Source organism: Homarus americanus, unplaced genomic scaffold (assembly GCF_018991925.1).
Source record: "Homarus americanus isolate GMGI-L3 unplaced genomic scaffold, GMGI_Hamer_2.0 scaffold57980, whole genome shotgun sequence".
In the NCBI taxonomy this organism is placed as follows: domain Eukaryota; kingdom Metazoa; phylum Arthropoda; class Malacostraca; order Decapoda; family Nephropidae; genus Homarus; species Homarus americanus.
In genome coordinates, this window is record NW_024716703.1 from 197,231 (window position 1) to 485,588 (window position 288,358).

General features: G+C 45.1%; 5 protein-coding genes across 22 annotated transcripts in view; 3 read left to right on the forward strand and 2 right to left on the reverse strand.

The window, feature by feature from the left end:
* Nucleotides 1-8,956: 8,956 nt before the first annotated feature.
* LOC121858207 (UDP-glycosyltransferase UGT5-like) lies at nt 8,957-19,630 on the reverse strand. Its single transcript, XM_042354425.1, has 8 exons — nt 19,521-19,630; nt 18,062-18,242; nt 16,603-16,851; nt 15,925-16,155; nt 12,412-12,576; nt 12,066-12,288; nt 11,705-11,924; nt 8,957-10,911 (listed from the first exon to the last, which is right to left on the reverse strand). The coding sequence occupies exons 2-8, from the start codon at nt 18,239-18,241 to the stop codon at nt 10,635-10,637; spliced, it is 1,545 nt and encodes a 514-aa protein (XP_042210359.1). The 5' UTR covers nt 18,242; nt 19,521-19,630; the 3' UTR covers nt 8,957-10,634.
* Nucleotides 19,631-31,873: 12,243 nt separating this feature from the next.
* LOC121858208 (prostaglandin D2 receptor-like) lies at nt 31,874-166,138 on the forward strand. Of its 8 annotated transcripts, none has more exons than XM_042354430.1 (12): nt 31,874-31,969; nt 44,734-45,597; nt 145,126-145,265; nt 148,354-148,517; nt 148,619-148,837; nt 150,100-150,286; nt 152,718-152,947; nt 153,297-153,388; nt 155,036-155,196; nt 156,652-156,717; nt 157,527-157,579; nt 160,766-166,138. In XM_042354430.1, the coding sequence occupies exons 3-12, from the start codon at nt 145,127-145,129 to the stop codon at nt 161,354-161,356; spliced, it is 1,902 nt and encodes a 633-aa protein (XP_042210364.1). In that variant the 5' UTR covers nt 31,874-31,969; nt 44,734-45,597; nt 145,126; the 3' UTR covers nt 161,357-166,138. The 8 variants fall into 8 exon arrangements, with proteins under 8 accessions (XP_042210364.1, XP_042210362.1, XP_042210361.1 ...); XM_042354428.1 differs by having other exon boundaries at nt 31,909-32,207; XM_042354427.1 differs by having other exon boundaries at nt 31,909-32,191.
* On the reverse strand, nt 108,321-117,705 carry LOC121858458 (C-type mannose receptor 2-like). Its single transcript, XM_042354904.1, has 9 exons — nt 117,542-117,705; nt 117,025-117,051; nt 114,780-114,980; nt 113,970-114,024; nt 113,463-113,638; nt 111,247-111,273; nt 110,325-110,519; nt 109,908-109,962; nt 108,321-108,562 (listed from the first exon to the last, which is right to left on the reverse strand). Exons 1-9 carry the CDS (start codon nt 117,573-117,575, stop codon nt 108,385-108,387), a joined length of 948 nt encoding a protein of 315 aa, XP_042210838.1. The 5' UTR covers nt 117,576-117,705; the 3' UTR covers nt 108,321-108,384.
* Nucleotides 166,139-170,823: 4,685 nt separating the features above from the next.
* Nucleotides 170,824-188,979, forward strand: LOC121858209 (death domain-associated protein 6-like). 4 transcript variants are annotated; one of them, XM_042354435.1, is made up of 13 exons: nt 170,824-170,909; nt 174,762-174,821; nt 175,711-176,118; nt 177,028-177,134; nt 178,954-179,074; nt 180,120-180,137; nt 181,599-181,718; nt 182,282-182,367; nt 182,707-182,807; nt 184,143-184,292; nt 184,445-184,620; nt 184,954-185,395; nt 187,069-188,979. In XM_042354435.1, exons 1-13 carry the CDS (start codon nt 170,853-170,855, stop codon nt 187,332-187,334), a joined length of 2,112 nt encoding a protein of 703 aa, XP_042210369.1. In that variant the 5' UTR covers nt 170,824-170,852; the 3' UTR covers nt 187,335-188,979. The 4 variants fall into 4 exon arrangements, with proteins under 4 accessions (XP_042210369.1, XP_042210373.1, XP_042210371.1 ...); XM_042354439.1 differs by having other exon boundaries at nt 184,954-185,400; nt 187,069-187,220; XM_042354437.1 differs by lacking the exon at nt 180,120-180,137.
* Nucleotides 188,980-190,169: 1,190 nt separating this feature from the next.
* The window catches only part of LOC121858212 (formin-binding protein 1-like), a 155,620-nt gene continuing 57,431 nt past the window's right edge, over nt 190,170-288,358 (forward strand). For 5 of the 8 annotated variants that reach the window (XM_042354440.1, XM_042354444.1, XM_042354447.1 and 2 more), the window contains exon 1: nt 190,170-190,311. The gene's annotated coding sequence lies outside the window, so the exon portion shown is untranslated. Of the gene's footprint in view, nt 190,312-247,579; nt 247,619-259,136; nt 259,154-265,102; nt 265,159-269,161; nt 269,528-288,358 lie in introns of those variants that run through there. The other 3 variants (XM_042354443.1, XM_042354442.1, XM_042354441.1) reach the window with 3 other exon arrangements.

Genomic DNA, 288,358 nt, shown 5'->3' on the forward strand with positions numbered 1-288,358 from the left:
TACTCATTGATCACAAAACTTTACTCGACTAAAGGCGAAGATTCATGTAACTTTGTAATTCGTTAGGGGATTTTTTTTTCTAGAATGATTAATGATTAGGGAGTCACCTGAAGATTAGTCACCTATCAGGGGGAGGAGGGGTTAGGTTAGGTTAATTTAGTCTGGATTAGGATAGTTCAGGGTCACATATCTCTCACCAACACACTCCCTCCTCTCACCAACACACTCCCTCCTCTCACCAACACACTCACACCTCACCAACACACTCTCTCCTCTCACCAACACACTCCCTCCTCTCACCAACACACTCACACCTCACCAACACACTCCCTCCTCTTACCAACACACTCACACCTCACCAACACACTCACACCTCACCAACACACTCCCTCCTCTTACCAACACACTCACACCTCACCAACACACTCACACCTCACCAACACACTTCCTCTCTCAAATCTTTACTATACGTTCCTGTTATCATCGTGAACGTGTTGTGTAGTACAGGTAATCATCAACTTCGTCAGGTGATCAGTACACCTCACGTTCATTTACCTGTCTACCTGTAGTTCCTTGGTCCGGGTCCCATTCTCGTTACCTTTCCTCAAATCACTTCCCCAGGGCCTGTGGTCCTTCCGCCACTCACAACACTTTCCCTCTAGACACACACCTGTCATTAGTCTATTACCTGATAAACATTACTGACTTTCCCACCTGTTAACCTCAACCACCTGAAGTTTATTCACCCTAACGCTAACCTAACCTAACCTAACCTAACCTAACCTAACACAGAAATAGATAAAATTCCTGAAATTGTTCTATACACACACACACACACACACACACACACACACACACACACATCCTTGACCACCGAAGGGTCAAGACGTACCTGGCGCTCCTCTCCGAGCAGCCGGGTCAACTGTTAAGTTGGCCCATACCAACCCCCTCCCCTGAACCCTCCTCCCCACCGGAATATCAACAAGTTCACGCCAGAAGTTACAATTTCATTTAGGAAAGGAATGGAACCAGTGTTGAGCGGAGGTGAACAGTGGTGAACAGTGCTTGAGTCAGTGGGAACAGCTCAACAGTGACAGTGGTACCCAGGTTGACCTTCACACAGTGAGGTCCCAGGTACCCAGTGATAACGGCCCGACCCAACCACCAGCGATGTGTTAATCAGTCTACGATAGGAAGGCCTGGGACCACACCTCACTCATAGAACACCGTCTGTGAGGGAACTACTACACCACGTGAGGTCCCTCATAACACCATCTGTGAGGGAATTACTGCACCACGTGAGGCCCCTCATAACACCATCTGTGAGGGTATTACTACACCACGTGAGGCCCCTCATAACACCATCTGTGAGGGAATTACTACACCACGTGGGGCCCCTCTTAACACCATCTGTGAGGGAATTACTACACCACGTGAGGCCCCTCATAACACCATCTGTGAGGGAATTACTGCACCACGTGAGGCCCCGCATAACACCATCTGTGAGGGAATTGCTACACCACGTGGGGCCCCTCATAACACCATCTGTGAGGGAATTGCTACACCACGTGGGGCCCCTCATAACACCATCTGTGAGGGAGCTGCTACACCACGTGGGGTCCCTCCTAACACCATCTGGGAGGGAGTTACTGCACTGCGTGTTTGCTGTTCAACACCTACATTAATCTGTATGTTCACTGTATGTTCCTTTACCTTTCTCTAATGAAGGCTTTTGTTAAACCACCAATGTATGTAATAAGTCATTTATGCCCAATGTATATTTTCAGCCTTCGGGCTGCAGAACTTTTTCAATAAACCGTTAATTATTATTATTATTATTATTACACACACACACACGAGTTTATGTTTGGCGGACTTATTCTCGTTTCGCTTCCAATTTCCGATTGTTTTTTTCTCTTAAATTATTGAAAGATATGACTACTACATGGTGTTGGGTGGGTGGTTCTGAGAGAGAGAGAGAGAGAGATCGTCGGAAACAAAAGAGTGAGAGACAAATAGAAAGACAAAAACATAGCAAGAGACAAAGACGAACATAGAAAGTTATGTTCTGAGTTTCGCCACAGCATTAATTTAAACTCCACCTTCCTCCTCTTATCATCGCCTGCTCCTTACCCATGCGTCTCTATAAATCATTAACAGTGGACGAGGAAATATAAGAGACATTTCCTCATATTTTCACCTTTGTAGTCGACACCTGTGACCCATGAATTGACGCAATTGGAGAAATCTTTTCAGAGTAGCTCAAACAACGACAACTCATATCACGTCAGTTCTGAGTCCCCAAGGTGTAAAAAAGTAAAAAAAAAATGCTCATCCACGAATATTGCTACTCTCTCTCTCTCTCTCAGCATATAATAGAGATAGAGAGAGATAGTACGTGACTTTATAACTCTCCTCATTCCGTTATTCTCAGTCATATCATCGCAATACTGTATACATAAGTCTACCCTTCACGTTATCTTTCTACCTCTACCGTTTTCTTTGACAACTATTCTGTTCGTGGTAATGGCGGGATGATATACCAGCTAGTTACGTTGAAAACAGACGCTATTTTGTTATTGAAGTTGAGAAAGAGAAACAGGAAGATAAGAGAGAGTAAAATATAGACTGACAACCAGTTAGACAGATGGACAGATGAGAAACTACATTAATTAGATATGAAAAACGGGGAGACGAGGAACGAGAGATAAATAAGAATGGAGAGTAAGATAGAGACAGACAGACTTAAACGGAAGGAAACAGTAAAATCAAACACATTTTACTGGCAAATATGTTAAGGTGCCTCGACAGGAGCTCGTGTGACCCAGATCTACTGACGGCGGGTGTTGTGCCTCACCTCACACCTGTCTGCACCTTCAAGTGGCCCACCCCCCCCCCCAGGCCTCACTCTTCCCGACACGTATTGTATTGAGCTGGATGTGTGTGTGTGTGTGTGTGTGTGTCATGGCGATGTTTACTTTTCATTCCTTTTCGATGAAGAATTTCTTATTGGATGTCATATTCAGAAAGTGTCGTGGTACCTAAAATCCACCTACTGGATTTGCGTACAATGAAACCTCAATATAACGGATTTCTCTCTCCATATAATCCTTTAGACGGACCCTCGATATAAAGGACTTTCATATATCTACAGTTCATTAGATGGAGGTTTCACATCTAACTACCCTCGATATAACGGACATTCCTCTCCATATAGGCCGTTAAATAGAGGTTTCACTGTGTGTAGATGTCGTCGGTAACTTTTTATGTTGTTGTAATGAAGAGTTATGAGGTTGTTATCTTGTTTAAGTCAAGAGATGAGAATGTCAAGGTGACTTAGATTCTTAAGTCGAGAATTTTATACCTTATGTACGGGGTCCCCTTCTAAGCTGAATAAAATCATCTTACATTAGCTAAATAAACGTTAAAAATGGCCTCCCTGTAGTGAAGAGGTTAAGAGGCCTCCCTGTAGTGAAGAGGTTAAGAGGCCTCCCTATAGTGAAGATACTAAGAGGCCTCCCTGTAGTGAAGAGGTTAAGAGGCCTCCCTGTAGTGAAGAGGTTAAGAGGCCTCCCTATAGTGAAGAGACTAAGTGGCCTCCCTGTAGTGAAGAGGTTAAGAGGCCTCCCTGTAGTGAAGAGGTTAAGAGGCCTCCCTATAGTGAAGAGGTTGAGAGGCCTCGCTGTAGTGAAGAGGTTACGAGGAAATACTTCTATTTTCTCACATTTTATAATCAAACGTAAGCCATTGATAACAGACGTGCGATAAGCTTTTATTATTAATTTACCTTCTCAGTCAGTCAGGCCAGTTTCCCTCCACCAGCCGCTACCAACACCCATGTACACACCCACCACTCCTTACTCTACCTCGCCTGTACAACAACCAACCATCCCAAATTAAAACAAATAATAACTTTATATCTCCACTTTGGCGATCGTCATATTATTTCTTAGAGTTAGAAATAATTATCTTTTAGCCAACACCTGTGTGATGTGTGACTAAAATTGGGACACGAGAACTGTCCTGTCATAATAGGCCTCAGTCTAACCTAACCTAACCATAAGGAATGAATCTATTAGTACGTTGATACATTAAAGGAACTGAGACTCTTTAACATTAATAAGTAAAGACTTAATAAGACCCAATAAAACCCATTAAAAAGACTCTGCCTCATTATAGTGCTAAAGTTAACTTTCTTTATCAATTAAGACAACCAAACATCAATATTATTAATCTAAAACACTCACGACGGCCTTACGATCAACGAAACAAACACGAATAATTTATCATTCAGTTTTCGCTACTTCTTTCCTGTCGCTCTCTCTCTCTCCCCACACACACAGTGACTCCGCTGGAATGATGAGCTTTTGAACAGTACAACATAAATCGGGTTGTTGTTGTGTTCCCCAGAACGATTCCTGGGTCCTGGCAGTCCCAGCGAGGGTCACTATGAGGTAGCAGGAGGTGGGTGTGGCTAAGCTGTTTAATATAACTCCGCCCCCTCCATGACGTCATCCCCCAAGGTTAGCTCAACAGCCTGGTTTATGATTCACTCTTTCTAGAGCCATCATTCTTCCGACTTAATTTGGCAGCGCCGTAGTGTGTCTGTGCCTCATCATCATCATGTCTCGAAGCGATGATGAGAGACATAAACAGGTAGATGGGAAGACTAAAAATATTACCAAAATTAGAACAATAGGGCTATGCATTGTCTGCTTGTTGTCACATTGTTATTGGTTTTTGATGATTTGTTACAATACGGTCACGATCTTCGGTCTTTTTCTCAATAATTCGACTGCCCTGAGCTTACATTAGTCAGATAGGTGCCATCCTTCCGTATATAGCGACAAGCAAGGTGCGGTACAGTCAGGAGAGAGTTTTCAAAGGCATCGTAAAGTCATTTCTGGTACAGCTGAGGCGAGAGTTACTAAACCGGTTTAATCCTTCTCGCTTGACGAAAATTCCCCGTTACTATTGCCTCGAGCTCAAGGATTGTTCCTTCCTCTATGCTATTTATTATTTTAAATAACAATAGTAATTATACAAGTCGTATATCATGAGATGAGACACGCATATTGCCTATTAACGACGAGTAAATTTTAAATATGTTATCCCTAAAAATTTTCTTTGAGTAACTTATAGAAGAATATGTAAATAATAAAGGAATAACTATTTTATATATCATTTACCTTATCAAAGCTTTTTTTTTACACTACAAAGAGTACAGGGGTGAAAACAGGTTTTTAAAATGTTTGTGGAGTATTCTCAGATAGTGAAGGTAACAATTATGATAAGTACGGTGAGGTTTAATGCCAAAGAGCTCGAGATGATCTTTTTTTTATTGTTATGAAAATCTTTGAAATAATATTTGTCAATCGTCACTATTACATTATCAATAAAAAATCCCATTAAGTTTGTGAGAAAACGGTTTATCTCCTACAATAGTAATTGTAGCATATTTCAAACCTTTTATTTATAATTTTACAATCAAAGTTAACTACACTTCGTCTCTGAAAGTACTTGAAGCAATAATAATAACAAAGAAATACTAATAAACCTTACTGACCTGGTGAGCATGCGTCTTGTATGCTTCTGACTAGAGCTATCTTCAACCACATCTGTGTCCTGTAGTTGATATTCTTCATTAAACACAGTCAGGGCTGCTAACCGTTCCTCCTCTACTGTCACCAGACGTTGGTTTTAACTCTCCATAGTGGTGACACACTGCCTCCCATCAGTAAAAGTTATTGATGTTTGGAATAAAATCCTCGTATGAATAAGGTGGTGCTTCTATTAGTCTGGCTGGATGGATGGATGGATGGATGGATGGATGGATGGATGGATGGATGGCTGGCTGGCTGGATGGATGGATGAATGGCTGGAGGGAGGGATGAATGGATGAATGGATGGCTGGCTGGATAGATGGATGGATGAATGGATGGCTGGCTGGATAGATGGATGGATGAATGGCTGGTTGGCTGGATGGATGGATGGATGGATGGATGGATGGATGGATGGCTGGCTGGATGGATGAATGGCTGGAGGGAGGGATGGATGGATGAATGGATGGCTGGCTGGATAGATGGATGGATGAATGGATGGCTGGCTGGAGGGAGGGATGGATGGATGGATGGATGGCTGGCTGGAGATGGATGAATGGATGGCTGGTTGGCTGGATGGATGGATGGATGAATGGCTGGCTGGCTGGCTGGATGGATGGATGAATGGCTGGCTGGCTGGAGGGAGGGATGGATGAATGGATGGATGGCTGGATGGATGGATGGATGGATGAATGGATGGCTGGCTGGAGGGAGGGATGGATGGATGGATGGATGGCTGGATGGATGGATGGATGGATGAATGGATGGCTGGCTGGAGGGATGGATGGATGAATGGCTGGCTGGCTGGCTGGATGAATGGCTGGCTGGCTGGATGGATTCTCCTCGCTATATTAGCTTCTTAGCCAACATTAAAGTTCTTTCTGAAAAACACATACGATTATTTTTACGATAATGACCAGCTCATCGTGACTAATGTGCTAATTGTCCTTATATCTCACCTGACATCTCGTCCCCTAAGTGAGTGTGTCTGTGTGAGTGTGTCTGTGTGAGTGTGTCTGTGTGAGTGTGCCTGTGTGAGTGTGTCTGTGTGTCTACTCCGTGTACCTCCGCCGGACCACAGTCTCCTGCCACCGCCCAGATAACCAGCGACGCACAACACAAACATCTTTTTATAACCGTTCCAGCTGTATGAATAAGGTAGATTTCTGCCCAAGATCTTATTGTTTTTTATCTTGAGTAATTTTTTGGGGTGAAGTGCAGCAAGAACTCTCTCAGCTGTTCTTGTGCTGTACGCTGTTCCAATTGTTCACTAGTCGTTTTTAACTGCTGGAAAGTTCGTTGTTGTGCTTAAAAAAAATCTACTTTATAAAATAAACTATACAAGAGTGTTTATATTATTTAACAAGGAGCAGGCAGCGTTCTCTTTCTCTCATCTCAATGTGCTGGTCAACGAGAGCCGACTGGACAAGCATTGGAGAGACAAACGCCCGCAGTTCTAAACACCTTCTGCCGTTGAAGAGGGTCGTCGTGTTTCAACCAGAGTTAAAAAAATTAGTCCCGAAGGACACTGCAGTACAGTTCTTGACGGGGTGGTGTGGCGGTAAAATTAACTAATTCAAATAATATAAATTCATTTTAATGGAATTGGCCGTCACCAGCACCAGCAGCAGCAGCAGCGCCTCATGGGGGAGGAGACGTGTGTCGGGGAGTGGCCCTGGATGATACGTTACCATACCAACTTTTCTGATTTCCCTCCGACTCAGATAGATCAAGAGGCAGACAACTGTAGGCGTCTATAATATAAGACATCACATTAAACACAATTATCAAGGTAGCGTCAGTTACCTTCACTCAGGTCAAGTTATAAGGAGATGACAGAAGTTAATCACACTACGAAGAGGTGAGAGACATCCTGTAGTAATCTTTTACAACTTGTCAAAACACACTCACAGACACACACACACACACACACACACAAAAAGCAATTACAATCAATCTGTCACCACCAGTCAAGGTAATTAAGAAACTCTATATAACAGGTGTTGATCGAGAGACAGGTGGACTCCTCGCAGCTGGAGGTAGTGGATGGAGGGTCGTCTGCCCAGCTCATCCCCTGTAGTGGCGTCCTGCTCGACCACACCCACGTTTTCACATCAGCCTCTTGCTTCCTGCCATATGCAGCGTGAGTGTGTGAACCTTCTCCTCAATGATATTAATAACACCTTGACCAACGTAATCAACGAACACGATACAGTATAGAAAATGTGACTTTACCAATCTGAGCCTTGTTTTTCCTTTCTTGCTCTTGGTATAGGGATAATTTCAACCATGTTAACTATAAAGAAATCGAAAGACACTGTTCAGAAGCTCATCACTTTACTTCGCACTATGATGTGTGGAGTCAGGGGCGTCACGTGAAGAATGATAAGTCTGTAACTGTACCAGGACCCAGGTATCTTGAGGGTGGTGCTGTCGTTAATTCCATTCTGTGTCAACGGAGGTGGGTGAGGTGAGGGCCGTGATGGGTGACCGCGACTACAGCAAAACGGATGAGACGCTCCACTTCACCAGCAGCGTCTCTAAAGTCATCTTCCCTCTGACCTTCGACGAGTACTACAGCAGACACAACCTCGCTGTCCTCACGTGAACCACACCTGTACACTTCGTCCCCACCATCAGGCCTGTTTGTCTACCTGTCAACTGTGAGTATGGTGGTGCAGGAGGAAGGGGTCGTGTTATAAGCTTTTTCATTATCAGCACACACACACACACACACACACACACAACCAGTCAGGCTACAGATATCATCATCCACGCTATATACATTACTCAAATATTGCAGTTATATTATTTCAGGTGAACAAGAACGTTTGTCTGGTTAAAAAACTTTCTTCACACTCTGGATATTTTGTCTCCCTCGCGCAGATAACGTCTTCCCAAAGGACACAGGTTTAGTGACGGGTTGGGGCGTCGACCAAGACAATACGCCAACATCAACCCTACAGGGCGCTCTGGTCGACGTCGAGGAGGAGAGATACTGCACCGAGACCCTCTCCTCCCTCTTGGCCAATTACTACGACAGAAGAAATAAACAAGATTAATCTGACCGACTACCTCTGTGCTCTCAGTCCCGACGGATCATCTGTTGTGTGTGGTGTAAGAGACTCTGCCACGTGGTGCTTAGCAGTGGTCCTAGCAGTTGGCCTCCCTCTCTAGGGGGAGAGGGAGATAGGGGAGGAAGAGGGAGAGAGAGAATAAGGATAATAAATAGAATAATATGAATAATATGGAATACTTGGCTTACTACTCATTCCATCCCATAAATACATTCAAAGTTCTATTTTTTCCATCAAACTTTCGACTCCATATAAACGAGGAAGACTGAAACACACTTAATCGTTTTAACATTTATTTAAACGTTTTGTTAAAATTGACAAAAATTAATCAAAGGACCAGGGCCTCTCAGCATAATATCTAACAAGAAATTTTACCCCCGATACATTTACTACTTCCTGCACAGACAGCACACGTCTCTCCTCTTCCACTTTACAAACCAGATCGCTTTAAAAAAGGGGCACAGGCTCAGCCAATCAGCTCAGCTATGCCCATGACGTCATTCACCTAGGCTCTTGCCATAGGCTATTGTTATTATTATTTATTATTATTATTATAACTATTATTATTATTATCTTCATCATCTCGTGTTCCAGGACGACACAGGGGCGCCTCTGATCAGGAGGGTTCAGACTGGTGCCCACTATGTTGTGGGAGTCAGCATCGCCAACATGTGTGGGATACCCTTGCCGGACATCTTTATTCGAGTCGACAGTGTACGTAAAGCAGTTTATGAATCTCGCTCTTATGTGAAATTGTTATTGTAATGTTAAATAGTGTAGTTATATTTCTGTTATGTAATATACTGTGTTTTTTATTTACTAAAAGTTTATGAATGTTACGGTCTTGTGATTTTTTTTTATTATTAGAATGTTTATCAGTTTATAAGAGATCAGTTGAGTACTGTAGTCGCCTGAGAAGAGTTGGTCAAGGACTTGCTCATGAGAGACTTATTTTACCGAGAGAAAAATTTACAGAAAGTTACAGAAAATATGTTACAAGTCACACGGTCATTATGAGGAGCAGTTCCCAGGATGCCGTTAGTCTTCACTCTTAGGTCTCTCACAGTTTCCAGGACGTTGATGCAAGTAATTATACAAGTGAGTGTCTTGAGCAGAGTACACAAGATGACAGTGTAACTTTTCCCGTTCCTGACTGTTGAGTTAAGTATCTATTCAACTTGGAGTGTCCCACTCAGCGACAGGCCGCAGGGCGCCCCACTTAGTGACAGGCCGTAGGGCGCCCCACTCAGTGACAGGCCGTGGGGCGCCCCACTCAGTGACAGGCCGTGGGGCGCCCCACTCAGTGACAGGCCGTGGGGCGCCCCACTCAGTGACAGGCCGTGGGGCGCCCCACTCAGTGACAGGCCGTGGGGCGCCCCACTCAGTGACAGGCCGTGGGGCGCCCCACTCAGTGATAGGCTGCGAAGCGCCCCACTCTGACAGGCTGTGGAGCGCCCCACCCTGACAGGCTGTGGAGCGCCCCACCCTGACAGACTGTGCAGCGCGCAACCCAGATAGGCTGTGGAGCGCCCCACTCCGAGAGACTATGGAGCGACCCCTCTCCGACAGGTTTCCGAGCTCCCCACTCTGGCAAGAGACGGAGAGCCCCACCCAGATAGGATGTGGAGCGCTCCACTCTGACAAGCTGCGGAGAGCACCGCCTGACAGGCTACGGAGTGCCCCGCTTTGACAGGCTGCGGGAAGTACCATTCTATGACAGATCGCGGGGCGCTCCATTCAGTGACTGGCCGTGGGGCGCCCCACCCTGACAGGCTGCGGGGAGTACCACTCAGTGACAGTCCGTGGGGTGCCCCATTCAGTGACAGGCCGTGAGGCACCCTACTCAGTGACAGGCCGTGGGGGTGCCCCACTCAATGACAGGCTGCTGGAATCGAACCGGGAACAGTTTAGTCAGTCATTTCCACTCACCACCTCGTCTCAGAGAAGCTACACCATGTTACTCCTCCTTTTCTTTCCCGCCGCCAAAGAGTCTACGCCAGACCTTCTTCAGCAGACACCATATTGAGACGATGATGATGAAAACAGTGACGAGTATCACTACCAGAACATCCAGCATAAGGAACTCCACCCAGGAGAGATGAATAGCGGGGGACCTGAGCTGTGGGGCCCCTTGGTGACGGATGACGTACTCGCTCCAGAACACAGCTTTGTCTAGGGGTGTCAGTGGTCGGTCACGGAAGGAAAATGAGGCTTCCTTCATCCTCTCTGTGTACCTGTGAGGAGGTGCTCACTGTTAGGAGTGGTAGGGACAGTGTGTGTCTAAAGGTACCAATGATTCTATGTATTTTTGTGATTATTGGAGGAAACGATACTTCTTAATGTTATTGTAATGACAAGAGATGACCAACAGATTTACCTCAGTTTATAATACAAGAAGATGTATTTTCCTTGATATTTATTCCTACCTGAGGAAGGGATGAGACATGGGAGTCATAAGGTGAAGTAAGAAGGACAAAACCTTCTACACCAAAACAATGTTTTTATCATAAGAAACCCACTGAAATTTGTTATCCAGTTTAAAGATGTCTTTTAGATAGAATTTTACTTCTGTAACTAAAATGAAAACAAAGGATTAGGTCCCAATAATAAGTAAATTAAGTTGGAATTTGTTAGGACAGCTGCCACAATAAAGAGACTAAAGACGGCGGCAGACTAGGAACTTTCCTCCCAATATGTTGCCCATTTTGATGACCGCTGGCCTGACGGCCCAGCAAGCAGCAGGATTTCGGCTGTTGCGAGAAATGGACAACGGTTTGGCGGGAAGACTTGCTGGCCGGGTCAGTGCTCAAATGAGCTTCATAATAGGTGATGAATATCCAAGGAAAATATTTAAATATAATACATAAAACGGTAACAACAACTCATCCCATTGTGACGCAATCGTCTCATTGTTTTGCTGGCCGGATCGTGTTTGCCAAACATGTTGGAAGGAAAAGTGCCCAGTGTGCCGCCACCTTTAGACAGATAAAATACAACATCTTGTCACCAATCATAATAAAATCTTACTTGGGGTTATTGATAACTTCTCTGACGGTGTCCACGATGAGCTGTGGAGATAGTTCCTTCCAGTACAGCACGATGGCGAGACCAGCGTCAGTAAGCCTGGCAACGTTGTTGAACTGATCAAACACGATGGGAAGAGCTACCATGGGCGTGGAGTGGTAGACAGCCTCCAGTGTGCTTAAGCGACCTCCTTGGGTGATGAAAACTTTGACTCTGGGATCACCTACATGAAGGTAGGATAGAGAGACGGGAGGGTTAGGTTAGGTTATTATAAAGGTGTTTAATCATCCAACACTTGACACATACTATATATGGTGATATTACAAGAGTATTAAAACACAGACACACACACACACACACACACCGAGGACATCCTGCTGTGGTATCCACGTGTCGAAGAGGACATTGTCAGGTATCCCCTGTAGTTCCTCCTCAAACTTCCAGATGACGCGTTGCTTCAGCTGCCCGAAGGCGGCGAGGAACATGTCTCGGTAGTGGACGGGCATGAACACTCCCTTGGTAAATGACCCCAAGCTGAAGTACACCACACCCGCCTCGCCCGCCCCCTCCACCCACGCCTCCAGCTTCTGTGGAGGTTTACAATCAAGTGGATCATATTGCCTCACAGAATCTGTTTTGACAATAGTGACTCAGAACAAGAGACAGATAGGCAACAATGTTTTAGAATCAAGAATGATGAGTGACGTCACCTGAGACAGAGGCTCAGCTGGGTGACAGTGCAGACCCGCGACGTCCAACTGGGATGGCAGGAGGGGCACTACTTCGTTTTGGCTGAAGTGATAATTTATGAGAGACAAACTCTGGTTACGTTCTATCTCCTCCAGCGGCGGCAGGTGAGGAAATCTGGCCGTAATCTGGACAAAGTTAAAACAAGCATCACTGGGAGACATTGTGAATACAGGCTGTTTAGAGACGTAACTTGAGGTCACTTAGGGTTAAGGAAGGTGACCCAAACTCTGGCGTTGGCTGGAGGAAGTAATCAGGGACGTCACTACAGGTAAGTTATCAGAGACAACACTACAGGTAAGTTATCAATCATCACTACAGGTAAATTATCAATCTTCACTACAGGTAAATTATCAATCTTCACTACAGGGAAGTTATCAGTCGTCACTACAGGTAACTTATCAGAGTCATCACTACAGATAAGTTATCAGACATCTCTACATGTGGGTCAGGTTGAGGGAACTTTACCTACAGTTGACAGTGTAGCATCTTCAGAATAACTTGTGGTATAATGTGCCCACCAGGGCACAGGTCAATGACCCACATCAGGGCCCGGGGGCGAAATAATAATAATAATAATAATAATAATAATAATAATAATAATAATAATAATAATAATAATAATAATAATAATAATAATAATAATAATAATAATAATAAAGGACCATAAATAAATACCCCCAAAAAAGATTAATAGTGAGAAACAATATATGTTTGTTGTGTTGTCAAAGGAAGAGAAACAATTGAGACCCTGCAATCATGTGTAAATGAGGCAGAAAGTCAGACCAGCATCCTGGGACTTGGTCACAATTTTCTCTCCTACAGTCAACAGGAAGTAGAGGAAAGTTGACTGTTATCATGTTGGAGAGGTGACTGTCAGAGTGAAGGAGAGATGTCACACCCTCAACTCATACCACCCACACACACACGCACACACACGCAGGCCCAGACACACACACAGGCTACAGGCATGGACTACGGAGAACAAGGTCACCATCAACCACACCAAAACCGTAGTCATGCACATCAATACCGCCACCACTCCAGTGCAAGCCCCAGCAGTCACAGTGGGTGCCCATCCTCTCCAGCTGGTGCAGTCTGCCAAACTCCTGGGTGTAACTATAGACAACAAACTTGACTGGAAGGCCCATGTAAATAACACAGTCAAGGCAGCCTCGTACCGTCTCTACATGCTACGAAGACTTAGATCACTTGGGACACCCACGCCAGAGCTGAGGACCATCTACAAAGCCTTTATTCTCCCCAAACTAACGTATGCGTCACCAGCCTGGTCGTCTTCTCTCAACTCCACCCAACAACGTCAGCTAGAGAAGGTACAGAAAAGGGCCTGCAGAATCATGCTCGGGGCAGAATACTCCGGCTACACCAACGCTCTCTCCACCCTGGAAATGCCATCCCTCAGTGACCTCCACCACCAAGCACTGGAAAGGTTTGGCCGTGGACTACTGCACCACCCTCGCCATCGCCACCTGCAGCCCCCACCCAACTCGCGCAGTCCGCCACTACAACAAAATTCGGCTCATAAGAGCCCGCACCGATAGATACAAGAACAGCACCATCCCATCTATTGTTAAAATAATAAACAACTCCTGATTTATGTACTGTACAGCCCTGTAAATGTATTCAATACATATTATATCATTATATCTAAATCAAATGTAAGTCTGTATATTTTCAGCCACCGGCTGCAACTCTATTAATAAACCGTTTATTATTATTATTATTATTATTATTATTACACACACGCGCCCACACACGCACGCACCCACACAGACAATCACACACGTGCGCCCACACACACACACACACACACACACACACGCACACACACACGCGCACACGCGTCCACCCACACACACACCCACACACACACACCGCGCCCACGCACACACACACACACACACACACACACACGCACGCGCCCACACAGACACACACACACACACACACATAAAATCCTTGACCACCGAAGGGTCAAGACATACCTGGCGCTCCTCTCTGAGCAGCCAGGTCAACTGTTAAGTTGGCCCATACCAACCCCCTCCCCTGAACCCTCCTCCCCACCGGAATATCAACAAGTTCTCGCCAGAAGTTACAATTTCATTTAGGAAAGGAACGGAACCAGTGTTAAACAGAGGTGAACAGTGCTTAGGTCAGTGAGAACAACTCAACAGTAACAGTCGTACCCAAGTTAACCTTCACACAGCGAGGTCCCAGGTACCCAGTGATAACGGCCCGTGAGACCCAACAACAACCAGCGATGTGTTAATCCGTCTACGATAGGAAGGCCTGGGACCACACCTCACTCATATAACACAATCTGTGAGGTAATTACTACACCACATGTCCCTCATAACACCATATGTGAGGGTATTACTACACCACATCAAGTCCCTCATAACACCATCTGTGAGGGAATTACTACACCACGTGAGGTCCCTCATAACACCATCTGTGAGGGAATTACTACACCACGTCAGGCCCCTCATAACACCATCTGTGAGGGAATTACTACACCACGTGATGCCCCTCATAACACCATCTGTGAGGGAATTTCTACACCACGTCGGGCTCCTCATAACACCATCTGTGAGGGAATTACTACACCACGTGAGGCCCTCATAACACCATCTGCGAGGGAATTACTACACCACGCCAGGTCCCTCATAACACCATCTGAGGGAACTACTACACCACGTGAGTTCCTCCTAACACCATCTGGGAGGGAGTTACTACACTACGTGTTTGCTTTGCTGTTCAACACCTACATTAATCTGTATGTTCACTGTATGTTCCTTCACCTTTCTCTAATGAAGGCTTTTGTTAAACCACCAATGTATGTAATAAGTCATTTATGTCCGTTGTATATTTTCAGCCTTCGGGCTGCAGAACTTTTTCAATAAACCGTTAATTATTATTATTGTACACGCCCACGCACACACACACACACGCCCCACACGCCCCCACACGCCCATACACACACACGCACACACATGCGTCCCACACACGCGCCTACACACACACACACGCGCCCCCACACACACACACACGCCCATACACACACACACACACACACACATGCGCCCACACACACACACACACACAGACGCCTACACACACACAAACACACACACACACACACAGACATACACCTCCACGCCCCCACACATACACACACACACACACACACACACACACACGCCTCCAAACACACACACACACACGCCACGCGCCCCACACACACACATACACACACGCCCACACACACACACACACACACACCACACGCCCACACACGCGCACACACACACACACATACACACACACACACACACACACACACGCGCCCACAAGCACACACACACACAAGCACACACACACACGCCCACACACACACACACACACACACACACACACACACACACACACCATTTCAGTAGCTGTGTACACTCTACCTCCTCCTGTACAGCGGCAAATAAATTCAACCTCATCCCGCTGTAGAACGTTGCCTGTGAGAGTAAGTTGTCCACCCTGTCTCTGAGGCTCATGGGTCGTGGGTAGTTGTCATTGAAGTTAGTGTAGAGGGCCGGGTTGAGAGGGTTACCCAGGACGGCGCTCTGTATGACGTGGAGAGTGGTGGGGCAGAAGGTGATGAAGGGGACCTCGTGTACGAAAGGGTACATCATCTGTAGGAGAGGGGACAGTTATGTGGGGAGTCCTGACACACACACACACACACACACACAGTAAAAGATAAACTCATAACGTTCACCCAGACAACGACATCCAAGACAAAAAAAAAAAAAAATTGGGGGCTGAATAGAGAAAACCTTTATTCTTTTAAGTCCTCTGGTTAACATTAACATTTTATAACAATTATAACTTGATAACCATCCAAATAGTAGAATTTTCAAGAGGTTCTGAAACTACATTATTAAAATACCTTATGATTAACAGAACAGGGGATGTGAAGTACCTTATGAACACGTGATAAAGACAACAATCACATCATACTCTGTAAATGATTGAAAATATAGTAATTAATAACTACAGCTACTGGCGCGACCACCATGCTTCTCATATCCTCAAAACTAATCAATTCGTGTAAAAAGAAGTGACCCTCGTCTTGTTACCTCGTTATAAAAAACGTCGACAACCATGAGATCAAAGTCCTTCCTCCTGCGGTAGAGTTCCATCACTTCAGGAACGTTGTAGATGTTACGAGTCATAAACACAGCCATGTCCACTATTAACTTTAGGGGGAATTTCTTGCTTAAGCTGAATGGATCGGTGTTGTTCTGGAACATGTTGGTCAGCCCGTGGAACACTTCCCGGATATTTTGGTGTTTGAGGGAGGGCGCCATGTTAGTCAGCATCACCACCTGGGAAATATGAGCTCAATGAGACATTATAAAATTGTTTATAAACCAGGCAGAAGCAGAGGACGAGCCGCCATTTACTGCAGCACTAGACCCAAGTACTGGAAGACCATACAGCTGGAAGACCATACAGCTGGAAGACCGTACAGCTGGAAGACCATACAGCTGGAAGACCATACAGTTGGAAGACCATACAGCTGGAAGACCATACAGCTGGAAGACCATACAGCTGGAAGACCATACAGCTGGAAGACCATACAGCTGGAAGACCATACAGTTGGAAGATCATACAGCTGGAAGACCATACAGCTGGAAGACCATACAGCTGGAAGACCATACAGCTGGAAGACCATACAGTTGGAAGACCATACAGCTGGAACACCATACAGTTGGAAGACCATACAGCTGGAAGACCATACAGCTGGAAGACCATACAGTTGGAAGACCATACAGCTGGAAGACCGTACAGCTGGAAGACCATACAGCTGGAAGACCATACAGTTGGAAGACCGTACAGCTGGAAGACCATACAGTTGGAAGACCGTACAGCTGGAAGACCATACAGCTGGAAGACCATACAGTTGGAAGACCGTACAGCTGGAAGACCATACAGCTGGAAGACCATACAGCTGGAAGACCATACAGCTGGAAGACCATACAGTTGGAAGACCGTACAGCTGGAAGACCATACAGCTGGAAGACCATACACTGGAAGACCATACAGCTGGAAGACCATACAGCTGGAAGACCCATACAGCTGGAAGACCATACAGTTGGAAGACCATACAGCTGGAAGACCATACAGCTGGAAGACCATACAGCTGGAAGACCATACAGCTGGAAGACCATACAGCTGGAAGACCATACAGCTGGAAGACCATACAGTTGGAAGACCATACAGTTGGAAGACCATACAGCTGGAACACCATACAGTTGGAAGACCATACAGCTGGAAGACCCAACACCAACATGATGTGGGTCTCAAATAGTACACATAACAACTGCCTTACAACACGATGTGGGTCTCGGACAGTACACAGGACACCACATAGCAACTGCCCTACAACATGATGTGGGTCTCGGAGAGTACACAGGACACCACATAACTGCCCTACAACATGATGTGGGTCTCGGACAGTACACAGGACACCACATAACTACTTCTAACACTTACGGATTAATCTCCTGTCGATTTGATTATGTTCCTACTTACCTCGTGACCTCTGTCAGCCAGAGCTTTGGCGAAGGGCTTTAACATGCTCATGTGGCTGTAGGCGGAAAAGGGCAGCACCATGAGGATCTTGTAAGGCTTGGGAGGGGGCGGCAACGACCCCGTCCCCCAGCCAATACCGCCCAACACCACCACCACCACCATCAGCCACACTACCTTCATCCTGAAAGAAATTATCAATTTATAATTTTTGATCCATGATGCAACTACGAGGAAAATGGAAGTAAGAAGATCATCTGGTATTAAAAGTTTCTTTCCATATTATACTTTTTTTCTAAATGCAGTACTGCATTAGGAACTAAACCCAGGGTTACATTAATATATCACTCGAGGCAACTGATCACCGCACTCAAAGAATTAAGGCATCGTCCTAACTTGTTGTATAGACTTAAATAATGATAACATTGTACTCAAGGCCCTAGAGTACAATGTACGATATCCGTATTACCTAGAGTCTAGGGAATACGGATATAGTGGCAGAGGGGATACATCACTCGCCTCCTGTCCTAATAGTCTCTAGTTCGTCCCCCGGTTCACCTAGTTTTAAGTAGACTCCTAACTTTACAGATGGGGAAAAAAGACGGTCAGGTTCAGTACCACAAATGTTTCCCTCTCGTATATTTAAGGCTTTATATACAATAGGTTTCGTCCACACTGTCTATGAGGCCCAGTTTAACTTCTGGCAGTCACTCTACTCAAAGAACAAGAGGCCATTTGACAAGTGACTTGCATCTTAATTCTCACGCCACCACAACACAAGACATAAGAACATAAGAAAGAACATAAGAAAATAAGTAGTCTGCAATAGGCCGGTTGGGCTGTGCATGGCAGCTCCTGTCGAGAGTTACTACCACTCTCTATCATCCATGAATCTAGCAAGCTCCTTTTTAAAACTTACCAGCGTTCCAGCACTTACTACAAAGTTGCTAAGCTTGTTTCACCCGTCCACCACCCTATTTGTGAACCAGTTCCTTCCTATCTCCCTCCTAAACCTAAACTTATCCAACTTAAATCCGTTGCACCGAGTCCTATCCTGCTCGGATATTATAAGAACTTTATCTATATCCCCTTTATTGATCCCTTTCACCCACTTAAATACTTCTATCATATCTCCCCGCACTCTTCGTCTTTCTAGGGAATGCAAGTTTAGTTTCTTTAACCTATCTTGATAGGTAAGGTTTCTAAGTTCCGGAATCATTTTCGTCATTCTTCGCTGCACCGACTCCAGTGAATTGATATCCATTCTATTATAAGGGCATCGGAACTGAACCGCATAATCGAGGTGTGGCCTGACCAGCGCAAGATATAGTTGCAATAAGACCTCTGCACTCTTATTACTTACACTTCTAGATATTAAAGCTAATACAACCAAGAACCAGGTAATGAAGGAGAGACAGATACTTGGACAGTGTCACAGTGTCTCCCTTCCATCTCCACTTACCTCAACAGCAGCAGCAACGACTCGATCTTACGCAGGATACGAAGGTAGTGTGGCCAGACCTCACTGGGGAGGCGGAGGCCAGAGCACGAAGCGGAGGAATGGGGGGGGGAGGAGGGAGGGGGAGGGGAAGGAGCAGGAACGTAAATGTGTGGTTAAAGAAATGATGGTGAAGTAGTGGGTTCAAAGGAGGATGGTGGAGAAGAGGACAGATGCATAAACACTGCTGCTGGGAGCTTTACAGGGCAACTAACAGACTGGGGAAAGTGGCGTGTCAGGAGGTATGAAGCAGTGAACTTGTTTGTGGAGGTGTTGCGTCGTTATGAGAGATGAAATCTCACCTGACCACCAGCACGAGGATATGTGTTGAGCAGTCACCCACGTCATCCTGATTCACACGTTTATAAACTACAGTCACTAGGCCATCTATCTGCCCATGTTTGCTGACTCACACGGCCACCCTACACATAAGAACAAAAGAACAAAAGAATGGAAGAAACTGCTGCGGGCCTATTGGCCCATACTGGGCAGTCCCATTTACACCCAACCCCTGTTGCTCATATAAGCATCCAACCTATGTTTGAAGCTATCCAGCGTATTCGAGTTAATGATATGAAGCAGAGGAGGTCTTAAGTCGTTATTAGTGATGAAATCTCACCTGATCACCCCCCCCCCTCCAGACCATTGTTCTCTGTCCTCACCCAGCCACCAGCACGAGGATATGTGTTGAGCAATCAGCCACGTCATCCTGATACACACGTTTATAAACTAGAGTCACTAGACCATCTATCTGCCCCTGTTAGCTGACTCACACGGCCACCTTACACATAAGAACATAAGAATGGAGGAAACTGCTGCGGGCCTATTGGCCCATACTGGGCAGTCCCATTTACACCCAAGAAGACCCAACCCCTATTGCTCATATAAGCATCCAACCTATGTTTGAAGCTATCCAGCGTATTCGAGTTAATGATGATATTTGGTAACTTGTTCCATTCATCCACTACTCTGTTTTCAAACCAGTGTTTACCTATTTCGCGCCTAAATCTAAACTTGTCTAATTTAAAACCATTGTTACGAGTTCGCTCCAGGTTGGATAGTTTGAGTACCTTTGTAATGTCCCCTTTGTTTAGCCCTGACTTCCATTTATACACCTCTATCATGTCGCCCCTCGCTCTATGTCTCTCGAGGGAGTGCAAATTAAGATGCTTTAACCTGTCTCTGCACTCAAGTTTCCTAATGCCCGGGATTAGAATTGTCATTCTCCTCTGGATTCTTTCCAAGGATTCTATATCCATTCTGTAATACGGTGACCAGAACAGAACTGCGTAATCCAGGTGAGGTCTCACAAGCGCAAAATATAATCTTAAGATGACCTCGCTAGTCTAGTAACTAACACTCCTTTGTATGAACCCAAGTACTTTATTAGCCTTGTTACGAGCAAAAACACATTGTATACCTGGCTTAAGATTCTTGCTTATCATTACTCCTAAATCTCTCTCGCAGTTGGATTTCTCAATGGCATCATTGTTCATCTGGTAACTGGTTTCAATGTTTACATCGCCTATACTGAGTACTTTACATTTGTCCACATTGAATTTCATCTGCCATTTTTCAGACCATTCGAAAAATATGTTTAGAGCTTCCTGTAGTTTTGCGGAGTCCTCGTCAGATTTAATTACACGTCCTAATTTAGTGTCATCAGCAAATTTACTTATGTTGCTGTCTATGCAGATATCTATGGCGTTTATGTATATAATAAATAAAAATGGTCCAAGTACTGAGCCTTGGGGAACTCCACTTGTGACGTTGCTCCAATGGGATTTAGTGTCGTTAATACTCATTCCCTGCTTCCTGTCCTGTAACCACGCCTTAATCCATTTTAGAATATTACTTTTAATGCCATGTGCTTCTACCTTTCTTATTAGTCTTTCGTGGGGGACTCTGTCGAAGGCTTTGCTAAAGTCAAGATATAAGACATCATAATTGTGTCCATCATCCACCGATTCGAAAACTGATGAAAAGAATGTTAATAGATTAGTTAGACATGAACGCCTGCTTGTGAAGCCATGCTGGGAATCATTGATCAATTTGTGCTTCTCCAGGTGGTTTCGAATAGAGTTTGAAATGATTGCTTCCAGTAATTTGCCTACAATTGATTAGACTGATTGGACTGTAGTTAGAGGATAGTGATCTATCTCCCTTCTTGAAAATCGGTATTACATTCGCTATTCTCCAGGATTCTGGTACTACACCTGTTTTTAAGGACATGTTAAACAACTTTGCTAAGGGCATGCTAAGCTCTTCCTTACATTCCTTTAATACTCTGTCAAATATCTCATTGGGACCAGGTGACTTAGTAGGCTTTAGTTTGTCTATTTGCTTACTAACATCGTTACTAGTCACTAATATATCGCTTAAATTGTTTTCTTCACTATCTCCGAATAGAGTCGGTGCCTCGGGTATCATGAGTAAATTTTCGGTGGTGAAAACTGTTGAAAAATATTTATTCAGATTATTGCTCATTTCTCCACCGTTACCAGTTAGCTCGCCGGTATCTGACTGTATTGGTCCAATCTTTTCTCGTGTTTTAGTTTGATACATTTGATACAATCCCTTGGGGTTTGTCTTCGCCTTCCTTGCTATCCTCAGCTCATTATTCCCCTTTGCTTTCCTTATCTCGGTCTTAACCCTACCGGCCAATACCTTATAATAATCCCGGAGGTAAATTTCGCCATGCTTTATCCTTCTACCTATAGCCTTCCTTTGGCCAATGATGTTCTTTAAATAATTATTTATCCATTTAGGGTCATTGTTGTATGATCTGAGTTTTTTGTATGGTATGTTCTGCCTTTGTGCATTAAGTAACTCATTATATAAATTGTCCTGGAACCCGGCAACCTCAAATCTCGTTATCAGGTCGGTTTCAACAGTCACGTCCAAGTAGTTCACCCCCAAGAGTGATACCCCTTCTCTCAACTGCCTCTTCAAACTATCAAAGTTTGCCCTTCTGAAATCTGGGACTTGTGTGGAATTTTCCTTACGGCTGCCCTGAAAATCGAACTGGAATCAAATTTCTTTGTGATCGCTGTTTGCAAGTTCGTTCCCTACCTCGACATTACTAATGAGGTTTTCTCGGTTCGACAGAACTAAATCGCGCATATTATTACCCCGGGTGGGTTCAATTATATGTTGACTTAGGAAACAGTCCTGGGTCGTTTCAAGAAAATCCTCCGATTCTGAGTTACCCGTAAGGTCAATCCAATCTATTTGGCCATGGTTAAAATCGCCTACTGTACAGACTTTGTTGTGTATGGAAGCCCTGCTCATTTCATCCCAAATATGTCGTCACTCATTAACTCTATCAAGATTGGGGGGTCTATATATTAATCCTGTGATTAATTTTTCCCGACCGCCGATTAATTCTATCCAAATTGTTTCTGTATTCCGCTCAGATTTTATTTCCATATTTATTTCACACTTCAGATTATCCCTGACATAGATTGCTACTCCGCCTCCTTTCCTAATCTGCCTATCGGTATGGAATAATTTGTAACCTGCAATTTGGTATTCCACAGGTAACTCACGTGAGTCTAGGTTGATCCATGTTTCAGTGAATGCTATTATATCTGGGCGACCTTAATATATTCCAAAAAACAACTTGAAGGTTTGTGTTTTTCTCTCGACTGTACTGTGCGTGATTCTATTAAATTCTGGTGCCTCACAGAACGTGACTCCTGACGTAAACATCAGGATTTTTAACTGAGCTTAAGCTTGTTTGCTTCATCCCCTGAACCGCCTTGACAAACTGTTCTATGATACACCCATCACAATACAGATAACGTCTTCCCAAAGGACACAGGTTTAGTGACGGGTTGGGGCGTCGACCAAGACAATACGCCAACATCAATCCTACAGGGCGCTCTGGTCGACGTCGAGGAGGAGAGATACTGCACCGAGACCCTCTCCTCCCTCTTGGCCAATTACTACGACAGAAGAAATAAACAAGACTTGGGAGGGGGCGGCAACGACCCCGTCCCCCAGTCAATACCGCCCAACACCACCACCACCACCATCAGCCACTCTTCCTTCATCCTGAAAGAAATTATCAATTTATAATTTTTGATCCATGATGCAACTACGAGGAAAATGGAAGTAAGAAGATCATCTGGTATTAAAAGTTTCTTTCCATATTATACTTTTTTCTAAATGCAGTACTGCATTAGGAACTAAACCCAGGGTTACATTAATATATCACTCGAGGCAACTGATCACCGCACTCAAAGGATTAAGGCATCGTCCTGACTTGTTGCATAGACTTAAATAATTATAACATTGTACTCTAGGCCCTAGAGTACAATGTACGATATCCGTATTACCTAGAGTCTAGGGAATGCGGATACAGTGGCAGAGGGGCTACATCACTCGCCTCCTGTCCTAATAGTCTCTAGTTCGTCCCCCGTTTCACCTAGTTTTAAGTATACTCCTAACTTTACAAATGGGGAAATAAAGACGGTCAGGTTCAGTACCACCGATGTTTCCCTCTCGTATATTTAAGGCTTTATATACAATAGGTTTCGTCCACACTGTCTATGAGGCCCAGTTTCACTTCTGGCAGTCACTCTACTCAAAGAACAAGAGGCCATTTGACAAGTGACTTTCATCATAATTCTCACGCCACCACAACACAAGACATAAGAACATAAGAAAGAACATAAGAAAATAAGGAGTCTGCAATAGGCCGGTTGACCTGTGCATGGCAGCTCCTGTCGAGAGTTACTACCACTCTCTATCATCCATGAATCTATCTAGCCTCCTTTTGAAACTTTCCAGAGTTCCCGCACTTACTACAAAGTTGCAAAGCTTGTTCCACTCGTTCACCACCCTATTTGTGAACCAGTTTCTTCCTATCTCCCTCCTAAACCTAAACTTATCCAACTTAAATCCGTTGCTCCGAGTCCTATCCTGCTCGGATATTATAAGAACTTTATCTATATCCCCTTTATTGATTCCTTTCACCCACTTAAATACTTCTATCATATCTCCCCGCATTCTTCGTCTTTCTAGGGAATGCAAGTTAAGTTTCTTTAACCTATCCTGATATGGAAGGTTTCTAAGTCCCGGAATCATTTTTGTCATTCTTCGCTGCACCGACTCTAGTGAATTTATATCCATTCTATAATAGGGGCACCAGAACTGAACCGCATAATCGAGGTGTGGCCTGACTAGCGCAAGATATAGTTGCAATAAGACCTCTGCACTCTTGTTACTTACACTTCTAGATATAAAACCCAATACTCTGTTTGCCTTATTTCGAACATTAACGCACTGTTTTCTAGGCCGTAGGTCCGGGCTTACAAGTACCCCTAGGTCTCTTTCACAAGTCGACTTCTCTAGGTTGATGTTGTTAAGGCTGTATACATTATAAGTATTTGTTCTTCCAATATTAAGTACGCTGCACTTGCTGGTGTTGAATTTCATTTGCCATTTTTCTGACCACCCCTGCAGTTTATTCAAATCCTCCTGTAGTGCATTTGCATCCTGCCCTGAATTAATCTGCCGCCCTATTTTGGTGTCAACTGCAAACTTGCTTATGTCACTGCTGTTCCCAGTATCTAGATCGTTTATGTAGATTATGAACAAGAGTGGACCTAGTACTGACCCCTGGGGAACCCCTCTGGTTACACAGCCCCACTCAGATTTAACACCATCTACGCTGACCCTCTGCGTTCTTTCTGTGAGCCATGATTTTATCCAATTTAAAACTTTCCCCTCGATGCCATGAGCCTTAACTTTTCTCAGAAACCTCTGATGCGGTACTCTGTCAAATGCTTTGTTAACGTCTAAGTAAATAACATCGTAATTTTCGTCATTATCTACTACCTCGAAGACTTTCCTAAAAAACGTCAGCAGATTTGTTAGACAAGATTTTCCTTTGTAAACCCATGTTGAGAGTCGTAGATTAATTTGCTTTTCTCTAAATGCGATCGCATGCGATTTGCTATAATTGATTCAAGAAATTTCCCCACTATGTTTGAAACTATCCAACGTATTCGAGTTAATGATGATATTTGGATGATATAATGATGATATAATGTCACCTTTGTTTAGCTCTGACTTCCATTTATACACCGCGATCATATCGCCCCTCACTCTACGTCTCTCGGGGGAGTGAAAATTAAGATGCACTGTACTCAAGGTTCCTAATGCCCAGGATTAGTCTTGTTATTCTCCCCTGAATTCTTTGAATGGATTCTATATTAATTTTGTAACACGGTAACCAAAATTGAACTGCGTAATCCAAGTGAGGTCTCACAAGCGCAAGATATAGTTTTAGGATGACCTCGCTAGTCTTGTAACTAACACTCCTTTGTATGAACCCCTGGACTGTCTTGAGAAACTGTTCTATAATACACTCATCACGATGCAGAGATGTACAGACCAATCTTCTTTCTCGACATACCTGCCAAAGTTCTACAAAACTCATAAAAAACCATTTGATGATTTACCTCTAACAAATCAACAGCCTTAACTACAGCAATAGCCGTCGGGTATGAAGACATAACGAGAGCCGCAGTAATTAGCTGTACAGGTGGTTTACTCCACGTGACGTCACAAGGGTATTTATTCCTAAGGTTTTGACGGACTTGTAAATAATTCGTTTATTACAAGATGAATTAAAGTCTTTATAAAATGGTGACGAGTGCATTACTCAACATAAATATTAAGGATGGTGAGATGCAGAGCACGTGCCAGCCTTGGTGGTGGACTCAAGCAATATGTCACCGTCTCAACACCAGCCTCATTTTATGCCAAAATATTTACCGTTTTATTTTAGTTACTACAACAAAATGATAATTAATTCATATATTACATCAAAATTTTCTCTGATTAATTTAAGATGTTGTTTACCATCATATTATAGACAAATTATGAAGAGACTTAACCTACCCCAGCCCCCTCTCCCTCCACGATGGGACAAACGAAAGGAAGTATCAGGAAAAAAAAACAGAATTAACAAATGAAATATAAAAAAGTATAACTAAAGAAATTTATACAAAAATCCCCAAAAAGTAATGGAGATAAGATGATGACCGTCTCCTTAACTATTACCTTTATTTACTTTATACGTTCAGTTTGTTACAGTTTAATCACCCAATACTAACTGAGAAGTGTCAGGCGAGAAGGTTAGGTTATGCTTAGGTTAAGTTTAGGTTAGGTTGATTCATATTCCTCCGGCTTATTCACCTTCCTTCTTCTCGTACCTCCTCCCCTTCCCTCCCACTTTTTCATTGCTCCATCTTACAATCTTTCTAAGTAAGCAACATTGATCAAGTCTCGGTGTACCGGGCCGAGTTTTCTCTTTTTGATAATTTACCATCCAGATATTCTTTTCTGTTAGTATTCTATTTATTCATATACTTATATGTTCTTTGTAGCATTCTTTCCAATGAGTATCCTGTTTTATATAGGTATCCTTCTTCATTCTTTACATATACACTTATTCTTATATATTCTTGTTTATATTCTTATATGTTCTTTATCTCTGCTTATATTTTCCAAGTCAATGTTCTTTCTTTTCCTTTCCTTTCATATATTATAATCTCTTCCATATATTTTGTTCTAGTTATATTCTAAACCGTGGATTAACCTGGGAACCATGTCTTTCTTATTGCCACACTTATTAGACTAACAACGGTAGCCTGCCACCACCCAGACTTTTATTAAAATATAACATATCTTAGTTAACTGTTAGGTAGCGAGCTTCTAGGCACGTGAGTTAGTTATTTTCTGAGAACCAATGTGGGAAAGGATAGAGTGGTGATACTCGTAGACGTAAATTACTAATTCAATATTTATTAACACAGTGATTGGATAAGATGCATCTTAGATTCACTCAGACAAACAGAACTGCAATTTATTTATTAAGTCATCAAACACTTCAAGAACTTATTACCTCATTAAATACCTCCAAATACTTATTACTTCAATCGACAATTGTGGTATTGTCACTCTGCCAAATGATATTCAGTACTGGGTATACACCAGATATCACTGGACCCCCAGGTCTTACCTTACCAAGTAGCAAATTAACTCTTCACTTCTTGGTTATATCATTATACTCTCAGATTATCATTTCATGGCCACTACCAATGAATACATAGCACACTGGACAACTCCACAATTATCTCAGCATACAATACCTCCTGTTAATTCACAAGGAACGACATGGCACTTTTAACTCTCATTCAGTGGTTCAATACTTAACCTGGGATACTATATTTCTGCTAGTTATCCCCCAAACAAGATACAATAATACTTAGGCCCATGTAACTGTGAAGAGTGCCCCAGGGTAATGCTGGTCTCCCTACAACAATTAAAGAGCGCTGTTAGGGGTCGGTTGTAGACCAACACGCCAAGGGAGTTGGCGCCTGATTTGCAAGAAACGGACTTCCCAGTTTAATCCTGTCGAATTAACGGCATCGTCCAACCCGGTTACCAACCCAAGGTAGCCGATGAGTATTCAGCTCAACACACTGGAGAGAAGTTGAGGAAGTCACGAATGCGTAAATGTCTAACTTCAACTATACAAAACATACGTCTGGCTACGGTTCAGACGATATCTAAATCTCTACGTTACTCGACTTAATTGGCACAGAATTCACTGTTAACACATGAACACTGGGCAGTGCTTGTCAAAGGAGGCGTGTTCTTGCTTACAGGAAGTACACTTCAGCTTGCGAGCTTGAGTGTGAATGTTTACCTTTGTGCATGTTTGTGTATGACTGTATGTGTGCTTTATGTGTGAGTGCATGGGCGTGTTATGTATGTGAATGTGTGTGTGTGTGTGTGTGTGTGTGTGTGTGTGTGTGTGTGTGTGTGTGTGTGTGTGTGTGTGTTTGCCATTCTAACTCTTGTGCTATTTATCTGTCCTTCTTTATCATTCTTTAGTCTTTATCACTTGTCTGTTTGTCTGTTATAGGAGAAAAATGAAGGAGGCCACGAGGATGTTGAAAATTCCTCAAGGGGGAATGGAGTGAAAAAGGTTGAGAACCACTGGTCTAAACACTGGTCCGCAATATACAAAGTAGATCGTAAACTGTGTAGCAATTCTCTGGTTGGAATAGGGTACGAGTGGTGTTAAAAGTTTAAGTTACTCCTAAAATACAACCATTTTTTTTAAACTTAAATTATAACACTAAAGAAAATGTTAACGGGTAAACCAAACTAGTATTTTGAGCCCTTATAAACTCGGTTCCCCAGAGTTGCAAAAACAAAATAAGTATTTTGATAAGTGGTAAAACAGTGACGTTGTAATGGCGCGAATTCCTTTACTTCTTATTATTTCAGACGTAGCCCTTTTATTCTTCAATACTTGATATATATACTTATGTGGTATGAGGAATTCCAGAGACAACTATTTTGTGATTTAGGATATTATTGATATGGATATGTATTTTTCTAAGCCCCGAGGAGGAAAACATAAATATAGTTTGTGGGTTTGAAATGGAATTCGCGCCGGAGTGAAGCAGCCCAGCCCGGGGGGGAGAGACGCCATGGCGTTGTTTACATCCCGGGGCCCAGTAGCAGGTATGTCCCACGTATTTCTTTGCTCTGTTAGGGTGTGTTTGATAGATTGAGCATAATAAATGTTATATGAAGAATGTGATGATCTCGTGGAGGTAGTTTGTAAGCCAGAATAAGGCTAATTCTAGCGTTGCTCTCCAGACATTCACCCTGGAGTGAGTCTACACCACGGGTTTATTATGTATTGTTTAATTCCTACTACTGTGTGGTACCCATATGACAACAGTTGATGCTTGTTTTGTATGTATAATAACTAGTTATGTCTGATCTAGGTCCCAGCCTCTTCCTTCTCGGGTGATTTCTAGAGTAAATAATTGAGAGAAGACTACAAGTGTGTCCCATCCCTGAATTGGGAGTTCCCTGCTTTGTGCTTTGCTACACTTATTCGTATATATTCTTCCTTATAGTCTTATATAAGTAACTCGTATATTTCTCTGCTTATATTTTCCAAGTCAATGTTCTTCCTTTTCATTTTCTTTCATATATATTATATTCTCTTCCATATATTTTGTTCTAGTTATATTCTAAACCATGGATTAACTTGGGAACCATGTCTTTCTTATTGCCACACTTATTAGACTAACAACGGTAGCCTGCCACCACCCAGACTTTTATTAAAATATAACATATCTTAGTTAACTGTTAGGTAGCGAGCTTCTAGGCACGTGAGTTAGTTATTTTCTGAGAACCAATGTGTGAAAGGATAGAGTGGTGGTACTAGTAGATTACTAATTCAACATTTATTAACACAAGGAATGAACACTATGTTAATCAAGTACACTCACCCCTGACTGGACCACTCAAGTCCCACTTTATCATTCATAAACTAGGGCTTCAGTTACTTATTATATCATTAAACAACTTCAATTACTTATTATATCATTAAACAACTTCAATTACTTATTATATCATTAAACAACTTCAATTACTTATTACATCATTAAACAACTTCAATTACTTATTACATCATTAAACAACTTCAATTACTTATTACATCATTAAACAACTTCAATTACTTATTACATCATTAAACAATCATTATATTATGTCATTGTCACTACAGATGGCTGTATGACACACTTGACAATATCCCGAATTAAAATATTATTTATAACAACACGCTATTTCGAGATGCATAACATGGTATTTTTCCCTCCATTGATGTACTCGACTCACACCACATATGTACTGATACCATCAATAGTTATTGGATCACTACTCAACCTGTTATTTATCACCAATCACATACAACAACAATAATACTTAGACCCATATAACTGTAAGGAGTGCCCCAGGGTGTCGCTGGTTTCACCACAACAAATGAAAAACGCTGTTAAGGTCGGTTGGAGTCCAATACCACGCAAGGGAGTTCGGAGTGAATTCCTAAGATGCAACTCGCACAGTTTAATCCTACCAAATTAACGCCATCTTCCAATGCAGCCAGTTGGTATGCAGTTATCGGTCCCCGGTAGTTAGGATAGCTACTTATGTATTAGGATATTTAATATTAAGGTAATAAAATGGCGGAGAAGGTGTGGCTATTGGGAGAAGCTGGAGGTCACTTAAATAAAAAAAAAATAGTTAACGTATCATTAATTTGTTCAGTGACATTATTGCAGCTGTACCTTCAGATAGTGTCACCCTGTTTACCATACGTAGGGCCGTTCCGAGAAGCGCCCCCCCCCCCTCCAACCTCGACACTGGCTGAAGGTGAACCCGCCCATACCACACCTAGCTAACCACACCATACCTTGCTAACCACACCACACCTAGCTAGTCACACCACACCTGTAGCCAGTCACACCACATCTAACTAGCCACCCAACACCTAGTTAAACAGTCACACCATACCTAGCAAGCCACACCACACCTTACCTAGCCACACCACACCTTACCGAACCACACCACACCTAGCCACATCACATCAAGCCACGACCCTCTTACTGATATTTAAAATAACCGTCGACTTCCACATAGGTTAGATTAGGTTAGGTTAGGTTAGGTTAGGTTAGGTTAGGTTAGGTTAGGTTAGGTTAGGTTAGGTTAGGTTAGGTTTTCATTCATAGCTGGGAGGAGTCGGCGCAAAACAGGAACCCTTAGTTCAGGAAGCAAACACTAGTAACCACTCCCCCACGCCACCCTCACATTAGAACGTAATTTCATTTATTACACCAAGATGCCCATAATATGACGCAGGCGTTTAAACTTAAAATATATTAAATAAGTAACAATTGTAACTTTTATGTCTGTAACGGATTAATGAACACGAGGTGACTATGTGGTAGAGTTAACGATGGTGGTGAGGTTATTGTAAGCGATTGTAGGGTGTTTGGGCCAGGGTAGTTAGGACCTTATTTAACCTAACCTAACCTTCATTACACACACACACTCACTGACCTTCATTACTCACAGGGAGGTCGGAGCTAATATGGACGAATCGTGTTACTATGATTGACCACTAACATTACGCACATAAACACACACACACACACACACACACACACACACTTACGATTAACGTTAACTAGTGTCAATTACGGTGACATGATTTGTGGCATTAACTCTCAACGCCACTACTACCCTCACCATCACCACCCTCACCACCACCACCCTATCCCAGTACCCACGTTCACAGCCTTCTATCTCGCCGTTCCATTGTCCTTTCCATTCACCATTCCATCGACCCTCCCGACCCCCTCTAATCTCCCTCCACCCCTCTCTCTGTGGAGGCCATGGCAGGTCCCCCTGGCCCCAGTAGTAGACCCAGTCAGTCAGGCAGGCAGGCAGGCAGCGGGCCAGGCCAACAGTTCAGACTCAGTGTCTCCCCCCTCTGTGGACGTGTCGGGTGGTAGTAGTGGCTGCCTGTGAGTGACTGGTTGGTGTGACCTGCTTCTCTCTCTCTCACTCACCCAACCTGTTGAGCTTAGTCGTGGCTGAACCCCAGTGGTGTCTGTTAGCCTCGTTGATGCTGTGGCCAGGCTGGCGCTGTGGCCTCGCTGATGCTGTGGCCAGGCGGGTGCTGTGGCGTTGCCGGGATTCTGTGGCCATGCCGATTCTTAGGGCCATAGTGAAGTTGCAGTGAACATGTAAGGCCCAGCAGAAGTACGTGTGTTTGTCATGGTGTGCATGAGTACAGGGTCGTGTATGTCATGAAAGAACAGTCATTTACACCTTCACTCGTCCAGGCTGGTGCGCAATGTTTCGGAACCGATACAAAAAGTTGAATGTGAAACAATTACATTCCTTTAAATTTTAGATACAACTTAATATCGACAGTATCTAATTTATCGCCAACCAGATTGATGTCACCGTGTGTATGTGTGTGTTTGGGCAATGAGGTGTAGTTATGAGAGCAGGGGTTATATTGAAGGAGAAAGTGGGTAACTCTAGTTGTGTTGTAGTGCTGACGAGTCAAGCCAAGCAAGCAGCTGCGGCGTTGACAAGATACATTAAAACTACGAATGGCAGGATTTCATTGCTACTGGTTTTCTCTCTCCCTTCTTCATCGCCTCTGCTCGTCCGTAAGACGTAAATATCCGGTATAGTATTGAATGTCTGATATAATTATTCCATAGAGTGTGACACAAACTAACTCTACTAAGTGTTAAGGGGCGGAGCTGAGGTACACGTGTTGAGGGAGGAGGAGGGGCGTCGGGAAGCTGCCGCCTACAACAGATACACTTTAGCGACAACTGCACCGGCGGGATACACACTTGATCACATCTACTGGCCGAATAGAGAACTGTACGTAAAATAAAGTATAGTATAGGGTAACGGCTTGTAGTCAGCATTAAGTAATATATACACCTAGACAGAGACGCTGAGGAATGTAGCACTCTCTCGGCTTGTAACACATTAACTAAATATCTCCACACCACATCTCTCGTCCCTCCCGGAGCATACAAGTACCTGCCGACCAGGACCTGGGTGTGAGGGCAGGCAGGCCATCAAACCCCTCACCAGCTGCTGACACACCCATAAAGTGGTCCAGTGGAGGGAAGGGAACCATGGAACGTTGGGGAACGGGAAGAGGTGGTGGGGCGGAGGGGTTTTATGAATCGCCTCCCTTCCTCTACGCAACACACACACCCGTCGACCTTCCAGCGACCAGTATGACTAGAGGCGTACTAAAGCAGTTGTGGCAGGCGAGGAACCACCGTGTACCTGGAACTTACTAAGGGAGAAAGAGGGTTACGTGTTTTTAGAGGAGTAAGGAAGCTCTTAAGAGAAGGGGCGTTGGCAGGAAGACTTTAGTTGTCCCGTTTACCTGGAACAAGGAGGTGTGTAAAGATCATTCGTGTGCTGGTGAAAAAAAAAATCTTATCATTTCGCTTTGCTGGCTGTGGGTGTTCGGCCTGCGGTGGGGTAGATGTTCGCTGGGTTGGAAGGAAAGTTCTCCGCTTGGGGTAAGGGAGAGTGTGGTATTTTGCGATGCTTACCTCGTCGACGGTAGACTATTGTAGAGTGACAATGTGGTCGTCTGCAGGAAGGAGGAGGAGGGGGTAGTGGGGAGACAGTAAATAGATTCTCATCAATTTATACTGTACAGCATTCACACCATCAGTCCTCTTCATGACCATCACCCCACTTCCCTACCACCCCACTTCCCCATCACCCCACTTCCCTACCACCCCACTTCCCTACCACCCCACTTCACCACCACCACCACCACCACCACCCCATTTCACTACATTAATCTAAAACTTCTTCAGCTCTTTAGGGAAGGTGTACGTACAGTACATAGGGATTCCATACACTTCACTCACCCCCCACCATCTCCCCTCCCCTCCACCCCCTTCTTCCCCACAGCCCGTTAAACATAATATCCCAAGAAATACTATTAAACCCAGGAATTCAATTTGTTCAGTCAAGCAGCTTATTATACCCAGTGACTTTGCCGCTCAGACACTCAACATGTAACACACACCATCAGAGATGATGCAATGTTTACAACCTACCACAGTCTACCTGCAGGTGATGGCGGGTTGTGACTCCTGGAGGACACAGCTTCAGATGTTTCTCAAGAAGTATAGTATAAAATAATGGTTTAAAATACTTCCCTACGTTATCAGTTACCAAACAGGGAGGTACTACCGCCTGGGATGATATTGGAAGCATAATGTGTTGTCTAATGGTAGACCCTGCTGCTATATGGCATCACAAAAGTTGTGACCAAGTCTGCCTCATTTACACACAATTGCAGGGTCTCAATTGTTTCTCTTAACATTGACAACACAACATACACACAGTATATTGTTTCTCACTCGTGATATTTTATTTTATTTATGGCTCATTATTATTATTATTATTATTATTATTATTATTATTATTATTATTATTATTATTATTATTATTATTATTATTATTATTATTATTACTTTTATTATCATCATCATCATTATTATTATTATTATTATTATTATTATTATTATTATTATTATTATTATTATATTTTTTCGCCCCCCAAGCCTTGATGTGAGTAATAAAAAATGACCTGTTCATAAGTAAACTGCATATTAATCCAGACTGTTGTGTTATGACAAGATCGTTCCCGGATGAAAAAATTATCTTAAGATGATCACTCTTGGCTGGTAGTAATATTGTGTAGCTTGAGTATATGTAGTGTAGCCATATGTGTAGCTTGAGTACGTGTAGTGATATGTATAGTGATGTTGTGTAGCCAGGTAATGAGGGTTAATTACCTTGCTACCTGTCGCGTTAATATACTGAACACCTTGGCTATACCTTACCTTCGGGATGACATCTCTGTTTAGCGCGCTCTTGGGGGGGTCGATTTAAAGTGTTAGTGTGGCTTTGGCCTTTGATGTATTAGGTTACATTATGTTTTGTTGTATATCAAGGCGTCTCCACACACACACACCAGCAGGTCACCACGCCACTCAATTCACTATAAATATGTCAGGGAGCCTCAAAGCACTTCTCTCGCCCCTCACCTCTCCCTCCCTCACCCCTCCCTCCCTCACCCCTCCCTCACCCTCCCTCTCCCTCCCTCACCCCTCCCTCCCCCTCATCTCTCCCCCACCCCTCACCCTCATCTCACCTCCCTCACCCCTCCCTCACCCTCCCTCACCCCTCCCTCACCCCTCATCTCTCCCTTTCTAATGTCTCATATTTTTGTCCCATATATGAGTTATAAATCACCATAGACCAACGTGTTTTGATGAATCTTCAATCTGGGTCACTAGAAGTCTGTGGTGTTGACAATGTATGCATGTATGTATGTATGTATGCATGTATGTGTGTGCGTGTGTGTCTGTGTGTGTGTGTGTATTAATTATATTCTCTCTCTCTCTCTCTCTCTCTCTCTCTCTCTCTCTCTCTCTCTCTCTCTCTGGTGATGAATGAGTGTCTGTGGGCAATTGTTTTATCGTCAAGGATTTTAAGATGAAGTTATCAGGAAGTTTATTCATTCTTTTTCACCAAATCTCCCGTCTATAAATTCAAGGTCGACTCTCAATCATCTAGTGAGGTCGACTACTTCCTCAAGGGTGATTGTGTCGAAATGATCGAGTTTGTGAATGAGGTCGATTACTGGGTTAAATTCTCCACCAGGTGTTAAATTGATTGATTATACCTGAGGGAAATGTTTTATTGTATGTGTGTGTGTGTGTGTGTGTGTGGGTTATTTGTTGTGTACATACATACATACATGTTATTGGGAAAACTTTGATGTCTCCATGTTATACAAGATTAACCTGATAGAGATCTGTGGTGGTTGTGGTAATTAAACCAACTTGGCTTCTGCCATCTTCCCTGTGCTCTTACCTGTAGACTTACCTGTGGTCTTACCTGTGGTCTTACCTGTGCTCTTACCTGTGGTCTTACCTGTGGTCTTACCTGTAGACTCACCTGTGCTCTTACCTGTGCTCTTATCTGTGCTCTTACCTGTAGACTCACCTGTAGACTTACCTGTGGTCTTATCTGTGCTCTTACCTGTAGACTCACCTGTAGACTTAGCTGTGGTCTTACCTGTGCTCTTACCTGTGGTCTTACCTGTGCTCTTACCTGTAGACTCACCTGTAGACTTACCTGTGGAAGATAATGACCTCAGTTTGTTGTACCGTATCAGTGAAGGATCTCAGGTGATAACGATATACAGGTGTGGAGAGAGAGAGAGAGAGAGAGAGAGAGAGAGAGAGAGAGAGAGAGAACGTTCCCGGTAGGACCTAAGTGTGTGTGCATTGCTCTCATACTCCTCTTACTCTAGTGTGTGTGTGTGTGTGTGTGTGTGTGTGTGTGTGTGTGTGTGTGTTAGCGTTATACGGACACAGGTGGTAACGAAGTACTTGTTAACGAAGACTTAATGAGCGAAAATGCAGCTTGACCTTATCACACCTGTACCGCCTTACCTCCGGTCACTGTTAATGAGGACACGATACCCTCATCTCACCTGTGTACTCCATTTAACGGACTGTATGCAGAGGAAAGTCCGTTATATCGAGTTCGTTTGATGTGAAACCTCCATTTAGCGAACTATAAAAGTCCGTTAGGTTAGGTTAGGTTAGGTTAGGTTAGGTTAGGTTAGGTTAGGTTAGGTTAGGTTAGTCTTACTGTGTAGCCAAGATAAAGGGAGAGACAGGGACTAATAGTCTTAGGGAGACGTATCAGTAGGTTTAAAAGTTGGCACCATACTATTTTTAGGTGTGTGTGTGTGCGCGTGTGTGTTGTAATGGGGAGGCTCAAATAGCATTAGTTAAGAGGAATGTTTCTTTATATATACCCAGGAAATCTGTTGGTATTCTAGTGAAGGGGAAGGTTAGGGGTGACAGTGTAAAGGAGATTGTTCAGTACAAGGCAGAGTTCTATCTTTATTGCTTAACTCATCTACTTAATAAATAATCCACGTTGTAGATCACGTACATATGAACCTCTTGTACGTACAGGTAGAGTCTCCTTGAGTGTACGCCAAGACCTTGAGTGTACAAGAAGCTCTCAACACAGGTCCTACCGCTGGGGGAACTGATAAGATCTCTCAGCTTGGCAGTCATCATCTCATCCTCGTGCTGGAATATAAGATGTTTATATACCACCACCCTAGCTCTGGGGGGGTGGGGGTAGGGGTCAGGTCGGGGAGGGTGGGGGTCAGGTTAGTGGGGAAGCAGTTCAAGCAGGGAAGGGTGGGGGTCATTTGGATGGGGAAGGCAGGGGAGAGTAGAGGTCAGGTGGGTGGGGTCAAGTGGGTAGGAGGGGGGTAGACGATATACTATGTACACTCCAGATTACTTTTTAGTGACTTTTAATATTATGACTGTAGTAAAGACGTCTTATCACACTTACAAGGCTCGACCATAAAGACAATATTATACTTGTGAGAATAAATTTGACTTAAGAAATTCAATTAGTTGGCTGGAAAATACGGCTCAGATTTACCATAAGAAATAAACAAGAAATAAATTGTAAACACTGAAGAAATAGACCCATCGTCACCCAAGACTTACCTTAGAGGTCGTCCAGAAGTGAATATGTTATCGTAAGAATCATTTCCAGGTCGTGTTTCATCTTCCGATATTTTCAATGCATCCAAAACAGACGTCACTTGAGTTTCCAGGCTTGGTTTGGGCTCGTCTGTGGTGACTCGAGTTTCCCCCAAGTGACTGATGGCTGAGTAAACAAGGCACTGTGACCTAAACATATTGGAAATAATTCTGTGTCAATATTATGGTTTTATTTAAGGAAGGAGATGATTTTGTTAACAAGTTAAGAGAGGGAGAGTGAGGAGTGTGTGTGTGTGTGTGTGTGTGTGTGTGTGTGTGTGAAGGTCGATCGTGTCTATTAGAGTTGTGTGAAGGTCGAGTGGGTCTCTCTCTCTCCTGCTCCATCCTTTCCTAATCTCTCTCCTCCTCCTTCTTCTCTCTCACTTTCTGTAGATCTTAATGGAGATGTCTGGTGGTGATACCACTACCTTCTACCATCCCTCCACCATTACTACACCCCTTCCCTAGCCACTACCACCACTACCACTACCACCACTACCATCTACCTCTCACCATTACTACACTACACAACACTACCACCACAACTACCATCCTGCATTACTACCACCACCCTGCCCCTACCACCTACCACCACTGCCACTACCACAACTACCATCACCTCCTACATTACTCACACCACAACACTACCACTACTACAACTACCACCATCTACCTCCTACCATTACTACCCACCACACAACACTACCACTTCTACAACTACCATCTCCTGCATTACTACCACCCACAACACTACCATCTACCACTACCACCACTACCACTACCACAACTACCACCATCTACCTCCACCATTACTACCACCACCCACAACACTACCATCTACCACCACCCACAACACTACCACTACCACAACTACCACCATCTACCTCCACCATTACTACCACCACCCACAACACTACCATCTACCACCACCCACAACACTACCACTACCACCACTACCACCATCTACCTCCACCATTACTACCACCACCCACAACACTACCATCTACCACCACTACCACCGTCTACTACCACCACTACCACCGTCTACTACCACCACCTCACCTCTCTCATAAAATATACAACCTAAATATATTTCAATGTTTATCTTGACAGTTGTTACATACTTAATGTTATGGGCAGCTATAGTGAGGGTGAGGGTATTAATAGTTAATACTGAGAACTTGTTTATCCGTGTGTAGTGTAGTGTAGTGTAGTGTAGTGTAGTGTAGTGTAGTGCTGTGTAGTGTAGTGTAGTCAGAGTGTAATTAATAATTATGTAGTGTAGTGTGTCCGGGAAGGTAATATTCAAAACAATAGATTCACCTCGGCAGTAGAGTAGCTGTTTATTTGCCTATACTACACCTGGGCGCCTCAGATAACAACAAAGTATCTGCTCGCTGTTTATGTTTGGTAACCAACCCCTCCCCCCCCCAACCTCTCCCTCTCCCTCTCAGCGCTTCCCAGGAACACTTGGACTTGGTGGTGCCTTGTATCAGGGAACAGGGAACACTTACTTATAGAAGGCAAGGGGGTGTGGTGGCTCGCTCTGATTATTGTGCTTGATGAATCTCTCTCTCTCTCTCTCTCTCTCTCTCTCTCTCTCTCTCTCTCTCTCTCTCTCTCTCTCTCTCTCTCTCTCTCTCTCTCAAAGAGGACAGTCAAATCACTTGAAGAATAATACTTACCAGCTTATTTCACCTAAAGTTTAACCACCCTGAGGGTCACCTAACATACGGTAACACTAACCTAACCTAACCTAACCTACTGAAATTATCATTCGAATCTCAGTACGAAATTGAATCTTTTTTTGGCCTTCATATTAATAAATATTTTAAATGGACGTCAAATATTTATACATTATTTACCTGAGGATAAAACAAATTGCTTTACTAGACTTTTATAAGAATCTGGGCCCTGAAGCTGGCCAATGGTCTCTCTCTGGGATGAACTTTAAGACAGTCAAATGCTGTAATATACTGGACTCTCTCTGTATACCGGTGTGAGTTATTGATGCCCAGAGCTGTTAATGTACTCTCTCTCTCTCTCTCTCTCTCTCTCTCTCTCTCTCTCTCTCTCTCTCTCTCTTGTGAGAAAGATGGTGTAAGCTATAAGGTTGGTACAGGTGATACAAAACAGGTGTTAATGGCCATACAGGTGGATCGACAGGTGTACGTACTCAATAGCGTCCATCTTTATATATCTTGCCTACAGATCTTGTACAGTAAGGTCTGGCGGTCATGTGTGTGTGTGTGTGTGTGTGTGTGTGTGTGTGTGTGTGTGTGTGTGTGTGTGTGTAAAATCCACATCAAAGGCATTTACATCAGTGTTGCCAACGTCACCTTCTCCTCTAGCCTGACACTGGACACGCCTGGTCCATTTAAGTAGTGTCGCTTCTCGCAGTCGCCACATTAATATTAGACCTTGATAACACTGCCCCCTGCGGTCATCGTTCTTGCATTAATTATTCACAGTTGTTGTGGTGGTAATAGTTGTGAATTATTCTATCCACACCCTACATCCATCTATCCACTCCTCTCTTCCATCAACCACAACCACCCACCCCTCCTTCTCCACCTCCCTCCCACACACACACACACAAGATAATGCCGCTTCTACCAATTTAGTAATCAAGATACTGAGGCCTTCACCCCTTCGCTTGCCCAGTGGGTCAGCCCTGGTATCTTGAAGGTGACGAAAGGGGAGGGAGGGAAGGTGAGGAAGAGAGGTAGAGGGAAGGGAGAAAGTAGTTGAGAGAGAAGGGGAGGGGAGAAGAAGATGGGGACAAGGAGAAAGGCGAAGAGGAAAAACGATGTGAAGAAAGAGAGTAGAGAAGCATGAAAGGGAAAAGGAGAAAGACGGAAAAGGGAAGGATATGAGAGGAAATAGAAGAATAAAGAGGATTGAGACAAGATTCTGAAGGAAGGAAAGGAGAATGAGAGGGAAGAGAAGGAGAAACAGGAAGAAAAGGAGGAGCAGGAAGATATAATTCGGGGCCAGGTAGTCCAGCCATTGTCCCTACAGTTGTATAAGGTAACGTGATTGAACGCCACCAACTGAGCCAGACAAGTCAACGTAGAAATTGGACGAATCAGGAGTAACTTATACCCCCAACCCCGCCCACCCCACCCCCACCTTCCCCCCTCCCCTTGGCGTAAACCCCCTTCCCCTCCTGGTGCCCCCCACACACACACACACAATACCTGTTTCCTCCCGTTTTATTTATCGTTTTTTAACAGTACAGGTTTTTAGAACAAGTGGTGGCGAGGTGGAAAGAAGGGGTAGCGTTTGGGGGTGTTGGTGAAGACTTATAACCCACCCTAAAGACCCACCTGAACCCACACCCTGAACCCACCCTTAACCCACCTAGACCCACCCTAGACCCACCCTTAACCCACCTTAACCCCTAGCCAGACCCCACCTGAACCCACCCATTAACCCACCCTTAACCCACAATGAACCCACCCTGAACCCACACCCAGGGGCGATAGGATACTTCATTTCTATTGCGGTATTTCAAGCACGTCGTTTATCACCTCCACCAGAATGACCTTCAATTCTGAGAGTCCAAGAGAGGAAGAAGGAGCCATCCCAACCATCCAACCATCCAACTACCCAACCACCCAACCACCCAACCACCCAACCATCCAACCACTCAACCATCCAACTACCCAACCATCCAACCATCCAACTACCCAACCACCCAACCACCCAACCATCCCCCAATCCATCCAAGTACCTCTGGACCACAGTTGCTGTCTATGGATTTAGACGAGAGATAAAATAAACTTAGTGTTGGGTTGAAGTGATGGTGGTTAAGATGTCTTGAATAGGGAGACGGGTCAGGGAAGGGGAGACTGTTTGGATTCTTTTCTTTCGTAACTTGGAAACGATGAAGAACTCGTGTATTGAGTAAATAGGTGATGTTATCCTTGTATTCATCAAAGTGTCGTAGGTTTATCCCCCGTGAGTCAAATTCCAATAGATTAGTTTACCTACTAGGGCATTATGTAGCTCTGTTATATAATTCCATTCACTAAAAAGCACACGTACAGTAATGGTCCGGTGTCGTAATTCTTTGAGTGGTCGAGGTTTATTCCCACCTGAATAAAATCGTCTGTCTTTAACCAGAATAAAATCCTTAAGTGCATTACCGTCCTCGTCTACAGTAGAGTTTGAAGAGAAAATCGATTGTATTATTGTTTGAGACACACAAACAAGCGGTAAGGTGTGTGTGTGTGTGTGTGTGTGTGTGTGTGTGTGAGTCAGGGCTGGGTAAACTTAGGTCAAGGTCAGGGGGTGTGTGTGTGTGTCAGGGCTGGGTCACTTAGGATAGGTTAGGTTAAGTTAGGTGAATTATTGTCTCATCTGAAGGGTTTAAACTGTACCACTGTGGGGCCTCTTGAGACTTTGTGTACCATTTGTGGAAGCGAAACTGTATCCGTGTGTTAGAGTGTAGACTTATGAGAGCTGCTGGTGGCCACAAGACACAAGTGAGTTGTTCGGTTTATAAACATCGGATGAGTGTGATGAGTGCGTCTGGAAGGTCGTGTGTGTGTGTGTGTTCTGGACATATGAGGCGTCCGGGGCCAGAAGGGTGAACCGACCATTTCATAGAAAATGTGATTTTTCCAGACTCCACCAGAGTACAGCCGTCCAGACCCTCGTGGTGTAAAACTTTTTAACATACTTGAGTTAAGATATTTTTTCTTTAATTTGCCAAAAATCAGAAATATGATTTAAAACCATGATTCAGGTATTAATATGTTCATTATTTCTTGAAGTTTCATTTTGTATATTAAAAGTAAAAAAAAAAATTGGGTGCTGTATGACAATTTTTTGTTCGATTTTTGGTTTTTCCAAAATTTTAAAATGTTCCCAAAAATCATGAAATTGATTAATGACCAGGTTTTTTGCAACAGTGTGTTCATAACATTTGCTATTTTCATTTGCATGCAATAACATAGCAATATTCATATATTTTTTGCATTTTAAAATTTTGGGGTTTTTCCAACAAATTTGGAAAAAAATTGGGGGATCATACCATTAATTTATTTCAGAAACCTATTCTCCTTCATCATACAAATCTAATGATACCCAATATGCACAAATTTTCGTACACACAGAGGGTGGTATAGATCGATCAACTTTAAAGTCAATTATCTCAAAAGTAACATTTGGTCCGGTCGCCCTTCTGGCCCCGGACGCCTCATATACAGAACACACATGTTCCTCCCCAAATACCGAAATATTTCTACACCTGAAAGTTGAAAGACTTATCATTAGCGTGACAAGATTTCATTAACATCCCGCTCCTTAGTCACACACACGGGATCACATCAAGTAACAAGTAGATAAAGAACAGTAACAACAACAATAATAATAATAATAATAATAATAATAATAAATTTTTTTAATTGCCACAAATTTCTATCATAACTCGAATCTTATTTCTATCAATATTTTTTCATGAATAAATAAATAAAAAACCGTATGATTTCACCTGCTTAAACTACTAGTGAAACCTTTAAGCTGTAGCGTAACGTGAACACAGGTGACGTCCCAGCGTAACGTGAACACAGGTGACGTCCCCTCATTAACACACCTCCCAGGTATCTCTATTTACCGGAATATTTTAACTTACCTGTGAACACCTGTACTAGATAATACTGAGAGAGTTGTGATGACATTAGTATTTTTTAACAAGAATTAAGTTAGAGTGTTATGAAAATTAGGTCGCAGAATTACGATATGTATGCAGATTATACCAAAAGAGTTCCAATTTTACTCAAACGTTCCGGTTATAATAAAAACGTTCTGGTTATACCTTAAAGCGCTTCAATTATAATAAAATCGTTCCGATTATAGTAAAATAACACTACGATTATACCAAAAACGTTCCCATAATAACAAAAAATTCTCCGATAATATCAAAAACGCTCTGTATTAGTCCCTGTCTTATAGGCCCACGTATTTATATAAATGGGTTAATTACATTAGACTTATATACTCTATCACCCTCTGTAACTTTCCACTAGCTATGAGGTAGCATGTTCAGAGCACGTGATAAGGTGTGCCCACGGGAAGTCGCGTCGCTTAGTGCTGAGTTAAGCATTAAGTAGCCGGCTCTCTGGCCACCTATTGCCGTCAAGAGTTTGATATCGGTCACTAAAGGAAGACGTTATTGAGAGCCATCGTGGATGGTTCGGTTTTCCCTCGAGGGAGGACGTCGGATATATTTCCGTTCTCCCTCGATGGGTTCCTAGGCACCCTCACTCAACCTTTCACCCCAGCAGGACGTATTTATCACAGCCTCCATCCTCATTTAACACTCATAGCTACAGTGAATAAGTTACGGTGATATACACTTGGAACTTATTTTCTTAATAATTGAAGAAAAGACAGTTGGGTTTTCGCTACTAAACACTCTATATACTTTTACATGTCCCAGCCCATTAACCCCTCAAGAATCAACGGTTAAAGGGCCAGTTCAGCTCCGATTATACTAAAAACGCTCCGATTATAGTAAAAACGTTCTGATTATACCCAAAACACTCCCAATATATTAAAAAACGTTCCTATTATAAAGCTCTCGTTATAGGGACAGAGTATAAACGATTGTTCCTTATTGATACCATAACTCATCTAATACTACATTGTTCCTTACATGGGTAACTGATGGTACCATTGTTACTTGACAGCGTGGTAATGGGAGGGAGTTGCCCTATGGGGAACTAGTGAGGTAATAGGGGGGGGGGGGGCGCACCGCCTGATGGGGAACTAATTATACGGTGCGTTCCGTCCCTTGAGAGGCTGTGTTTACTATTAACAGAGATGTCAATTAACTTCTTGTGTACGGGGCCTTGTTTACGGATCCCTCTGCTAACTCCTTGTGTACGGGGCCCTCCTACTGACCCCTTGTGTACGGGGCCCCCACTAACCCCTTGTGTACGGGGCCCTCCTACTGACCCCTTGTGTACGGGGCCCCCACTAACCCCTTGTGTACGGGGCCTCCTCTGAGCTGAATAAAATCGTCTGCTGTTTGACATGTTTCGCCTCGTTGGTTAAGCTGTTATATGTATCACTACTTAATGTTATTGACTCTGAACTAACACCTTGTCTCGTCGCATCCACAGAGGACCTGGTGTGTGTGTGTCCTCCTGGAGACCTCTTGTTCTCCTGACGTGACAGAGGCGTTCAAGCTAGCAGGAAGGAGGATGAAGGGAGATGTCGTTCTCGTCTCCAGGAGTAAGGTGCTGTCTCCTGTACACCTGTTGAGGGCTAGATCCTCCTAAGACAAAAAAAAAGGAAGTTTTTCTCACTAATGTGATACAAAGTGATAAACTATATCCAAACATCCAGAAAAAAACATGATTTAATTATCTGAACGAACATTAAATATTTACATCTGAAATAAACACTAGATGCGGTGTTTTCTCTCTCTTGGAAAACATCAAAACAGTGAAAAGTTATTAAATAATATATATCCCATAAAATCACGGAAATAATACACTATGCGGGACCAGATGACTAAGGTACGTGTTGTGTTATGGTGTGGTAGTGTCTCTCGTATGTTACTGACGTAGCTTGTGGACGAAAACTTCACACCTGTGAGCTAAAATATTCATGGGTCTTATATAACTCTACTCGGTACCTGTATTAAAATTGGCTGGATCGTACGTGAGAGCAGAGTTACCGTATCTAGACACTTTGACCTACCCAGTGCTGATACTATCGTCTAGAGCAGTGTTATCGTACTTGACCTATTGTTATCGTACCTTGACCTACCCAGTGTTTGTGCTATCGTCGCACAAAGCAGTATTATCTTACCTAGACATGACATATTAACGTAACCAATGCTTGTCCTACCTAAGATCGTGCCATACGCTTCAGTTGACGTATATAAACGGTGTCTTGTGGCAGCCTCGCGGACACTGCCATGTAAATAGAGGAATATTCAACAACACAACGCCCAGCTGTCGTGGTCTTCTGCTCAAAAGGTAAGACAATCTTTTTTTTTTAGATGTTTTTTCCAAGTGTTAATAGTTTGTTGTCATGATCAAAATGTTTTATTATTTTTCGTGTTTTTCCAAGTGTTTGTTGATGGGATTAGTAGAGGTATAATTTGTTGAGCAAATTTTAAATATTAATGATGGTTGTACAGTTGTGGACAAAATACCTTGGACACTTGGTAGTATATGAGGCATTTAAGTAGTTGACTACCATTAGCTGAAGGGAGGAAGGGTTTTTTTTTTATATTAAGTAATGTTTGGGATTGTTTCCTTGTTGTGATACTGATATGTGATGAAAGGCAGCATTATAAACCATATATATGACCCACCAATAGATGCCTGATATTACCAAGTGTTCAGGGAATTATGAATGAAATTGTACAGTGTCTATTCCTCGTTGTTCAAGGAATGAATCACTAAATTAAAAAAAGAGACTAAACGCAACGTAATTTGATTCTCGTTTCGTTTATGATATGCCAGCAATTACTTCTCAAAGGCAGGTAGTGAAGTAATCAACATGTGTGTGTCATTCATTGCACCTTTTTATATGTTTAATTAAATGTGTTTTTTTTTAATCGGTCTTTCGACTTTCACGTAACTTCATCAAAATACAAGGGTTTTTTTTTGTCGGGGTTAGGTTAGGTTAAAATGACTAATCCTCTAACTTGTGTGACAGGTGATGAGTGTGTTGGATATTATACCCTGCATTGTCCACCAGGTGCTTGGGAGTTAATGAGAATACCTGAGCTACGGGCCACAGGTGTTGACACGAGGGTAAATGTTTTTTGATGTTTACATTAAGGGACTGTGGTAATGCAAGATACACACTACACTTATATTAGTACCTGCAGTCACGTCCTTCTACCTCTCACGCACACACACATACACACACGTACACACATACACACACGTACACACATACACACACGTACACACATACACACACGTACACACATACACACACGTACACACATATACACACGTACACACATACACACACGTACACACACATACACACACGTACACACATACACACACGTACACACATACATACACACACACACACACATACACACACACACACATACAACCCTCCGAACATTATCTAACTACTGTCTGTCTACCCGTCCAATAGTCGTGACCAAGGGAAGTGTTTCCTCTTGACACATGTTTAGTTCTCACAGACTATGAGAGAGAGAGAGAGAGAGAGAGAGAGAGAGATGTTCAGCTGTCACTACACACAGACAACCTCGTCACCGCAACAGGTAGAGTTTTATTAATAGTTTGGTCAAGGTTGAAACACATGTCATCGATTCTGCCTTTTGTGTGTGTATGTATGTGGGTGTTTGTGTGTGTATGTATGTGGGTGTTTGTGTGTGTATGTATGTGGGTGTTTGTGGGTGTATATATATATATATGTGTGTGTGTGTGTGTGTGTGTGTATGTAGGTGTTTGTGTGTGTATGTATGTATGGTATGTATACCAGCTAAGTATACATGCCAAGTACGTATACATACCAGCCAGGTGAGACATATTCAGCAACAACTCGTCCTCTTAATGCTTTTTAACTTACCTGGACAGTCAGGTTAATGATATTTTGGTGATGAAGACAGGTGATTGGCTGATGGGCTCCAGCCACTCACAAGACGAGATCAGGTTGGTGGCTGCGTTCACCTGAGTGCCCGAGTTGTGTTGATGAAGTAGGACAGGTGTATTGATGAGGCTGTTGCCCAGGTATGTTGCAGGTGAGGGATGGTATGGAGGTAGAGGGGGGGAGGGAGGGGGAGGAGGGGGGAGGTAGGGAGGGACCGGTCTTGGACAGGGAGGGATGGGAGGAGTTGTGGGATTAAAGTTGGTGGGAGGAGATGGAGGAGGAAGGACAGGGAGAGAGGAGGAAGATAGAATGTTGGAAGTGAGGAACGAGGAAGAGAGGAGGAGGAAAAAATGTAGATAGGGAGGAGAGAGGAGAGAGGGACAAGAAGGGAGGAGAGAACTAGGAAGGGAGAAGAACGAGGGAGGGAGGGAGGATTACACACTTACCCCAGCGCAACATAGTGATCTATTATATCTCCTGACAGGTAATATACATCATATAATGCACTGGCCCCCCCCTCACCCCTCCTGTCCGTCTGTATGATAGAGAACCCTCACGTCTTCCTGGGTCAGTCTTCCTATGGTCAGTCTTCCTAGTGGTCCAGTCTTCCTATGGCCAGTCTTCCTTCCCTCAGTCTTCCTGGTGGCAGCCTTCCTGTGGCCAGTCTTCTAGTGGTCAGTCTTCCAGTCTTCCTGGTCAGTCTTCCTGGTTGGCCAGCCTTCCTAGTGGCCAGTCTTCCTGGTGGTCAGTCTTCCCAGTGGTCCTCTTCCTAGTGGTCAGTCTTCCTAGTGGTCAGTCTTCCTAGTGGCCAGTCTTCCTGGTGGTCCAGTCTTCCTATGGTCAGTCCTCCTAGTGGTCCAGTCTTCCTAGTGGTCAGTCTTCCTGGTGGTCAGTCCTCCTAGTGGTCAGTCTTCTTAGTGGTCCAGTCTTCCTAGTGGTCAGTCTTCCTGGTGGTCAGTCCTCCTAGTGGTCAGTCTTCCTGTGGTCAGTCTTCTTAGTGGTCGTCTTCCTGGTGGTCCTCCTAGTGGTCAGTCTTCTAGTGGTCCAGTCTTCCTAGTGGTCAGTCTTCCTAGTGGTCAGTCTAGTCAGTCTTCCTGGTGGTCAGTCTTCCTAGTGGTCAGTCCTCCTAGTGGTCAGTCTTCCTAGTGGTCAGTCTTCTTAGTAGGTCCTTTAGTAGTCAGTCTTCCTAGTGGTCAGTCTTCCTGGTCAGTCTTCCTAGTGGTCAGTCTTCCTAGTGGCCAGTCTTCCTAGTGGTCTCCTATGGTCAGTCCTCCTAGTAGTCCAGTCTTCCTATGGTCAGTCTTCCTAGTGGCCAGGTCAGTCTTCCTAGTGGTCAGTCTTCCTAGTGGTCAGTCTTCCTGGTGGTCAGTCCTCTAGTGGTCAGTCCTCCCTAGTGGTCCAGTCCTCCTAGTGGTCAGTCCTCCTAGTACTGTATTCATCACCTCTTTACTCTTACGACCATTATCAACACTACCACCACTACCACCACACGCTTACAACCACCGCTACCACCACCACCACAATCATTCATTAGTAAATAAATCCTACCTGTATTAATCCTCACTAATCCTTGCAAATGGATTTTTATTATATCGCGTCATTTAAGGATAAAAGGACGAGGAGGAGGGGAGGGGGACGGGGAGGGGAGGAGGAGGATAGGGGTAGGGGACGAGGAGGGGAGGGGGACGAAGATTAAGAGAGAGGAAGGGGATGAGGAGAGAATGGGGAGGACATACCCGATAGTTACACATGTTATTTCATTTATTCTCCTTGCCTTAGTTATATAATCAATGCAGTATTTTCAGAGATATTGTATTGAACTGTTGTATATTTTGTATTCTCTGTATGTATAGATTTGTATGCCTTAGAAATACTGTAATGTTAATTCTGTTTTATGTATTGGTGATCTGACTTGATGTAACGAGGTTGTTAATTCAAAAACTCTTCACTGTTGCTACCACTTGCATCTGTCACTGTGATAAATGAGGTACAGGAGACATCATCAACTTGCAATGGTGAGCGGACGTTTGTGTTTTGGTTAGATTAAGTTTGGTTTGGTTAGGTTAGGTTAGGTTAGGTTACGTTTGGTTACGTTACGTTGCCCAACCAAACGTCTCGTGGTCCAAACATCCTACATTCCCTTGCAACACAGACAAGAGGCAGGAATAGGAGGCACAACTTGCTGATATGAATGAGTGATGGTGAGGTCAACAGTGTGATGGTTGTAGGCGGCTGCTGGGTGCACCATCACTGATCAGGCCAAGTGATAGCTGAGGGAGGGAGGGAGTCAAGGAGGAGCTTAGAGGGAGGAGTAGTCAGGCCACATTCTAGGAGTAAAGATATTTGAATTTGAAAAAGGATGGACGTTGCTGAGGTGATGGAGAGAGAGGGAAGCAGAGGAGGTAATAGCTGGAGGCAACAGAAGAGAATTCTAATTTGGGACTAAAGGAGAGTTGGTGGGTGTTGGAGGAGGAGGAGGGTCTTGGAGGAGTAGGGTCTTGGAGAAGGAGGATGGTGTTGGAGGAAGCAAGAATGTTAGGAGAGCCCCACAATACGTCACAGGGGTCGACTATGTCTGCTAAACACAAGGCATTGAAGACATACAGTGAGATACTGTACTGAGGATAATAAGGGTCATGGGGTATATAGAGAGGCTCACTGGCTACCTCACCTCACATGCATAATAAAGACTCGTTCCTCGACAGCACCACCACTCAGAATGGCCACCACCTTCGCATCTCGCCTTTCTTTTGTTATATTATTCATTGTATGGCCCATTGGATCCTGGATGACCACCAATACATTATTATTAAAAGTTATTCAGTCTTCATCTTAGTCAGGAGAGAGAGAGAGAGAGAGAGAGAGAGAGAGAGAGAGAGAGAGAAAGAGCAGCGAATACCATCTTACAAAATCCCTGACACCACCACCACTTGACAACAACAGAGCCTTTAGTATATACTGTATTTCCCTCATCCATTAATCCCTTCCCATTACTGTTTTTCATCTACACACTAAGTGATTATTTTACTCAATCTTATCTTAATCGTGGCAGCTAAAACATCACATCCTGAATCTGTAGAAGGGAGAAGATGTACCCGGGGACGTGTGTCAGGGGATTATCGTCAATTGTTATAGATGAGGTTTGTTTATCAGCTGTCAGTGACATAGAGGTGGGTGGGTGTTCTCCCGCCACCTCTTATGTTCAGAGTGAGGTAGACAATGGGACTGTTCTAATGCCCTTGGCTGAGGAACTGGATTGTAAATAGAAACAGTTTATTGACTCCGGATCTATAGAATTGTTTTGCTTGTATATACAGGCTACAGTAACACTACATAACTCTTCCTCGTTGATACAGGCTACAGTAACACCACATAACTCTTCCTCGTTGATACAGGCTACAGTAACACTACATAACTGTTCCTCGTTGATACAGGCTACAGTAACACTACATAAATGTTCTTCCCGGATACAGACTACAGTAACAGTAGTCCGGTAGGCTTCACATTAGGGGTCAATGTGGCTGAAGACTCCAAATATGTCTTATTACAGTGGCAGGTCACATCACCAGCCTCTGTTGACGAGCCTCTGTTGACCCCTTATGGAGACGCACACAGTTGTAGCGTCACCTTATATAAAAACACCTACAACTCATTAAGAACATCCAGGTGAGACGAGTGACCTTAGGTTAGGTAAGGTTAGATTACGTTACGTTAGCGTTGGGTTACGTTAGGTTAGGTTAGGGCAAGTTAGGTTAGGTTAAGTTAGATTAGGTAAGTTACATTTGCGTTAAGTTAGGTTAGGTTAAGTTAGATTAGGTAAGTTACATTTGCGTTAAGTTAGGTTTGGTTAGCGTTAGGTTAGGTTTGGTTTGCGTTAGGTTAGGTTAGGTTTGGTTTGCGTTAGGTTAGGTTTGGTTTGCGTTAGGTTAGGTTTGGTTTGCGTTAGGTTAGGTTTGGTTTGCGTTAGGTTAGGTTAGGTTTGGTTTGCGTTAGGTTAGGTTTGCGTTAGGTTAGGGGTTTGGTTTGCGTTAGGTTAGGTTTGGTTTGCGTTAGGTTAGGTTTGGTTTGCGTTAGGTTAGGTTTGGTTTGCGTTAGGTTAGGTTTGGTTTGCGTTAGGTTAGGTTAGGTTTGGTTTGCGTTAGGTTAGGTTAGGTTTGGTTTGCGTTAGGTTAGGTTTGGTTTGCGTTAGGTTAGGTTTGGTTTGCGTTAGGTTAGCTTATCAATCTTCTGTCTATCTCCTGTCTATCTACTCTCTAATCCTGTCACATGCCGTTTGTCAGCTGTCGATCTATTAGCAGTGTTGCGTTTGTTAGTCCCGTGTACTTTGTCAGCCGTTCGTCAGCCCCTGTCGGCCATTCAGCAGTCCTATAATGTCCCGTATCAGTCGAATAATGTTTGTTAATCATCTGTCGAGTTTCCCTTGTCTGGCCATTTGGTCTCGTTAGTCGTTTATTTTGTTCTTGTTAATCGTTTCTTCACTTCACTTCACCTGCAGTCGTCTACAATGATCTAAAGTGACCTACAGTGGCATACAGTGACCTACAGTATTATACAATATGACACAATGGATGGAGCATTATAACAACCCTACCGAGACAACAAGAGTCGTAGTGTTCATTGTGAAATTCATCGATCATCTCTTCGTAAAGATACTTTTTGGTGTATGTGTGTGTGTGTGTGTGTGTGTGTGTGTGTGTGTGTGTGTGTGTGTGTGTGTGTGTGTGTGTGTGTGAGTGCGTGTGTGTGTGTGTGTGTGTTTTTAAAGGAATAATATAAAAGCCCTTTGGTGTTAATTAATAGCACTCCACTAATCGGAGCAGTTGAAGCGAGGAGATGAGTTTATGTTGGCTGACAAGGAGGAAGATGGGAGGCGGACATAGTGAGGGGTTGTGTTGTGTGGCGAGGAGGGAGAGAACGATGGTGAGAAAGGAGGAGAAAGGCTGGGAGGTAAGGAGTGAGGGAGAGAGGGAATGAGGGAAAGAGAGAGAGTGTTCGCTACACTGTGTTGGTTGTAATGGTGAGAGTAAACATTCCTGCTAGTCTTTGCTTGTTTTCACTTCCCAGGCGTTTGTGGTTGGCAGCAGAGTGGCAACAGGGAGGTGGAAAATAACAAAATAGTGTTGGCAGGACGAAGCAGGTGTTGGTAATGTGTTGTGAGAACTAACATGTGGGTTGGCAGGTAATGAAAATGTCGGCAAGGTAATAAGACTTCCTCTACTGACGTCACATATACCATAGAAAACGGAGCTGTCATAGATACCATAGAAAACGGATTTATTAACCAATTTAAGGGTAACTTGGTTTTTTGGTGATTCGTGAATGCAAAGATAGTTTGAGAAGTGGTGTAGTAAAAAGAGTGAGGGAAGAGATAAATAAAAGTGTCTTCTTAGTAGACTATTGTGACAACCTAACACGTGCAGGATCAAGGAAAAATTGTGCACGAAGTTCCAAGAAACGATTGGCCGAGCGGCTCTATGAAATCAACAAATGGCTATCCTGCAGCCCCAAGATCCTGGAGCCCCAGATCCTGCAGCCCCAGATCCTGCAGCCCCAGACCCTGCAGCCCCAGACCCTGCAGCCCCAAGATCCTGCAGCCCCAGACCCTGCAGCCCCAAGATCCTGCAGCCCCAGACCCTGCAGCCCCAGACCCTGCAGCCCCATGACCCCACAGTCCCATGACCCCACAGTCCTAAGATCCCATAGCCCCTAATGATGATGATAAACAAGAAGAACCACTACTAATAACGATAATAATAACAAAATAAACAAGAGAGACCCACAGCAGGATAAGGACGTTATCTCCCCCTGAGAGCTGATACACTGGATCAGTTACACTCTCTCCCTCCACCACGACTCAAGGTTTAGTCCGCTTATATATATCGTATTTACTTTTATAACCCCGCGCTCCTCCTTACCACTGCTGAGCCACATTAAGTTGTTTATTGAGCAAATATATCGTTTTTCCCCGTAGTCTAGCCTTGACGTCATGATACACGATGGCTGATTGGCCAAGGTGTGGGTGAGTCTCTAGGGAAAGTGAGCCAGCCAATGAAGTTGGTGGGTTTGTGAGCTATAGCCTTTAACGTCGGTGATTGGCGAGGAGTGGATGCTACAAAGAACATAAGAACATAAGAATGGAGGAAACTGCAGCGGGCCTATTGACCCATACTGGGCAGTCCCATTTACACCCAGCCCCTGTTGCTCATATATCCATCCAACCTGTGTTTGAAACTATCCAACGTATTCGAGTTAATGATGATGTTTGGTAACTTGTTCCACTCGTCCACTACTCTATTTCCAAACCAGTGTTTACCTATTTCGCGCCTAAAACTATTTTTTTTTTTTAATTTAAAACCATTGATACGAGTTCGCTCCTGGTTGGATAGTTTGAATACCTTTGTAATGTCCCCTTTGTTTAGCGAATGGGGTCGGTGGGTTTGTGAGCCATAAGTCTTTATCGTTTGTGGCTTGTGATTAGTTCGGAGTGAATGCTGCTGGGGAAGTGAACGAGCCAATGAGATGAGACGGTGTGTGAACCCTTTCCTTTACCGTTCCAGGCCGGTGATTGGCTGGGAGTGGGGGTGTGAACCATCCAATGATGTAGGTGGGTGTGTGAGTACAGTTTACTTGACCTTCAGGGAGTGACGTAAAGCTTCTAGTGTGAATGAACAAACATGAAGAAGAATATATTTACCAAAGTAGCGAAACGATCACCATTCTCCTCCGTCTTAAACCATAATATCGGATTTTTTTTAGTTTTCACCCAAAATTATGTAGTGATTATGTTAATTTGTTTCTCATACTTAAAAATCTTGGTCATTAAGGCTTATTATACCAACAACCAGTCATAATACGTCGTTAGGTTAGGTTAGGTTACTTCACTCTAGCCTGACCGAGACACAAAACAAGAAGTGGCTGAACAAGTTTTTCTTTCGTGTTATTTGTTCCATTATTTATATAGACAAGATTATCCTCGTGGGCCAACCAATCACAACACACCAATCACTGCACTAATCAAAACACCTTACTGTGTGATTTTATTATTTTATATTAAGTTCTCAAGGTACGATGGATGTTAGGCAACGAGGCTGGAAAAACTGGCAGACTAAGTTGCTCTACCCGGGGGGAGGGGGACGCACTCAGAGGTGATTGACAAGACGACAGACTTACGTAACTCGACAAGAGGACAGGACCAAGGGAGGAGGGTATCTTGATGTGAGCGTCCTACGATCCTTAAATGGTAGTATGGGAACACGACCATCTGCCACGCCACACGCACCTCCCTACCAAATTTCAGGGCTCTATCTTTAGAATTGTGGAAGTGTGTAAGGAACATCACACACACACACACCCCACACACACACACACACACACACACACACACACACACACACACACCCACACACACACCCACACCCACACACACAAGACTGAACGTCTCTGGGTCGATTGATAAGCTGCCACGAGATAAATAGAACAGTTTACCTCCATGAAACGTGATTTTAGAAGTTATTTTCGAACGTAATGCCTCGTCTCCTTCAGGATAATAATAATAAATATCTTGGGTTGATACAATATACTTATATCATCTTGAAAGTGAGGCGAAGGGAGAGAGCGATCGATGAGTGTGGGGGTTTGTCTGAGCTATCACCCATCTACCAATACATGACTTAACAACATCAGCCAACATTTATTCATTTATTCCAGGATTTTGTTTAAAGATCTGAAGAAAAAAAATGTGACGTTTAGTACTTTTTTACTCCTCATCATAACGGTGCAGGTGGTATATATAGTGTTATACAGGTCTGTCTGTCTGTATGAGACGTATAAATTGTTCCTTAATTACTAAAGATCTTTCATCATATAGAATAAATTAAATCTAACCTTAAAGAACGTTGGAGAGACGCAATGTGACCTGGGTTAGGGGAAGCCAGGTAGATAAATGGTTAATTAAGATGGTGTCTGGCTTAACAGTTGCGAACTTGGCTTATGAAATGTGGAGATTAGATGAATTTTTACCTTGGCTGACTCACTCCCCTTCCCCTCTCTCTCTCTCTCTCTCTCTCTCTCCTCCACCACCCACTCCTTTCCCACTCATTCCTACCATTCTTATCTTTCATCCCTTCCTCCCATCTTCCATTCCACCCCTCCTTCCTCTCATCTCCCCTCTTCTCTCTTCCATCCACTCTCCCTTTCATCCACCCCCTCCTTTCTTCCACCTCTCTCTCCCTCCCTCCCCCCAACTTCTCTCACAACTACATAAAACAAACACAACAGCAAGGAAACAACAACAACAACAACTACAACATCACAACACCAGAAGGAAGAGCACGTGGTTAGTGTAAACAGTAAATCAATCTACAGCTTGTCTTTATTTGTAGGCCAGATGTTGTCCTTATCTAGCTCTGGGGAGGGAGAGGTGTGGGGAGGGAGGGTAGGGGTGTGGGGAGGGGGAGGTAGGGTGTGTGGGGAGGGAGGGTAGGGTGTGGGAGGGAGGGTAGGGTGTGGGGAGGAGGGTAGGGTGTGGGGAGGGTAGGGTGTGGGGAGGGAGGATGGGGTGTGGGGAGGGAGGGATAGGGTGTGGGGAGGGAGGGTAGGGTGGGAGGAAGGGAGGGTAGGTGTGGGGAGGGAGGGTAGGATGTGGGGGGAGGGAGGATAGGGTGTGGGGGAGGGGAGGATGGGGTGTGGGGAGGGAGGGATGTGAGTGTGGGAGGGAGGGATAGGGTGTGGGGAGGGGAGGGTAGGGTGTGGGGAGGGGGAGGGATAGGGTGTGGGGAGGGAGGATAGGGGTGTAGGGAGGGAGGATAGGGTGTGTGAGGAGGGAGGGTAGGGTGTAGGGAGGGAGGGTGGTGTGGGGAGGGAGGATGGGGTGTGGGGAGAGGGAGGATGGTGTGAGGGAGGAGGATGGGGTGGGGAGGGAGGGTAGGGTGTGGGGAGGGAGGATAGGGTGTGGGGAGGAGGATGGGGTGTGAAGGGAGGATAGGGTGTGAGGAGGGAGGGGTAGGGTGTAGGGAGGAGGGATAGGGTGTAGGGAGGAGGGTAGGGTGTGGGGAGGGAGGATAGGGTGTGAGGAGGGAGGGTTGAGGGTGTAGGGAGGAGGGAGGATAGGGTGTAGGGAGAGGGAGGGTAGGGGTGTGGGGAGGGAGGGTAGGGTGTGGGGAGGAGGGTAGGGTGTGGGGGAGGGAGGATAGGGTGTGGGGGAGGGAGGGGTAGGGTGTGGGGAGGGAGGATAGGGTGTGGGGAGGAGGATGGGGTGTGAGAAGGGAGGATGGGGTGTGAGGGAGGAGGGTGAGGGTGTAGGGAGGAGGATAGGGTGTGGGGAGGGAGGGGTAGGGTGTGGGGAGGGAGGGGGTGGGGTGTGGGGAGGGAGGGATAGGGTGTGAGAAGGGAGGATAGGGTGTGAGAAGGGAGGGATGGGGTGTGGGAGGAGGGTAGGGTGTGAGGGAGGGAGGGATGGGGTGTGGAGGAGGATAGGAGTGGGGAGGGAGGTAGGGTGTGAGGGAGGGAGGATAGGGTGTGGGGAGGGAGGGTAGGGTGGGGAGGGAGGTAGGGTGTGGGGGAGGGAGGGTAGGGTGTGGGGAGGGAGGGTAGGGTGTGGGGAGGGAGGATAGGGTGTACGGAGAGGGAGGATAGGGGTGTGGGGAGGGAGGGGTAGGGTGTGAGGAGGGAGGATAGGGTTTGGGAGGAGGGTAGGGGTGTGGGGGAGGGGAGGGTAGGGTGTGGGAGGGAGGAGGGGTGGGGAGGGAGGAGGATAGGGGTGGGGAGGGAGGATAGGGTGTGGGGAGGAGGGTAGGGTGTGGGGAGGGAGGGTAGGGTGTGGGGAGGGAGGATAGGGGGGGAGGAATGATAGCGTGTGGGGAGGGAAGGGAAGACCCAAATGACATCAAATGAGACTCGAATAAATTTTTTTTCTGGATTATTGGATTAGAAGTTAGTTAAGGATTATTTGCGCCAAAAATAATTACATGGAGAAATTATCTGGACTTTAAATGGATTATTTTCTTGGATTATTACACAATGTCTTGAGTCACTGGCAGAGTCTTTGTGAATGGTTGGAATTTATGATCACGTGACTTGTATTTCCATTGATTGGTTGGATACTCGAGGGACGCAACACAGTGATGGGAATTAACTAATGGTCATTTTATGCATCATTGATTAAGAACCAAACCAAACCTAACCTAACCTAACCTAACCTCCTCCCCAGTCTTGTGTCGAGGTTTCACATCTAACGGAGCCTCGATATACCGAACTTTCTTCTCCATATAGTCCGTTATATAGAGGCTTCACTTATATGTCTGTATCTGTGTCTATCTGTCTTTGTTTACTGTACGTACGTGTCTGTACCTATGTCTGTACCTATGTCTGTATCTATGTCTGTATGCATGTCTGTATGTATGCAATAATAATAATAAACGGTTTATTAATAGAGTTGCAGCCGGTGGCTGAAAATATACAGACTTACATTTGATTTAGACATAACGATATAATATGTATTGAATACATTTACAGGACTGTACAGTACATAAATCAGGAGTTGTTTATTATTTTAACAATAGATGGGATGGTGCTGTTCTTATATCTATCGGTGCGGGCTCTTATGGGCTGAATTTTGTTGTAGTGCCAGACTGCGTGAGGTGGGCGGGGGGCTCCCTGTGGAAGGAGGTGGCGATGACGAGGGTGGTGCATTAGTTGGCTGCCAAACCTTTCCAGTGTGGTGGCGGTGGTCACTGAGGATGGCATTTCCAGGGTGGAGAGGCGTTGGTGTGGCAGGATATTCGCGCCGAGCATGATTCTGCAGGCCCTTTTCTGTACCTTCTCTAGCTGACGTTGTTGGGTGGAGTTGAGAGAAGACGACCAGGCTGGTGACGCATACATTAGTTTAGGGAGAATAAAGGGCTTGTAGATGGTCCTCAGCTCTGGCGTGGGTGTCCCAAGTGACCTAAGTCGTCTGTATGTATGTATGTATGTATGTATGTCTGTATGTATGTATGTCTGTACCTTATTTTATGTATCTGTGTCTGCCTGTATGAGTGTAGGACGAACACAGTATTTATTGAGCCTGCAGCCTGTTATTCACTTCACCAAACGTCTTCCTCGAAATAATTTGCTCCAGGCTCTTGTTATTCTTATACCTGTTGAGTTATTAATTGTTATTCTTGGTAATTTGTGCAATAGAGTAGTGTATGTATGTATGTATGTATGTATGTATGTATGTATGTATGTATGTATGTATGTATGTGTAGCTATGTCTACGGAAAACACAGGTAGTGGCCAGACACAGCTCAGTTCACTGGGGTCATGAATCATATAATATTTTTCTGGAAAGGTAAAACAAATGCAGGTAATCTGTATGCTAATTTGTTTGCGTGTATCAAGCCAGGATAATTACACAGGTCTTTGGCCGTGATGCATGGTGCTGTAAAGGGTGGGAGTACTGGTAGTTTACTTATGGTGGTAGTGCTGGTCGTTTACTTATGGTGGTAGTACTGGTAGTTTACTAGTGGTGAGAGTGCTGGTAGTTAAGGTAAATGTGTTGTTGAATATATACATTGGAACTTAGTGACTGGCTTCTCTGCCATTTATGACCCCCTCCCCCGCCCCTCCTCCTGCCCCTCCTCTTCCTGCCCCTCCCCCACCCTTCTCCTGCCATTTTCACTCCTACCCCCATCCCTGTGTGTGTGTGTGTGTGTGTTTCAAAACGTTTTTAATTTACAAATGTGTTTTAGACAATAGATATTTCAACAGACAACCACAATAGAAATAATCCAGTAATTCTGGTGACCTGATCAAAGAAGTCTTGTGACAGGAAGGGTTGAGGAGGGCTCTAACATCCACCCTAACCTAACCTAATTTAACCTCACTTAACCTCACCTAACCTAATCTAACCTCACCTAACCATAACATAGGTTAATAAAATCCCAATAAACGTGAGAATAACTAGAAAAATACCTACCTACCTGCCTACCTAGTCTCACCTGTCCAAAGATGTGGTCCACCATACTCTTATTACTCCACTGTAGAGATGGCAGGTAGATCACCACACCACACCACACCACACCACGCCACGCCACACCACACCACCACACCACACCACACCACGCCACGCCATACCACACCACAAGAGGCTCATCGCCTTCTCCTCCCAGTAGTAAAATGTAGAGTAATTTACACCTGTCAGGACTGTCTTAATTAGCTTGTTGGTACACGGGTCTTACCAACCTACCTGGCGTTGACAAAATGGCCAGCCCGCTTACAGGAGGGTATTAGCATGTGTAATGACAGAGTGTAATGTGGTGGTGATGAAGGTAGTGGTGATGGTGACTGTGCGGTGGTGATGACTATATGATGATGGTGGTGATGGTGGTGGTGATGGTAGTGGTGATGGTGACTGTGCGGTGGTGATGACTATATGATGATGGTGGTGATGGTGTGGTGGTGGTGGTGGTGGTGATGGTATGGTGATGGTGACTGTGCAGTGGTGATGACTATATGATGATGGTGGTGATGGTGGTGTGGTGTGGTGGTGATGAGTGGTGATGGTGACTGTACGGTGGTGATGATGGTAGTGGTTAGTGGTGGTGGTGGTAGTGATGGTGGTGATGGTGACTGTACGGTGGTGATGGTGGTTACTTTATGGTGGTGATGGCACTAATGGCCTTAAGCTAGTGTATGCATACAGTTTATGTACCATGTCCGTGTATCCATGACCAGCACACACACACACACACACACACACACACACACACACACACACACACACACACACCAGGGCATCTAATATTTGGCCGACTGTCACATAAGAAATTGGACGGCATTTATAACCTGTCGTAATCTAAGAAAATGTATTTAGCATTTTATCTATACATACCTACATACATACATACATACATACATACATACATACATACATACATACATACATACATGATTACTGTGTCTTAGCAGGTAGTTTTCGGACACTGTTTACACTAACCATAACACATCTGAGTGGTTGAGTGCACGCTATCATGGTGAACTGGCGAGTGACCTGAAATTAAAACGACATAGCAGCGTGTGTGTGTGTGTGAGTGGTGGAGGGATACACCTACCACCATCACATCCTCACTCCACCTAACAACTACCATCACCCCACCCACATCTCACACCACCACTAACAACTACCATCACCACCACCCACACATCCTCACACCACCATTAACAACTACCACCATCACCACCACCCACCCACATCCTCACCACACTAACAACTACCACCATCACCACCACCCACCCATCCTCACTACCACCACTAACAACTACCACCATCACCACCACCCACCCACATCCTCACTACCACCACTAACAACTACCACCATCACCACCATTCACCACCACCCACTCACATCCTCACTACCACCTACTACCACCATCACCACCATTCACCACCACCCACCCACATCCTCACTACCACCACTAACAACTACCACCATCACCACCATTCACCACCAACCACCCACCTACCTCATAACCTCACCTTGAGTTTATATTCCTGGTGCTAATTAGTTAAGGTTACCTGCCTCACCTGCCTCACCTGATGACGTCATTTACCTTTAGTCACACCTATAGAGTTTACACAAAATTGGATCACCTGAAGATTAACCACCCTAACACTATTGGTGGGGGTTTGAGTTAGGTTAGTGTTGGGTTGAGTTGGTTAGTGTTGAGTTAGTGTTAGGTTTGGTAGGTTAGTGTTAGGTTAGGTAGGTTAGTGTTAGGTTAGGTTAGTGTTAGGTTAGTGTTAGGATAGGTTAGGTTAGTGTTAGGATAGGTTAGGTTAGTGTTAGGTTAGGTAGGCTAGTGTTAGGTTAGGTTAGGTTAGTGTTAGGTTAGTGTTAGGTTAGTGTTAGGATAGTGTTAGGTTAGGTAGGTTAGTGTTAGGTTAGTGTTAGGTTAGTGTTAGGTTAGGTAGGTTAGTGTTAGGTTAGTGTTAGGTTAGTGTTAGGTTAGGTTAGTGTTAGATTAGGTTAGCGCTCACTTTCTGTATGGCACTGGGGTGGATTGGCTGTCTTGTCGTGAAGTGTGAAGGTTTGGAAGGAGAGAAGGGAAAAAAAGGGAGTGAGGGAGGAAAGGAAGAGAGAGAGAGAGAGAGAGAGAGAGAGGGCAATTCTGCATGCATAAATACGTGTGTAAGTCAGCACACATGTAAATAATATAGCAACACCTTAAATACCTACATTTATACATACATACATACATACATACATACATACATACATACATACATACATACATACATACATACATACATACATACATACATACATACATACATACAGACAGACAGACAGAAACAGACAGAAACAGACAGACAGACAGAAACAGACACAGACAGTCAGACAGGAGGTGTGTACATAGAGAGTGTTGTTGTGGTGGTGTACATCCTTGGTGCACTATACAGCCAGCCACTATGTCCTCTGCTTCCTTGACAGAATACCACGTCTCTCTCTCTCTCTCTCTCTCTCTCTCTCTCTCTCCTCTCTCTCTCTCTCTCCAGGTCACACACACACACACACACACACACACACACACACACACACACACACACACACACACATCAGACAAATACCTCACATAACTCTCCTAAAGCCTTTCACTGAGCTCACAAATAATCCTACTAGTGGGAAGGATATCTGGTCTGGGAGGTCAAAAGGAGGTCATAGGGGCACAGGAGGTCATATGGGGTGACAGAAGGTTACAGGAGGTCAAAGGAGGTCACAACTGTCCTGCTCTCTACCGTGAGGATGAGAGAGCAGGTTAGAGAAAAAGTGGAAGGAAGAATGCACGAGAGAGCCTCCTTCCTGTCAACAGATACATAATCAGTACATGGAACCTTCAAAACATGATTTACTGTATCATGCTAATTGCCTTATGCTGATTATGCTGTGTCTGGGGAGAGTCCTGTTCCACCCATGCTCACACACACACACACACACACACACACACACACTAATTGACAATCACACTTAATGAACTAATTCTTTGGTGGAAGCTAATGACCTCCTCGAATGACCTCCTCGAATGACCTTCTCTAATGACCCTTATGACCTGTACTACACAACAACGGACAGGACAGGTGTGGTGAGGGACAGGACAGGTGTGGTATACAGGTGTGGTGGAGCTACATATAAACATCTTAAGGAAAAAGCCGGTTTGGTTTGTACCTGTCCTACCACCCAGGTGACGGAAGATGGTGTTAGTAGTTGCATCACGCCCTGCTCTCTCTCTCTCTCTCTCGGAGGTCCACGTCAATCACTATACCTTGGGAACAATAACCAAGGAGGACTTATGTTAATGGATGAATATTGCCAGGTGAAAAATAATTAGTTTTCACATTTTTTGCGTTTTTTATTTATTTTTTGTTGTTGTTTACATTTGTGCGTTTTCTTGCGTTATTTTTGCGTTTTTTTTTTGCGTTTTGGTGTTTTTCACTCGATATCGTCTTGTTGTTTTCATCTATATGTAAATTAGTGACCGTGAGGATGGATAAGGAAGATAGCACCGCGTGGATTGGTATGGATATCGGCCAAAACCTCGATATATATTCCCTTTTAATCCGGATTCTAACGTAAGATTTTAATTGGTTACGGATAAATTGTGTTTTTAATTGGCTATCTGTCGGCTTTCTTCTCGTGGCGAAATGTCAGGGGAAAAAAGTTGACTCTCATTCTTTGTTTATTTTTGTAAGTACATAACCAGGTAGTGCTGTGTTGTGAGGAGTGGAGTGGTGGTGGTGCTGTGTTGTGTGAGGTGGGTGGTGGTGGTGCTGTGTTGTGTGAGGGTAGGTGGTGGTGGTGCTGTGTGTTGTGTGGTGGGTGGTGGTGGTGGTGTGTTGTGTGTGAGGGTAGGTGGTGGTGGTGCTGTGTTGTGTGGTGGTGGTGGTGGTGCTGTGTTGTGTGGGGGTGGGTGGTGGTGGTGCTGTGTTGGGTGAGGGTGGGTGGTGGTGGTGCTGTGTTGTGTGAGGGTAGGTGGTGGTGGTGCTGTGTTGTGTGAGGTAGGTGGTGGTGGTGCTGTGTTGTGTGGGGTAGGTGGTGGTGCTGTGTTGTGTGAGGTGGGTGGTGGTGGTGCTGTGTTGTGTGGTGGGTGGGGTGGTGCTGTGTTGTGTGGTGGGTGGTGGTGGTGCTGTGTTGTGTGGGGTGGGTGGGTGGTGCTGTGTTGTGTAGGGGTAGGTGGTGGTGGTGCTGTGTTGTGTGAGGGTGGGTGGTGGTGGTGCTGTGTTGTGTGAGGGTGGGTGGTGGTGTGCTGTGTTGTGTGAGGTAGGTGGTGGTGGTGCTGTGTGTGGGGGTGGGTGGTGGTGTGTGCTGTGTGTTGTGTGAGGTAGGTGGTGGTGGTGCTGTGTTGTGTGGTGGGTGGTGGTGGTGCGTGTGTTGGGTGAGGGTAGGTGGTGGTGGTGCTGTGTTGTGTGGGGTGGTGGTGGTGGTGCTGTGTTGTGTGAGGTAGGTGGTGGTGGTGCTGTGTTGTGTGAGGGTGGGTGGTGGTGGTGCTGTGTTGTGTGAGGGGTAGGTGGTGGTGGTGCTGTGTTGTGTGAGGTAGGTGGTGGTGGTGCTGTGTTGTGTGAGGGTGGGTGTGGTGGTGCTGTGTGTGTTGTGTGAGGTGGGTGGTGGTGGTGCTGTGTTGTGTGAGGGTGGGTGGTGGTGGTGCTGTGTGTGTTGTGTGGGGTAGGTGGTGGTGGTGCTGTGTTGTGTGAGGGTAGGTGGTGGTGGTGCTGTGTTGTGTGAGGGTAGGTGGTGGTGGTGCTGTGTTGTGTGAGGGTAGGTGGTGGTAGTGCTGTGTTGTGTGAGGGTAGGTGGTGGTGGTGCTGTGTTGAGTGAGGGTAGGTGGTGGTGGTGCTGTGTTAAGTAGTGCTTTGTTGGGGCAGACATAGTGAAGATGTGGCGTTAAAGACCGTAGAGTGTTTTCACGTTTGTCTGATCCTCTATGTGTGTGTGTGTTACCTCCCCCTTCCACCTCTCCTCACCCCTTCCACCTCACCTCACCTCACCCCTCCTCACCTCACCCCTCCTCACCTCGCCTCATTAGTCAACACAACAACAATGAGTCACTTGTCAAAATAATTAATGTGATCAAGTTGGCTTAATTAGGCACAGTCTCTCAGAGGTTGTTAGAGGGGTTGTAATTATAGTTCTGTCACCTGTGTTTGTGTGTCTGTCTGTCTCTGTCTCACTGTATCCACCTGTCTATTTCTCTCTGTCTGTTTGCCTCTGTTTCTCCCGGTCTGGCTGTCTCTCTTTCTGTCTCTCCCTGCCTGTCTGTCTGTCACTCTGTCTCTCCCTGTCTGTCTGTGTGTGTGTGTGTGTGTGTGTGTGTATCTCTGTCTCTCCCTGTCTGTCACTGTCTCTCCCTGTCTCTAGGTATCAAATGGCCCATTGGTCTTAGTGTTATATAAGGTTGACAGGATAAATAAACACGAATATATAAATAATGATGATGATAATATGGAAGATGATGTGATAATGATAATGACAGTGACACGAAGAGTAACAATGAAATGATGATGAAAGATGATGTTGATAATAATAATAATGATAATAATAATAATATCATATCCTTCCTCCCCTTCCTTCTTCCCTCTCCCTCTGCTTCCTTCCCCTCCTTCTTCCTCCCTCTATCTCTCCTCTCCCTCTCTTCCCCCTCCTTCATCTCCCTCCCTCTCTCCCTCTCCTCGTGTGCTCATGCTGGTCTGTCAGCAGAAGGGGGAGGGGAGGGGAGGGGAATGGGGAGGGGGATTAGTGGGGTCGAGGGGAGATGGGGAGAGAGGGTAGGTTGTGGGATTGAGGGGAGGGGGTAGGGTAGGGGGTAGGGTAGGAGAGGGGAGACAGTAGGGGAGTGGGTAGGGTAGGGGAGAGAGGTCACTTGTGTCTCTCTTAAGGTAACAAGACAAAATCCTCCCTGAGTTGACTTGATCCAAACGTGAACTGACTTAGAAGTTGATTCCACCTCTCAGTTCTGACCTGACCTGACCTGGCCTGACATAGATTGACATGACCTTGTGTTCCTTGACTTCGTGACTGACTGGCTGGCTCGTTACACCACCTCACTCCTCACGCACTCCACCTCACTTACACCTCCACTTCACGCCTCCACCTCACCCACACCTCACTTCACGCACTCCACCTCACCCATAACTCACTTCACGCGCTCCACCTCACCCACACCTCACTTCACGCACTCCACCTCACCCATAACTCACTTCACGCGCTCCACCTCACCCACACCTCACTTCACGCACTCCACCTCACTTCACGTATTCCACCTCACCCACACCTCACTTCACGCACTCCACCTCACCCACACCTCACTTCACGCACTCTTCCTCACCCACTACACACTCCTACCCACACCTTATTATCGACGGCTCACTTATCAAAACTTTCCACCTTGATCTCTAACTATGTCAGTCACTCAACCTTCTCTGGCCTCTCTTCACTCTCTCTCTAGTCTACCTTTCTCATCTTCTCTTGTTCTTTCTACTCCTCTTCCTCTTCCTCCTCCTCTTCCTCCTTCCATCCCTCCTGTCCCCTTTCAGTTGCTTAACCTTCTTTTCCAAGTCTGTCACTCTCCACTCTCCTGCCTGCCTTAGTTATCTCCTCCTCCTCCCCCTCCCATCTCTTCCCCCTCCTCCTCCCATTCTTCATGTCCCTTTTCATATCCCGTCGCCTTTCTGAAGTTGTCAGTGTAAATCATGCTCCTCCTCCTCCATCTCCTCCTCACTCTCCTCTTCTGTGGTCAGGAAAACATGAAGTGGTCCCATCCCTCAACAGAACACAAATAATGACATCCATCTGACACCAAACACTCACCAGCGAACAAAACTATATCCTCACTGTCACAAACACTCACCAGCGAACAAAACTATATCCTCACTGTCACAAACACTCACCAGCGAACAAAACTATATCCTCACTGTCACAAACACTCACCAGCGAACAAAACTATATCCTCACTGTCACAAACACTCACCAGCGAACAAAACTATACCATTCGCTGGGAGAAGGAAGTCAGTGTGATTGAAAGAACCAATTAAAATAACTACTTGTCACAAACACTCACCAGCGAACAAAACTATATCCTCACTGTCACAAACACTCACCAGCGAACAAAACTATATCCTCACTGTCACAAACACTCACCAGCGAACAAAACTATACCATTCGCTGGGAGAAGGAAGTCAGTGTGATTGAAAGAACCAATTAAAATAACTACTTGTGGCGTCTCTGAAGTGGAATGAAATACAACAACGTGATAAAAATGAAACCATTGGAACCTTTACTGTGTGTTAATGTTCATGTTCTCGCCTGTTCTCTTCTTTACCTGTCTTTTACCTGTCTCTCACCTGTCACACCTGTTTCACCTGTCACACCTTCACTATCTGATTACTGTTACAGGAACCAACAGTCATTATAGTCTTGTTATTATTCCCTCTAAAAAAACGAGGAAGAGAAGTTGTGAAAATCCAGCTCTTCAGGTGCAGTGAGAGAGAGAGAGAGAGAGAGAGAGAGAGAGAATATTTTTATCATAAAAGGACCGCCGACCCGAGAGGAAAAGAATAAATTCTCTTGGAGGTTAAAAATAAGGGGAAGGATGACTGGAAGAGAGGGGGGGGAGACGTAGGAAGACATACTGGAGAAAGAATGAAAGATAAAACAAAAACAGAAAGATTTGAAAGAAGAAAATAGGAAAAAAAGATATACTGTATTCACTAAGAGGGGAGATTAAAGTCATATCCAGTGTTCATGTCTCTATTTACATCAGCTCAGCGTGGTAGATTGGCACAGTGGTAAAACCTAGGGCGTGGCAGACTGTTCCATAGCGTGGCAGACTGTTCTATAGCGTGGTAGACTGTAACAAAGCATGGCAGACTGTAACAAGGAGTGGCAGACTGTAACAAAGCGTGGCAGACTGTAACAAGGAGTGGCAGACTGTAACAAGGAGTGGCAGACTGTAACAAGGAGTGGCAGACTGTAACAGGGCGTGGCAGACTGTAAAAGGGCGTGTCAGACTGTAACATCCTCGGGGTAACAGTGACGTAACCTACCATGTCCCCACAAGAGCAGCAGACTCACATACGACACTTAAAAGTCAGTTGCTGTCTTGGTGGTGTGAGACGCCTGACTGAACACACACACACACACACACACACACACACGCACACGCACACACAGTAACGGGCAGAAGCTCACCTGTCCACATTCCACAGGTAACACAGGCCAAGCAGGAGGACGTGTTTAGGAAGTAGCAAAATATTTAATTACTCGAGTTATTTATCAGTGAGACGGCAAGTTCATCTACCTTAGCCAGACTCCGACTGTTGCTGCCACCGTGTATCTGTCTCTCCTCACCTTGCCTCACTTCACTTCATCTCACTTCACCTCATCTAGCCTAACTTCACCTAACCTAACCTACCTTGGCTAGATACCTACTTTTGCTGCCACTGTGTATCTGTCTTTCCTCTCCTCTCCTCTCCTCACCTCACTTCACCTCACCTCACCTCTCTGTGTGCCTCTTGGTCCTAGAATGAAAGCTTGTTAGTGTGTTAAGTGACTACAGGTAAAGCAGTGTGTAAGGGTCATCATAACTCTGCTTGTTAGTGACAGATTTACTGGTTCTTACAAGTGACTCAGAAACCCTTGGTGGAGTATCATTGTATTGCCCCTTATTGGAGATTTTACTGGATCTCTCTCTCTCTCTCTCTCTCTCTCTCTCTCTCTCTCTCTCTCTCTCTCTAATACACGTCATAACCCAACCATCTTCACTTCCCCCAAACGACACCAAACCCACAAAGATATTTTATTATATAACATTAAACTATTATCGATTAAATCACCTTAAGAAAATAGTAAATAAATACGACTTTTTTTTTCTCTCTCTTAAGATGGATCACATTTATAAGTCTCGTCCAGTCCACAGAGAGAGTAGAGTCAAGGTCATTAGTTATGTCTCTACCACACACACACATCCGGCCTGGTTAGCTCCTGGTCTTCGTCGACAAGGTGTGTGTGTGTGTGTGTGTGTGTGTGTGTGTGTGTGTGTGTGTGTGTGTGTGTGTGTGTGTGTGTGTGTGTGTGTGTGTGTGTGTGTGTGTGTGTGTGTGTGTGTGTGTGTGTGTGTGTGATAGAATATGTTATTAATTCTTTCTTCTCATACAACTCCTATGTTTACTCCTCCTGTTCCTCCTCTTCCCCTCCTCTTACCTCCACCACCTATACCACCCCCTCTTCCACCTCTACCACCACGTCTTCCTCCTCTCCCACCACCTCTTCCTCCTCCTCCTCCTCTACCACCATCTCTTCCTCTTCCACCACCTATACCACTCCCTCTTCCACCTCTACCACCACCTCTTCCACCTCCTCTGCCATCTCCTCCCCCTCCACAACCTGATAGAGACGATTACAAGAGACTCAAACAATTGGAGGCAACACAGAGCTACACCACAACACACAGACAGGCAAAACAACTTGTATTTACCATCGACAACTGAACGATTGTCAAGGGGAAGACCAGAAGGTGTGAGGGTGGTCCTGGGTGGTCCTGAGTGGTCCTGGGTGGTCCTGTGTGGTCCTGGGTGGTCCTGAGTGGTCCTGGGTGGTCCTGGGTGGTCCTGAGGTGGTGGGGGTCCTGGGTGGTCCTGTGGTCCTGGTGGTCCTGTGTGTGGTCCTGGTGGTCCTGAATGGTCCTGGAGTGGTCTGAATGGTCCTGGGTGGTCCTGAATGGTCCTGGGGTGGTCCTGTGTGGTCCTAGGTGGTCCTGAATGGTCCTGGGTGGTCCTGAGTGGTCCTGGGTGGTCCTGAGTGGTCCTGGTGGTCCTGAATGGTCCTGGGTGGTCTGAATGGTCCTGGGTGGTCCTGAGTGGTCCTGGGTGGTCCTGAATGGTCCTGGGTGGTCCTGAGTGGTGCTGGGTGGTCCTGAATGGTCCTGGGTGGTCCTGTGTGGTCCTGGTGGTCCTGTGTGTGTCCTGGGTGGTCCTGAATGGTCCTGGGTGGTCCTGAGTGGTCCTGGGTGGTCCTGAATGGTCCTGGGTGGTCCTGTGTGGTCCTGGGTGGTCCTGAATGGTCCTGGGTGGTAAAATGAGGGAAGGAACACTAATGAATAGAAGAGAGAGAGAGAGAGAGAATATGGGGGCGTTTGGATATCAATTGAAGCATAAAATAGACCCCAAAATATCGTAGGGGGAAGGATAAGAAAAATGAAAAAAGGGGAAGGGGTAGATAAGGGAACGGAATAAAAAGAAGGGGAGGAGAGGAGAGGAGAACGCTAACCTACCCAACACAACAGAAATATCTAGTCTTTACATCAAGTCAACAACACACACACACACACAATCGTCTATGTCTGTCTGTCTGTCTGCCTTGTGTTTGCTCCTCCTGACATCTTCACACCTACTCACTCAACCCAGATGTGGCAGAGCGGCTTTGTGCACAGAGAGTTTCCTCGCTCGTGTTTCAATATAATTCACGAAAACTCAAGATTCAAGAAAAATAAAAATGAATTGTCCCAGTCTTTTCATCTCCTTAAAATATTGTATCAGAAAATATCAGAAAATGTTTAATAGTTTGACGCTACTAATGTTGGCAGTGGATTGTGACATTGGTATTAGTATAGTTGGCAGTGGGAGTGTTACACCTTTACCACTGGTGCCAATGGAGTGTGACACCTTTACCACTGGTGCCAATGGAGTGTGACACCTCAACTCATTTGGCTAGCAGCTGAGTCTAACATATCTCTGACGGCTGGCAATGAAGTATATAGTACATTTTCCCTTGAGGCGTCTGGCAGTGATGTGAGGTTCAGTTATTCTTTTGGCAAGTGGAGGGATACAGTGAGGGTATTCGTACGGCTGGCAGCAGGGATGGGGGCGTGGTTACTCTTGCGTCTGGCACCAGAGCTAGTTACTCTTGCGGCTGGCAGCAGAGAGGGAGCTAGTTACTCTTGCGGCTGGCAGCAGAGATTGGGACGTAGTTAATCATACGGCTGGCAGCAGGGTATACGGTGAAGGTATTCATACGGCTGGCAGCAGGGTATACCGTGAAGGTATTCATACGGCTGGCAGCAGGGATGGGGATGTAGTTGCTCTTACGGCTGGCAGCAGGGGATACAGTGACGGTATTTGTACGGCTGGCACCAGGGATGGGGGCGTGGTTACTCTTACGGCTGGCAGCAGAGATTGGGACGTAGTTAATCATACGGCTGGCAGCAGGGGATACAGTGACGGTATTTGTACGGCTGGCAGCAGGGATGGGGACGCAGTTACTCCTACGGCTGGCAGCAGAGATGGGGGACGCAGTTAATCATACGGCTGGCAGCAGGGGCGAAGCGTGCGTATTTTCCTCGTGGTTACTGATTGGCTGACTGCACATGGCCGACCTTGAGCATCGTTAGTAATCTCGCGGCGCCCCAATAGACCTTCATTAGTGGTGGCTTCTAACAGGCCAGCGACCGTAGTAAATCTCTCTCTCTCTCTCTCTCTCTCTCTCTCTCTCTCTCTCTCTCTCTCTCGTGGATTGTGATGGAGAGTCTCTGGGCATCATTTCGTTATGTCAGTCTTCTGCTTTACAGGCGTACCACTCGTCGATGGGGGGTAAGTTGATCTAGACTCTTAAGTAGTGTGATCATATGGTAGAAAATACCGCTTCTACGGCCAAAGATTATGACACTATCTTCCCCCGGTAAGTAGTGACAATTGACTTGACGACAGGGAGCAAGGCGTCGGGGCGTCGGGGGGGCTATCAATTTGTTTATATGTTACCCTCATGTTTATGGTGGAGGTGATTGAGTGTTATTGTAGTTATTTCAGCAATTTTTGTTTTTCTATCTGATCATCTGAAGATTAGTTACCCCAGTTTATATTACGTGATGATTAAAATAAACTAATACTAACCTAACTTAACCAAATTTTACCCAATCTAACTTAATTTAACCTAACTGAAACTAATCTAATCTAACCTAATAACCTAACCTAACCTATGACGCCTATGTGGAAACCCTCTGTTATCTCAGGTCAGGGCTACTACCCACACAGTATTTGTGTATTTTACCCTCAACAACAAAGTCCTCATTGATGACGTAACAACTGGAACACATCAACGTTGTCATGAATGGTACACCTTCACTGACCTTCACCTCCGGCCGTAACTTCACCTCCCTCCCGCGTGTCAACATTGTGCCAACTTATGACAGACACCGCCGCCACTTTACGACCCGCTGATCATAGATTGCGACTGACTGACTGACTGACTGTACTGTAACTGCGTGTAGCTCATAACCTTGTGTGGTGACCAGCTGTGAGCCCTGACGTTAGGGCCCTGCGTCAGTATGGTATACTCAAGTGGCCTGCGTCAGTATACCCAGCTTAGGAGACTCACCTACCCCACTAAGCATACTGTATCAGAGTCTTGTTCATAAAAGTTACGTATATAGTATGTTATGTAGATTTGCGTCAGAAGCTATACCATAACGTTGTATGTTTGCGTCATAGAATATAACCTTAAGACGCAAATATGTTCTGCTGTTAATGTGTCTTACCCCCTGATGAGGAGTCTCCCTGGAGGCCATTTGGGAAAAGATCTTTATAAATATTAAAGTTCTTGTGGGTGTTGGTGTCTCAGTAACACAGCACGACCACAGGCGATGGCTGCCTTAACGCCACCTTCATATACCACACCTTCTCCCTTTACCCTTCCCTCCACCTCCTGACGAAGGCCACTCGAACAAGAGGAGCCATGAAATTAAAAAGAAACAAATGTGCTTAAATTTATTCATCTTAAAATTGCCTAAGACGCAGTTGTAAATTTCTGGGAGAGATTAGTTTCGTGGAACGGGACTCTTCTATGAGGGGTGGGGGGGCTCTCAAGACGTTGATGATAAGAGTGCAAATACATATATCAAAAATGCTAATGTGGGGAACAAGATGGTGTGTGGGGGAGTGAAATAGAGGGTGGGGGTGAGTGAGGAACTGTTGACCTAGAAGACAGTTTGTTGATCTTTTTTTTTTAATCACAGTTCGTGGAATATCTAGAGCTATTCTGATAACCTTACCCGACGGAGATGTTCTGCGGAGATCGCTGGGTATAGTGGCACTACTGAGGGGGTCGTGGCACTGATGAGAGGGTCGTAGTGCTGCTGAAGGGGTCGTGGCATTGATGAGGTTGCTCTTGGTGGCTTTGGTAAGGTTAGTGAGGGGGGGTCGTGGCTCTGGTAAGGATGTTGGGTGTGGTCGTTCCTCTGGTAAGGATGTTGGGTGTGGTCGTTCTTCTGGTAAGGATGTTGGGTGTGGTCGTTCTTCTGGTAAGGATGTTGGGTGTGGTCGTTTCCCTGGTAAGGTTATTGGTGCGTGGTCGTCGTGGCGCTGGTAAAGGTGGTCGTGGGGATATAACACCCTTTCAGAAGTGAGGAGGGGTCGTAGGTGGTGGTGCAAGGGGTCGTAAAGTGTAGCGGTGTTTGCGTCTCTCTCCAAACACGGATGAAAGGCCGGGAGACAAGAGGAAGACATCTTGTGGTGTAAATTATTTTGACTCCCAACACAATTAAAGATCACTGGAGTGGGACCACTACAAGAGATGCTTCCAATTCATACCCCTTTTAGTACCATGTCAACTTTAATATTTAAAGTGTATTTCTATAACATCTACATCAATTCATATTTACAGTTGATGTGTCATTGAAGTTTGATATTTTTCTGATATTACAAAAATATTATCAGCCGAACACCCCCTCCCCCTGGTGCCCGTGACGTGACGCGTGACGTGACTTGTGACATAGAACCAGACGATGGGATGTAACGTGTCACTGGCTAGAGGTTAGTGAGGCGTGTGATATAGGTTCTCTGAAGGCAGCAGGTTCTTGTGACGTGTGTTGACGAGGCACTGGAATTGGTTAAAGATTTGATTTGGTGTGTTGCGTCGCTTGCTGTTCAGAGTGTCGTCATCCTGGTGCGTTATTCTTGACTGTCATTTATTTTAACCCTTTGACAACGATGAGTTAACCCTTTGACGACGATGAGTTAACCCTTTGACGACGATGAGTTAACCCTTTGACGACGATGAGTTAACCCTTTGACGACGATGAGTTAACCCTTTGACGACGATGAGTTAACCCTTTGACGACGATGAGTTAACCCTTTGACTGTCTTTCTCTATTTGTTTGTCTCTGTCTGTCTGTTTATCTTGACGTCCGTAAAGTCTACCGTTTCAGCATCATAACTCTTACATCGAGACGCATATGTAGGGTGTCCCAGAAAAATGGCCCTGCCTCCCTACCTCCCTGTCTACTCCCTGTTTCCCCCTTGCTTGCTCCCTGCCCCCCCCCCCTCTTGCCTGCTCCCTCCCTCCAACTCACAGTGTCTCAGGGAGCAGGCAGGGGGGAGGGACGGAGGGACATTTTTCTGAGACACCCTATCTATATGCTCTTCATTTCGACCTTCGTATGACTGAGTGTGTGTCATGGCCAGCCGAAGCAACGGACCTTACCGTCAAGTAGATAACTGTGACGAGTCTGAGGTCACCACGGAGGGAGGTCAAAGGTCAATTGTTGTGGAATGTTACTGACTGGTCCACCACTATAGGAGAATATTAGATGGGGATTATTACACCATCACTACTACTGCCACCATTGCCACCATCACCACTACTACTATTAACACCACCATTACCACTGCTACTATTAACACCACCATTACCACTACTACTATTAACACCACCATCACCACTACTATCACTGCCAACATTACCACAATCACCATTACTACTACCACCACTCACACTCAGAGATACACTATACAGGTCACAGGTTTCGAAGGTCAGCTCCCTCAAAGCCGGAGAGATGAGGGAAGCATTACCACCTGAACTGACCTAACTTAACTTAAGCTACGAATCACTTTATATAATTCAACAAAAACAACGTCACAAGTCCGTCCAACACGCAGACAGTTGTATTATTATTATTATCATTATTAGTGGGAGGAGTAGCTCACTTTATCAAGGTCACACACACACACATATACTTACGCTTTTATATTAATTGAACTTGGCCGGACGATGGGAATAGGGAGAGTGTGTGTGTGAGAGTGTTGTTCTGTGAGTGGTTGGGCACTCTTGCACCCCTCCACCACCACCCCCCACCACACCCCTATCACCCCATCACCACCTCTCACCACTCTACCACCCCCTTGTCACCACTCTACCACCTCCTCCCACCACCCATCCATCCCTATCACCACCCATCTATCCCCTATCACCACCCATCTATCCCCTATCATCACCCATCTATCCCCTATCACCATAAATGTACAAGAGAAGGATGGAAAAAAAAGGAAGAATGTGTGGCGTGTCTTCTCTTTCACCACCATAACAGGAACTTGTAAACATCCTCGTCGATCATGCTGTGTCCCTAGTCCCCCTCCTCCCGGCTTAACATACGACCCAGAGCGACCATCCCAACCTTCGACGGACACTGACGGCCATAAACGGTAGCGTACGTGGTGTGTCTACAGGTTGACCAGCATGGGTGTGAGGGCCATGAACACACGAAAGACGGACAATAGAGTAACATATGTGAATGATAAGTGTTGGACTGATTAGGTATTACGTCTTTGGTGCTATTATTATTATCGGGACGCCATGTTGGTGTGTTTTAGTTAATGTTAGATGATTTTATTCAGCTTAGAAGGGACCCCGTATACAAGGAGGTTAGTATGACTATCATGTCTACCACATCTACCACACCTACCACAACTACCAAACGAACCCAACAACCTCGCCACCACCAGTTTCTCTTAACTGGAAAAAAGAGAGACAGAAAACGGCCCTTGATCGTCTTGTGTAGAAAGCGACCTTGAATTGTTTTCTTGAAGACCCTGACTCCTGAAGCGCCTCCTCCTCTATACATCACACGAATCAACACAATTTGAGACACTGAACTTATATATTCATGTCTGGTGTCGTAATTAATCTAGAATACGTATAATTAATTGTTAAAATACATTAATACATTCTAACATCAATATCATCTTCTGAAAAACTCTTTGTCACATATACAGACTCGTATAGGTCCCAGAATAGTTTCACGTCATATTCATTTCTTTAAAATAACTTCCCCTTAAACACGGTCAAATATTCCCCTTGGTGAGAGAGGAACAGCCGAGGTAGTAGGAGGTGAAGGTGATGCGTGTGTGGCGGTGATTCAGGCTATAAGGTCAACGAATGTATTGTGCTGCCAGGTATACTCTCGCCCGCCCTGGACACCGCGAGGTTTGGGTGCTCTTACGTCGAGATGCCAGAGTCTATGGTGTGTGTACTGTGTGATGCTCTCTTGTTTGTGTATTCAGATGAGGATGTTTTGGGCGGTCTCTTTTGGTTTTTGGTGATCCTCTTTTGTTTTTATATTCAGTCGTATCTGTGTTTAGTGACCTAATGTTTCTTGGTGATCCTCTTTTGTTTTTATATTCGGACGTAGCTGTTTAGTGACCTTATGTTTTTGGTGATCCTCTTTTGTTATTTTAGTTTAGAGTAGTGAACTGTATCTGGCAATCTTTTGTTTTTGTAGCAGTAGTATAAATTCTATGGAAATTATCCTTTTGGGGGGGTAATTTTTGTTTTCTTATGTTCAGTTGTGTATAGCATAAGGTGTTGTTTGACAGATCTACAAATTGGAAGAAAGTTTTGACTTATTCTGGCTGCTTGTACACAGAGGCCAACCAATACCTCAGGAATCCAGCCACATGCATAGTACTTGTTGAACACTAATTTTTCGTAGGATTTGAGCTCATCTGACGTAATTGTAGCCCCACCTTGTCAAAATAGAACCTCATGTTGTCAAATAGAACCCCACGTTGTTCTTTTCACAAACAGAACCCTACGCAGTGACTCAGTATAGGGAGTTGATCTGAGTAATATTGATGTTGTACAGACCAAAACAGACGCGTCCAAATCAGTCAGAGAGGAGGACCAGAGGAACAGGTGCGGCCATATAAGTGGTGGCAATTGATCAAGCAGCTTGTTGCGGTGGCCTTGACAAGGTCGCTCTCCCTCCCTCCCTCATCTTCATCCCTCCCTCCCTCCCGTGCCATCGCATTCTGTCCGCCTTGTACGCTATTTACCCTTATCACTTGTTGGGGGCCTGTGTGGAATTTCAGGTACAAATGCGCATGCACACACACATACTATACACACACACACACACACGCACACATACTGTACACACACACACAACACACACATACACACACACACACACACACAACACACACACACACCTTCATTAGTCTTTTTGGGGGGATTTTCATTCATACAGACATTTCTCTTCACTTATAAGAGAACCCAGTTAGCGAAGGTCTACAATGTCAACACCATGTCAACGGCGTCATAGTCAGCATGTTTGTGTCGTAGCTTAACTAAACAGGTTGGATGTGGTTTAACAGTTCATGAGGTGACTCGTGTTGTTTGTTGACACAGATATAAGTCACCGTTATCGAGGTGTCTTGACCTTATCAGTTACAAGAGAAGGCCGCCGCTAATAACAACGTGTACTAAACTGGCTCCAAAGTGTGACAGATTGTGATAAGTTATATTGCGTCGCTAAACCATATATAGAACTGTGTATAGATGAGACAGAGGATATATAGATTAATTAGACATTAGTTATAGTAAGTTAGATTGTCTTAGTTAGGTTTAGTTAGCTGTTATTGTCCTTGACGTGTGAGTATATATATATAAACCTATTACAGTTTTATAATAGATCAACCTCTGTTTATTCTTGTTTTGTTTTGTTTGGTTTAGTTTTTGGACTTGTAAACAAACATTTGTAATCCCATGCTTGGTACAGGTCGGCGGCCACAAGCAGCTTCCATGACAGTAATTAAACACTCCGGGGAGAGTATATAAAAACAAAATTATATATCAAGAGTTGGTATAAGACCTGGCTCTCGTACACTGGCAGTACTTGACCCCCTCCTCCCTCCTCCTCTCCATCTTCCTCTCCCCTCCTCACTCCTCCTCTCCATCTCCCTCTCCCCTCCTCCCTCTTCCTCTCCATCTTCCTTTCCCCTCCTCCCTCCTCTCCTTCTCCCTCTCCCTCCTCCCTCGTCCTCTCCATCTTCCTCTCCTCCTCCCTCCTCCTCTCCATCTCCCTCTCCCCTCCTCCCTCCTCTCCATCTCCCTCTTCCCTCCCCTCTACCCTACCCTCCTCCCCTTCCCCCACCCCTTCCCCCACCCCTTCCCCCACCCCCCACGTACCAAAAGTGGGATGAGAAGGGAATTTCCCCAGGGCAAACCCCCAGACAGCCCCCTAGAGTGGACGCAGAAGAAGTCCAGTCCTCGACGAGTCACGCAACACTACCATAACCCAGGGTAGTTTTGTGTGTGGGGGGGGGTTGTGGGGAGAGGTGTGGGGGCGAGAGGTGTGGGGGCGAGAGTTGAGGGTGTGTTTTGGGGGTTGGGTTGAGGGAGACGGGGCACATTTAGGACAGTGTGTTTTTAAATCTTAAACTCGTTACACGTATGTTATAATCTCCCACGGTCTGAATAGAAACAACACGTTATTGCAATTTAGTCTATTAATTAATCCTTAAGAACGCCACCACCGCCACCACCACCACCACCACCGCCACCACCCACCACCACCACCACCATCACCACCACCACCGCCACCGCCACCACCACCACCGCCACCACCATCACCACCACCACACCACCGCCACCGCCACCACCACCACCATCACCACCACCGCCACTCACCACCCACCACCATCACCACCACCGCCACCACCATCGCCACCACCACCACGACCACCACCACCCACCACCGCCACCGCCACCACCACCACATCACCACCACCGCCACCACCACCACCACCACCACCACCACCACCACCATCACCACCACCACCACCACCACCACCACCACCACCACCACCACCACCACCACCACCACCACCACCACCACCACCACCACCACCACCACCACCACCACCACCACCACCACCACCACCACCACCACCACCACCACCACCACCACCACCACCACACCACCACCACCACCACCACCACCACCACCACCACCACCACCACCACCACCACCACCACCACCACCACCACCACCACCACCACCACCACCACCACCACCACCACCCACCACCACCACCACCACCATCACCACCACCACCACCACCACCACCACCACCGCCACCACCACCACCACAACCACCACCACCACCGCCACCACCACCACCACCACCGCCACCACCACCACCACCACCACCACCACCACCACCACCACCACCACCACCACCACCACCACCACTACCACCGCCACCACCACCACCACCACCATCACCACCACCACCACCGCCACCACCACCACCTGCCAACCACCACCACCACCACCCACCACCACCCACCACCACTGCCACTGCCACCACCACCACCACCACCACCACCACCACCACCACCACCATCCCTAAAAAACAAAAGGAAAATGTTGACAACTTTTCCTTCATCTTAGTGCCTCAGTTACCCCACCCACCTCCCCTCACCCCCCCCTCACTTTCTGTTTGTCCTGTAATTCCTCCACGAGTCTTTGATCACTCTAGAAAAGAAGGAAGGTGATGCAGAAACACCACTAACACCAAAATTGATCAAACGGCACGAGAGTGAATACCAACTTAACGAGACGTGATCAAACATCTATTCATTTTCTCTGATTTGACTCGCACAAAAATTTTCTTCCATCTAATTTCTGTGTTATATCAGGTTATTAGATACGCTTGTGTTCTCCCCACAGTGTAGTTCTCCCCACAGTGTAGTCTCCTTCCCCCACAGTGTAGTTCTTCCCCACAGTGTAGTTCCTCCCCACAGTGTAGTTCTCCCCACAGCTCCCCCACAGTGTAGTTCTTCTCCCCACAGTGTAGTTCCTCCCCACAGTGTGTCTTCCCACAGTGTACCCACCTCCCCCACAGTTCCCCCCCACAGTGTAGTTCTCACCCACAGTGTAGTTCCTCCCCCACAGTGTAGTTTCTCCCCACAGTGTAGTTCCTCCCCACAGTGTGTTCCTCCCCACAGTGTAGTTCCCCCACAGTGTAGTTCTCCCCACAGTGTGTAGTTCCCCCCCCACAGTGTAGTTCCCCCACAGTGTAGTTCCTCCCCACAGGTAGTCCCCCACAGTGTGGTTCCTCCCCACAGTAGTTCTCCCCAGATGTAGTTCTCCCCACAGTGTAGTTCTCCCCACAGTGTGTTCCTCCCCCACAGTGTAGTTCCTCCCCCACAGTGTAGTTCCTCCCCCACAGTGTCAGTCAGGATGGTGGCGCCCTCTCGCTACAGTACAGTCTCAGGGTAACTATGTCATCATTTTAGTTGTCGGGAGGCATAGGTGAGCTTGGGAAGTATGAATGTTGAGTAAACACTGAGGAGCTCAGGTGCAGGAACTCCGAGGGACTTGAGTCGGCGGAGGAGGTGGAGACGAGAACTGAAGTTTTTGTGTATGTGTGTCTGTGTGTGTGCATCTGTAGCCTCCCGTAACATCTGCCTGCTGGTGGTAGTGATAGGGTTGCTAGTCACTTCCTGCTGGGGTTAAGGTCAGCCAAGGTGGTCAGCGTATAATGTAGGTGAGGCCAAGTCATTGTTTAGGTGTCATCTCAGTCATGGTGTTACGTGGTGTGGGAGGTGAATGGCCCAGAGGAGAAGGAAATGTTTCTTTGCTAAGTTTGTTTCAGTGTTGCTGGTTGCTGCTGTCATGGCTCCCCCCTCCCCCCTTCCTTACGTCTGTACCATCAAATAATGTATCTAGTTTTGTAGATTCTGTGACCGTGTGTGTCTGTCTTGCTAAACGCTACACCGGCCGCTGGAGTTGTTAAGTTACCCAATGACCTGTGTGATGGCTTGAGTGGCATACCAAAGAGTACTGTATTACGTGTTAAGAGATCCGGGAGCATATAAGACCATAAAGGAATGTGGGTTTTTTCATCCCTGTGACCATTATTTTGCTGCCAATAGACTGTACACCTCAGTCCACCAGAAGGTCAGAGACGGAGTATTGAGATCTGAGTGGTGGTGACATGTTGACTGTATCTTAGAGGGGAGGCTGCATGTAGGGTGTGTTCCATGGGGCTGCCTGTAGGATGAGTGTTCCATGGAGCTGCCTGTAGGGTGAATGTTCCGTGATTCTGCCTGTAGGGTGTGTTCCATGAAGCTGCTTGTAGGGTGAGTGTTCCATGGAGCTGCCTGGAGAATGAATGTTTCCCTGCCTGATAATATTGCCTGACACACATAGTTCGTAAATCTGCAGGATGAGCGGGTCAGTAGCTCCCATATGGTTCACTTAATTGTGATTTACTTGACGTGAACTTTAGCTACCTTTGTGTGGGTCTCTCTCTCTCTCTCTCTCTCTTCCCTGTGGCCTTCCCATCACACACTCCTTTACCTTCTCACTACCCTTCCATCATACACTCCCTTCCCATCCCTTCCATCATACCACCATTACACCAACCCATCCCTCCCTCACTACTCACCCATTCCTTTACCTCCCATCCCATCCTTCACCATCACACCTTCCATCACCATTCCCACCTTCCCACCTCTCCACCATCACCCGCCTTCCCACCCCTTCCATAACCACGGGTCACACATACACACACACACACACACACACACACACACCAGATGCATTACGTGAGAGGAAGTAAACGAGCGAGGCATCAAGGAGGTGACCTAGAGACTGGTTGGTTTAAGTGACTCGACGCTTATAGTGTAAGACGTTCACCAAGGGAAAGTGTACAGTAGAGGGCCAGAGGTGGTGGGTGCTGGTGTTTACCTTCGTCAGTAGTGCTCCTCTTCCTCCTCCTCCTCCTCTCCCTCCTCCTCTTCCTTCTTTTTCTTCTCCTCATCCTCCTTCCTGCTTCAGCTTTCTCTCTCTCTCTCTCTCTCGTTTCTGAGATTATAACGATACCTGTGTATTTTTACCGTGTTTATCCCGTGTTTGGATCGTGTTTGGACTGTGTTTGGACTGTGTTTGGACTGTATTTGGACTGTATTTTGTTGCTTAGACCGACTCAGTGTTAAAGAAAGACCGTGTGTGTGGTCATGTTGAGTCCAATTTGGTCTTATTTATTTACCGTATTTGTGTGTTTAGACCAGTTACAGGGTACAAGCCTACGTGATGCCTTACTCGTGACCAGCGCGTGACCTCAAGGGTGAATTTCCATGAGCCTAAGTGAATAAAGTGCTTGTAACTGGTTAATGGCGATACAGTAAAACCTCCATATAACGGATTTACCTCTCCATATTGTCCGATATATGGAGGGTTTCATATATAACGGACCCTCGATATAACGGACTTTCATCTCTATATAAGTCTGTTAGATAGAAGAGGGAGAGGCGTTATAAAATTCAGTGAAGCAAATCTCAGGAACCTGGACGCCCTTGGACACTGTTATTCCACTGTTTCTTGCCTCTGAGGACAGTCACCGTGCCCTTAAAACAGTCACACGGGCCCTCAGAACAGTCACACGGGCCCTCAGAACAGTCACACGGGCCCTCAGAACAGTCACACGGGCCCTCAGAACAGTCACACGGGCCCTCAGAACACTGGCTCGTCCCTTCCCCCCGCCCCTCAGCATGTAAGTAAAATTTTATGATTAAACCCGACGGACGTGCGTGTGTGTGTGTGTGTGTGTGCCATGCAGGTCTTTGTACGTGCACCTCCTCGCGTGAGTGAAATGAATGAGTGCTGAGGAGTGAATGGGTCCCTCGTGAGTGACCTTCAGAGTAGCGAGGATAGACCAGTGTTGACACTTATGAGGAACACTTGAGACTGAGAGAAAATAGGTTAGAGATAGAGATAGATGGTAAATAATGTCCCTTTTTTCCACCCGAGTGTTGACAAAACAGACACAGTTGGTAGAGGAGAGACTGTCATAGAAAAGTGAAGTGTTGCATAATGGAAGGGATAACTATACAAGAGAGCTGTTTGTTTGTTTTTTTATTTGCGAGGGGTAACAAAAAGGGGAGGCTACTTGTTTGTTTTACCTGTGTTTTTTTTTTTTTGGGGGGTTATGGTGTGTGTGTGTGTGTGTATAATTCCCCGACTTGTACACGTGTCATATAAAGAGTTATGTGTTTACACTTGAAAAACACACATACACTTGTATACATTCACACCATACAGCACTACACCTTCCTACACACACACACACACACACACACACACACAGGTAAACATACAGACCACCTCAAACTCACCTGTACAAACACCTGAACCTCACCAATCAAGACGTTCCTTCCTTAGTGTTTCCCTTAACACTTACCTCAGCTAAGTCTACAAAACCTGTAAAAATGGCAACCAAACTGAGCTTAGACTCTACCGTGATGAGAGGGGAGGAGAGGTGAGAGGGGTGATGGTGGGGGAGTGGGATGAAGGGGGTGAGGAGGGTCTATAGTTCAGTGACTTGAGTGGGATTAGAATCAGTTGAATTATAGTAAGAGTCAAGACTTGTGGCCAGATAAGTGTTTATTGTAGATTAGAACATTATATTTTACCTGTATCCGGCAGCTAATGTAATGGGGAATACCTGACTGGAAAAAGACCTTTGTTGGTCATAAAATAGGTGGCGTTGAGGTACAGTGGGGGTGTTGGTGTACAGTGGGTGGTGTTGGTGTACAGTGGGTGGTGTTGGTGTACAGTGGGTGGTGTTGGTGTACAGTGGGTGGTGTTGGGGTACAGTGAGGGGTGGGTGTTGGTGTACAGTGGGTGGTGTTGGTGTACAGTGGGTGGTGTTGGTGTACAGTGGGTGGTGTTGGTGTACAGTGGGTGGTGTTGGGGTACAGTGAGGTGGGTGTTAGTGGTACAGTGAGGAGGTATTGGTGATACAGCTGTAACCCTTGTATCTCTCGGGATTGTGCCCTGGGTGCGAGTCCCTCTTGGCCTGAACACACATGAGAAAGGTGTTATCCAGTGTGACCCTTACCACAGACCTGTTGAGTAGTGAAGGTAGAGAACTATGATCTACACAGAACTTAACCTTGATATTTGACGATAAAAAACACGATATATTGCTGAGAAATAGTGATAATTGCAGTGGTGGAACGTTAATGTACTTTGCTGCTGCTGGTCTTAATATCTCAAATCTGGAGTATGAGTAAAGATTTCCTGTATAAACCTCAAGTACTTGGCTTACCACAGGGGGAAGGGGCCATTGGCGGTGGTGGCGGAAGTGGAGAGAGAGAGAGAGAGAGAGAGACGACTTCGTTGCTCGTAGTTTTGTTACTGCGCGAGGCGTAATGGACTGCCTCGCTTAAAGGGGTAACGTGTCTCAAGTAATTTCTACATGTACTTTAATAAGATAATGTATATAAACATTTAATATTAAACATTTAACACTCGGGAGAAGGAATCATTACTTAAATTACTGCCTAATGTTAGCTGTGTAGTCGTGACACACGTGGATGCTCGACCAGGCGATAATTCCTCCACTGAAAATTTCAATGTATCTGTTGTTGACTGGAAACTAGAGTGGTCGTCGCCGCCGCTGCCACTTCATATTAAATTCCTCTCCTGTTTATGCTAGAATATTTTTAAACAGTACCGTTTTATATATATATATTTTTTTTTTTTTTTTTTGTAAATGCGGTGTCGATTAATTTGAGGTGTGACGTCAGGTGAACTATATACAATCAAACAATCGTGTCATTACCCCTACCACCCCCCACCCCCAACCCCCCCACCCACCAGTCTGTCATGTGTGTGTGTGTCAGCTGCTACAGGTAGTCGGGTAAACAATGGTTATTTATCTGCTTTAAAATTTTCCTTGTACTATCTTTTGCCTGTTTGTTTTTATAGCTGTTAACAAATATTCTTGCTCGAGTCCTCTCTCACAGACTCCTACCTAAAAAGGGAAAACTTCCTCCCAGAATATCAATGTGACTTTAGACCATCACGCGGCTCCTCTGACATGATCTCTGCTGCCCGCCAGATACAGGAAAAGTTCAGAGAACAGCTTCGTGACCTGTACATGGCTTTCATTGACCAGGAAATCCCTCTGGCGGAGCCTCAGTCGGTTAAGTTACCCACTAAACCTTTCGCTATTCTGAGGCAACTCCACGACGGCATGAACGGCAGTGTCCTGCACAATGGCACCCAGTCTGAGTTCTTCCCCACCCAGTTTGAGTTCTTCCCCACCCAAACGGGGATAAAACAAGAATGTGTATTGGCACCATCTCTCTTTTCCATTTTCTTGGCTGCCTTCCTTACTCGTGCCAGTGCCATTTAGCCGGCGGGGCGGAGAGGACATCTAGTACCGGATGACGGGACTTTTCAACATAAGACGACTCCAGGCAGGAACAAAGGTGACGGCAGCTATCAGGCGACCTCACCCTCGTCGCTCACAGTAAGTCGTCGACGAGAGTAATTAACCGACCTCGTTACTACCTTTCAGACTTAGTTGTTGACGCGTAGTAATAACGTTATAACAACAGCGTCAACGGCCAGGAATACTGATGCGACTCATTCACCCTTCAAGATTAGGTTCAGATAAGGTCTAGGTTAAGTGCAGCTAGGTTAGGTGAAGTTAGATTAGGTTAAGCTAGGTCTAGGCTTGGATGAATTAGATTAGAGTTAGGTTAAGGTAAGATTAGGCTTCGGTTAAGTTTAGATCAAGGTTACGCTCGAGTTAACTAAGGCTAGGTTTAGTTAGGTTGGGTAATGATGAGTTTAGATCAAGGTTACGCTCGAGTTAACTAAGGCTAGGTTTAGTTAGGTTGGGTAATGATGAGTTTAGATCAAGGTTACGCTCGAGTTAACTAAGGCTAGGTTTAGTTAGGATGGGTAATGATGAGTTTAGATTAGGTTAACGCCTAATTAGTTCATATAAAGGCAAGGCTAAGATTAGTTTAACTTAAGACCGAGATAAGATTAAATTAACTTAAAACTAGGTTAACATTTCATTAGGTTAAAGCCAAGGTACCACAGGTTAAGGCCAAGGCTTCATATAGGTTACAGGAGCGTCAAATAGGATACAGGAGGCTTCAACCGCGACCCAAAATTCGTGGTAATAGGATTAACTGAGAGAGAATTTTGCTTTGATTTTTAGACTAGTTCACATGAATTAATTTAGTGTGGAATGGAGGACCAGTGAGAGGTATGAGGCAACGTGTTCAGTGAGAGGGAGTGAGAGTGAAGTGAGTGGGAGAGGAAAGTGAAAGTGAGTCCAAATGAGAGGGGTGTAGGTGTGAAGGGGAGCGAGTGAAAGGGGTGTAAGTGAGAAGGGGAGAGAGTCCTTGTGAGAGGGGTAGAGGATGAGAGGGAATACAAATGAGAGGTGCGTAGATGAGAGGGGGTGTAAGTGAGTGTAAACAGGAGTGAATGAATAAGTGTAAGCAGGAGTAAGTGTGTACTCATGTTTGGTGTGTGTGTGTGTGTGTGTGTGTGTGTGTGTGTGTGTGTGTATGTGTGTGTGTGTGTGTGTGTCGCTCCCGCTGTAAACAAGTGATAAGAGCCGTGGTTATCTGTGTGTGTGTGTGTGTGTGTGTGTGTGTGTGTGTGTGTGTGTGTGTGTGTGTGTGTGTGTGTGTGAAACGCCGGCAGATACTTGGGAGAGTGAGGGAGGAGGGAGGGAGGTGGGGAGGTGTGGGAGGAAGTGAGGAGGGAGGGGGTGGGTGAGGGAGGGGAGTGTGGGAGGAAGTGAGGGAGAGGAAGGAAAGGGTGGGGGAGGTGAGGGAGGAGGATGGGGGTGTACCAGAGGCGATAAATCGACCTTGGTGGCCGAGCATGACGCACTGAGGTGATGGCCAAAGGTGACACATTGGTTAGGTTAGGTTAGGTTAGGTTAGGTTAAGCTAGGTTAGGTTAGTTGAGATAAGGTCGTTAAGTTAGGTTAGGTCGCTATAGTTTTTATAGTGACGAAAATAGCTTAAACAAGTTAGTGAACAAATAGATAAACTTAAACCTAACAAGTCGCCAGGTCCCGAGGAGATATTTTGTCAAAGTATTAAAGGAAGAATTTAGTTATGCGCCCTAAGGAAACTTGTTGGTCTGCTTGTTATTGTGAAGTATCGTGCCAGGATCCTGAAGGAGAGGTAATGCGATAAAAATTTATAATAAGGGAGAGAGATCACTGTCCTTAACTTAGCATCAGTTTAACATCTTCGTTACAGGGACGCCAATTTTGATATTTTATTTGGCTAAGGCTAAGCAATTGTATTCAGCTCAGAGGGAGGCTGTACACAAGGAGTTAGTGGACTGTCTCCCTAGCTTCAATTGTAGGAAATTTTGTTAGAATTAATAGTTACAAATTCAATTCGTAATCACCAGGGGGCGTTCGTGTCCAACAAATCATACTTTCGATTTTTTTACGAATTTGATGACTCTGGACACAACAATGATATAGTACTCAGTCACTCAAAAAACTATCTTTACAAAATTATGTTGAAAAAATATGACACAACGGACGAAAGATTTTGACAACCCTACCGAGACAACAGGAGTCATAGTATTCATTCTGAAACTCATCGATCACCCCAAGTACAGATAGTTTTTGGAGTTACTGTACATATACCTCGACTTTAGTAAAAACTTTTGGTAAGAGTCCTCACAAAACACAAATGCAGAAAGTAGAGACACGACAATGGAAGAGAAATTCTAAACTTCCTTAGACTACGTATTTATGCTATAATCACTGTACAGGAAGCAAAGAATCACAACAGGACAAAATCAGACTGGGGTAACAACACTAGCAGCGTCCCCAAAGGCTCAGTACTTGGACCATCACTATTTAAGGGATATTACACACACATTGAGGACATACATACAGACGTTGACAAAATCATAAGTATAAATAGGGAGACTAATTAATCCTGATAAGAACCAAGTTATCAAACATCATCATTAACTCAAACACGCTGGGAAGCTTCAAATATAGGTTGGGCAGGTGTGTGAGTGATAAGAGCTGGGGGTAAATCAGGTCTGATTATTATGGGTCAATATGTCTACTGCAGTGTCGTTCAGTCTCAGGTTAAGTCAGATAGGTGGTTAGGTTAGGTTGTAATGGCCCCTGTCTCATCAACAGAACGTATTATATAAATGGGTTATTTACATCTGATTTATATTCAGATTCATCCTCTGTAACTTTCCACTGGCTATGAGGTGACATGTTCAATGCACGTGATAAGGTGTGCCCACGGGAAGCTGCGTCATACTATGCTGAGTAAAGGCATAAAGTAGCCTGCTCTCTGGCCACCTGAAGCGAGCAGTAGTTTGATGTCCTTGACTAGAGGAAGACGTTATTTGAGAGCCTCAGTGGATGGCTCCGTCTTCCCTCGAGGGGGAACGACGTACCCATACCGTTCTTCCTCGATGGGTCACTACTCAGCAGTCACTCACACCAACTTTTATCGAACGGACGTTGATTCACGTTTATATTACATAAACGCCGTCCTCTTTCTCATCACACTCATAAATAGTGGAACTTACGGTTGATATGCACTCAGGAATTATAAACATAATACTTTTATAATAAAACAAGAAACTTCAATTGGGTTTCGTTACCAAAAGCCCAATTATATTATTTGTGTACCAACCTGGTCAACTGGGGAATTAACCAGCATATCAAGGTTAGGAAGTTTCGTTCAATTGAAATTCTATTTAAGAAAAATTTTACCTACCTAAGTCCTCTCAATACGGTGCATGGAGAGAGGGGAGGAGTGAGAGGCTATAGTAAGGGAGGAAGGGGAGAGGACAGTAGGGGGAGTAAGGGGGAGGTGCACGTTTTTGGCAAAGGACAGTCTTTGGTGTGACGCGGTCAACCTCCCTCTGTGGTGTGGGGTGGGGGTGGAAGGTTGTGGTTGGATGGTGTTGGAGGTGTGGTGATGGTGAGGGAGATAGTGGGAATAATAGGGTGGGGGTGGTAGAAGTGGGGGGTGTGTGGTAGGAGGATGACGGAGAGGCTCTGGTCTTCATCTGTTCCCACAAGTGAATATAAGTGGGTCACCTGAGGTGTATGATGACGATGATGATGATGATGATGGTAGCATTCATAATACTAATCATAATAAATAGAAAAGAGTGAAAGTGTGTCCCACAAACCTTTGGTACACAACGAGACGGTATGGCCGGCACTGCACTAGACCACTATTCACTTCCCCAACTGTAACATTAGGTACTCACTCACAGCTTAATAGACTATGAGAACCATGAACGCGAACCAGTGAACCTTAGGACGGGAAGTGAGTATTACAGCCATCCACTCGTCCACGGCACTTAAATCATAAAATATTTAGTGATAATAAAAAATAATTACAATAACAAGATAAAAGAGGCGGAGGATAATAAACACAACTCACTACAGTAATAACACCTGGTGGTGGGGGGTGTTACCTGTACCTGGGGGTAATTACCACTCAAGGTCGAGAAAATGGTTTACCTGTCGCCACTGTTATCTGGTAATAGTTGACCATATAAATATTATTTGTCTGTCGTAGTTGATCTGTAGGAGTTGAGGGGAGGTGTAAAGGGGGATTAAGGGGGTGGGTTAAGGGAAGGTCGAAAGGAGGATTAAGGGGGTGGGTTAAGGGAAGATGAAAAAGTTAGGGGTAGGTATATATTTTAACAACAGCATCACAATAGCAGCGAGGTTGATGCCGTCCTCTCCGCTCCTCTGATTGTGTTTTGTATCAACATTGATCGAGTCTCCGGGTAAAGCTTAGGTGGTTTGCCTTCCCGTCACGACGAAGCAATTTTGTAGAGCTCGCCTTTTTTTTTTTTTTACGTCGACTACAGGCAAAGATCTTGGTATAAACAAGACATTAGTTTATTTTAATCAGTCTATGAGTAACGAACAGGTATTACAGGTTTATCTTGTGCAACAGGTGTGTGGCTCTGGGTGTACAACAGGTGTATGGCTCTGGATGTACAACAGGTGTGTGGCTCTGGATGTACAACAGGTGTGTCTTCACTAATCACTACAAGAATAACACTATTCTCTCTCTCTCTCCCTCAGGTGTGTAGTGACTGATACCTGGTTCACCTGCTGCTTAACTCAGGTAATTAGCTCACCTGTACACCTGTCTTACCTCTTGACAATAGATAAGATCATTTCTGGTTATTATTTAATGTTTTTTTTTTTAGTTTTATCAAGAGAGCAGAATATTGACTGAGTTGAACATGGAGTTGAGTTTCAAAGCACATAGTATATCCACTGCCTCACTTCCTCACAATTTTTCCTGGAAGAGAAGCATTATTATTTCATTAACAACATGTAGATGGTTTTGAATCCTTAATTAATTTGTATCAATTGTTGTTTACGTCTTTATATTCATTGTTTATCTCGTCGTCAGTGTTTACAGAGGTTTGTTTACAAGAAGAATGTTGTTTGTATTTAATGGATTTTGTTGTATTTCTCCTTTGGGGTTTTAATCTGTTTATGCCGGTAATATGCTCAGTAGGGGCATATGTTGCTAAGTATGCCTGCTAGTCTCTAATAGTTAATAGCTTCCATGGCGTAGTTGAGGAAATGCTTCGCCAATATTGACTGACATTAATTTATAACTTCACTTACTTGTTGGTCCGGTCGACATCATAAAAGGGAAGTTAAATTCTCCCCTCCGCTATCTTCCCTTTCCTTCATTTTCCTTCCCTTTCCTTCCTCCTCTCTCTTCCCCTCTGCTCTCCTCTCCTCCTCACTACTCTGAAGAAAAGTTTAACTCTCCCTTTCTTCACCTCGCTACTAGCCTGAAGGAGAGGAACACGAGACCCATGAACTCCTCCAGGCTCCTCAAGGGACACAATTACACCACCATTAGGTTACAATAGTCACCCTCACAACACCAGCAGGAGAGGCGAGTCTGGTGTTACGTCTGGTTGTGGCGGTGCGTCTGTTGTATGACTCTCTCTCTCTCTCTCTCTCTCTCTCTCTCTCTCTCTCTCTCTCTCTTTGTCTCTCTCTCTCGTCCGGCAAATTCCGTTTTAGAGATATCACGGGTTAGGTTAGGTTAGGTTAGGTTAGGTTAGGTTAGGTTAGGCATCACTCTTGTTAATACTTCACAAGACACAACAACAGTGGCCGCTGCTCCACTACTGTCACAACACTAAGATCAGCTAAATTAATAGAGATGGAAGGAGCTTTTCTCTTAACCTGTCAGCCCCTCTCTCCCCCTCTCCCACCCTCTCTCTCACTCTCCCCACTCCCTTCCTCTCCGTCCCCCTCTCTCCCTCACCCACCTCTCTCCCTCACCACCTCTCTCCCTAACTCGTAAGACATTAAGGGACCTTTTAGTTACGGTATAAGTTAACTGTATAGGTCCGTCTTCCCGCCCCTGGTGTGGGGGACCCAGGAAGCGGTAAGCGTCTTGGGACTCCCAGCCAGTCATAAGCCGGTATTATCAAACGCCAGGAATGAGAGAGGGGATTCAACCAATCAGAGGCCAGGAGATTCGGCTAATCAGAGGCCCTGTTTTCTCATTCTTTATAGAGAGGTTAGCTTTGCTCAGGTTAGGTTAGGTTAGGTTAGGTTAGGTTAGGTTAGGTTAGGTTAGGTTAGGTTAGGTTAGGTTAGGTTAGGTTAGGTTAGGTTAGGTTAGGTTAGGTTAGGTTAGGTTAGGTTAGGTTAGGTTAGGTTAGGTTAGGTTAGGTTAGGTTAGGTTAGGTTAGGTTAGGTTAGGTTAGGTCAGGTTAGGTTAGGTTAACTAAAGTATTATTTTACCCTTTAATCTGTTTACTGCAGCCTGAGTCCTGATTCTTTTGTGAACTGAAGACTTTTCCCTTAAGGTTCATTAAGACGTAATGTTGTTTAGCGCACCTCACCCTTAATAGACCTTGGTGGATGACATTATCTTAATCCCAGACCTGAAAATACATGCAAATAATTCTCAGAATATTTTATGCTATTTGGAGGCTTTATCGGATGTTGTAGGTGGGTGGGTGGGTGGGTGGGTGGAGTGGAGTGGAGTGGGCAGGGGTGGGTGGGAGGTATGTGGTGAGATTTGGGTAGATCTCTGTAGGTGGTTGGGTATGTGGGATGGTTGGTGTGTGGGTGGGTAGGTATGTGGGTGGGTGGGTGGGGGTATGTGGGTAGAGTTTGGTACAGATCTCTCTATGTAGGTGGTTGGGTATGTGTGGGATGGTTGGTGTGTGGGTGGGTAGGTATGTGTGGGTGGGTGGGCAGGGGGGTATGTGGGTGAGTTTGGGTAGATCTCTGTAGGTGGTTGGGTATGTGGATAAGTTTGGTGTGTGGGTGGGTAGGTATATTGGGTGGGTGGGTGGGGTAACTGTGGGCAAGGTTTGGGTAGATCTCTATGTAGGTGGTTGGGTATGTGGGATGGTTGGTGTGTGGGTGGGTAGGTATGTGGGTGGGTGGGTGGGGTACATGTGGGTGAGTTTGGGTAGATCTCTATGTGATTGGTTGGTGTGTGGGATGTGGTTGGTGTGTGTGGGTGGGTGGGTATGTGGGTGGGTAGGTAGGTGGGTGGGTGGGGGGGGGTTTGTGGGTAGAGATTTGGGTAGATCTCTATGTAGGTGGTTGGGTATGTGGGATGGTTGGTGTGTGGGTGGGTAGGTATGTGGGTAGGTAGGTGGGTGGGTGGGGGGGGGTTTGTGGGTAGAGATTTGGGTAGATCTCTATGTAGGTGGTTGGGTATGTGGGATGGTTGGTGTGTGGGTGGGTAGGTATGTGGGTGGGTGGATAAGTGGGTGGTTAGGTATGTGGGTGGGTGGTTATGTGGGTGGTTAAGGTATGTGGGTGGGTGGCTTACATAGGTGAAATTTTGATGAATCCTTAACGACTAGACTTGTTTAGACTGTAAATAAAGCCTCATCAAGTATAGATATGTTCCATGAAGTCTTTAAAACCTTTCAATGGATAGAAAAAATGAATCACTGACGAAAATTTGACGAAAAACTGGCAAACTGACGAAAAATGGAGAAAACTATAAAATATACAAAATTGTCTTTTAAAAGGTTACTCCCTCGTTCCTTACATCACTAATGGTTTTTATTTACTTTTGAGAATTATAAAGAATTTCTTATATACTGGACGGACTTCAGGACTCATTTTCTCGCTTATATGAATTGTTTTAAAGAACGCCTATGTTAGTTCCGGGTAGATTAGAGAGATAGAGAGAGTGAGAGAGAAAGAGATAAAGAGAGAGACGGCCCTGGTGTTGGGCATGTGTATCACGAGCCGATATAATATTTAAGTGGATTATCGTGGTGTTTGCTGTCGTCGCTGCCGCTACTGTAAACAAACACACCGGGAGGGAAGTGGTGGGGAACACCTCAAGGCTCCATGGTCTTGTCTAACTCACGGCTCTGATATGAGTCTAGGATGTCTATATATAATACTTCCTTTCAACTATATAATTACTATCCATCCATCTATATATTTAATTACTATCCACCGACACGTAATCTTTTCTGTTTTGTGTATAGGTCGAAGCTATATTCCTAATCCTCATGGACTCCAATCAGTCTAATCCAGTTATCAATCACCAATCTTGGGATACACAAAGATCCTGGAGTTTATCTGGACTCAAGGAACTCATCTGCTCTAGTGTGGTTGAGTCTATGAGCAACTCCAAATAACTATCTGTACTCGGGGTGATCGATGAGTTTCAGAATGAACACTGTGACTCCTGTTGTCTCGGTAGGGTTGTCAAAATTAATCATCCGTTGTGTCATATTTTTTCAACACAATTTTGTATAGATAGTTTTTTGAAGTGATTAGACCTGATATCTTTGTGTGTTAAACGACCTAGTTAACTACTGTCTCATACATCAGACATAGTTAGTTATGGAGGTAAAACTTATTGACTTAAGTTTACCGTTGTTAATACCTACAGGTGTGTTTAACGACCCGTGTTACCTGTGGTTATTTTTACACGGCCATTTCCACCACCAACAGTTGAATAAAACAATTATGTATTTTGTTCTTGTAAATCATTTATATGTCGTGAGTGTAAACGAAAGTCTCTTGCCTCTCATGTTGGGAGGTCATGAGTCTTCCAGTTTAATGGGACGAAGCTGTCAACATGTGTGTGTGTGTAGCTGTATATTTTCAGTCATTTGACTGCCATGTTCTTTCAATGAACCGTGTATTATCATCATCATCATCATCATCATCATCATCATCATTATTATTATTATTATTATTATTATTATTATTATTATTATTATCATTATTATTATTATTATTATTATTATTATTATTATTATTATTATCATTATTTTTATTATTATTATTATTATTATTATTATTATTATTATTATTATTATTATTATTATTATTGTTATTATTATTATTATTATTATTATTATTATTATTATTATTATCATCATTACACACACACACACACACACACACAGTCATGAGAAATACCTCCAAAACACACACTATACATCACTCCAAATTATACCTGTAATTACACTCACGTGTCGAGCACTCATGCTAATTACACTGAGCACCTGTCACATTGTTCACGAGCCTCACCTGAGATACGAACAGTACAGAACAGTACACTCAACTACTAAAGTCTGTTCACCTCTCCTCCTGAACCACGAACCCCCGAGAGATTCAGACTCGTGAACCCGAAGCAATAGACTGATACATTATTCTGTCCATTAAGGCTTCGGGCTCACGAGTCTGAATCTCTCGGGGGTTCGTGGTTCAGGAAAGGTGAACAGACTTTAGTAGTTGAGTGTACTGTACGGCCAATGACCTTCGAATGTCCCATTAATTCTAATTTGAAACTTCCACCCTCCAGACCCACATACACACCCACACAACACACACACACGCGTGGAAGGTGAAAGGGGTTATTGGTTTCGCAATGTGTGTGTTTTTGTGTTTGTGTGTGTGTGTGTTTGTGTGTACCTGGTTGTGCGTGTGTCTATCTATATATGTCTGTTTGTATGTATGTGTTTTTGTGTGCGTGTGTGTCGTGTTGAAATGTAAATACGTTGAAGTAAATAAAAGAATTACTTCTTCAACTAGCGTGCTACTCTACTGCAGCACTGCCCCAAATTGTTCCCTCGCTAACAACACACTGATTTAGCCTCGGGAAAAAAAAATAATGTGATGTGATAAATTTTATCGTCTGTAAAAACCAACAAAGCTATACACCTGGTGGGACGTTTATTGGCCTTAATTGGAGGTACAGGCAAGTAGGTTAGGGTAGTTGCTGTGAATTGTGATTGGTGGGTTGTGGTTGTTGTTAGTTGTAGTGGTAATAAGGTTGGGACTTGTTGTTGTGGATTGCAGATTGTGGTAATAATCTTGAGTTTTGTTGGTAGTAGAAGTAGTAGCACACACACACACACACACACACACACACACACACACACTTGCCTCCCTCACGAAAAGCAAATTGAACGTGGGATCCAGGAGGCCACCTTTGCATAGCTCGGCGTTAAATCCTGCCTCTCCTTCACGCCTGCCACATCCTCTGCCAATTCCCATGATATACTGACCCACAACGCCTATAAACGGGATATTGTGGGGGAGGGAATATATATATTTTTGGGGGCTGGTTTGATTATATGTAGGGTATAGTGTGTGTGTGTGTGTACAGGGGAATTCATTCTTGCTCTCTATCCTCTTTTTTTTCTTTTTTTTTTCCTTCCCTCCTCTCCCATTCCTTTCCTTCATCTCCTCCTTTCCCCCTTACACCCTCCTTTCCCCTCCCTTCACACACCATTTCCCCTACCTTCACACCCCCTTTCCCCTCCCCTCACATCCCATCTTCCCTCCCCTCACCCTCTTTCCCTCCATCCCCACCCTTCCCACCCTTCTTCTCTCTCCCTCACCCTCCCCACCCTTCTCTCACCCTCCCCACCTTCTCCACCCCTCCCACCTCCCCTTCTCTCCCTCCTTCTTCTCCCCCTCCCACGCCTGTCACCAGTAAGTCTCAGCTCACGACGCAGGACAACACGAGACATTAACAAGGGAAGTGGTCTCTCCCGTAATCCTTCCTATCCCTCTTCCCTACCTCCTCATCCTTTCCCCTACGCCCTTTTCCTTGCCAGATTTCCCCTCCCTCCCCTCCCTCCTCCATCTTTCTCTTCATCCTTCCCTCCCTCCTTCTCTTCATCCTGCTCTTCCTCTTCCTATTGCTCCTCCTCCTATCTCCTTCTTCCTCCTTCTCCTCCTACTTCACTTCCTCCTCCTTCTCCTCATCTTTCTCCTCCCTATTCTCTTAATCCCCCTCCTCCTTCTCCTTCCTAAATCCTCTTCAAATCCAATCAGATTCTCCTAAAGCCGATAAATCTGCCCTTAATCAGGCAATAATTTCTTAGGAGTTGACAAAAAAAAATTCTTCGTCGAGGAATTTTTTTTTCCTGAGGGTTCGTGCAGTCTGGGGTCATTGTTTCTCCCGAGGTGAGGTGGGATATGTGTGTCTCTTGGCCTCAACGGTGATTTGAGGAGTGGGAGGGGGGGGTAGAGGGAGGAGATGGGGTTGAAGGTTTAATTTAATGTTCCTCTCCTCTTTTGGTTTAACTTGCCATCCATCAGTCATTTTCACAGTTTATAATTGTATTCAAAACTCTCTCATTATGATACACTGATTGTGACTGACTGACTACCTCTCATCTCTCACTTCCTTTCAGTGTTAGTGAGGTATTGTGTAAGGCCAGACACAGGTGGAGGCCAGACACAGGTGGAGGCCAGACACAGGTGGAGGCCAGACACAGGTGGAGGCCAGACACAGGTGGAGGCCAGACACAGGTGGTGGCCAGACACAGGTGGAGGCCAGACACAGGTGGAGGCCAGACACAGGTGGAGGCCAGACAGGTGGAGCCAGACACAGGTGGAGGCCAGACACAGGTGGAGGCCAGACACAGGTGGAGGCCAGACACAGGTGGAGGCCAGACACAGGTGGTGGCCAGACACAGGTGGAGGCCAGACACAGGTGGAGGCCAGATACAGATGGAGGCCAGACACAGGTGGAGATGCATAATGATAATTAGACTCAAGCTGATGTTAACGTGGCCGAGGGGAAAAGTCGCATACATTAATACAGTACAATACAATAATATGTACAAAACTAAAGAAAAACATTTGGTTTATAATAACTTGTAGATCGACAGATTATCATTATTCAGAGTGTGTCGGGACGAACAGACATATATGGGATGACAACCTACCGTGAATAGAATAATACAGGTAGTCTAGCCACCCACAGCCGGTGTCTTAGTTACCAGGATGTGTGTGTGTGTGTGTGTGTGTGTGTGTGTGTGTGTGTGTGTGTGTGTGAGTGTGTGTGTGTGTGTGTGTGTGTGTGTGTGTGTGTGTGTGTGTGTGTGTGTGTGTGTGTGTGTGTGTGTGTGTGTGTGTGTGAGTGTGTGTGTGTGTGTGTGAGGTGTGTGTGTGTGTGTGTGTGTGTGTGTGTGTGTGTGTGTGTGTGTGTGTGTGTGTGTGTGTGTGTGTGTGTGTGTGTGCTGGTGTGTGTGTGTGTGTGTGTGTGTGTGTGTGTGTGTGTGTGTGTGTGTGTGTGTGTGTGTGTGTGTGTGTGTGTGTGTGTGTGTGTGTGTGGATTTTCTTATATTCTTGTACTCTCTTCCTCTCGTTGTCATTCCTACTCCCCATCCTTCCCCTTCCCTCCCTCCCCACCTCCCCTCCCCTCATCACTCCCCCTCCTTCCTAATCTCTACAGGATACTCCCTCCCCAAACTCCCTCTTGATAACTGGTGAATTTATCTCTTTCCGTCTGACCGTCGCCACAACAATGAGTATCATCCATTAGTGTAGTGTTGGAGGCTGTTGACGTATTAGGTACAGTGGTGACCGGTCCTCAGCAGTGGGACTCATGTCTCCCCATAAGGCTTTTGTTGTCCGTCACAAAGTAAACAAACCAGCTACTACCACTGGGCCTCCTACAGGGTGTTCCTTGTTCCAGCTCAGTGCCCTCTTTATTAGTTCCCTCTCAGGAGCTGGCGTGTAGTGGACCAGAACGATGGGGTGATGGGAATGAGTTTATTTTATGGGGAGGGAGTTACCAATGAGGGGGGTTAGGTTAGGTCAGGTTAGGTTAGGTTGTATGTGTGTGTGTGTTTACAGAATGGTTGTAGCTGGGGACACTCTATACCTTTACTCTACCAAGGTAAATCCTGTCTTCTTCCTAACCTAACCTGACCTGACCTGGTGGAGGAGGTTGTGGGGGAGTGGGTGGAGGGGTGTGGTTTGGGTGGAGGGGTGTACACGGAGCACATACTTGAGTGCCACTGGCTCCTCTCAACCCCCAAGCGGACGTCTCCCTCGAACAGCCTCTGAGACCACCACACACACTGTCCGTCCTTACATAACCTAACCTAACCTAATGCATAGAATATAGGTATATTGGTAGATATACGGTACAGCATACATGAACATACATACATACATACATACATACATACATACATACATACATACATACATACATGCTCAATCACAGTAGTTCAACATGTACACAAATAGTAAACATTAAAACGATTCCATTAAGGACAGCCAAAGAAAATCACCCAAATCTTTTCTTCCCGTTAAGTTCCTTAATACAACCAATCAAAGTTAACGACCAGTCTCTCTTTATTCATCTTGGCTGCGTCTATAGTCAACAGAATCAACGACACTCAAATATCACACACACACACACACACACACACCGATGTTCAGTTCGTTAATATACAGTGTTGTGTCGTCGTGGTGTGTTGTGTCGTCGTGGTGTGTTGTGTCGTCGTGGTGTGTTGTGTCGTCGTGGTGTGTTGCGTCGTCGTGGTGTGTTGTGTCGTCGTGGTGTGTTGTGTCGTCGTGGTGTGTTGTGTCGTCGTGGTGTGTTGTGTCGTCGTGGTGTGTTGCGCGTCGTCGTGGTGTGTTGTGTCGTCGTCGTGTGTTGTGTCGTCGTGGTGTGTTGTGTCGTCGTGGTGTGTTGGTGTGTTGTGGTGTCGTGGTGTGTGTGTCGTCGTGGTGTGTTGTGTCGTCGTGGTGTGTTGTGTCGTCGTGGTGTGTTGTGTCGTCGTGGTGTGTTGTGTCGTCGTGGTGTGTTGTGTCGTCGTGGTGTGTTGTGTCGTCGTGGTGTGTTGTGTTGTGTCGTCGTGGTGTGTTGCGTCGTATACAGCCTTAACAACATCAACCTAGAGAAGTCGACTTGTGAAAGAGACCTAGGGGTACTTGTAAGCCCGGACCTACGGCCTAGAAAACAGTGCGTTAATGTTCGAAATAAGGCAAACAGAGTATTGGGTTTTATATCTAGAAGTGTAAGTAATAAGAGTGCAGAGGTCTTATTGCAACTATATCTTGAGCTAGTCAGGCCACACCTCGATTATGCGGTTCAGTTCTGGTGCCCCTATTATAGAATGGATATAAATTCACTAGAGTCGGTGCAGCGAAGAATGACAAAAATGATTCCGGGACTTAGAAACCTTCCATATCAGGATAGGTTAAAGAAACTTAACTTGCATTCCCTAGAAAGACGAAGAGTGCGGGGAGATATGATAGAAGTATTTAAGTGGGTGAAAGGAATCAATAAAGGGGATATAGATAAAGTTCTTATAATATCCGAGCAGGATAGGACTCGGAGCAACGGATTCAAGTTGGATAAGTTTAGGTTTAGGAGGGAGATAGGAAGAAACTGGTTCACAAATAGGGTGGTGGACGAGTGGAACAAGCTTTGCAGCTTTGTAGTAAGTGCTGGAACTCTGGAAAGTTTCAAAAGGAGGCTAGATAGATTCATGGATGATAGAGAGTGAAAGTAACTCTCGACAGGAGCTGCTATGCACAGGCCAACCGGCCTATTGCAGACTCCTTATTTTCCTATGTTCTTATGTTCATGCTGCTTTGCGTCGTCATGGTACGTTGCGTCGTCATGGTACGTTGCGTCGTCATGGTGCGTTGCGTCGTCATGGTGCTTTGCGTCGTCAAGCTGCTTTGAGTCGCCATGCTGCTTTGCGTCGTCATGGTGCGTTGCGCCCATATACAGTGGTTCATATCCTGGTAGAATCTTGGTCGGGTTATCGCTGTCCTGCCCTCCAGCGGTAACCCAACACCCACATAAGGCTCCGTGTATAGTGGCTCTACTGTACCAGTTATTTATTACCACTTAAACGATCATCTTCAGTGGAAATGTATCTAGTATGACTATATGAGATGCCAGCCTGTCCGTCAGTCTGTACCCCACCTCTCTTCCTTCTGGGGATTGACTGTCTGTCTTGATGGGTGTGTGGCTGGGAGGCCCTGAGGGGAGTGCCTGTGTTACCTGGCACTGGGGGTGTAATGATGATAATAATAATAATAACAGTAATAACAGTAGTAGCAGTAATAATAATAATAACAACAACAGCAACAACAACAAAACAATCACAACAACAACAATATCATAGTTCCCAGTTCCCTAAACATACAACAGCAGACAAATACTAAGCGTAGTGTACATGACATAACACCGTGATACACAACGGGTCTGTAGGTCACGCAAATACCTTATTAACGTAGGGCAAAAAATAACTAATATGTAAGATGTTTTTTTTTCCTTTCGGGGATTGTTTCTCGCGGTGGCCAAGTACCTAAGAGTCAGGAAATGTTTGTGTTTATTTCAATGTGTCAAAACTGTTTACCTGTGTACGTCAGCAGTGTGACTTGAGAATGAAAACACCTCTCAAATCACCTGGAGATTACCCCCCCCCCCCCACAGTTTATTTCGCTTAATGATTAAAGTTTAAGCCTCTCACATTAGCGTAAGTTTAGGTTTAGGAGGGAGATAGGATGGAACTGGTTCACAAATAGGGTGGTGGACGAGTGGAACAAGCTTAGCAACTTTGTAGTAAGTGCTGGAACGCTCAAAAGTTTCAAAAGGAGGCTGGATGGATTCATGGATGATAGAGAGTGGTAGTAACTCTCGACAGGAGCTGCCATGCACAGGCCAACCGGCCTATTGCAGACTCCTTATGTTCTTATGTAATATAAACCTAACGCTAACCTGACTTAACCTAATCTATACTAATGCTAACCTAATCTAACCTAGCCCCCCCCCCCCTTTCCACAGGTAGCGTTAGGGTGTTTAATCATCAGGTAAAATAAGGTGAAGGTGTGCTGTCTCTTACGGCGGTACTTCGGGGTGACTCTCCCTGTGTATTATATTATCACGAACAAACCCTCCCTTAACACTGCTGGGACACACACACACACACTCCTCTGGTCTGCCCATAGATGGTGTTGAGGTGTCTCAGTTGGGTGCCGTACAGTGTTGAGGAGGAGGAAGAGTGTGCATGAGGGATTAGGTTAGGTTAAGTTAGGTTAGGTGAGGTTAGGTTAGGTTAGGTTAGGTGAGGTTAGCATTTGGGTGTTCAATCATCATGTAAAATAAGCTCGGGTGTCTAATCTATAGGTCCTCATTCTTACACCGTTGTATCTATACGGTGGTGATCGATGAATTTCACAATGAACACTACGACTCCTGTTGTCTCGGTAGGGTTGTCAAAATCCTTCGTCTGTTGTGTCATATTGTCTCACACTAAAATCGTAAAGATACAGTTTTTGGGAGCGAGTGTCTAATACTTGTTGCTTCAGTGGTGATGTAGTGTGTGTGTGTACAGCTCCTGGGGTTAAAACAGCATCTGCATAACACTCTTACCAGGCCATCCCACCCTCATCCACCACCCATACATCCACTCCCCACCCACCCAATCACCCACTCCTAACCCCTCCCCCGCCCACTACCCAGTCCCCTCTTCTACACATACACCCACTCCATCCCTACCACCCACCCTCTCCCTGGTCCCCCACCCTACCACCCACCCTCCCATGTCCCTCATCCCGTCCACTTCAGGTCATTGCCCCGATATGATCATTGCACGCCCGGTTCACTGTACTCGTATTTGGTCCACCTGTACCCTCACCTGTACCCTCACCTGTACCCTCACTTTTACCTCACCTGTACCTCACCTGTATCCTCACCTGTACCTCACCTGTATCCTCACCTGCACCTCACCTGTACTCTCACCTGTACCTCACCTGTAATTAGGAATTTCCACCATTTTAATCGCCATCACAATTCTTCCATCACATCAAACAACTGATAAATTTTTTACTGTTATTTTATTACAATTTTTATTTACACTTTTATGGGATAAATTTATGATTTTTGGTCAAAGGGAAGAGGGGGAGGATATTGCCATTGGATTTTTTATACTAATTTACCGATTAATCTGTTAGTCAGGTACTAAAGGGACGGATGTAGGAATAACGTTTGTACAGTGACGGGTATAAAGACGGGTGACGGGTATAAAAACGGGTGACGGGTACAAAGACGGGTGACGGGTACAAAGACGGGTGACGGGTACAAAGACGGGTGACGGGTACAAAGACGGGTGACGGGTGTAAACCAAGAAAAGTCCTGTCAGTCCCCCGTCCCATGCATGAACCCTGAGATTCGTGAAGTTGTGAATCCGACTCTGAGAATCGTAAACCTCTGAATCCGAGACATCACACGAACCCAATAAGGAAGAAGAAGAAGAAGAAGATGGGTGATAAAGCGGGGTATGAGAGAGGGCTTTAAAACTCCTGAAGAATATCGAAAGACGAATGAGAAGAAGAAAAGAGAGGATTAATTACGTGGACACAATGATAAACGAACGAGAGCTTGAGAAAGAAGGAGCTCTCTCTAGTGTGATATCGAGACAGAAGGAAAAATTGGGTTAATGGTGAAGGCAGAATAGGAGGGAGAGGAACAGGGAGGGGGGGGTGGTATCTTGAGAACTGGGTCCTTGGGTGTCTTGAAGGAGGGGCAGACAATGGTAGAGCAGGAGGGGATGTAGGAGGAGGTAAGGACCAAGGAGTCGTGGTGATGATGGGTGGTTAAAGCTAGTGGATAATAACAATGTCCCATCATTAACCAGTAAAAAAAATGAAAAAAAATTATACTTTTTTAATAATTCAATGAACAAAAATAAACATTGTCATTACCCAATACAATAACGTTTCTTTATGACCTGACTAATGACCTTGTTATAACAGTAAACGTAATTATTAAAATTTAATGTTTTTACATCGAACTATTTTGAGAGTTGCTAAATACGCTATATGTATGTATGTATGTATGTATGTATGTATGTATGTATGTATGTATGTATGTATGCGTGCGTGCGAGCGTTTGTTGACTTGCTTATCATTAATATTAATCAGTTAAATGTTTGTACGAAATTTATGTAATTAATAATGAAGGTGATTCCCGCTGGCTATGTTGTGTGGTAGAGGGTGTGGTAGTTGGTGTTGTGTGGTAGAGAGTGTGGTAGTTGTTGTTGTGTGGTAGAGAGCGTGGTAGTTGTTGTTGTGTGGTAGAGTGTGGTAGTTGGTGTTGTGTGGTAGAGTGTGGTAGTTGGTGTTGTGTGGTAGAGGATGTGGTAGTTGGGGTTGTGTGGTAGAGGTGTGGTAGCTGGTGTTGTGTGGTAGAGTGTGGTGGTGTTGTGTGGCAGAGAGTGTGTAGTTGGTGTTGTGTGTGTAGAGGTGTGGTAGGGTGTTGTGTGGGTAGAGGGTGTGGTAGTTGTTGTTGTGTGGTAGAGTGTGGTAGTTGGTGTTGTGTGGTAGAGGGTGTGGTAGTTGTTGTTGTGTGGTAGAGTGTGGTAGTTGGTGTTGTGTGGTAGAGGGTGTGGTAGTTGTTGTTGTGTGGTAGAGTGTGGTAGCTGGTGTTGTGTGGTAGACAGAGTGATAGCTGGTGTTGTGTGGTAGAGAGTGTGGTAGCTGGTGTTGTGTGGTAGAGAGTGTGGTAGCTGGTGTTGTGTGGTAGAGAGTGTGGTAGCTGGTGTTGTGTGGTAGAGAGTGTGGTAGTTGGTGTTGTGTGGTAGAGAGTGGTAGCTGGTGTTGTGTGGTAGACAGAGTGATAGCTGGTGTTGTGTGGTAGAGAGTGTGGTAGCTGGTGTTGTGTGGTAGAGAGTGTGGTAGCTGGTGTTGTGTGGTAGAGAGTGTGCTGGTGTTGTGTGGTAGAGAGTGTGGTAGCTGGTGTTGTGTGGTAGACAGAGTGGTAGTTGGTGTTGTGTGGTAGAGAGTGTGGTAGCTGGTGTTGTGTGGTAGAGAGTGTGGTAGCTGGTGTTGTGTGGTAGAGAGTGTGGTAGCTGGTGTTGTAGTGATTAATTCTGACCCGCTGATGTCTGATTGGCATTAACCTGATCTGATTGTCTTGTCTGATCAGGTGTGAGATTTTTTCTTTTATTATTTATCATTCTTAATTTTTCTATCTTTTTATTCTTCATTTCCTTCTTCCTATCCTTCAATTCCTTCTTCCTTATCCTTACTCCCTCCTTCTTCTCTTCCTCATCCTTATCCTCACTCCTTCCTCCTCCTCTCCCTCCTCACCCTCTTTCTCCCTCTCCTCCTCCCCTCTGTCCCTTCCCCCAATTCTCTTCCTCATCTTTACCCTTAATCCCTCCTCCTCCTCCCCCCGCCCTCCTTCTGCTCCTTCCTGCGCTCCCGGCGTATAAGCAGGACTCGGGACTTTTGCAGGCAGGCGGCCGTGGGTGGTTGGCTGGCTGCCGGAGTGAGTCTCTCTGCGTCTCTCTTCGTGATCACAACAGTGCGGCCGCCTCACCCAACACCAACCTCCCGCATCCATTTCTGTTCTTTCTCTCTCTCACTGCCCCGTCGCCTGCGTGTGTGTGTGTTGGTAATTCAGCTTTTGGATAGAAGACAAGAGATTATTTTTGTGTTTTTTATTCCATAGTGAAGATGGTAAGGTTATTATTATTAGTGTTTTGACTGTAAAGAAGACAAAACAATTGAAAAACTATTTATAAGTGATTAAATGGAACAAGGTATTTATCGCCGGCCGACTCGTAAGGTAAGTTGTATTACAGTTTAAATGTTGTTATTATTATTATTTAGAAAACTTTTATTGTTTATGTTTTTGTTTTTTAAATTTTCTTGAAAGCTTATGTACGTAAGTTTAAGGCATTGTGTTTTATGAATTTATTGATTCTATTGCTGCAAAAACATATTATCTCCACTTAATATTTTTTAAGGGTCTTTATATGTGTTCAGTTTAAGTCAAAATTACCTCCACAGTTTTGTTTCGTAAATATGATTGGTGTACAAGGTGGTGACGTCAGGCTGCTTCTTGTGGTAAATTATATCAGAATTAACAACAAGAAATACTCTAAGGAACCTCACAACAGTAGCCAGACTAAGGAGGCTTGATAAACAAACACAATGGTGCCACATCTCACAAAACCCCACCGGTCACTGTATTAGGTGTAAGTGGAAGCGATTGAACAGGTACTGAAGGTTCAAATGACAGTCTATAGTTCTTATGCAGTATTGTAAATAAAAAAAAATCCCATCTCGTATTATTTTGACAACACGATAAGTAACGTCTCATATAGGTATCGTAATTGTTTTTGTCAATAATTTGAATGCCAAACGTTAAAGTGAATGATCAAATTCATTCAAGCACAACAATCTTTATGGCTATTGTGAGTTTATTACCTTTAGAAGTGTTTGTAAATAATGTCCTCACACACCTTTAGAAGTGTTTGTAAATAATGTCCTCACACACCTGTAGAAGTGTTTGTAACTAATGTCCTCACACACCTGTAGAAGTGTTTGTAAATAATGTCCTTACACACCTGTAGAAGTGTTTGTAAATAATGTCCTCACACACCTGTAGAAGTGTTTGTAACTAATGTCCTCACACACCTGTAGAAGTGTTTGTAAATAATGTCCTCACACACCTGTAGAAGTGTTTGTAAATAATGTTCTTCTCTGAACTGTTGGTGTTCTCTTGTCCTGACAGTTGTGGACAGAATTGTATTGAACTTTTGTACTACAGCTACTAATGCCACTATAGTCGTCGCAGTGGTAGTAGTAGTAGTAGTAGTAGTAGTAGTAGTAGTATCGTTAAGTATAAAGATCACTCGTATAACACCAAACTCCACGGACACAACACATCATGGCTGATCAATAGTCTTAGTGTCAGGCTCCTGTAAGTGTTTCATCCTGTAACACCTTGTATTCTTTGTAATTTTATCAGTATTAATAAAAGTCAAGGTTCCAATACTGTGCTCGGCTTCTCTCGTCATCACAGGAGGAGGGAGGGAGTTGTCTTGCTTATCTTGATGTTAAGTAGTCCTAACCTAACCTAATCTAACCTAACGTGATACTATTATAAGCTGGTATTGAAGTTAGGTTCTTTTAATCAAGGTTAGAGATGACACACACACACACACACACACACACACACACACACACACACACACACACACACACACACACTTCCTGGCTTTATACCGAAATTAATTCTGAATTTTTTCCGTTCATTAACTTACCTGAATCCTGAAGGTGACACGAGGCGGATATATTACCTTCATAAATACTACGTACAATAAATATCGCTTAGGAATATTAATACTTACAATAAATATCTTTGACTAATATTAGAGCATCAGTATTTAATTTATAATATTTTTCTCAGACTGTAGGAAGGAAATAAGATAGTGTGATGATATAACCCGGGTGCAGGTGTCATGATTATATAACCCGGGTGCAGGTGTCAGTCAATCAGACAACTTGGCCCTGGGTCGAGTCGTTACCTGGCGCTACGGTCTGCCTTATGCCCTTACCTGGTTTTTAATTTAGGGACAGGTGTTTCCGTCCTCCCTTCCTGACCGAACTGATTAGTGTTTTTTACACCTGAAGGAAAAAAAGTGCTCTTGAAATTAGGGAATGAGGTGTGTGTGTGTGTGTGTGTGTGTGTGTGTGTGTGTGTGTGTGTGTGATGTCTCCCTCAACACTGCCTGTGGGGATGTGAGTTGTGGGAAGAAGGAAAGAAGGAAGGGAAAGAGAAACGAAAGAAGGGATGACAGAAAAGGAGGGAGGGAAGAAAAAGGAAAGAAGGGAATAAAAAACGAGAGGAGGGAATAAAGAAGGAAAGGAGGGAGTGAAGAAGAAGAAGGGGGTGGTGGACAAGAAGAAGGGAATAAAGAAGGAAAGGGAGGGAAGGGGGTGGTGGACAAGATGGTGGCCAAACAAAGGTTCTTTTCACCCCATTGAAGCTCCTCTACAGTAGCCACTTACAGGCGACCGTACACAGGAGACGTCCAGAGCCAGAGAGAGAGTGTGAACGAGGGCCAGAGGGAACGGGGTAAGGAGTAGTGAGGCTAGAGATGGTTGGATAGAGGGATAGTGAGGCGGAGTGATAGAGAGAGTAGGGGATTGTGAGGTGGAGCAATAGAGGGATAGTGAGGATAGAGATGGTGTTGGATAGGGGAAGAGAAAAGGAGAAGAGAGAATGAAAGTATTTGGAGAGGGAGAGACAACATGGTAAGACTGTAGTAAACTCTGTCCCTTGATGGTTAGGTTAGGTTAGGTTAGGTTAGTTGCTGGCCAAATGAAGCCCCAGTCCTCTTAGGCCCCAGTCCGCCTAGGCCCCAGTCCTCTTAGGGACCAGTCCGCCTAGGCCCCAGTCCTCCTAGACCCCAGTCCGCCTAGGCCCCAGTCCTCTTAGGGACCAGTCCGCCTAGGCCCCAGTCCTCCTAGACCCCAGTCCGCCTAGGCCCCAGTCCTCTTAGGGACCAGTCCGCCTAGGCCCCAGTTCTCCTAGACCCCAGTCTTCATAGGCCCCAGTCCGCATAGACCCCAGTCCGCCTAGGCCCCAGTTCTCCTAGACCCCAGTCTTCATAGGCCCACATAAGGACAATTGATTTATTTTTCTAAGTGGCAAATTACCTTCATGTCTGAACATTGTATTGTCACCATATGTCTCAAAGGTGTTTACCAAGACACACACACACACACACACACACACACACACACACACACACACACACATACAGAGGGTATAATGTATTTACAGACATTAATTAGTTATTTAAAATACGTACCTGTGAGTACACAAACAACACCAAAACACTAACAACACCATAACACAAACAACACCAAAACACTAACAACACCATAACACTAACAACACCATAACACAAACAGAGATCTCATCCACACACCACAAACACAACAAACCAACAAAACACCAAGAAAGGCGAAGACAGACGTGGATGAATGCAACCAGACAAGCAGCTACAATGAGGGGATGAATAATGTATTGTGATGTATGTATAGTGAGGTGCAAGTGATGGTGATGGTGGTGGTGGTGACAGTGGTGGTGGGGTGGTAGCAGTGGTGGTGATGTTGGTGGTGGTAGTGGTGATGATGATGTTGGTGATGATGGTGGTAGTGGTGATGGTGAAGCAGGTACAGTACAGGTGGAAAGCTTTATAAGGGTAATTGGAGTGAGCGAATGGTTAAGGCAAAAGACGTGTGTGTGTGTGTGTGTCTGTGTGTGTGTCTGTGTGTGTGTGTGTGTGTGTGTGTGTGTGTGTTCCCATCAAGGCTTGAAAGATGATGCTGGTGACATGACTCTCTGGTCACGCCCACGCCCACAGATACCATCACTTGCAGCCAACCATCAAACTCTCCGGTTGGACTTATGGTAAAATGGTCGAGATGGTAGTGATAATATGAATCCACATACGCCCACACACGCCCACATCCCACCTCTGACTTCCACACACACCCACACCCCACCTTTGGCCTCCATCCACACCCCACCTTTGGCTTCCATACACGCCCACACCCCACCTCTGGCCTCCACACACACCAAAACCCCACTTCTGGCCTCCACACACCCCCACAGCCCACCTCTCACAGTTCGGTCAGGTTAGGTTAGGTTAGGCCCATAGGTGCGTCATAGAAGCAGACTGGCCGAGACACGAGTGAGGAGAGTCAACTTGGTCTGGCTAGTACCCGTGTACCTACTCCTCAACGTCCCCTTCTCCGTGGCCGTCACAAACAAGTTAGGGGTTGTTTTAAGCATAAAAATATCTCGTTAGCAGCAGCCGTAAGACAACTGTTGTTTTTAATCGTACGTCTGGAACCCCGGTAATGACTCCTCCCGCTCAGGTGTTAACAGGTGTTTCAATGACATGTTTTTTTTTTTAGCTTTTGTTTTTGGTCATTTTAACAAAGAATATGTTAAGTTCAAACACTTCAGGTTCAAGTTCTATTTTACGATCATTTTAGTGAATTTGAAACTTTTTTTTTTTAATTTTCAGACAAAAATTCAACTCTGCGAGATGGACTCACACAGAATAAAGCAAATTACACTGTTTTTTCTTTTAATGTGCTATGGTCTCCACTCGGGAGTCTGCTACAAGAGAAAGGTATTTTAAATTTGACAAATTGCGTAGATTTTGATGTCGTTTTTACAGCTGTGGAAGTAGAAATCCGGGGTATAGATGCAGGCGTAGTTAGAGCTGGTGCCTCCGTCAGGTTGTGCGGGGTGGCAGGGGTACCAGTGAGGGACGCCCATCGGCATCGGTGAGTTGTCGCTGACCCAAGTCCAACTGCAGGAGAGACGAGGACAACAGTGTATTAGAGAGACAAGAGGAGATGAGAACGAAAGACACACACACACACGTACCTGGCACTCCTCTCGGAGCAGCCAGGTCAACTGTTAAGTTGGCCCATACCAACTCCCTCCCCTGAACCCTCCTCCCCACCGGAATATCAACAAGTTCTCGCCAGAAGTTACAGTTTCACTTAGGAAAGGAATGGAACCAGTGTTAAACAGAGGTGAACATTGGTGAACAGTGCTTAAGTCAGTGAGAACAACTCAACAGTAACAGTCGTACCCAAGTTAACCTTCACACAGTGAGGTCCCAGGTACCCAGTGATAACGGCCCATGAGACCCAACAACAACCAGCGATGTGTTAATCCGTCTACGATAGGAAGGCCTGGGGCCACACCTCACTCAATAACACCATCTGTGAGGGAATTACTACACCACGTCAAGTCCCTCATAACACCATCTGTGAGGGAATTACTACACCACGTGATGCCCCTCATAACACCATCTGTGAGGGAGTTACTACACCACGTCAAGTCCCTCATAACACCATCTGTGAGGGAATTACTACACCACGTGAGGTCCCTCATAACACCATCTGTGAGGGAATTACTACACCACGTGATGCCCCTCATAACACCATCTGTGAGGGAATTACTACACCACGTGAGGCCCTCATAACACCATCTGTGAGGGAATTACTACACCACGTCAGGTCCCTCATAACACCATCTGTGAGGGAATTCGTACACCACGTGATGCCCCTCATAACACCATCTGTGAGGGAGTTACTACACCACGTGAGGCCCCTCATAACACCATCTATGAGGGAATTACTACACCAAGTGAGGCCCCTCATAACACCTTTTGTGAGGTAATTACTACACCACGTGGTCCCTCATAACACCATCTGTGAGGGAATTACTACACCACGCCAGGTCCCTCATAACACCGTCTGAGGGAACTGCTACACCATGTGAGGTCCCTCCTAACACCATCTGGGAGAGAGTTACTACACTACGAGTTTGCTGTTCAACACCTACATTAATTTGTATGTTCACTGTATGTTCCTTTACCTTTCTCTAATGAAGGCTTTTGTTAAACCACCAATGTATGTAATAAGTCATTTATGTCCAATGTATATTTTCAGCCTTCGGGCTGCAGAACTTTTTCAATAAACCGTTAATTATTATTATTATTATTATTATTATTATTATTATTATTATTATTATTATTATAAGGTCTCCGTCAACCAGATTTTAGTCCTCAGCTCTGAAGGTTTTATGAGACGTTTATCTAAGGTCTCTTTGTTGTTGTATTTGTTATGTAACACTTGACTCACCTGCCCTCGTGGCCTTCATCAGTACCGCCAATCCAGAACCCTTCGTCTTGTAAGTCTGAAATAAATGTTTTCTTCGTCAATACGTTTTTATTATATTAATTCACCAAATTTTTTCCATTTTTTTTGTCTGTCCATTTTCTACTCCTATCAACCACAAACTGTATTGATATTTCCAGTCACAGATCACGCCAAATTGTAACCCGATATTTTGAACCTAAAGACAGCACTTTAGATTAAACAACCTGCCTGCTCTCCCATCCCTAACCATCCAATTGACTCGCTTACTGAATGGATGTGTCCATAACTAAGTACTCTTACTCCCAACCCAACACACACACACACACACACACCCACACCCACACCCACACCCACACACACACACACACACACCCACACCCACACCCACACACATCTTACCTTGGTGATCCATAATATACTCGTACACTTGGTGGTGAAGTTCACCCCTGAGCTCGGCCAGATCTGCTCCTTCAGCCTGACACAGACCCCTCAAGCTGTACCAGGTTCCCTTCCCGTACATAACGAACTTGAGACACACTGGTGACATGGGATCCACACTGAAGTCTACCCATCCCACTGGACACGATCCGGCCTCTGGGCATGGTGAAGAATTCAATATATAGTTTAGGGTTATATAAGGTTGGGTATGGCCATAGGGGTCTTTGGGGGGGTGGGGGGGGGCGCTAGTGACAGTGTGGCCCTAGTGATAGTGTGGACTTATTAATAGTGTGGCCCTAGTGATAGTGTGGACTTATTAATAGTGTGGCCCTAGTGATAGTGTGGACTTATTAATAGTGTGGCCCTAGTGATAGTGTGGACTTATTAATAGTGTGGCCCTAGTGATAGTGTGGCTCTAGTGTCGGTGCGGAGGGTCAGGTAATTGCCACACCATAGCAACCCATGGGAGGGACACACACACAGTACACCTTGACTCTCTCGGTGTGAACGAAAGTAACATACTGTGTTCCTCGCCTCCACACACACACACGACCTACACAGTGATCGAAAAGTCCCTGTGCACCTGTATTGATTAACACTATAGTTCCTTATTATACCAACATAGTTTTATACCTTGTTATACGTACAGTAAATCTCACGAACGCTATCCACTTCCAACATTAACTGTGACCATTTCTAATATTTATTGTAAGTAGAAAAAAGTAAATGTCTTTATTTTTAATCATTTTAGTGTACAGGGACTTTTACAACACCCTGTAGTATAGTTTCTTCTTCTGTTGTAGTTTATTTTTTTACTCGTACTGTTGGTGGTTAATGATTCAGTAGTTAGAGATGGAGTTAATAAACTCTTGAAGGCACTTACCTTCAATCAGGACCAGCCCGAACGCCGCTGTGGGAAGAGACGATGGATTAATATTCAACACCAACAGGAATTACATATTAAACTGTGCCCGTGTAACTCTTATGGTGGTGAAGCAAGAGATGATGTGAACCTTTATCTCAAGGATGGCGTCCACTGGCAGATTAGTAAACATGGTCTAAACTTTAATGATGAGGAAAGTTGTACACCAAGTCAAATTTGAGCTGGAAATAGGCACTAGTCTTCAGGGTCATCAGAAAGTGTCTCAGGAGTTGTGGTGGAGTCTTTTACCATATACTGACTCATTGTCTCCCTCACCTGCAACCAGGGCCAAAGTTGCTGCCCACTTCATGTTGCTCTATGATGTGCTATGCTGTGTTGCACTATGCTGTTCTGTGTTGCGCTGTTGGTATATCAAGAGAGAGTGAGAGACGCGCGTGGGTTCTAGCACATATATACACAGTGAACTGTCAGCTGCAGAGATGTAACTTGCTCACCCTTATAGTGTTGCGTGTCACTGTGTATCCAGCCCTTTGGTCTCGTTATCACCGCCTGCGCCATACGAGTCCTCTGGAGGTTTCTCACTCATAATCATGAAAGAATACATATATATATATATAACTATATTTTATCAAGTACTGAGATGACTGTACTGATGACATCGTATTTAATAAGGTCAAGAGATCTTACTCGCTGGGCTAATTTATTGTACTCAGGGGATTGGTATCATACTCAAGGGAGTAGGTTATCGTACTTAAGGGATTGCCATCGTACTCAAGGGATGGTTATCATACTCAAGGGATTCGGTTATCCTACTCAGGGTGTTAAGTCATCGTACTCAAGGGATGGAGTCATCGTACTCAAGTCCATCTTTATCATCACTATTCGATGATATTCTTTGGACTCTGGCTATTCAACGTTCAGTAAGACACTTTTTACCAAGGCCATTAGTTAGGGAAATCCTCTTATTTTTATTAACAGAAAAACTCACGTGTCCAGGCGGGGTAATGAACACAGTAGCCTCGCCAAAACATCTCATTCGGTAGTGGTTCAGTTAGTGACCGATGGAACAGAAAACGAGCGATAACTTCAGACACGTTCATGTATCAATTGGATTGGGTTGGGTTTATCTTCGTTCGATATTTCATATTCTTTCGGACGTCTGGGGTCTTGATACTTTTTTGGCATTGGCTCTACACCTTCAGGAGCTAGCCAGTATGCATTTATTTAACGTGTCTCGTCATTGGCTATAGATCAACAGCTTCTATTAATGTAATGGCGGGAGTTAAAATGTATGGCTTCTTAACTCTGTCGTAATGGTTGTATTTAAGTTATGGCGTCCAGTTAACTTTATCCTAGTCATGTTGCATATAAAGTAGGAGAGGTGAGGCAGGTGAGGGGTGAGGGAAGAGGGTGGAGGGGAACCTCACGGCAGATGTCAGCTGAAGGTTCTCCCAGGGTAAAACACTTCACTTCGGAGAGGCAGATAACACCCACCCGACTGCTTCTTCATGTAACTTAACGCAACATAAAGCGACATCTGCTCTACCAGTCAATCAGTTATAGTTCCATTCAGTTATAGTACCAGTTAGTTATAGTATCAATCAATTATAACACCCAGTTATAGTACCATGTTCCTGTGTGTGAGGGTTGGCGACCACGGCCCACTTCTCCAAACATTTCCTGGGTGTTATTATTATTATTATTATTATTATTATTATTATTATTATTATTATTATTATTATTATTATTATTTATAAGCCTCACTACCTTCGATCATCTTTCTTCTGCTATACATTTTATTTTTTAATATTTAGATTTTTTTTGTCTTGGGGGAGGGGGGCCGTCTAGTATATTTTAACCATTTTCCTGTTTTGGGTTTAATTTGGTTTGGTCTGGTTTCTGTTGACGTCAAACAACACTCTGAAACCTGAGGGATTTTCTCAAACAAAAACACAAAAAGGAAAACTAATGATAGATTTATTAACAGTTTCAACCCCCATAAAGGAGTCTATCATAAGAATGGAAGGTTCTAAATCTAACATAGCGTAGCTTAAGGTTCTAAATCTGGCAATAGCATAAGAGTGGAAGGTTTTAAACTGACAAATAGCATAGCTTAAGGTTCTAAATCTGACAAATAGCATAACTTAAGGTTCTAAATCTGACAAATAGTGTATATTAAAGTTCAAAATCTGACAAATAGCAGAGATGAAGGTTCTAAATCTGACATATAGCGTAAATCTTGATGTTATTCTCGCAGCTGTGGAAGAAGAAGTCAGGGGTGCAGATACAGGCGTAGTTAGACTGGGTGCCTCCGTCAGGTTGTGGAGGGTCGCAGGGGTACCAGTGAGGGACACCCATCTCCATCGGTGAGTCGTCGCTGATCCAAGTCCAACTACGGGCGAGAGGAGAGGGTATCAGTGTGTAAGAACGAGAGAGAGAGAGAGACGGATTGACAAAGCGAGAGAAAGATACAGAAAGCAAGAGAAAGAACGAGATAGAGAAAGGGAGAGAAAGAACGATAATTTTGAGAGAACAGAATAGAAATGAGGGTAAGTGAAATACAGAGATGAAGTAGCCTCAGGAATATGTTACTTGACTCTACGGAACATTGAACACACCTTAACTACCTCACCCAACACGTTACTTAGTCATCTCTGCCGTCTGGAACACTCAGTAGCACGTTACTTTTGTAGTTCGGAACAGTTAGCTTTAGCGTTACTTACCTTCCCTCGTGTCCTTCGTCCGTTCCCCCAATCCAGAAGTCCTCATCCTGTAGTTCTGAAATACAGGAGGTTATATTGATTCTTACTTGTCTATCTTCTGGATTTTCACCTAATTTGTGTTTTGAAATTTACTCCTACGTCAAATTTGTACACACACACACACACACACACACACACACACACACACACACACACACACACACACACACACACACACACACACACACACACACACTAAAGTATCTATATGGAGGGGTACAATGAATTTCACAAAGAACACCGCAACTCCTGTTCTCTCGGTAGGGTTGTCAAAGTCCTTCATCTGTTGTGCCATATTGCCTCAACACTAAAATCGTAAATATACATTTTTGGAGTGTGTGTGTGTACTGTATTTGTTGTAGTCACCAGTGAGTTGGTAGAGGGAATATTAATTCGAGTATTATGTTTAAAGGGGAAAACATATTAATTTTGTATCTTCCGGGGTAGGGGGGGACACGATCCCTCCTCTCACAGAAAACGGCGATAGACGAGGATAAACTTATCTATTACTTTTTGTGCACCCTACACGAACAATATTGTTCTTTTAACGTGTAACTCTTATGAAGGAAGATATTATTATTCTTAATATGGATTTCAGTGTTGTTTTGAAAGACAATACTTGACACAGAGTGTTATAGAACTCTCTCTCTCTCTCTCTCTCTCTCTCTCTCTCTCTCTCTCTCTCTCTCTCTCTCTCTCTCTCTCTCTGTATTTTTCTCTCACTGTCTCTCCTTCTCTCTCACACATATAAGAAAATTTCTGTCATCTTACCTTGGTTATCCATAATATACTCGTACACTTGGTGGTGAAGTTCACCCTTGAGCTCGGCCAGATCTGCTCCTTCAGCCTGACACAGACTCCTCAAGCCGGACCAGGTTCCCTTCCCGTACATAACGAACTTGAGACACACTGGTGATATGGGATCTACACTGAAGTCTAGCCATCCCACTGGGCACGGTCCGGCCTCTGGCGCTGAAGGATTTATATGGTGGAGAGTCACACTTTGTTGATAATGGGATGTGGGGTGTGAGAGGATGGGAACTGGATGTAGTGATGGTGTTGGTGATGGTGTGGTGTTGGTGTGGTTGTAGTGAGGTGTGGTTGTGGTAATGCTGAGGTTGTGGTCATGGTGTGACTGTAGTAATGGTGTGATTCTAAATATGATGTGATTCTGGTCATGGTGTGGATCTGGTGATAGTTTGGCTGAGATGATCATAGGCCCTGGTGACGGTGTGGAACATAAGAACGTAAGAATGGAGGAAGCTGCAGCGGGCCTATTGACCCATACTGGGCAGTCCCACTTACGCCAAGCCCCTATTGCTCATATATCCATCCAACCTTAGTTTGAAGCTATCCAGCGTATTCGAGTTAATGATGATATTTGGTAACATGTTCCAGTCGTCCACTACTCTATTTCCAAATCAATGTTTACCTATTTCGCTCCTAAACCTAAATTTGTCTAATTAAAACCATTGTTACGAGTTCGCTCCTGGTTGGAAAGTTTGAGTACCTTTGTAATGTCCTTTTGTTTAGCCCTGACTTCCATTTATACACCTCCATTATGTCGCCCCTCACTCTACGTCTCTCGAGGGAGTGCAAATTAAGATGCTTTAACCTGTCTCTGTACTCAAGGTTCCTGATGCCCGGGATGAGTCTTGTCATTCTCCTCTGAATTCTTTCCAAGGATTCTATATCCATTCTGTAATACGGTGACCAGAACTGAGCTGAGTAATCCAGGTGAAGTCTCACAAGCGCAAGATATAGTTTTAAGATGACCTCGCTAGTCTTGTAACTAACACTCCTTTGTATGAACCCAAGTACTTTATTAGCCTTGTTTCGAGCAAATACACATTGTTTACTTGGCTTAAGATTCCTACTTATCATAACTCCTAAATCTCTCTCGCAGTCGGATTTCTCAATAACATCGTTGTTCATCTGGTATCTGGTTCCTTGTTTACATCTCCTATACTGAGTACTTTACATTTGTCTCCATTGAATTTCATCTGCCATTTTTCAGACCATTCGAAAATTTTTTTTAGATCTTCCTAAACACGTCCTATTTTAGTGTCATCAGCAAATTTACTTATGTTGCTGTCTATGCCGATATCTATGTCGTTTATGTATATAATAAATAATAATGGTCCAAGTACTGAGCCTTGCGAAACTCCACTAGTGACGTTGCTCCAATGGGACTTTGTGCCGTTAATGCTCACTCGCTGTTTTCTGTCCTGTAACCACGCCCTAATCCATTTTAGAATATCACCTTTAATGCCATGAGCCTCCACTTTTCTTACTAGTCTTTCGTGGGGGACTCTGTCGAAGGCTTTGCTAAAGTCGAGATATACCACATCATAATTGTGCCCCTCGTCCACCGATTCGAAAACTGATGAAAAGAATGTTAATAGATTAGTTAGACATGAACGCCCGCTTGTGAAGCCATGCTGGGAATCATTGATCAACTTGTGCTTCTCCAGGTTTTTTCGAATAGAGTTTGAAATGATTGCTTCCAGTAATTTGCCTACAATTGATGTTAGACTGATTGGACGGTAGTTAGAGGACAGTGATCTATCTCCCTTCTTGATAATCGGTATAGTGTAGGTGTGGTCATAGTGTGGTTCTGATGATAATATAGGACTGTGGCACAAAGTACTATCAAGTCAATAGAGACCATAACACATTAAAGATCCTGAAACAAATAATATTGTCTTTACATGATCAGTTTTCACCCATCCATTACGAGTTCTGCGCTGGAGACAAAGGGAGGACGGGAAGACATTAAGCACGAGAAGATATTAAGCACGGGAAGACATTGAGCACGGGAAGATATTAAGCACGGGAAGACATTGAGCACGGGAAGACAAAGGGAGGACAAGAAGACAAAGTGAATTTTCCATGATAACGGACTGTATGGAGATGAAAGTCCGTTATATCGAGGGTCCGTTAAACGTGAAATCCCCATCTAACGGATTTTACGAAGAGAAATCCGTTATATAGAGGATTTATCAGTTCAACTTACCTTCACTAAGGACAGTCCCAATCGCCGCTGGAAAGACGAAACAAATCAATGGTCAATAAACACAAGGAATTATATCATTCATTTTTTCCCAGTTAATGACACTTTAGATCTCTAGTTGACCTCTATGGCCCCTGAGACAAGTTTAATTGATGTCAAAGGTCAAGTTTTACTGGATATTGACGAGAGAACTTGTTTTTGTCATGTTTTTTTTTATTGAATATAACCTCGTGATTTATTTAGGAATTTAACTTCTTATCCATTTGTTGTGAGATGAGATGAGGGAGGTGAAGTGAGGTGAGGTGAGATGAGGGCGGTGCAGTGAGGTGAGGTGAGGGGGGGGGTTAGGTTAGGTTAGTCTACATCAGGTCAGGTTAGATCACGTTAGGTTAGGTTAGATTAGGTCCTAACCACCCTGGGCCAAACCAAACGTCAACCGTCTAAGAGATACCTGGTCGACTTTATCCCCAACATCAGTAAAGTTTACTTCATAATATTGTCTCAGTAATAATTCCCTTACCGGCGGCAAGAACCAAAATCGCTGTCCAGTTCATGTTAGTGCTGTACTGTGCTGTTATGCTATGCTGAGTTTTACGCTATGCTGTGCTGTTTTGTTATGCTGTGCTGTGTCTCGTTATGCTGTGTCTTGCTTCGGAGGCATCGAGACAGAGTGGAAGAGAAGCATCAGTGTGCGTGGTCTATATATAGAGAGAGTCCACTGTGGCTGCTGTTGCCTTCAGCAGTTATCACCATCACCCTCTCCTCCTTACCGACCGGGATCTCTTTCTCTCTCACTCATGAAAGACACGGTAAGTGGACGTTTGGGTTAGGTTAGGTTAGGTCCTATCCATCCTGGCCCAAATCAAACGTCTCATGGCCCAAAAGTCCTACATTCTAAAGGCATTGGGCCAAAGAAGTGATCGTTTCTTGATGGCAGAAGAAAAACGATTGAATATTGCCCAAGGCCCTAGTCACACGTACAGGTGTGTGCGTGTGTGTGTGTGTGTGTGTGTGTGTGTGTCTGTGTCTGTGTGGGTGTGTGTGTCTTTAGGGCCCTAAGAAACACATTATCGAACATGTTAAAAAAATCGTCTATTGATTCTTATTTTTCTTACATCTTTTTCGAATTGATCTGAGACCGAGCCTCAGGGAGCTATATATATATATCGGTCTTATTGATGGCCGCTGAGGAGGAGGAGGAGGAAGGAGAGAAGTATGAGGAGGGGAGGAGTAGGAGGAGGTGCAACAGGAGGAAGAGGTGCAACAGGAGGAGAAGGAGCAACAGGAGGAGGAAATATAGACGGAGAGGGTATAGAAGGGGAGGATGAACCATACCGAGAATGACTCCCACACGTCAGCTGAAGGTTCTCCCAGGAGCAACAGTGATAACCCATCCACCTGTTGTTGTTCGTATTTAGTTCATTTGGGGGTGATATCTCCTCCGTCTCAATTAAAATGTCGTTTACCTGAGTTAGATAAGGTTAGGTTAGGTTAGGTTAGGTTAGGTTAGGTTATCATCACTATTAAGTATGATAAATATGTATGAGTGGTTAAGTGTGTAGACGAGATCTTCACTACAGAGAAAGGAAAAATAAGAATCGTTCATGAGAAGTTAAGATCATTCTTTCCTGAACTGTGGACAGATGTGTTCTTATTCTCCTCCACTCACTTCCTTCTCTCGTGCCTCTCCCCCCCCTCCTCTCCCCTTCTCTGCCTCTCCTCCTCTCTTTTCTTCCTGCCTCTCCTCTCTTCCGTTCCTTCCTCTCCTCCTCTCCCCTTCCTCCCCTTCACATCACGGCTCACAACCAATAATAAAAAATCAGAAGAAAAACTTGAAATCACTGAAGTACACAGTGTGTGAGGCTGAGTGTGGGACTTATGAGAGAGACGGCTGGGAGTGAGGGGGTTTACACGGCTGCTGGGGCTGGGAGGGGGTTTACACGGCTGCTGGGGGTGGGAGGGGGTTTACACCGTTGCTGGGGGCTGGGAGGGGTAGGGGTTTACACCGTTGCTGGGGCTGGGAGGGTTTACACGGCTGCTGGGGGATGAAAGGGGTTTACACGGTTGCTGGGGGTAGTTAGTCCAAGCTGGGTGTTTATAAATCATTATAACATGTTAACACATACCTATAATCATGACTACAAATATAACACGTATTGTTGCGTTTATTTCTTTGCTCAGTCAACTATAAGAGTTCGTTCGTTTACCTCTCCTCCTGAACCACGAACCCCGAGAGATTCAGACTCGTGAACCCGAAGCAATAAACTGATACATTATTCTATCCATAAATGCTTCGCATTAATGAGTTCTGAATCTTTCAGGGGTTCGTGTTTCAGGAGGAGAGGTGAACGGACTTTAGTAGTTGTCTAAGGGCCTCAAGAGAGACAACACAGACACCGAAGCCTTTCGACATTATATTAAGTGGTTAGGTCGTCGCTTACCCCAGATAACATTGTCTCAAACACCTTCAGCTGTCTTGATCAACGTTGACGCCCTCTCTTCCCCTACTACGTCACCTCCCTGGCAGTCGTAGAGGACTCAAGATTTCATTTCCTGGTCCTAAGATACAGTTGCCGTCCCAGAGGTGAAAATGTATGTTTACAACCGACCACTACACTAGGGTGTACTGGACTGGGCTGGGCTAGGCTAGAATGTGTTCCATTATACTGTAGGATGTACTCCACTGCACCAGGCTATATTCAACTAGACCAGAATGTGCTGGACTAGACTAGGGTATGCTAGGTTATATCGGGATGTACTGGGAAGCGCTAGGTTGAGCTAAGATCGTTGATATTAGCGCCACTAATTTGGCTATCATCACCCACCTCTCTGGGCGCCAGGTGATAGCTCAAGGCTGGTGTAGGACGCTGGAGTTGTTGTGGTGGTGGTGACACTGCGAGCGGTCATGTTGGACGATAAAGCTCATTAAACCTCAGTGTGTTGTTAAGGAGAGAGAGAGAGAGAGAGAGAGAGAGAGAGAGAGACAGAGAGAGAGAGAGAGTTTCGATATGACGATCCTGCGTGGTTGGTGTTTGAACTGATGTATATGAATGGAACACACACACACACACACACACACACACACACACAGTTACGAGAGGCGGTCAGTGCCAAACAGGTGTGATGACCCTGGCCAGGTGTGGTGACCCTGAGTAGGTGCGTATCAGGTGAGGGGTGGAAGAAGGGGACCTGAGAGGCATCATTAGTAAATGAGGGCAGGTGAGGGGACGGGCGAGGTTTAGGTGACAACTAGTGAGACTCCTGGGGCTCCTACACACCTGGTGAGCCAAGACTTACTGCACCTCCTGCCTCCTGCTGTCACAGAATCCCCCTCACTTTCATTCGAGTTAGTTATTCAAGACCTGCGCAGGTGCCTCTCTCTACGGAGCCTTGTTTCAGCGCAAGTTTACCTCACTTAAAATTATTGATGTCGTTTATTTTTATGGTCGTGTGACGCATGATACTGTTAGGTTATTACATAGTTCTGGTTTGGTTGAAGGGCACTCACTCTCGTCAAGGCTCGTGTAGAAAAAAGGATCAACAATTCCAGGCTGTCGCCACCAAATACAAAACAAAAGAACAGAGGAAACATTTCAATCCTATTAGTGGAGACGAGAAGACGATGTTATATATTTCTCTCTCCTACTCGCTAAGTCTTGCGCCAATGATAATATTTCCACTAATAAAATAAAATAAAAATATCAGTAAATAATATGTTTACGTTCTAGAGGCGCCTTCACTATAACACTGAGGTAATATATAGTCGCGTCACAGTGAAGATCTTTGATGTTGTGTCTGGCGGGCGGGCGGCGTCTGTGTAACGTGTGTAGCTACCATGACCTCAAGATAACTATCAGGACTTATAAATATCACGTAAATATATCACCAGGTTGGAGAAATAGTGAAAAATTACATTATTTTTGTCTTATGTCAGTAAATAATGAAATAAAAATCAGAGTTATTTCAGGCAACGAATTCAAACAAAGAAACGAACTATAAGCGACCAATTTTGAAAAACGTAAACATTATTTCAATTAAGGTTTCTGTTTTACGATTTGATACCATTAGATATATTATAATTGGTAAGTTTATATGAATTATTGGAATAATAGTGAAAATAATACAACAACAGTTTTAAGTGAGTTGTTAAGGTTTTGTCGTTGCTGATGGATGATGGTGTCGTATTGTCAAAACATGGCTGGTAGAAACAACAGGTAGAGTGCCACTACCTGGGTATAGTGCCACTACCTGGGTATAGTGCCACTACCTGGGTATAGTGCCACCACCTGGGTATAGTGCCACCACCCGGGTATAGTGCCACTACCTGGGTATAGTGCCACCACCTGAGTATAGTGCCACCACCTGAGTATAGTGCCACCACCCGGGTCTAGTGCCACCACCTGAGTATAGTGTCACCACCCGGGTCTAGTGCCACCACCTGGGTATAGTGCCACCACCCGGGTCTAGTGCCACCACCTGAGTATAGTGTCACCACCTGTTCATGATGTTGAAAGTTTTGCGAAGAAGTCACGTGTTGGCTGAGAAGAAAAAGATCAGATGTCACGAGGCAGGAGTCGGGCTGTTGGTTAGGTTAGGTTAGGTTAGGTTAGGTTAGGTTAGGTTAAGTTAGGTTATGTTAGGTTAGGTGAAATAAGCTGGGATGGAGACTCTCCCAAGGGGCCGGGTTCACCTGTCACCTTAGCAACACCTTCAGGAATTATCTTCATCTTGACTCTCTCGTTTGACTAATTAGCGACAGGTGTAGTGAAGATTAACACAGGTATAGTGAAGATTAACACAGGTGTAGTGAAGATTAACACAGGTGTAGTGAAGATTAACACAGGTATAGTGAAGATTAACACAGGTGTAGTGAAGATTAACACAGGTGTAGTGAAGATTAACACAGGTACTATATAGTGAAGATTAACAAAGATATAGTGAATATTAAGACAGAATGAAGCTCCTTACGTACTATATATACCTGATATAATTAATTTTACACCTGACACACACACCTGGCTTTGTGGTCTAGTGTGTGTGTGTGTGTGTGTGTGTGTGTGTGTGTGTGTGTGTGTGTGCTGTTGGGGGGGGGGTGAGACTCGCTACACTTCTTCTCAATATTTATGAGAAAGAAATTTGAGGAGCAACTTCGAACTGTTGACGTCATGAGTCTGTTGGTGGGTATCTACCACCATCACCACCACCACCACCACCACCATCACCACCACCACCACCAACCACCATCACCACCACCAACAACCACCACTATCACCACCACCACCATCACAGCCACCACCATCCCCATCACCACCAACCACCACCATCACCAACAACCACCACTAACACCACCACCACCATCACAGCCACCACCATCCCCATCACCAACCACCACCATCACCAACAACCACCACTAACACCACCACCACCATCACAGCCACCACCATCCCCATCACCACCAACCACCACCATCACCAACAACCACCACTATCACCACCACCACCATCACAATACCACCATCCCCACCAACCTACCATCACCACCACCAACAACAACCACCACTAACACCACCACCACCATCACATACCACCATCCCCACCAACCACCACCATCACCACCACCAACAACAACCACCACTAACACCACCACCACCATCACAGCCACCACCATCCCCATCACCTGTCCACCACCATCACCAACAGCTACTAACACCACCACCACCATCACAGCCACCACCATCCCCCATCGCCACCAACCACCACCATCACCAACAACCACCACTATCACCACCACCACCATCACAGCCACCACCATCCCCATCTACCAACCACCACCATCACCAACAACCACCACTAACACCACCACCTATCACAGCCACCACCATCCCCATCACCAACCACCACCATCACCAACAACCGCCACTAACACCACCATCACAGCCACCACCATCCCCATCACCCACCAACCACCACCATCTTAATAACCACCACTATCACCACCACCACCATCACAGCCACCACCATCCCCATCACCCACCAACCACCACCATCACCAACAATACCACTAACACCACCACCATCACAGCCACCACCATCACCATCACCACCAACCACCATCAGCCACCACTAACACCACCACCACCATCACAGCCACCACCATCCCCATCACCACCATCATCACCAACCTACCAATCACCACCACCACCATCACAGCCACCACCATCCCCATCACCACCAAGCCACCACCATCACCACCAACCACCAGCCACCTGTCACCCTACCACCATCACAAGCCACCACCATCCCCCATCACCACCAACCACCATCACCACCACCACCATCACCACCACACCAGCCACCATCATCACCACTATCACCACCACCACCATCACAGCCACCACCATCCCCATCACCACCAACCACCATCACCACCAACCACCACCACCACCACCATCCCCATCACCACCACCACCAACCACCACCATCACAGCCACCACCATCACCCACCACCACCACCACACCATCACCACCACCACCACCACCAACCACCATCACCACCACCACCACCACCATCACAGCCACCACCATCCCCACCACCAACCACCATCACCACCACCACCACCACCACCCCATCCCACCACCACCACCACCACCATCACAGCCACCACCATCCCCATCACCACCAACCACCATCACCACCAACCACCACCACCACCATCCCCATCACCACCACCACCACCACCACCACCACCACCACCACCATCATCATCCTCCACCACCACCACCACCATCATCATCATCATCCTCCAGGTGGTCCCTGGGGTGCCTAAAGTTCAGGTGGTCCCTGGGGAGTGCCCTAAGAAGTTCAGGTGGTCCCTGGGTGCCTAAAGTTCAGGTGGTCCCACAAGTGCCTAAAGTTCAGGTGGTCCCTGGGGTGCCTAAAAGTTCAGGTGGTCCCTGGGGTGCCAAGTTCAGGTGGTCCCTGGGGTGCCTAAAAGTTCAGGTGGTCCTGAAGTGCCTAAAGAAGTTCAGGTGGTCCCTGGGAATTACTTACAAAGTTCAGAGTGGTCCCCTGGGGTGCCCTACAAAGTTCAGGTGGTCCCTGGGGTGCCTAAAGTTAGGTGGTCCCTGGGGTGCCCACAAAGAAGTTCAGGTGGTCCCTGGGGTGCCTAAAGTTCAGGTGGTCCCTGGGGTGCCTAAAGTTCAGGTGGTCCCTGGGGGTGCCTAAAGTTCAGGTGGTCCCCTGGGGTGCCCTGTTCAAGGTGGTCCCCTGAAGTGCCTAAAGTTCAGGTGGTCTAAGAGTGCCTAAAGTTCAGGTGGTCCCTGGGGAGATGCTAAAGTTCAGGTGGTCCCCTGGGGTGCCTAAGTTCAGGTGGTCACAAGGGTGCCTAAAGTTCAGGTGGTCCCCTGGGGTGCCCTACAAAGTTCCAGGTGGTCCCTGGGGTGCCTAAAGTTCAGGTGGTCCCTGGGGTGCCTAAAGTTCCAGGTGGTCCCCTATAGGGGTGCCTAAAGTCCAGGTGGTCCCCTGGGGGTGCCTAAAGTTCAGGTGGTCCCTGGGGTGCCTAAAGTTCCAGCAGGTGGTCCCCTGGGGTGCCCTAAAGTTCAGGTGGTCCCCTGGGGTGCCTAAAGTTCAGGTGGTCCCCTGGGAATGCCTAAAGTTCAGGTGGTCCCTGGGGTGCCTAAAAGTTCAGGTGGTCCCCTGGGGTGCCCTGGGATTCAGGTAGTCCCCTGGGGTGCCTAAAGTTCAGGTGGTCCCTGGGGTGCCTAAAGTTCAGGTGGTCCCCTGGGGTGCCTAGGAAGTTCAGGTGGTCCCCTGGGGTGCCTAAAGTTCAGGTGGTCCCTGGGGTGCCTAAAGTTCAGGTGGTCCCACAGGGTGCCTAAAGTTCAGGTGGTCCCTAGGGTGCCTAAGTTCAGGTAGTCCCCTGGGGTGCCTAAAGTTCAGGTGGTCCCTGGGGTGCCTAAAGTTCAGGTGGTCCCTGAACCCTAAGTTCAGGTGGTCCCCTGGGGTGCCTAAAGTTCAGGTGGTCCCCTGGGGTGCCTAAAGTTCAGGTGGTCCCCTGGGGTGCCTAAAGTTCCAGGTAGTCCCCTGGGGTGCCTAAAGTTCAGGTGGTCCCTGGGGTGCCCTAAAGTTCCAGGTGTGGTCCCTGGGGTGCCTAAAGTTCAGGTGGTCCTAGAGTGCCTAAAGTTCAGGTGGTCCCTGGGTGCCTAAAGTTCAGAGTGGTCCCTGGGGTGCCTAAGGTTCAAGTGGTCCTAGGTGCCTAAAGTTCAGGTGGTCCCCTGGGGGTGCCTAAGTTCAGGTGGTCCCCTGGGGTGCCTAAAGGGTCCAGGTGGTCCCTGGGGTGCCTAAAGTTCAGGTAGTCCCCTGGGGTGCCTAAAGTTCAGGTGGTCCCCTGGGGTGCCTAAAGTTGAGTGGTCCCTGGGGTGCCTAAAGTTCAGGTGGTCCCCTGGGGTGCCTAAAGTTCAGGTGGTCCCTGGGGTGCCTAAAGTTCAGGTGATGGTCCCTGGGGGTGCCTAAAGTTCAGGTGGTCCCCTGGGGTGCCTAAAGTTCAGGTGTCCCTGGGGTGCCACAAGTTGGTGGGTCCCTGGGGTGCACAAAGTTCAGGTGGTCCCCTGGGGTGCCTATGGATTCAGGTGGTCCCCTGGGGTGCCTAAGTTCAGGTGGTCCCCTGGGGTGCCTAAAGTTCAGGTGGTCCCCTGGGGAGGGTGCCTAAAGAGTTCAGGTGGTCCCCTGGGTGCCTAAAAGTTCAGGTGGTCCCTGGTGCCTAAAGTTCCAGGTGGTCCCTGGGTGCCTAAAGTTCAGGTGGGCCCTGGGGTGCCTAGTTCAGGGTGGGTCCCCTGGGGTGCCTAAAGTTCAGGTGGTCCCCTGGGGTGCCCACAAAAAGTTCAGGTGGTCCCTGGGGGTGCCTAAAGTTCAGGTGGTCCTGGGGTGCCCTATAAAGTTCAGGTGGTCCTGGGGTGCCTAAAGTTCAGGTGGTCCCCTGGGGTGCCTAAAAGTTCAGGTGGTCCCCTGGGGTGCCTAAAGTTCAGGTGGTCCCCTGGGGGTGCCTAAGTTCAGGTGGTCCCCTGGGGTGCCTAAAGTTCAGGTGGTCTCTAGGTGCCTAAAGTTCAGGTGGTCCCCTGGGGTGCCTAAAGTTCAGGTAGTCCTGGGGTGCCTAAAGTTCAGGTGGTCCCTGGGGTGCCTAAGTTCAGGTGGTCCCCTGGGGTGCCTAAAGTTCAGGTGGTCCCTGGGGTGCCTAGGATTCAGGTGGTCCCCTGGGGTGCCCTAAAGTTCAGGTGGTCCTGGGGTGCCTAAAGTTCAGGTGGTCCCCTGGGGTGCCCTGCAAAGTTCAGGTGGTCCCTGGGGGTGCCTAAGGATGAGTGGTCCCTGGGGTGCCTAAAGTTCAGGTGGTCCTGGGGTGCCTAAAGTTCAGGTGTGGTCCCTGGGGTGCCTAAAGTTCAGGTGGTCCCCTGGGGGTGCTAAGTTGGAGTGAGTGGTCCCCTGGGGTGCCTAAGGGTTTCAGGTGGTCCCCTGGGGTGCCTAAAGTTCAGGTGGTCCCCTGGGGTGCCTAAAGTTCAGGTGGTCCCCTGGGGTGCCTAAAGTTCAGGTGGTCCCTGGGGTGCCTAAAGTTCAGGTGGTCCCTGGGGTGCCTAAAGAGTTCAGGTGGTCCCTGGGGTGCCCTAAAGTTCAGGTGGTCCCTGGGGTGCCTAAGGATTCAGGTGGTCCCTGGGGTGCCTAAAGTTCCAGGTGGTCCCTGGGGGTGCCTAAAGTTCAGGTGGTCCCCTGGGGTGCCTAAAGTTCAGGTGGTCCCCTGGGGTGCCTAAAGTTCAGGTGGTCCCTGGGGTGCCTAAAGTTCAGGTGGTCCCCTGGGGTGCCTAAAGTTCAGGTGTGGTCCCCTGGGGTGCCTAGAGTTCCGAAGGTGGTCCCCTGGGGTGCCCTAAAGTTCAGGTGGTCCCCTGGGGTGCCTAAAGTTCAGGTGGTCCCTGGGGTGCCTAAAGTTCAGGTGGTCCCCTGGGGTGCCTAAAGTTCAAGGTGGTCCCTGGGGTGCCTAAAGTTCAGGTGGTCCCCTGGGGTGCCTAAAGTTCAGGTAGTTACCTGGGGTGCCTAAAGTTCAGAGTGGTCCCCTGGGGGTGCCTAAAGTTCAGGTGTGTGGTCCCCTGGGGTGCCTAAAGTTCAGAGTGGTCCCCTGGGGTGCCTAAAGTTCAGGTAGGTCCCCTGGGGTGCCTAAGAAGTTCAGGTGGTCCCCTGGTGCTTCTAAAGAAGTTCAGGTCCCTGGGGTGCCCCTACCAAGTTCAGGTGGGTCCCTGGGGTGCCTAAAAATTCAGGTGGTCCCCTGGGGTGCCTAAAGTTCAGGTGGGGCCCTGGGGTGCCTAAAGTTCAGGTGGTCCCCTGGGGTGCTAAAGTTCCAGGTGATCCCTGGGGTGCCTAAGAGAAGTTCAGGTAGTCCCCTGGGGTGCTAAAGTTCGAGTGGTCCCCTGGGGTGCCCTAAAGTTCCAGGTGGTCCCCTGGGGTGCCTAAAGTTCAGAGTGGTCCCCTGGGGTGCCTAAAGTTCAGGTGGTCCCTGGGGTGCCTAAAGTTCAGGTGGTCCCCTGGGGTGCCCACAAAGTTCAGGTGGTCCCCTGGGGTGCCTAAAGGATTCAAGGTGGTCCCTGGGGTGCCTAAAGTTCAGGTGGTCCCCTGGGGTGCCTAAAGTTCAGGTGGTCCCTGGGTGCTAAAGTTCAGGTGGTCCCTGGGGTGCCTAAAGTTCAAGGTGGTCCCCTGGGGTGCCTAAAGTTCAGGTGGTCCCCTGGGGGTGCCTAAAGGTTCAGGTGGTCCCCTGGGAGATTTGCCTAAGTTCAGGTGAGGGTCCCCTGGGGTGCCTCAGGCTGGGTGGTCCCTGGGGTTGCCTAAAGTTCAGGGTGGTCCCCTGGGGTGCCTAAAGTTCAGGTGGTCCCCTGGGGTGCTGGGGCCTAGGTGGTCCCCTGGGGTGCCCTAAAGTTCCAGGTGGTCCCCTGGGGTGCCTAAAAGTTCAGGTGGTCCCTGGGGGCACAAAGTTCAGGTGGTCCTGGGGTGCCCCTAGGGATTCAGGTGGTCCCCTGGGGTGCCTGAAGTTCAAGGTGGTCCCCTGGGGTACTTGCCTGAAGTTCAGGTGGTCCCTGGGGTGCCTAAAGTTCAGGTGGTCCCTGGGGTGCTAAAGTTCAGGTGGTCCCTACCAGGGGTGCTAAAGTTCAGGTGGTCCCTGGGGGTGCCTAAAGTTCAGGGTGGTCCCCTGGGGTGCCTAAAGTTCAGGTATTGGTCCCTGGGGTGCCTAAAGTTCAGGTGGTCCCTGGGGTGCCTAAAAGTTCAGAGTGGTCCCCTGGGGTGCCTAAAGTTCAGGTGGTCCCTGGGGTGCCTAAAGTTCAGGTGGTCCCCTGGGGTGCCTAAAGTTCAGGTGGTCCCCTGGGGTGCCCTGGGATCCAGTGGTCCTGGGGTGCTGAGTTCGAGTGGTCCCCTGGGGTGCCTAAAGAAAGTTCAAGGGTGGTCCCCTGGGGTGCTAAAGTTCAGGTGGTCCCCTGGGTGCCTAAGTTCAGGTGGTCCCCTGGGGTGCCTAAAAGTTCAGGTGGTCCCCTGGGGTGCGCCTAAAGTTCCAAATTTGGTCCCCTGGGGTGCCCTAAAAGGAGTTCAGGTGGTCCCTGGGGTGCCTAAAGTTCAGGTGGTCCCTGGGGTGCCTGGGGTTCAGGTGGTCCCTGGGGTGCCTAAAAAGTTCAGGTGGTCCCCTGGGGTGCCTAAAGTTCAGGTAGACCCTGGGGTGCCTAAAGTTCAGGGAGTGGTCCCTATAGGGGTGCCTAAAGTTCAGGTGGTCCCCTGGGGGTGCCTAGAAGTTCAGGTGGTCCCTGGGGTGCCTAAAGTTCAGGAGTGGTCCCCTGGGGTGCTGAAGTTCAGGTGGTCCCTGGGTGCCTGAAATTCAGGTGGTCCCCTGGGGTGCCTAAAGTTCAGAGTGGTCCCCTGGGGTGCCTGAAGTCAGAGTGGTCCCCTGGGGTGCCTAGGATTCAGGTAAATTCCTGGGGTGCCTAAAGTTCAGGTGGTCCTAGGGTTGCCTAAAAGTTCAGGTGGTCCCCTGGGTGCCTAAAGTTCAGGTGGTCCCCTGGTTGCCTAAGTTCAGGTGATCCCTGGGGTGCCTAAAGTTCCAGGCAGTCTGGGGTGCCTAAAGTTCAGAGTGATCCCTGGGGTGCCTAAGAGTTCAGGTGATCCCTGGGGTGCCTAAAGTTTAGGTGATCCTGGGGTGCCTAAAGTTCCAGGTGATCCCTGGGGTGCCTAAGTTCAGGTGATCCCTGGGGTGCCTAAAGTTCAGGTGAGGGTCTAGGGGTGCCTAAAGTTCAGAGTGATCCTGGGGTGTCACAAAGTTCAGGTGGGTCCCTAGAGATTTGCCTAAAGTTCAGGTATTGATCCCTGGGGTGCCTACAAAGTTCAGGTGATCCCTGGGGTGCCTAAAGTTCAGATTGGTCCCTGGGGTGCCCTAAAGTTCCAGGTGATCCCTGGGGTGCCTAAGTTCAGGCGACCACAGGTGCCTAAAGTTCAGGTTGATCCTGGGGGTGCCTAGGGTTCAGGTGATCCCTGGGGTGCCTAAGGATTCAGGTGATTAGGTGCCCTGGGGGACAGGCCATTCCTGGGGTGTCACAAAAGTTCCGAAAAGGTGATCCTGGGGTTTTCAAGGTTTAAGGTGATCCCTGGGGTGCCTAAAGTTCCAGGTGATCCCCTGGGTGCCTAAAAGTTCAGGTGATCCCTGGGGTGCACAAGTTCAAGGTAGATCCCTGGGAACGCCCTAAAGTTCAGGTGATCCTGGGGTATTCTAAAGTTCAGGTGATCCCACCATTTTATGACGTTTTATTTCTACCAAAGTTGCCTAAGGACGCCACGATGTCATTCACACACACCACATGCGCCCACACTTTAGGCAACCTCTCATGACCTGACCTGTTACAGGCTTGACTTGACCTGACCGACACACACTGTACTGGTTATTTGAACTCCCATAGCATGGCAACGAGCTGATAAGTTATGGATGGGTTACCATCTAGTGGAAATATTGCCCATTGTAGTGTGAGGCTTTATTGTGGTGGTTTTCAGTGGATTCTTACGCTGTTTTACGCTTTTTCCCTCACGCCCATGCCACACACACTAGTGAAAACTGGCCAGTGGGAAGATGGGAGAAAGTATAATAACTTTCTATATCAGATGTGACTCTGAATGTATTTTTCCGCTTTTCTTTGTGCTTCCTCAGACGTGTTGCCAGGCTTTGCACACACACACACACACACACACACACACACACACACACACACTCTCTTAGGACAAATAAGTTTAGGCTTTATCTTACACGAGAGATATAACAGTTCTCTCAGTTCTCTGCACCAAGGAATTAAGGCAAATGGCGATACGGCTACCAACTCAAATTGTATGATCGTCCAACACCTACAGTAAACAAACGAACAGAAGGAATAAAACAAACTAAAAAACAAAGACAAGAGCGCGTTGAGGAAGATTATTTTACTCAAGTTTATAAATCTATTATTCTTGTCTTATCAACGTGTGGTAGTGGGGTGTGGTGGTAGTGGAGTGTGGTGGTAGTAGTGGAGTGTGGTGGAGGTAGTAGTGGGGTGTGGTGGTGGTAGTAGAATATGGTGGAGTGTGGTGGTAGTAATGATACGAAGCCCAAACCAAAACACAACAAGTTTTCTCCAGATACACCAGTCATGCCCTCCTACACTACCACTGGACCCTGGGAGAGGAGACTTATACTGTTAAATACACGGCGTGAGAGCTAACTATCCATACCTGCAGTACCTGTACCACCACCACCACCACCACCTCCTCACCTGTACCCCAGAGGCCCACCACGAGGCACGTCCCTCCCTCCGAAGCAGTTCTCGAGCAAGCAGGAAACATATAAAATCTCTCACCTGAGAGCGATACCAACCAGTACCGGTAAAAGAGTTTAGGATCCGGAAGAAAAGTACACACTGCAGTCAAAGCTGGAGGTGGTGGTGTGAGAGGCAGGGGGGTTAAAGAAGGGGAGGGAGGGTAGAGAGGGGAGGGGAGGTAGAAGAAGGGAGGGAGGTAGCAGAAGAGGGAGGATGGTAAAGGGGGGGAAGGAGGGACAGAGGGAGGAAGCGGAAGAGGCATAGTAAAGGGTGGAGGGTAAGGAGGGAGGTTGAGGGGCAGGGGGAGGTACAAGAGGTGAAGGAGGGTAGAGAGGGAGGGAGAAAGGATTAAGCAGGGAGGGAGGACCAAGCTGGGCGTCTCGGATTTACAAATTTAAGTCTTTGAGGATGATGTTTAACGGAGTCGCAATAGGAGATGGTGGGGGATGTTAGGGGTGTGGTGGGGGGTGTGCAGGGGTGGGTGGGGGTGTTAGGGGTGGTGGGGGGTGTTAGGGGTGGTGTAGGGGAGGTGTGTTAGGGGTGGGGGTGTTAGGGGTGGGGGGTGTTAGAGGTGGGGGGGTGTTAGGGGTGGGGGTGTTAGGGGTGGGGGGTGGTGGTACTTATGTGGGTAGAAATTATATATAGTGTTGGTAGCGATCGGCACAGCGCCCATGGCCCATCTGCCGCCACCCACTACGGTCACGTACACGACACGTAAGAGATAAAAGTTTACGTACGTCGCGTAAGTTACGGACATCAATATCAAGGACGTCACTTGTTATGCCACGGACGTAACTCAAAATCCAAGAACGTGTTAATATGCCCAGGACGTCACGTGCCATACTACGGGTGCCTCCAACACATTTATATAAGCCACACACACACACACACACACACTGCCTTACCCACATCCCCACCACTACACACACTACCACCACACACACTTTCCCCTACCCACCCACCTACCTGGCCCTCCGCCTGCGGGTGAGTTAACACACCAGGTGCTCAGGCAGGTGTTGTTATTCTGGAAGGCATAACTACTCAGCAGGAAGCCTTCAGTTTCACTCCCAGTGGGACGGCAGAGGAAGCCTTTATCATTGATCAAAACTAAGAGAAAGTAAACAGACGAAAGAATGAGAATGAGAAAGGTGGCTGGTGAAGTGTCCATTTGACTCTCTGTTGTATTAGCGTGGTGGGACAGCGGAAAGCCGAGGACGCAGAATACCACTCTTAGTTCTATTTACACGCAAAGAGATTATATGGCAAGCCAAGCCAACCCTATCTTACCTTACCTAACCCGCTACACAATCCAAGTTAACTGTTCATCCTAAGGTCAAAACAAAATGTATTTCTAAAGGGTAAGAAAAGAGCTACTGAAGTGGTTCTGAGTGTAGCTTCCATAACAGTGATGCCATTTGCGGTGTGGAGGAAGGAATGCCAGAATTAACTTACTCGTGCTGTCTGTGTGTGTTGATGTTCCGGGATTAGGTACAGTAAATCAAGAGTGGTTCAACAACAGTCTATCAGCGGATGCACCCTACCCTCCCGCCCACACCTCCCACCACTTCACCTGGCCAGACTCTTACCCCCTACCTAACCTCCACCTGGCCAAACTCCCCCCCATCATAACCTCATCCTCAGTATAAATCAAAATTTCGTATGAATAAATAAACCAAATTCTTTAGAAAAATTATACATTACAAAATCCATCCGGCTCAATTGGCTGGGAATCCTAAAACCCTTATTACATCGGTTCTAAGTTAGGTTAGGTTAGGTTGACGAGGCTTAGATTAATTTGTCTCATTTAACCTTCTAGTAGTCTGGTCACGGATACCTCACGGATATCTCACGGATTACCTCACGGATATCTCACAGAACACCACACGGATACATTTCAGCAGTAACAGAACACAAGGCTGGTTACATCGTCTTACAGTATCGTTAGACTTTCTTGTCCTTGTGATGGAGCATGGTGAGGCAGCGTGATGGAGCATGAGTGAGGCAGGAAGTATTTAATGGGTGTTGCCTGGAGAGTGTGTGATAGTGGCCTGGGTGATGACACGAACTTAACCTATATCATTCTGAGGCCAGGAGGAGGGAAGGGGGAAGGGGTAGAGGAAGGAAGGGGAAGAAGAGTGGAGGGAGGTTGGAAAGGAGGAAAGACAGGGCAAGAGAAGGAAGAAGGGAGGGGGTAGGAGGAGGAGAGAGGGACGTAAGGAATGAATGGAATGGGTAGGGGATGGTGTGTGTAGAGAAAGAGACGAATGTTTAAATTAAATAATCAACACACTCCCCCTCACCTTTTTTCCATCCACGCTTAATATTTATTTTTCTACTTCTCTCCCTCCACGTTTTGCATGTCTCTGCTCCACTCTCTCCCTCCTCCTTACCCACCCCACCCCCCCTCTACAACCCTCCCCTACACCCCCCACCCACAACCTCCAGTACTCCCCTAAGTCCTTCTCTCTTAATAAGGCTAACCACCCCATTAAACATCTAACTACCAACCACCCTTTCACTTTGTATGGTTAAGTAATTGGTAGGAACTGCAATCCAAGGGTCGTTAATGTAATAAACATTTCACGAATCCTATTAGCTGTTGACAGCAAAACCTTAAAACACTCGAAAACGCAAAATACCCCAGACAGACAGACAGACAGACAGACAGAATTACAGTGTTCATTTGGGCATTCATTAGTTCCATTCGTAAGATACTTTTTGGATTGTGTGTGGAGGAAGGAAGAGGGGAGGAAAGAGGGAGGAAAGAGGGGAGGAAAGTGGAGGAAAAGAGTGGAGGAAGAGGGAGGGAAAGAGTGGAGGAAGAGCGGAGGAAGGGAGGGAGAGAGAAAAGTGGAGAAAAGAGTGGAGGAAGAGTGGAGAGGGAAGATGGGAGGAAAAGAGGAGGAAGAGGAGGAAAGAGTGGAGAAAAGAGGGAGGAAGAGGGAGGAGAGTGGAGGGAAGGGGAGTGGGAGGAAGATGGGAGGAAGAGTGGAGGAAGAAGAGGGAGGGAGGAGGAAAGGGGGAGGAGGGGGGAGGAAGAGGGAGGAGGGAAAGAGGGAGGAAGAGAGAGCACTGAGTAACAAACACCAAAGAAACAGCCACAAAAATACAAGTGTTTAAGAGGGAGGAAGAAGAGAGGAGGAGGGAGGAGGAGGAGGAAGAAGAGGAGGGAGGGAGGAGGCCGAGTGTATGTCAAGTGCAATGAATTTGCTTCCTTCGCGGCTTGCCAACTTGAGCCCTGAAGCAGTGAATACGCAGCCAAAGTACACACAAGACGCCAATGTTTCATGCATTCCTCCTCCTCCTCCCTATTTTCTCCTCCTCCCCTCACTCTATATCCCCCCTTCCTGCTTCTCTCCATCTTCCCACCCACTTACCTCACCTGCCTCACACCTGCTTAACTTTCTAAGACAATGAACCTGTTGACACATTTCTCCCTTACTCGTGCCACTGTTGTTATTATTCCAACAGCTGATGTTTGTTGACGTTCGCGTAACTCACCCCAGCTGACTTCACTTGATCGAGACGAACGAGAGCCACAGTGGTGTTTACAATGGCCTCCAAACACCCAGTTGTTGTCGAAGGAGTGTTTTTTGTTGATTTTTATTCTCTCTCTCGTGTGTGTGTGTGTGTGTACTTTTGACTTTGTGTGTGCATGTCAGGTCCGTGAGGTGTATGAACGGTTTACGTGTGTTGATGAAGATGAATGTAACAGCAGTGATGACCAGCCACCACGTAACGTTACGGAGTAGCGTCGTCGCCCGGAACAACGTACCCATCACCGTGACAGCCATTGAAGGTAACGTGTCGAACCCCGTCACCGTCATACCGTCAGTACCGCTAGTCGCCCGGGACCCACAATTTCCACGCACTGACCGGGACGAGCGCCAGGGTGTTGCGTCATGGTGGGGGTGTTACTGCCCTGACCCTCACTGTGTGTGTGTGTGTTCCTCTCCACCATCTGATGCCTCTCAACACTAACCATTTCTCACACACACTACCCTCCACACACACACACCAAGATAGCGTGAGAACAAAAACCTGACTGACCAATGCAAGCTGAAGAAGACAGGGGCCCGCCCACAGCTCTCTTCTTGTAGGTCACGCGAGGACACCTTGTACTCAACCCAGGTCCCTCCGTCACGTCTGTACCGTTAGGACAAGTCTGTACCCTCACAGGACCTTATTTATTCTCATAGGTGTAGGTGAGGACATGTGTCTATAGCTTGTATACAGAGACGGCCTTCTTACAGGTGCATCAGGGTCATTACCTCAATTACTGTCCTGTACCTTGTATCACCCTCAAGGTTCCTCCGCCAGCTGCACCTCAGGGACACAGTGGTCTTCACTGTGACTACTACTTATCATGAGAGGGACCTTCTTCCTCACCCTCTCAAGGAGACAGACACAAGGACATATTTCCACGCTTCACTGGCATCTTGTCCAAGGTTCCTCCTTGGGGATGTCAGGGACGTTCAGTAACATCTTCCACGACCTTATAAAACAAGGTCCTTTCCTCTCACTAACACCTCCCCGTCAGCGCACTTCCAGCACTAGCACAGGAGACCCTCACACCTGCTCACTACACCACCTGTAACGCACACACGCGACGAACCTCTACATACATAGCCAATCATACAGACATACACAGTTCTAGAACTTTTATACACAGTTTTGGGAACATATTGTACATCATAAAACAAACATGCACAGTTAAACGCATACACACTACACACACACGGACCCAGACCTCGCAGTCAACAAGTGTTGACCTGACCACCAAGCAGGGTCAAGACCTATTTAGGCGCTGCTCCTGCTGAGCAGCTCTCACCCACTGGCCATGTGGCCCATTCCCAAGTCCCTCTCCCCGACCCATCCTCACCACCGGGATATCAACAGCATAATCCAAAGAAGTGACATTTCGTTTCGGAAAGAAGTGGAACCAGTGTTGGTGATTAAGAACAGTGTTTAAGCCAGTGAATTCAGTACTAGACAGTACCGGTGAGAGCCGTGACCCGCCGGTGAGATAAGCACCGCTGGGTACGGCCGCCATCTCCTGACAAGGAGGTGCTAAATCAGTCCACTCTGAGAACAACAGTGGATTAGAAGCTACGCACTTGACTGAAATAACACAACACCACCCAGTAGAGATTGGGGATAGGTCAACAACTGCAAATATGTTGCCTGTATAACAAGTGAACTACCGTGTGTTGAGCACTGTGGCCAATGCGTGTGTAGGTGTAGGTGCCCGCGAGGCAAGGCCTATACCCTTGTGGTCACCGCGCTCGGCCGTATGGTGAGGTTTGTTTACACAAACCCCGTCCTCATAATTGTGCCAAGCTGGTTAGTTCTTTTTGAAACTAAAATTGACTTTGATACTGTATCTAACCAGAAAAACAGACATGCTATTAGGGCAAGTGCTTAGTGTAATAAAAGTGTTTATAAACTGAGAAAACTCCTGTTACCTTAGTCCCCGACACCACACTCCCTCGCAGGAGGCCCGCTCATGGCCTCCCCTCACCACTTAATACGCGGTACAGTAGATGCCAATCTCCTTTGTCACTCTAAAAGAATTTACGCCTCCCAACCACCGCTGACTTCCTAGGAGTGCCAAGCAGTCCTCGGCCCTCTGACGTAGGCATATAAGTCGAGAGCCCTGTAACTCCACCATGTCTGAGTTGACTGGGGCCAGCTTGCTCGCTTTGCTCTCCTGATGCGCTGGGTAGGCCAAGGCGACTGTAGTTGACCTTGACACCAACGGAGATGGCTTTCAACTAGTTCAGTCAGGAACAAGCGGGAAGGCCGAAAGGCAGAAGACGTAGAGACAATCAACTACAACCACAAACCCCCATGGGGAGTAGATTATACTTCCCTGAAGGTACATCACCTGAAGACAAAGTATCTCTGGCTGGCTTGATGCAGAAGACAAACACCCAGGGGCTGAGTTTCAGTTCAGAGTCAGTACACAAGATCATGTTCTGATTAGAAACGACCCAGCAGTCGCTGGGATCTCACCACCAATAGCATAAGGGGAATAACCATGGAACAATCATCCCAACCACCGAGCAAGAAAACCATAATAATCATAGGGCTCGACCAGTACCAGACCCCTACACTACTAGAAGCCCATCCCTACATCAGAAGGACGAAGCGACTCAGGGGCAAGAATGCAGTCATTGCAGACTGGGTTGGCTCGGAAGACCCACCCAAGACCATTCGAGTCCGTGGTGCCTATCGGACTCTGAAGGTAACACTCTATCAGCCCCCTAACCGGAGGTGTTACAACTGTCAGCACTGGGGCCATGTGGCCCGGTGATGCCCCTCGACTAAGCCGTGGTGTGGTCTCTGCTCAAGGCAACATGCAACACAGGTTTGCAGAGATACAGTTGCTCAAGGGGGTGTCATCCAACAGAAGTGTATTAACTGCAAAACAGTTGGAGTTCCTGTATGGCATCCTAACTGTTCTAGAGCTCCTACACCCCTTCAGCGCCCAGACCCGCCACCCAGGCAGGTCTCAAGAAACACTAATGCTGCTAGGGTACTCCCTACGGCCAACCCCTGGCCTGCCCTCCCCACCAAAGCTCCAGGATCATCACCAGCAGTCATCGAAAGATCAGCATGGGGCAACACAGATGTACCGACACAACAGGTAGCTGCCAACACACTCCCTGCACATCGTGAAGAGATCAATGATTTGAAAAATGAAATTAAAGAACTCAAAGCTCAGTTTACAGCTCTAACTGAAATGTTTGGGAGCCTCTGTGATACACTACAGGAAAAAAACACCACCAACACAGTGCAGCAACTTCGGAAAAATTACAGTCAAACTGAAGACATTCAGATGTCAGTACCAGATGTGCAAACTCAAGACCCACCAGGAACTAGTGTCCACGCAGAGGAAAATAGTGATACTGGTAACAGTTCTACTGATGCCTCTGTGGACATGGTCAGTGAAGATGAACAAGCACAAACAGAAAATGGTGGTGATGTCGAGTGTAACAAAAGTGTGTTGTTGTCTGCCAATGAAATACAACAATTGTTGAGCCGTACGTGCTCCAGAAATGTTTCCAAAAGGTTAACTGGCCTACTGCCTGCCGAAGGGACAGGCAGCGCAGAAAAGAACAGTATCATACAGTGCCTTTTGCTTCTTTCCAAATACATTTCATAATGGCCAGTGTTAATACCAGACAAAATTCCAAATACATTTCATAATGGCCAGTGTTAATACCAGACAAAGATACAGAGCGGTGAAGGTGATGAGTTGGAACATCTCATCCCTTAGAAAACGATACCCTGACCTACACCACAAAGTTGTGACTGAGGACATCGATATTGTGTCTGCAGGAGTGTCTCACACCTAATGGTAAGCCCCCACCCAGTCTGCCCAATTATGTGTATTATGATCCTAGTTCTACTCACACATGTTTGATGTATGTTAAGAAGTCACTCCCGCATGTACCTCTTGTATCCAAAAAGACTACCAACCTTCAGTACCATGGGATCACTATCCACCTGGGCAACTCCACACTCAACGTGCTAAACGCCTATGCTCCCTCAGATCAGCTTCAATACACAGATCTCCCAGACTTTTTACACACTGAGCCCACTGTCCTAATGGGTGACCTGAATACTAGACACAAGAAATTAGGTGACTCCACCACTAACACCAATGGTAGGAGACTTATCTCACTTCTCAGTGCATATGAAGATGTTCAAATTATAGGTAATAATGAACCAACACACATCTATGGCGGGGGTCTAGACAAATGTATTGGCTTTAATCTATCATACACAACTCATAGCTCTGATGTTGTCACTGATCTTATGTCTGACCACAGCCCAATCCAAGCTAGTATACATGTAGCCAATGACACCCCCACTGGTGGTAAACTCAACAGACGTAGAATCACAGTCAAGCAAGAACATGAAAGCCAGTTCATAGACTTCATCCATGACTGGTACAAGGACTACAAGCCTGACAATTACCAAAGTTTCCATGACGATCTGATAGATAGGACTTATGTATACTTCACCAACAATGCCTCCACCAAAAAAGGAGAAAACGTGGTCAGCATAATGGGAACAGGCAACAGCAGTGCTATAATGACCCTGAGCTGAAAAAACTCAGGGCTAGGGTCAGGAGGGTGGGTAAGGGTTACAGACAATAGACAATGTAGAACACCTCAAATGTTACAATTGTATCAAGCTTCCCTTGCTGCTGTCAGGGAACGTGTAAACGAACTCAGACAAAATGCATGGGAGACATATGTCGACAGCCTGAACCAACACACATCCCTCAGCAAAGCCTGGAAAGACATAAACATAATCAGAGGTAAAAACAGAAGACACGTCTCCCATCCAAACCCTCTGCAAAAGTCGAATGAGCTAATAACAAAGTGGGCTCATGTGTCGAGCTATGACATGTTACCAGCTGGGACTCGGGGACTCCTTGATGCGAAGTCTGTAGAGAGAAGTAATCTTATTAGCTTTATGCTGGGCAAACAGCACGATGAGTGTGATGTTCCATATACTGAGTGGGAGCTTGACGCCGCCCTCGCCAGGGGTAGGTCTACTTCCCCTGGAGAGGACGGAGTCACCTACAACATCATTAGACTACTAAGGCGCGTGCCAGGCAATCCATTGTTGGTATTGTACAATATGAGTCATGCCGAGGGCCAATACCCACATCATGGACCAGCAGTATTGTTGTACCAATACCGAAACCAGGACAGCCTGATGCTTTTCGTCCCTTATCACTAACCAGCTGCCTGTGTAAAACCTTTGAGAGGATGGTTCTTGGCAGACTCTTATATAGAATCAGAGAACACATGTCTCCTAACATAAATGGCTTCACCCATGGTAAAGGTGTACATAATTGCATCACCACATTCCTAACTGTGCATGGTGATGAAAGGCACAGATACACCACATTTCTTGACCTAAAAGCTGCATTTGATATTGCCAATAGGCAACTGATATTGTACGAACTAGCCAAAATGGATATAGGAGGTAGGCTGTTACACTGGATAAGTGGTTACCTAACCAACAGAAGGGCTGCTGCACTATTTCAGGGTTACAAAAGTGAAGTTAAAGATATGCAACTTGGTACCCCTCAAGGTGGAGTACTTAGCCCCACTTTGTTCAATGTTCTTATGAATGCATTATTAAATTTAATACCAGACAACCCCAGCAATATCTCAATCAGCTATGCTGATGATATTCTTATACATACTAAAACTCATCGTGAAATGCAAACCACCCTGAACCATGTATACGCAGCCTGTGAACACCTCGGTCTTATTATCTCCACTGACAAAACTAAGGTGTTCAACAAACAAGCTGGGAACCGCAAACGCAGCCCCGCCAAGTTCAAGATAGGTAACAACACTATTGACTATGTTTCTTCTTTTAAATATCTTGGTGTTTCCGTCCCTTGTACCCTACCTGCCATACAACAGCTAACCCGCCAATGTACTGACAGACTGAGACCTCTTAGAAGTGTAGCGGGGTACAGCCCGCACTATGGTGCTAATATTAGAATTGTTAAAACAATGTACCTAGGCTATATAAGATCTCTGATAGATTACCACGCACCAGCCCTGGTCATTCGTGACGGGAAAGGAGTTGACAAGCTCGAGAAAATGCAAAATAAAGCCCTCAGAATTATCCTAGGATGTCCCATGAGCACTAAAGTACTTAATATGAGGAAAGAACTAGGTATACCCAGTGTTAAAGATAGAATAATTGAAGTCAACCTCATGATGGCCCTGAGGCTTCTGCGTGGTGATCCTGATAACATTGTTTCCTTAAAATTGCTAGAATGTATGAACCATGGGACTACTGAGTCTAAATGGATCCAAACTACAGCTACACATATGAAGATATTTGGACTAGACCACCTGTACAAAGTTGAGACACAACAGCGCTTCCTGCCACCCTGGCGGACAGTTTCCTTCGATATCACAATACCGACGTATCCGCCTAAAAAATTAATTATACAAAGCATTTATCTCCAACACACTGCCAAATTGAGAGCCCTTGAACACATACACACTCTACAGACTGATGATAATATCACACAGACCATCTACACTGATGGATCTCGAAACACCGCCTGTGGGAGGGCTGGAAGTGCTGTTGTTGTGACTCAACCTGACGGTAATATAACTGAGAAAGGAGTTAGAATTAACAACTGGGCATCCACTCTACAAACTGAATTAGTTGCCATACTCACAGCTATTAAATTCATTGAAACCACTGTTACTGACAGTCTCATCATCACTGACTCTCTATCCTCACTACTTGCCCTTGGTGCCCTCGACTCAGGTTGTCACGATCTTGTCTCTGAAGCCAGACACAAATATGCGTGCCTTGTTGACCGGGGTGTCAGGGTCAAACTGTTGTGGATTCCCTCTCACATAGGCCTCATAAAACATGACAGAGTTGATGCCCTCGCCAAACTCGCGTCTAACAAAGACACCGTAGAATACAATTTGGGTCTGTCAAAAAGAACCCTTAAAACTGTAATTAGGAAAGAACTTATTGATGAGTTTTGACGCAAGTAGACAAATTAAACAGGCACTAGTCGTTCATGGCTACGCGTTAGAGATGTATCAAGTGAAACATGTATATGGAGCAAGTAACAAGATCACTAGATTACAAGATGTTGTAACCGCTAGATTAAGGTTAGGATATAAGTACCTCTGGCAGTATGTTCCTCAAGCAGATGTAAACAAAACTAAATGTAAAGTGTGTGGCCATACATATGGCCACACACTTGAACACTACGTCCTCGACTGTGTGAAGATAGAACCTTTTAGGGACAGGTCCAAGCACACTGTGTGAAATGGCACAACACTTCATCTCTAATGGCAAGATAGCCGACATATTAAGATTGTATCCACTTTTTTGCACTCAGTAACTATATCAGTTCTCATGTACAGAACCAAATACGCAATGTGCTTGAATACCTCCCACGTAAATGTGAATAATAAAGTGTGAGGCCAGACATACTGCCTCACACGCCTGTTCTCACGCATTTGTGAATAAGTTACCCTCTATGTATAGAACTAAACAAATAATGTAAATGAAATACTGTGTAACTTTCGGTGCCATAATATCCTGACAACCGGGGTTAATTATTATGACCCTTTGTAAACCCTACTCTGTAATCCTTTTGCGCTACCGCTCACAGGATGAGTGTGGGGTGCACAATAAAGTAGCCGCTGCAAGCGGCAAAATCAAAATCAACCTCTCCCTCTCTCTCCCTTTCTCCCTCCCTCCCTCTCTCCCTTCCTTCCTTTCTCCTCCTCTCTTTCTCCCTCTTTCCCTTCCTTCCCCCCCTCCGTCTCTTCCCTCCTTCCTCCCGTCCTGAAAATACTCAAATCACTTTCGTTCAAATTTTCCACAAACTGAAAATAATGAACACAAAAATGGTGAACTTGGCGGCAATTTAATACTCCAGCGTGACCTTGTGGGTAATGTTGACCAAGGAAACGTAGAAGAGAAACTTGTTATTGGTGATGTCTGTCTGTCTCTCTGTTGTTGTTGTGTAGAGGACGATGCTATTGGTGAATGCAAGTGTTTGTTTGTGTGTGTATGTGTATTTTTGGCTGTGTGGGAGATATGTCATACCTCCTTCCCTCCTCACCAACCTCTCCTTCCTCCCTCCTTCCCAACCTCCTCCCTCCCTCCCTCACCAACACCTCCTTCCTTCCCTCCCCACCCAACACCTCCCCTTCCTCCCTCCTGTCACCCAACACCTCTCCTTCCCTCCTCCTGTCCCAACCTCCCCTTCCCTCCCTCCGTCACCCAACACCTCCCCTTCCCTCCTCCTGTCACCCAACACCTCCCCTTCCCTCCCTCCCGTCACCCAACACCTCCCCTTCCTTCCCTCCACCACCAACACCTCCCCTTCCCTCCTCCTGTCACCCAACACCTCTCCTTCCCTCCCTCCTGTCACCCAACACCTCCTTCCTCCCTCCGTCACCCAACACCTCCTTCCCTCCCTCCTGTCACCTCCTCCTCCCGTCCCCCCTTCCCCCCCCCCCCCTTCCCCCCTCCCCTTCCCTCCCCGTCAACACTCCTTCCCTCCCTCCTGTACCCAACACCTCCTTCCCTCCTCCGTCCCCAACACCTCCCTTCCTCCCTCCGTCACCCAACACCTCCTTCCCTCCTCCCATCACCCAACACCTCCCTTCCTCCCTCCGTCACCCAACACCCCCCTTCCTCCTCCTGTCACCCAACCCCTCCTTCCTCCTCCTCCCAACACTCTCCCTCCTCCTGTCACCCAACACCTCCCTTCCTTCCCTCCGTCACCCAACACCTCCTCCTCCTGTCACCCCAACACCTCCATTCTCCCTCCTGTCACCCAACACCTCTTCCTCCTCCGTCACCAACACCTCCTTCCCTCCTCCATCACCACCCTCCCTCCCGCCCTCACACACACAAGCACAGTAGATAATTATATAAACACAAACCACAGTAAATTTAGAACGAATTAATGAACATCATTTGTGTTTGTTAATAATAAGTAATAGTTTTTGCTCTGTGAATAATAACGTAATACTGAAGACGATAACAGCTTGGGGGAAATATCTGAGGTATAAAGTTTGTGAACACTTGTAAGAACGTTTAGTAGCTGAATACGTTGAAATTATAAGATAGATTCTAATTTACTCTTTGTTTCTGGTCAAACTTTGGCTATATTTCTTATAAATTACTTTTAATTACAACTCCTATATTAAAAACTTTTGCTCCAGCTGTCATAGAACCGTTTTCTTCGACGGTAAAGACAGAGAGAGAGGGACGGGAGACTCGTATAAACCGTCCACCTCTGTCTGCCCTGTTGATGGCCTCAACTCTCGTAAAAATGATAATTTTTCGTTCTTCATTTTCTTTATGGACAACTTAAATGCTAATGACTAAAAAAATTTAATATAAGTCTACTTAGTCAGAGGTAATGTGCGCCCCACAGTGGTAGTGGCTGAGGAAGTTGGCCGCTGCGGTGTACTGTAGAGGGTGAAGCTTCTCTTTCGTGTGACTTAAATCCCCCCCAAAAAATGTCAGCAATTTTCACTATTCCTACCAACTGCGGGTGATGGTAGCGTGTGACCCGAGCTGGCACAACAAGGTGATTGCAGCAGTGGAGGCGAAACAAAAGACTTACTTGTTCTTACAATTATTTCCCAAAAAAACAAACAAATATAATGAGTTAGAAGAGTAGTGAGGCATTGGCTTGAAAAATACGCCTCGTGAGATAATGTCTTGTTTTCTCGTCACCTGCAGAATGTTAACCCTTTTCACTCCGTCTCTGTGTACCGAGAAAAGGCTTAGTATACAGTGTACTATATCCGCTCTTACTCTAACAAGCCGTCTATGAGACCCACTTAGAAGGTTCGCTAATGTGTGTAGTTTACTGTATAGTGTCCCTATGAGGCGTCACTGTCTTGGCAACACTAACTGAATTACGTAACCTAACCTAACCTAATCTAACCTATCCTAACCAATCGGCTTTTTGATTCAGATATAAACATTATTTTTACTCTTGACATAATTTACCCCCAAATTGATAATAAATAAGTTTCATTATATAAGATAGAGGTCATTAGAATAGAGTTTGGTCACGTGTGTAAAGTTAAGTAGTACCAAGTTCCTCTCCACGCTCGTTTAGTTCAGTAAATCTTAACTATTTCCGGGACAACTGGCTGCTGAATAATTCTAAGGTTAGGTGTAAAAATGACCTGGCTTACTGCCCACCTCCCTTGACCTAGCACTGACCCTACTTTTGGCTTTTCTGACCTGACTCTCTCTGTCTTTTAATTACCGAGATTCTCACTAACTGGCCCCTTAACAACCATTCAATATTCCAACTAATTAATTCCTAATACCTGTATAGATTCACCTTAACCCTTAATTACCTTCTGGATAACCAGTTAGCTGAGGTATAATTAAGTCTATCCTGGTATATTGCTAAACACTAAGTCACTCTGTGGAGTGTTTGTATTAGTGTGGCGTCAACATACTGGATGATTATTGGTCAATATTACTGCTGACCTGACCTGACCCCCCACCCCATCATCCCCTCACCCCCCTCCCCCCAGAATATATTAATTTGATCACTTTATTTACTTCATCTGAGTGCCTCCCTCTCCATATCTTCTCACTCCACATCTTCCTCCCACTCCACATCTTCCTCCCACTCCACATATCCTTCTCAAATTAATATTAATCCTTGGTGCGTGTTCTACAGGATGCCGGGGAGGCTGCGTGTGGAGGATGAGGACTGGGGGGGTGGTGGTGCTCTCTCGACGCTTGTAGGGACGGCCGTATCCATGGTGCTGGATCCTGAAGAAGACTACCTCAATCTTTCTCTCGTCAACGCTTCTACAGGTGGGTCCTCTCTTGTTTTAGTAGTAGGGCACCCTAGTTCACCCAGCTGTAATTGGGTATCTAAGCATACAGATGGGGAAAGCTGAAGGTATCTATAGAAAACTTTTCACGCTAAGCTGGCCCGTAAGCCCCGCCCCATCGTCTATAGCTACAAAAAACTAATTGGTTCCCCTGAGCGTTCTACCTTCCCCCAGACTGCCTTGAAATTATTTGCATTTTTACAGTCCAGATATATAACATTATTTTAGATAATAATAAGTTTGCTTACCAACTGTGAACTCATTCAGTTTGAATTTTCTATGAACCAATCAACTATTAGTATAGAAGAGGGGCGTGGCATATGGGCCAGGTTAGCATGGAAATACTATTGTGCAGAGCCTCTCACACTAGCTCCTTCTGTGCTGTAAAAAAAGGCTTAGTCTACAGTATATTGTACCCACACTACCCCTAACGAGGTGTCAGGTCCATGCCACTCACTATAATCTTCACCTCCTAATAGGGATTTTGGATATTTTCAGTAACAAAGTTGTATACATAAGCGGCTTTACTGCAGAGACTCACACACACTGGAAGACATACGAGGCAAACACTCACTGTACGACACTCAGCTGTAGTGTGATGTATTTTGGAGTGTAAGAACTTATATTACTACGGTGTTAGAGAGATAGGTAACACATACACTATCCCATTACTCACTGGTGCACACATACACACTCGATAGTGACACCATATTGCACTCTAGATTCACAGGTAAACTTATGACCAAAGATCCTCCAGAACATTAATGTTTAACACGGATGCTTTATTATATGATTCATCTCTGTGTAGCTTAATAGTTATATTATACACGTGATAATAATGTGTTTCATCATATACAGCCACTCGGGGTGATCGATCAATTTCAGAATGAACACTACGACTCATGTTGTATCGGTAGGGTTGTCAAAATCCTTCGTCCTTTGTGAAATATTTTCTTAACACAATTTCGTAAAGATTGTTTTTTTGAGTGACTGTGCAACATTGCAGCTGTGCATTATTTCACTCCAGAATGTCTCGTTACTAAAGCATTACGGAGGACTGAGAGACGAGCTAGTCTTCAAGGGAAATGAGAGAAGGGTTATTGAGTCAATGGCGTGTGTGTGACCTTGGCCAAGCTCCAGTTAGGTTATTGGTTTAGAAACTGTCTATAAGCCCGGTGTGATGAGAGGTCTACCCAGGTGGTAACGTCTCTGAGTACGGGTTTGGTATCCTCACCGCCCCTGACCAATGCCTCTGTGTTAGAAGAGAGATGAGACAATTATTTCTTTTATCATAACACAACAATATCATATTTGTCATTTACTGATTCTCAACCTAACCTAACCTAACCCCCCCCCTCCCAGGTAGCGTTACGGTGTTTAATCATCAGCTGACATAAAGTAGGGTGGCTAATCTTCACCTGATTTCCTTTTATATTTTTCAATGTATTATTCACGTCTCGCTGTAGATCATCCTGTGAATAATGATCCAATATATCTTCATACTTCTCACAGCATATTGTATATTTCTTGCCACCTCAGCAGAGTCTCGCCACACTGTCTATATAAATCTGTCTGCAAACATATATTGCTTCACGTCCTGATAGATAGGCAATATTGCTCGCTCTTATTTTGGTATCTGAGACCAAACCCAATGACAGCTGAGCCTCCCTCGAGGTTGTCCTTCACGGGGAGGAATGAGGGGGAAGAGAGCAGAGATAAAGTGGAGGAGGACCTTTGATGTGAGACTTGAATAGAAGGGGGCGACGCGGAAAGATCGGGAGAGTGTGGGGAGAATAGATGAAAGAGATATGGGGGGGGAGGGAGTATGGGGGATTGGGGAGGCTAGAAGAAGGAGGTGTGAGGGGAGAAAGTGAGAAAGATATGTGGGAGTGTGAGGGGGAGACAGAGGTGTGTGGGGAGGAGAGAAGAAAGAGGTGTGGGTTGTGAGGGGGAGACAGAGGTGTGTGGGGAGGAGAGAAGAAAGAGGTGTGGGTTGTGAGGGGGAGATAGATGTGTGTGGGGAGGAGAGAAGAAAGAGGTGTGAGGGAGGAGGCACTGATCCCTCACATTCACTCCCAATAGGCACTCATCTCTCCCACTCGCTCGCAATAGACACTCATCCCTCTCAACGTAGAAAAGAGAGGGAAAGTGAGAGATACACAAGAGAGAGAGAGATGGATAGAGAGACAAAATTTACGTTAAAATTACCCTTGAGATTTTGCGTTAACTAGATACGTTCACTTTATACCTGACAAGACTAAGGTTCTGTCTGCTTTATTTTTGTCTCTTAACGGGTACCAAGTGAACGTATCTAGTTAGGTTAGGAAGCCTCAGGGTAAATTGGGCCCTGTTAGTGGGGATCGTAGCTCTAAATATACCAGTTAACAACATTATTTTATCCTCAATTACGAGAAATAATCATCATTCAATTCCTGGAGACTCGCATTACAAGACTCACTGCGCAGTATTTACGTAAGAACTCTTTTTTTTTTATCCAATCCCGGTGTAAGATAATACTCCCAGGGAAGTACTTTTGCAGGTAAGGAAATACTGCGTGACTTTATCAACCTTTTGGGCTGTTATCTCCCCTGGTCGTCCGTCTGCCGTGATTTCACCCAACCAAAATAGACATCGACTGTGGATTCACATAACGGCGGAAAATTACACCAGACAGATACAAATGAGGGGAAATGGACTGGAATTCGATGCCAAAATGCGACCTTCTTTAATAAAGTGATTCTCTTTAGGGGGTTCCAAGCCGTCAAGAGAGTTAGGTTGGTGCCAGGGCGTCGATCTAATGCAGATACTCTCTTATATCTATAACTTGTTTTCAGACGTTTATGAAAAAAATTGAAATTTATGATAAACACGCGAATCAGATTTTTTTTTCAATTTCACAGAAAAAATAATAATCAAGGCGTCCAGCATCCCTCGAGCCTGGATTATTTCCGATGTTCAGATGTTTTATTGTGTGTCAGATGAGCTTTAAGCTGTTATAAATTATGGAGATTCTTTGTAAATAAATACTGTGACGTCCTCTAAGGCTGACTGTCTTCTTCCCTCCGCAGTTGTCCCGACCAACAGCAGCGAGTTGGCGGGTAAAGACATCGTGCGTCACCTCAAGCCAGCCTACCAGGTCCTCATCACTGTCTTCTACGTCTTTGGCATCTTGGGCAACGTCGCCGCCCTCTTCATCATCACCAAGAATGAGACGCAGAGATACAGGAAACAGGTGAGTTGTTATCTCTCTCTCTCTCTCTCTCTCTCTCTCTCTCTCTCTCTCTCTCTCTCTCTCTCCCAGGCACTCATTTTCTCCCTCTCTCTCTCTCTCAGACGTTCATGCTGCGCTGTCTGGCCGGGAACGACTTACTGGCGCTGCTGGGATCGTTCGTGCAGATGTACGTCCAACTCTACCTGCCTAACGCCAACGGGAAGTTACTGTGTGCCTCCAGGATCATCTTCAGGGCCTTTGGGCTTGGCTCAGGCTGCGTCGCTCTTGTGATGGCTGTCGAACGCTGGCTGGCCCTCACACACCCCTTCACCTACCAGAAGGTTAGTGGCGTCAGGCTGGAGCTCACTCACTCACTCACTCGCTCAACCAGCTATCAAGGGGTGACTCAGAGGTCTAACTAACTGGGAACTTGCTAACTCTTTTAACTTCCTTATCCTGAAGAACATTATCCTTCCATCGAGTCCCTTCACCCGTAAGAATATCAGTACCAGGTGGATGACACTCCTTCACCTGGTAGAAGACTCCTGACCACTTAACCAGGAAGTTAATTAGTGGCAAGTAGGTACATTTGCCCCCTTATCCTTACCTGTTCTAATACCTTTATAGTTTAACTTCATATAAACTCAATTCCAAAATGACTTTATCTCCAATTTCCGTCACTTTTCTGTTTCCTCTTTGGGACGGGAACAAAAGGAGTTGACAGGACAAGGTGGTACACTGATAAACAGAAGGACAGTTAGACAAAACGGGAAGACAGGTGTGTATGTTCCGTGAGGATTGACACATATACCTGTACCTGTATACCCAGTTTAGGAAGGTTGAATTAGTAAGTGTGGGGGAGAGGAGGGCATGGGTTGAACAGGAGGCCATGGGTTAAACAGGAGGCCATGGGTTGAGCAGGAGGCCATGGGTTAAACAGGAGGCCATGGGTTGAGCAGGAGGCCATGGGTTGAACAGGAGGCCATGGGTTAAACAGGAGGCCATGGGTTGAGCAGGAGGCCATGGGTTGAAGAAGAAGTTTGTCTGTCTGTATTTCATCTGTTTACCTTCTCTTCTGTTTACTTTCTCGAGTGTTTACCTTCATTCTCTTGTAATACATCTTCCCTCACTTCATGACCTCTTGACCTCATGACCTCTTGACCTCTGGCACTTGGTGAGATTCTCCTGTCACCTTCACTTACCTTATAACGAGACAAACAAAGACTCAAGACCTCTGTTGCTTCCTCGGGGTAATTTGGTGAAATCAACGCGTTTGAGGGTATTCTGGGCGCTGATTGGCCCTTTTGCTTTCCTTCATGTCCAATAGCGTTTCTCTCATACTAGATTCACCATCTTAACCTAAATTAACCTTAAGTAATCTAATCTAAGATAATTTGACCTAAATTAATGCTAACCTAACTCATCTTGACCTTACATTACATAACTTAACCAAACCTACATATCTGTGTGTCTGTCTGTCTGTCTGTCTGTCTGTGTCTGTCTGTGTCTGTCTGTGTCTATCTGTCTGTCTGTCTGTAAGAAATGCAATATTAAACACCTGAAACATTCTCTGACTTACTCCCGTGATCAACTCTCCCCACAGCACGTAACACACGCTGTGATCCGACGGTCGATCTTGGGCCTGTGGACGTTCAACCTGCTGGTGGTGTGTGCGCCTTTCGCGGGGTTTGGTCTCTGGTACGACGAGAGCTTCACCCCGCCCTGCGTCCGCTACCGTCTGGCCAAGTCCGTCCTCGACCGCACCTACGCTTATCTTGTCTTCGCTTACGGTAACCTCCTCGTAATTATAATATTGCAACAGTAACACATCAGTAGTAATCTTGCAACAGTAACACATCAGTAGTAATCTTGCAACAGTAACACATCAACCGTAATCTTGCAACAGTAACACATCAACCGTAATCTTGCAACAGTAACACCAACAGTAATCTTGCAACAGTAACAACAGCATATCAACAGAATCTCGTGTTTGTTATTGTCGTAGTGTGAGTAATGAATACACCTGCTTTTATGCTCATTAAGTTACCTGTGTTTTGGGGCCACATAGTCACCTGCGTTTTAATTCACTTAGGCACCTGTTATTAGGTCTAATTAGGTACCTATTTTTTTAGGTTCACAGTCACCTGCTTGATACTCCACTTACTCACCTGTCTGGCAACCCACTCACCTGTCTAGCAATCCTCTTTACCTCTCGTATTCTTAGTGTTTCATAACTAATGGCGCTGACACATCCTAATCTACACTTTCATCAACACACTGCCTTCCTACACGACCACTCAGTAGCCCTTCACCCCACCTGACCCAGATTCGTGTCTTAAGCTGAGTTAATTAGATTTCGTTGACCTCACTAATGGCATGCACCTGAAAAATCTCCACCCCAGCTTATTTCACCTGAAGGTTAACCACCCTAGCACTATTAGGGGGGGGTCGGTTAGGTTACAGCGGGCCTATTGGCCCATACTGGGCAGTGGGCAGTCCCATTTACACCCAGCCCCTATTGCTCATATATCCATCCAACCTAAGTTTGAAGCTATCCAGCGTATTCGAGTTAATGATGATATTTGGTAACATGTTCCGGTCGTCCACAACTCTATTTCCAAACCAGTGTTTACCTATTTCGCGCCTAAATCTAAATTTGTCTAATTTAAAACATTGTTACGAGTTCGCTCCTGGTTGGAAATTTTGAGTACCTTTGTAATGTCCCCTTTGTTTAGCCCTGACTTCCATTGATACACCTCGATCATGTCGCCCCTCGCTCTACGTCTCTCGAGGGAGTGCAAATTAAGATGCTTGCAAATTAAGATGCTTGCAAATTAAGATGCTTGCAAATTAAGATGCTTGTGCAAATTAAGTTAGGTTAGGAAAAGGTTAAGTTAAGTTAGTTTTAGGATAGATCAGTTTAGGTTAGGTTCAAGTTAGCATTAGGGTGATTAATGATTAGGTGAAATAAACAAGGATGGAGGTTAATTCAGGTGATCCAAGTGACGTCACCCTCGTCGAAAAGGTCAAGGGTTACACACACACACACACACACACACAAATCACACATTTTACCTTCCTCGACGCACCTGATGGACGATATGTCAACACACTGTATAATATATTCTGTATTTGGCATAATATAAGACTCTCAGCTTACACATGCATCGGGGACGCGTACACTGGCTCCAAAAAATGTCTTAGCGGTTGCGGTCGATGAATTTCACAATGAACACTACGACTCCTGCTATTTCGGTATTGTCAGAATCCTTCGTCCGTTGTGTCATATTTGTCTCGTAGAAAATCATTTAATATACTTTTTGGTGATGCGTACAGACACACAATAAGAACTGTGGTCAGACCTCTTAGTTCTGTCGAGGTGTAGTGATTTATTGTTGGGGTGGAATATATTATTGTTGTTTCTGTTAGTGTTTTTGTCTTCGTTGTGTTCTTGGTGTTTGCTTTCTTAGTTCTGTTGTTGCTGTTATTTTTATTTGTTATTGTTGTTGTTTTTGTTAATTCAATGACTAAACACGAATCAGTTTACAGAATTTATTATCTACGAAGATCAGTGAAAAGCTAAAAATAAATAAAGGGGGGTGGGGAAGTAGATTTTTTTTATATAATTTTGTTTTTCATTTTATTTTTACCCAGAATATACTTTATGAGGAGTCTGTAATGGCTTAAACCTTTCAACGGGATAAAACACGGAAATAAAAGTCGATAGTTAGGTTAGGTTGGGTTTACACATTTGATTATTTTTTTTTTATCTAGGATTGTGTAAGGTGGATGATTTTAAAAAGGTCTATTCCTTGCTCACCCCCTAGCGAGCGACCTTGTGCGTCCTGGGAGAGTAAATTGCCAATATCCTTAGTGAGGGAGAGGATGATGTCACACGTAAACAGACATTAATGATGTGGATAATAGAAGGACTTAAACCCTCTGATGGAGCTAAGTCATGTTGATAATTATGACTCTCTCTTTATATATCTTTGTTACTTACTTATTTAACGATATTTAAGTTTACTAATATAAATATCAGAGAGTTTACCATACACTGTGTAATGATAGAGAGCTTGTGTGTAAAATTTAATCGCATAGTTTTCATTTACACTTACACAATGGTACGATAATTCTAGGTTATTTGTATATATTTTTTTTCATTTACTCACTTGCCAGATTCTTTACTGACCCCGCTACCTCCTTCATCCCCTCCTGCAGGCATGGTGATGTGTGCCGTGATCGTCTGCTGTAACCTGGCGGTGATCCGGGTACTGTGCAGGATGCGGGAACGTCTACTACCTCGCCGTCATTCCAGAGCCTCCTGCCGCAGCTCGTCCTCTACCTGCGGCGATCACTCCATGAACCACGCCACCGTAGAGGAGCTCTCCTTCGCCCGTCTCATGGCAGTTCTCTCTATCTTCTTCGTCGTGTGTTGGGTCCCGCAGCTGGTGAGTCTTCCTGTAGGTGAACCATCCTGACCAATGACTGATCTGTGTTACCCTAAGACTGATCATACTGTGACCCTAAGACTGATCATACTGTGACCCTAAGACTGATCATACTGTGACCCTAAGACTGATCATTCTGTGACCCTAAGACTGATCATACTGTTACCCTAAGACTGATCATACTGTGACCCTAAGACTGATCATACTGTGACCCTAAGACTGATCATACTGTGACCCTAAGACTGATCATTCTGTGACCCTAAGACTGATCATATTTAGTCCTCTTGCTTGACCTTCCTATGATGGTCAGTGATGCCACATACTGACCCGCGCTCTCCCCTGCCCACAGACTACCATCATCGTGGCACAAGTGGTGGGCGCCAACAAGGGTATCTACCGGCTAGCTGACGTCTTCATTGCCCTCAACTTTACCCTTGACCCGTAAGTGTGTGTCTCTCTCTCTCTCTCTCTCTCTCTCTCTCTCTCTCTCTCTCTCTCTCTCTCAAACATCACAGACTTCACCTCACTATACCGTCGAATTACATCTCCATGACTACCAACTCACTCTCCATCTTTCACCGGTAATTATCTCAGCAACATCACCCGGTTCTTGTTGTTTCCTTTGCCTAGAATTTAATTTGTTTACATTCAAAAGTCCCGTCGCTTCTTCTGGTATTCCACGAACCCCTGAGATCCAGACTCTTGAACCCGAAGCCGAACACACTGATGAATTATTCTCTCCATAATTGCTTCGGATTCATGAGTCTGAATCTCTGGGGTTCATGGAATAGCAGAAGCGACGGGACTTTTTGTGAGCGATTATACGACGTGTGAAGAGGCTACGCATGACGCCACGGGCAGTTTCGCGTGAACGTCAGAAGAAGTCGCCTACAATTTGCGAAATCAAGTCTTCCCTTGGATACACAAACTATAGCGAGGGTCAATGGGCTTTTATTTTTATGTTTTCTCCCACACTTAAACACTCGTGGCCTCTCAGTATATCCACGACCGAGACAGTTTCGAAATATCACGGAGAGAATTTGGGGTTAACGAGAGGCTTTATATCTCCTTCATAATTACTGGGAAAGCAAAAAACACATAAGTGTCAGTGATCATCCTCAAGCCGGTGTGTGAACGATGACATCTGCCCCTCCAGAGATTCCACAAAACATCGTAAAACCTGATAAAAACATTAGACAACACTTAAGAGCTGAATCCCATTGAAAATTAAACACCATTATCATCACTACACTCACACTATAGTAATAAACAGAGGATAGTGTTATAGTGTTGTATAGTGACACATTGCAGCGGTGTCTTGAGCTCAATATAACCAAACACACCGGGTGCATCTTTCGCCCTGAGTTCATTCGTCTGATCCTTCTAATTAAAAGGGAACCTCACGACCTATTAATCCAGGCCAGACGTTTTCAAGTGTCCCCGTTCTTAAGGTGGTGGTGGTAGTGGTGGTAGTGGTGGTGGTGGTGGTGGTGGTAGATAGTGGTGGTGGTAGTGGTGGGTTGTAGTGGTAGGTGGTGGTGTGGTGATAGGGTGGTGGTGGTAGTGGTAGTGGTGGTGGTGGTGGTAGTGGTGGTGGTTGTAGTGGTAGGTGGTGGTGGTGGTGATAGTGGTGGTGGTGGGGCAGAGGTCGAACTACACCATTATTTACACCACAAGGTCTTACCCCACAAGAAGCACCTGTCCACCACAAGGCCAAACACATCAGGTACTGTTCACTAAGACGTTTTGTTATCTGTTTCATCAAGATCAACGTCCTCTCTCTTAATCACCCTAAACTTATTCTTTTTTTTTTCAATTAACAAAAAATCTAAACTACTATATGATTGTTTTCTATAATAACTTTAAGTACAGTAAATAAAACTTAAAGGGGCTTTTCAACAGACTTTCCATCTTAATGTGTTGTTGAAGAAGATTAAATAAAAGCATCTGACTTTATGTTCCAGTAATATTTTCGTACAACATAACATAACGAGTAAACAATTTGCTGTACCAATGACAAAATCAAGCATGGACTTATATACACATATCATTACCTCATACGGGAGCTGTGTCACACCTCTCTCCCAGGTACATGTACGTGCTGTTCCGTCGCAAGCAGCGCTACAGTCGACGTCACCTGAGGAAGCTGGTCACCTACCTGTGTCCTAACCGCCTGCAGGGGTCTACTGACCGAGGCCTCATCACCAACTCGGTCAGGTCGTCGTCACACACCTCCCACAACACCAACGGTCAGTTCCTGGACCCCTTTAACCTGTTGTTTCTTACCTGGGTGTGTGTTGGTAAACAACTATACATACAGGGTGCTAGTATACATACAGGGTGCTAGTATACATACAGGGTGCTAGTATACATACAAGGTGCTAGTATACATACAAGGTGTTAGTATACGTACAGGGTGCTAGTATACATACAAGGTGTTAGTATACATACAGGGTGCTAGTATACATACAGGGTGCTAGTATACATACAAGGTGCTAGTATACATACAAGGTGTTAGTATACATACAGGGTGCTAGTATACATACAAGGTGCTAGTATACATACAAGGTGTTAGTATACATACAGGGTGCTAGTATACATACAGGGTGTTAGTATACATACAGGGTGCTAGTATACATACAAGGTGCTAGTATACATACAAGGTGTTAGTATACATACAGGGTGCTAGTATACATACAGGGTGCTAGTATACATACAAGGTGCTAGTATACATACAAGGTGTTAGTATACATACAGGGTGCTAGTATACATACAAGGTGCTAGTATACATACAAGGTGTTAGTATACATACAGGGTGCTAGTATACATACAGGGTGCTAGTATACATATTGGGTCGCCAATTCAGATACAGTATTACACCCATTATGTATTTCACTAAGATTCATTACCAGGTCTAACCTTTCATTAACTAATACTTGAAAGTACTTAAATGTATTCAAGTATATTTCATCAAGTACAATTACAGTTTATTGGTGTATATTTTTAGTGGTGGTGAAGAGGAACACGTACATAGGAGTGATTCTGTGTACAGGTGTGAGGTTAATCTGTACAGTCAGTGATCTCGTGTGCCTCCAGGGCCTGAGTCATGGGGGAAGCGTTATAAATTAAGAGGTTTTGACTGACTGACTGACATATCGGAATCTAAGCGACTTTTTTGGATGATTTTATTGAATCTCACTGAATATTGGTTGAGATTTGGGTTGATTTCAGTGAGGTTATCTACTTTTTGAGTTGAGAGAGTTAACAGCAATGAACTAGCTCGCTGTAGTGAAGGTTATGTTATCTCAGTAGAAAAGTTGTAAGATGAGACACGCGAGTGGCATATATGACACCTCAGGCAGCTTCTCCTTCACACACACACACACACACACACACACACACACACACACACACGCATTATTTTAACTGCTGATAATTAATGTGATTACTAAAGTATTATACATGTTTAAAAGACCTTAGGTATTAAAGCACTGTAATGTATTTTAATGTGGGGTTTGGTTATTATAAGGCAATGGCAGTATTATGAATTGGTGTTTCTACAGACACTTTATGCGTTATTATGTGTATTACTTACATTACTTTACATACATGATTCTTGATAGACTTTAGGTTAGAGAGAAATCATAACTTATTGAATTTTTCTGGGTACCGTTACGTTGATTGGCTGTCACAAATGGTTGCAGACTATAAGATAACCAATCAGCTTGGATTTGGGAACTCATCGTTATGTCCAGCAAAACATTCTTCAGGTAAACTCCTCTCTAATTTGTTGCAGTAGGAGAAATAATTCAAGTTAGTTCATTGTCTGTACACTCTCTCACTGAACTATTCTAAGACTGTGAGGAGGAGGAGAGGGCTACGTGTGTATCCTCTCGAGTTGTTGTAATAAACTTTATCCTGCAACACAGTTAACTGAGACTGGTGAAAGATCAACAGGTTCTTGAGGACAGTTATAAACATTTACAAGAACATCGTAGACCTCTTACTCTCTCGTCAGGTTTGGCAATGTATCACAGCGACTCTACATCTTTTCATCATTAATCATTGCACTGCGCTTTTGACTTGGCAGCACCAATGGCAGTTTTGCTTTATGTTATTTTGCCATTTTATTAACTGCTGCATATTGCTTTATCTATGCAGTGCTTACAGTTTTGTGCTTAAAGACATGGCCAGTGAAACAATAACATTACAGAGATTAGATTACTGGGACAAAACCCTAAAAATAGTGTATGTATTATGTAACAGTGTGGTAGATCAGTGTGTATTAAGTACTCTCAAGGCAGTGTATACAACCCTATATGTCTTACTAGCCTTATTCTTATTTGTTTGGTTATAACATTTACATATTTTATTCTGTCTCTAAAATATATCTTTTTAATATCAACCTCTGAGTTTTCTCACAATTGTTCTTCTAATCTGTTTCCTCACACCATCCCTCCTCCAGTTACCTGTCTGCACACTGTCTTTCTCAGAGCAATAACACTTGTAGTCTACCATACCAAACATCTCTTCAGTTAGAGTTTTGTTCTTATAGAAACCTTTGTTTTACTTACTGCAGGCTCAACCAAGTGTAGAGGGCCGAGCTGCCGAGATAGACCCCTAATTATGAAGGTATTCAGCAACACCAGCAACTGTGACAGGACAGAAGCCCATAATTTTGGCAATAATCCTTCATTTCTCTTTTATCTGTCCCTACTTATGTCCGTGTGTAAGACCATGCATGAATCCCTCGCTTAGGAAGAGGCGGTATTAGCAGCTTCAGTTTTACCTGTAGCTTCCGTGACGTTACATATTGCACTCCCATTCAACGTGACCTGTGGCTTTTCTCCTGACGGGGTTGTCTCTAGTGTTGATTTCCCCTTCTGTGTCCCAATACCTCCTCTCCTCCCTTGCTCTGTTATCCTGCCTGCTTCTATGGCACCTATCAACACTGTTCTCTCGACCTGTACTTGATGTCCACACCATCTGAGGTCCTCCCACTCCCTTAACTATTCTCTCTGTTGTCTTCTTTACAGTTCATTCTCCTCCTCCTCCTCCTCCTCCCCCTTCTCCTCCTTTGCTACTCTTGTTCTTACTGCATCCACTTTGCCCATAGTGCCCTGGATAGCCCCCCACCTGCCCTCTTAACAGCCCTCTAGCCCATGTAACAGCCCTCTCACCCTCTCTTTCGTCTTCCTTATTATACCTCTCAGTCATCACAGGATCAGAAGGTTATTGTCAAGTCCCGTGCTGTCTGGTGTCTGTCTGTCAACATCTTTCTCCACTTTGGTTCCTCACTAACGAATGCACAGAACCACAGGGAAGCTTGAATGCTCATGATGCTAAGATGTGCCTGTTGATAGCGGCCGATTAAGAGGGGGATCAGTTAATGAGTTAATGACCATATATTTTGTCCCTCAGCGGCCAAGGAGTCATCCGTATTTTCAGCGGACTTACAGTAGTACTTTCTCCCATCACTACACCCGTACCGTCACAACACCCATACCATCTCTACACCCGTACCATCACTATACCCGTACCATCACTATACCCGTACCATCACTACACCCGTACCATCACTACACACCATCACTTACCATCTTCCTTGTCCCTATGAATCTGTCCCCCGTGTCTCGAACCTTTCCCTCAGGTCATCGCCGGTAGTGACGACAGAGCATGATCTAGTACTGTACTGCTGTTGTTTCTCCCTCCCATAGTGCTGCCTTCTCCCTCCCATATAGTGCTGCCTTCTCTCCCTCCCATAGTGCTGCCTTCTCCCTCCCATAGTGCTGCCTTCTCCCTCCCATAGTGCTGCCTTCTCCCTCCCATAGTGCTGCCTTCTCCTCCCATAGTGCTGCCTCTCCCTCCCTATGGTGCTGCCTTCTCCCTCCCATAGTGCTGCCTTCTCCTGCTTGTAATACATCTGTCATTAAGGCCAGAGATGTGTAGCTTGATATAAATGTCTTATTAGTAGACATCATTTATGTCTGGTAAGGTTGTATACATCAAGGCACGTTGACCATGTCTGACTGTTGGACTCTGACTCAGACGTTCACTACTGTACTTAATGACCAAACAGCTGGACCAGTAGTGCACGTGTCTTGTGTGACACACAGGGTGTTAGTAAGGCACCCAGTGTGACACAGGGTGTTAGTAAGGCACCCAGTGTGACACAGGGTGTTAGTAAGGCACCCAGTGTGACACAGGGTGTTAGTAAGGCACCCAGTGTGACACACAGGATGTTAGTAAGGCACCCACTGTGTTACACTGGGTGTTATTAAGGCAATCAAATTTACTGTACACCTGGCATAATAAGAGACAGCATCACCTGAGTTAAGGCCGCCGGTGTCTTTACCCTTTGATCAACTGTCTGGGATAACACCCATCATGGGCTAAACACTTCGAATGCACTAACAGTTCATTACTACTCTTAAAAGTGCCCTGCTGCTCTCCTAACACTGTCCCCCTTCCGGCTACCTGTACAGTGGGGCCAACAGTGTAGCCAAATTCCTCAAAAATTTACTATAATAATTAAACAGACTTAACCATGAACGTAAGGTCTTCTCAACAGTAGGAGGAAGTGTTTTACTCTCGCCTCAGTACCCCGCTTAAACTGCTTTAACCTCAGCCCCGCCCGGCTTATTCTTCTCAGTACCTCCCTCAAGGTAGCGTCATGCTCAGCTGGAGTAGCACCTCTGACCACAACGTTGTCCACTAATACCGTGACACATGGTAACCCCGCCAGTAGGCTTCTGGAACATGACCACAGCAGAATGAATGTCAAAGGAAAGTCTTGTAAACATTTTATGGCCTTGAGATGTACAGTATTTATTACCATATATTTTTGAGAGGCTTCACCACCCTCTGTCTGACTGCATTGGCCTGACTCATGTCTTGTTTACTGAACAGCTTACAGTCTGACACGGGAGTAAACAATTTATCCACTTTTGGTAAGGGTTACTGCTCTTAGGTGGCCACTGTACTCACAATTAACTTAAAATCACTACAAATTCCGTGCCAGTACTGACGTTAAGTAATAAAAGTAAGGCTTGGTCATAATAATAACTTCGACCACTGATCAGGCGGGTTGTGTGAAGTCATAGAAGAGAGAACTGGCTTGAGGCAAACAGAGGGCAGGGCAACAACTGTAAACCGTGTAATAATAATAATAATAATAATAATTAACGGTTTATTGAAAGAGCTTGGCAGCCAGAAGGCTGAAAATATACAGTTACATATTTGGGGAATGGGTTACGAATTACAAATAATATACAAGTAACATAAGTGACACAAATAAGACATATAATAACTAGATGGGGAAAAGCTCAAACTACAGTTCATTTCAACATAGTGACAGTGTAAGGAGCAGTGTTAACTGGGAGTGAATACACTGATTTATTACAAGTGTGTGTGTGTGTGTGTGTGTGTGTGTGTGTGTGTGTGTGTGTGTGTGTGTGTGCGTGTGTGTGTGTGTGTGTGTGTGTGTGTGTGTGTGTGTGTGTGTGTGTGTGTGTGTGTGTGTGTGTGTGTGTGTTCATATCTACAACATAAGTTTATTGTTCTCAGATGCGTATTATCACAATGAAAATATTCACTAATTCACTTAGAGTCTTGCAATTAAAACATATATTGTACATTATCACAATTAGATTTCAGTTTTGGATTCACATATAAAATCGTGTGGTTTCTCCCTCCATCGGATTGGTGGAAGTAATGTATTTTAAACAATGTCTTCTTTATGCCTTCCCCTTTATGTCTTTCTTTATGTCTTCATTTTATGCTTTTCTTTGGTTTAATTATAGATCATTTTATTGACAGGAGACATCAGTGCCAAGAACACGGTATCCTCCAACACTGCCACTAGTGAAAAAGAGTATGTGCCTCTCCAACTACTGCTCTCCTCCACAAAGGCTACAGAAATTGACTGCAAGTCCTCAGTCATCTAAGGCGACGGAAGATACATGCTTTGTGAGCGAGCAGCTCCATATTTACAGCAGAGAAACTCAGAATCTTGAAACTGAAGCCACAGAAAACAGAATGTCTTACACCTTGTCAAAAGAAGCTGCTCTTAGTGGCCTGAACACACCAGAGGTAGATGAACACTCTTATGTTATCGTACACGCAGGAGAGAGTGACGGCAAAAACTCGTGGATTTGTTTGTCACAGGAAAATTCATTTTCAGTCTTTTGCGAAGAAATCAATAAAGAAGAAGATAATTCCTCTTTTAAAAACGTAAAGCGTTGGTCTTTCTGCTACGGTGAAGATGAAAGACTGGAAATTTTACCCAAATCACTTCATAAACATGGCCTGAGAAACAGAACCTGGCTATTAAACCCTTGGCACACGTGGAAAATGCCCCTCTGGAAAAGCCAAGGTGAGTTGTGGTCCAGAATGAAAACTGACGTGTAGTCCAGAGACACGCGGTCGAGGAGTGGTCGATGTCATTCGTGTATACATGAACTGTGTTGTTTACTGCGAGAGTATGCTCATAATTATATAAGTAAATGTGAACCACAATGTGTTGTTTGGTTAATGTGTTCTCTTATAAGGACGTGAGAACAAGTATAAGTATCTCACAGCTGTGCTTTAATGAACTGTTATGTGTGAACTGCAGAAAGTTTGAGTTGTAATGTGTTAAATGTGTATGAGCTGTTTAGAGGATCATGTGAAAAACTATTAGAGATGAAATGACAGCAGAAAATTGAGGTTTTATTGTGCTGGGTGTTTGTACTGTATTATGTAAAAAGTTATGGCTGTAATGCATTACCCGGTGAAAAGATTTTAAAGATTTGAATTACGATATTTTGAGAGTTGATGTAGGTTTAGTTGAGCTCCAGTAATAATATTGTACAGTGATGAAGTAATGGTTGAATACCAGAGTGAGGGAAGCATCTGGGTGTGTTAGTTCTGCAGAGGAAGTTTACTGAGTGACAATGATCCTCACTACAACTCAAGTCGTTACCATGAATCATGTCATTAACCTCAGTGTTGTGTATTATGTCCTTGTAACATTATCGTTGTGTGTTGAGATATTGATCAATATTGTATTTGATCGTAAAGCTTCAGTCCATTTATGTTTAAACAGTCCTGTACGTGCAAATATTATTATTGTACAAATACAAAAATTAGTAAATCATAAACCTCACCTCTAACTGTCCAGTGTTTGGTGAGTGATGCCTTCACCTCCTGACGAGTCTTGTTATGGGTGAGGGAATGACTGATACATACTCTACAATTATTCTTATTTTTGTGTTAATAAAGATAAGAAAAGTTGGCTAACTCTCGTCACGTGTTGGTGTCAATGTCAAACACTTTTACAGTATAAAGATAAACGTGAGATAAGACCCGAGTGTCTGTGTAAACTGTCTCTCTTTCTACCTCACGCCAAAGGACTTTATTCCACTTTTCCTATCGACTAACATTTACCTTTCAGGATCTAACCCAATAGATATTGCCTCACCATTTCTGCTGTCTTAGTTTTCAATGAATAATAACATTCACTTGTTACATGTTCCTGTATGTTACACAGTGCATACCTTGATAGGTGCACTATACTATAACGGCAGTGTAACAATTATATGTGGTCTTGAAACGCTTTTGTAACTAATAGTATAAGTCGGTCTTCACTTCTCAGAGCAGTGAACAGAAAATGTAGATCACAAAAACTATGAAATACCAGGACGGTGATAGAAGACAATCACTGCATGACCCAACATTTACTTGGGATCTTTTGATGGAGAGTTTCTGTTATATACGGTAATACCTTTTAGCAATGTTGAAATCATTTACCCAATTCAATAGACTGAGAAATGATTGTTAGAAATGTCAAGGTGAAATTGTTTAATTCGTGTAATTGTTTTGTCTCAGAGGGTAAGAGCGAAAGAAAATGCGGTCGTGTTAAGTGATGAAGTGTGGGATTGTACAATAGAGGGCCAGAGTGAGAGACCCAGAGTTACCATATTTGTATGGGGAGGAATAAAGGGATCCAAATAGAAAGAGGAAAATAATTAAGTAAGAGATGAAATAAGCTGTAAGCAAAATTAATAATACTAAGTTGAGAAAGTAGATGAATTTATTAGAGAAATTATGAGGAGGGGAAATGCAACGGTAGTAGTGCAGTGGAGTGTAAACGTAAGAGGGATAAGTTCTAAAGTAATGTCAAAGAGAACACATTGTTCCTGTATAAGATTGAAGGATAGTGTAAAGGCGTCATTATGGAGAGAGTTAGTGGTTTGAAGAGAGTTTTGTGGGGATAAAAAGTTTGAAAGTTACTTAAAACGTTCCAAAGTACTGTACCAACAATCTCTGGGCACTTTAGCTAAGATGAAGTGTGTACCAAATGTCCCTCTTTACGGTGGAGGATAGGAAGACCTTGCTGGAGCAGCTATGGACTGGATAAATCATAAAAGTTAGTCACCAGAAAAACTTACGAAATATTGTAAACGTTTGGGATAATTGGAGTCTAGCTGAATACTCCTGTGTTTGTATTGAGTTTAGCAAGTTAGTATGTGTTTGTGTGTGTGTGTGTCGGGAGGAAGGGAACTGCTCCAGCTTGTATATTATTAAACCTTACAAAGTTATGTTCTGGCTAACTCCCTCCAAGTGTAGGAGGCATAATACCTGTTCTCTTGTGGAGCAAATTTGGGCATTACTAATTTGCTTTATATGGCCAGTGCCACAAACAAACAAATGTTTGGATTTGAACATTTGTAATCAAAGGTGAAACGTGGTGGTTGAACATGAGTGATGTACTACAGAACATTCATAACTTGTAGTACAATGTGTAACTGAACAATATATATTCTATTATCTCTATTTTTCCTGAAGGTGTGTCCTCGTGTTTAGGCTGTACAGTACTGCATAGATATTGGTTTAGGAAGTCAAGTGTGTTGTCCGGATGACCAGAACAAATATGTCGTCGATATTTTGCATTGCCAACTTTCTTCTATTTTCTTGTCATAATAATCTATTGAAGTACCGTATGTCTATTAACTTGTGTCATTGATATGTACGATTGTACGTGTTCATTCATCTAAAAATGTGTTAACTCTACACCATTCCCGAACACTGTACAGTCACCCACAATAGTCTTGACACCCCTTGTGCTGCTCCGTCAACCCCAAGATTCAGACTCATGAACCTGAAGCAGTAGACACAGGTATTATTCTGTCCACGGATGGTTCGGATTCACGAGTCTGATTCTCGGAGTTCGTGAGCAGCAGAAGAGGCGACAGGACTTGTTTGTGACTGTACGTGGAGTAATAATGTTCCAAGTTTCTTAAGATATTCAGGTTGTTTTCACACATTTCTCACGTACACTGTTTGCTTTATCGGACTATATAAATTTCCTGCAAGTGTTTACAAAACATTTAGATGTTTATCGTAACTACAGATATTTGTTGAGTATATAGCGAATACAATTTTCTGATACACTAAATTAAATAATTAGATTTACTTAGAAATGTTATATACTTTCCTATAGGTAGTTCAGTCATCGAGTGTTTGAAATGTTGCTTTTAATGTTTACTGTAAAGTGTTTAGTTTCATATGGATGACTTTCATTTACGGTAATTATTCAAGAAAGAAGATAGAATATTCTATTAAAATATTGCATACCCTAAAGAATCTCCACCCCAGCTTATTTCACCTAACGATCAATCACCCTAACACTAACCTATCCTATTCTATCATATCTTCCCCTAACCTAACATATCCTAACCTAACCTAACCTAACCTAACATAACATATCCTAACCTAACCTAACATATCCTAACCTAACCTCATTCCCCTAGTGTTACGTGGTTTATATAAGTAAATACATAACCTTTACACACTGCAGGTACTTACTTAAGCTCTGTCACCCAAATTTAAGATGAAAGAATATATTTACGTTTAATTTTATACTACGATAAATATTTACTCACACAGATAGATGATTTAGGAGTCTTGTCTGATGTATGTTAGGTGTTAAGAATCGATTGACCAGATACAGTTTAGTTAATGTTGCTAATTATATTGTGCCGCTGCGAGAGAACCACCGTTTTCTTTCTTAACTTGTGGAAATTAATAGAAAACTAATATTCGAGTAATTATACCTATAACTAAAGAATTATTTTTATAGATCATTACAATAACACGCGGGGAAATAAAGATGATTCACCTACATCAGTGATTCTGGTGGGGGGGGGGATGAGGGTTTGTTAAAAGCTTAAGTGAGGCGTCATGTGATAAAGTTTGGGAACCACTGTCAGGAGTACAGTACTTGAAGTCTTTCCTGAAGACCCGTCTAAATAGTCTACCTACCGTTCCCTCATGTCGTGTACAGGTCTTCCCGAGTCAGTAGTGGTGTACCTAATACTATACGTCATTATACAGGGTGTCTCAATAATGTACACACACACAGCCTTAGAGATTTTCATGGAGACTGTGTTAATGTTTGTATTACAACAGCAACAGTGTCCTCACCTGTGGGGGACCTCACACATCAACAAGTGAGGGCGATGTTGATGTGATATAAACATTCATGAGAAGTCCACCAAAAATTGTTTGGCAGTGTGTATTAATGTTCTGAGACATCCTGTACTTATAGTTCATAGTAAAGCAAACTGAATCCAATCCATATATACATATATATATATATATATATATATATATATATATATATATATATATATATATATATATATATATATATATATATATATATATATATATATATATATATCACTTAACTATTGTAGTGTAGATTAATAATGTCATGACAAGAATAACCACTCTCAAAACATATTTCATACTGGACTGCATCATATAATACTGTGTCCATCATTCTGAAAGGAGCGCAACAGAGAGAAAATATTTTCTGATTATAATGGTAATTAGAATGAACTAAAAGTGGTTGTGGAATTGAAAAAATAAACCTTTATTTTTTTATAAATTCCAGTTTACCCGTTCCATTTAAATACAATATAATTATATACTGTAATGTGTACAATTATATAACCATACCTATTTATAAGAGACGTGTTAGATATTAGTACTGTATCGATATTAAGATGATATCAAGTGTATATTGTTTAAGTGGTGCACCAAACAAGAACTCCCAGACTGAACCCTCACACTGGTCGCATACAGTAGACCCTCCAGGTACATTAACAGCCATATTCACCACCTGTCCGGCACCACACTAGACCCTCCAGGTACATTAACAGCCATATTCACCACCTGTACGGCACCACACTAGACCCACCAGGTACATTAACAGCCATATTCACCACCTGTACGGCACCACACTAGACCCACCAGGTATTAACAGCCATATTCACCACCTGTACGGCACCACACTAGACCCTCAGGTACACATTCAACGGCAGCCAGGTACATTAACAGCCATATTCACCACCTGTACGGCACCACACTAGACCCTCCAGGTACATTAACAGCCATATTCACCACCTGTACGGCACCACACTAGACCCTCCAGGTACATTAACAGCCATATTCACCACCTGTACGGCACCACACTAGACCCTCCAGGTACATTAACAGCCATATTCACCACCTGTACGGCACCACACTAGACCCTCCAGGTACATTAACAGCCATATTCACCACCTGTACGGCACCACACTAGACCCTCCAGGTACATTAACAGCCATATTCACCACCTGTACGGGTACATTAACCACCACCTGTACGGCACCACTCCCTCCAGGTACATTAACAGCCATATTCACCACCTGTACGGCACCACACTAGACCCTCCAGGCAGCCATATTCACCACCTGTACGGCACCACACTAGACCCTCCAGGTACATTAACAGCCATATTCACCACGGCACCACTAGACCCTCCAGGTACATCAGCCATATTCACCACCTGTACGGCACCACACTAGACCCTCCAGGTACATTAACAGCCATATTCACCACCTGTACGGCACCACACTAGACCCTCCAGGTACATTAACAGCCATATTCACCACCTGTACGGCACCACACTAGACCCTCCAGGTACATTAACAGCCATATTCACCACCTGTACGGCACCACACTAGACCCTCCAGGTACATTAACAGCCATATTCACCACCTGTACGGCACCACTCTCTACTAATAATAGCTTATAGGTGTACAAATATTACATCGTCTATAGTACAATATAATGGAGCCCTGCAGCTACACGAAGACAAGCACCTAACACTTCAGTAATCACTCATAGGCTGTACCACATAGGCCCCCGCCCCTCTCCTTTCATGCCACACACAGCCATATACACCACTCCATACATGCCACACCAGCCCTGTACCACTCCATACATGCCACACACCAGCCCTGTACACCCTCCATACATGCCACACACCAGCCCTATACACCACTCCACATGCCACTCACCAGCCATATACATACCACACACCAGCCCTATACACCCTCCATACATGCCACACACCAGCCATATACACCACTCCATACATGCCACACACCAGCCCTATACACCACTCCATACATGCCACACACCAGCCATATACACCACTCCATACATGCCACACACCAGCCCTATACACCACTCCATACATGCCACACACCAGCCATATACACCACTCCATCACGGTGATCACGTGGTAACTGTTCTTCATTTAGTTGTTTAGAGAAACGAAAATGGACATAATTAATAAAAGGAGTTACTGATCTACGTGGAGAGTGAGTTGTGTTTATTAAAGGGTTTGAACAGTGCAGAAAGAACGAATATAGTTCATGTTCTTATGGATGTTTTAAACATCTATCAACTGTGCTATGCTGTACTGTGCTGTGCTGTGCTGTACTGTACTGTTGTCAGGTACTGTACTATAGTGGGGCGCTACAGGACCACATCTGAGGGTATGGTCGGGGAGGAACAAGGTGTGCACTAACTTAACCATCTTCATCTACTTAGGGATGTGCCATAACTACCTAATTTGACACTTTAATTTTTATCCTAGTTTTAATATTTTTTGTGTTTAATATTTTATGAATAGTTTTTATTATTAGCATTTGTGTTTTATCACTAATACATTGAATCCAAGTTGTTATACTCTAGGTAAGGTTTACTTCTTGTAATATCTTTGATATAATTTATAATAAGTAACAAGTATGTACAGTGAAACCACTATCTAACGAACTATAGAGATGAAGGTTCGTTATATAGAGGGTCCGTTAGATGTGAAACCACTATCTAACGAACTATAGAGATGAAGGTTCGTTATATAGAGGGTCTGTTAGATGTGAGACCACTATCTAACGAACTATGCAGAGATGAAGGTTCGTTTTATCGAGGGTTCGTTAGATGTGAAACCTCTATCTAACGAACTATACAGAGATGAAGGTTCGTTTTATTGAGGGTTCGTTAGATGTTAAACCTCCTTCTAATATTCATGGACATTTCGCTGTATGTGTAATTTTGCTGCAATACGTCATAGCAAATTAACAAATCCCTTTTTTATATTATTTTTATTATTTCCCTCGGTGTTTAAAGGTCATATTATACAACCACTATTCCGTGTTAAGTCAAATAGGTTATGTAATATGTCTTTAACTTACAAACCCAAGTTCACAATGTAAATTACGTTTCATGTTTTTATCACAGAAGTATGGCACTATTCTTTCATTACTACACCATGGTGCTGTCATCAAGTCGTACACCAGATAAAAAAATCATTAAATAGGTTGTCCAGGTAATATAATAATCAAGGTAATATTAATTAATGAACTATGAGTAAGATTACCTGTATATAATCTAGTCAGGACTTGTCACTGAAATAACAAGTCGTAGTTTACCTTGACGCCCCTTCACCGCGGCCCATGTTTACAAGCAAATGATTAAAATAGGTCATATTCTGGTAAATCGTCGTGAAAAGCCTAATATGGTTATTAATTCCCATAATGATGGCTAACAAATCTTTACCCCAAGATATTATACCAAACAATATATTTATATTTTGTAAATTATATGTACTGTATTGGAGATTAGTTTAATAGCTTATGTTTGACTTGGCCAATATCAGAACTGTTGACAAATACTGTATGAAACATATATGGGGATTACAGACTTGTGAACATATTGACAATGATAAATACTGAAAGTTTATAATGACTGTTTGTAGTATTGTACACAGTGGATTAAATGTTGAATGTTGTTATTTTTTTTATTCTCATGATTAAATGCCCATTAACTTATTTAACATACATCTAGAATTATATGCCACCCAAGATGTGAACCAATGGCTGAAATACTCACAAGTATATCTAACCAAACCTTAATATGCTCTCTACTCACAATCTGACCCTCGTGAGAAGTATATGCACTGATCAGCATAATATTGTACAAAACAAAAACTGCTCGTGTAAAGTTGTAATGGTCTGTATGTGTGTTGGCCTCCCAGTGAGAGTATGCATTAGGGTGTGAACTGGGGAGATAGACGTAAGCTGGCCTGGTTTTGTATAAGATCATGAGTGATGCATATAGAAAATTGTCAAGGAAACATACATGGTGAGTGAATAAATTGTTGCTGGATCGGTCCAAACATGAAACCTACAGTACTTTGGTAAATGAGCTAAGCTTGGATGAAGAAAAATTCAAAGAATATTTTCACCTGAGCAGACAACAATTCTCACATGTTCTCCCTTTGGTTGAGGAGGATTTGGTGAAACACTGCAGGAGCAGAGAAGTCATTTGTCCAAGGCGGCGACTTGTAATATGTATAACAAAATTCATGCATAATTATAACATAGGAAATAATATGGACCATAGATAAGTGACACAAAAATTTGTATTCCAAAGAACCTTTTATTGAGACCACGATGCATACTTAATTACCTGATTAAATCACCCTTTCTAGGTCTCTAAAATGTATTATATTAATGCATTACAAAAATAGGTATTTTGGGGTATATATACCGAGTGAACTGATGAAATAGTTTTCAAGTTCTAATAAGACTGCAGATAAATACTGTATAAAATGAAGCTTTTTGTTGGTCACATTTCCCCTCACTTATCTGTGAAACGCATAGCCATGGTAATTGATGTCTGGGTGAGGAGAGCAAGAACTAGTCACAGTGTGGATTCCCTCGTCCCTTTCCATGTGGTTGTGTCTCAATAGCTACAGGGTGATTGACATGACCTGCAAACCAATGACGCTAACGCAACAGGAAACAACCTTGTAAATTCAACATGTTCTATTGTGGGCTCTACCACTACCGTATGAATGGAATCCTAGCCTTATCTCTTCTATTTTAGGATTTTTTTTTTTGCGTAAAATTCGAGGACACAGGAATACATTATTTGATAGAAAAAATCAGATTTCACCGTTAAATAATAATATATTGGTATGTGTTTGAGACTCGGCCTAATGACATCTATAGTTCGCTGACCTTCTCTGAGTGAGTGAGGTGTGTAAGTATATTAAACTAAATATTGATAAAGTTACCATGAAATTAGTCAGCAAACAATATCTAAGTTATATAGAGAAAACAGTTTAATTAATCCCATATCAATTAGATCAAATAATTAAGTTTATAACAACCATAACTCATTTAAAACCACCTGTTTGTCCTACCATATTTACCTATTTATGTGAAGTATCATCTATAAATTAAGATCAATACCCCAATAAAATTAACCACATAAATTAAGGATATAATTAATGAAATACCCACATAAAAGGAGTTATAATAGACATAAAGATGAACAATAAAATAATTAGACTCACAGAGGTTCATCCTAATCTATGAATTAAGATCAATACCCCAATAACATTAACCACATAAATTAAGGATATAATTAATGATATACCCACATAAAAGGAGTTATAATAGACATAAATTAATTAGACTGACAGAGGTTCATCCTACACCATGTTTACTAATAGACAGCAATGGCGGCAAAGGATGTGATAGAGCTTGATTCTGCTTCTTCTGACGATGATTACCAGGTCAGTCCTATTATTAGAGAGGAATCATTATTAACCTGATGTGTAGGTAGTATAGAATCAATGGTAATTAGAGAAAAATTGGTATCTTGGGTATTTGATGGTTTAATAAAGTAGTGGGAAGATTTATCACTCCTGGGCTTGGGTGTTTAGGGGGGCTGTTTTAGGTCGGTTTTGGGATAATTAGAGTTAGATCATTAGGAGAGGGTAATTTGTTGGATTTGGTGTAGTTAGGTAAGGTATATTAGTGGGAATCTTTATTATATTGGCTTAGGTTAGGGTTTAAAAGTCTTGGTTTTTGAAGTACAGATGACTGGTAACACAACTGTATGAGTCATTTAATACCCAATAGTGATAAATGTATATATTAAGTGTCTTCCATTGTGTTGTATGGATTAGACCTTAGTTTGTATCCTAAATGTATGGTGATCTTAGTTTATTGAAGATTATCACTTTTGGGTAAGACTCATCAGTAACCATAATGGGAATTGATAACTAAAGTAGGTTTTTCTTATGTTCCTCATGGTGATTTGATAGAATATGTCATATTTTTGTTGTTCATACATATTTAAGGAGTTATGACCATGATTTGCAAATGAGGAAAAAATGTGAGGGTTAAAACACACATAAAACCACTAAACAAACCTCTGATAACTTGACCTAACCTTCCTTCACCTACAAAAAGTCTTAATGATACAAAATTATTTTAACCGGTGGCGGAGTAAAAGGTGAGACGGTTCTCGTTTTTGCGTGTTTTCAATGCTTAAGTAACGAGGAAGCCGTACCTTGACTGATTACGTCTAGTTGAAATTTTGTGCATTCGTAAATATATAATATTCCGTGAAAATGTTTTCAGTGAACTTAATTACCTTGTTGGATCCTCTTCCTGACCAGATCGCATGCAACAGACATAAACACATTTGGTTGTGTATGAAATCACGTTCACAGAATCACTTTAGGCACGTCCATCAGAGAGATAAGTTCAATCCGTGGTTTTGTGTTTGTGTTTTATCCCAACATTTTCCCTCATCAAAATCCTGCCCCTTTGAAAGAAATCATTGTCGTTACTAGTGTTAAAAGGGTCATATCTCCATAAATAAGCATTAGCGAAGAAGATAAAAATCATATTCTTTAAAATTTTGTTAGGGTGTCAAATGAGTCTTTACCAAATACGTTATTTTGAAATACAGTACTTAATCACAGTTGAGTGCCTGAGCAACATGAAAAATACCATTTTCGTAACATTATCCTTAAAAAATTCTGTCCTGAAATATATGTACGGCTGTGTCTTACCAGCTGCTGCTACATTATTTGGTTTAATGAACAAACCAAACCTAGCTACCTAATTTAACCAATGATAAGAAAAAGTTAGGTAGGTTAGGTAGATTAATGTTATCACTGATAAATCAGGTAAATTTTTGCTTTAAGACATGAGTCTCTAGGGGTTGACCAGTATGTTTTCCAGTGTATTTTGGTGTGTTTTAAGCGAATCTGACTTTCATTATGGGCGAAAATTACTCGTTTTTGCCCCGCCCCAAACCCCCCAACAATAATGAGGGAGAGCTTGGGAAATCTAACCTAACCTAACGTACCTAACCTAACAACATAACGTAACATGACCTAACGTAACCTTACCTAAGCCCTAGCTGGGCAGAGCCCCAGTAGGCCTAGCTTAAACTAACCTAACACTCAACAGACAGGGAGAACACCATGATTATGCAGGAATTGGATAGCATGATCATCTTTCTCATAAAACTCGGCAATAAACTTAAAATAATCATAGGAGCACGAATCACACCCAACCTCCACCACGGCCATTGTCAGACTGGTGATTGAAATTCAAATCCGTATCCGGGCTGCTTTCCTTGAAAAAATTCAAATGTGATTGGTCGAAAAAAATTTGCGTGATGAGATCGATACATCATTGGTCACGACTGGATGACGTCAGTCAACATTGCACATTCGTGATGTAAACACACTCATAATTAACTGTGTTTCACGCAGATTTCACAAACGAAGACTGAAAAGTACGTAAAATCAATTAATTCAATTGTGTTGCTATTTTCCATTTCCGAATGGTAAATATGGGGTTTAAAATGCTCAGAATAGGGAGATCTAAATGTTTCAGTAGTTTATAACTTTGGGGCGCACTACATCCAAAAGTCAAATAAAACCATAAATCATATACAGTACTGTTGCAGTAGCCGGAGATGTTGCTGTTCATAATAAAGGTTGAACTTTCTCATAGTGCCTTCACTCAAACTTTGCACCTGAGTCTAGGGTCAGTTTGTAACAAGACAGCAGATAGGTTGGCAGACTGACATGCGAAGAGTCACTACAGTTATTTCGCATTTAATCTATTTTATTTATTCCCTGATATTTTAAAGGATAATAACTCTTCTCTTGATCTCTGATAATTTCTGCACTTGGAGAAGCAGAAATTATCATGTGAAATGCATTGTTAATAGAAATATAAAGAGAACACAATGAACAAGTTAGGGAGGTAAACTGCTCTTTGCTGCGTGACGTCACATAGTGCGGTGGAGGATGTCAATTAAATTTGTAATCTTGTTTTTTATTGGCATATCATCATTGTGTACACCAAAAATTGTCATTAGAAATATTTTTGGGGTCTATGAAAAAATTTGGTCTGATTTATGACAAATTAATTTAAGAAAGGTCTCTCAGGGATGGAGTCAGGGATGGAGTCATTTTATTAATTGGCAAATGCCTGTAGTTTGGAATAAGATGTTGGTGTGGTAATGAAATAGACACTATACTGTGATAACCTGAGCACTGTAATAAAGAACACTGAATCACAATGTTGTAATTACCAATATTTGATGTCTTACAGCATCAAAACATCCATTCTGGTTTTACAAAATCGCTTCTCACAGTTACAAAAATTTGCCAGCATTTGGATGGCGATGCATCTTAACGGACTCTGATGAAAATGAACCACGACCCAAGAAAAATGACTTTGACCCTTGGACTTTATGACCTCCTTACTGTACAATAGCTTGTTTTATATCTATATTGAAACAGTTTATTTAGCCAGAAAAATACTGACACAGAGTGGACAATTAGAACAATATTGACATGACTGAGTCAATTGAGAACCTGAGCTCTTAGTGGCAACTGATATATACTGTACATACATTTATCTCACTTTTGGCTGTAAAGGAGTTGTAGTGATATACAGTATATTATTTGTTTTTAATTAAGAAAAATAAACCACATCTTGCCTGTTGAAGGTCTAGTGACCGGAACTCCTGTAAGGGGTATAATGGGGGGGAGGGAGGGGGGGTATGCCCCCCCCTCCCACTCCTCCTGGCTATGGACTTTATGTGATTTGATACGGAAAATTTCTTCTAATATTGCATAGATGTCTAAGACTCCATCAGGCTTGATGAAACTGATATTTTATACTGTTCATAAACAGCCTCAGGTTGTTATGATATAACATTAGATTTGGGTGTAAAAATTTTAACTACCAAAAGGGATAAGTACACCTAAATATTTCTGTTTTATTTTAGATCTCCAGTAAATGAATAAGATATAATTAGAAACCACTTCAGTACTGTACAGTATTGGGCACCACTGTGGTGTAGAGAGACACTCATGGTTGAAGTGACTTGCCCTGCTTCATAAATTAGTCACTGTCTGAGAATAGATATGAACCCATAGCTAACATTTCAGTCTGCCAGTTTAACCACTTGGTCATGCCATATATCTATACATATGTGTGCACTACTAAACAGTAATAGGAGCTAAAAGTTACCATCTTCAGTGAGGAGCTAAAAGTTACCATCCTTAAGTCTTTAGGTCAAAGGTCATAAAATATTTTACTTTCAGGAACCTCCTAGAAAGCCTATTGGGTGGAATTATCAGTTAACCACATCCAAAGATGAAAAGGTTAGTAAGTGATCGTTGCTTGGTGGACCCGGCACAAGAGTGGTGTGTGGTGCTGTACTGTACCATGTTGGGAAATGCTATCGTGTGTAGTTCTTATTTTTTTTTTTCAAGACATGACTTTGATGTAGAGAAGCTAAACATTACCTCTACCAGTACTGTACAATACATTGGCTAAAGGCAGGTCCTGTAGTGAGTTCTTTATGGTTTGTCTCTATCACTGTTCTTTGCCTTTGCTAGACAACCTAGAATATATAAAGGCTTCTTAAAGATAAAGTCGGCTCTATTTCTCAGTTTTTATATTCTATGTTTATCATTTATAACCTTGGTACATTACTACTGTACCATAATTTGTATTTTTTTATAATACCTGCATATAAAATTGTAGAAGGCAACAGGGAACTTACACGAGTGGAAATTTTTGTGTACTTAAGAAGTGTCATTAGTTGTGGTGATAGATGTGCAGTAGAAATTAAAACAAGAACAGGTCAGGTAATAACAGCTGTGTGTGGTCGGGACTGTTGTATGGGTTATGTAAGTACAATCATTCAAAAAAGTCTCTCGTGCTGCTCCACGAACACTGAGATTCTGACTCGTGAACCCGAAGCAGTAGACACTGATGTATTATTCTGTCCGTAAATGCTTCAGATTTACGAGTCTGAATCTCAGGGTTTGTGGTTCAGGAGGTGAGGCGACAGGATTTGTGTGGGTGATTGTGCACCGTAGAGGATAATAGATTACTGTAGGTGTATATCACAGATTGAATGGAATTTACTGTATGAAATAATGGTTATGGACTATTTCTCTGTGTCAGATTTGCCGTTGTTTTGAAGGCTGCTGTTGTATGTTATAATGTGTGCACTAATTTGCTTCAATTTTCATACACTTACAGGAGAGGAAGACCGGGAAGGCAAACGGCGCAGTTGTTCACAGGATCGAATACACGAGCGACGACCTCGAAATTGTCGAAGTGAAGTCGGATTCGAGTGTGTCCGAATTTCCCAAATCAACAGTCATCAAGCATTTCCCGCCCTCCAGTACACGAACAGAAATTCGTAAACAGATCCGCAACACTACCCAGAAAACCATCGGAGACTTCTTCGGAAACGGAAGATTGAGTAAGAAGAACACGGAGAATGCCAAGAGCGATGGTGACGCAGAGTCAGGTAACTGTGTCAAGGAAAGAAAAGGTAAATCAAACGAAGAAACAGATATATTGAATTCAGAACAAGACAGTGCAAAGAATAAGGAGGTAAATGCGGAGGAAAATAGTGAAACAAGCATAGCAGCACTGGAGAATGTAAGTACTGTACAGTATTGTATCCTCAGAACTAACTTTTGATTTGTTGAAACTCTTTGTGGCAAGTTGGTTTATTTTTTCATATTATTACTGTATGTCCTGTTGTTCGATGGTGATCTTTACCTGCCAACACACCGAGCATACAACCACTCACCACCGAGACATCAGCCATGCCCACAACTTTACACATATACAACAACAACAAAAACGGTTATAAGAATAAAAAAATGAAACACCATACTGTATATTTAAGCGAGAATAGTTGCCATCACACACACACACACACACACTGATAAATTAACACTCAAACTTTGACTTCCACATTGAGTCTGAAATGGTGCAGATTCTCGTTTTCCTTTGATATAGTACAGAACCTGTAGTTGTAACTCTTATGTATATATTTTATATATAGTTTTATGTTATATATATTTTGAGATAAGAGATCCCTTTTTAAGTGAATATGGCATCACATGATTTAAATTTATGATGCCAAACGTATTACTGTACTGTATATGTACATTATACAAATCAGCCAACCTTCCACATCAAATCAATCAACCTCCCACATCAAATCAATCAACCTCCCACATCAAACCAATCAACCTCCCACATCAAACCAATCAACCTCCCACATCAAACCAATCAACCTCCCACATCAAACCAATCAACCTCCCACATCAAATCAATCAACTTCCCACATCAAATCAATCAACCTTCCACATCACTTTTCTATCATGTTTCTTTTATATCCATAAATGCCCACAAGTCTCTGGCAGGAATGGATGTCAACTTTTTTCCTATCAGTAACCAGCCCACAGGTAGTTGTAGGGGTTTTACCAAATATAAATAAAAGAAGTAGATAGATAATTAGTTAACTATATTAGTACTAAGATGTCTGTACCATTTCAGTTTGTGAGTCGGTGGGAGGAAGTCAAATCCAGTAAGGACGACCACAAGATCCGAGACAAATTGTGGAAGTATTACTATATGGCTCACTCCAGCTACTCTCATTCCAGGTATTGTACAACCCACCAGACTAAGTCCTATCAGTCCTCTCTCGCTGTGAACCTGTGAATCTGTAACATGTCACAGTGCACCTACGAACCCAACAGTGTGTGGTGTGTCAGTATCACAGGTTCATGGATGGGAAGGAGAACTGACAGGATTTTTTGGGTGGGTGTATCTTGAAACATCACTCACACACCAGTTACTTATTACACTTGCTATTGTTTATATTTTATCAAGAATTGATTACCTTTTAGTATATAGGGTGTTACTAAATTACCTTTTTTTTTTCTTTCTTGAATGTGAATAGAAGATTAACTAACAGATAAAGACACTTGGTAACAACTTGTAACCCAACTCAGTTTTTATTTTATTTTTTATCTGTCAGAAGACTTTCACATCTGTACCATAACCTCTCATTTTGTGGTGTTTTTTACGGATGTACGTTAGCTACCCGGTTACATTAGGGGTATACCAAAGGTGATTTTTATTGCACACATTTAAGATAAATTGCGGAACTATGGACGAGGATAATGGACTACCATCTTTATTCTGAATGTGGATTGAAATTGAATGTCATTTATATTTTGGTTTTCAATTACTTTTTTTGGCTTCATTCAGCACAAATTCACCCAGCATGAGATTCTTTTGGAATGTATCTCTCATGTTAAGTGGAGTCAACCTGATCTGTACAGTACAATAGAATAAAATAATATTCAATAAACAGATGATGCATACCTCTATTTCTTATGCATTACTGGAATAACTATAAACATTTTACACTCCAAAAGAAGCTTAACTGACCAGTGTGTGTGTGTGTGTGTGTGTATGTGTACAATAATTGGTCTGCTTCTATATGATGGATAAACTAATGGGATGGTGTACAAAACTAATATGTACTGTGAAGCTGACATGATACACACACACACACACCACCGAAGGGTCAAGACGTACCTGGCACTCCTCTCGGAGCAGCCAGGTCAACTGTTAAATTGGCCCATACCAACTCCCTCCCCTGAACCCTCCTCCCCACCGGAATATCAACAAGTTCTCGCCAGAAGTTACAATTTCATTTAGGAAAGGAATGGAACCAGTGTTAAACAGAGGTGAACAGTGGTGAACAGTGCTTAAGTCAGTGAGAACAACTCAACAGTAACAGTCGTACCCAAGTTAACCTTCACACAGTGAGGTCCCAGGTACCCAGTGATAACTGCCCATGAGACCCAACAACAACTAGCGATGTGTTAATCCGTCTACGATAGGAAGGCCTGGGACCACGCCTCACTCATATAACACCATCTGTGAGGGAATTACTACACCACGTGGTCCCTCATAACACCATCTGTGAGGGAATTACTACACCACGTCAGGTCACTCATAACACCATCTGTGAGGGAACTACTACACCACGCGAGGTCCTTCCTAACACCATCTGGGAGGGAGTTACTACACTACATGTTTGCTGTTCAACACCTACATTAATCTGTATGTTCACTGTATGTTCCTTTACCTTTCTCTAATGAAGGCTTTTGTTAAACCACCAATGTATGTAATAAGTCATTTATGTCCAATGTATATTTTCAGCCTTCGGGCTGCAGAACTTTTTCAATAAACTGTTAATTATTATTATTATTACTATTACTACACAGTACTGTAATGGTACCTGGCAAATAGACAATCGTCCATGTCTTACTGTATTTTGGGAATAGCGAAATTTCAGTTTGAATTTATTTATGATTGTGTGGTATTGGGTCAAAACTCTTGATTTTTATTCAATGTTATTATATATATTAATGTGTTAAGCTTATATTTGGTCGTTTGTTCTAACAGAAAGTTCATTAGAATGATTGAGCGAGCAACACGGAAGGTCTCCATAGACAACATCTATGTGATAATAAAGGACATTTTGGACAGTTTGAAGCGCTATAAAGATTTACCCTACCAAGCACAGGTAAGATCAATGCTTCTTCATGATAGCTTCATATATTGTAATTTATGAAGTACACTATCTTGAAGTCAAGTAATTACTGTAAGTTATGTACGGTATGTATCTGGTTTTCAATTGTGTGTTGTGAAGTGCAGTGTGAGGGATTGTGTGTGTCTGTGAGGGTATTTATGGGGGATTGTGTCTTGACTGACTCTCATAACCTAATCTGTATAACCAGTAATTCACAGTACTGTACTACTGCAGGTAGTATAATCATGTGGAAATGCAAAAATGTTTTTGGCTTGACATAGAAACATATGTTTATGGTCAAATTGTCATCATAGGTACAGAAATAATATCCAGTGCAATAGTTTGGAAACATCTTCAGGTGCTCCTCTACTTACGAACGAGTTACGTTCCTGAGGCTTGTTTGTAAGTCCAACTTTACTCCTGTAGATACCAAACATATTGTAAAAAATGAAAAGATTATGGATATTTAGTACAGCCTTAAAACCTGGCTCACTCTTCTCCTCTTTGGTAATGTTTGTTCTATCTGAAATTTTCTTGAAGAAATCCAGTCTCATCCACATTAAACACCTGTTCTGGCAGGTAACCCCCCTCAGTGATGATGTATGTATCTCTTAAAGTTTGTAAGTTGACGTTCTTAAGTAGAGGAGCACCTGTACTTCATTGTCTCAAAAACTCCGCAACAGAATTCCTCAAAAGTTACAATTGATTTAATGTGGTGGGTCGATTTGCTAAAGAGACTGTGTTGTCTGATATTCCAGGTGTGTGATACAGAAATCTGCAGCATGTGATGTGGATTATGACTTTTTATTCAAACTTTAGACAAATGTGACAAGAGATGTTTGATAACAGAAGTGGTGGCTGGGGCGATGATGAGTGTGGTTTATGACTCGGGAATGCTTCAGGTTATTTCTTCACAGTCTGTCATTATTACTGACTATAAAATTGTATCTCTTGTGATCAGAGACAGTTGTATCATTGTCTAAATACAATTTGTATTTTTTGTTGCTTGTGCCTTCATGCTGCTGTACTGTATGTGCAGGAAGAGGAAAACCTGGAGGTGAGTCTTACCTTTTCTGTGAAACACCATGTGATGATTAGTTAGCCAACACACCTGAACCATATTTATGCTTGTACAGTACAGTATAGCATGGTTCTGTGCATGTCAAGAGTATACTGTATCATTCTTGTGAAGGTTTAATCTCTCCATTATTTTTGCTTAATAACAAGAACATAATGTTGTAAACAGTTAGCCGACCAGCTCTCCTCTTAGATAATAGTAAATGGCTGCCGCTGCTTCCTGTCTAATATCCTCATTGCTGTAAATCTTTGTGAAAAAGTTTAAACTGTTCCATCATGTGAAAATGTCATAAAAAACAACTGCAATAGGAAAGCATCTGCACACTCACAACTGCTGTCCCCATTATAAGAGAATAGTGAACCAAGGATAGGAAACAGTAACAGATATCAAAATGTCCCTTGAAGTTGTTTGTCAATGTGGAAGGAGAAAAGACTCAAGCATGCCATAAAAAGAAAGAAAAGATTGTTTAGTTTATTATGTTGTTTTTACAATCACAGTGCCACCTGTTGAACCCACTAGTAAATACATTGGTAATATTACTTTTGTACATCTGTCGGTAATTATTTCTATGTATTAATCACACTGTTAAGGAATGACCAGTTTACTTCATTGATCTTAGAATAGCATCTGATAGTTATATAGTTGTTACACACATGAAAGTTGGAGGTTCATTTGAAAAATTTTATTTGCACATTTAACTTGTTGAGACTAACAGATTGAGCTTTTTTTTTATACAACTATTTATTGTTTGTAGTTTGTCCTGAGAATCATCCTTGTTGTTTGTTGCAGGACACATAAGGTTTTTTTTATCTATGTAAGAGTTGTAGTGGCGTGAATGGCAGACTGCAGGATGTTATTGACCTTAGGTGTGCTGTATGTGTGGAAAACTCAACATTGTAGTTATATCTTTGAACTGTGTGGATGAGTCTTGCTGCCTGGGTGACATGATCAGTGCAGGGGGTGGTGCTGAAGCTACCTCAGTTGCAAGAGACTGAAGTGGTTGAAGAAAGTTTATTGACAGCAAGAGGACTTTCTCTTCTTGTAAGAGGAAAGGTGTGTGTGCAACTGGCATAAGAAATGCAATGTTGTATGGCAGGGAAATATGGATAGTTAAAGAGGATGACATACATAGGCTTGAGATAGGTGAAGAGAGAATGGTTTTATGTGACGTTGAAGATAGAAAACCCATTCAGAGCCGAGAGGATGGCTGAGTATTCAGAGTAGCGACGTTTTGTGTAGAGGTGGGCCGATAGGTGCTCAGGCATGTGGAGAGAATGTAGGAGAACAACATGTTGGTCAAGAGATGAGTATGTTGGAGTATGGAGGGAAGGAGAACTTAATGATAGATAATGTTATGGACAGGTGATGAATGTTTTAAGAATGTGACTCATTCCTTCATGGAGTACAATATATACAATATCTCATGTAAAAACTCTTCAGAAGCTGGGAGCCAGTGAGGACTCCTTGGGGGAGGGCGGGGAAGCGTCGCCACTACCAGAAGAAACCGAAGAAGATAAAAAAAGGAACTCTAGGCTAAGAAAAGTGGAGAAGATGATGAAGGTAAGTGTTGTTTTGTCTGTTTACCCACGAATCAATGTTAAAATCTCTATGTTAGTGGGTTAGGCTTCTCCTTATTTTCTTGTTGTAGATTGCATATAAATAATTTAACAATTCCTCTGTTTTAAAAGGGAAATGTTTAAAAAAAAATAACCTTTCTGCATAATAAATTTTTGTAAATTAAGAACGTTTCTCTCTCCTGTGACAGTTGAGGCTGATGGAAAGTTTCAATAAACCAGAAACAGTTTACTATGGTAGGGGCGAAAGGCACTCCATTATCTACTGTCAATTAAGGGTTAATAAAATGTGTTAAAGGCTAAACTATTAGAGTACATACCTTACTTTTTCTCTGGGGCAGCTGTACCTGCAAGGGATATTGTAAACATGTAAATTGCTTTTATTAATGTGAAATTGTGGATGCTGAAAGTTCTTTAATAGAGAACTTAACTTCATGTGCCTGTGTGTGTCTTGGCCTTTACCTGTAGCGTGTAGGGCGAACAGATGCTGGACATGACAATAATTTACCTTGTCATTTCACAGTGCATTTAAAAAACTATTTATTTCAGGATATATCCGCCAAAATAAAAGAATTGGAATCAGCGGAAGTCGACTTTGACGATGACATAAACTCTTCGTATTTGGTGGAGGAAAGGTAAAAATATTTGCGTTGCTTTCTGGTAATTATTGTCAAAAGATTAGTTTTTAAAACTGACTTGAAATATAATTAGTGGTAGGTATTAGGATTTTGAATTGTGTTAAGCCAACCTAATACTCCTAGGAGTGACCGAAGCCAACCTAACTACTCCAATAAGTTCCTGAAGCAACCTAATGCTCCAACGAGACAACAAAGTCAACCAAATGCTCTTGACAAATTACTAAAGCTAAACTAATGCTCCAATGAGTGACCAAAACCCAACCAGCCTAGAACGAGGCAACGTTTTATGTATCCAGACGCTGTATCATCACTAAAGTTGATTGTGTCCTGTTTCAGACTAAAAAGACAATTCAGCAAACTTCACGACTATTACTGCAAGCTCGCCCAGTGCTCAGCCGCCACAGGTCGTCCGATTGAAAGAAAATTTCGCTATCAAGGTAAAGAGTCATATTCTAATTGAAGACTAATCAGTGTGGGCTAGCAAATTTGGGATAAACAGCAAGAATGTCCCCAAGCACCCCTGAATCTGACCTATATATACTGTCAATGAATATGATGTATTTTTTTGTGTACGAACCTCTGTCCTGCGTGGCAGTGAGAAGTGATACCACCCTCAGTGTCAAGACCTGACTAAATTACTCAGAATAGGCAAACTGTACTCCAAGCATTGTCAATAAATTTTTTAAACTAAAAAATAAAAAAGGTAAAGAGTTGTCAAGTACTGTATACAGTTACATATTTCATAGTAGTACAGTACAGTTAAACCTCCATATAATGGACTAACCTCTTACGTATAACTGTAGTCCGTTAGAGTGCGGTTTCTTATTTATTGGACTTTGATATGGTGGACAACCCTCTGGAATTGATATAAGTGTGTGTACCCCGGGTGGAGCGTGCAACGGCCTGCGCTACATACAGAGGTGTTAAAGTGAGAGGGCTCGCTCACTTTTACGCCTCTGTGTGTAGTGTAGGCGGCTGTATGCCCCACCCGGGATACATCACCGATCTGGGGTACAGACACAAGACTACACATATACAGTAGTCTGTTAAATGAAGGTTTCACTTTTATTGAACACCAGATAATTTATAAGAGAGGTAAATATGTGAAGGGGAGGTAAGAGGGCAGAAAATGGACTAAAAAACTATTGACTGTTTTAGTGTGTTCAGTGTTAATCCCTCTTGGTTAGGGAGAGTAGATGAAATAAATGAGAATATTGAAAGGAAAGAGTGAGAGTGTCAGTAATAAGGTGCGGAACACTGATAATGAATGTAAGTCTTGCCCTTTTTTGCATCTTACACACTTATAATCATGCTGCAGACTATGTTTTACTTTATATACAGCACATCAGGTGAGGAAGTTGAGATGAGATTAACCTAATGAGATCTCCTTACATCACCTTTCTTGAGTTCATAACAGTTAAGGAAGGCTAAGAGGCTCCTACGGGCTCTTACTACAGACTCTTAAAGTGACTCTTAAACCTGAATATGATGATTATGAGTTTATGGAGAAATGTGTCCAAATGTTGATTCACTAGTCAACACAAGTATAGAGGCAGTCAGTGGATGAAATGTCTTTGGGATACATGTGGTCACCCTCCAAATCCTGTACATTAGGGTCAAAAGCCTTCCTATGAATACTTTACATGAAGGATCTTGTTAGATATACAGATGGAACAGGAATTTGGAAGAAGAAAAAATATTGTTGGTGATTCTCTTAATTAGAGATGGACTTCTTGTGATTGAAATTCGCTAATTTTATAATTATTTCACAGGGTCGAGGTGGCCGGAGGTTAACAAGAGAATCAGCGCCTGGGTGAACAAAACTAAGGAATTTCCAGATTATGTGGACATCTTAAATCTTTTGAAGAAAGTTACAAAGCAGAGCAGTTTGCCTCTCAGACCAGAGACTATTCGAGTACAAGGTAAGTAGGAGTGTTTTTTTTACTTAAAGATAATGCAGGGTGATTTACTTCCATCTTTTTTACACTTCTCTCAGTATGGGTTGTTTATTGAGCACAGTACGCAGGGTGACGTGCCAGACAGTATACTGTATCTCACAACACTTACTCTGCAGCTCAAGAGATATTCCGGGATGTGGGAAGAATGCTGAAGGAGCGACGGGAAAGTGACGACCTCTACAACATATATTCTTACGCTGAAGACGACGCTGAAGATCCCGCTACCAAAGATGAAGATCTGAACCAGAAATTGAGTGAAAATGAGACGATAGCAAAGGAGAAACTAGATAAGGTAACTTAGAAATTGTAATTACTGAAGGAAAACTTGAATATAGCCTGATGGTGGGTTTTTGCCATTGTTCTTGGTGTCATCAAATATTATATAGGCTTTGGTTCAAATCATATACCATGTTGTTTACAGGGCTTTGGTTTACATCATACACCATACCTGTACATACAATTCTGTTCATTATTGTTCAATGCCTAAATCCCCCTCCCTGGAGAACTTCCGTCTCAGGAGTTGGTCACAGTAGAAGAGTCTCCAGTTCTCACTACAGTATCCCTAACAATCTCTCAGTTGTAAAGTGGACAATGTACTCATTTACTTTTTAATGTTCAATTTTAGGTCTTCCAAGAGTTTGTTGATAAAGATGCAGAATCAAGAGGAATGGGTGATATAAATATGGATAAGAATAAGGAAAATTCCAAGGCAGAGGAGTTAAATACATCAGGTAGTGAGCAGACAGAGACCAAAACTGAAGAGAGTAAAGAAGGAGGAGAAGAAGAAGGTGAACCGAACAAAGGGACGGAGGAGAAACAGGAGGTCGAGGATGATGAGGTAGAGGATGATGACATAGAGGATGCTGTTGATGACGATGATGATGATGATGATGACGATGATGATGATGATGATGTTGAAGAAGTCGAAAATGAAGAAAGAGAGGGGAGTGAGATTCAGCAGCCGTGTGTGGTGTTCGAAGACGATGACGGAGACATTACAGACGATGACCTGAAGAACGTCTTGGCCAGCGCTTGTTTTGATGAAGAAGTAGAATTTTCTGAAGAAGGTACTGTAGGTATTTCTCTTATCTAATTTTTATTTATTTTTACTTCTAGATAAAAATTTTTATTTTGTTGAAAATCTCAGTATAGGTACTCCTGAGCTTGCCGATTTCAATTCTATGGTCCATGATTCGATTGCAGGATTAATAATGCTTGTAATGACACCTGGACGATTTAAATGAAATTTTTACAATGCTAATTAGTCACTAACTATGGGTTTTGAGGTGTGATTTTGGTGTTTTTGTGTTATTCTGGATGTACAGTTGAACCTTGCTAAATCAGACTAATTGGGGCAGACCCCAGTCCAAAAAATGCGAAATTCAAAAATGGCGAATCTATTGGGGGAGCAAGAGATAACACTGCTATCTTGACTGTTTAAAGAAAATTAGATTTTATAATGTTATTACTGCAGTACAACAACTAAGGTCTTTAAGTGCATAGCGAGGTTATTAAAACACTAGACATCAACAATAAAATATATGAAACAGAACTCTCTGGGCTGAACATCAGACATAAGTGGTTGTGGACAACTGTTTTCACCGAGGTGAATGCTATAGTATACTGTAAAGTGTTGTATGTAAGTAACCACAATACAGAACTATAAAGATGAGGGTAAGGTGTGGGAGATGTGAATGGTCTGGGAGCAGCAGGAGGGGGGGGGGGTCGAGCACAGGTGGGTGGCTCCCTCCCCAAGATCCTTTTTACACATCTTAATGCAATTTCACTATAATTCTCACATCATTTAGGTTCATTTGGTGCCGGGTTGATAAAATATCATTATAAAATAATCGACGTTCCTACTTCGGGTTCACAAGTCCGAATCTAGGGGCTCTTGAAGCAGCGGCGGGACCTTTGATTGTGACTGTACTAGTGAACAGAAGATTGAGGTGTGAGGTAAGGGATGAGAGCAGTTTGAAAATAGTAATCATTATTTGGAAGCAAAAATTAAACTAAATTTCATCAGAAGACTCAAAGGTTTACGAAAAAGGTATAAAAAATTTATGGCCTGAGGAATGAGAATGTGTCTTATTGTGCCAGAGAGGTGATTGAGGTGAAGTGATCTTACATGAATGGAGGATGAAGTAAGAGAAGTTAGGGAGGAATGGGAGTGGTTTAAACGTGCTTTCCTAGGAGTGTGGGTACAAGAGAATGAGAAGAACGAATGATAGGTTGAGAGGCTGGTAATAATTGAGAAGTAAGGAGATATAAAAGAAGGAAGAAGGTGTATAGAAAATTAGAAGAGAATAAAGAAAATAACAAATGAATACAAAAGAAGAACAGATCAAAAATTGGGAGAAAGATTGACTCAGACTTTACCCCTCTCACTTTAAGTCAGATTTTCAGATTTAATACAGAATTATGATACTCTAACCTCCAAGGATTTACACTTTTACAGGATTTTCAGGAAGATTATAGCATGTATCAGAGTACTGTACTGTACTGTATGTTGGGAAGAGAGAGAACTACTCAAGTTCCCGGTGACGCTAACTCTGTGTCAGTGATGGGTAATGTTGATGTGGTTGTTCAATATCTTCATGGAGTAATAGAGGTGAAAACTAGAAACTAATTACTGTAGGAATTCAGTAAATTTTTTTAGGAATCCTGCTGTGTTTATTCATGTCATTTGTTTAAAGTTTGTTACGTTATTAATATTTCAAGAATGTATTTTTTTTTTCAGATATTGCGGTGATTGACAGCGAGGAACTGGGATGTCGTAATTCCGTAGCAGATGAGGATGATGATAGTGAGGTCGTGTGTTTGGATGATGATGAGGATGACGATGAGGATGATGATCAAGAGTTACCCACTTTAGTCAATTCACCGGTGCCTAATTCTCCCAGTTCATCATTACCTGCTTCGAACACTCCTAGTAAAAAGCGCAAGTGTGAAGAAGAGTCATCTAGTCCACAGAAAATGCAGTGTTTAGAGACTCCGCACCCTTGATCCTTGATCTCGTAGTCCACCGACACGATGTATTAATAGTATTATTGTCATATTTTTATTTTTTACTGTAATAATTATTTATGGTATGCCACAGTATATTAAGATAAGCTTGTCAACCGTCACGACTCGTATCTCCTGGGGTTGAGTCCGGCTGACTGGTAACACAAAAAAAAAACCATTCTTTGTTATTGAAACATTATACAGTATCTCCAGATAAATACTGATAAGGAGTATACAGTAATAACAACCTTGATGTGACTGAGCCAATTGAGAGGCTTAGTGGCATCGGTAATCCTTGCATCAAATACTTGGACCTGGTGTTACTAGTGATCATAGACTGGATGAGGTGGGATTGATACAGTGTACACTATCTCTTCTTTTTTGTTTATTCCTGATATTTTTTAACAATTTTGATATTAAAAGTTTTTATGGGTAATTTTTTAATAAGCACATGGTTTTACTGTACTCTTGTGGTGGCTCAAATGAATTATGTACACTCGCCGCCAAAAACTTGTCGAACGCTATAAACAATATGCAATCTGAAAAATGAGCGAAGAATCTGTAATCATTCCGAGATGACAAGCCCCATTCTGCTCTTTCTCACATACATTGTGCCCAGGTGTTGGAGAGTTGAGACTACAGTACTAATCTGACAATGTCTCCTTTTGAGGGTTTGAATCTGGGATTATATGGTGCAGTTTATTTTTGTAACTGCCACGCCTGTAAAGACGAGTGTCTGTCTGTATAGTGCAAGTGTTTTTTCTACATAACCCAGGTTGATTGAATATTGTATTCACAAAATTAAAGATGGGAATTTTTTTTTTTTACTGGTGATTATTTATGGATAAATTTAATACTTTATATCCTTAAGGCTTCTGGTTTATTTTGCACCAGCTTAATATATTTAATGCCACTGAGAGTTTTATAATGTTGTGTTCATTGATTCTCAGGTTTTTTTATTGCAGATTTCTGCAGTTGAATTTTTTTTTGGGGGGCGGGATTGTCAGTAAAGGGTTCATTGACATTGATTATGGGATAATAACATTTAAGTTCAGTTCTCTGTGGGGTTTACATTTCTATAGTGTAGAGTAGAAACTGGAAAAGTCATGCAATTGTTAAAACAAAGTCACAGGGTATATTGCCACATTATTTGCAACTCTACTACTTATTGTACAAACTTCCCACATTGCCAACATTTTCCCTCCTCTTGTCCATGTATAGTTAATCCCGTAGCTGCATTTGTCATCTTTTTTAAAGTATTGATGGGATTTTCTTATGAGAATCTAACAAAAAAATCACAAAGTCTCTCCTGGCCAGGGATTTAAATATTAGATACCATTGCGCCATTAATGAAGACATCAGCTCCAGATGTCTGACTGTAATTACTGTACAGTACATTGAAATGGTAGTTTATGCCTTTTGTTTGAAGTGAATGGTATAGTTTTATATTAAACCAAATGTGGTGTAGTTTTATATTTATATTATTCGCTTCATAGTCAGTTGATGTGGTTACAGGGAGTCTTAGCAGCTATGGGGTTAATAAAAAACCTTTACTGTATTTCCATAATTTTTTGTGGTCTTTGTGGGGAAATGCAGATTTTTACTGAAATGTATACCATATATTAGTATTAAAATTTATGACATATATTGTAGCTTTATTAATCTCTTTTGTGACATGGAATTTTGCATATATGTACATACACTCTTTTTAACCCCTTCGCTATGGGGACACCACTTAAACGGGCGGATCCAGGGAGGGGTCCGGACGGGTTTTTCATCATAAAATTCCAATACTCGACATGTTCCCCCACCCACAACTTCTTGGACTTGACCCCCTTCTTTATATTCTTATATCCGCCCCTGGACTAAGTAAACATAGTACACATAATATACTTAAGCAACAGTCTAACCCTGCACAGTGTAATGCTTTCATCACACACCAGGAAGAAGGCTAAAGATGAATTACAAGAGAGAAACTGGAGATTCACAAAATAAAAGAAAAAATACTTCGGCCATATCATTAGGAAGAGGGTTAAAGGGTAAAGTTGAGGCAGTGAGAGATCTTGGTTATTGTTATTACTTTGGTTAGCATTCAACTTAACGTACATTTTTGTTAATGTATTGTATATGTATAGCATCATCACTAAACAAATTAACCGAACTGAACTTAACCTTATCTAACTTATGTAAAACTTAGTTATGGTAAGATAGTAAACAGCATCTTGAATGAAAAAGAAAATTCCACGTATAAATTAATTCCATAAAAACAAAATATCCCTATTTTACAAAACCATCATTTGTTTTAAGGCTTAAATGGGCGATTATCTCAATTAATCCATTAGCGTGACACACAGACAGACAGGCATGCATCATACTTTACTTTATACAGTACATACACTATAAATTACTGATAGAACTTCTTTCATAAGCGTTTATTAACAAATTTACCAACAAGAATGGTATTAAATCTATACGATATGTGTCTACCTTTTCGAGTCAGATTCTAATTCAAAATTTATTATAACAATAAATTATGATAACCGTTAACAATGAGCCTCAAGAGCTTCTCTCAGGCAACAACTCAAACGCTCTAGCCTGGGGTTCTGGCGTCCTTTCAACTTCATAAATGATTTAAGTTAAAAGTTATCTATTTTAGAGATGCTAATTATAAATGATAAGTTAAAATGATTATAATATTAATTTTTAACATAAAATTGTACTATATAAAGCTGTAAACACTATAAATATGATTATATGTGTTTGCAGAATTTCCCCGTTTTCTATGTCAGAGTTTCAGCGAGTTACCCATGATGCTCCGCGTCACTCGTCAGTGTTCCCTGAGCCAGTGACGGAGGAGGAACTGTGAGGTCCGTTGTATATTTCAAAGTAATTTCCTGTACCCTAAGGAATCTGGATTTTATTTGAGCACTGGATTGACACCACAAGACCCACCATGAATTGGGGGAATGAGCTTTGGGTAAGTACACGAGACATAAGAGTGGTGAGTGTGCGTGACCCTCGTCTTGAGGCAGGAGGGAGGGTCCGTGGGCCACCTCGGCACTCCATCATAACATTAGGTTTTCCCCTTTTGATTTTTTCTGACGTTGTATATTATTATTATGGTTTAAAATATAAATCAGCGTTAACATACACAGTGCTGCCTGGTTTATGTCTGGAAGGCGTATTATTAAATTCCTTTTAAAGCTTTGTTTATAATATTACAGTATAGTCTTGAGAGTGACTGCTGACCTATGTGGCACTGTACCCATCACACTGTGGCACTGTACCCATCACAGTCATAGAATCCTCAGGTCTCTTTAATACAACCTTGACATTTTAATAGTTAATAGTTACAATGGCTTCGTCACAAGTTAACTCTGCAGACATAATTATTTATAGTAAGTTTGCTTAATCAGTCAGCATATGTTGTGAAATATGAGCGTTGGTCACCAGTAAAATATGCAAGAGGAAAGTAATTTAATGACCATTGTGCATAAAAAGTTGGGTTAATTAGATTTGGCTGTATATTTTAAGAGACCACCACCAATGAATTAGATAAGTGGTTTTTTTTTCCTTTCTCTTATATTTAATGATGTTACAGTGAATTATCTTATGTATGTATAAGTATTGTTTGTAGCTAAGACGGTTGATTCATCTACTCGGTTTGCAAATCATTGTTAGATGCGTCACCCCAGAATATTTGTGGTTTCCGAGCCTGTTCAGTAATTCCAAAGTGATGATTGAGGTGGAATGTTTGGATAGACCACACCCCTCCCACACGGATCTCTTCACACTGTAGTACGTCACCCACCTACACATGCCACCTCGCCCACCTACCCATGCCCATATCACCTACCTACACATGGCCATATCACCCACCTACACATGCCCATATCACCCATGTACACACGACACCACCCCACCTAATACACACGACACATCCCCCCCACCTACACTTGACACATCCCCCCCACCTACACTCGACACATCCCCACCTACTCTGACACATCCCCCACACCACACTCGACACATCCACCCCACACATCCCCCCACTCACTCGGACACATCCCCCCACCTCGACACATCCCCCCCACCTACACATCCCCCACCCACACTCGACACATCCCCCACCTACACTCGACACATACATGACACATCCCCACACCTTGACACATCCCCCCACCCACACCTGACACACATCCCCCCACCTACACTTGACACATCCCCCACCTACACTTGACACATCCCCCACCTACACTTGACACATCCCCCCACCCACACTTGACACATCCCCCCCACCCTACACTTTGACACATCCCCACCTACATGACACATCCCCACCCACACTTGGACACATCCCCCCCACCCACACTTGACACATCCCCCACCCACACTTGACACATCCCCCACCCACACTTGACACATCCCCACCTACACTTGACACATCCCCACCCACACTTGACACATCCCCACCCACATGACACATCCCCCCACCCACACCCCCACACAACCCACATAACACCCCCACCTACACTTAACACATCCCCCCACCTACATCACATCCCCCACCTACACTTAACACATCCCCCCACATCCACACTTAACACATCCCCCCACCCACACTTAACACATCCCCCCACCCACACCTACATATACATCCCCCCCACCCACACTCCCAACACATCCCCCCCACCTACACACATCCCCCCACCCACTACACTGACACATCCCCCCACCTACACTTGACACATCCCCACACATCCCCCCACCTACACTGACACATCCCCCACCTACACTTGACACATCCCCACCTACACTTGACACATCCCCCCCCCACCCACATCCCCCACTTACATGACCACATCCCCCACCTACACATGACACATACCACCCACACATGCCCCCACCCACACATCCCCCACCCACATGACCCCATCCCCCACCACATGCATGACACATACCCACATGACATTGGCACATCCCCCACCCACAGACACATACACATGGCGTATTATCCACTCTACACATCACCCACTTACACACGACACATCACTGCCACCCACCACACAATAATCTGGTGTACCCACCCTCACACGCCACCACTCGCCTCCACTCATTGACACCCCACCTGCACACCTCCATCACACTATACCACCACCCACACACGATACCACCCACCTGCCACCTACCACCACGATACCACCCACCTACCCACACACGATACCCACCTACGCACACACGATACCACCCACCTACCCACACACGATACCACCCACCTACCCACACACGATACCACCCACCTACACACATTATACCGTTAGTTATTATTATTATTATTATTATTATTATTATTATTATTATTATTATTATTATTATTATTACACCACACACACACACACACTACACCACCCACCTACACGCACCACCACCCACTTATACACGACACCACTCACCTGCACACATTACCACCCATTAACACATAATACCACCCACCCACCTCCCTACCTACTGTGTCCCATCGTCTATCAGCACGAGCCCCTCATTTTCTTCACGTATTCAATCAGTCAATTATGCACACAACCCCTACACCCACCCATGATTTCCTTCATTACTTACACCACACATCTGCATAGGACAGAACCCATGTTGGTATACTGTACTAGTTTCCATCCAGCTATTTATTCCACGTTTCTTATACGCGTCTGTAAATGTTACCCACTTAAATATGATACATCGTGCCCACACGTGATGCCTCTCAGACAACACACACACACACACACACACACAGTCTCTATACCCTACTTCGTAATCGACATGGTGGGTGATTCCAAGTTTTATGGCTAATAAACCTGATTCGTGGCCCCGGGTATCCCTAAAGGTTTCATGGGAACACGGATGACTTCCTGACCTATTTCAGAGCTATATACTACGGTACTAGAGGCCATGTTTGACGGTCTTATTTAGATGTCACTCAAGTAGTCCGCACAGAGCACAATGTTTACTGCTCATGTTTATGTTCAAGTATTCACATATTGTATTCAAGGTGAGTGTATGTGTTTTTTTTAATTATGAATGAATGTGTAAGGTTAAGCTATATAAAAAAAAACAGGTGCTTTATACTGTTATAGTTTGGTTAGTGCGGTGATGGCCATACCCTGGCAGTATGTAAATGAGACAAGTTTGGTACAAAAAATCCTTCACGTGGAAAGACATTGTCAGTCAGCGAGGTAAAGAGCGGGCGCTGGGCTGACAAAGGTAGGTGGAAACATTAATGACACAGACAAGTATAGTAAGAGTTAACCGGAAACAATATGGTGGTTTTTTGTTTTTGTTTGTTGTTCACGACTTTTAAATACGGACAACCTCCATATACTGTAGCTACACCCGGATATAAACCCTCACTTAAGTTACACTGGGATAGTCCTTCATCCAGCTGTTGGTCTTGGGTGAGGTGAGTAGCAGCATAACAACGGGTTGGTGTCCTTATCATCTCCGAGTCAACCTGCTGCTCGCTACGGGTGCCAACAGAGAGCTCGTCCTTCCCCGCTGTACCTGTGTACCATCTCGGCTCAGCCACACCTTACCTGCCAAGCACATGTCATTATCAAGGGAGGAGCCTCTCAAATAAAGTGTTCTCACTGTGGGATTATATACTGTCCCACGTTAGCTTTGCCAGTTGTTAGTTAGTTCGGGGATGAGTCGAGGTGGATTATTTGGACGATTTTCTCGGCTGAATTTCATGCTCTACGAAGATAATCATTATACTTGATTGTTTTTTCTAAGGGAAGCTGTTTATCTTTTAAATTTAGTGATGTGTCATGTCCAGTAAGTTTTTTCCCGTGGATTAAGGTCAACCAAACTATATCAAATGTGAAGCTTTAGTGAGAGTCATCCTATTACTTCAATTCGATGTAATATTAACGAAATTGGGGAACTTTGTGTGTGCTGGGGGCTGATCGATCTTATTTTTCACGTGATATGAAACTGCTATATACATCCTCATAAGTATTAAAAACTAAGAGCTAGCCACACACACACACACACACACACACACACACACGGGGAAATATGAGAAGTGCGCCTCAAGTAGTCACATTATAATTACTAGTTAAGACACCTTTATGCTCCTTACATGATCCCTGGTTGGCTGGGTAGGGTTACAAGAGACACTCACTCCCCCTCACAGTTCGGCGTCTGGTAAACACTTCCTTGTACGACTTCTAATCTCCCACGGTGACGACAATACCTGCCCGCAAGACGTGTATTAAATCCTCCGCCCCTTAGTAAAAATTAGGCTAAAAGGTTGGCTTGAAGATGAGATGTATACTGTAAGTCATATATTAAAATCTGTATATATTTCCGTCATTCAAAAGGTTATGTATATCGTATACATATATGTTCATGATCTTTAATCCAAGGGCTGTTATTTATACTAGCAGGAGACTAGGTATCAATGACACCGTCCATAGACTATACTGTCATTCAATCATTACTGAAACCTCCATATAACGGACTTCTTTCTCCATTTAATGTTAAGTGAGGGTTTCGCATCTAACGGATACTAGATATAACGGATTTTAATATCTATATAGCTCATTAGATGGAGGTTTCATATTTAATGGACCCTCCATATAACGGATTTTCCTTTTCATATTGTCCGTTAAATAGAATGTTTCACTGTATCTACCCATGAACTCTTATATCAACATTCATACTTTGTCAGAGTCATTCATGTTAAGGTGTACCTGTGAGTTGTAGCGCCAGGTAAAGTGTGTGTGTGAGAGTGAGCGGCCTGTGGTTAGGTGTGGGAGTGTTAGCTTACCGCATTTCCAAAGCTAAGTTGACTTGACTGGCGGGGTTGAGCCGGTGTCACTTTACCCGACACACACATCACTACTGCTTGTATTTGCTTGCATCCGCCTACACTATTGCGTTCTGTTGTCCTGTTCATAGTTGTATACCTGCAGAAGTACACCTGACTAAGGTATCCGTGTACTGCTCCCCGTCGCTTGCACATCTATCGCCACCACAGAAAGTTTGTCCTCGTGATAATTAAATAAAAAGAAAGACCAAGGGAAGAAAAACAAAATATCCATGATTGTATTTCAGCTGCGACATGACAAAACTTCACTTGAGACGCGACAACTCTGTCAGTCAAGAGTATCGGGAATAAGCTGTTGGGTGTTTGTCGTTGTTGCACTAAAGAGAGTGAAGGCGAGGTACAAATATTCGTGGTCTGACGGATGGGGAGCCAGAATCAATGATACCGTGTGGTGTACTGCTGGTGTCACTCCACTTGGTCGATTGGCTGTTTATATGCGATTTTTTTTTCCAGTTTAGTTAAATGGTTACGTTTAGTTAATTTAGGTTTTATTTGATTAATTTAGGTTAGGTTAGATTGCTTAAAAGAGAGGATGGTCCAAGTGAGATGTAATCAGTACAGTTCATCACCAGGGAGGGAGGAAGGAAACACGACACCATACGTCCTTCAGGTAAAGATTGAAAGACACACATCCAGGAATTATATCTGTATTTTCTTGCTACTTATCAGGAAGTGTGTGTCATGATGTCTCGTAGCTACATTTATTGTGAAATTTTCAGGTTTGTTTCCATAGTGGTGTGTGTGTGTGTGTGTGTGTGTGTGTGTGTGTGTGTGTGTGTGTGTGTGTGTGTGCTCGTTTAGCCTGAGTCTTACCATATAGCGACGTAACCACCATGAACTCTTTATTTACCCTTGTTAGGGGGGAGGGAGGCTGCTGGTTTAAATGTAACGCCTAACAGGACTCACAGTAACCACCAGTTTTATACCAGATGAGGATGCAAAATAGGTATAAAAAAATATATTATGAATCAAGAGTAATGATGTACTGTATATATGAAGGGAGTTTAATTATTCTGTCTATTTAAGCAATGAAGGAAGAATGAAGGGAAATAATTAAGGAAGGAGAATAAAAGAAGAGATTAAGAGGACAGTAACTAGAGAGAATGAAGGTAATTTTAGGAAATAGTACCATAGATTAGTGGTACAGTGACGGTACGACCAGACTGGTAGTACAGTGACGTTACGATCAGACAGTGATGGTGGTTGATGGTACAGTGACGGTACGACCAGGCAATGATGGTACAGTGACGGTACGATCAGGCAATGATGGTACAGTGACGGTACGACCAGGCAATGATGGTACAGTGACGGTACGACCAGGCAATGATGGTACAGTGACGGTTAAAGGAGAAACAAATAATCTTGGCCAGTTACTGAGTCTGTCTGGAGGAGGAGGTTGAGGTGGTGAAGGAGGAGGTTGAATAATGTTGTTTAAAGGGTTTAGGGAGTCCTCGAGGCGCTGAAACAACAGATCGGTGGAGCAGACGAGATACAGGTGATCAATACAACCTCTTACCTGTGTTTAGAGTTCGAGGTGAGAAAACTGTCAACAAAAAATCCTGGTTGAATTTTAAGTTGTTTTGGGTAATGTTAAACGTAAAAACTGGTTGAATTTTACGTTGTTTTGAGTAATGTTAAACGTAAAAACTGGTTGAATTTTACATTATTTTCATAAATGTTAAACTTAAAGTTGAATTTTGCGTTGATTTGAGTAATGCAACACTGTACAGTAGCCAAAACAACTATCTGTGCAGGTGGGGGTTGATATGCTCCGAAATTTTGCACGTGTGACTAGTGACAGCCCTCATATACCTATATTGATCGTCCATGGTCTCGTGTTGTTTCCCACAAAGTATGCACAGATAGTTGTTTTAGCGACTGTACAATCAGTTACTAAATTCATTATACCTTACTGTAATCTAGTCTCGTGTATATAATAATTAGTGAATAATAATGTTAATAGTTTAATTTTTTGCTTCTAACCTAATCTAACCTTTTAAGAATTTTTATATACCTACATTTCCACTTATGCTCCTGTACCATTTTGGGAGCATTTAGCGTTATATAACATTCGTGTATACCGATAAACGAGCATTTCATTAAACAGTGTAGCGTCAGTTTTTTTTTTGCTTGCTTGCTTGTAGGAGCGTTTAACATGACGTGTGTGTGTTTATGTAAGCTGTGTAATCTTTTGTTTGCTTACTGTACTGTACATTGGCTTTGTTCTCAAGACTTTTATCACCTCTGTTGTACTCGTAAAAGATTTGTGTTCTTTATAATTTATCCGGCGTGTCTCTTATCGTTTAACCGGCGTCTCACTTATCCGGCGTCGCCCTTCAGATTTAATATATCCTCAGTGTTGTATCTCTCATTGTCTTAAATTGTTGTTGGACTATAGTGTAAATATTGACCTTGTTAGTCATTTTAAGAGACCGTAGAGATTTGTTGAAGCTCAGTAAACAATATTATAACGTTTGACGACCTTACAGGACTTCCTACCAGTTAGGTTAGATTGGGTTATTGGTTAGATTATTGGTTAGGTTAGGTTATGTTATTGGTTAGGTTAGGTTACTGGTTAGGTTAGGTTAGTGGTTAGGATATTGGTTAGGTTAGGTTATTGGTTTCCACGACTCTGGTTACTGTGAATGGCAAGTAACCCGGCTGAGTAAGAAAAGGGTTTTGATTACGATCACATGAATGGAAATGCTTGTGTGTTTTATCGACCACCAGCCTTGTTGGATAACGTGGAAAAATACGATAATGTGTGTCGGCAGGTTAGGTTAGCTGAGCTTAAGTTAGTTTAGGTTAAGTTAGATAAGGTTAGGTTAGATTAGGTTAAATTACATTAGGTTAGGTTTGGTAAAGGGGTCAGTGAGAGAACAGGAGTGATGGATTATTGTAGAGTGTGATAGGTAGGTAGGTAGAAGGGGGGGGGCGAGGATGAAGAGTGATTGGTGAGGGAGAGCGGTAAGCAGGGCAGACGAGGCACTTCCCGGATGTTAGTGCGAGGTAATGTAACACTCAGCGTAAATAGTGCCACCACCAGGCTCTCCTGTGCCGGCCAACACACCACACCATCATGCCCCCAGCTGGCCGTCACACCAAGCCCCAGCTGGTTATCACACCATATCCCAGTTGACCATCCCACCGTGCCCTAGCTGGCCATCCCACCGTGCCCGCTGGCCATCCCACCGTGCCCTAGCTGGCCATCCCACCGTGCCCTAGCTGGCCATCCCACCGTGCCCGAGCTGGCCATCCCACCGTGCCCAAGCTGGCCATCCCACCATACTACAGCTGGCCACGTGATACACACGAGCATGCACAAGCTTTTGAATATGAATTTGTCAGCAGCAAGATGTGTTCCGTGTGTTAAGCCCTGTACCCCACTTCTGGCGACACTAACCTGTACGTAGTGTGGAGGGGCGGCGGGGTCATACCTCCCTAACTCCATACTGCACTTCTGAGGATTATTCCTGTGTCATCACCTTGAGCGTAATCACCTGAGCTATAACTCTTTACCGTACTGTGGGAAAGTCTTGGAGAGTCATTCGTTTCGCTGGTGGCCACAACACCTTCTGACAATGGATCCATATTATTTATTCGTGCAGGTTTAAAGGGTCTTAAGGCCGACTTGTGGCTTGCTTAAGGGGACTATTTTGGGCTCCCATTGGAAACATACACACACACACACACACACACACACACACACACAATGTATCCAAATAGTAACATCTCTCTGGAACCTTTGTGTTTACCAGTTACAAACACGTGTGGATGACCTGCCGTAGATAACTTAAGGCGATGATTTATCTAAACAAACTTATTTTTTCTCATGTTCACAGTAAGATTTATCAGACCATGGCGGTGGAAAGTGAAGCTTACAGGTATCGTCATTCTTTTCCCGTTTAGTCATGAGATAAAGTAACCATAGCTAAAGTAGGATGGTATACTGTATAGAATTATAAAGTTAGCTTGTCAGATTAGAACTCAGAGCTGAGGGGGGGGGGGTTCTGTAAGATATTGATTAAAAGTTGAGGGTAGGAGGGCCAGGGGAAGGCAGAGACTGGGATGGATGAAGGAAATTAAAAACTGGGTCCCCTGAGAGATACAAAACCTTTGAGGAGTGGTAAAAAAACAACCCAGAAGAGTGGTGGACTGTGGTCGCCAACCCTCAGATCTGATGGCGGTACTCTGGTTGGTTGATCTGGATTATGATACAACTTTACGGTATATACACAGTGGTCATTATAGTTTTTTTTTATTTGTGTAAGCTTAGTCTAGACAACCAGACACGAGTTGTTTGTTATTGTTTGTGTAGGCTTAATCTAGGTAACCAGACACGAGTTGTTTGTTATTGTTTGTGTAAGCTTAGTCTAGATAACCAGACACGAGTTGTTTGTTATTGTTTGTGTAAGCTTAGTCTAGATAACCAGACACGAGTTGGTTGTTATTGTTTATCTAAGCTTAATCTAGGTAACCAGATACGAAGAAATCTAAGCTTAATCTAGATAACCAGATACGAAGAAGCTGAAGTCCTGGATCACCCGCCCTGACATTCATCATATTTCCGTTCCACTAAATTATAAGTGTTGAAGTATACTGCATAAATAAGAGAGATAACACTGATAGTTTGTCAGTGTTGTGATAGTTGACGTTAAATGGCACTAATTATACACTTCCTGGGATTTATAATGGCTTGATTTCACTCGCGTATTACCACAACACCGTCCATTGCGCGGGTTATCTGGGTAGCCTGCCTTGTTTATGCTTACGTCAAGACCAGCTGATAATATTGACCTCTCGTATTGTTTGAGTTTTTTTTTCAACCATATCCTTATAAACCAGAGGGCAGTTAGTCAGGTGTAAATACTAAACAGGTTTCACATATACTGGTTAATAATAAAGGAAGGTTAAACAACAAGGGGCTCACCCAGTCTGGAGCCAGTTTTTACCTCGAACGATAATAACTTTGGTTAGGTTAGGTTCACAGAGAAGTACTTACTGTCCCAACAGCCTGCCTGCCTGCCAAGACCATTGTGGAATTAGATATTTAATGCGCTAACAGGGAGAGAGACTGTTAATTGCTGTAGAGATTATTATTATTATTTTTTAATTGTTAAAGAAATAGATATTTTGTTCCGAAATTGTTAAAGGGAGAGAGAGAAGTGAGAGAGAGACACAGACGTGTGTATTAATTGCTGGAGAAAGAGAGAGAGACTAAATGGTGAGTTATTAAGTAGTGCATAATTATGTACTACCGTAAGTGTTTGGACTCTTTTAGACACACACCAATCATCTCTCTCTCTCTCAGGGAACCAACCAGTAGCCAATAGGTGAACCAGCTTTATATTCGACACCGTACGGTCAAAGATCTCAAGGTCGCCCAGTCGAATTAGTGAGGGTCGGGTATGTGTGTGTGTAACAAGATATAATGAGTTAACGTGAACAACTCCGCAGTACTTGTCGACCATACCAAGTACAGTAGTGTAATAATAATAATAATAATAATAAACGGTTTATTAATAGAGTTGCTGCCGGTGACTGAAAATATACAGACTTACATTTGATTTAGACATAACGATATAATATGCATTGAATACATTTACTGGGCTGTACAGTACATAAATCAGGAGTTGTTTATTATTTTAACAATAGATGGGATGGTGCTGTTCTTATATCTATCGGTGCGGGCTCTTGTGTGTGTGTGTGTGTGTGTGTGTGTGTCTGTGTCTAGTCATGTTGTGCATCGCTGCGCTTGGCTGTGGCTGACTGTTGTGTTGTGTTGTGTTGTGTTGAGTGTGAGTGTTGTATCCATGCCCTTCCGTGTGTGTGTGTGTGTGTGTGTTCAAGCGTATGTGCGTGCATTAGGGTTAACGAGTAATATTGTATTATTATTATTATTATTATTATTAAAGATGATTTACAATTAATTTTCCCTTTAATTTTGAACAGAAACCAATATAGAAACTCACTAATTCATTTAATAATGTGACCAAGGGCCTTTTATCGGATGACCATTATAACCCTATTGGAAAAATGCGTGAAAACTATTAGCCTAAATGAAAGGGTTTAATTAAAGCTCTTGATAGTCGCGGTAAAACGCCCACAAGAGCAATCACTGCCTGTTGTGTGTCTCCAAACAAAGTGCACTAATCTACTTGGTAAAGAGATGTACCGTACTGTGTGTGTGTGTGTGTGTGTGTGTGTGTGTGTGTGTGTGTGTGTGTGTGTGTGTGTGTGTGTGTGTGTGTCTGTGTGTGTGTGTGGCGCCCATGGTGGAGGTAAATATACACGCACACATTAGTTAGACTGTTGTAAGTGGTGTGTTATAGCAGGTTCGGTTATGATGGCAATTTGTATGCATAATCAAGTGTTTGTTTTAAGAGTGATGTTAACCTTGATAGTATCATTACAAGCATCGTGTCTGTGTGTGTCTGTGTGTGTGTGTGTGTGTGCGTGTGTACCAGATAGATAGATGACTGTTGTAGCCTAATGTTATGGTACGGGTGTTATTGGCTGTGTAATGCAATGCGTTGGGTGTCATCCATGTTCGTGGTCTGGATTACAGGGAGGGGGGTCAGTGTTAGGTGTAGTGTAACCTCTCTATAGGGTGTGGATGACTATAGGGTGTTTAAAGGGTGTGGATGGCTGTATCTTGTGTGTATGAGTGTATCCTGTGTGTATAGGGTGTACCGTATATGAGTGTTGACAGTATAGTGTTGTATATAGGTTCAAGTTATTTACGGTATATATATCAGACGAGTGTTATGAGTTACTAATCTCTCTGTATCTCTTACTACTACTACTACTACTACTACTACTACTACTACTACTACTACTACTACTACTACTACTACATAATGAACTAGCGGCAACAGAACAAGCTTACAGGGGTTTACTGAACAACCAAACAAGTGAACTTAACTCATGAAAGGTGAACGACCAGTACATGAGAGATTACTTGTAAAAGGGATTAATTGACAGTGTGGTGGTGGGTGGTAGTGTAGTGGTGGTGATAGCTTGGGGTGTGGTAGTGTAGTGGTGGTGATATTTTGGGGTGGTTTGTAGCTTGGGGTGGTGGTAGCTTGAGGGGGTGGTAGTGTATTGGTGGTGGTAGCAGCTTGGGGGGGTGGTAGTGTAGTGGTGGTGGTAGCTTGGGGTGGTGGTAGTGTAGTGGTGGTGGTGGTAGTGTAGTGGTGGTGGTAGCTTGGGGGTGTAGTGGTGGTGTTGTTGTGCAGGGAGGCAAGCAACCTTGCGGTGGTGGTGAGTGACTCAGCCCCCTCCCTGCTATCTGATGGTGGTGTGATGTTCTTCCTCTTCACTCTTGATGATCCTCCTCCTCCTCCTACCTCATTTTCTTCCCATCCTCCTCCTCCCTCTTTCTCCACCTGTTGTTCCTCCCCATCCTCCTCCTCTTTCTCCTCCCCCTCCTCGGCTTCATCCGGGTTCCAACCACTACCGCCTCGCTAACTGCTGCACGCAATGCTTGTTTACCTAACTTCCCACACACTTCTTTCGGACATTTTTTATATACAATTATTTGTTATTTGTTTTCGTCATTCTGGTGTAAATTCTTAAGTATTTTATTGGTATATTTTTTCACTGTTGATTTATTGAAGTGACGTTCACGTGTGTGTGTGTCTGTGAGTGAGTGTCAAGGTGTGTGTGTGTGTGTCTGTGAGTGAGTGTGTGTCTCTGTATTAAGGTGTGTGTGTCTCTGTGTTAAGGTGTGTGTGTGTCTGTGAGTGAGTGTGTCAAGGTGTGTGTGTGTGTGTGGTTGTCGAGTCGTTGAACTGTAACTATTATGTTAATGTGTTGTTGGTACTCATTATGTCTAAACAGTATTCACCAGTCCTCATGGGTGGGTTGAATAGGTCGACGGGTTACCTACAAAAACCTCTCACCCAATCACGGGCCCAAGAATGATTTGCCAGTCATCAGAACCTTGACCACATGCTAATCACCTTTGAAGACTCCAGACAAGAGGTTCGCGGTTTTAAGAGTCACTGGAGGTGTTTTGTAACTTACTGAAATACTCTGAAATACAATAGTGTGGTAGAGAAATACAATAGTGTGGTAGAGAAATACAATAGTGTGGTAGAGGAATACAATAGTGTGGTAGAGAAATACAATGGTGTGGTAGAGGAATACAATAGTGTGGTAGAGGAATGCAATAGTGTGGTAGAGGAATGCAATAGTGTGGTAGAGGAATACAATAGTGTGGTAGAAGAATACAATAGTGTGGTAGAGAAATACAATAGTGTGGTAGAGGAATACAATAGTGTGGTAGAGAAATACAATAGTGTGGTAGAGAAATACAATAGTGTGGTAGAGAAATACAATAGTGTGGTAGAGAAATACAATAGTGTGGTAGAGGAATACAATAGTGTGGTAGAGGAATACAATAGTGTGGTAGAGGAATACAATAGTGTGGTAGAGGAATACAATAGTGTGGTAGAGAAATACAATAGTGTGGTAGAGGAATACAATAGTGTGGTAGAGGAATACAGTAGTGTGGTAGAGGAATACAGTAGTGTGGTAGAGAAATACAATAGTGTGGCTCAAGAATACAATAGAGATTTACTTATAGGACCATGGTGAAATATTTAGTCGATTCGTGAAATGCCTGATTATACGGTTTGACTGGATGTGTTTTGGTGCAGTTCCTTTATCCAATGTTACTGCTGTAGTTTGTCCTTATTTCCTAGTGGCTATTCTGGTCATTAGTTATTACTACCTAATTCCATGACCTCGTATTGTTGTGGTCTTCAGCAACCTAACCTAACCTCAGTGTGTCCGGGTTGATTAGACTGACCCACATATCAAGCCACGACTAATAGATACTAACGAGTGACGTGTCAAGGCTTAGCTAGACGAGAAGGAAGGGAGGTCTGTTTTGGTTTGGCTTGGCTGGCCCCAGTCTCGTTCAGGGCCGTTCGCTGCACTGTGTTGTTGGGTTAAACTGGACGAACGTAAAATATTTTCCGTTTTTTTTAACGCTCAATACATACATAGATATATACATACATAGATACATACATGCATACTTACATACATACAAGCCTAGACCAACACTTACCACACCCGTTAGAGTTGTAGGCCTATAGGGACTCATTACTACTGACACCACAAGGCCTATAGTTTATGATAAGGGAACCTAGTCAATTAACCTGTCTACAGAGTTAATTATGTATACTTGTACCAGGTAGGTAAGGTACAAGAATTTGGTGACGTGAGTAGAGAAGTTTGGTGTGTATGGGAGAGGTGCGTGCGTGTATGTGTGCTTGTAATTTCAATTTGACCGTAAGTGAACTGTCCCTCGATACAATTGAGTTTTTTAGAACAAGGACACACACACAGTCTATTAAAAGCAATCAGGGCGGTTCAGTATAGAGCGCATTACATGATGATGGGCGGCCTGACTCTTCCCTCCCGCCCTCCTCCCGCCCCCATCTCCTCCTCCCGCCCTTGACCGAGTTTTGTGGGTGGCTGGCAGCGGTAGGTGGAGGAGGGGACGACGTGTGTGCTGGTAATGTTCCCACCATCTGTAAAAGTTAATTTGTAGATATCTTTTCTTTGGTCATTAGTGCCGTGTGTCCGTCTGTGTATGCGTTAGGAGTGTTGGTCGACCTTGATGTGAAACCCTCCATTTAACGGATTATATATAGAGAGAAGTCCGTTTTAGAGAGGTTTCACTATGCCCTAAACACCAATGAAAGGAACTATGTCAATGTTTATATACTGAGCCATTGAGGCGTGACGACACAGAATACAAGACTTCTATTACGGATTAATTGAACAAATAAATATTACTTTTTGTGTTAGTTCAGATTCCATCCGTTGGTGATTGTAATGGAGTGGGTTTAGGTAAGGGATAATTACTTAAACCTTTGGGTCCTTGAGGGTTAAAACATCGTCATCAAAGGTTAAAACATCGTCATCAAAGGTTAAAACATCTTCATCACAAGGTTAAATCATATCAACATGAGTTTTGAACTGATGGCATGACAAGTATCATCGTCATCTGTCATCCATCTTCATCACAAGGTTAAATCATATCAACATGAGTTTTGAACTGATGGCATGACAAGTATCAGACTGACCTATTGAACGGCCCCGGGTCTGTGTTTGTGGTTCGGTTACGGGTGTGGTCACTTAAACACCTTCCTAATATGACGAGGCGTGTGTGTGTGTGTGTGTGTGTGTGTGTGTGTGTGTGTATACAGTATGGTCAACACTCATTACTGTTCTAAATATTATATTAATATTTTGAACTTTTTTTTAATTCCCATATATACTGTATCTGTCCTTCATAGTTGTTGAAACAAAATTGTGACTTTTAGCAATAAGGAAGTACTTGGAATGGCCTGAGAAGTAGTGTGTGTGTGTCTGTCTGTCTCTGTCTGTGTGTGTACGCGTGTGTTTGGGACTTGCTTTATTTTTTAAGTACGCCAAATATATGCCTAAATAAACAAAATAAAAAAATGTCAAATAACAACACTCGCTAAGAATGAAAAGTGACAATGAATGAGCGACCTTTCAAACTTCCTCCCAGCAGCGTGTGTCGACCAGTGGTTGACACACGCTGCCACACCCTCCCTCACCGCACCCACGTGGGCTGAGGGATGCGTTCCTCTCGCGCGCGCGTGTGTGTGTGTGTGTTGGGACGGTCCGAGGGGAGAGGAAGGAGGGAGGGGAGTAAGAGGGTGTGGGGGAGAGGAGAACAGGGGGGGATGTGGGGGAGAGAAGGGGAAGGTAACATCACCCCTCACCCCCCAGTACCGTTATCGACCGACAAGACTCTTGTTCGCCAGCCACCCAGCTTGGAGGGTCTAAGCTGGGTCTATAGCTAAGCGGCCGCCACCACTACCTGCAGAAAGGGAGGGTCGTGTGGCTCCCGGTGGTGAGGGCGTGGCTGGCGACTTATAGCCATTTTGTCTACTCTGATATTGTCACTTATTCCCCAAATGTCTCACTGTCAGTTGATGATCTTAGTGCCACCCTTATGAGCCAATCTTAGTGCCACCCTTATGAACCAATCTTAGTGCCACCCTCATGAACCAATCTTAGACCTCATGAACCAATCTTAGTCATGCCACCCTTATGAGCCAATCTTAGTGCCACCCTTATGAGCCAATCTTAGTGCCACCCTCATGAGCCACCTTAGTGCCACCCTCATGAGCCAATCTTAGTGCCACCCTCATGAGCCAATCTTAGTGCCACCCTTATGAGCCAATCTTAGTGCCACCCTCATGAGCCAATCTTAGTGCCACCCTCATGAGCCAATCTTAGTGCCTCAGAGAAAAACAAACTTTTTTATGGAGAGGAAAAAAGTTATTGTTTGTGAGATAAAGATTTTAGATGGTATAAATGAAGCATCGGGTAGTATCGGGTAATGTCAGGTAGTATCGGGTAGGTAAAGGAAGCCTAAAGGTCATTCCTAAAAAAAATTATGTGTCCCAACAGGTGAGTTACGCTGGCCATGTATGTATGTATGTATGTATGTATGTGTGTTTGTGTGTATGACTGGTTTAAAACAGAGAGGGGGGGGGTGGAAAAACGTACAGTAGAATGTTAAAGGAAATGACCCCGTCCCGTTAAACTGAATATATGAATGTTAATCACAATGAATGTTACCTTATACACGAACGATCCTGAAGTGCTTAATGAATACATGTGATCGATCCATGACAGGTGGGAGGGGGGATATAAGACAGGTGAAGAGTTAGACAGGTAAGAGTTAAACAGGTAAAGAGTTAAACAGGTAAAGAGTTAAACAGGTAAAGAGTTAGACAGAAATCATCTTGAAAGAGGCATATTAAAGGTCTCTTATTTAAATGGAAGGAATATATGGGTACAGGTATGTATGATATTATTTTAGTCTTGTATCTTGTATAGATTTTAGCTCCTGTGTATTGTTTAGAATCAGTGTATGTGGGTGGAAGGTGGTGGTGGATGTTGACTGGCAAGGTGACGGCAACAACGCATTCTGCAGGTTGGTCCAACAACCCCCCCGCCCTACCTACCTCTCTACTTCCCCATCATTGGCCTTTCGCTCACAGATGGCGATAGCGAATACCGCACTTTGAAGATGATAAGCTGCTCATTTTTAATTCTCTGATGGAATAAAAATGGAATTTATTCAAAAGTACCATTTGATTATAGTGGAAGCTTGATAGGTTATAGTGGTTCAGTTAACTACGAAAGTCCTTAGTTCGGTTCTCCTCTCTGAACTGACGAACCCCGGAGAGAGATTCGCAAACCATGAACCCGAAGCATTAGATTTAGTGGATGTGTGTGGGTAGTGGAGGATTATGGGAAGGATTTTTAGGGATTAAGGATTAGAATGGATGTGTGGGTAGTGGAGAATTAAGAGGGGGGGTGGGGATGGTTTTAGGATTAGGATTCTCAATGGCTATGTATGGATGGAGGATTACGCAAGAAGAGGATTAGGATTACAATGGATAAGGTATTAATGGAGGAAAAAGAAAAACAAGAAGAATAAGAAGATGAACAAGAAGAAGTGGTGATGGTAATATTGATCACAGGTGACAGGTCAAAGAGTGTGTGTGTGTGTGTGTGTGTGTGTGTGTGTGTGTGTGTGTGTGTGTGTGTTAATCATCATCTAAGGTCCAGTTATAGGAAGAGTGAAGGAGTTAAGTCCAGGTTTCTATGGTGTTAAGAGTCAGGATTTAACACACATATAAATATATACCTTCTTAATGAGTCCTGTGAAAGCTGTAGGTATCATGGAGTAAGTGGTTGTAATGACCTGGGGTGTCTTCTTCTTCATGGTGTGTGGTAGTTTGTTCCTGGGTTATGATCTGTCTTTTGTCTGTTAGATAGGGGTTGTGTGAAGCATGTCGGGGAGGGGGTATAGTGTTTGTTTGAGGTGTTGTGGGGATGGATGGGAGGTGTTTAGGCTGAGGGAGGGATCTGTGTATGGAGGGAAGGTGATGTTTGGGTGGGTGGAGGGAATGAGTGAGGGAGGGAAGGAAGTTAGCGCTTATTGGAAGAGGGTGTTGTCTATTTGGAGGGAAGGGAATATTTAAAAGGTTAAGTAGTGTGTAGGTGGAGGGAGGTTAGGTTAGGTTATGAAGGAGGGCAGTAAGTGGTGGTGTAGGTGGAGGGAAGTAAGTGGCATGATGATGGAAGGCAGTAAGTGATGGTGTAGGTGGCTGTAAAGTTCATATGTAAGTTAAGGAAAAATTGGTCATAATTGAGGTGTGCTAGAGAGAGACCGAGGAACCAGCAGCGTGTGAGAGGCACTGTTGATAAGAGGTGTGTTGGTGTGTGTATAACCGGTACACACACTAGGTAGAGAGAGTTATACACGTGTGTTGGTGTGTGTATATAACCGGTACACACACTAGGTAGAGAGAGTTATACACGTGTGTTGGTGTGTGTATAACCGGTACACACACTAGGTAGAGAGAGTTATACACGTGTGTTGGTGTGTGTATAACCGGTACACACACTAGGTAGAGAGAGTTATACACGTGTGGTGGTGTGTGTATAACCGGTACACACACTAGGTAGAGAGAGTTATATACGTGTGTTGGTGTGTGTATAACCGGTACACACACTAGGTAGAGAGAGTTATATACGTGTGTTGGTGTGTGTATAACCGGTACACACACTAGGTAGAGAGAGTTATATACGTGTGTTGGTGTGTGTATAACCGGTACACACACTAGGTAGAGAGTTATACGTGTTGGTGTGTGTGTATAACCGGTACACACACTAGGTAGAGAGTTATACACGTGTGTTGGTGTGTGTATATAACCGGTACACACACTAGGTAGAGAGTTATATACGTGTTGGTGTGTGTATATAACCGGTACACACACTAGGTAGAGAGTTATACACGTGTGTTGGTGTGTGTATATAACCGGTACACACACTAGGTAAGAGAGAGTTATATACGTGTTGGTGTGTGTATATAACCGGTACACACACTAGGTAGAGAGAGTTATATACGTGTGTTGGTGTGTGTGTATAAACGGTACACACACTAGGTAGAGAGTTATATACGTGTGTTGGTGTGTGTGTATAACGGTACACACACTAGGTGAAAGTATACACGTGTTGGTGTGTGTGTATACGGTACACACACTAGGTAAGAGTTATACACGTGTGTTGGTGTGTATAACCAGTACACACTAGGTAGAGAGATTATACACGTGTGTTGGTGTGTGTATAACCAGTACACACACTAGGTAGAGAGTTATACACGTGTGTTGGTGTGTGTGTATAACCAGTACACACTAGGTAGAGTTATACACGTGTGTTGGTGTGTGTATAACAGTACACACACTAGGTAGAGAGAGTTACCGTGTGTTGTGTGTGTGTATAACCAGTACACACACTAGGTAGAGAGAGTTATACACGTGTGTTGGTGTGTGTATAACCGGTACACACACTAGGTAGAAGAGTTATACACGTGTGTTGGTGTGTGTGTATACCGGTACACACACTAGGTAGAGAGGATTTATACATGTGTTGGTGTGTGTATATAACCGGTACACACTAGGTAGAGAGAGTTATACATGTGTGTTGGTGTGTGTATAACCGGTACACACACTAGGTAGAGAGAGTTATATACGTGGGTGTGTGTGTATAACCGGTACACACACTAGGTAGAGAGTTATAATGTGTGTTGGGTGTGTGTATATAACCGGTACACACACTAGGTAGAGAGAGTTATACGTGTGTGTTGTGTGTGTATATAACCTGTACACACACTAGGTAGAGAGAGTTATACATTACAGTGTTCGGTAAAGGTTAAAATACCACTACGCATATTACCCAATATACTGCATACTTCCTGTAGCATTTGGAATCGGGTTAGACGTCTGTAACATACATACATACATACATACATACGCATTACATACATACATACATACATACATTCATTACATACGTACATTACATACATACTTACATACATCCATACATACATACATAGATATACTTGATGCCTGGAGGTTATTCACACTGAGTACTTTACTGTGTTACCATCGATCAGTTAAACGAGTAGGGTTATGTTACAGGTGTTACTTAATGTGATCAGTATTGTGTGTGACGGCGGGTAACATATAGTACTGATGGAGGGAAAGTGTATTGTGAGGTGGGGGGAGGCTGGTGGGGAGAGGGAGGAGGCTGTGAGAGGAGGAGGAGGCTTGGGAGGAGACATGGGAGGAGGAGGAGGGAGGAGGAGACGGGAGAGGGAGGAGGCTTGGTGGAGGAGGGGAGGCTGGTGGGAGGAGGAGGGGAGGCATGGTGTGGGAGGAGGAGGAGGAGGTTGGTGGGGAGGAGGAGGGAGGCTTGTGTGGGAGGAGGAGGGAGGCTTGGTGTGGGAGAACCTGACCTGTCATAAGGTAATTGTTGGTGGGTAGAGGAAAGAGACAACCCCTTCCATCTCTTCCACTCTCTCCTCTCCACCTCTCCTCCCTCCCCCACCACAAAGATAGACAGAATTACAAACTTTCACCTGGTATGCCAATGGCCGCTTTGTTAGGGGAGAGAGATTATCACGATACCAGGGTGTCTTTGAAGTCTGTCTGTACTGCATGTTATGTCAGGGGTGATAGAAGCAGGTGCACGGGGAGGAGAGGGAGGGAGAGATGAGAGAGAGGGGAGGAGAGAGAGAGGAGAGGGGAAGGGAGAGAGAGAGAGAGGGCCTATGACTCCTTTGATAGGATGTGAAGTGTCAGACGTGGCCCAGACTGTGTGGTGAGGGAAGTACTTGGGGGTGGTGGTAGTAGGGTTTATTGTAGGGGCTAGAGGTGTATTAGTGGTGATAGCTGTGGGTGGTAGTGGTAGTGGGAGAGGGGTAGTGATTGTGGTAGTAGTGATGGCAGGGATGTAGTGTTAGAGGAGCCAGAATGGTGGTGTGTGTGTGTGTGTGTGTGTGTGTGTGTGTGTGTGTGTGTGTGTGTGTGTGTGTGTGTGTGTGCTTGGTCCCGCCTCCTGCTAGATCGCCAACACTGCTCATGGGATACAGTATCCACCCGTACCTGTAATTAGCCTCTGTAACACTTAATTACAGGTATACATGAAGGTGTTGTAGTGGTGAGTTATCTACGTGAAAATTACCTGTACCTGCTCGTTGCATACGACACCATTACGTCAAGTATTGTATGGTGTGGAGGAGTGGTGTGGTGTAGTGTGGTGATGTGTGGTGTGGGAGTGGTGTGGGAGAAGCTATTGTTGTGAGTCGGGGACATATTTGTTTGAAAATAATCATTGCCTCGTCAGATGTTATTCAGTTCCTTGAGGTGAGGTGTTGAAGAGCGTTGTGTGTGTGTGTGTTAAGCATACCTGTGTTGACTTGTGGGTAGGTTACCGGTATGTGGGTTTATGTGGCCTCTTATGTTTTTTTTTTAATGTTGTGTTGATTTGTTTTGGTGTCGATTGATGAGGTAGTCTTTAGTGTTAGTCTTGTGGGGGAGGGAGGGATGGTGCAAGGTGCTGGCTGGCGGCCGTTGAGCCAAGGATTGAGAGTGCGACAGGGGACCGAGCTGACTCATAATACTGACCCCATATCGATGACGTAACCCCACAATGACGTCACCGCCCACAATGACGTCAACCCACATCGATGACGTCACCGCCTAATGACGTCACCTCCACAATGACGTCACAGCCCCCAGGAAGCGTAATCATGTTCACCGCCCGTAGTCCCGTCAGTCTACACCTTTATTAGGATGATTCACCCTTAGCTTGTGAAGGTTAATGTCCGCTGCTACTGGTCTGGTCAAGGACGTCGAGGAGCTCACCAGAGGGATAAAGCCTGAGCCGCGGTATAAAGTGTAGTGATGGTGTAGGAAGGACGTGGTGGTAGGTAGGTGTGTCCTTAGGGAATGGGGTGTGTCCTCTTAACCACGCCCACCATCCATATATTTCTTCCTCTTTTGTTTTTATTAATTCTATCTTCTTCCTCATAGGTAAGTGTCGAGCTGTGTGGATGCTGGACCAACGAGGAAAGGAAAGGTAACTAAGTGATTAACGGAAAGGTCATCAAAACACACACACACACACACACCTATTGATCCATCGATTGGTCAGTTGGCCTGGGAGGTAACTGTCCCTTCCCACCTGGATCCAGGAAGGTAAGAGAGAGAGAGGGGAGGGAGGGGTGCGGGGAGAGGGAGGTGAGAGAATCTGATTGTATAGACGTGTATAATGTGTTTGATCCTGTGTCCAGTCTATAGCTACCTGGGTGTGTTGCTAGGTAGGTTAGGTTAGGGTTAGGTTAGGTTGGTAGGTATGTAGCTAGATGCCACCTGTAGTTCATCTTTTGGTGCCTGTGTGCTTTCTTTTGTTTAATGATGAAATATCCAAACATTTATACATTGTTTGTGCTGTTTATGACCTTAGTTGTTGACAGTTTTTTGTTGTTTTGTGATGAAATTGTAAACTGGCCTTGTTGTATGTCTTCAATTTAAGTCGTTTGATTATTATTATTATTAGTAGTAGTAGTAGTGGCAATTTTAGTAGTCGTAGTGAAGAGGAAGGAGAGAGGTGAGGGGAGTAGAGGGGTGAGGGTGAGAGAGGTAAGGGGGAATAGGGTGAGGGTGTGTAGGAGGTGAGGTGAGGGTGTAGGAAGCCACTACACCGCGGGCCAAGTTTTTCTTGTTTCCTTCATTTAGAACTGTTGAGTCATCCTTTCTGGCTATTGTCTGTTGTACCTTACTGAAGATACACACCAGGGAGCCATACAGGTGTGATATACAGGTACAAGGTATACACGTAGAGTAACAGCTCATCTCAACCACACACACACACCTTCTGGGTAAAGGTGTTGCTATATAAACAATTACTTTTATTATGGTCAGTGTACGGGTGTTGCAGTTATTGCCTCGGCCACTTTCCAGGAACAGGAAGAGCTACTGAGACCTTCCTGAGTCATCGTTATCGTCGTCGTCATCATCATCGTCGGCATTATCATCATCATCATCATCGTCATCGTCGTCATCATCATCGCCATGGTGTTTCAATGACGCTGTTTATTCAGAACTATACACCACAACCATTGTAACACCCTTGGGTCTGGTAACACTGTATGTAAACTGTTTTCTGGGGTGTTACCAGACTCTCCTGCCCTTCCTCACGTGTCCTCCGCGGTCGTCGTCAACACCTAACCTCAGCTCACCAGTGCTTGACCTTCTTAACAACCTCCACGCCTTATCTGTAGTACTGTACTCTTGTCTTGCTCATAGTACCGGTACCCAGCGCCCCTGGTCTCGTTCGTCAGCTGAGTCGAAAAGCAATGAAGAACTCGGCCTGCTTCCTGTTAGATGTATTGTGCTTCTGCGCTTGTGCTTCAGAGGGTGCAGTATTATCCTCCTGCGTTTAGATGTTTGGGGGTTGTGAATGGTGATTGTTATGTGTGTGTCGTTTGTTTGGGTCAACGTAGTGGAAGCCATAGTTGTGTGTGTGTGTGTGTGTGGATGGGTAGGTAGGTAGGTAGGGGTTGGAATGATGGTTGGGAGGAGGGGCTGGACAAGTGATGACCTTCCTCCCCTCACCCCCCTCTTCCCTCAGTCGTCCTCCAACGCCCTAGTTGAGGCAGGTGTGTGTCAACGAGGCGGCGGTCATTATATCATCACGGCTTTTTCAATGTCAAAGGTCGTGAGGCTAGAGTCCGACCAGTGTGTGTGTGTGTGTGTGTGTACTGCTGGGGTAGTATTAGAGTGTAATAACAATTAATCCGTATTGGGTTTAAACGGTAATCGGACGTTTGGGCCACGACTAGGTTAGGTTAGATCACGGATTGACCTTGGGTTAGATTAGGTTAGGTTAATTTAGGTCAGGTCAGGTTATTAGATCCTAATCACCCTAACCAGACGTCCTGTAGCACTGTTTCTGTCCTGGTGTATCTCAATAAGAGTTTATGAATAGAAATTTTCTCAAGGCGGCGTCAGACAATGGAATTTTACTATAGTAGACTAGAAAGGCCCCAGCAGCCAGCCGGAGGAGACTACTGGCCGGCGGGCGAGATGTAGGACAGTTAGTAGGTCAGCCAGCCAGCCCCTGTACGCTCACCATATGGGAGGGGCTGGTTGGCTGTGTTCACTGACACACGCAGGCAAGAACCTAACTTGATGAAGAAGAAGGAAACTTCTCACTTTCCCTGAGCTCATTGACTAACAGAGCATCATTGTCTTCATCTTATTGTGTTTATTGCCTTCAGTTTAAAGCGAATGTAGGATGTTTGGTTTGGGCCAGAGTGGTCAGGACCCAACCTTGACCTTGACCTATCTGTGGCCCAAACGTCCACTCACCACCTGACCTTGACCTCTCATCATCTCCACTACTACAGTACATTACGCCCCTAGTCAATTTAGCAGTTGGTAGTTATTGTACACCAGCGACTCACTCACCACCCCACAACAACTCTGGACCCTCTCTTCCTCTCTGAGTCATTTGGGGTCGAATAGATGCTTCGAATCTGATGAGTAGTCCAGGAAGTGCTGCATTTTGACAGATTGTTTCGTGTTATGACTCATGTAACCTGTGTATGTGGGGTGGAATAGGGCAAGACTGGGTGGAACAAGGCAGGCTGGAATGGGATAAGGGTTGGAATGAAACAGAGGTGGCTGGAATGGAACAGAGGGGCTGGAATGGGCCAGGGCGGGTTGTAATGGGGTACAGAGGGTGGAATAGGGCAGGGTTGGGTATGGTGGAGTGGGCAGGGCAGGGCGGGGCGGGTTGAAGTGGGACAGAGATGCTGAGTACCTGATACACAGGGGGGGCGTTCCGGCAGGTTAATTAAAGCTCAGGTATTGAAGTGTCGGTGATTCAGGGCGGTTATCTAAAGTCCCAGATTTATATGAAAGGATTTTTGTTTTATTCTCGCGAGATTAAATTTAGCACCGATATGTTATTTTCAGCCTCGTGGTGGTGGTGGCAATTTCGCTAGAAGTGGAATCTATTATTTAACGGACTATTATGGGGAGATGTTCCGTTATATTGAAGGTCTGTTAGATGTAAAACCTCTATCTAACGGATTATATAGATATGGAAGTCCGTTATGTCTAGGGAACCGTTTGATGTAAAATATCCCATCTAACGGAGTATACGTGTATTATAGAGAGAAGTCCGTTATATGGAGGTTACTCACAACAGTGAGGACCAAACGTTATCAAAGGAAATAATAATACTCGCGATAGTAATGAAGTCTACTGGTTATATTTTAATTCATTAGAGCGATAATGATAAAATGTTTCTCATTATCGACGGGCAGATATATCGTGTACATTATCGCCTTGGGAGCTCTTGTTAACTAGTGGCTGAGAGTACACACTGGGTCTAGTTGATGAACAGGGAGTTACTTGGCTCTTTTGCTGCTGCTGGGTGACACACGTGGGCGAGGAGACACCATATGACACCAGAGCTTGGACACCATACACCGAGGCAGCACAAGTCATCACATGTTAGGCCGTGTGGCAGAGGGGATGGGTGTATAGTGCTGCAAGGTGTTGTGGAACAAACCTTCCACTGTAGATCTTGTGGTTTACAGTGTGGTGTCTTACAGTGTCGAGTGGTAGAGAGGGCAGCACATCAGGAAGAGGTCAGTGACACACTCCACGTAATTACGACATGGCAAAGTGGCTGGCGGAGGCGACGGCGGCGCGGAGAGAGGTTGGTTGATTTTGGACAGGCCAAATTGCTGACGTCTGGCGTGGAACACCTGCCCCTCCTCCCTCCTCCCTCCCTTCTTTTCTCTACCTGGGAGAGAGAAGTAATGATGATGAGTCCATTAGCCTGCTGCCTCTGATGATGTTTAATCCACCAGTTCAGTTGTTATTGGCGCCTCTAACACTGCTCCTCCTCCAACACTGTGCTGCTGGCGTTTCTATCCATATTGTTGTTTATAATGGTGTTTGGGATGTTGAACCCTAACCTAACCCAACCCGACCCGACTGCCTACTCACTTACCTACACAACGCTGTAGCACGAAGGTAATCTACACGTAATCCACAACTCCTCCTACTCGTCATGGTATACGGCCGGTGTCAGTCTCCATTTGGCTGATCGTCTGCTGTATGCGATATTTACCATCTTAGTTAGGTGTGTGTGTGTGTGCGTGTGTGTGTGTGTGTGTGTGTGTGGTGTGTGTGCGTGCGTGTGCGTGTGTGTGTTATAATATTGTTAGTCTTAATAAACGTACTATAATGTTTTAATGTAATGGAAATAATAGTGTGGTTGTCGCTTCAAGGTCTGTGTGTGACCCTGGGTCCCCTCTCTCTCTCTCTCTCTCCTTTATCATCTTCGCTACTTCTTGGCTTTAGTCTGCCTTCCTTTTGTATTTCCTTTCCCCTCTTCTGAGTTTTTAATTGACTGATTTGATATTTGTATTATTTTAGTGTTTTATTATTATTATTATTATTGTTGTTTTTATTATTATTATTATTGTTGTTTTTATTATTATTATTTTTTTCTATTTTATTATTATCGTTAATGTTATTGATATTGTTTTTATTATTATTGTTACTGTTGTTGTTTTTATTATTATCATCATCGTTCTTTTGTTATTGATATTATTTTATTATTATTATTATTATTTGTTATCCAGGTGAAGTAACACAGAAATAACTTCATTTGTTTCCGCCCACTTGTTACTTCTTCACGGTGTGTCATCAGCTGGGTCTGGTGTAGGGAGGTAGGAGGGGAGGTAGGGTGGGAGGTAGGAGGGGAGGGGAGGTGGGAGGGTGGGGTAGGAGGAGGGAGGAGAGGTGGTAGGGCAGGGGGGTGGTAGGAGGTAGGGCAGGAGGGTGGAGGGAGTGGGGAGGGAGGTAGGGGTGGGAGGAGGTGGGGGTGGGAGGAGTGGGGTAGGAGGAGGAGAGGTGGTAGGGTAAGAGGGAGGTGGTAGGAGGGTAGATGGGGGTGGGGTGGGAGGGATGGGGTAGGAGGAGGGAGGAGTGGGAGGGCAGGAGGGTGGTGGGGTGGGGCAGGAGGTGGGGTGGGAGGTGGGAGTGGGAGGAGGTGGGGTGGGAGGTGGGGTGGGAGTGGGGTGGGAGGAGTGGGGTGGGAGGAGGGTGTGGGGTGGGGAGGAGGAGGTGGGAGGAGGACAGGGGAGGGAGGTAGGTGGGAGGAGGTGGGAGGGAGGTAGGGTAGGAGGAGGGAGGTGGGTAGGGGTAGGGAGGGCAGGATGAAGCCATTACACTGTCTTTGTCAAGGTGGACGGAAGTGTGGTCACCGTTGGCCTCTAGTCGCTGGTTCCTTTAAACAACACTTCCTGCCCTTCTCCTGGACCACTTGATAAACTAACCTAACCCAACCCCACTAGGTATATATTTGCTCTGGAGTGTGTGTGCACTGTACTCTGGAGTGTGTGTCCTGTGCTGTGTGTGTACTGGACTCTGGGTGTGTCTGCACTGGGTGTGTGTCTGCACTCTGGGTGTGTGTGTACTGTACCTGGGAGTGTGTACTGTACCTGGGTGTGTGTTTGCACTCTGGGTGTGTGTGTACTGTACTCTGGAGTGTGTGTACTGTACTCTGGGGTGTGTACTGTGCTCTGGAGTGTGTGTACTGTACTCTGGATGTGTGTGTACTGTACCTGGAGGTGTGTACTGTACTCTGGGTGTGTGTGCACTCTGGGTGTGTGTGTACTGTACTCTGGGGGTGTGTACTGCACCTGGGTGTGTGTGTACTGTACTCTGGGTGTGTGTGTACTGCACCTGGTGTGTGTGTACTGTACCTGGAGTGTGTACTGTACCTGGGTGTGTGTGTGCACTCTGGGTGTGTGTGTACTGTACCTGGGTGTGTGTACTGTACTCTGGGTGTGTGCACCTGGGTGTGTGTGTGCATGCTCTGGGTGTGTGTACTGTACTCTGGGTGTGTGTGTGCACTGGGTGTGTGTGTACTGTACTCTGGAGTGTGTGTGCACTGTACCTGGAGTGTGGTACTGCACCTGGAGTGTGTACTGCACCTGAGTGTGTGTACTGAGACCTGGAGTGTGTACTGTACCTGGAGGTGTGTACTGCACCTGGAGGTGTGTGTACTGCACCTGGAGTGTGTACTGCACTTGGAGTGTACTCTGGTGTGTACTGTACCTGAGTGTGTGTACTGCACTCTGGAGTGTGTGCACTGTACTCTGGAGGTGTGTGTACTGCACTCTGGAGTGTGTGTACTGTACCTGGAGGTGTGTACTGTACCTGGCGTGTGTGTGTGTACCTGCACTTGAGTGTGTGTGTGTGTGTGTATACTGTACTCTGAAGTGTGTGTGTGTGTACTGTACTCTGAAGTGTACAGGACAGTGTGTGGGAATGATGTAAAATTCACAATAAAACAATACAAGTCGTGACATAATTATTATATAATTAGGAAACGCGTCATAAACCTGGAGGCGTTGTGTCTGGGCTTGGCTTCCTGTCCCAGATTTTAGTTCTGAGTCCTTGCACTCCTCCTTCCCTTCCTCATTCTCCTCTTCCCTCCTCCTCACCTTCCTCCTCCTCGTCCTCCCTCTCCTCTTCTTCCCTTTCCTTCCTCCCTTCCTCACCCCCCTCCCCCTTCACATACAGCCATACCGAACTCTCTCCTTGTGGGTTGGCACCGTAAAGCTGGCACCTGGAGGCACTGGCGCCCGTCCACGCGTGCTTCATGGCCACAGATGTGTAGGCGAATGTGAAGCCTCCATATAACGGACTTTTCTCTTCATATAATCCGTTAGAGGGGACCACGTTTCATATTTAACGGACTCTCCGTATAACGGAATTCTCTATCCAGTCAAACCGTTATAGGGGGTTTCACATCTAACGGGCCCTTGACAAAACGGACTTTCATCTCTATATAGTCCGTTAGCTACAGGTGGTCATGGTACGGTATCTGCTGATGCGTAAACACTGAGAGGTCAGCCACCACAGCTGGTGCAAGTAACAGCTGGTGAGAGTTACCTTCCGTTAGCTACTGCTGGTTAGAGTAACATCTGGTCGGTCACAGCTGGTCTAAGTGACAGGTGGTCAGTTACACCTGGTTGGAGTAACAGGTGGTCAGGTACAGCTGGATAAAGTAACAGCTGGCCAGAGTAACAGCTGGTCAGAGTAACAGCTGGCCAGAGTAACAGCTGGTCAGAGTAACAGCTGGCCAGAGTAACAGCTGGTCAGAGTAACAGCTGGCCAGAGTAACAGCTGTAGAAACAAAAATTACAGAAAATAAAAAGCTCAGTTTTTGTTACTACCAGTATACCTTTCCTCACCATCAGCAGGAGGCTCTCTCTTACTACACCAAGTTGAAAGTCATGGCTACGTGAGAATGACCAGCTAAGTCTGGTGAGGTGAGGTGGAGGTACTTGAGCCAGACAGGTAGGAGGGAGAGTGGTACAGTTAATACTACTAAAGTCCCTCAGTTCGCCTCCTCTTGACTGAACCACGAACCCTCGAGTGATTCACAACTCATGAATCCAAAGTATTTATGGGACAATAATGTATCGGTCTACTGGTTCGGGTTCACGAGTCTGAATCTCTCGGGGGTTCGTGTAGGATAGGGAGTGAGGGGGTAAGGGATGATAGGGGTAAGGGAAGGATAGGGGGTAAGGGAAGGATAGGGAGTGAGGGAAGGATAGGGAGTGAGGGAAGGATAGGGAGGAGGGAAGGATAGGGAGTGAGGGAAGGATATAGGGAGGAGGGAAGGATAGGGGTAAGGGAAGGATAGGGAGGAGGGGAAGGATAGGGAGTGAGGGAAGGATAGGAGGAGGGAAGGATAGGGAGTGTAGCGGGGGGAGGGGGGAAGGAGCGGCGCCAGCCACACGTTAACCTTGCTGGTGTGTGTGTGTCAACATTCCTGGCGGCGACACTCACAGCCTCCTTGGTTAGGTTAGGGTTCACGGCCACGCCCACCCTCCACACCCACCCACCCTTCACGCCCTTCCTCCACGCCCTCCCTCTTGCTAGTAACTACAGGCTGCTTGGTATAATGTCCTGCTACAGGCCGCCTCCTTCATACACCTCTTCCCGAGTCCTGCGGCAGGTCGCTTACCTCTCGCCTTCCTGCAGTTTACATTCCTTACATTCTGTTACAGGCTGCCTCCCTCGTGTCCTGCTGCAGGTTGTTCCCCACGCTCCTGTACTGTACCTGTAGGTTGCTTGTATCATCTCACCTGTGTTGCCTCACTGTCACAGGGGCCAAGGTTGTCACTCCTCTTCCCTGATCTACAGACCTGTTGTCCTCTGAATTACTCTACAGGATGAACTTAGCCTATCTTCCTCCTCCAGTCACCAGGTGTAGTGTTAGGTCAGGTAGATAATGCAGGTGTAGTTCGGCTAATATATTGACGTGTATTATATATTGGGTGAGTGAACAATGTAGTGTAGCAGTGAGGGGGGAGGGTGGTAGTAATGGTGGTGGTGGCTGTGTTGTTGGTGGCGATGGTAATGGTGGTGGTAGTAGTAGTAGTAGTGGCCTTGGTGGTAGTTGTGGTTGTAGTAGTAGTGGTGCTCAAGTGACTTAACCGGTGACTGGCCTCACATGGACTGACCTTCACCCTCTGTAGCACCATATTAGTACCTGTAACTGTCACCCTGTGTGGCGCCACCGCTCATACCGCGTCTCGTCACTACTAGAACACATCGACGACCAGCATCATTAAACGGTCTGCCGAGAGTACAGTGACATCACCGTCATAACTACATTTTTTACACTGCCATATTACCTCCACTGTTACCTGTTCGACTCATACAATGGTTTATGTTCACTCTGTCTACTACCATTAGGCCTCTGTCTTCTACAAGAAAATGTTACATACTGCCACTTGACCTAACCTGACCTGACCTGACCTAACCTAATTTGTATATATATGTGGGGCTGAGACACGTCATACCACAACAATGTTTCCTGAAGGGGGAGGGGGTCAGGTTCATTTCGCCTTTCTTAACTCTCACCTCATGTTCCTACTATGCCTTCCCGAACCACCTTGTTGCCTCGTTAATTAACTGGTGATCGTGGCTACACTCATCTTTTTTCTTCAGTCACCTCCTTCCTTCCTTCCTTCGGGTGGGCAGAATGGAGTCGAGATGAAGGGAAAGAGAGGGAGAGGAGGAGGTGGGGAGAGAGGAAGAGGGGGGTGGGGAGGGAGGGGGGGGAGGAATTACCATGGTGGGGGTGTGAGAGGGAGGAAGGAAAGAGAGTTTAGGAGTATGATGGAGGGAATAGGTAGACACGAACACAAGGTGCTTTAGTAGTTAACGAATATGCTAATGAGTTGTTTACAAAAGAATTACAACGCAATTATATATCCATTTGTTTATGCATTTTCTCCCCTTTCCTGATTGGCTGACTGGTGCGGCGGCTCTAACCAATCACGTTGTTTTTCCCCTATACAGAAGAGTGTACGTCACGAATAGGTTTGGCAGGAGACCCCTTAAACATAGGTGCTTCTCTCATTAGTGGTGTAGCTAACCTGTTCACCGTTATGATGGATCTGTGTGTGTGTGTGTGTGTGTGTGTGTGTGTGTGTGTCGCTATTTGATACATGGGTACACGTGGCGCCACCCCTTGCTAGCGGCTCACGCTAATGTAACTCATTGTAATGTTTTAGTCAACAGTAAAACGATAACTGCAACAACAATATTAATAACAACAACAATAAAAACAACAACAATAAAAAACAACACCATCATCATCAGGTAGTCAGTTTGGTGTCGTCTCTTCATCCTGTTAACCTGTGGAGCGTTGGCAGCGACTGGTGGACCTAACCTAACTCCATCTTAACCTGCTCTTCATTACATTGGCCAGAAGACAGGTAGCTGAGTGAGAGAGGTGGTGTGTGTGTTTGCGGGCGTGCGTGGGCGTGACCTCCAGAGTGAGGCCGCGGTGGAGGAGAATGTGTGGCCGTCCGCCTGCCTCTCTCTACACCACCACCTCTCACCCGTATTTAGTCAGGTAGGTGCCACTCTTCCTTTTCTCCTCCTAATCCTCCTCCCTTCCTCCTCCCTCCCAATCCTCCTTCTTCCCCGCCATTCCCCCTCATTGTTCCTCCCCTTGCCATTCCTTTCCCTCCCTCCTCCATCCCTTCCTCCTTCCTCCTCTGGTATTCCCATTCTACGTTTAACACTTGGTCATTACTCTCTCTCTCTCGTAATATATACTGCTCTAATTAAACGTCCATTAGTGTTAATTTTATCCCTTGTAGGGAGTGAAGTGGTGCTTGTTCTTGGCCTGTCTTGTGGGTTGACGAACAGCTGGTGTGTGTGTGTGTGTGTGTGTGTTGTAGCCAGTAGTATACCTGTAGGTGTCGTTGGACTGGTGGCAGGGTAGTACTCGAGGTGGTGAAGGTGTACTGTAGGGTGATACCAGGCATAGTAGTCGAGTAGTGCACTCGAAGTGTTCTGGAGGAGATGATGACGACTATGAGTTTATTTTTCATATGTTTTTGTTCCTTTTCTCTTTTAATCTTGTGGGGGATTAATTAACGCCATTGAGTAACACATATCTAGTAATTTATAGGTTAGGTTATGTACCGTTTAGTGACAGTATGGGAATAAGTAATGTTTTAAATGAATGTATGTCTGTCACCTGTACTGTAGTGTGTTAGATGAGGCGTCTGTTTTTCTGTGTGTACGTGTCTGTCTATCTCTGCCTGTCTCTGTCTATCTCTACCTGTCTCCTTTGTTCATAAACCTGACGTAGCCTCTTCACCTGCCGCCTTTAATAATTGTTTTTACGCCATTGTAGTATTTACAACCTGGTGTTCGTTATATCGCGGTTGTATATGAAAAGGCTTGTGTGTGTATATTCCAGATTTATTATTCCACATATCAGGGTCAAACTGGTCCCTCTGTGTGATTTAATTTTGTTATTAACGCAAGATTGTGGAAGGCGTTACTTGCACCTTTTTGTTGTGTTACCTTGCGTCTTTTGTTGCGTTACTTGCGTCTTTTGTTGCGTTACTTGCGTCTTTTGTTGCGTTACTTGCGTCTTTTGTTACATTGTTGCGTTACTTGCGTCTTTTTGTTGCGTTACTTGCGTCTTTTGTTACATTGTTGCGTTACTTTGCGTCTTTTGTTGCGTTACTTGCGTCTTTTGTTACATTGTTGCGTTACTTGAGTCCCTTTTGTTACATTGTTGCGTTACTTGCGTCTTTTGTTGCGTTACTTGCGTCTTTTGTTACATTGTTGCGTTACTTGCGTCTTTTGTTACATTGTTGCGTTACTTGCGTCTTTTCTTACATTGTTACTACAGAGTATTGCGTTACATTACTTTTCCACGTTACGCCTAGTGTTATACATCGTTACCACTCTCCCTCCGCCCACCCCTATACTGTAAATCTAGCTTAACCTAACTCAACCCAACCTAACCTAACCTAACCTATATACCTGCCTGGTCACCTCGGCAACACACCTGACCACCATTTCACACCTTTTTGGCGAGTCACCTTCACGTTGTAGCTATGGCCGAGAGGGTACAGCAGGTGTGGTGTTAGGTGAGAGGCAGGTGTGGTGTTAGGTGAGACAGGTGTGGTGTTAGGTGATAGGCTAATTACAACAGGTGTGGTGTTATACGTTTGAGGGTACACCAGGTGTTAAATCACAAGGTAACTACAACGAGTATCTGGTGGTAGGTAATTGGGAAGTTACAACAGGTGTGGTGTTAGGTAAGAGACAGGTGTGGTGTTAGGTAAGAGGGTACAGCAGGTATGGCGGCGTTAGGAAAGAGAGCCCTCACAGTACAGTAGGTGTGGTGAGGTCTGGTGAGAGGGACGGTGTGTGTTTGGTAACAGTTCAGGTCAGTGAGCCGTTAGTGAGTGACCTTACCTGTGGACATCTGTGGACTTGATGGCTTCCCGACTCCGTCTGCCCCTGGTGATGCCACTGCCGACCCCAGCCTCCGAGTAACCCCACGCGCGCAGGTTAGGTTAGATATAAAACATAGAACATAAGAAAATAAGGAGTCTGCATAGGCCGGTTGGCCTGTGCATGGCAGTCCTGTCGAGAGTTACTACCACTCTCTATCATCCATGAATCTATCCAGCCTCCTTTGAAACTTTCCAGAATTCCCGCACTTACTACAAAGTAGTAGCTTGTTCCACCTTCCACCAACCTATTTTAGAACCAGTTTCTTCCTATCTCCTCCTAAACCTAAACTTATCCAACTTGAATCCATTGTTCCAGTCCTATCCTGCTCGGATATTATAAGAACTTTATCTATATCCCCTTATTGATTCCTTTCACCCACTTGAATACTTCTATCATATTCCACCTTCTGCTTTTCTAGGAAACAAGTTAAGTTTCTTTAGCCTATCCTGATATGGAAGGTTTCAGTCCCGGAATCTTTTTGCCTTCGCCGAACTGACCGAAGTGAATTTATATCCATTCTATAATAGGGGCACCAGAACTGAACCGCATAATCGAGGTGCGGCCTGACTAGCGCAAGATATAGTTGCAATAAGACCTCTGCACTCTTGTTACTTACACTTTGATTTGGGTTAGATTAGATTAAGGTTAGATTAAATTAGATTAGGTTAGATTAGATCCTAACCTAACCTAACCACTCTGCCCCAAAACCAAACATTTTATGGCCCAAACGTCCTATATTATCAGTGTCAATTTTGACGCTATAACACACCTTCCACATTTAGTACACAGTGCACTAGCCGTATCTCACAGGGCAACGGCATCAGCAGTGTGTGTGTGTGTTGACAATAGGAGAATTCTGTTGGTTGAGCCATGTCTTGGGTAATCGTGAGTGAGAGAGAGAGAGAGGGGGATTCCCAGCTCACTATATTATCAGAACCCCCTCTGTCTGTCGGTCATAACACACCTCTGATGTAGGGCTTGGTGTGGTCCATGAGCTGTGGCTTCTGTCAGTGGAGTTCAGTCACGTAGGTATAGAAATGTTGATCTGTTTGATGGGGTGTGCGTACAATGTTTGGGAGTATTATCATTGTTGTTATTATTATTAGTAGTAGTAGTATCAGTAGTAGTAGTAGTAATGTTATTGTTTATGTTGTTGTTATTATTATTATTATTATTATTGTTATTATTATTATTATTATCAGTAGTAGTAGACGGAGTATTGTTATTGTTGATATTGTTGCTGTTATTATTATTATTATTATTATTATTATTATTATTATTATTATTATAATATAAACCCTTCGTACAGTTATACTAGATAAAAATTACTACTCATTGTAGGATGTTTAGTGTTTACAGGGCCCTTGATGTTTATGTTTACAGGGTCCTGATGTTTGTGTTTACAGCAGGTCCCTTGATGTTTATGCGTTTACAGGTCCCTTGATGTTTGTGTTTACAGGGTCCCTTGATGTTTTGTTTTCAGGGTCCCTTGATGTTTATGTTTACAGGGTCCATTGATGTTTGTGTTTACAGGGTCCTTGATGTTTATGTTTCAGGGTCCTTGATGTTTATGTTTACAGGGTCCTTGATGTTTGTGTTTACAGGGTCCCTTGATGTTTTATGTTTACAGGGTCCTTGATGTTTTGTGTTTACAGGGTCCCTTGATGTTTATGTTTACAGGGTCCTTGATGTTTATGTTTACAGGGTCCCTTGATGTTATGTTTACAGGGTCCCTTGATGTTTATGTTTACAGGGTCCCTTGATGTTTGTGTTTACAGTCCCTTGATGTTTATGTTTACAGGGTCCTTGATGTTTATTTTTACAGGGTCCCTTGATGTTTATGTTTACAGGGTCCTTGATGTTTGTATGTTACTGGGTCCCTTGATGTTTATGTTTACAGGGTCCTTGATGTTTGTGTTTACAGGGTCCTTGATGTTTATGTTTACGGGTCCTTGATGTTTATGTTTACAGGGTCCTTGATGTTTATGTTTACAGGGTCCTTGATGTTTATGTTTACAGGGTCCTTGATGTTTATGTTTACAGGTCCTTGATGTTTTATGTTTACAGGGTCCCTTGATGTTTGTGTTTACTGGGTCCTTGATGTTTGTGTTTACAGGGTCCCTTGATGTTTGTGTTTACAGGTCCCTTGATGTTTGTGTTTAAGGGTCCTTGATGTTTTGTGTTTACAGGGTCCCTTGATGTTTGTGTTTACAGGGTCCCTTGATGTTTATGTTTACAGGGTCCCTTGATGTTTATGTTTACAGGGTCCTTGATGTTTATGTTTACAGGGTCCCTTGATGTTTATGTTTACAGGGTCCTTGATGTTTATGTTTACAGGGTCCTTGATGTTTGTGTTTACTGGGTCCCTTGATGTTTTGTGTTTACAGAGTGTGGAGGAAAAAAAACATGTTAAGACTTGTATACTACCACGTGACACTGAATAAACCAGGTGTTAGTGAGGTGTTTTAAGTCAGGTTTAGAGGTGTAAAAGATCACGTTTTGATCAGTTATATAGTTGCTTTTTCAGGTGTGTGTGTGTGTGTGTCAGGTTAATTGGAGTTTATGCCTTCATTTGTAATAATTAGACAGGTATTTGGTAATTATACACGCGATGATATGTGTTAGAGATATATAATTTATACCTCATTAACGTATAAGATAATTGAATTAGATCACCTGAAGAATCTCCTATCTCAGTTTAATTAACCTGATGAATTAATTAACCACCCTGACACTATTTGGGGGGTTAGGTTAGGTCAGGTCAGGTCAGGTCAGGTCATTATTAACTGACAGGGGACATAATGGGAGTACAGTGAAACCTCTATTTAACGGACTATATAAAGATAATAGTCCGTTATATCATGGGTACATTAGAAGTTAAAACCCTCATCTAACGGAATCTATAGAGAGAGAAGTCCGTTATATGGAGGTATTACTAGACAGAACTGGACCTCTAGCCTACCAGTAAAGTGTCTGACAGAGGAATGTGATCAGGGTACTATCTGGTAACACCTGGGGTGATAATGAGCCGAGGTCCTACAGGTAAGGCGATAACAAACTGTACTGTATGTGTGTGACTACCAGTTTGTTGGGAGAGAGGAGGGTGGGTGGCTGGTGGGGGGTGTTAGGAGGGTGGGGTGGAGGGTGGCTGTGGTGGGGGTGTTAGGAGGAAGGGGTGTTGGGTGGCTGGTGGGGGTGTTAGGAGGGTGGGGTGGCTGGTGGGGGTGTTAGGAGAAAGGGGTGTTGGGTGGCTGGTGGGGGTGTTAGGAGGAGGGTGTTGGGTGGCTGGGGGTGTTAGGGGGTGGGGTGGAGGGTGGCTGGTGGGGGGGTGTTAGGAGGGTGGGGTGGAGGTGGCTGTGGTGGGGTGTTAGGAGGGGTGGGGTGGAGGGGTCGAGGTGGGGTTGTTTACAGATTTACAGATGTTCTTGGTGTTTGTGTTGTGTTTACAGAAGACCTTTGGTGTTGTGTTTACAGAGGTCCTTGATGTTGTGTTTACAGATGTCCTTGATGTTGGGTTACCGGGGTCCTTGATGTTGCACAGAGGTCCTTGATGTTGGGTTTACAGATGTCCTTGATGTTGGGTTTACAGAGGTCCTTGATGTTGGGTTTACAGAGGTCCTTGATGTTGGGTTTACAGAGGTCCTTGATGTTGTGTTTACAAAGGCGTACAGTATACTGATGTTTTAGACATATAACATCTTCAAGTAACAATCAATGTAAACACGGAACATCAATCAACTTTCATAAATACAGTTGGTTAATTTTTCATCAGTATCAAAGCATCACATCGAGGCAGAAAAGTCATACCTATATAGAATATTTATACAAGAGGAACTTTTAGATTCATGAAATATGTTTTGATTCCCTCCCTGTCCCCCACCTGTTTAAAGAAGCCGCTGGAGTGTATAGGTTAAGCTTTAGGCGGAGGTGGGCGTAGTGTGGGTATTAGTAGACGGTGTGGGCGTGGTGTGGGTATTAGTAGACGGTGTGGGCGTGGTGTGGGTATTAGTAGACGGTGTGGGCGTGGTGTGGACATGGTGTGGGTATTAGTAGACGGTGTGGGCGTGGTGTGGGTATTAGTAGACGGTGTGGGCGTCGTGTGGGTATTAGTAGATGGTGTGGCGTGGTGGGTATTAGTAGACGGTGTGGACATGGTGTGGGTATTAGTAGACGGTGTGGGCGTGGTGTGGGTAATAGTAGACGGTGTGGGTGGTGTGGGTATTAGTAGACGGTGTGGGCGTGGTGTGGTATTAGTAGACGGTGTGGGCGTGGTGTGGGTATTAGTAGACGGTGTGGGCGTGGTATGAGCATGGTGTGGGTATTATTAGACGGTGTGTAAAGGTGTGGGCGTGCGTAGCGGTAGGTTAATTAGCTGTGGAATTAGTAGGCAGGTAAAGAAAGGTGATGGTGGTGCGTGACAGTAGGTTAGGTTAGGTTTAGGTTAGGATTGGTTAGGGTAGTCAGCTGTGCACTGGGGTTGGAGGAAAGTGGAGATTATTGAGACGTGGGCGTGGGCGTGTGGGCGGGCTGGTCAGCTGTGGACCGGTATGACAGGGTGGAGGACCGCGTGGTTCCTCCCTCCTCCTGCTGCCCACACACCAGACCAGACCAGCTGACCTCGACTTGAGACACACACACACACACACACACACACACACATTTCTTCACTTACCCAACTATCTGAGTGTCTCTCCTTCCTTTTCTACCCTCTCTTCTTCCCCTTCCTCTCCTCAACTCCCTCTCTCTTCTCTCCTCTTCTCCCCTCTCTCCTCAACCCCCCTCTCCTTCCGTTTCCTCTTCTCCCCTCTCCCCCTCTCTCTTCTCCGTGAGGGAAGGTACACGTGACCATTAGTGGAAGAGTGGCCGTAAACCAGTGAGGGAAGGTACTTAGTATTAGCGTGGGACAGGTTGGTGGTGAGAGGAATTGTCAGTAGAATATGAAAGATACGATAACGATGATTAGATTGTGGTGATTAGGTGATTGTGTGTAGATAATGTGATGGTGATTGTTGTATTGGTGGTGGTGATTGTGATGATGGTAAAGGTTCGTTGTTGTTGAGTAGAATTATTCAGGTGATCCCAGCGATTATATCCTCCACTGTAGTACTCCAGGCAGCAGGACTCAGTGGGCCTCATCAACAAGTACTCAGTGACGCAGAAGGGGACGTAGCGGAACCTAACCTAACCCGGACTTAAGGCAGCCGTTGTTGTGTCTGTCAATGAAGGTGTTGAGGTTCAGGGTTGTGTACCGGACGTGACGGGTTGCCATGGTGATGATAGTGACACGTAAACATTGTGGTGTGTGTGGGGTATGTGTGCGTGTGTGCGTGTGTGTGTGGGGGGTGGGGGACACAACCCATATTTATTGATCAGGGTGTTGTGTCCAGCCCCCGAGTGACGGTTGGTTACCTGGCCGGGCTATAACTGATTGGCTCCCCGTAACCCACCTGTGCTCACCTAACCTGCCACTGGTGAAGCAACGATTACCTCTTGGATAATCTTTTGTTTTACGCCATTTATCTAACCTAACCTAACCTGACCTGACCTGACCTGACCTGACCTGACCTGACCTGACCTGACTGACCTAACCTGGCTGGCTGGCTGGCGTGTATTGTAAAAAAGGTAGGGTAGCACTTTGTCCCAGTAGTATCAGGCTCTCATAGTTTGGTGTATATGTATGGTGAGGAGTGGTGGGGAGTAAGGGTGGTAGTAGGGGGTGAGATGGTGGTGGGGAGTAGGGTGGTAGTAGGGGGTAGGGTGGTGGGAAGTAAGGGGTGGTGAAGTAGGGGGTGAGGGGTGGTGGGGAGTAAGGGTGGAAGTAGGGGAGGGTGGTGGGGAGTAAGGGTGGTAGTAGGGGGTGAGGGAGGTGGGGGAGTAAGGGGTGTAGTAGGGGTGAGGGTGAGGGGAGTAAGGGTAGTAGGGGGAGGGTGGTGGGGAGGAGGGTAGTAGGGGTGAGGGTGGTGGAGTAAGGGTGGTAGTAGGGGTGGGAGATGGTGGAAGAGGTGAGAGGAAGGGTGGTAGTAGGGGTGAGGGTGGTGGGGGAGCAAGGGTGGTAGTAGGGGTGAGGAAGGTGGGGGAGTATGGGTGGTAGTAGGGGTGAGGGTGGTGGGGAGTAAGGGTGGTAGTAGGGGTGAGGGGTGGTGGGGAGTAAGGGTGGTAGGGGTGAGTGGTGGGGAGCAAGGGTAGTAGGGGTGAGGGTGGTGGGGGAGGAAGGGTAGTAGGGGTGAGGGGTGGTGGGGGGAGATGGGTAGGGGTGAGGGTGGTGGGGGGAGATGGTATAGTAGGGGTGAGGGTGGATGGGGAGAAAGAGGGGTGGGGGGTAGAGAAAGGGAGGGTGATGGGGAGCAAGAGAGAGGTGAGGGCTGGTGAGTAAGGGTGGTAGTAGGAGTGAGGGTGGTGGGGATAAGGGTGGTAGTAGGGGTGAGGGTGGTGGGGAGTATGGGTGGTAGGGAGTGGGAGGTGGTGGGGGAGGAGTGGGGTGAGATGAGCAGGAGCATACAGTGGTAGGGTGAGGGTGGTGGGGGAGCAGGGTGGTAGGTGAGGGTGGTGGGGAGGAGTAAGGGTAGTAGGAGTGAGGTGGTGGGGAGGGAGGGGTGGTAGTAGGGGTGAGGGTGGTGGGAGAGCAAGGGGTGGTAGTAGGGGTGAGGGCAGGGGAGCATGGGTGGTGAGAGGGGTGAGGGTGATGGGGGAGAAAGGGTGGTAGTAGGGGTGAGAGGGTGGTGGGGAGTATGGCAGAGTAGGGGGAGGGTGGTGGGGAGTAAGGAGTAGGGGGGTGAGGGGTGTAGGAGATAAGGGTGGTAGGGGTGAGGGTGATGGGAGTATGGTAGTAGGGGTGAGGGTGGTGGGGGATATGGCGGTAGTAGGAGGAGGGTGGTGGGGATAAGGGTGGTAGTAGGGGTGAGGGTGGTGGGGAGCAAGGGTGGTAGTAGAGTGAGGGTGGTGGGGAGTGGGTGGTAGGAGTAGGGGTGAGGGTGGTGGGGGAGTATGGTAGTAGGGGTGAGGGTGGGAGGGATAAGGGTAGTAGGGGTGAGGGTGGGAGGGAGGAAGGGTGGTAGTAGGGGGGAGGGTGGGGAGTAAGGGTGGTAGTAGGGGTGAGGGTGGTGGAGATAAGGGTGGTAGGGTGAGGGTGGTGGGAGCAAGGGGTGGCAGGAGTGAGGGTGATGGGGGAGGCAAGGGTGGTAGTAGGGGGAGGTGGTGGGGAGAAGGGTGGTAGGGTGAGGGTGGTGGGGAGTAGGGTGGTAGTAGGGGTGAGGGGTGGGGGAGTAAGGGTAGTAGGGGTGAGGGGTGGTGGGGAGGAGGTGGTAGTAGGGGTGAGGGTGATGGAGGGAGTAAGGGTGGTAGTAGGGGTGAGGGGTGATGGGGAGTAGGGTGGTAGTAGGGGGGTGAGGGTGGTGGGGGAGAAGAAGGTAGTAGGGGGTGAGGGGTGATGGGGGGAGTAAGGGTGGTGTAGGGGTGAGGGTGGTGGGGAGGCGGTGGTAGTAGGGGTGAGGGTGATGGGGGAGGAGGGTGGTAGTAGGGGTGAGGGTGGTGGGGAGTAGAGGTGGTAGTAGGGGTGAGGGTGGAGAGGGAGAGGAAGTATGGGAAGGAGGTACATGGTGAGGGTGATAGGGGGGGTACAAGAGGTCACGGTACAGGTTAAGTGAAGCCTTAAAGTTAAAAGTACATACTGTAATGTAGTGAGGTTGGTGATGCAAGACTGTGTGTGTGTGTGTGTGTGTGTGTGTGTGTGTGTGTGTGTGTGTGTGTGTGTGTGTGTGTGTGTGTGTGTGTGTTTTAATGTATAGTATCTAAATATTTATTGTTCTGGATGTTTTATTGTCTGTAAGGCGTAGGTATTAGGTAGAGATGGGGAGGAGGAAGAAGGGAGGAGGAGATGGGGGGAGGGAAGAGATGGGGAGGGAGGAGAGATGGGGGAGGAGGAGAGATGGTGAGGAGGGAGAGATGGAGAGGGGAGGAGAGATGGGGAGGAGGAGAGATGAGAGGGGAGGAGAGAGGGGAGGAGAAGAGAGGGGGGAGGAGGAGAGATGGGGAGGAGGAGGAGATGGGGAGGAGGGAGATGGGAGGGAGGAGAGATGGGGAGGAGGAGATGGGGAGGAGGAGAGATGGTGAGAGGAGAGAGAGATGGGGAGGAGGAGAGATGGTGAGGAGGAGAGAGGGAGGGAGAGGAGAGATGGGAGAGGAGAGAGGGGAGGGAGGAGAGAGGGGGGGAGGAGGAGAGATGGGAGGAGGAGAGATGGGGAGGAGGAGAGATGAGGAGGAGAGAGGGGGAGTGTTGTTTTAGGTGTTTAGTGTTGTAGTAACTCTAACCCAACCCAACCCAACCCAACTCAATCTATACCATCACCACCATCATGTTGGAGACAAGAGTTTATGTAGCATTTGTTCTCTCCGTTCACCGCTAGATCAGGTTGAGTTATTGTTCATGTCCAGTTCAACACTTCACTCCAGCACGGTCCGGATGGCTTGGTGCACGGTCCGATGGCTTGGTGCACGGTCCTGATGACTTGGTGCACGGTCCGGATGGCTTGGTGCACGGTCCGGATGGCTTGGTGCACGGTTCCGGGTAATTTTTTATCCTCAACATCGGAGTGATATAAACTGTCTGTCTGTTTGACTTCCATATATCAAGATAATTATAAGACCTTACCTGTAGGGATAGACTAATGATTTCACCGACTTGAGCAACACACAGGAGACAGGTAGGTAGCACAGGTAGGTGAGGGCAACATCATGTCAGGTGAAAGTAATTAATGTAGATGAGAAAGGTGAAGGCGTGACTGGTGTTGTGGTGATGCTTAGTTACAGTGACCGGTGGGCGTCATGGTTAATTTATTCTGCTATAACACACACACACACACACACACACACACGTTCTTCTTGCAAGTTTCAGCTGTATTCCTCCAAGCTGCCGTAAATAACATGTTTCCTTGTTGATAATGGCCGAGATCTGTGGCGGGGAGTCGGATAGTGGTGGGAGTGAGGGGAGGGGAGGCGCTGAGTGAGAGGGAGGGGGGGGGGATAAGCTGAAGAGAGATGGGGTGGGAGGAGGTGGAGGGAGGTAGGAAAGGTGGAAGTGAGAGAAACAGGGGGGAGGGGTTGATGAGAACTGGTGAAGGTCGTTTAGTGCCATGTTTGTAAACACACACACGGCTATCTGCTTGTGTTTCCTGCTGTTCTCTATACTGATAAAGACCTGGAGGTAGACAGGTACAGACAGCAGGTAGACAGGTACAGTACAGCAGGTAGACAGGTACAGTACAACAGGTAGACAGGTATAATGACAGCAGGTAGACAGGTACAGTACAGCAGGTAGAAGGTACAGTACAGCAGGTAGACAGGTACAGTACAGCAGGTAGACAGGTACAGTACAGTGTAGACAGGTACAGTAAAGCAGGTAGACAGGTACAGGGCAGTAAGCAGACAGGTACAGTACAGCTGGTAGACAGGTACAGTACAGCAGGTAGACAGGTACAGTACAACAGGTAGACAGGTACAGTACAACAGGTAGACGGGTACAGCACAACAGGTAGACGGGTACAGTACAGCAGGTAGACGGTACAGTACAGCAGGTAGACAGGCACAGTACAGCAGGTAGACAGGCCAGTACAGCAGGTAGACAGGTACAGTACAGCAGGTGACAGGTACAGTACAGCAGGAGGCAGGCAGTACACAGGTAAGACAGCAGTACAACAGGTAGACAGGCAGCACAGGGCAGACAGGCACAGTACAGCAGGTAGACAGGCACAGCACAAGGCAGACAGGCACAGCAAGAAGATAACAGGTGACAGGTACAGTACAACAGGTAGACAGGTACAGCAACAGACGGGTACAGCAGCAGGGAGGCAGGTACAGTACAGCAGGAGGCAGGTACAGTACAGCAGACGGTACAGTACAACAGGTAGACAGGTACAGTACAACAGGTAGACAGGCACAGTACAGCAGGTGACAGGTACAGTACAGCAGGCAGACAGGTACAGCACAGCAGGTGAGACAGGCACAGTACAGCAGGCAGACAGGCAGACAACAGGCAGACAGGCACAGCAGCAGGGAGGCAGGCACAGTACAGCAGGGAGGCAGGCACAGTACAGCAGGTAGACGGGCAGTACAACAGGCAGACAGGCACAGTACAACAGGTAGACAGGTACAGTACAGCAGGTAGACAGGTACAGCACAACAGGTAGACGGGTACAGTACAACAGGTAGACGGGTACAGTACAGCAGGTAGACGGGTACAGTACAGCAGGTAGACGGGTACAGTCCAGAGTTTCAAAAGGAAGTATAACATTTTTAGAGATCTCCAAGGCCGCTATGACTCATCTTCCCTTCTGTACAGCAACACCTACCGGGAAGGGGGGGGGTACTGTCACTCCTTCCTTGGAGATACGTCGTCATGCCCGAGGGTTACGAAGAGTGCGGGGAGATAGATAGAAGTATTCAAGTGGGTGAAAGGAATCAATAAAGGGGATATAGATAAGTTCTTATAATATCCAAGCAGGATAGACCGGAGCAACGGATTTAAGTTGGATAAGTTTAGGTTTAGGAGGAGTTAGGAAGGAACTGGTTCACAAATAGGGTGGTGACGAGTGGAACAAGCCTTAGCAGCTTTGTAGTAAGTGCTGGAACGCTGGAAAGTTTCAAAAAGAGGCTAGATAGATTCATGGATGATAGAGAGTGGTAGTAACTCTCGACAGAGCTGTCATGCACAGCCAACCGGCCTATTGCAGACCTCTTATGTTCTATGTATTTCCTTTACACCACTGCACCTGACCTCACCTGACGTCATCTGACCTCACCTGACCTCAACTCACTGCTGCTGCTTTCTGCCTGTACACGACTCACTACTACTTTACTTCCTCCTCCTCCAGGTACTACCGTGGTCTGTTGCCTGCTCTCACCTACAACTGCTGCCCTCACACACACACACACACACACACACACTCCCGCCCAACACCCCTCTCTCTGCCCCAACACCCTAACCTGCCCCCAACACCCCCACCCTGCCCCCAACACCCCCTCTCCTGCCCCAACACTCTCCCTGCTCCCCAACACCCTCCCTGCCCCCCACACTGCCCCAACACCTCTCCTGCCCCCAACACCCTCCCCTGCCCCCAACACTGCCCAACACCTCCGCCCCCCAACACCCCTCCCGCCCCCAACACCTCCTGCCCCCAACACCTCTCCTGCCCCCCAACACTCTCCTGCCCCCAACACCTCCCTGCCCCCAACACCTCCCTGCCCCCAACACCCCCCCTGCCCCCAACACCTCATAAGATTTACTAACAGGGTAAACGGGGCGGAAAACTAGATTAAGTAATGACCCGGGGTTTAATGTTAGGCTGGCTGTGTAGTTTAGTTGAGGCTAAATTGTGAAAAAGTTGTGGTTAAATTGTGTAAAAGTTGTGGTTAAATTGTGTAAAAGTTGTGGTTAAATTGTGTAAAAGTTGTGGTTAAATTGTGTAAAAAACGATAAAATTGTACTTGGGTTAAATACTTGAATAATTTCGTAGAGTAGAGCATTAAGAGTACTGATCCCCGCCTGAGGTAGTCGGCGGCGGCGCTGCTCGGGGAATGGTCGCCTTACTTTAGTCAGTTGCAGGTTATTTGTTGCCTCGTCAGTGTCATTTGGTGAGGGAGGGGTGGAGGGAGTACCTGGGTGGGAGAGGGGATGAGTACCTGGTGGGAGAGGGTGGAGGGAGTACCTGGGTGGGAGAGGAGGGAGTACCTGGGTGAGAGAGGGTGGAGTGAGTACCTGGGGGAGAGGGTGGAGTGAGTACCTGGGTGGGAGAGGGTGGAGTGAGTAACTGGGTGGGAGAGGGTGGAGGGAGTACCGGGAGAGGGTGGGAGAAGTGTCTGGGTGTGATGGTCTCGCTCTCTCTCTCCACCTATCGTAATAAGTTCCTAGAAATAATATTTTTGTACATAATTTAGTTTTTTAATTGTTCATAATAACATCCTATACAAAATATATACATTCTCACTGTAGTTCCTTTTAGAAAAATACAGTGTTGGGGCTACGTCTGTATTTGTCACTGTAATATAGAGTGTTGGTGTTACATATATACTGTATTTGTTAACGTTAACATCATCTGTAATGCTTGATTTTGACGCGTTACAGTTTGCGTGGCGAAAGGTCGACCTTTGACTGATAAATGTGGATACCTTTTGCCTCGTCATAAATAATTTTTTTTGTAGTGTGTGTGTGTGTGTGTGTGTGTGTGTGTGTGTGTGTGTGTGTGTGTGTGTGTGTGTGTGTGTGTGTGTGTCACCTACTGTACTGAAAATGTTTTGGACATGCAGTTGTGGCTTGTTAACATTATGTCAGGTCAGGTTAGGGCCTATTAGAACTGAGGCCCATTTAACAAGATATCCCTCCAGCTGCCTTGTGATGGATACATATACTCGTTAGCCAGTGCAGTTGGCGAGTTGTCCGGTCTTCTCGAACTATTCCTTGACACTGGGTAACAGAGCCTGTTAACTTAGGGTGTGGTTGTTGTGTTGGCGACAGCTCTACACCCAAAACAATTCACGCCTAGGGTGGCCCTGGCAATGAGGGGCCACCATTATTATTATATACTCGCACATTGCCTCTAACCTACAGCCTATACCCCGAGGCTTGTTAGTGTCCCTTGTACGGGCAGCTATCTTTATTCTGAGGAGACCAGCTATCCCTTATCCACTGTAAACACTGCTGACGAGATACGGCGGCTTCGTCCGTATATCAGTTTGTGTATCACATTATTTCCCGTCCTGGTTTTTTTAGGCCTATCGGTAATTTTGTCTACATTTTGCGTGTCCTTGTACCGCTGCTGTCAACATGTAAACACAGAATATACTCTATGTGTCACCTTAACACACATCCTTGTGTACGTGTAAAAAACAGGGTGTTGTATTTTGTGTACGTGTTATTTAGTGTAGTGTAATGGGGTGTTGTATGATGTAGTGCTTCGGTAATGGGTGTTGTATGGTGTAGTGCTATATAGTGTAATGGGTGTTGTATGTAGTGCTGTATAGTGTAATAGGATGTTGTATGGTGTAGTGTAGTGTTGTATAGTGTAATAGGGTGTTGTATGGGTAGTTAGTGCTGTATTGTAATGGGGTGTTGTATGGTAGTGCTGTATTGTGTAATAGGGTGTTGTATGGTGTAGTGCTGTGTTGTATAGTGTAATGGGTGTTGTATGGTGTAGTTAGTGCTGTATTGTGTAATGGGGTGTTGTATGGTGTAGATAGTGTATTGTGTAATGGGGTGTTGTATGGTGTAGTGCTGTATAGTGTAATAGAGTGTTGTATGGTGTAGTGTAGTGCTGTATAGTGTAATGGGGTGTTGTATGGTGTAATGTAGTGCTGTATAGTGTAATAGGATGTTGTATGGTGTAACGTGCTGTATTGTGTAATAGGGTGTTGTATGGTGTAGTGTAGTGCTGTATAGTGTAATGGGGTGTTGTATGGTGTAGTGCTGTATAGTGTAATGGGGTGTTGTATGGTGTAGTGTAATGTCGCGTTACTAGGTGTATAGTGTAGTATGTGCCCCGGGTTCTCTGTCCAGGAATACCGTAGCTGATAAGGCCTATCAGCCGTTGAGTGACCCCCTGATTGTGTTATCTCTACTCCCGAACTCTGCCTAGTGGAGTGACGCAGGTTGGGTGTCCTGCCGTAACTCCTCCTCCTATCACTTCTTTCCTTTCCTTCCTCCTCCTACTGGCACTCTTCCCTTTTTCCCTCCTCCTCCTCCTTTTACCGCTCCTCTCCTCCCTCCTGTCACTCTTCCTTTCCTCCACCTCCTCCCTCCATCCCCCTCCCGTCCTCCCCCGCCACTCCTCCCTCCCCCCTCCCGTCTCCCTCCCGCCACTCCTCCTCTCGCCACTCCTCCGCCACTCCTCATGTGCCCAACAATAAGGCAGTGGCCGATGCCGTGGCGGGCACCTCGGGGGACAGCACACCAGATTACCGGATTAACGGCAGATTATAGTGAGAGACCAGATTATGTGAGGATTTATCCCCTTAATTATTACGGGAAGATCTACACGAGGTGATCACTGTGTGTGTGTGTGTGTGTGTGTGTGTGGGAATGGTGTTAGTGTGATCCGTTCATCCTTGAACAAAAGCAACTCTCAAAGATTTAGGATTGTTATTGTTGTTGTTTTGTTGTTATTATTGTTGTTATTATTGTTGTTTTGTTGTTATTGTTGTTGTTATTGTTGTTGTTTTGTTGTTATTATTGTTGTTGTTATTATTGTTTTGTTGTTATTGTTGTTATTGTTGTTGTTATTGTTATTATTGTTGTTATTATTGTTTATGTTGTTGTTGTTGTTATTGTTTCTGTTGTTGTTGTTGTTTGTGAAGGAGGCCTACTTAACCCACAACGGGAAGACTTATTGTGCAAAGATGATGGTGAGGAGAGTGTGGTGTTATTGTGAAGACAACGGTAGACGGTAGTGATGATATTAATCTGTTGACAGAACCCTGATGAAGGAATTTTACTGTTTTGTTCGCCACAGGTGAGGGGGAACCACCGGACCTGTATACCTGTAGCTAACTTACCTGGGAGTTATTACCTGTGTACCTGTAGCTAACTTACCTGGGAGTTAACTTACCTGGGAGTTATTACATTCAGTACCTGTAGCTAACTACCTGGGAGTTAATTACCTGGGAGTTATTACCTGTGTACCTGTAGCTAACTTACCTGGGAGTTAACTTACCTGGGAGTTATTACTGTGTACCTGTAGCTAACTTACCTGGGAGTTAACTTACCTGGGAGTTATTACCTGTGTACCTGTAGCTAACTTACCTGGGAGTTAACTTACCTGGGAGTTATTACCTGTGTACCTGTAGCTAACTTACCTGGGGAGTTAACACCTGGGGAGTTTCCCTGTGTACCTGTAGCTAACCTTACCTGGGAGTTAACTTACCTGGGAGTTATTACCTGTGTACCTGTAGCTAACTTAACTGGGAGTTATTACCTGTGTACCTGTAGCTAATCCCACTGGGAGTTATTACCTGTGTACCTGTAGCTAACTTACCTGGGAGTTATTACCTGTGTACCCTGTAGCTAACTTACCCTGGGAGTTAATCACCCTGGGAGTTATTACCTGTGTACCTGTAGCTAACTCACTGGGAGTTATTACCTGTGTACCTGTAGCTAACTTACCTGGGAGTTATTACCTGTGTACCTGTAGCTAACTTACCTGGGAGTTATTACCTAGTTACCTGTAGCTAACTTACCTGGGAGTTAACTTACCTGGGAGTTATTACCTGTATACCTGTAGCTAACTTACCTGGGAGTTATTACTCAGTACCTGTAGCTAATTCACCTGGGAGTTATTACCTGTGTACCTGTAGCTAACTTAACTGGGAGTTATTACCTGTGTACCTGTAGCTAATCCTGGAGCTAACTACCTGGGAGCACATCTGTATTACCCGTAGCTAATTTACCTGGGAGTTATTACCTGTGTACCTGTAGCTAACTCACCTTGGGAGTTATTACCTGTAACCTATAACTTACATACCTGGTCGTTATTACCTGTGTACCTGTAACTAACATACCGGTCGTTATTACTCAGTACCTGTAGCTAACATACCTGGTCGTTATTACCTGTACCTGTAACTAACATACCTGGTCGTTATTACCTGTGTACCTGTAACTAACATACCTGGTCGTTATTACCTGTGTACCTGTAACTAACATACCTGGTCGTTATTACCTGTGTACCTGTAACTAACATACCCGGTCGTTATTACCGTGTACCTGTAACTAACATACCTGGTCGTTATTACCTGTGTACCTGTAGCTAACTTACCTGGGGAGTTATCACCTGTACACCTATAACTTCATACCTGGTCGTTATTACCTGTGTACCCAGTAGCAACCATACCTGGTCGTTATTACCTGTACACCTATAACTTACATACCAGGCGTTATTACCTGTACACCTATAACTTACATACCTGGGCGTTATTACCTGTACACCTGTAACTAACATATCTGGTCATTACATGAGAAACCTCCATATAACGGACTTATCATATAATCCGTTAGATGGAGAGTTTCACATGTAATGAACCTTCGATATAACGGGATTTCAGCTATATATAGTTCATTAGATGGAGGTAACCCAACCCAACCCAGATGTATCCCAATCGTCTATCAGTACGCTGGCTGGGCATCAACACACACACACACACACACACACACACACACACACGGTATATTGATGTAGAAAGCTTGTGTTTTTTACGACTACAACAATTACTTTCTTCATTGTGGACATCCTGATACATATTAATGCATTATTATTTTACATTATTTATCAGATATTAGTTTTGTTTGGCCTAACTAATGAGTCCCGTAGACCTGATGTTCCATGTGGTAGGATTCCTGAATTGGTTAAGTGTCCCATGTAAATTATACAGACAAATGCCGTTTTCTTTGTCAGGCAAATTTTCAGCGCAAAAAAAACAACAACTGGGTGTTGCGTGTGTCTTGCTGCCAGTCTACACGTGGGATCGTTTATAAGAGAATACTTAGACCTAACTCATTATAGTGAAACCTCTATATAACGAACTTCTCTCTTTAATCCGTTAGTTGGAGGGTATTACATCTAATGAACCCTTGATATAACGGACTTACAGCTCCATGTATAGTTTATAAGATGGAGGGTTTCACATCTAACTGACCCTTGATATAACGGACTCTTCATATAATCCGTTAAATAGGTTTCATATTTACCGACCTCGATATAACGGACTCTTCTCCATATAGTCCGTTAAATAAGTTTCATATTTACCGGACCCTCGATATAACGGACTTTTATCCTCACATAGTACGTTAAATAGAGGTTTCACTGCATGTTGTTTTGTGGTCAGGTTTAAGGGTTATAGAGTGTGCCGTGGTGATGTTTGTTGTTTTATAATTAAGGAATTTGGCAGACAGTGGGTAAGTGGCAGACAGTGGGGTATGGCAGACGGTGGGTAAGTGGGCAGACGGTGGGGAAGTGGGTGATGGTGGGGTAAGTGGCAGACGGTGGGGGTAAGTGGCAGACGGTAGGGTAAGTGGCAGACGGTGGGGGTAAGTGGCAGACAGTGTGAGGATGATGAGCGAAGGCAGATTACCCTAGAAGAAATAATTATGTGTTTATTTCATTATTAACAATTTAAACACTGTTGGTAATATGTTGAGTTGCTGAGAGTTAAAGCGTGTGACAGACAGAGAGACAGACAGACAGACAGACGGTAAGGTAAGGTGAGAGGAGAGGAAGGGTGGTAAAGGAGGGAACGAATGAGGAAGACTGCCAACATATCACATCACACGTTGTCATTAACTTGTAATTAGGGAAGAGAGAGCGCAGCACCTTCATGTGGGGGGCACACACACACACACACACACACACACACACACACACACACACACACACACACATCAGCTCTTAACACTATCTTAACCCCATAATTCCCCTTAGTGGGAACGCAATGGACGGGGGCTGCAGGGGGTGAAAGTAAATGATTATACGTACTGTACTTTGTTCGGTGAGGTGATAAGAGTGTGCTGATCAGAGTGTGGCGAGAGAGTGGGCGGCCACACCATTGTGACTCAACCTTGTTTATCTCACGGTTATAGGGAGGGGGTGGTAGAGGGTTGGGTGGCAGGGGTGGGGTGTAGGGGAGCTGGGGTGTGGTAGAGGGTGGGGTGGGGAGCTGGGTGGTAGAGGTGGGGTGGTAGGGAGGTGGGGTGTGTAGGGGAGCTGGGGTGTAAGGGTGTGGTGTGGGTGTGGGGAGGTAGGGGAGGTGGGGTGGTATGGTGGGTGGTAGGAGGTGTGGTAGAGGGTGGGGTGTGGTAGGGGAGCTGGGTTGGGTGGACGATTGGTACCCCACAGTAAGTACCTGATGTTATTAAATCCAGCAGATTATTTATTTCCCTTCCCTCCCTCCTTCTCCTTCCCTCCCTCCTTCTCCTTCCCTCTCCCCTCCTCTCTCCTTCCCTCAGTAGTCTTATTCCTTCCCCCTACACCAGTGGCTCTCCCTCCCTCCCTCCCTCAACTGCCTGGCGTTGTTTGGCGTCTCCCCCACTTCCTCTTATCATATACAGTATATAATTATAATCTTATCAGCTGACTGTATCGTTCGTCTCTTGTCTTTCTCTCTACTTGATTCTGTCTCTCTCTTGTTTACTTGCTTGTCTGCTTCATTACCTGCCTCCTCCCCAATTACTTACCCCCAGATTATCCCTGCAGTTGGCTTTCTACCTCCCATGAATTCTTTCTCACCTATTTTCTGCTCTCTCACACACCTACCATACCTACCTACCTACCTCCGTCCCTACCCTGCCTTACCCTACCCTGCCTGTGATGTCTGTCTTATACCCAACTAACAGCCTAATTCCACCACCACCTGTCTGCCTTGCCCACCTGTCTGCCTTGCCCACCTGTCTGCCTTGCCCACCTGTCTGCCTTGCCTACCTGTCTGCCTGTCAACCAACCTGCTTGATTGCAAGTCATCTGATCCGTCATGGTATCTGTCTGCTGCCCAAGACTCCTCCTCCACCGCCTGTGAACCTGCCTGTCTGCTTGTCTGCCTGTTGAGCTTGCCACCACCTCTCTCTCTCTCTCTCTCTCTCTCTCTCTCTCTCTCTCTAACAATACCAACAACAACAAACAATAACACACAAACTAACAACAACAACAAACAATAAAAAACTAACAACACAATAATAACAAACTAACAAGAACAACAACAACACAATAACAGCAGCTCATCACCTAACTTACCGTGATGAAATGTTCTTAAGTAGATATATATATATAAGGATTTAAAACACACACACTCACACACTGATGGTACAGCTCTTACATGTAATTCACTTCCTGACTCCATATACAGTATATTCTTCCGGTTGCGACTTACTGCTGAACACTATCACCACCACGACTACCACCAACACTCACTCTCCCTGACGACCGTGAGATATGCCAGTAATGAACTCCCTCGACCTGTGAGTGAGGGAGACAGGGAGGTGTTGTGAACTTGAGAGTGGCCGCAAGAATGCGTGACAGCCAGCCAGCCAACCTTCACTCCTTCCGTCTCATTCCCGTCAGTCTGGAGACACAACACACCTCTCCTGTCTCTCTCTGTCTCATAATGTACTGGAAGACGATAGAAGACAGAAAGACAGGGCGATAGGGACTCGATATAGTGTAGGGGAGGGAGGGGGTGAGGTGTGTGTGTGTGTGTGTGTGTGTGTGTGTGTGTGTGTGTTCACTTCCGGTATGGGTAGTTGCCGCCGCGGTCACTTGTCTTTTATTGAGTAATTCTGTATGTGTTTTATGTGGTGTGTGTAGGTGTATGTGTGTCTGTGTAAGTATGAGTGTATGCATGTGTGTGTGTTGTGTGTCTGTATGTATGTATGTGTTCAAGCGTATGTGGTATTTGATAATATTTAATTTTATTACCTTACTTGATGTATACATGTTATGTTTAGTGTGTGTATTACTTGTGAATTGTTCAATATTTTCGTAAGACTTATGTTATGTTATATCCAGCTCACATAGGAAGGAAGGAAGGAGGGAGGAGAGAGGGAGGGAGGAAGGAAGGAGGGAGGGAGACAGGAGTTTACTTCACAAGTTTAAGTTAGTTGTCACAGCTGAGGTTGTGTACAGAGTAAATTATCTTGAACCGACTATTGTGGAGAACCATTACCCCATTTATGTGTATTGTGTGTATGTATTCATTCAAGGTTAGGTTAGGTTAGGAGTTGGTTAGGAGAGGCTGTGTTAGGAGAGGTTGTGTTAGGAGAGGCTGTGTTAGGAGAGGCTGTGTTAGGAGAGGCTGTGTTAGGAGAGGCTGTGTTAGGTGAGGCTGTGTTTGTTGTTACTGGTCACATTACCAGCGGCAAGAGGACACACCAGTGGAGGCAGCGACCTGGCCTGAGGGCGCGGCAGTGACTAGCCAGGACCCACTCGGCAGGCTTTTGGTGTGTGTGTGTGTGTGTGTGTGTGTGTGTGTGTGTTCATGTGTATGTACTGTATATGTGCGTCTATGTGTGTATGTGTGCGTGTACTGTATATGTGTGTAAGTATGTGTGTGTGTATTTTTATATAATTTTACAAAAGTATTAAACTTATGCCATGAACTTTTACAATTCCTGATTTTATAAAGTAAAAAGAAAATAACCCCGTTTCGATATGTTCTATAAGTGACCTGAAGGAGGCGGCGACGAGGCTGTCTGTACCGTGTGTTACTCTGCGGGAGCCACACACCAACACACTGAGGGAGGACAAACTATAGAATTATTTACATTATTTTAATCTCAAGTTGTTCCAGTGATCGTGGATGGAATCTGACGCTGTGACCTTATTGTAAATAGTTAAGGTTCGTGATGATATCCTTCAACCATGTCTGCCACCCATATCCTTCACCCATGTCTGCCACCCATATCCTTCACCCATGTCTGCCACCCATATCCTTCACCCATGTCTGCCACCCATATCCTTCACCCATGTCTGCCACCCATATCCTTCACCCATGTCTGCCACCCATATCCTTCACCCATGTCTGCCACCCATATCCTTCACCCATGTCTACACCCATATCCTTCTCTGAATTCATGTTCACACCCATATCCTCCACCCATGTCTACACCCATATCTTCCACCTATGTTCACACCCATATCCTTCACCCATGTCTGCCACCCATATCCTACCCATGTCTGCTAATCCATATCCTCCACCCATGTCTGCCACCCATATCCTTCACCCATGTCTGCTACCCATCTCCTTCTGCATGTCTGCCACCCATATCCTTCACCCATGTCTGCCACTCCATATCCTTCACCCATGTCTGCCACCCATATCCTTCACCCATGTCACAATTCATATCCTTTCACTCCATGTTCACACCCATATCCTCTCACCATGTCTACAATTCATATCCTTCCACTCCATGTCTGCCACTCCATACTCCACCATTCGCCCCTCACATTTGTCACTGAACATAATACCACTGCCCTTAAGAGGCAGGCAGGAGGCACTAATCCACGTTCTCACCTGTCACACACACACACACACACACACACACACACACACACATTCATTTATAGCACCTCTGTTTGTTGTTGCGTCTTGTTTTATATATATATATTATATCTGGTGTTTGGTTTGGGGCCTCGCGTGACGTCATAGTTATCAAGGTCGCGGGTTGTGACGTCATACAGTGTTTACATCCGTGTTAGAGCGGCGCTAAAGTTTTATGAATCGTGTGTTTTTATTTATGAAGATATTTTGAGTGATGGCGGGGGAGGAAGGGTGAAGGAACTTGACTAATTACTGTGACGGTGTAAGAGATACCAATACAAGATAGTGTGTGTGTGTGTGTGTGTGTGTTATTCGTCCCGGACACAACCTGTTGAATATTCCAGGAGTGTAGAATGGCCCGGTTAATTACACCGGTCACGCTCTCTTGTCTGTAGTGATGATGGTTCGTTTGATGGTGTGTATGTGTGAGTGGGAAGGTATGTGGATAGTTAGGGCAGTGTGTGGATAATTAAGGCGGTGTGTGGATGTATGTGGATTGTGTGGATAGTTAGGACAGTGTTATGGATGTGTGTGGATGGAGATGACAGTAGTAGACAAACTCACAACACACCGAAACTGTGGTCTGTATGGCCTTAGAGTTTGAGTGTGTGTGTGTGTGTGTGTGTGTGTGTGTGTGTGTGTGTGTGACTAAACCACTGGCTGATGTGTGATTATAATAACAAAAACAACAACAATGACCAATTATAAACACTAAATGATTACAAATAACGTCATTAACAAAAACATATCAAGTGTAGTAAAGAAACAAGTAAACAAGCACACCTCGACCTCTTCATCTGCACCGGAATCAGTTGTTATGGCTCGTGAAGGCTGCCAATTACCATATTTACCTGAGGGGGTGGGTGGGTGGGTGGGTGGGTGGGTATATGTGGGTATATGTGGGTGGGAGGAAAGACCAGTGCTGCCATTATCATCAGCTGGGAAACACGAATAGCTGGTATGAACATCAGCTGGACATGACCGCTTAGACCCGAGCTGTGTGTGTGTGTGTGTGTGTGTGTGTGTGTGTGTGATCATCTCAAGTGTCTCAACAGAACTACCAACACACTCATTAACGCCAGGTTATTGTTTCCCTTCTCTCTGTTTACCTGTTTACTCCTCCCCCCTTTTCTCTGTTTACTTCTCCCTTCACGCCTCCTTGATCGACTTTCTCTAATTACCGATGTAAATATTTCTTAGGAATTCATCTCTCTCTCTCTCTCTCTCTCTCTCTCTCTCTCTCTCTCTCTCTCTCTCTCTCTCTCTCTCTCTCTCTCTCTCTCTCTTTACCCCCTTTCCCCCTCTTCTCTCACACTCTCCACTTCCCCTCTTCTTCCTCGCCATGTCCCTAGGTGGCCAGGGAGGGCTATAAAGCAGGTAGTGGCAGGTGTAAGGAGGCCAGTGTAGGCTGTGGGCCGGAAGTGTGTTGTCACGCCGCTCTGGAGAGAAATTCAGGAAACCAAACCTAACTGGCTGACGATGGCGGCCCACACTTTGTCCTGCTGCTGCTGCTTCTACTGTTCTTCCTCCTGCTTCTCCTCCTGCTCTTTTCCCTCCTCTTCCTCCTCTCCTACTGCTGCTATAGTTTTTACTACTACTGACCTAACATAACCTAACCAACCCTAACTAAACCAAGCAGTCCAGTACACATAGAGAGGCTCAGTGACCACGGGATACGCGCCATGATTATCCAGTGTGAGAGGTGGTCAGGAAATACACAGGAGATTAACCTTCATTGTTGAGGGTGATTGCCTGGCCTGGTGGTGGGTCCTGATTCCTTCCCAGGCAGGTGTGTTGTTAGAGGTGGAGGGGTGGAGATGTTGTGTTGGGGGTGGAGGGGGGTGGGTGTTTGTGTTGGGGGTGGAGGGGGTGGGTGTTTGTGTTCGGGGTGTGTGAGTGAGTGTGTTAGTTAGCGAGTGAGTTAGTGAGTGTGTGTGTGTGAGTGAGGTTGCAGCAGTATGTTATTGAGCAACAAATGAGAGGTTAACTGAACCGCTAGATGACACACGTACAGTACAGTACTCAGCCCTGGGCCAAAGGGTGACTCACCTCTCTCCGCTACAGTACAAATGTGGGACGTTCGGTTTGAGCCACTGTGGTTAGGACCCAACCCAACCTAACCCAACCCAACCCAACCCAACCCAACCTAACCTAACCTAACCTAACCTAACCTAACCTAACCTAACCTAACCTAACCTAGCCTAACTTCTAGCAACTTCTTCTAGCAACACAACCTAACCTAACCTAATCTAATACTGATGTTTAATTGCTATTGTCGTTGTGTGTAAAGTTATGTGGTATTGTTTTGTTTTGTCTCTTGTTTTTGTTGTGTTTATGTTTTGGTTTTGTTGTTTTGTTTTGCTTTTGTTTTCTTTGGTTTTTCTTGTTTACTTTTGTTTTTGTGTTTTAATGTTTTTCTTTGTTTGTTGTTTTGTTTTGTATTTTTTCGGTGGTTTGTTTTTGTTCCTGACTAATGTTGTTGTTTGTTTCTTTTTTTGCAGGTGAGTTTGTGAAGCTTTTCTGCAGGTCGGCAGCCAAAGGTGAGTACGACTGTGAGGTGTGATGGAGGGGTTCAGAGCTCTCTACAGGGGTTCAGAGCTCTCTATAGGGGTTCAGAGCTCTCTATAGGGGTTCAGAGCTCTCTATAGGGGTTCAGGAAAGCTCACTACAGGGGTTCGACTCTCTACAGGGGTTCAGGAAAGCTCTCTATAGGGGTTCCAGGCTCTACAGGGGTTCAGAGCTCTCTATAGGGGTTCAAGAGCTCTTTACAGGGGTTCCAAACTCTACAGGGGTTCTTAGAGCTCTCTACAGGGATGAGCTCTCTGGGGGTTGAGCTCGCTACAGAAGGGATGAAGCTCTCTACAGGGGGTTTAGAGCTCTCTACAGGGTTTAGAAGCTCTCCACAGGTTCAGAAGCTCTCTACAGGGTTCATAGCTCTTTACAGGGGTTCCAGAAACTCTACAGGGGTTCAGAAGCTCACTTCTGGGGTTCAAACTCGCTATAGGGGTTCAAAGCTCGCTACAAGGGATTCAGAAACTCGCTATAGGGTTCAAAAAGCTCACTACAGGGGTTCAGAAGCTCGCTTCTGGGGTTCCAAACTCGCTTCTGGGGGTTCAGAAGCTCGCTATAGGGGTTCGGAGCTCCTTCTAGGGGTTTTTATTATTGTGTGTGTGTGTGTGTGTGTGTGTGTGTGTGTGTGTGTGTGTGTGGCAGGAGATGATCGTGAGGCAGGGTTCCCGACCCCAAATATAGAGCTGTGACAGATTTCTTCCACTGCCAATTTGGGTCAGGGCCATATCCATCACTTACCCTCCTTACACCTCTTCCCATCCCGCCCCACCCCTCCCTTACCTCTTCCCCATCCGCCCCACCCGCCTCAACCCTCCTTCTCCCCGACTCACACCAAACCCTCATTAATCTGAGGCCCAACCCTGAACCACGAACACCCCAGAATGACTCGTGAACCCAAGCATTTATGGAGAGAGAGAGAGAGAGAGAGAGAGAGAGAGAGAGAAGAGAGAGAGAATCACGGTCGGGGGTTCGTGATTCAGGGAGAGAGGCGAATGGATTTAGAGCAATTGACTGTACTGTACATGTTTTAAAGACCTCGAACTCACTACACCTGCCCTACTTGGGTTCATACAAAGGAGTGTTAGTTACAAGACTAGCGAGGTCATCCTAAAACTGTATCTTGCTCTTGTGAGACCTCACTTGGATTACTCAGCTCAGTTCTGGTCACCGTATTACAGGATGGATATAGAATCATTGGAAAGAATTCAGAGGAGAATGACAAGACTAATCCCGGGCATTAGGAACCTTGAGTATGGAGACAGGTTAAAGCATCTTAATTTGCACTCCCTCGAGAGACGTACTGTAGAGCGAGGGGCGACCTGATAGAGGTGTATAAATGGAAGTCAGGGCTAAACAAAGGGGACATTACAAAGGTACTCAAACTATCCAACCAGGAGCGAACTCGTAACAATGGTTTTAAATTAGACAAATTTAGATTTAAGCGTGAAATAGGTAAGCACTGGTTTGGAAACAGAGTAGTGGATGAATGGAACAAGTTACCAAATATCATCATTAACTCGAATACGCTGAATTGCTTCAAACATAGGTTGGATGCTTATATGAGCAATAGGGGTTGGGTGTAAACGGGACTGCCCAGTATGGGCCAATAGGCCCGCTGCAGTTTCCTCCATTCTTATGTTCTTATGTTGTGAGGTGAAGTGTTGGGTGCCATGTTGAGACGATGACGGAGGGACGACGAAGGAGGAGGAGCCTTGTAGCGGTGGTGTGTTCGAGTGAGTGCTTCAGAAGCGGTTGTGTTGGACCTGTGTGCTGAACCAGAACCTACCCAAGCCACTTCTTATACTTAGATAAACTGATTTTTATAAGACTTATAGCACGTGGAACTTTCTCTTAGACACACACACACACACACACTCCAGCACCACATCACACACACACACACACACACACACACACACACACACTCTTACTCTCTCTCCCTATATTAAGTGAGATGGGGGAAGGTCACATCTAACGGACCCTCCATATAACGGACTTCCTCTCCATATAGTCCCTTAATTAGAGGTTTCACTGTACTAACTAACTGCAGGTTGAACGTGGGACACCTGGTCACATCACGCTAATTACCATATCTGTATAACATTTGTACTTTTTGTGGCTCTCATATGCTTGGGGATAGGTAGGGGTTATGGGTAGGGGTATAGGTAAGGATATGAGTAGGGGTATAGGTAGGGGTATAGGTAGGGGTATAGGTATGGGTAGGGTGTAGGGGTATAGGTAAGGGTAGGGGTATAGGTAAGGGTATGGGTAGGGGTAAGGGTGTGGGTACGGGTATGGGTATGGGTATAGGTATGGGTATGTACCATCTGTACCCAGGAAGTTTCTCAAGTTTCTCGAGAATTAAGTTTCGAAGGTTAGTCGTAAATCTCTCTCTCTCTCTCTCTCTCTCTCTCTCTCTCTCTCTCTCTCTCTCGTTAATAGTCTATTTCAGTGTTATACAGAGAGTTAGTGCGGTAATGGGTGGGGTTCATATTGCAGGAACAGTAGTTAGGTAAGAGTACACTTTATGGTACCTCGTTAGGGCTAATTGGGTTGTTTGTCGTCTCATTGTGGTTCTGGTGTGTGTGTGTTGTGTAAATCTCTTGTTATGCCCCGCTACTCTCATACGCCATTTAAGTTAGATATGTCCATTTGTTTGTTACCATTTCATTATGTTTTCATCATCAAGTCAACTTAATGGTAATTGGGTGTGTGGGATAATGATCTTTATTGGAACATGCATATTGTCTTGCACAGAAGCGTGAAGATACTTCTTGGGGTGTGTGTACTTGTATCGGGATGGGTATAGGTATAGATATGGGTACACTTATAGGTATGGGTATAGATATGGGTACACTTATAGGTGTGGGTATAGGTATGGGTACACTTATAGGTATGGGTATAGGTAAGGAAGAGTAAATAGACTTCATCTCACCTTCAAGACCACAGGTGTTAAAAATGGCAACACCTGAATTGGGGATTTTGTGTAGGTAGACTAATTACCCAAACACACCTGGTATAAGATCATACGAATGGAGGAAACTGCAGCGGGCCTATTGGCCCATACTAGGCAGTCCCATTTACACCCAACCCCTATTGCTCATATATCCATCCAACCTAAGTTTGAAGCTATCCAGCGTATTCGAGTTAATGATGATATTTGGTAACTTGTTCCACTCGTCATGTAGTTCACCCCCAGGCGTGACACCCCTTCTCTCAGCTGCCTCTTCAAACTATCAAAGTTTGCCCTTCTGAAATCTGGGACTTAAGTGGAATATTCCTTACGGCTGTCCTGAAATTCTAACTGGAATCTAGTTTCTTTGTGATCGCTGTTTGCAAGTTTGTTCCCTACCTCGACATTGCTAATGAGGTTTTCTCTGTTCGACAGAACTAAATCTAGTATATTATTACCCCGGTGGATCGCTCATTAACTCTATCAAGATTAGGAGGTCTATATATTACTCCTGTGATTAATTTATCCCTACCATCGATTGATTCTATCCAAATTGTTTCTGTAATCCTCTCAGTTTTGATTTCCATATTTATTTCACACTTCAGATTATCCCTGACATAGATTGCTACTCCGCCTCCTTTCCTAATCTGCCTATCGGTATGGAATAATTTGTAACCTGCAATTTGGTATTCCACAGGTAACTCACGTGTGTCTAGGTTGATCCATGTTTCAGTGAATGCTATTATATCGATTTTTTCGGTACATACCAAGGCCCTAATATCATCCATTTTGTTTCTCATACTTCTACTGTTCGCGTAGTAGACATTTAAGTTAGTCGTGTTCTCAGTCCTCCCTTTACCGCATTTAGGTTTTTAATCGCTGTCTAATTTAGTTTTGTCATCATTCCTAACACTATTTCCCTGTAACCTTTCACTTTGTTTACCCGCTCCCACTGCAGTCTCCTCCACCCCCGTGCTCACATGTTCCCCTAGCAGTTTAAAGACTTGGACATCTTTTGAACTTCCCTCTCGAGAGACACCTGGTATGATGTACTATAGATCACTGTAATAATAATAGTTCTCCCTGGGTTGGATAAATAGGTTGTTTTCTTGGGTGATGTATTTTTTTCTCAACAAAGGGAGTGGATGAAACTTAACACGCCCACACGACCCACCCGATTCTGTTGACCCCGCCCGAGGACCTCCCCCCGCCCCCCTCTACCCTTACCTCTGCCTCATTCCTGCTGTCTTGTGACCTGATCTTCCCTTTTCCTCTCCCCCCTCCCCCCCCACTTCTGCTGTCTTGTGACCTTTCCTACTCCTACTCTCCCCATCTCCCCCTGCCACACCCACCTCCCTCGTGTGTTAAGAGACGCCCTGTTGGGAACAAGTCAAACCTCATGATAAGGAAAGTGAAACACGTTTTTGATACATTATGATTATTTTACTGAGCGTGTTATCCACCTAGGCCCAGGTCAGGTCAGGTCATCAGGGGGTGTGTGGCGAGGAGGGTGAACTGGGGGTCGGTACTGGGAAAGGTTGGGTGTGGCGAGGAAGGCGAACCGGGGGTGTGTATGGTGTAATGGGAGAGGTTGTGTGAGGGTTATTGTGTTTTATGGTGATGTATTGTTGGCTAACCCTGCGTGTGTAAACGACCTGTACTTGACAGCTGGGAGCCCCCGTGACAGACTGGCTGTTGAGACGGAGGCCTGACAGTACTTCCTAAGACTGTGTGTGTGTGTGTATGCATGCATGCATGAACACACACACACACACTGGTCTGACCCCGTAACCCACATTATCAAGGGTGTAGGTCCAGGTGAGGCTGTCAGGGCAGTAGTACTGACGGTGTAGCACTGTACCCTTATAAAGGTCATCAAGTCACAGTCAGGGTCCAGCGTCACAAAGATAATTAACCTCCCTAGCCTGACCCTGACCCTTAACTGGTGATCAAGGAAAGAGTCTTGTTAAGGTAAGAATCTTGGTTTATTTTTGGTTCATTACTTTATGGTGTACATTAAACAGTTAGGTTTATGTACTCAGTAAAAAATAAAAGTATCTTGACGATTTCGTGTGAGACACTGCGACACAACAGGAGTCGTAGTGTTCATTGTGAAATTCATCGACCACCACCGTATAGATACTTTTTGGTGTGTGTGTGTGTGTGTGTGTGTGTGTAGACGTTTTGTGGCGACCTGTGGTGTAATGGTCAGCAAGCGAGCGGACCCGGGTTCGATCCCCGGGCAGGGTGAAACTATGGGCAAGTTTCTTTACGCCATTTGCCTCTGTCACCCAGCAGTAATTGGGAACCTGGATGTAAATCGATTTGGGGATCGTGTTCCGAGGTAATGGTTAGCCAGTGCAGTTGGCGAGTTGTCCGGTCTTCTCGGACTATTCCTTGACACTGGGTCATGCAACTCGTTATCTCAGGGTGTGGTTGTTGTGTTGGCGACAGCTTCTACACCTTAAACAAATTCACGCCTAGGTGGCCCTAGGGCCGGCCATCCTCGTTACACGAGGGGCAACCATTATTATTATATGTAGTAGTAGTAGTAGTAGTGGTGTGAGAGAGAGAGACAGTTATTAAGGAAAACATTTGTCTTGTATATAAAAACAGTGATTCATGTGTACCTGTGTTGAATACTGACGAGAGTAGTTAAGTTTCTCTGCCACTGGAGACTTTCATCTGTGTCTGTGTGTGTGTGTGTGTGTGTGTGTGTGTGTGTGTGTGTGTGGCTGCAGGCTGGTCCAGTGTGTGTGTCTGTCTTATCACTTGCTCTCTTCACCTGATCTCTGTACCCATCAACAGGTTACACAGTGTTGTATAAGTACCACGAACTTTGAGACAATGTTATTATTATCATTATTAAACCCGACGATTCAAGGGTTGTTTTAGGTAACGCGCAATTAATATATATTTTATTTTACAATTATTTCTTTAAAACAGACCACAACAAATCAACCCTAACCTAACAATCTCAGGGTTAGTGTTGGGTAGATTAGGTCGGGGCAGGGTAGGGTAGGGTAGGGCAGGGCAGGGTACTAGGGTAGGGTAGGGCAGGACAGGGTGGGGTAGGGCAGGGTAGGGTACTAGGGTAGGGTGGTGGCTTATGTCGTCTGAGAAAAACAAGAAAATACAGTCGCTGGATTGGTCGGTCGTGGTGGTACTTTTTTGCAGGAGTGACCATTGTGTACAAACCCCTCTGTTGTCAAGTGGTGCTCCTCCCTCTATCCTTTTCTCCCTCCCTCCCTCCTTCTCTGCCTCTCTTATTTCCTTCCTTCCTTCCTTCCTTCCTTCCTTCCTTCCTTCCTTCCATCCAGTCCCAACACACGGCCGCGACATGTGTGTGTGTGTGTGATGAATTACTGTAATGGCGACACTGCTACTAGACACAGGTGAACGGACTGACTGATTCATTATCATCTGGTGAACAGGTAGGGGTAATGCAGGTGACAGAAGGTAGATAGAATTTTCAAAGAGCTGAGGTTGAGAGAGAGTGCAGGGAGTCAGGAGCTTCGTTTGAAAAGTTGTATTGAGGCAGGGAGGTGGGGGGAGGAGGATGGTGGGGGTGGGATAGGAAGAGGAGGAGGGCCTTGGGCTATGTGTCCCGTTCTTGGAGGCTTAATTAAACTTCAGCCAAGTCCAGCCCCTCAGCCTCCACACACACGCTGGAGATACTGGCAGCGACGGCGGGGCGACAAAACCTGTTTGTGGCATGTGTAGCAGACCCCCCTCTCTCTACTTACCTGTGCCCCTCCCACCATTCAGTTTTCACCCCCCGACCCTCCCACACGATGGGGGCGGGCGCTAAGCCTATACCCCACTCTTCTGCTCCGCCACTTCCTACCCCACCCACCCGCCCTCCCCACCCACCCTCCCACCACCCGCTTCCCCCACCTCACAGTAGTAAGGCGTCACACCCACTAGTCGACCTCTTCACTCTTACCCCCTCACCTCTCCCCTTTTTCCTTCTTATTTTACCTCCTTCTCTCTCTACCGATTTGCCTGATAATGTCTTTGTCTGTTTCTCACCTTCCAGTGTGTGTGTGTGTGTGTGTGTGTGTGTGTGTGTGTGTGTGTGTGTGTGTGTGTGTGTGTGTGTGTGTGTGTGTGTGTCGCCAACCTCCTCTATCGTTCAAACACCTGTACAGTTTACCTGTTTGATGGAAATTTTAACATTTTGGGTTGGTTGGATCACCTGAAGATTAACCACCCTTTTTAACATTAATTTTTGGGGTTAGGTTAGTTAGTCATCCTTTCTCCTCTTTCTCCTCCTACTTCTCCTCTTCTTCCTCCTACGCAAGTTAAAGTGGGTGAGTCGGTATGGTGTAACACCCACCCCTCTCCCCTTGCTACCTCACCCCACCCACACACCCGCCCCGCTGAACTTACCTGTCACGTTGCACTGTTTCCCTACTGTAGTGGTCGACCTTTACCTGTCTGATGGCTCTGTCCACATCCTCTCACCTGTCTCCACTGTCGTCCTTCCTCTCTCCTTCTCCCCATCTTTCCCTTTTCTCGTCTCTTCCATCTTTCATCCTTCCTCTCCTTTTCCATCGCCTCTCCCTTCCCCTCTTCCTCTCCTCTTCCCCTCTCCCTCCTCCCCCTCCCTCTCTCCCTTCCCCCTTCCTCCTCCTCTCTCCCTTCCCCCTCTTCCTCTTCCCTCCCTTTCTCCTTCCCCCTCCCTCTCTCCCCTTCCCCCTCTCCCTGTCCCCCTCCCCTCTCCCTCCTCCCCCTCTCCATAATTATCGTTTCCATACATTGGTATAATAAAATATCCGTTAGACCAGAATGTTTGTTTACGTGTTTCAGTGATTCACACACACACACGCACACACACACACACACACACACACACACACACACACACTAAATACTATTCATACAACTCTGAAAAATAGATTTTTCCGGTTATTTGTTCTTCACGATTATTTAAGAAAATTATATGTTATTCAATTACTGTTTTTAGATGAGATGTTGTTAGTTTTTAGTCACAATCGATTACTCAGCCAAAATAAGTGTAATCGATTATTCTGCTCCTGTAATTACCTAAATGTCAAGCTTGTGTTGGGGTCTGGATGTGTGTCTTTGTGCTTGATGGTATGTGAGAGAGAGAGAGAGAGAGCCCTCCTAAAACATTACCTGTACAGTATGTCGTTACCTTTACTCTACACCTAACCCAGGCTGAGTGACTCTGTTTGTTCCCGGTGCACCTCTATCACCTGAGATAAGTCGACCTCCTCACCCACCACCTCGCTATCTTGTTGGGTCGTGACTTGTGTGTGGAGGAAAGGCCAGACAGACGTAAGTACACACACACACACACGGGAAGAGGGTTGGAGGAGGAAAGTATAAGATAGAGGAAGAAGGAGTTAGGAAGAAGTAGAGTGAATGGAGGAGAAGGGTTGGAGGAGGAGGAAGGAGAAAGTATGTGTTTGAGTGTGTGTGTGCGTTTGCGTGCGTGCGTGTGGGGTTACTCAATGGTAACGATGAAACATCCCACAGACCTTAACCCCTACCCTCCAAGAACACCCCTCCAAGAACGCCCCCCACACCCTCCAAGAACCCCAGCCCCCACCCCCCTAAGCCCAGCCCCCCAACCCTCCAGACCCTTCCCTACACCCTCAGAACCCCAGCCCCCCCACAACCCTCCAGAACCCTCCCCTACTCCAGAACCCCAGCCCCAGCCCCCCTCCAAGAACCCCAACCCCTACACCCCTCCAAGAACCCCTAAACCCCTACCTCAAAACCCAGCCCCCACAACCCCCTCCAAGAACCCTAAACCCCTACAACCCCTCCACAGAACCCCAGCCCCCCACAACCCCCAAGAACCCCAGCCCCTACAACCCTCCAAGAACCCCCTATAACCTCCTACAACCTCCAAACTAACCCCCAGCCTCCAGAATCCTTTCCACATACACCGTCGTACTGGGAAAGGTCGTGACCTCTCCCAGGAACACCTCTGTCGACTTATAGCGGTATAGCTCCAAGGTAAAGCCCAGGTGGTAGTGGTGGTGATAGTGGTGATGATAGTGGTAGTAGTGGTGGTGATGGTAGTGGTGATGATAGTGGTGGTAGTGGTGGTGGTAGTGGTGATGATGGTAGTGGTGATGATAGTGGTGGTAGTGGTGGTGATAGTGGTGATGATTGTGGAAGTAGTGGTGGTGATGTTGGTGGTGATGGTAGAAGTAGGGGTGGTGGTGATAGTGGTGACAGTAGTGGTGGTGATAGTGGTAGTGCCTTGTTGGTGGTGCTTGACAGTCATCTTGCGGGCCAGGCACTTTAGATACAAGGAGTGGATAAGTGCTGTGTAACCCCAAGTCGGATTGAAATTGAACCTTAAGTGATGGAAGGACGCAATATTGAGTGTGTGTGTGTGTGTGTGTGTGTGTGTGTGTGTGTGTGTGTGTGTGTGTGTGTGTGTGTGGGCTCTGCATCTTGAGTCCCAATCCTAAAGAGGTTACATTGGGGCCTCTTAGGACGTTGGAGGGGCCCATTTGGACTCGGGTGGTGAGGGTATCCTATTCACTCAGGATGTCTCTACCTCTCACGTAGCTTCAGCTGAGTCTTGTGTTTGTTTTCATTTGACTGTGATGTAAACAGGTGTTGGGGTGAGGCGGGGAGGTGCTAGGGTGGGGATGTGTTGGTGATGGGGTGGGATGTGCTCGACTGGCATCCCTCCTCCCTCCACCACTCCACCCTCCACCATCCTTCCGTCCACCATGACACCATCTCCTCCCTCCCCACCATCATCCCTCCCCCCTCCCCCCTCCTATCAGTGTTTTATAGCAGGGAACATGATAAAACTCTTTAGATAACGAATACTCAAAAACTCGGGTCAAATTTTAATAAGCAAATGGTTCGAGATGACAAGAGCGAGTGTCGGACACAACATTGGCCCACACCAGTCAGCCACACGGTGCGGGGTTGCAACATAGAGCATAGTTATTGTCCAGAGGCGCTCATCTTCCTCACCTGCTCCAGGGCGGATCTACGGAGGTTACTTGTGGTCTTCCTCCCCTTTATCATCAAAACTCCAGTACTTTTTCTTTAATGCAGTTTGTACTCGGGCGTAGTAAAAAGTAATTACTATTGACTTCAGAATATCTCCTAGTATCAAGTGCACATGGCTTCAAATGACCATGATATTGGTCAGATTAAAACATATGGGGGCCTACAGTGCCCCACCCAAAGCTTCTTGGACCCCCCACCCTCCATTTGATATTCCTTGATCCGCCTCTGTTGTTGGTAGTTAGGTTATGGTAGGTCACGTTGCCTTGAGATGCTTAAGGTAGCTAACTTGTTATACATTTTTACTGGATAATAATAGCATCTCTCCTCATCTCCCCTTCATGGCCGCATTCCCTAAAGGTAACTTGAGATTAAGTTGGGTAATGAATTGTTGCAGGTTGAGTGTAGCAAAGGTTTGGTATGTGTGGCGGGTCAAGGGCTGCTGTTGGCGAGCCTTATTTGGCAGATCCCGTACAAGAGGGGGGTGTGTGTGTAGCGCGCCAGCTGCCCTCAGTATTGGCTTAGCGGCGTTAAATAAATTCCTCGTTGCAGTCACTCATTGTTGTGAGTTACTGGAAGAGAAACAAACACAGAGGTTTACTTAGTTCTCTTCAACACTTCCTAGATCAGTTTGTTCTGTTTATTAATAATATTGATTTAAATTTTGTGTTTCCGGGACATAATTAATTTTGTTTTGTTTATTAAATTGATTGAAGTTTGTGTTTGTGTTTTTATTAGTATTTCGTAAACGTTGTATTTATATGATTATGGATTATTATTTTTTGTTTGATTCAGTTTGTCTCGATAAAAGCAACAATTAGGTTATATTTGAGTGTGTATGTAAGAATATCAAACCATAGCTGTCTTGGTAGTTATAATGAGTGTTCTGTATAGGAATGGCTTGTTGTAAGGAGTGGTTGGGCGTCCGGTGAAGTCAGGTAAGGTCACGCCCACAGAGAAAAGGTGAACTGGCCCTTTTAAATGCCTCAGGTATAAGAAACTCTCTGTCTCCACTAAACCGGACTCGCTGAATGACTGTCTCAAAAAGTTCGTGACCTGAGTTGACCTGGGCTGAGTACAGTTGCCAGGTATTGTTATTTACTATCGACTGACCCAACCCTCGTTCGCTTGCCTCCTGATGCTGCACCACCACCACCACCACCACCACCACCATCTCAAAACAGTAGAGTATCGAGTGCTGAACGGCCTACCACACACACGGCCTACAGCAGATCAATATCGGGGCTGCTAAGGTACAAGAGGGGGAGAGGGAGAAGTACTTAGGAACGATATTGCCATTATCCCCCTCCCTCTTTTCCTTTTCCTCCGCTACCTCTCTCCTTTCCTCCTCCCCTCTCCCTCCTTCTTCCTCCCTCCCTCCCCCACACAAGGGTCGGGTGCGTCCTGGGGTTGACCATCACCAGAGCTCGCCCCTCCCTCGGCCAGTCAGTCTCAAAGTTTGTGGGTGTGAGTGTTGTTGTGCTGCTGCTCTGCTCTCTGTCCTGGTGGCCGTAACCCTGTGTAGTCCAGTGAATTATGGGTCAGTTAGTGTACAGGGCGTCGATTGTCCTGTTTTATAAAGTCCATGAGAAAAAAAAGGAGATAAATTAGGTTAGGTTAGGTTAGGTTAGTTGTACAAGCGACTACAGTGTTCCTGGATAAGATTTTTTAGGATCTCCAGAGAGCCTTTATGGGGATCAGATCAAACAATATAACAGCTGGAGTGAGAATACCTTTTGGTTGATAGATTGGTGGAGGTGTGAGTGTGGGTGGTGGTGGTGGTGGGTTAGGTGTGGTGTAAAGGGTTGGATGTTGGTGGTGGTGGTCAGGAGGGTAGCACCACACACGGACATACACTGACCTTGACGGTGCTGATGTTGTGACCATGTCTTGGTTGCTGGTGCTACACACACACACACACACACACACACACACACACACACACACACACACGATTATCACCCATCAAATTCACTTCCACGTTATTTACAAATTGATGAGTTTCCTTCTACTTCATCTCTCAGTTAAACAATCAACTTCCTGGGTGGGTGGGGGTGGGTGGTTGTGGTGTTGAACACATTAATGATTCAGAAAGTCGTAACTCAGGTAGGACGAGTGTGGACGAACTCTTACGGTTATACCCTTACTGTTCGTCTTGCTAGAGGTAATGGTGTTAGTCTGGTGGAAACTCCTGTCTCCTCCCGGGTCGATATCCAGAGTACGGGTATACGTTGAAGGTGTGTATAAATGGTGGCGAAGGAATGGCTATTGGGAGAGGCTGGAGGCCATTTAGAAGAATAAGTAGTAGTAATAGGAGTAGAGAGATGGCTACAGCTGTTAAGAACTCAACTATAGACGTCAGAGTGAGTCAGTTTAACTCTTTTGATGGTCTTGTTGTGGGCATGTGTGTTACTGTGTCGTATTGTGTGTGTGTGTGTGTGTGTGTGTGTGTTATACTGGGTAGTGTACTAGTGTTCTGGTGGGGAAGTATTGTGGTGTTAGGTGGTGGTGGGTGTATTAGGTGATCGTGGTGGATATGGTGGTGGTGGGTGTGGTGATGGTGGGTGTGGTGATGGTAGTGGTGGGTGTGGTGATGGTGGTGGTGGGTGTGGTGATGGTAGTGGTGGGTACGGGGCTAAATTTTGGAGCAGTGTTTGGTGGTGTTTATGGAGGCCGGTAAGGGAGGTTGAGGTTTTACCATGTGTCTGTCTGTCTGTGTCTGTCTGTCTGTCTGTCTCTGTCTGTCTGTCTGTATGAGGGATAATTTCAACACACATCTCTTTTGTTACGAACCTCCATAAATTTCTGTGTGCGTGTATCTATGTGTGTCTGTGTAACGTCTGTGTGTGTACGTCTATGTCTGTATGTGTCTGCGTGTATATGTGTACCTGTGTGTCATTGTTACGAACCTCCATAAACTCTGTGTGTGTATGTTTGGAACCTCCATCAGCCTTCCTTCACACCTCTATAATCAGGCGCCGCTTTCTGATTCACAAAATTATTCAATATAACTTCCATACATCGTGTTTCTGTAGTTTGCGTGCGGTTGTAATGTTAATAAAATAATATTATCTTCATGGTTAGCTGGAGGAGAAGTCGCGCGCACGCGCGCGTGCGTGTGTGTGTGTGTGTGTGTGTGTGTGTGTGTGTGTGGAAGATGGAAATATAATTATTTATTTATTTATTATTTTATTCACAATCAAATTCTTAATCTCACTGTGTTTACGTATCAGTAAAGAACAGTGAAAAACTAATTGACCCAATATTCTGAAGTTACGGTGAAATTAATCTAGCATTGCCTTTATATACTTGACAGTCGCTGGTGAAAATAACTCAGAGGTTGTGTGTACAGTCCATGGAACAGTCCCCTTCACTAGTGTGTTTACAGGGGCTCGTCAGGTTTTGTGCAGTGTTGCAGCGCTGTGTTTATTTACATTCGACTGATAGAAATTCCCACTAGTAAACATACTATGGACTCCAATGAAAACAATATTAAAACAAATATATCAATGTAATGATTTGTTGAATGTTTACATGACGAGCCTCTGTAAACACACTAGTAAAGGGGACTGGACGTTTGGGACAACACTGAGTACACATCAGGCAGACGTGTTCTAAATCGGTAAATTGCATCTAATTGTGGTATATAAACTGGGACTTTCTGCAGAGGCTAAACACACCAGACTTTGCGTGCGTCTTTGGTAGTGGTTGTGGTGGTGATGAAGCCATGTTAAATATTTTGTTACCATCACCTGTAATTATCTTGTTTTGGGAGACTGTTAGTTATTATTATCTTTGTTATTATCTTTTATCTATTATTATTATTATTATTATTATTATTATTATTATTGTTACATAATATGAGCAACATCATCGGTAAAGTACAATACAATATAGTGTTGTATCTCCCAGCCAGCATCACACGTGTAGCCAGACTTTTTTGTTTACTTCTGGCGTCTGAAACTTAGATTTCTCTCGCCAGTGGGTCGCCTGCAGCCCTCCCCCTTTCCCCTCCCCCTTTCCTCCTTTCCCCTTCCCCTCTCTCATATGTTATCTTAATCCAGTATAATGTCACCACCTATGTAATATCGATTCCTGTCCTCTCGTTGGTGTGATTATCGACAGTAAGGTATCTGACTCCTCGCCTCTTTCTCTTGAGGATGTGTTGTTGTTTGACGTTACTGTAGTGTTATGGGGGTGTTACTACTGTTTTCACTTTATGTAACTAAAAAAAAGAGAGAGAGAGAGAGAGAGAGAGATATACTTTATGTCACGTCACGTTATTGTTGTGTTGTCACGTTCGGTGTTGTTGTCACGTCATTGTTGTCACGTTCACCTCAGCCCGTCGACCACATCGTATCGTCATCCTCTATTGTTACTGCGGCCTTCACCTTTACCCTACGTCTTACCACTTAATATACTGGAGGTGGATATTAATCTAGTCGTTTACCTGTGTGGATATTCTTCTATTTATAGATAAGAGAAATCCACATGAAAAAGGAAATTGATAGTAATGATAGTGGCTTGTGCAGACGGGCCCGGGGAGGGGGTGTTGTGGTGGGGGAGAGGAGGGGTGGGGGAAATGATGTGTTGTGTAGGTCGGGAGATGGGGTGGTGATGTGTGGTGGTGTTGTGGTGGGGGAGAGGAGGGGGGAAATGATGTGTTGTAGGGTCAGGAGATGGGGTGGTGATGTGTGGTGGTGTTGTGGTGGGGAGAGGAGGGGTGGGGGAGGGAAATGATGTGTTGTGGTAGGGTCGGGAGATGGGGTGGTGATGTGTGGTGGTGTTGTGGTGGGGAGGAGGGGTGGGGGGAAAATGATGTGTTGTGGTAGGGTCGGAAGATGGGGTGGTGATGTGTGTGGGTGGGGGAAGGAAGGGAGGGAGAGTTGTGTGGTGTGGTGGTGGGTGTAGACGTGGTAACCTGGTGAGTCAGCTTGGGTTCTGCCTCACCACAGGATGGATCTGGGATCACTTTCAGGTGGCTCAGTGGCTGGCTCTCTTGTGGTGTGGACTCCCTCCTCCCTCCCTCCTTCCCTAAGGTTCTCTCTCTCTTCTCCACCTCCCTCATCTAATCTTCTTTCACCCTTTTTCTACCCCCCACAAATAAAACCTTGCCCAGTCTCTACCTACCACCACCACCACCACCACCATCACCACCACCACCACCACCACCACCACCACCACCACCACCACCATCACCACCACCACCACCACCACACCACCACCCATTACCATCACCACCACCACCATCATCACCACCACCATCATCACCACCACCACCACCACCACCACCACCACCACTACCACCATCATCATCATCATCATCATCATCATCATCATCATCTTAGCTAGCTTCTGTCTCCCTCTTACCTGTCACAGTTCACACCCACATCAATAGGTTCTTGTTAATTCACCTCCTCACATACACCTGTATGGTACATGCCCCTCCTCCCCTCTCTCAAACACATACACACATAGACATATACCACCTGCATCTTACACACACACACACACACACACACACACACACACACACACACATGAGTGGACGATTGTTGATGTAGCGGTGAAGTGTTGTTGGTCAGGAAAGAAAACTAGTGATGATGAGTGAAGACTGAAGAGCCATCACACACGCCTCTGATGGTCACGCCCAACTGTATTGACCAAATTATGATGGCTTCACCTCCCAGATGATACTATCAGGTGGATGTCCTGTAGCGGTGTGTGTGTGTGTGTGTGTGTGTGTGTGTGTGTGTGTGTGTGTGTGTGTCCTAAAAAAAAACTCCTGTATAACTAAAGTGTAATTTATAATGAATAATAATAATAATACAATAAATATAACAGAGTAAAAACAAACCAAAAATGAATAAGTTGAAGAAAGTTTTATAATTTTATGGATATTAAAAAGTTTATTTTACCCAGAAAAATAAACAGGAGTGACAATAAGAACAACATTGAGACACATAGCAGTGACCTTCCTTCCTCTACTCGTGGGGTTGTTAGTGTCATGAGGGGGGTTAAGGGTTGTTAGTGTCATGTGAGGGGGTTAGGGTTGTTAGTGTCATGAGGGGTGTTAAGGGTTGTTAGTGTCATGTGGGGGGTTAAGGGTTGTTAGTGTCATGTGAGGGGTGTTAAGGGTTGTTATGTGTCAGAGGGTGTTAGGGTTGTTAGTGTCATGTGAGGGGGTTAAGGGTTGTTAGTGCTCGTGAGGGGGTTAAGGGTTGTTAGTGCTGAGAGGGGTGTTAAGGTTGTTAGTGTCATGTGAGGGGGGTTAAGGGTTGTTAGTGTCATGAGGGGTGTTAAGGGTTGTTAGTGTCATGAGGGGGTTATAATGTTAGTGTCATGAGGGGTTAAGGGTTGTTAGTGTCATGTGAGGGGTTAAGGGTTGTTAGTGTCATGTAGGGTGTTGGTTGTTAGTGTCATGTGAGGGGTGTTAAGGGTTGTTAGTGTCATGTGAGGGGGGTTAAGGGTTGTTAGTGCCATGTGAGGGGGGTTAAGGGTTGTTAGCGTCACGTCAGATCAAATACCTCCAGTGTTTTTGGATTCTTAGCGAGTCAATATTTACATTCAATTCGCCGATATGATTTTATTTTTTATTTTTGTATTTATTTTTATTTCCACGTCTAGAGGACTGGGTTCAACCTCCTTGATGACGGCGTTGAGGAAAAACCTAACCTAACTCTTCCTACAGGTATATATCGCCTAGTGGTCGCTGTGGGTGGGTGTCTGTGTCCAGGTATCAGATTATACTTCCTGAATTCATCTTGGTAGTGATCTTGTAATGCGGGTAGACGTGGTGGTGGCTGGCGGCAGTATCCGTCTGTCCATATGTAAATGAAAACTAAATATAATATCTGTGTGTGTGTGTGTGTGTGTGTGTGTGTGTGTGCATGTGTGTGTGTGGCATGTGTGGAGCGGCCCTGTATGGAGCGTTACGATAGGTTCTCCCTGGTGAAGGTAAGGGGCCCTGAACGTGGGACGCTCGCTCGGTGGCCCGGTAATTGGCCTGGTCCATGATGGTGATGATGATGATGATGCCAAATAGTGAGCTTTGTTTTGGTTCCAGGCGGCCATGTTGGGGTGAGGAGGAGGTTGTTGTTTGGTGGGGAGGAACTCTGTTGTTTTGTTTAATGTGTTTATTGTTTTGTTGGTTGTTTAGATGTATTAATTGAGGCATAAATGAGTGGATGGCGTGACAGATGCCGAGGCGCTGCTCCAGCAACCTTAGCGGACTTTCTCAAGAGGCTGGCGAGGGTTACCTGTTAGTCCTGTAGTGTTTCTATTATTAATCACTTACCTGTATCGTTAATTAAGGTTTTGACTCGGTCTTGTGGTGGTGATGAAGTTAGGGATGGTGATGTGTGTGTGAATATTAGTTACAAAGTGAGAGATTATGAGTGAATGAGGTTTTTGTGGTTGAGAGCAGGTACCCGGCTGCCTGGAAGGGCGGCGTGGTGGTGGTGGTGCGTCGCGCGCGATATTCCGGCAGTAGTGATGAGTGTTCTGCCGTGGATAGGCTGGCAGGTGCTATAGCTGTGTGTGCAGGTGTGGGTCTACGTCTTTACCTGCTGTTACTTGGGCTTAAAGCTCCTCCACCAGGATCTATTATATACTAGTGAATGTTACAGAACAACAGTGTCTTTAGTGAAGTGATAATGGAAACGATAAGAAGAAAAATGTGCCTTGTGCCCGAGTGCGTACAATACCAGTACCTGGATTGTTGGGCCAAAGTTGTTTGTTTTCATCGCTGCTTCTGTTGAGTTGTGGTCAAAACAGTGATCAGTGAAGTGAGTGTGGAAGGTCGGCAATAATAGTGACAGTTGTGGGCAGGGCAGGGAGCAGGGCTGGTGGGGGGGCTGAGGCAACTCGTGGAGGCGTAGTTGAAAGTTGACGGTTGTGGTGGAGGACGGAGGGGCGGGCGGGCGGGCGGCCTTACAGCGGTGCCCTTTGAACTAGCTAACGGACTTACACCAGGTCTGGCAAGTGTGGTGGCCACTACTGCTCCTTGGTGGGAACCCGAGGCGTGTAGACGGGGTGTGGTGGAGAGGGTGCGTGTTATGGAGGTTGAAAACGACACGTGGGGGAAGGGGTGTGCTGGTGGGTTAGGGGAATGTGTGAGAGGGGGGTGAGATGTGGTGTGGGACGGAGTGGATTGTGTATGGGAGGGTGAGAGGGCTATGTAGGAGGGTGTGGGGTCGTAGGAGGGTGTGTGGGAGGGTCAGAGGGGGACAGGGAAGGGTCTCAGCAGGTATTTCCGACGTGCTCCAGTCCACCCCAACAGCGGCTGGTGGTGGTGGTGGCTGGCCCTCACTTTGTCCTAATACAGACTAACTAACATGTATGCGTCCCCCTTCTCCTCTCCCCTCCTTGTTTATACACACGAGGTCACGTACATTCGACCATAACACATATCTCATTACATCATTAGGGTGTATTCTACTGTGTAAATATAATCACATAAAAACCTTCCAAATCGTCTTTATTTTTGTTTTAAGTGATATATTTAGGACGAAAACCTTCCAAATCGTCTTTATTTTTGTTTTAAGTGATATATTTAGGACGAAAACCTTCCAAATCGTCTTTATTTTTGTTTTAAGTGATATATTTAGGACGAAAACCTTCCAAATCGTCTTTATTTCTGTGTTAAGTGATAGAATTAATACGTGAATGCGAGGATATTATGTAAAGAAACACACTGGCCAGCGTCCACAAGATCACTACTTGTTTCTAAATGAATAATAAGGGAGCGGAGCGAGGGGTGGCTGCTGGTGTGTTGGGGAGAGTGACCACAGCTGAGAGGGGGGTGAGGGGGTGGTGGAGGTGGGGCAGATGGGGAGGTAGGGCAGAGTGTGGTGTATACAGTAGACCTTCTCCCCTTCCTTGTTATTATCGACACTAACGCCACGTGCTGGGTGTAATGTTTACCTTTAGTGATGGAGGGAGACCAGGTGTGGGGTGTGCTGCTGTCTCTGTTACACTCTCCAGGTGTGGGGTGTGCTGCTGTCTCTGTTACACTCTCCAGGTGTGGGGTGTGCTGCTGCCTGTCTGTCTCTCTGTCTCTCTGTCTGTCTGTCTGTTACACTCTCCAGGTGTGGGGTGTGCTGCTGTCTCTGTTACACTCTCCAGGTGTGGGGTGTGCTGCTGTCTCTGTTACACTCTCCAGGTGTGGGGTGTGCTGCTGCCTGTCTGTCTCTCTGTCTCTCTGTCTGTCTGTCTGTTACACTCTCCAGCCTAACCTAATCTAATCTATCCTATCTAACCTAACCTCACCTAATCTAACCTATCTAACCTAACCTAATCTATCCTATCTAACCTAACCTCACCTAATCTAACCTCACCCCCCAAAATAGGCTCGGGGTGGGTTAATCTTCAGGTGAACAAAAATAAGCTGGGGTGGTAATTCTTCAGGTGTTCCATTAGTGTTTAGCTCTCGGGAAGATTAACCACTCAAGGGGTTAAGATATCGGACTCAAGGGGTTAAGATATCGTACTCAAGGGGTTAAGATATCGTACTCAAGGGGTTAAGATATCGTACTCAAGGGGTTAAGATATCGTACTCAAGGGGTTAAGATATCGTACTCAAGGGGTTAAGATATCGTACTCAAGGGGTTAAGATATCGTACTCAAGGGGTTAAGATATCGTACTCAAGGGGTTAAGATATCGTACTCAAGGGGTTAAGATATCGTACAAATAGTTGGAACGTTTGTCTGAATGAATGTTATTGTTGTGAGGCCGACAGGTGTGAGCGGGTCTGCTCCACACACCTGCCTGGCTACTTCACTTAATTACCTCCATCTTACCTACCTCCTCCTCCTCCTCCTCCTCCTCCATTGCTAGGTTCCTTACTTCCTTGTCTCAGGCCTTAGGTATTACCGGTGTGTGTGTGTGTGTGTGTGTGTGTGTGTGTGTGTGTGTGAGGAATGTCGGTGAGTGAGGTTGCAGGGGCACGTAGTACAGTATATCCGCTCCCAGGTATGAACTACTGTACCCTCACCACCACTGCCACCACCACCACCACCACTACTAAAAAGCAAAAACAAACCCACCACTAACCCTGAAAAGCGAAAACAACATAAAACAACTAAATACGTGGATATATATTTTTTTATAGCGACAGTTCATTTTAAGTTGATTATTAGTGTTATTTTTTTTTATTTAGATGAATATTGAAGTTACTGGAGACTTGGTTTCTTTGTTTTGCTTCGTTTAGTTAGTTTTTCCATCTCTCTCTCCTTCTCTCTTGACCACATTGCGTATTCTGTAGGCGTCTCTCACACCCCCTTCCTCCCTCCCTACCTACCTACCTCCCTCCCCCGCCCCTCACTGAGTACCCTGAGGGACTAGAACACGAGAGAGAACTGTAGAAGGATGAGTCAGAGTAACTGTATGATGTGAAGAGGAAGAGGAAGAGGAAGAGGAAGAGTATTGGCGGAGGTGAGAGAGGAGAGAAAGTGGAGGATAGATGGTGGGGGAGAGGAGGAGGTGAGGGAGGAGTGTGGGGAGGAGGTGAGGGAGATGACCTGAGGAAGGGAGCGGGAGCAGTGACCGTCTGCACCAGCTGCTGCCACCTGCCCTCCCTCCCTCCCTCCCTCCATGTTCTTCCTTCCTTTTTTACCCTCCCTTCCTCCCTCCCCTCACCTCACCTCACCTCACCTCACCTCTTCTCACCTCCCTCCCTCCCTCCCTCCCTCACCTCCCTCCCTCACCTCACTTCCCTCCCCTCACCTCACCTCTCTCCTCCCTCCCCTCCCTCTCTCCCTCCTCCCCTCCCTCACCTCCCTCCCTCCCTCCCTCCCTCCCCTCCCCTCCCTCCCTCCCTCACCCCTCCCTCCCTCCCCTCTCCTCCCCTCTCTCCCTCCCTCCCTCCCCTCCCCACCTCCCCTCACCTCCCTCCCTCCCTCCCTCTGCCTCCCCACCCAACCCATCCCTTTCCTTCAAGAGGTGCCACCAGTAAGCCTTCACCACTTGAACCACCGTCATCAAGCCTCCAAAAGTGTCTTGAGTGATGAACGTGTCCCCGGGTGATGCGAGGGTGATGCAAGGGTGATGCAAGGGTCACATACGAGGTGGTTAAGAGACAGCTGGTTGGTAGTTGTGGTCGGGAGGGTAATTTCTGCAGCAATCTTCTCATCTGTAGCACAACTTATGGTCACCTCCTCTTGGCTAGTCCTCATGTGACTGTACCTAACTTAACGGACTGTACCTAACTTAACGGACTGTACGTAACTTGGGCTCATAAGAGGGTTGGGTGAAGACAATAGCGAGTGTATAATATATTGAGTGAATATATTGCGGTAGAAAAAGTTATTCATTGATAATATTGGTGTAAAATCTCTCTACTACTTCTTGTCGCTGTGGTAGAGAGAATGTCATGTGTGAAGGCCGGAGCAATGAATGCATAACGTTGTGTCGTGTCGTGCAGTGTAGTGATGATGGACACACACACACACACACACACACACACACACACACACACACACACACGTAGAAAAGATCACTTGCTTGCTCCAGTGACATTCAGGTGTTGATCGGTGTTGTAAATTACAGGTGTTTGCTAAATTGGAACGCCGCCATAACTTTTATTTTAACGTTAAATAAAGGAAGAGTTAACCCTCCACCCCCACTTCCTCATTAACCACCAGTTGAAATATTAAACTGAAAAAAAAATATATATATAAACTGGTGGATGTAGTGAAGCAAGTGGAAGTGTTTAAAAGAAGTAGTGATGCAGAGTGGAGGACTGTAGGTGTGGAGAGGTAGATATCTCCCCACCCCTGGAACACCTTACCTGTTCACCTATACCTTACCTTGGTGGTGATTAGCGTCTACCTGAGCCGTGTTTACTCGCCAGCAAATATGGTTTACAGGTGCGAGGAAGTCCTGCTCTCCCACAACAAGTTCAGCGAGACTAAGGTTAGTATGTCTCTCTCACACTTATCCTCATACTAATACCCTCATACTTAGCTCTCACACTTATCCTCATATATCCTCACACTTATACCCTCATACTTAGCTCTAACACTTATCCTCACACTTATACCCTCATACTTAGCTCTAACACTTATCCTCATATATCCTCACACTTATACCCTCATACTTAGCTCTAACACTTATCCTCATATATCCTCACACTTATACCCTCATACTAAGCCCTTATAATTAACCTTGACATTTAACCCCCAAGCCTCCCCCACACTTATCGCCACACTTATATCCTCACACTTAACCCTTATACTTACCCTCACACTTAACCCTTATACTTACCCTCACACTTAACCCTTATACTTACCCTCACACTTAACCCTTATACTTACCCTCACACTTAACCCTTATACTTACCCTCACACTTAACCCTTATACTTACCCTCACACTAATCCTCACAATTATCCTCTGTTTAACGGATTATATATAGAGAGGAGTCCGTTATAGGGAGGTTTTAATTTATAACTGGATCCCTTAATAAGAACTTAAGAAAATAAGGGGTCTGCAATAGGCCGGTTGGCCTGTGCATAGCAGCTCCTGTCGAGAGTTACTACCACTCTCTATCATCCATGAATCTATCTAGCCTCCTTTTGAAACTTTCCAGCGTTCCAGCACTTACTACAAAGTTGCTAAGCTTGTTCCACTCGTCCACCACCCTATTTGTGAACCAGTTTCTTCCTAACTCCCTCCTAAACCTAAACTTATCCAACTTGAATCCGTTGCTCCGAGTTCTATCCAGCTCGGATATTATAAGAACTTTATCTATATCCCCTTTATTGATTCCTTTCACCCACTTAAATACTTCTATCATATCTCCCCGCACTCTTCGTCTTTCTAGGGAATGCAAGTTAAGTTTCTTTAACCTATCCTGATATGGAAGGTTCTAAGTCCGGAATCATTTTTTGTCATTCTTCGCTGCACCGACTCTAGTGAATTTATATCCATTCTATAATAAGGGCACCAAATTTGAACCGCATAATCGAGGTGCGGCCTGACTAGCCCCGCAAGATATAGTTTATAATAAGACCTCTGCACTCTTGTTTCTTTTTCTTCTGAATATATAAAAACCCAATGTCTGTTTTGCCTTATTTCAACATTAACTAACTAGATGACCTTGTATAACTAACTAGATGACCCGGTATAACTAACTAGATGACCTGGTATAACTAACTGGATGACCTGGTATAACTAACTAGATGACCTGGTATAACTAACGCAGGAGAGACAGTGTGGCCTGACACTAATGACGCTAAATTGTTGTTTTTCTCGTTGTTCACTTGTAGTAAACGAGGAGGCCACAGTCACGCACCCACACAAGGTCACTACTGTACTACACACACACACACACACACTCACACACACACACACACTGTACACACACACACACTGTACACACACACACACACACTGTACACACACACACACACACTGTACACACACACACACTGTACACACACACACACACACACACACTGGCACACACACACACACACACACTGTACACACACACACACACACACACACACACACACACACACACACACACACACTGTACACACACACACACTGTACACACACACACACACACACTGTACACACACACACAATACCCCCTGAATAACATGACTCCCAACTGAAATAATAAATAATTAAATAAATAGTGTGGAAGTTCGTGTTTGCGGTCAATAAAATTCCATTTACCGGACATGTTAATGGGTAGAGTCCGTTATATGGAGGGTTTATATATAATGGCTCTCGATATAATGGACGGTATTCTCCTATATAGTTCATTATATGGAGGTTTCTTATGTAAAAAGCCCTCGATATAAAGGACTATTCTTCCACATACGTTATATGGAATGTTCACAAAAAGCCCTCGATATAACGGACTATACTTCACATAATCCGTTAAATAGAGGTAATGTGACGCTTCACCTCTGGTCTACACCCAAGCATGATGCACCAATGCCCCGGAAAATGCCAGTCGCATTCTCCTGAACTTTTAAGAGAGAGAGAGAGAGATGACGTAGTTCCTGCTTGTAATTTTTGTTATACCTATGACAAGAAACCTGTCTGTGTCTGTCTGTCTGTGTCTGTCTGTCTGTGTCTGTGTCTGTCTTTTGTCTTAACGAGTTTTTTTATTTACAATGTAATTTTCTTCCGAGATGGAAGTTAGTGACGTCAGAGCTCGAGTGATCAATGGGTATTGACGTCAGAGATTGAGTGACCAATAGGTGATGACTTCTAATCTCAAGTGACCAATGGGTGATGACTTCTAATCTCAAGTGACCAATAGGTGATGACTTCTAATCTCAAGTGACCAATGGGTGATGACTTCTAATCTCAAGTGACCAATAGGTGATGACTTCTAATCTCAAGTGACCAATGGGTGATGACTTCTAATCTCAAGTGTCCAATGGGTGAATTTATTTATTTCTCTGGAGATTATTAGTTATTATTATTATAAGTGTCTCAGCTTTCACAGATTGGTAAAAACGTGAGAAAAAAAATACTGTTTAATTTTTGTGTTACAGGAGAGTCAGTCTGTAATATTTGGAACCCGAGTGATTTAATTAACATATTTCCATACTTATGTCCTTGTAAAACTTGTTATTTATTCCTTGTAGTTTACTTACACTCGTACACAAGGGCTAGTTTACCTCGCGCACCTCTCTGTCATGTTAGTAGGTTACACAACACACGGCCAGCGGAGGAGTACATGGACCATATGGTAGGTTATGAGGTAACGAGGGAGTAGTGTGTGTAGGGCAGACTCCAGCACCTGTACCCCACACACACACACACACTACAACAGTATGAGGCCCTGGGGAGGATTTAACACTGTAGTAAAGATAAAGGTGACCTAACCTTACAAGGGATAGTAACGTGTGTGTGGGGGGGCATGTGTAGGTGAGGTGGATGTAGTTAGGTTAGGATCCCAGTATCACTCATATGTGGCGGACAAAGTATTAATGCTCCACACTTTTTCCTCTTGAGCTCGTTACGGTGTACACAGAGAGCGTGCATCTGATTTCCTGGATTATATGTTTTATTCTGGCTGGTTATCCGTGAGGGAGGTAGGAGAGGGAGGGAGGTAATAGAGGGAGAGAGGTAAGAGAGGGAGGGAGGTAGGTAGGGAGAGAGGTAGGTAGGTAGAGGGAGTTAGTTTTTATCAACATTGGGCGTTGCGAGAGAAGTGATCCAACACCAAGGAGATCTACTGACTAAATGGTATAGTTCTTAACACCTGTCCAGTATATAGTTCTTAACACCTGTCCAGTATACAGTTCTTAACACCTGTCCAGTATATAGTTCTTAACACCTGTCCAGTATATAGTTCTTAACACCTGTCCAGTATATAGTTCTTAACACCTGTCCAGTATATAGTTCTTAACACCTGTCCAGTATATAGTTCTTAACACCTGTCGTAACTTTTCTACTAATTGATTCTCTATGGACAAACAGGTGTCCAGTATATTGGTGGTTGGTTTAACTAACACTGTGTTGTGAGGTGATGTACAGTCACCCAAAAAACTATCTCTACTTAGGGTGATCGATGAGTGAGGGGGTGTGTGAGGCAAGAGTGTGTGAGACAAGAGTGAGGGGGTAGTGTGTGAGGCAAGAGTAGGGAGGTAGTGTGTGAGGCAAGAGTGTGTGAGGCAAGAGTGAAGTGGTGAGGGAGAGTGTGGAGGTAGTGTGTGAAGCAAGAGTGTGGAGGTAGTGTGTGAGGTGAGAGTGAGGCGATAGTGTGTGAGGCAAGAGTGGGGAGGTAGTGTGTGAAGCAAGAGTGTGGAGGTAGTGTGTGAGGCAAGAGTGAGGCGATAGTGTGTGAGGCAAGAGTGTGTCAGGCAAGAGTGGGGAGGTAGTGTGTGAAGCAAGAGTGTGGAGGTAGTGTGTGAGGCAAGAGTGAGGCGATAGTGTGTGAGGTGAGAGTGAGGCCAGAACTACACAGTGTAGAGGTTAAGTGAGGGCGGCTTGATAACTAAAGCCCTCCTGCTGGGTCAAGTGTATCAGGTGCCTCTGTCTGTATACTGTTAAAGCACCTGAGTGGCAACACCTGAGTGGCAGCACCTGAGTGGCAGCACCTGAGTGGCAGCATCTGAGTGGCAACATCTGAGTGGCAACATGAATGGATTGTGGGTCGAGGTGTGTGTGTGTGTAGTATGGAGGTAATATTTGAATAGGTGGGAGGGAGGGTGGTGGTGATGGTAGTGGTGATGGTGAGGGTGGTGGTGATAGTAGTGGTGATGGTGAGGGTGGTGATGAGGATGATGGTGGTGATGATGGTGCAGTAGGCGTGCGTGGGGCAAAGTGGTGGTGGTAATGGTGTTGTTTGTGGTAGTGGTGATTGTGGTAGTGTTGGTTAGTGTGGTGTTGGTGAGTGTGGTGGGCGTGCGTGGGGCCGTTACTTGAGGGTCACTACTGGTCCTGGTGGTTGTCCTGTCCGGGAGGAGGACCAGCACCTCCTCCATACTCCCTCCACTCACTCACCTCCTCCATACTCCCTTCTGATGGGTGAGGTGGTGGAACCCTGGGAGGTGTGGTGGGTGAGGTGGTGGAACTCTGGGAGGTGTGGTGGGTGAGGTGGTGGAACCCTGGGAGGTGAGGTGGGTGAGATGGTGGAACTCTGGGAGGTGTGGTGGGTGAGGTGGAGGAACCCTGGGAGGTGAGGTGGTGTAACCCTTGGGAGATGAGACGTTGGAACTCCTGAAAGGTAAGGTGGGGAGATGAGGTGAGGTGGTGGAGCCCCTGGGAGGTGAGGTGGTCGTGGTGGGGAGGAACACTGATCAACGGGAGGTGTTCCCCGGGGGTATCGACCAGGCCCAGGGTCGATTACCGGCAGGAGGGGGACGGACGCCCTCTGCTCTCTCATAATTGGGTTTTGTCTGTCTTCAATTCCTTGTGAGGAGAGTCATGGTGAGAGGGTGTGGAGTGGTGGGTGAGAGGGATGTGTAGGGTGGGGGGAGTGGTGTGAGGTAGGAGAGAGTGGTGTGAGGTAGTAGTGTAAGTGGTAGACGAGAGGTAGTAGGGAGGGCCCGGTAGACAACCAGTGGACGGCAGATGTTTTAAGGAGCTGCCTGGAGGCGTTGTGGAGGATAGTTATAGGTGTTGGAGCTGTAGCCACAGACGGACAGTTTGCTGAAAGGGCAGAGAATACAACCCGAGATTAGTAATAGTTAGGATTGGAGGAAAAGATTAGGATTGGGGCCAAGATTAGGATTAGATGAGCAAAAGTGGTGCTGAAGGATAATACAAGTGTGTGTGTGTGTGTGTGTGTGTCGTAGTGAAGACAGCGATCATCAGTGCGAGGAAATTTCAACATTCCTACTGGCTACATCACACACAGCTTGAGGGTAACGGAGCGTCCGACGTGTTGCTGTTGGTATAGTGTAGTGTAGTGTGGTGTGGTGTGGTGTGGTGTGGTGTGGTGTGGTGTGGTGTAGGAGGACTAACAGAGACACAGACAAACAGACAGTCATCTACACACAAGCGGAACTAACCAATAAAACTGACGACATGATAGATTTACCTCAAGTGAAAAGTGTAGATAAGTGTGTGTGTGTGTGTGTGTGTGTGTGTGTGTGTGTGTGTGTGTGTGTGTGTGTGTGTGTGTGTGTGTGTGTGGTGTGTGTGTGTGTGTGTGTGGTGTGTGTGTGTGTGTGTGTGTGTGTGTGTGTGTGTGTGTGGTGGGGTGTGTGTGTGTGTGTGTGTGTGTGTGTGTGTGTGTGTGTGTGTGTGTGTGTCAGGTATGTCCGTCCGTGTGTGATGACATACCTTTCACATATTTCTGTCTGTGGTCAGTGAGGTGTAGGTGACGGTCAGATGTTATTATTCATTTTTTTACTTGTCCATTCACTGGTTATGATGTAGAGAGAAAGGAGGATGGGGAGGTGATGGCGGTGGGTGTGAGGTGATGTGGGTGTGGTGAGGTGATGCGGTGTGAGGTGATGTGGGTGTGTGTGAGGCGATGTGGCGGTGTGGTGTGAGGTGATGTGGCGGTGTGGTGTGAGGTGATGGGCGGTGGTGTGAGTGATGTGGGCGGTGTGGTGGAGGTGATGTGGCGGTGTGGTGGAGGTGATGTGGCGGTGGTGTGAGGTGATGTGGCGGTGGTGGAGGTGATGTGGCGGTGTGGTGAGTATGTGTGTGGTGTGTGAGATGATGTGGCGGTGTGGTGTGAGGTGATGTGGCGGTGTGGTGAGGTGATGTGGCGGTGTGATGTGAGGCGATGTGGCGGTGTGGTGTGAGGTGATGTGCTGTGTGGTGATATTACAGGGTGTACTGTGGTGTGGCGGGGTGTCAGATGGTGTGGTAGGGTGTGGTGACGCATGCTGACCACAGGGTTTACATAAGGTTCTCTCCTGATCACTTGTCAGGGCCCCACACCCTCCACTGGCTTCCTCTCCTCCGGCACTCTCTCCTTCCTTCCTTCCTTCCTCCTTCCTTCCCTTCCTCCTTCCTTCCTTCCTTCCTTCCTTCCTCCTTCCTTCCTTCCTTCTTCCTCCCTCCCTCCCTCCTCCCTTCCTCTTGTCCTTCCCACCCATCTTGCTTCCCCTTTCCCTCTACCTCTTGTTCCTCCTCTTACCTCCCTCCTTCGTCTCTCTCCCTACCCCCACCTGTTCTCTCTCCTTCTCCTCACTCTTCGTTGACCGTCAATATCCAGGACGCAGTTTGGGAGAATTCACGTTTATGCGGGACACGGTGTTCTCTGATTGGTCCAACTCTGTCTAGTGTGTGTGTGTGTGTGTGTGTGTGTGTGTGTGTGTGTGTGTGTGTGTGTGTGTGTGTGTGTGTGTGTGTGTGTGTGTGTGTGTGTGTGTGATTACGGGTCAGTCTAGGATTTGTGAGGCCAGGGACACACTATCAATGGCTTGCTTATATATACAGAGAGAGAGAGAGAGAGAGAGAGAGAGAGAGAGAGAGAGAGTCGTCTTCAGGCTTATCGACACCTTGACCTGTTATGTTAATTTATTTAGTATCTATGTAGTGAGTGTGGCTCTTAGGCTTATCCCCTCTCTCTCTCTCTCGTGATCCCATATTTTAAGTGCTGAGGGAAGGAGAGGTCTCAGCCTGGCTCTCAGTTATGGGGGAGGATTTGAAGAGGGGAGGAAGGTGAGGTGGGGAGCGTGGGGTGGGGAGGTGAGGTGGGGAGTGGGGAGGAAGGTGAGGTGGGGAGCGGGTGGGGAGGTGAGGTGGGGAGCGTGGTGGGGGAGGGAGGTGTGGGGAGCGTGGGGGAGGAGGTGGTTTTAGGACGGAGGTATGGGGTGTAGGGAAGGTGAGGAGGGGGGGGGTAAGAGGAGAAGAAGCAACAGCAATACACAAGAGAGAGAGAGAGAGAGGATTCTACTCTCCCACCACCGAAGTTACCTCCCCACACAGTCCCTGTCAAGGTGAGCGGAAAGGTTACAGGTACAGGTACACTTCTCTCATCTGCCTTAGCGAGGCTGGTGATGTTTACTGTTGGCTGGGTGAGACCTCGCTGGCACCGCCCAACGTGTTCTATATACACCAGGAGAGTTGGGACTAGGCCCATGGTGTTGTGAGGGGTGTAGGTGGGTGAGGGGTGAGGGGTGTAGGGGTGTGGGGGAGGTTGAGGGTGGGGGCAGGTGGGGGCTGGTGGGTGGGGGTGCAGGGGTGTGAGGTGGTGGGGTTGTGTGGGTGGTGGGTTGTGTGTGGGGTGGGGGTTGGTGGGGAGTTGGGTTGGTGGGTGTTGTTGGGTGTTGTATATGTGGGAGGGGTGATGGTAGTGGTGGTGGGTGGTAGGAGGATAACACCTAAGATGTGCTAACCTAACCTAACCAAGAATAGAATTTGATGGAACTCTGGGACAAATCTGGCTGCACAGGGACACAGTCATCTGACGGAGGGGGGTGGGTGGGTGGGGGGTTGGACGGTTGCCAAATTTTGCTAAGAGATGCCTGCAGGTGCCTAGCCGGGCGGGCGGCCTGGTGGGTCTGGATGGCTGGCATTAGTGAGAAGTAATGGTTCAATACCACCTTGTCTTGCCGGATATTCCTGCCTGCTTTACTTGTTATTTAAAGAGACATAGCTGGCTCTCCCTCCCTCTCTGCTCCTGCGCAAACGATGATACGGCCGCTGTCCCACTTACCGCCTGCAGGAGCAACGGCAGGAGGCTTAAAAGGGTCCTGACTTGACCCAGTTTATGTTTTCAGTCGAGTTAGGGTACGTCTGGAGGGCGCCTTGTCTCTCTCTCTCTCTCTCTCTCTCTCTCTCTCTCTCTCTCTCTCTCTCTCTACACTAACATTACCTTACCTCCCGAAATAGTGTTAGGTTAGGTTACATTAGTGTTAGGTTAAGGTTGTTAATCTTTGGGTTAATATAAGCTGGGGTCACTAACTCCATAAAAAAAAAAAATAAATAATAATAATAATAATAATAATGTGATTACCCTCCCAGCTATATCAGCCAGGAAGAAGTAATTGAACCACCTCCTGCCTCAATATACACATTTCTACATAAAACATTACTAGAGGAATAAAGATGAGAGTGACCAACCAGCTCCACTAAGAACCTGGCAGGCCTCTCCATACAGTGTACCCTTAGACTAACACAACTAACACTTAACTAACACCTCAAAAAAAAAAATGTGACTACCCTCCCAGTTACACAAGGACCTGGGCGGGCTCACTAACTCCAACAATAATAAAAATAATAATAATAAGCAGCATTATATAAATAAACCAATATTAATACAAAGGTCTGACGACCCAAGGGAGCAGAACAAAGATAAAACACCAATAAGAAAGATGAAGCGATCTGGTTGAGCCCAGATTCTTTCTACTCCTACTGTATTTCAGTTTCACCACTTTTCCTTCAACCCCTAATAATCTTCTTTCACCTCTTAACTAAAGACTTCGTATCGTATCGATTCTTCAGGTGATTCAAACTAGATGAAACATAGATCAAATGTCCGTAGAACTGTTATGTTATTGAGGTGTGTGTGTGTGTGTGTGTGTGTGTAGCGTCATTAGGAGTCCAGCTGGGTGTTTTGTGTGGGTGTACCGGGCTCGAGGAGTGTGTGTATATGTGCGTGTGTCTGTGTGTAGGTGTGTACGCCACTATTGATCCCAGCGGCTGAGTCATCACAGGAGCGTATAACCCGACAGTGACGCCATAATGACGTCATAGGAGGCTGCGGGTGTGGTGCCTGCGGTCAAGACATCGTGTGTGTGTGTGTGTGTGTGTGTGTGTGTGTGAACTTTGTGGCTTCTGATGGTATGGTAATGACCACAATTGACCTCGTTTCACCCAAGCACCACTGTCATAGGTCGTTGTATCCGTGCATGACTGATGTTGATGGGAGTGGTAGGGATAGTGGTGATAGTAGTAATAGTAGGGGTGGTGGCGATGGTGGTAGTGGTAGTAGTGATTATGACAGTAGTGATGGTGGTAGTATAGGATGGTCATTTGGATGGTGTTAGTGCAGTAAGTATAGATATAGATTAAAATATAGATAGGTATAGGTAAGAAATTTAGGTAGATGGTCAGGTAAGGAGGTAGATGGTCAGGTAGGGAGGTAGATGGTCAGGTAGGGAGGTAGATGGTCAGGTAGGGAGGTAGATGGTCAGGTAGGGAGGTAGATGGTCAGGTAAGGAGGTAGATGGTCAGGTAAGGAGGTAGATGGTCAGGTAGGGAGGTAGATGGTCAGGTAGGGAGGTAGATGGTCAGGTAAGGAGGTAGATGGTCAGGTAGGGAGGTAGATGGTCAGGTAGGGAGGTAGATGGTCAGGTAGGGAGGTAGATGGTCAGGTAGGGAGGTAGATGGTCAGTAAGGAGGTAGATGGTCAGGTAGGGAGGAGATGGTCAGGTAGGGAGGTAGATGGGTCAGGTAGGAGGTAGATGGTCAGGGTAAGGAGGCAGGATGGTCAGGTAGGAGGTAGATGGTCAGTGGGGCGAGGTATGTCAGGTAGGGAGGTAGATGGTCAGGTAGGGAGGTAGATGGTCAGGTAGATAGGTAAGTAGGTAGATGGTCAGGTAGGGAGTGAGTAAGTAGGTAGATGGTCAGGTAGGGAGTAAGTAGGTCGGTAAATTGTCATACTAGGGGAGATATTCTACTAACCTCTTGTGTATGGTGTCCACTTCTCTCTGCTGAATAGAATCATCTGTCTTTAACTAAATATTAAAAGTGGCAGCGTCCCTGTAGTGAAGATGTGTGTGTGTGTGTGTTAGCGGGACACATTTACTTGCTTTAAGAGCCCATTTATAACCAGACACACCAAAAATAATTCCGGGTCAGAAAAACAACAATATAACCCCACCCTACCCCTACCCACCCACCCCACCCCCCACCCATTCCACCCCACCCCACCTCCCAGAGAGTGACGTCACATTAAGTCCAGTTTACCGCGCGTCTCGGAGAGGTATTTGCATAAGTCTGAGAAGGCAATTTGCTGTGTCCCTCCTCCTCCTCCTCTTCTCCCTATTTCTTCTTCTTCCCCCTTCTCATTTTTCTACTCCCTTTCCTCCGTTTTGTAACCCCCTTCCTACTCCCCCTCTTCTCTTCCTCCTTCACCCCCTCCTCCTTCACCCCTTGACGTCACCATCTTACCTCAGTAGTAAGTCATATTCGGGGGAGATTTAGACATGTAATTGTTGTTGTTATTGTTGTTATTATTGTTATGTTTCCTGTGTGAAGAATGTGGTGGAGGGTGTTAACGGTGCTGGGTGTGTAGTGAGGTTTGTACACTACACTACACTACACTACACCTAATAGCCTATACCTTGTGTGTGTGTGTGTGTGTGTGTGTGTGTGTGTGTGTGTGTGTGTGTGTGTGTGTGTGTGTGTGTGTGTGTGTGTGTCCTTTAATAACCTAACATCCTTACAGCTCTTGTGTTGGTTGGTTTCTGAGGAGTGTAATAGCGTGTACCCTCCCTCCTTCCCTCCTTCCCTCCCAACAGCTCTGTGAATCATTCTTGCATGAGTAGTGTACCCAACGTCTTATAGTACTCTGGGTCTCTTAGTACTCTAGGTCTCTTAGTACTCTGGGTCGCTGCTTGAGTACGTCTTGTGGCTATTGCTTGTGTGTGTGTGTGTGTGTGTGTGTGTGTGTGTGTGTGTGCGTGGTTAAAAGAGTAATTTCTCATACACTTTATAGGCTACCTTGGTGATATCATTATAGAAATTGTGGGAATCAGCTTCGTTAGTTAACCTTGATGCTGACGGCTGACTTGCTGACGGTGTGACCCTCAAATACCAGTAAAAGCAGATATGACTAGGCGTGGGAGTCAGTGTATCGTGAGAGTGAGTGTATCGTGAGAGTGAGTGTATCGTGAGAGTGAGTGTATCGTGAGAGTGAGTGTATCGTGAGAGTGAGTGTATCGTGAGAGAGTGTGTCGTAGGTGTGAGTGTGTTGTTGGCTCCAGGTCACGAGTTAGTGGGAGATGTAACCTCATATGACCTCCTCCTCACTCTGCTGGCCTCATAAACGAGCCCTCAAAAGCACCTCAGTATCCTACGCGTGTTGGTGAAGGCTACCGGCGAGGAGGAACAAAGGATGGCTGTCTCTCTGTCTGTCTCGATTTAATATAGAGACAAGTGAGTGTTGGGGAGGTGTAGTGTGTGTTGGGGAGGTGTAGTGTGTGTTGGGGAGGTGTAGTGTGTGTTGGGGAGGTGTAGTGAGTGTTGGGGAGGTGTAGTGTGTGTTGGGGAGGTGTAGTGTTGGGGAGGTGTAGTGTGTGTTGGGGAGGTGTAGTGTTGAGGTGTAGTGTGTGTTGAGGTGTGAGTGTGTTGGGGAGGTGTAGTGGTGTTGGGAGGTGTAGTGTTGGGAGGTGTAGTGTGTGTTAGGTGTAGTTTGTTGGGAGGTGTAGTGTGAGTGTTGGGGAGGTGTGGTGGGTGTTGGGGAGGTGTAGTGGGTGTTGGGGAGGTGTAGTAAGTGTTGGGGAGGTGTAGTAAGTGTTGGGAGGTGTAGTGTTGGGAGGTGTAGTGTGTGTTGGGGGTGGTGTGTGTTGGGGAGGTGTAGTGTTGGGGAGGTGTAGTGTTGGGGAGGTGTAGTGTGTGTTGGGGTGTAGTTTGTTGGGAGGTGTAGTGAGTGTTGGGAGGTGTAGTGAGTGTTGAGGTGTGGTGTGTGTTGGGGAGGTGTAGTGAGTGTTGGGGAGGTGTAGTGTTGGGGAGGTGTAGTGAGTGTTGGGGAGGTGTAGTGAGTGTTGGGGAGGTGTAGTCTGACTGACGGCCCGTGGTTGTTCGTCCTCGAGGTGATACAAGACTCGTCCTTGCATGTTCGTCCCATTGTTTCATTAAGACGGAAGGATAGATAGATAAGAGAGGATAGATAAGACGGAAGGATAGATAGATAAGAGAGGATAGATAAGATGGAAGGATAGATAGATAAGAGAGGATAGATAAGATGGAAGGATAGATAGACAAGGAGTCAGTGAGCACCACCAGCCAGTCAGCCTTAAACCACACAAAGGAAGTTACACCATTGGAACTGTTTTACCCTATATTTAACACCCAAGTTTATGATGGGGTGTACCCTTCTCTCTCTCTCTCTCTCTCTCTCTCTCTCTCTCTCTCTCTCTCTCTCTCTCTCTCTCATATTCTGAAAGTGTTTTATTTTGCGTGTGTATTGTAGTAATTAAGTCAAGTATTTAACCCTTTGAGGACGATGATTTTACCCTTTGAGGATGATGATGATTTAACCCTTTGACGACGATGATTTTACCCTTTGAGGACGATAATTTAACCCTTTGACGACGATGATTTTACCCTTTGAGGATAATGATGATTTAACCCCTTGACGACGATGATTTTACCCTTTGAGGACGATGATTTAACCCTTTGACGACGATGGTTTTACCCTTTGACGACGATGATTTAACCCTTTGAGATCGTGACTGAACTAAGTTACCCGAGACCACTGTTATATAAGGCGTATGTAAGAGGGTGAGAGATAGATGGTGCTGACAGGTGAGAAGAGGCGTGCGGATGTGGTGGTGGGGGGGGCAGCACAAGGGCAGCGTGTACGTGTGTGTACGTGTGTGTGTGTGTACGTGTGTGTGTGTGTGTACGTGTGTGTGTACGTGTGTGTGTACGTGTGTGTGTGTGTGTGCGTGTGTGTGTGTGTGTGTGTGTGTGTGTGTGTGTGTTTCGTCCAAGCCTAAGGGTTTCATGACTCTCTCTCTCTCTCTCTCTCTCTCTCTCGGGATGCTCGACTTGGCAGACTATTCGTTCAGTAAATATATGATGGACAGAATAACCTTGGTATCGCTCGTGTGGAAATATCGCTCTAGAAATAATCGCTCTAGAAATAATCGCCACAGAAATAATCGCCCTAGAAATAATCGCTCTAGAAATAATCGCTCTAGAAATAATCGCTCTAGAAATAATCGCCCTAGAAATAATCGCTCTAGAAATAATCGCTCTAAAATAATCCTCTAAAATAATCGCCTAAATAATGCCTAGAAATAATCGCTCTAAAATAATCTCTAGAAATAATCGCTCTAGAAATAATCGCTCTAGAAATAATCGCTCTAGAAATAATCGCCTTAAAAAATCGCTCTAGAAATAATCGCTCTCATCTTCACCATTCCTTATATTATTGGGTATTTAATTATGAACTGGCCGCCGACTGATGCCTTTAAATTTGGATGTAATTAAATGTAAACTAATTTTAAATGGGATTAATTGGTGGTGGTGGGTTAATGGTCGGTGAAGTAGGTGAAATAGTGTTGTGGGTTTGAGTTAGTTTTGTGGTGGTGGAGGTGAGGGTGGGCTTAGATGAGGACAGGTTTAGGGTTTTGGTGAGGAGGGTATGGTGAGGGGAGGATGTGGGTGAGGGTGGGTGATGTGGTGTGGGTGGGGGTGGGTGATGGTGTGGGTGAGGGTGGGTGATGGTGTGGGTATTGCTGTACTTTCTCTTCTCTCATCCTCTCACGTGCTGGCTACTCCTTCATCATTTTCATCCCCTTCATACTGACTATAAATCAAGTACGTTTGGTGTGTGTGTGTGTGTGTGTGTGTGTGTGTGTGTGTGTGTGTGTGTGTGTGTGTGTGTGTGTGTGTGTGTGTGTCCCTCTCTAGGCAGGAAACACGGCTGCTCAACAACAATTTCCTGACGGAGATTTCCTTTCTTGGTGGTGGGGTCGGCCTGGTGGTGGGGTCCGGCCTGGTGGTGGGGCCGGCCTGGTGGTGGGCCGGCCTGGTGGTGGGCCGGCCTGGTGGTGGGGTCGGCCTGGTGGTGGGCGTGATGATGCTTGTGACCTGTACCATGTTTGAGTATGTGTATGTATTGTATGTATATATGTAGGTGCAGTTGTATATTTTATGTGTATGTGTGCGTGATGTTCATTACGAATAGTTAGTTTAGAAAATGTGTGTGGCCTTATGAAAACACACACACACACACACATACATACATACATACATACATACATACATACATACATACATACATACATATATTTATTTATTCCTTTGATAACGTGTGTAGTTGGGCCTCTTTTGTATGCCTGCAGTAGACCTTGAATACGGTGTATGTGCGTGCAGTTCCAACGTGTGTGTGTGTGTGTGTGTGTGTGTGTGTGTGTGTGTGTGTGTGTGTGTGTGTGTGTGTGCAGATGGATCTACTCGATACAAGAATTGACCTTGTTTTTTATAATCCCTTAATACCGAGAAGTGTTATAGCTGGGTTAGGTTAGGTTAGGTTAGGTTAGGTTAGGTTAGGTTAGAGTGTACACTGCATAAATAGTAACCAATCACCCGTCATGATTTATTACAGTAATTTACCTGTCAGCTCATGTTGGCCTCAGTCGTATCAGTGAAGTTAATCAGTGCGAGAAAAACTCCTTCCCGGGTGAACCGAACCCGAACCTTCACTACATAAGCTGAGAGTTAAGATGAACCTGTAAAGCGAACCCGAACCTTCTCTACATAAGCTGTAAAGTGAACCCGAACCTTCACTACATAAGCTGAGAGTTAAGATGAACCTGTAAAGCGAACCCGAACCTTCTCTACGTAAGCTGTAAAGTGAACCCGAACCTTCACTACATAAGCTGAGAGTTAAGATGAACCTGTAAGCGACGAACCTTCTCTACAAGCTGTAAAGTGAACCCGAACCTTCACTACATAAGCTGAGAGTTAAGATGAACCTGTAAAGTGAACATGAACCTTCTCTACATAAGCTTCAAAGTGAACCCGAACCTTCACTACATAAGCTGAGAGTTAAGATGAACCTGTAAAGTGTAAATGGAATTCAATCTTTGGGTGTCTCCATGTGTAGTGTGGAGTGGGTGTGGGTGTATGAGAGTGTGGGCTGACCGTAGTGGGTGTGGGTGTATGAGTGTGGGTTGACCGTAGTGGGTTTGAAGGGGTCTGGTTTAACTGTGGAGGGAGGGTGTGTGAGGGTATGGTCGGACCCTGGAGGTTTTGGGTGGTAGTGTGGCTGAACCGGGGTGGGTATAAGGTGATGTGGTCGAGGTGTGGTCAGACAGGGTAGTGTGTAAGGAGGTGGCAGGTTATGTACTCGTCTTTATCATCAGTGTGGTAGTAGTAATGGTGTATATCGTCGTGTAGGACTCAAGAGAGGACTTGTACTCACCACCAGCCCCGTACTCTCAGCCCACCCCCTATACAGTACTCAGCCACAGCCCGTACTCTCACCACCCAGCCCCGTATACAGTACTCAGCCCACCCAGCCACTGCAGTATCACCCAAAACCTCAGTAGTTGGGTGTTGTTATGTCCGACTCTGTACTTGGTATGTCCGTATGTCGACTCTGTACTTAGTATGTCCGTCTCTGTACTTGGTATGTCCGCATGTCCGTCTCTGTACTTGGTATGTCCGTCTCTGTACTTGGTATGTCCGTATGTCCGTCTCTGTACTTGGTATGTTCGTATGTCCGTCTCTGTACTTGGTATGTCCGTCTCTGTTGCTCTACGCCCATAAAAAGGATTAAATAACTCATGTATTTCTCGTCACATAATGGATCGTGTAATAACTCTCTATTATATTTTGTTTAGGTCTTGTTGTTTTGTGGTGTTGCTGTACTTGTGTGTGTGTGTGTGTGTGTGTGTGTGTGTGTGTGTGTGTGTGTGTGTGTGTGTGTGTGTGTGTGTGTGTGTGTGTGTGTGTGTGTGTGTGTGTGTGTGTGTGTGTGTGTGTGTGTGTGTGTGTGTGTGTGTGTGTGGAGGAATTTATAGAAGAAAAGCAATAGTATATAGTGGGGGATGGAGGGAGGAGAGATAGGGATGAATGTGTCTCCCCCTCTCCCCCTCTCCCCCTCTCCCCCCCCTCTCCCCTCTCCCTTCTCCCCCTCCCCCCTCCTTCCTTCAGTGGTCATGCCCGGGGAAGGGAGGAAGGAAGGTTCAGTGGTGATTCACACTGGTAGTGCATGACTCAAGTGTGACTCATCGTCCATACTGTGCTAGCCCTCACCATCCTCCCACTGCCCCCCCTCCTGCCCCCCTCACTGCCCCCCCCTGCCCCCCCCTCCTGCCCCCCCCTCCTGCCCCCCCCCTCCCCTCCCTCATTCCTCACCCCCTCCTGCCGCCCTTTTGACTGTTACCGCATCCATCTCGTCCCTCATCGCCCTCCCTCACTCCCTCATCCTCCCTCCTCCATCCCCTCCCTCACTCATTCCTTCATCACTCCCTCACTCATCCCCTCCCTCACTCATTCCCTTCATCACTCCCTCACTCATCCCTCTCACTCATTCCCTTCATCACTCCCTCATTCCTCCCATCACCCACAGCGTGTATGAGTGTTGTTCAAGTGTGAGTAGAAGAAGTTAGGGCGTGATAGTAGGTTAGTTAGCCTCTGTTTTGGTAGGATGGGTAATGGTAGTGGTGGTAGGAGGAGGCCATGATAGTAGTGGTTGAGGTAGGAGGCCATGATAGTAGTGAGGTAGGAGGCCATGATAGTAGTGTGGTACTGATATGGGAACCTTGGACTGCGGTCACCTCCTCCTCCTCCTCTTCTCACTACTGTCCAACAACCTTAAACCATCAATACCACTACTAAACTACCCTTACCTCTACCCCCCTCACCCCCACCTCCCCTCACTCCCACCTCCCCTCACTCCCTCACCCCCACCTCCCCTCACTTCCCCCCTCCTCCACCTCCCCTCCCACTTCCCCTCACCCCCATCTCCCCTCACTTCCTCCTCCCCTCCCCTCCCTTCCCTCCCCATTTCCTCCCCCCCTCCCCTCACCCCCACCTCCCCTCACTCCCCACCCCTCACCTCCCCACCTCCCCTCACCTCCCCACCTCCCCTCACTTCCCTCCTCCCCTCACTTCCCCTCACCCCCTCCCCACTTCCCCCCTCACCCACTTCCCTCCCCCTGACCAAAGCTAACACATTAAACATCATCTGATACGAGGACTTGCACCCCACGCCCAGCAGTCACCCCACGCCCAGTCACCCCACGCCCACACTGTCAACACACGCTGTATATACTCTTGGGGGGACCTGTATTGAATGACACACGAGGCACCTGTGTTGACAAAGGCACCGTGGCACTCAACTCACAGTCACCCCCGTCCACCCCGTGTCCTTAGAGTCTTCAGGTGGACCAGATGACCTTGTGGTGTGCTCCCCGCGCGTCTGCAGTCACCACGCCCACCACGCCCACACGAGTCTCTAGCGCAACATTAGAAAGAAAATGGTGGTGGGGGGTGCTGGACCACTAAGTCAAGCTCCATGTTGTACCGCAAGACACACACATATCCTGGTCACCACACACATCCTGGTCACCACTACACACACCACTACACATCCTGGTCACCACACACACCCACTGCACATCCTGGTCACCACTACACATCCATACCACCACACATCCTGGTCACCACTACACATCCTGGTCACACCACCACACATCCTGGTCACCACACACACCCACTGCACATCCTGGTCACCACTACACATCCTGGTCACCACTCACACACACCACCACACTCCATCACACACACACACCACTACACATCCTGGTCACCACTCACACCCACCACTACACATCCTGGTCACCACTACACAAACCACTACACATCCTGGTCACCACCACATCCTGGTCACCACCACAACCACACACATCCTGGTCACCACTACACATCCTGGTCACCACTACACACACCACTCACACATCCTGGTCACCACTACACATCCTGGTCACCACTACACCACCACACATCCTGGTCACCACCACATCCTGGTCACCACTACACCCATCAGTCTTCACCTCTTATCTCATCATTGTGTATTACTGCTCAACGACTCTTACTCACGTTCACCACTGTGGTGTGTGTGTGTGTGTGTGTGTGTGTGTGTGTGTGTGTGTGTGTGTGTGTGTGAGGCTGCTAGACCAACACCCTCTCAGGAACAACATACAGACACACGCTCCATGCCTGTCCCTGAACGCGCTTTGAATACCTTTATAACTTGTAACCAAACCTTGACATAATTATAACCAGTGAGAGTTTAACAACAACAACATCAACATCATCATCAACAAAAACAACATCAACAACAGCAACAACTACATCAATTATCAACAACAACAACAACAGATTTATTTATGTAAAGTCAGTATTGATGTTAGGTGCAGAGCCAAGTAGGTTAATGTGAGGCAAACATCTTGTGTGTGTGTGTGTGTGTGTGTGTGTGTGTGTGTGTGTGTGTGTGTGTGTGTGTGTGTGTGTGTGTGTGTGCCTAGGACCTCCAGCTTGGGCACCGTGCAGGACCTACAACAACAGGAGTAGTTATGATGAATACAAAGCTGGTTATCGTAGCCAGCTGCTCGCTCGGTTAA

Excerpts from the sequence above, each read along its gene's own strand:
- LOC121858207 (XM_042354425.1), bottom strand. The coding sequence starts at position 18,241 with ATGAAGGTAGTGTGGCTGATGGTGGTGGTGGTGGTGTTGGGCGGTATT. Across the intron at positions 12,577-15,924 it reads TTGCCGCTGTACAGGAGGAG|ATTACGGCCAGATTTCCTCA; the intron begins GTAGAGTGTACA and ends AACTTTGTCCAG. Across the intron at positions 10,912-11,704 it reads GAAGTTATCAATAACCCCAA|GTACACAGAGAGGATGAAGG; the intron begins GTAAGATTTTAT and ends ACCTCCTCACAG.
- LOC121858208 (XM_042354430.1), top strand. The coding sequence starts at position 145,127 with ATGCCGGGGAGGCTGCGTGTGGAGGATGAGGACTGGGGGGGTGGTGGT. Across the intron at positions 152,948-153,296 it reads TGTGTTGGGTCCCGCAGCTG|ACTACCATCATCGTGGCACA; the intron begins GTGAGTCTTCCT and ends CCCTGCCCACAG. Across the intron at positions 156,718-157,526 it reads TCCAGCAAAACATTCTTCAG|GCTCAACCAAGTGTAGAGGG; the intron begins GTAAACTCCTCT and ends TACTTACTGCAG.
- LOC121858209 (XM_042354435.1), top strand. The coding sequence starts at position 170,853 with ATGGCGGCAAAGGATGTGATAGAGCTTGATTCTGCTTCTTCTGACGAT. Across the intron at positions 182,368-182,706 it reads TCGTATTTGGTGGAGGAAAG|ACTAAAAAGACAATTCAGCA; the intron begins GTAAAAATATTT and ends GTCCTGTTTCAG. Across the intron at positions 185,396-187,068 it reads AGTAGAATTTTCTGAAGAAG|ATATTGCGGTGATTGACAGC; the intron begins GTACTGTAGGTA and ends TTTTTTTTTCAG.
- LOC121858458 (XM_042354904.1), bottom strand. The coding sequence starts at position 117,575 with ATGAACTGGACAGCGATTTTGGTTCTTGCCGCCG. Across the intron at positions 114,981-117,024 it reads TGGGACTGTCCTTAGTGAAG|CGCCAGAGGCCGGACCGTGC; the intron begins GTAAGTTGAACT and ends TAAATCCTTCAG. Across the intron at positions 111,274-113,462 it reads TTACGCTATATGTCAGATTT|CGGCGTTCGGGCTGGTCCTG; the intron begins AGAACCTTCATC and ends CTCTTCCCACAG.